Genomic DNA, 267,786 nt, shown 5'->3' on the forward strand with positions numbered 1-267,786 from the left:
GTTGCTGAAGACATATTCTACTCCGGATCTTCAGTGTTAAAGGCCATGAAACCCATATGGTTACTTTTTTCCTAGAATGTTCATGCTGTTTGAATGAACTCGCGAAGATCCGGGTTAGAATTGGTCTCCAGCAACTGATGCTTTTGTTAAGACTACTACCCGGATCTGGTGATCTAACTCACTGACATGGTTGAAATATTGAATCCCGACTGCGTAGATCGATGCTCAGGCTGTTGATCACTGGATTGTCTGGTTCAGACTGGATTATTTTACAGACCGCCGCCATATACCTGGAATATTGCCAGGTAAACAACCTCCCAATCAGCCATCCACCGAGCCAACCAAACGACCGTTTGTATTATGCGTCTGCAGCTACATTAAAATGTATGCAAACATTCTTAATCACTATGAACTGATGATATATTTGATAGCTGGAATACTGCTGAGAGAAGGAACACTAAACAACAAACGGCCTAAACTCAATAACGAGTATTCACTATTGTCCGCGTGTCGATAGTTCTATGCGTAATATCACCTGAACCACAAGGGGGAGTAAAATATTTGCCAGAAATGACCCTCGTTGACCCCATCCTTAGTGGCGTACGTTTATTCAGAAGAACCGTGTTTACACCAAGATTCAGGTGGCATGCACGTGACGGACATTGACCTCTCTGTCAAGAGGGCCATGATCTACAAATGGACATAAATGAGGGTTCGTTGGGTTTGTGTAGCGCGAGGTGCATGTGTGTTTTGGGCTAGTTTGAAGTGGAACAGATTTAATGATATTGTGTAGAGTGGGCATAACAACGATTTACCACAAGCCAATGTTAACATATACGCTTCATTCTTTTCATATTATAGTTTAAGATGTATGCATGTTTTAGTTGCTAAAACTAAGTTTTATATCTGAAAAAAACAAAAAAAAAACCCCAAAACCAAAACAAAACAAAAACAAACAAACAAACAAACAAAAAGCAAACAAACATGTACAAGGCGTTAGTCACAGAGCGCTAGATTGTTTGTCTCGTGTTTGTATATAGCAATATTCCAGCAATACCGTGCCGTGGTGGGGGCCGCAGAAGTGCAGACATTTAAAGATTTAAAGCTGGTCATTTTCACTGTCTGCCTTATACCTGACCTGCAGCAGCAGCAACAACAACGACGACGATGATAAGAATAACAGCATACGAGATATTGCTTCATGTATGCCCGGTAATGATTGTAAACCACAAGAACAAAAGATAACCGGAGTTATTGAAACAAATACTAATTTTAAAAAATTCTGTACTGAGTGAGTGAGAGAGTGAGTGAGTGGGTGAGTTTAGTTTTACGTCGCGCTCAGCAATATTCCAACTATATGGCGGCGGTCTGTAAATAATCGTGTCTGAACCAGACTATCCAGTGTTCAACAGCATGAGCAGCGATCTGCGCAAATGGGAACCGATGACATGCGTGATCCTATTAGCCGCCTCTTACGACAAGCATAGTCACCTGTTGTGACTAGCATAGGTTGCTGAAGGCCTAATCTACCCCGGGCCTTAACGGGTGTACTGTACTTAGAGGCGCAGTGGGGTAGCCTAATGGTTTTAGCGTCTGCTTCTCACGTTGAAAAGGCGGTTCCATTCCCACATGGGTACAATGTGTGAAGGATATTTCTGGTGTGCTCCAGCGTGATATTGCAGGAATATTTCCTGCGGCGTAAAACCATTCTCACTCACCCTAACGTAAGTTTAAAAGGGTATCGACTCCCACCTGTGCGGTCGGTATTTCGGAATCTCAGCTCTATTTGATTTATAAAGCTCAAAGAGACTATAAGCATCCGAGACCAAACACTCACAGACCCCTTCACACTCAATTATCAGGTTCATTCTATAATGCATGCATAACTGAAGGATCCTGGTCGCGAAACTAGAAATTGTACATCCTCTAATTTAGTCTGTGAAGTGTCAAGCCGACGATTGTGATGGGAACGGGGAGTAATTTCCACAAAGGCTAAGGTCAAAGTTCAGACTGCATTAGTCACGAGGGTAGAGTTACGTACCCGCCAAATACAGGTGCTCGGTTGTATTGAAGTCATGGCGGCTTTGCAAATATGCTCATTTGTTCGTCTACAGAGGTAAACGCGCAACAATGGTGTTTTGATATCAAACAGTTTAAGGAAGGTGGCAGGTAAAAGATTGCTTTCTTGGGACGATTTCGGATATCCGGAGCTGTCAGTTCTGGGATGGTGTAGGAGGTTGGAAGACACCTTTGGTTAGAGAGAAATGGGGCTCGTGTCGTTGCTGAGAGTGGCTGTTGGTAAGTGACTTACATAAGTAAGAACGTACCTATTTACGTGTGTATCGTTTTACACTCGCCCACGAAATTGGGAGTCCCAGAAATGTAACGCTAAATATGACATGATTATGATTATTATCATGATTATGGTGTTTACTTCGATTTCAGCAGTATTCCAGCACATTCAGGGTAGGGGATGCCTTATTTGGGCGCCTAACATACTTTCCACCCGGAAATAGAACCCGTGTTTTCGCGAACCCGTTAACCCTCGGGCTAACTGTGTAATGCTGGTTTCTGTCTTTACTGGGGCATCGTGTTACACACAGTGCTATTATTATTCTTGGGAATAAAATCATTCCTGTCGATAAGAAAGATTCCTGTACATGATATTATTTCTTTGAAGGGACAAGCGAATGACTGTGTAATTGTCTTTTTCAGAAAGCTTGAATGACATTTGTTGCACTTTGTGTCATAGTGTGTCGATTCTCTTGATAGTCGTCGAGTGGCTAAAGCCTCGACTCATCACGCGGAAAGTTCGGGTTCTATCCCCACTGGGAAAGAGAAGTGAAATCCATTCTTGGTGACGAGATATGACTGTGGGTTAGTTGCTCTCAAAAGAACCTGTTATCAGACGGACAGACACATTACGGGCAGTGTTTGGTTGCACGAATCACGCATTCCAATGAAGTTATTTATTTAGTGTATTTTAGCTGTTGGGCTTTAAAAACGTATAGATATGAGTTATACACAGCATCAGCGTTTTCAAATAAACTAAATTTCGATAAAGGATGTTACAGTGCGACTTGATATTCTGTTTAAAACACAGATTTCCTAGGGTTTTGTAACACTCACATACAATCAGTTTATGAAACTCTCGCATGGTATAGTATTAGTTTTGAGGAATTCGGCAAATATACACTAACTTTGGAATTTTTTAGATCCCATCAAAGTATTATCTTTTTTGCTGGCCTTTGTGTTTCTTGTTGTTGAAAAATGTTACCTAAATCTACCTGTACCTCACGGCCCCATTTTGAAAATAAGACGTGATGCTTTATTCATTGAAAGTTTTATAAATACCAAAGCGTTTTCTATTCTTTATGAAAGAATATGTTGATGAAAATCTGGTGGGACTGAGTTTTTACCCCAAATGACTAGTCCTCTTCAGCTGAAACTAAACAATAAAATTAAGTTTTGACCAAAATTAGCAAGTCTGTTATATGTCAAGATTTACACATTAAGGAAGCTTTATTTTTTCATAATCAGGAAGAAGCCGAACGTCAAAGATTCAGACCTTTTCCCATCAATCCAGGTTGCTAACTGACAAAAACTAAAAGAAACTCCACATTAACACGATATTGGAATAAATCTCTTATGAGTTTGAGTTTATTGTATTGAATTAACACTTCTTCATGTCGGATACTGATACTTACAGTGAAGAAGTGCAATTGTTTTATGTGTAAAGCAACGATTACTGCATACTTTTTTGAAAAAAGCACTTTTTAAAATAAGGCAGCTTGTTTTACGACCTAAAAAGCACATGTTTTAAATATGGGTAATTACAGTGCATGGTAATTTCAATAATGTTTTCGTTTTTGTAATGATAAATGATAATGATAAATGATAAATAATTATGAAGATTATATTTCAGAAAGAATTTAGAATTTCATTTCAGACAAAATTACTTAGTAAAATGCAAGGTGGTATTTTACGCACGGATGTGTATGTATTTCATCTGCAGCTCCAAAGACAAGTAAAGGTATTGAACGTATTTTTACCATATTAAAATGGCTCAGATGCGAATACAAACAGATCTAAAATATACCCTTCTGTTTGACTGGACTATCCCCCCCACCCCCACCCCCCTAAGAGTTCACTTTCATTAAAGGTGCTCACAGATCGTAAAGCATAGGGCTAACATTTCTGATTGTGATAAAGCTGCATATGTGCACGCTTACATGAACTTGAATAGTTAATATAAGTGTACTGACACTGGACGAGACATTAACCTAATCTTTAAAACAGAAAAGAAGAAAAAAGAAATTATGACATCAAAACCATCAGCATCCCTCGCATTCCATGTCTGTCCATGATCTGGTATGAAACCATTTTCGTGGAAAGATTTTTTATCAGTGGCAAAGTTTTTGTCTATGGACCAAACTGGGTAAGTAACATCCGTTTTACTATTCTGTGATAATTTAAACACGGTTAGTATCATTATAACTTATTATCATATTTTATGCCACATCTTCGTTATGCATTTCAGTGGTGTGCATCGTTGGAACCGGAAGTTCAAATATAGGCAGCCCATGCTGGAACTCACGTGATTTTGACATCATTCCTGGTGACACATGCTTCAGTTACATCTTCTGTTACTATGGTTACCCTATCAACAAAGGGTGGTGCTACAGAGGAACTGCGTTCGATGCTGAACTCAAACAATGCACTACCAAGGCGCACGAAATCTGCATATCTCGTAGAGGTAACACCAGTTTGATTCGAACCACTATTTACAGACAGTAGGATAGTTTAGTACCTGTATATTGTTAGTATTATCATAATGGGTATCATTTAGATAATGTGACTTATTGCCATGAACCTTTCTCTATGTTTGCACAAAGTAACCCCTTTGGTGAACTGTTTAAAAATGCTTTTTCTTGTGGTTAGGAGTTTGGTCTCTGTTCATAAGATTCCGTGTAAGACTTGTTCAGTGTCAGTGAGTGATTTAATATTTAACGTCATATCGACAATTGTTCAGTATTACTGCTTGACAAGTATTAGATGAGCCAGCGCAGTGAAAGCGTTTGTGACAAACAGGCGGAGCAAGTAATCTGGATGAATACACTTGGTTGCTACAGGTAGCTTGGCGATTAAGCACGTGCAATACATGCTAACCGTTGCGTGAAATCAATACCGTTAATGTTTAACACGAGTCTCGTAGAGCGATTTAGTTCAGCAAGACACCATCACTACACGATTCGCACGACGAAATTGAACTTTTCAATATTTAGAAGACATTCTGTTTCCCTCTTGTTTCAAATGGAATGGTCTAGACGGCGTTCCCACATATGCAAACTGGGATCATTTGTCAGGTCGTGGCTCATCTAATACTTGTCAAGCAGTAGTATTGCCACCATATTATGTCCATTAAATGTATACAATAGTTACCTCCACAATATCACCTGATGTTCCTGAGCGGTGGGGTAGCCATGTGCTTAAAGTGTTCACTCGTGATGCCGAAGACTAAGGTTCGATTCCCCACAAGGGCACAGTGTGTGAGAGCCATTCCTCACTGTGATATTGCTGGAGTATTGCTAAAAGCTGCGTATACTCTGTCACGTGGCGTTTCCCATAAAGATAAAATACCAGTGGATATCCAGCAGCCTATCCAGTGTCTGTTGTAAGAGGAGACGAGATGGGTGGTCAGACTCACTGACTTTGACCGTGACATCTTGCCCAGGTAGCTTGATTATTTACATCCACTGAATTGAATATCGTAAATACGCTATTCAATTCAGGAGTGAGTGAGTATGGTTTTACTCCGTTTGTTGCAATATTCCAGCAATATCACTGCCGAGAACACCAGGAATGGACAGGTGGAGAATCGAACCCGGATCTTCAGCCTGACGAGCGAGCGCCTTAACTACTAGGCTACCCCCAGCGCCCTTAATTTCGTTGAAAGCGGCGATAACAGTACATAACATGACCAGTTTATGCTTTAGATTCGTTGTCATCATCATCAAATACAAAGTTCATCTGCCCCGTCGATGTGAGTGAAGGCTTCTACCCAGATTATTCCAATGGCTGTCCAACAAAACAGTTCTACAAATGTCGCGGCGGCGAGGTCCAATCCATGACGTGCGAAACGGGCCTATTCTTCAACGAGGGCGCAGACAAATGCGACAACGCCACAAACATACCGTGTGGCGCCATCTTGTTCTGTCCGCCATCTTTAAATTATGGCGTCTATGCAGACTACAGCAGTGGTTGTCCGCCTAAAAGCTTCATTCGCTGTTTTGGAGGCTTTGGGGGCGAATCGATCAAGGTTGAGTATTCATGCCCAGATGGTTTGTTCTATAACGAAGGAATTAAAACCTGTGACTACAGTAAAAACGTACCGTGTCTTACAAATAAAAAGGACTGATCTCTGATGGTGTTTTCCTTATATAACCACGCCTATAATAGACAAATAACCCGTGGTCCGTTTGCTGCAAAATCGTACCGATTAAATGGCACATATATACTCATAGAAACGAATATGGCAGCAAATAAAGTGCAAGTGCTCCTTCAGTTTTTTCCTGGTTTCCTCTGGAAATTAAGAACACTTGCACTTTCACGTGTTCCCTTATTCGTTTCTATGAGTATGTCTACATTCGAAACAATGAATCGTCTTAAATGGTAAAATGGTAAATACCAAATCGTCACTATAATTTCACTCACTGGCATGATAAAGGGGAAACGTTTAATCACCGAAGGATCGTGTAGACGTTGAATGAAGACAAAAGTAATGTCGCTTCTATTTGATCATCGAGAATTGGGTTAAATAAGCGTCGTTAGAAGCGGTTAAAAGTGGATCGGATGGTCACTTGGAGCGACTTGCAATATAGAATATATGCTTTTATCAGCAGTTTCATTTTGTTCTAAGGGAGATCACCGTGAACGCATTACCCTACGGCATCCTGTGACCTAGATCACACACAGCAATATATTCCATAGAACAGGATCAATGCGACTATCAAAACACACACACACAAGATACACCCAAAATACATGCCATGGGCACCCTTTGTATCACGAAGGCTTGCATTTCGAGATATACTACAAAAGAAACGCATAGGCGATTTGTATTTTTAGAAATCTATTAATCACCTATTGTGTTTAAACAATAGTTACAATATGTAACAAAAGTGTTGATAACATGATTTTACACAACTGCACAAGTACATAATCGAATTTACCTGATACTGTTGATTTTGATGCGATTTTTGACAAGGAATAGACAGGCATCGCCACAACGACGCAAGAGAAATCACCCTCCACTTGAAATTTTGCAGCAAAGAGCATTCACTGTCTGGCAATGAAATCCAGATTACTTTCAGAAATTGGCATTCGTATTGAAGGAGTTTCAAGGTCAAATCACAACGTTACATCTTGACTCTGCGACAGGGAACATCACCATTGAAAGACTGCATGCTGGAGATTACCAGTCGTCTGTTGCCAGGCGTCTGAATGTTAGTCTGAGCAAGCTATCACCGCTTGCAGCTCTTTACAACAACAACAGGAATAACAAATGACCGTCCCCTACAGCAGGCCTGAGTTGCCACTTCAGCCCAAGATCGGTACATCAGGGTACTGCAGTTGCTCGATCGTACTGCCACGGCTGAGAGCATAGCAGCCAGGGTGCCTGGACTCTAGAGGATATCCAGTCAAACTGTACGGAACAGGTTGACAGAGATTGGTCTTAGGAAACCCGAAGACGGGGTCGTGCTACGTCGTCACCATCGCGCTCAGTGTCTCCTTTATATAAAAGTATCCACTTGGTTAAGTAAACATTACTTTCTTCAAAACTGGTGTAGAAGTTTGATGCACTAAAATCTGTTTGTGACGAGTTACACATTTTAGAAAATACAACATTTTCGCAACAGATTTCTCGTCTATGCGTTTCTTGTTTGGATAGTATATATACGCGATTTTCGCACATTCACCACCAGATATCAGCCCACACCGCTGAGGAGGTAGAGTAGTCTAGTGATAAAAGCGTTCGTTCATCGAGGCAACACTCGGGTTCGAAGACCATTTCTGATGATATTGCTGAACTATTATCCAAAGAGGCGAAAAACCGCATTCATTCACTGCCTCAGCTCACACTGCGTTAGTCACGTGACGCATAAAGAAAACGTTCAGTCAAGTGGTAGGGTAGGGTTCGTGACATGCAGCAGATTGACTTTCGCCTCAGAATAATCTGACGCCCCACCAGTCTCATTAAAATCAGATCTGGCTGGTCGTGGCCGTTGCACAAAGATCCCGTTATAGGTCACAACTGAACGACCTTTCATCTGATCTGTCAGAGTCTCGCTTAAACAGAACGTCCGAATGTGTTTTTTTATCAATCGACAAAGGTTAACGTGGGACATTCCGAACAACAGTTACGGGCGATACGACTGACTCCGAATGACAGACATCCACCGAGTTTCTACGGCTCACTGGAAGTACTGACAAACAATGTCATCTATCTATTAAACTTTCCAGAATTTCTTTTGCTCAGTTCCTTATTTTCAATCCATTGTTTTCAATCTGAAAGTCCTCATTTTGAAACGAGTGCCGCAAAATTCGTGTAATCTACTCTGACGTGACCTTTATACAATTGCAGTATGTAAAAATCGTGGAAAACGTGTGGTCATTTTGACATTACAAAAAAGATGGTTAACACATAATGTGTGTTGCCATAAGTGTATTCAATCTGTGACGATCTCGTGCGCATGCTTTAGAGATTTTACGTGCGCTACCCAACAGGTTTAGGGGGTCATCAGAAAGCGAACTATAGATTGCCCTCGTGATAAAGCGATCCCATCGGGATAACCACGCAACGCTGACATGCCAAACCTTGACGCAACTTAGCCTTGCCATTACAATATAGGTCATATGTACACAGGCGCTCAGTTGAGAACTCGGGTCTGTCTCAGTCGTATATAAAGGACGAGTACATCGTATGCAATGTTTCTGTAGTGTAAAGGGCTATCATGGATATCCTTGGCATCGTAGACCTTCCATTGTGGTTGGTTCTCATCAGTCTCCTTGGCCTGCTTTTTTACTGGTACGTACGAACTACTACTACTAATACTACTACTGCTGCTGCTGCTGCTGCTGCTACTACTACTGCTACTACTACTGCTCTTGTTGTTGCTGTTGTTGCTGAAGTGAAGCCCGGAACGAGTGCCGTTCATTCGTTCGAATGTTAAGTCTAAGCTTTACACTTGGCAGAATTTCTGCGAAATGATTTCCGGACATTGACCTGTATCAGTGACCTTTAAACGAGGGCATGATCGAAGTATACAGGTGCGTTCTCGCGGTACAACTTGTGACGACTTGTAGTAACAGCTCGTACATCCGGCTTAGTTGCAACAACAGCAACAAAAAATCAAACCTGAATGATTTTATATGACATACAATTAGTTGCGTTAAGACAAATGACACGACCTATTTCGCAGCCCGTCAGCCTGTCAGATCGCTCAGCTGTACGTCTGCCTCAGAGTGACGTCCCTTTGTTTGTGTTGTCATCATGCTGGAGACTCGACATAAGAAACTTGATCTCACCGGACAAAAAACTGAACAGTCTTTGAACTGGGGATTCGGTTGCGACCTCACCAATTTTCCAGCGGGATAACATGTTCTTAATAAACTGAACTTCCACAATAAAATCAGTTTTATCCAGATCGTGCTGACTCTCACAAGTACATGCATTCGCTGTACGACTGGAATACCTACAGAGGTGATATTCAACTCTATTTCACTTGGCAGTGTGACCTTGATCTAGCAACGGAACCGCTTAAAAATACAACCATATATTGGTCGTGAACAGCTAAGTCCAGTTTTCCAAACCTTTATTAACATTTGTTTCCTATTTTATGCATTAAATAATTTACATATGGTTTATTTATTCTCACAAGAACAAGTTTATTCAGTACAGAACCAATCCGTTGTTGTTTTGGTTAGAACTGATCCTCACCAACTAACGGGACTGGGTGGTCAGGCTAGCTGAATTGGCGCGGAGACGTGTCTCTGGCGCTTGGTCTTGTCTTGTTTGACGGCCCTCATATGTCTCTGACAGTAGGTCCCGTCTTGACTCCTGCACCATTCATCGGTCTCTGACGCTTGATTTTGTCTTGACTGACGGAGCCCCATGTGTTTCTAACAGTAGGTCCTCTCTTGATAGGTGGACCCTTCATGGGTCTCTGACGCTTGGTCTGGTCTTCACCGTTGGACCCGCATGTGCCTCCGATGGTAGGCCGTCTTCACTTGGACCCTTCATAGGGCTCTGACGCTTGATATGGTCTTGACTGTTAGACCTGCAAAGGTCTCTGACGGCAGGTCTGGTCTTGACTGACGGACTCACAGAGGCCACAGATGCTCCCCAATAGCGTTGAATTACTCATATATTTTGATTGCACTGTAAAAATTGTACCTGTCTAAATTGTACTCACTTCCCTTTCATGCCAAGCAATGTTCCAACTGCTCCAGCCTTTGGTGATAACATTTCAAAACTTTTGAGGTGCAGCTGAGCGTGCTCTGTTTATGAGAGCGTCACGCCACTCTTGTCCAGAAGTCGTTTCATCAAGGTAGTAACATTCAAGGCCTCAGTGACGTTTTCAGGAAATTTTATGGTAGACATGTGGAGGAAATATCCAGATTTGATGCAGCAGTGACACGAATGATTTCCAATTCCCTATTTGACTTATCTTACGACCCCGATGTATTTCAGGTGAACAAATAACTAGATTTAGCAAATGTCTATGACGGATATCACTGTGGTGTCATCTCTATACATTCTCATTGTGATTCATAAAGTCATCGAATGGCGTGGTGACAATCACTGGCTTGTCTGGTTCAAACCCGATTTGTTTACAAACATTATACATCTGTAATATATACTCATGACAGCTTCAGAGATTTCCTCTTTACGTCTAAACTATTTCGTCATTTCAGCAACAACAAAGTCGTTATCTTCAATAGAGTGAGTGAGTGAGTGAGTTTAATTTTACGCCACACTCAGCAATATTCCAGCTATATGGCGGCGGTCTGTAAATAATCGAATCTGGACCAGACAATCCAGTGACCAACAACATGAGCATCTATCTGCGCAGTTGGCAACCGATAACATGTGCCAACCAAGTCAGCGAGCCTGACCACACGATTAGCCGCCTCTTACGACAATCATAGTCTCCTTTTATGGCAAGCATGGGTTGTTGAAGGCCTATTCTACCCCGGGACCTTCACGGGTCATCTTCAACAGACAATCAGAATGATTATCAGTAGTATCCCACATTTGGAATAAATTGTCAAAGCGAGAAAAACATTCATAAGTAGCTGTACGTTTTTCATGTGCATTGGAGACAGTATAAACTAGGGCTGACTTGTGACTTGTTTGACACATGTCATCGGTTCCCAATTGCACAGATCGATGCTCATGCTGTTGATCACTGGATTGTCTGGTCCAGACTCGATTATTTACAGACCGCCGCCATATAGCTGGAATATTGCTGAGTGCGGCGTAAAACTAAACTCACTCACTCACTTCTTTCCGGTAATCACAAAAACCACAACATACGGCACCCTCAGAGTCAAGCTGCTAATCGCCAGCACACCATGTCAGCCCCCTAACCCGCTCAGTGGAAATCGAGGTGGCTCAGCGGATGGGACTCCCCCATCAGTACTAGAATTTGTACTTTACTTAGAAAGTGAAACCCAAATTTGACATATGTCATATATTGCATTTGACTACTCTCTAAATGGCACTGTGTAATCAAAAAACCACTAAATCTGAATCTGACAAAGAAAACCAATCCTTTAAATCATTGCAAAGTCACTGGTTTTCACGACTTCAGGAGACGAAATTCGTGATATAGTTCTCCACTAATCAAAAACATACAAATATCAGTTTTGACCAATTATTTTCAAGCTGTTGGGCTTACCAGATTTTCGAACTTTATTGTATTAGACAACACGTCTATAGAAAGAAAAAAATCCAACCAATAGCGTTCTTGTGATAGGTAGGACAGTCCTTTTTAAGTTACCACAAATGCATTACAGTGCATGTACTTCCCGAAATTAGGATATCTCAAACTTGTGGTTTGAATAATAGTTTCCAAGCTGTTGGATACAGAAGAATATCACATGTTAAATGAAAATAAACGTTTCAAAAGAAAGGAACCGATAGTTTTCAAGTATTTGGTTAAACAAAAATGTCTTCTGACTAACTGGTGGTCGGAGTGACGACAAGGCGGATGTGTAATGATGTTATTCATTTTTCTGTAATGCCCTGGTCTATCTGCCAGATTTTGGATCGTACCCAGTTTATATGTTACGAGTACCATAGAAATATTGCCGTTGCGGGAGAATGCCTCTATAAAAGATAAAGTCTCATGGGTCAGAGACGCTTGGTCTTGTCTTGACTGGTTACCGCCCATATTCTTGCACATACGTTTATGGTATTTCTAAAATTTTGTAATTTCATGTCGGTTTGTTTTTTTTCACAGGTATGCGACACGCCCCTATTACTTGTTTGCATCACTCAACATCCCCGGTCCTAAACCTATACCCTTGTTTGGTAATCTGCTGTCGGAAACAAAACAGGTGCGTGCTTAAAGTATCAGTCACTCTGTGGGGATGTAGGATCAGAGTTGGCCAGGGTATTTCATCCTTGTCACGGGACTGCTCTATGGTGGGGATACATCTGTGAAGATCCGGGTTAATGTAAGAGGCGACCAACGGCAAATGGTGGTCAGGCTCTCTGACATGGTTGACACATATCCTCGTAGACAGTTATGTAGCTTAATGCTCATGTTGTTGATCACTGGATTGTCTGTTCCAGATTGTTTACATACCGCTACCATATAGCTGAACTATTGCTGAGGCAGCGTTAAACAAACAAACAAACAAACACACAAAGAAATATAATGGGGACCGGGTGGACAGGGTTGGATCGCCTCCTATGCTTCATCTGTCGATTATTGACCGCCTTCCTTAGTGTAGTGGAAGATTCACAAGGTTACAGCCAAGTTTCGAAATGTGATCAGTATCTGTTCTACCATACAATCTTGCAAGACGTTGCATTTTCACAATTTACAAAATTTACACAAAAATGTTATGAACATAGATTCACTGACATTCATTCCAAATACGTGTCGAGTGAATAACACCAAAGCTGGATAAGTGCATTTGCGAATCTGCTTTTTGATCTTACTCCATGTTGTGTAGGGGCAGTGGAGTAGCCTAGTAGTTAGAGCGCTCGATCGTCACGCCGACGACCCAGGTTCGATTCCCCACATGGGTACAATGTGCCAAGCCCATTTCTGGTGTCCCCCGCCGTGATATTGCTCACTCACCCATGAATATGATACTACAGCGGGACGTGGTCAAATGTTTGTTATTATTTTCTCTAAGGGATTCCATGCGGCCCATCAACAGTGGCTGAGGCAATATGGAGATATTGTAGGGTATGTATTATCAGACTCTTACTGCAGTGCCATTTTGAAATTCTATTTTGAATATCATAAATATACAATTAAATTTGATTTATGATACATAATGTAAGTCTTTTATAGATGATATGTAATAGTTTCTCTCTGAGCGACCATAGTGATGGTTTTTCTTAAAAGCTTTTATTTTACCAAACATTATAATAGTAAGAATTTAAGTATGACGTCCAGGTTCTACGAGGGCCATCACCCATGCATGCTGGTCGCAGACAAAGCCATGCTTAAAGAGATAATGGTTAAACAGTTCAACAGCTTCAGGAATAGGCGGGTAGGTTTGATGTAAAGATGTTTTTGTAACTTTGTATTAGATTTAAAATTAATCTTCAGCAACCCATGCTTGTCGTAAGAGGCGACTTAAGGGATCGGCTGGTCAGGCTCGCCGACTTAGTTGACACATGACATCATATCCCAGATGCTCAAGCTGTTGATCACTGGATTGTCTGGTCCAGATTCGATTATTTACAGATTGCTGGAATATTGCTGGTGTTAAACAGCAACTAAACTTAACCTGTGTTAGATATTGACATACGACTTCCTGGACACGACCATAATTAAAGTGTCCTATATTCATGATACGGGGAGGGTATCAATGACGTCATGCGCCGGAGATGACCTTCCCACAAGTATTCCAAGGGGAGACAGTTTGAACATTCGTTGTGTCAGTTTTTCAGCTTTACTTGCAGCCTCTTGGAAGCATAAGTGGCTATCCGATGAGTCACGGCATCATGCAACAAAGGGATGAGGACTGGAAGCGGTCTCGGAGTATCCTCACGCCGACCTTCAGTTCAGCTAAACTCAGACAGGTCAGAGGTGAAGGTCAACCTACTATCGTTAAAGGGAGACTTCGCGCAACAGCGTGGTGTCGGCTTCCGGTATAGGCGTAGAGGTTGAGAAAACTAGCCCATGTGATACTGAGATAACGTCTTTGTGTGATTGGGACAATCAATGATTACCCTTCAGTACGTCAACGTACATTGACGTAGCACGTATACAACACTTTCGTGAACAGTCTGCCCTGAAATCAAACATTGTGTGAATACATGTTTTCCTTGAGCTGTAGCGAATTGTGTTGCGTCATATAGATATGGTACATAATAGCAGGATGGTGGCTTGTTTTTGATTGAGAGTTGTCTTTCAAGAGGAAGTGAGATGTTTGCAGATGTTTGTTTCAAATAATTAATGAGAAAAACAAATGTTTCTTAAACACCATCACACCTGTAACACGAGGATATTTACAAAAAGTCAATTAGGCATTACCAGGATATTAAGTGAATTGTCAGAATGACCGGTAGGAATAGTACGCAGAGCTACAAAACATTGTCTCATGTTGTTCATGACCCTTCGCCCAGGTGTGTGAACTGGTCAGCACATGCAGCGACACGCTTGTGGCCAACTCAAGGAAAGTTGCAAAAGAAGGTCGTGAAGTGGAGCTGAAAGAGTGAGTACGTTCATATTTCGCTAATCCTGATCACCTGAACAAGGCCGCCGGAAGAACGACGTGGCAGGATCCGCTGATCTTGAGATCAAAACCCGGATTCCCCCTGCATTATTTGATTGTTGGTTTTTCATCATCGGTGTGATAAATATCTCCATCTCCGTCGTAAGATACCTTTGTATGGATTCCTTCCGTATCTAGTCTTTCGTTTGACCATAAAATGTCTACTTCCGATTTCAGTTGTAAATATGCTTAATCTCTTATACCCGTAAAGATCCGGGTTAGAATGGGTCTTCAGCAACATGCTTGTAAGAGAGTGAGACGACTAATGGAATCGGGTGGACAGTCTCGCTGCCTTGATTGACATATGGCATAGTATCCCAGTTGTCTAGACAGATTCTCATGATCCCAGACACATGATTTTCTGGTCCTGGGTCAATATTTACAGACCGCCATTATCGCTGGAAAAACGCGGCCTTAAACAACAAACAAAATAAACTTTGGAACTTTGTTTTAAAAATTACTTCGTTTTAGTCACTTCTCCGCCTTCACTCTGGACGTGATTGCAAGCTCAGCGTTTGGTCTTCAGATCGACTCCCAGAGTAACCCGGATGACAGCTTCATCAAACACGCCAAGAATCTCACCAATGTAAAATTCGCTGGTCTGCTCTTCATGTCTTATTGTAAGCATTACCTGTGGGGTTTAGGAATAACGCGTCCTAACTGCCATGTCTCTTACAGAATAACATTGTGTGGAAAGACAGTTAAGTTTGAATTCACGTAACTCGACCTCGTTTATTTGGATAAATCAGTCTAAGTAAACTTGGTCTCAGTGTATTTCGTTACACTCCACCACTTAGTCTAACAAAACCTGGTAGAAGGTCGCATCAGGTAACCTTTGAGCAACCAATGACGGTCCAATCAAGTACGAGACGGTTAAACAGATTTAACTAATCCGACAAAGGCTACTATTTAGGGATCTGAGGGACTTTTAAAATATTCAGGTCACTGACACAGATCTCCCCATAAACAAAAATCCGCATATAACACAGTTATTTGACCTGTATTATATACGTTTTGGGGTTTCTGTTGGCATGGTTACCATTAGCTAATATTTCTGCAAGATAACATCCTTGAATATTGTCAAAAACACTAGTTTCAGCGACTGTTTACTCACCGTTGTGAGTGTCATGGCTGTACGTACGCCTTGTGCATCACCCGGGAGCGATCGTACGCTAAATAGCATTCGGAATCGTTCGGTTACGAACCTTTTCGAGATAAGATGTTCATAGGGGTTGTGCGAATGTGCACTTTCGCGATTTGGTAAACCGTGTTCCGATTGGTCAGTCTCAAAGGTTACCTGACGCGACATCCCATAAGGTTTTGTTAGACTCAGTGGTGGAGTGTAACGAAAAGTTCTGAGGATAAGTTTACTTAGACTGTTGGATGAATGTAGATAGCACATCCTGGATTGATAGGGTAAAATTCTCCATATGGCCAATAGATCAGAGGTGCTTGCCCGTCACTGAATATACCAGTTCTAACCTAGCACGATCTGGATATTAACACAGTTAAGCTCTCCATTTATAACAGGTGCTTTCCTGTCACTGAATATACCAGAATCTTTGAATGGCATTTAGAAGTGATATACATAATGACACGAGTTTTTCATGGGTGACAATTTCTTTATAGTGAAGAGTCACGACGTTTCGAAGTATATTCTTACTTCTTCATCTGATATATTCTTACGTCTTCATCTGATATATTCTTACGTCTTCATCTGATATATTCTTACTTCTTCATCTGATATATTCTTACGTCTTCATCTGATATATTCCTACGTCTTCATCTGATATATTCTTACTTCTTCATCTGATATATTCTTACGTCTTCATCTGATATATTCCTACGTCTTCATCTGATATATTCTTACTTCTTCATCTGATATATTCTTACTTCTTCATCTGATGTATTCTTACTTCTTCATCTGATATATTCTTACTTCTTCATCTGATATATTCTTACGTCTTCATCTGATATATTCTTACTTCTTCATCTGATATATTCTTACTTCTTCATCTGATATATTCTTACGTCTTCATCTGATATATTCTTACTTCTTCATCTGATATATTCTTACGTCTTCATCTGATATATTCCTACGTCTTCATCTGATATATTCTTACTTCTTCATCTGATATATTCTTACTTCTTCATCTGATATATTCTTACGTCTTCATCTGATATATTCTTACTTCTTCATCTGATATATTCTTACGTCTTCATCTGATATATTCTTTCGTCTTCATCTGATATATTCTTACGTCTTCATCTGATATATTCTTACGTCTTCATCTGATATATTCTTACTTCTTCATCTGATATATTCTTACTTCTTCATCTGATATATTCTTACGTCTTCATCTGATATATTCTTACGTCTTCATCTGATATATTCTTACGTCTTCTTACTTCTTCATCTGATATATTCTTACGTCTTCATCTGATGTATTCTTACGTCTTCATCTGATATATTCTTACGTCTTCATCTGATATATTCTTACGTCTTCATCTGATATATTCTTACTTCTTCATCTGATATATTCTTACTTCTTCATCTGATATATTCTTACGTCTTCATCTGATATATTCTTACTTCTTCATCTGATATATTCTTACTTCTTCATCTGATATATTCTTACTTCTTCATCTGATATATTCTTACGTCTTCATCTGATATATTCTTACTTCTTCATCTGATATATTCTTACGTCTTCATCTGATATATTCTTACGTCTTCATCTGATATATTCTTACTGCTTCATCTGATGAAGAAGTAAGAATGTACTTCGAAACGTCGTGACTCTTCACTATAAAGAAGTAATTATCCATAAAAAAACTTGTGTCTTTACTGAATATACCAGTTCTATATTCAAGAACTGTTTTTCATTATCTCGATCTCCAAAGCGTTCGTAAACATTACGACCTGTCGTATAGTTTATCGTAAGCTTACGAATGACGTTGCGGTACGAATCAGGACCCAGGTCAATGCTGGTGACAATGTTTCTGAACATATCAACTGAGGGGCAGCAGAATTTATACTGAGATTGTTCTTATGCAGTTAAGACACTGAGAAAAGCGTGTCGAATTGGACTATATGTATATAACAATCTGCGACAGTTATTGAAAATCAGATCGTTGGCAGGGTATTCCAGTAAAACCACAATGGTTCAATAGAGACTGGAGTGAAAATGACTTTACAAGAACATGACGTGTTTCAGACATTAAAAAGATCAAATATGTTGATTCAAAAAATAGCTTTTTAAGAGAATAGGTCAGTCAGTGAGTATAGTTTTCCTCCGTTGTTAGCAATGCAGCAATATCACGGCTGTGAATCAGGAATGGGCTTCACATTGCGTACCTGTGTGGGGAATCGAACCCTGGTCTTCATCGTGACGACCAATGCTTTATCCTAGAGGCTACCCCACCGTCCCTTACGTTATAAGATATCCACCATAACTTGAGGATTATTAGCAATAGTTTTATCTTTTAACGTGTTAACAAAGACAGCTTGTACAAGTATTCTTTGAGTGCTGACTAAAAGCAAAAAAAGGTCATCTGTGGGATCTATTATTAGCATATAAAGCTGACATGTAAGTTTCTTTTGTCCCTCAGTATATGTCCACATGGTGATGTACTTTCTAGTTTTAGTGCCATTCGTGCTGCCGCTGTTCAAGTTGCTCAACCTGTCAGTTGCACCTAAAGAGCCATTGGACTTTTTCCTCAAGGTCGTGGACCATGCTGTCAAGGCCAGACAATCTGGAGAAGAGGTAAGCTTACCGTAAAATTCCCAGCCCTTGAATAAAATTTTGACTGTACGTTTGTATCTGCTACTGTCTGTGGGTGAGTGAGTGAGTGAGTATGGTTTCACGCCATTTTCAATATTCCAACAATGTCACAACTGAAGACACCAGAAATGGGCTTTACACATTGTAGCTATGTGGGGAATCGAACCCAGATTTTCAGCAAGCGAACGCGTTAACCACAAGAACATACTACCGACCCTACACACAAGCCAAGACGAGTGCGTGAGCTTTTAGCAATACACCAACAATATCGCTGCGGAGGACACCAGAAATGGGCTTCACATATGTCTCTGTGGGGAATCGAACCCGGGTCTTCAGCGTGACGAGCAAACACCTTAAACTCTAGGCTACCCAACCATCTCAAACAAACAAGAATGTGTATTTGTTTCCATATTACATGCATGTGACATCTGTGTCTTCAGACTCGGGCAGATCTGCTACAGTTGATGGTAAATGCCCACCACGAGGATTCGGGAACGGTTGAGCCAGAGGATGACCTCAGTAGCAGTCTCCAGTATGAAGTTAAGGGGATGAAGAAAGGTCTGTAGCGGTTTGGATCCCTAACTATAATTAGTCTTAGTTGAGGGGTCAATGTCAGTGACGGGGAAATTGTCAGTCCCGCCTTACAGTAGCTGTTGTCTGATTGGTTAAATCCGTTCGGCGGTCTCGCGTTTGATTGGACGGTCATAGGTCGCTCAGAGGTTATCCGACGCGACCTCCTACTAGGGTTTGTTAGACTCAGTAGAGGAGTGCAACGAATAACACTGAGACTAATTATATTGCATTCTGATCGGTCTAAATGAAGTTCTTATGATTCATGTTAACCCCACTCAGAGTTTAGTTTAATACCATTGTTGTTCGGCCACAACGAAAATAATAACAAACATTTTACCATACTATGTTCAGTTGTCGTGTCATCTTCACGACTGAGTGAGTTTAAATGTACACCACCTTTAGCAATATTAATGCTATATCACGGCGGGGAACAGCAGAAATTGACTTTCACACATTGTACCGATGTGGGGAATCGAAACCAGGCCTACGGCGTGACGAGCGGACACCAGCCTACCTCACCACCCTGTATCAGTTACAGGGGCCGTCCTATTCCTAGGTAAGGTAACGTGGTCCTTATATGTAGTCGAAACCAAACCAATCTCCTTAACCAAAACCTAACCATGAACATCCGGGTTACAAATTGGTCTTCAGCAGTCCATACGTGTCGAAAGAGACGACTAACGGTATCGGGTGGACAGGCTCGTTGGCTTGGTTGACACATGTCATCGTATTTCAGTCGCATAGATCGTTTATGATGCCGTCAGGGAACTGTTTGGTCCAGACTTGGTTATCTAATGTCATGTGTAGGTGCGAATATTGCTGACGTTGTTGATGGTCCTTCCGTGCAGGACTGACATCCACGGAGATCCTGGCTCATTCGGTGACATTCTTCCTGGCCGGCCACGAGACTACCTCGAGCACCATGTCCTTCGTAGCGTACAACCTTGCCCTTCACCCCCATTGGCAGGAACGGGTTGCCATGGAGATAGACGAGATACTTGGAGAGGTATGCATACATACGGAAGAGTCCTAGTGTCACAGCGGGAACTTTGTTTATCTCATAGTATCTCCTGATTAGGTGATAGCTAAGTCCCAATTAGGAGATGAACATTTCAGACTGTGGCACTAGGACACTTCCGTACTACCATACATACACATGATATATTAAAATCAAGGTATCTTACAACTGTCGTAGGCCACAAAATATTGTTGTTGTCCAGATAAATTAGACTCTGCTTAGTAACCTGTGTTGGCCAGTCAGGTCGAGGCCTGAGTTTCATTCCTTACACTGGTACAATGTGTAAAACCTTTTGTGTGCAGTATCTGGAAAGGATTTGAAAAGGCGGCGTAAATGCATCCTCTTTCCATTTCACCAAACCGCTGGTGGAGGAGACTTGGAACAGACAGAAAGTAACCAGAATCATGCTAACTAGACTGAGTGAGTTTACGCAGTCTTCTAGAAATATCATGGCGGGGGCACTAGACATAGGCTTCTCACATTGTAACCATGTGAGGTATCGAATTCGAATCCCCGGCGTGACTAGCGAACGCTTACTCCAGTAGTCTTCCCTACCAACCCAGACTAATTGGAAAACCATTTTATAACAAGTCATATAAAACCACAGCTCTAGGTTGGACATGCAGACCCGTAAAAGAGACACTTTTGTTATCAAAGACTTGCTGAGCCTCAAAGCAGACGACATTTAACGCTCTTCTTCGCGCTTTCGCAGACTCTCCCCACATATGACAACGTGGGTAAGTTGCAACAACTAGAGATGTGCGTGCTGGAATCTCTGCGCCTCTACCCTCCAGCTGTCAGGTTTGAGCGGGAAGCAGCAGACGACATTGTCATCAATGGCGTCTGTATTCCAAAGAATACCATGGTGATCGCGCCAGTGTTTGCAATGAACCGGGACCCGAATGTGTTTCCAGATCCGGACATTTTCCAGCCAGAGAGGTAACGAGGTTTTACGAAATATATATACTACCCATCGAAAGTTTAGCCTTATATACAGTGGAAGCTGCCTAAACCGGCATTCACTGTGACTGAAGAAATAATCCGATTTAGACAATATGCCGGATTGTACAGCTGATGATTGTACAAGGCACAGACGGGACTGAGATTTTAAGCCAGAGTTCACAACTTGCTGGATCGGACAGATGCCGGTTTTGACAGCTTCCACCTTGTACAATTTCTCCAATAACTTATGGAAACCAAATGTTCTGAAGGCAATTTTGGGTTTCCAATTAAAACTGCTCACCTAAACACACCTTTTGCAAAACTGACCGTATTGCATGAATATATCCAGAGTTGAGTATGAGTGGACGTGAAATGCAAGGTAGTCTGGGGTGGTAAACTATACACTGACCAGTGCCTGTTCGTTGCTATTCGTTCGTTGATGGTGTACGTTCTCATTCGTGTTTAGGCATTTAGATTCAGAATGAATGTGTTGACTTTGCATTAGCGCGTTTAAAGGTTTGTTTCCATAGTTCATTTTCTTCACTTTAAGAGGATCAGTTTCTTATAAATCATCCAGTTATATCACTTATAATAGTTGTCAAGTTTAGTTCATTCTTTAGGTCAAAGGTAAGTTTCAAGTTTTAGTTGATCAGGTTTTCTCTTACTTTTGTAAGAAAGCTCAGCACAACATTAATTTCTGCTGAGCAACACCAAATGCAGGGTTCAGGCAGATGAATTGCACGAGAATCTGGCATCAAACGGTAAGAAGCATGTACAAATATCGTGCATGCGAACAGCTGCGTTTTGGTGTAAAGTTTTGTTATGAATTTGCCAATTTTCGCTGATTTCATCATTTACTGAACTCATGACAGTAACTCTTGCCAACGTTACGAATTCATCAGTTCATCAGTTCATGTGTAAACAGTGCCCTGAAATAGTATGGAATATTCTGCAAAGTCTAGTTTAGGACAGTTGACTGGAGGAAATGGCTACATTTACACTAGTGAGTCTAAACTTTTGATCGATAGTATTTACTCCGAAAAGACAAGTATGCTTTTTAAACCTCGATACACAATTATCCAGGTTTTTGAATATCCATTCAGATTTGACATACACATGTAATACATTATTTAAGATAATCTCAAATTAGTGAGAAATCGAGTTAGTTGTAGCATCGTTTATAACAATACTCTAGTTGTATCATTGCATGCCATATTGTCTGGGGAAAAGGCCCAAAGTGAATGTCTCGCTCATTCGGGAAACCCTCCATGATATGGCATGCAATCTTATCTTTAGATTGTTCATATAATATACTAAGAGAAATAAATAAAGGAACACAGGATAATTCAAGTGTTCCTTTAATAGTTTCCAGTTCTCGTCACCAGCTTTGAATAGCGCTTTGGAAGAAAATCTGAGAATAATTTAAGGAACACTGCCATGAAGTGGTGTTCCCCTTATTTTTTCTCTCAGTATATTTCAAGATATTAAGGGGATACCCCGCCTGATGATACGTAATCCATCCAATCATTGATATATCCACCCATCCCTTCCTCCATCCATCCATCTCGTTTGTTATCGTTTCCACATGGACATTTACGGTGTTCAACACCATCCGCTAACCACCAGGTTCAGCGCTGAGAACAAGTCCCGTCTTAGCCAGTACGACTTCATGCCGTTCGGGATGGGTCCACGGAGCTGCATTGGAATGAGGATGGCCATGGTGGAGACCAAGATGGGACTAGCCAGAATGCTACAACATTTCAAGTTTGTCCGATCTGAACAAACGCAGGTATTTAGTAATGATAGTGACTGAGGGAATTTAGTTTTACGCCACTCTCGGCAATAATCCAGCTACATGGCGGCGGTCTGTACATAATCGAGTCTTGACCAGACAAACCAGTGATCATAATGAGTCTCGATCTACATAATGGGGATACAGTGACATGTGTCAAACAAGTCAGCGAACCTGACTACCCGTTCCCGTTAGTCGCTTTTTACGACAAGCATGGGTTACTGAAGATCAGGACTAAGCCGGATCTTCACGGGTTGTAGCAATGACGAGAATAAGCCATAAACTTACCTTCTTGTCCTGCGCATGGCAAACACCAGCCTTAATAGCTTTTACTGGCCCGCGTAAAAGTCGCCGGTTTCAAAGAAGGTTCTCGCTGCAAGCGATGGTGATGAGGTAACTCAGTGGTTAAAGCGTTCGCTCGTCACGCCGTAGATCAGGGATCGATTCTCTACATGGGTACTACGTGTGAAGCTCATTTCTCTCTCTCTCTCTCTCTCTCCCAGCACACACACACACACACACACACACACACACACACACACACACACACACACACCGTGATATTGTTGGCATATTGTTAAAGACGCCTTATAACCAGACTCACTGGATACTAGCGTGTTTAATGTGGACATGACAACGTTGCAGGTACCGTTGACGTTCCGGAAGTCCACTCTGCTACAACCAGAGAAAGGAATATGGCTCAAACTCCAGTCAAGAAAATAATATCGTTGTTTCATGCAATGTCCTTCATTTGTGAATAAAACAATAACCAAGGCATATCAATATAGATAAACATTCCACTCATGTACCTAGAAATAGCGTTCTATCCGTTTGTTGGTTGTTAAGGTGTGTTGTTTTACGCCGCACTCAGCAATATATCATCTGTATACCCGCGGTCTGTAAATAATTGAATCTAGACCAGACAATCCAGTGATCAACAGCGTTTGTAAAGTTTCGGTTCATGTCAGATGCTGACACTGAGTATAATACAAGCGACCGGATAGCGAATAACCAAAGTTACAAAACTAGCGGGAGTATTTGGTCTATGTTCAAAGTACCCGTGAAGGTTCAGGCTAAAATATTGGCCTTCAGTAACCCAGCTTGTCGTAAGAGGCGACTAACGGGATCGGGTGGTCTGGCTGATTGACTTGTTTGACACATGTCATCAGTTTGCACAGACCGATGCTCATGCTGATCATGGGATTGTCTGGTCCAGACTCGATTATTTACAGACTGCCGCCATATAGCTGCAATATGCCACGTAAAAAGAAACTCAATCACTGTATGTTCAAAGCAGATATGAAAGGTGTTTGGGTTAAATTGACAGCTGCTGACGTGGTGTGTTTTCGGGCAGCGTCTCCGTGTGTGCAAGACATGAACCTTCTGGCGTCTCCAGGTCTGGAATAAAGTTTTGTTCATATTACTGATCAGGAACAATGTTGTTGTTTGTAACTGTTTATCTCTCCGTATTTCTGCTTCTCTTCCATTAGTTTTACTTAAAAGAGAATACTAACGAAAACAAAAGTTGTCATAGAGACAAAAGCTGTCTGTAAGTCACTTTCCGTAATTAAAACTGAACAAAAAGTTTGTAACATCGCAACAAAAAACAAACAAAAACGTATTTCCGACTCCGTGTACGAGACAAATACACACGGTAATCTTAATCCCTGCATATAGGACAATGCCTAGCGAAAACCAATTAGAGCTGAAAAGGAAAATCATCTTGTCTAGTGATATAATGACACCATAGTAATCTCGCGGGCAATGGCGTAGACAGCACAGGTCGGCCCTAACCTGTCTGCTTCCGTTCAGTTTTTCCACATAAATGCTTGCAAGTCAGGCCTTTTCCAAAATGGGAATAGCAGCATGATTATGAACAATTACGAGGGCTGGTCAAAAAGTAGGGGCACATAACCTCTAGACTGGGGACACTATTTAATCTTCGGAGTGTTGTTGGGCAGTGTTCACCATCAGAATTTCCAGTTATTTTACTCAAGTAGATCAACTAGTTCGAAAGCAACAAGTCCTTGAAGCATACTGGGGTATACATGCGAGTACAGCGTGAGAGATGTTGAGGATTTATGATTTTACATGACAATTCTTCGTCTCACGCCTCTCGATTAGCAAAGTGCGTGGAAAACGCTATGCCGGTCAAATCCGCGGCGACTAAACTTCACGGCTTGAATTTGGGTGAGTCGATTGTCATACAAAAAGGAACGTTAGTAATACGTTCTTTAAGGGAGAAATCAAATAAGCGGACTTCCTTACATTGGTTTCAAGTATCTTTGCTGATATCTGGTGATGGGGAAGAGGATGATAACCCATTACAGTCCGTTTGATTCAGAAACGGACCGATGAATTGCACATTTTATCATTGTACAAAATTGTCACATAAATATATACAGTACACATGTTTATCATTTACTAATACCCAACAGCTTCCTTATATTTGAACATTTTCCGGACTCCGCCATAAAAGTTGTTTAAGAAACTATCATCACTGAAAACGCAAAAGTTGTTATCTGTCGCGGCGGGGTGAAACAGCAGAGACGGAACAGCCACTATCTCGTCGTGCACGGGATATACATGCCTGATGAAAAATGAAGTTGAATGCTGAATAATACATTGCCTTGATCGATGCTCATATTAAATCAATCAGTCACCGTCAAATAAGTGGATATTGCTGAGTACCATGTGCATAATCAGACACAAATACATTGATTAAACGCTTGCTACAAATTGTACGTGTAGTAATTATTCTATCCCTCCACCAACCCCTTCTCGTACCGACATAATAGCCGCTGATTAGCCGATACATGGCGACATGTGAGCATTGAATTCACTGGCTAGGGAGAGTGAGCGGTCTTGCTGTTTATCATTCCACGCGTGGACGACGTGGAGAAGAGTCTTTCCCTATGTGCCGTGAAAAAGAGTCTTCCCCTATGTTTCACACACGACCAACTGCTCAGATTGTTACACGGTAAGATATTATCATAATATAATATTAAACACATATAATTGCTGCATATGAAATAGTATTTGAGACTGATTCTTAACTGAAATTAACTACCCAAATTCTTTATGTCAATTTTGTTTCTTTACAGGTGAGACATACACTTAACATTTCAGGTACACATGGTGCACGCTCTTCTACGAAATACTTTAATCACTGTAAAATCTATAAATTGTTTTTGTTTTTTAGCTATATTTTTTTCAGACTCAGGGTTATCCCATAAGTAAAAGTTTTGGAAATCAGTGTTCGTATTTGATCATCTTTCATTCAAATCGGCGGTTTCGAGACGGTGCTTGGGTTGGATTTAGGACTCTCTAAACGCTCGTTAAATCAGAACCTGTAGGGTGGATTTAGGACTCTCTAAACGCTCGTTAAATCAGAACCTGTAGGGTGGATTTAGGACTCTCTAAACGCTCGTTAAATCAGAACCTGTAGGGTGGATTTAGGACTCTCTAAACGCTCGTTAAATCAGAACCTGTAGGGTGGATTCACTCCCATAACACAGACCTCTCAAAATGCAGATAAAAATAGCACACTTTTTAATTGGGTCATGTTGGTCATCCCTAATTAATGAATGGCCTGCTCCACACGTTAATAAACATGGAGAACAAGGGACTGTGTGGACATCCTTGTCTAACACCAGTGGAACAAAAATGATGGATACCATTTGCCTTAAACACATCTATTGCCTAAAGTGGAACAGGATTGGTAAACAAGCAGGATGTGTTCGAGTGTCCAAGTGATGTTGTCTAACCCCCCTTGGTATATATCCATTACACGTTCATTCTCGACAAAGGTATTGATAATCTTGTTTTAAATATTATTGAAAAACAGATATTGATGAAATAAAGGATCACTTGCTACATGCCAATACTCGTTACATGGATGATGTCATTTTTCTTAATGATGGGTACAACCAACCTACTAATCAAGCATGCAACCAACCATAACAAGTGTTGTTTTAGCGAGTCTAAAGGGGAGTCTTTGGGACATCTACGTTTTGGGAGTATATCATATGGTGAAACTTAAACAGAACTTATCACACAGTCAGTTACCAAAGTTACAATGGAAACGTTTAAAAATCATATAATAAATCACTTATCAGGTCTAGATGACGCATGCAACATGTAATTACACGTTAGTAATCGGAGAGATGGGATGAGAATTGGTGCCACGGCGTTCTTGTCTCAGCAGCAAAATCGGCCATTGTGTTACCAGAAATTCCAACAGAGGACGATGTCGCAATTGCAGCATGGTCATTTACTATTCAAGGCACGATGTGACTGAAATACTGCCGGTGTGACTCTAAAAACGTAAACTCACTCACCCAAATTCAAATATTTCAATTACATGTACACGGGATGTTGAAAAGACATATTTGCAGCATGAATCTACGAATATCAGTCAGAATCAATACCGCACCTTAGAAATGGTGATATGGTTTCAATAACAACTGACAAATCGAGATTTACAGTTATCATGGCTTTGTGATAAACATCATTTCTACTTTTCATTCCAGAAAATATCATTGATGAATAACCAGCAGATCAAAAATCAAAGAAATCAGTAACGGCCTCTTCAAGAAAATCGCCCATACCGCCTGCAATGGCGTCGTTTGAGAAACTTCCGCTGATGTTTTTATTGTGCAGCCAAACATGCATCTTTCTTCTTCTTCTGTGGAGGGATATATCTCCTGATGTGAAGCAACTGAAACGAGCAATTAATGCTGAAGACAGATGTCACTGCAACGTGACAGATTGCGGTGACGCGACCGTCCAACACCGACACATCAGCAGAAAAGGCAAGCCCCACACACTGTCACAATATATTGACGAACGGAACATCCACGTTATTCTGGGCAATAAATCAATTTGTGACAAGGTTGCATTTATACACGTGGCTTTTGTCGTTAAAAGCGCCGTTGGCAATTACCAAAAACGACAACTAATTCGACAAATATTTCGACGTGATCCTAACTACAATAAATACACCGTTCGTCTTCTTTTTCTCTTAGGACAACCGAAGGTAATGAAATTACAGAATGCAATTAACGAAGAATTCCGACAATATGGCGACATTGTCCAAGGCAGGTTTTTGGACACGTATCACAACTTGACATACAAGGTAGTCATGGGAATGAAATGGATGAGCCAGCATTGCAGGAACGTCAAATACGTGGTCAAAATGGACGACGACGTTTACGTTGACCTTCACAACTTCTTTTCTTACATCTACAACTCTTTCAGAACGTCAGATCGTACGATCGTATGCAGAACTATGTTTCGACGTCATGTAAGTGTCAACAGACGCGGGAAGTGGGGGGTACAGAAATATGATTTCCGACATTACGTACAGTACCCTGTTAGCTACTGCAGTGGTTTCGCTGTCGTAATACCCGGCCCAATGATACCCACCTTGTTCAAGGCCACACTGACAGTTCCTGCCTTCTGGATTGATGACGTATACTTGTTCGGAATGGTGCGTGAGGTGATACGGAAGTCAGTGCTACATGACATTACGCGGAAGAAATATTTTGAGTATGACCCCAGTAAGAAATGTCTTCAACGACCAAAATGTCAGCTTGTTTTTGCTGTATTGAGCTATAAGTGGATGGTCCGTGTGTGGCAAGAAAGACAGAAGTATCTGCCTCGTAAACACTGAGTGAGTGAGTGAGTTAATATTCATGTTCACGTCGGTATTATTTCAGTCACATCGTTTGTTTGTTTGTTTGTTTGAACATATTGTATTCAATGTTGAAAAGGATTGGACAGAAGTTGTGTACCATATTACCGCCCGCTCCAATCAGAAACATGGTCAGCAATGAATGGGCATAAAAATATTGAGATATGTTATTCATTGATTGAAACCCTTACTTCGCACATTGTATTTATGCATGTGACTAAAGATATTTTCATGATTACTGTTTGGCAGAATAGGACTGCCGTAAAGACTGGTATCAATGTCTACAGTTCAAAGTCATGCCTCAGATCAAAACGGACAGGCAAAAATGTGGCCAAAAGTCGGTCTGTTAAACATGTCATGTTGTCGATGTTTGTTTCTGTTTTCTTGAATGTGGTCATTCTTAAGCATACCTCGTAAGGATGGGAAAGGTACATTAACTCGGTGTGCCACGTAGGCTGCTAGAGTTGTATGATCCCCAGCTAGGGAGACTGAAAATACTATGACCCGTTGAGATGGACATCCAACAATCGAGGGAAAAGCAAAGCGCTTTGGGGCAGCTGAACTGGATACCATCGCTATACCAAGTAATACAAAAATAATATTAACAGATCCTCACAAATAGCATAAAAATCAGTTGTAACCTAGGTTGGGCATACACCTTTAGTTTAAAACTTCGCTTTGTGAGATACTGCAAAGATTTTATGACATACTGCAAAGATAATTTAATAAGGCGACGTTTTAAAGATGGCTTATCGGCCTCGACGTAAAGAATATCAACAAAACGCGCTGGAAAGAATCCAAGAAAAACGTTTAGAGCTTTGTAATGGACAAAATGAAATAGTTAATGGTTGATTTTACACCAGACACGATGGTTTACAGATCGCCGTCATATAGCTGGATTATTGCTTAGTACGGCGTAAAACTAAACTCACTCACTCACTATAAGGACTGTTTATTTCAAAACTGAATAATGTGAAAAACACAATGCTGTCATGTGGAGCATGTTTGTTTAGCCTATAATCTCTCAACAATATATCAGCTACATATGGCGGAAGTCTGTATAGCTGGTTTGTTGTTTAGCACTACTCTCAGCCACATTCCAACTTTATGACTGCGGTCTGTTGATAATCGAGTCTAGACCAGACAATCCAATGATCAACAGCATAAGCATGGATCTAAGCAGCTGGTATACAATCACATGCTTCAATCAAGTCAGCGAGCCTGATCACCCGATCCCGTTTGTTGCCTCTTAAAAGCATGGGTAAGTGAAGATCAAAGAAATTGCCTGTCTGTTAAAAACTGACCAACTGACGTGAATCATGTAAATCTTTCAAAATGCTGAAATATCGTCAGCTTTCTCAAGATCTGTGCAGTTGGGTACCGATGACATGTGTCAACCACGTCAGCGAGTCTGACCACCCGACCCCTTTAGCCGCCTCTTACGACAAGCATAGTCGCCTTTTATGGCAAGCATGGGTTGCTGATGGCTTATTCTACGAAAACTCTGCAGAGAAAATGCAATGCAAAATACATATGTTACATTTGACCACTTGTACATAGTCTTGCATTTTTATAACTTTCTGGCCTAGTGCCAATTTACACGTGTGACACTACAAGCTATCTATCTGACTTGCATCTTTGTGGAAGGCATGGCTGAGTGGGTTAGATGGCTGACTTTGCTTGGTTTGAGTGTGGGATCGAATCCAGATGGCAATGAATCCCCCAAAGAAAACGTAATGTATTAGGAGAGTGTTATCCCAAATACAATGTATTTACAACTTTGTATATGACCTGTATCCATGAAATCGTATGATTCTCAAACAATTTCAGCAAACAAATTTAGGTCTGTGTAAAATAAAAATGTACCATTTTATTCAACATGAAATCAGTTTCTAACATGTGAACAGGAGTTCACTATATAAATATAACACATGCACACATGTAACTTTGTAACTGACTCAATGACATTTTTCTGAGTCAGAGTAACATCAGAATTTCTAGTCACATCAAGAGTGATAACAACTTCACCACTCTGTTTCACAGAGATGTCATTTACCTCACAGCTTTCAAAATGAGCATCTTTCCATGGTTGGTTTGTTGTTTAAGGACAGTATTCCAGCAATATGGCATCTCTTTGTAAATAATTGACTCTGGACCAGACAATCCAGTGATCAACAGCATGAACATCTATGATTTGGGACACAAAGTCAGTGATCCAGACAACTCATCCAGTTATTTGTTTCCCTTCATCTCACAGTTACATATACTCTGACAGTCATACCATCACTGGGCTTAGAACATACATTCACCACACAGAACTCTAACAACCTTGGTAAAGTGCTCTTAGTAGCATACACAGAACATCAACACACATGTGATGAGGTTCCAGTGGCGTTAGTGCTGTTTTTCCATACAACATATATCGAAAAACAATGTATTACTTTGACAGTGACTTTCTAAGTGTTTCAGTGTGTCACAGAGAAAGGTGAAGGCAGATCAGAGTTGGTTGTACACAACTCATGACAGTAGTCCATTAATACCATGTGTCAGTGTATTGGTGAAGAAAAGCCTGAAGTGAGGCAGGTCTTAAATGTTAATTGCTTCAGACAAATCCACAGGCACATCAGCCACACTAAAACAGTTTCAGAATGCAAAGTTGAAAATGCAATCAGATTTGAGTGAGCGAGTGAGTTTAGTTCTTTAGTGCTGTTTTTAGCAATATTCCAGCAATATCACAGTAAGGGATACCAGAAATGGGCCTCACACACTGTACCCATGTGGGGAATCGAACCCAGGGTTTTTGATGTGATGAACAACCACTAGGCTATCCCATCGCCCCTTATTAAATGACATCTCATGACAATGGAATAGTTTTGGAATATGAACATAGATCATAACTCTAAGAACCATATTCCAAGACCTGCCAGGCTTTAAAGGTAACCAGGAATTGGTTTTCAATTGAACCAAACCGTGAACGCCATACTTTGTTCCTTTTCCAAACTGGTAGGCTGTACATGGCACATGCTCTGTTACCTTCCAAATATAATAGGACAGTATATTAATAAATTAAAAACAGTCAAAACACCGTTGTTGCCATCTTGGATCTGTCAAACTTAATATTCGACTTCGGCACTACCACGCTTGACTGTAGATGCTAAAACACAACTTTACTTCTGTCGTTTGTATATCTTCTTGGCAAAGTCCCTGAAAACATCCTGGGGCAGATTTCCTGCACATTTTCCTATAAGAACATTGAGCTCGTTGTAACTTGTCTCCTCATAGTCTGTGTACACTTTCTGTAGGTTCAGTTCTCCAAACACCGCCTTCACTTTCTTCACCTTCTCGGGATCATGTTGCCCATAGTTTTCCTGGACACACAAAGTCAGTATCTAAATACACATCCTTAACAGTGAAGAGAGAAATATCATCAAAATTGTTTGCAATGCTTTATAAATGCATACATAAAAGCAGAGCTGCAATTGCCAAAGAATACACCTGTAACCTTTTATCTGCACTTGTTTCAACTTTTTAATTTATTTTTATTATAGGCCTTTTGCCTTTCTAGTGAATAGAATGTATGTCACACTCAGGATCAGTCATTCTGAGATTAGTTCTGTTAATGTCACCAAATTCAAAACAACAAATGTATTCCTTATCATTTTATTGAGACAGTATCTGATTGTGATCAAAATGCCAAGAATATTTGTTCCAAATTGGCAAGGACCTAGATGAACGGCTTATCCAAAAAATATCAATTTTGAAAAGGTAGTACTATTTGCCTCTAGTAAAGAAGACACCACATATGAGATTTGAAACAAAGAGCCTTAGTAAGGCAAATTGTACAGTAAAACTGTGACACAAAGGTATTTTCAATGTTGCAATATCATAAACTTTCTGGAATCTAAACATTTTTACTGTGATTGGAAGCAGACATGGAGCTAAGTATCAGCCTCAAAGCACATATGAATATATATATTCTGGGATTGTCTCCCTGAAAGCCAGTTGAAAACCATGGACATATATATACATGTCATCAAGATAATTAATACATACTTTTCCGTGCATTATTCAACAACAATGATTTACAGGAAACAGTCTGATAGATGGGAGGACATCAGACATTGTTTTTCAATGAAAATGAAACAGTCAAACTCAAAAGCTTAGACAGATGTGAGACTTATTAGACCCTAACAATGATTCAGTAAATGTAAATCTGTTTTGAGAACCTCCTTACCTCTAACACTTTCCTTTGACTGTCACTAGCCCTGTTGAGAGCTTGAACCACCAACCAGCCGCATTTGTTATCTTGTATATCTGTACCAATCTTCCCTATCACCTCCGGGTCACCATAACAGTCCAGGAAATCATCCTGTAAAAAAAACATCAGGAGCCCAATTATTTCAGGAAAAGAGTAATTCTGACCGATAAACCACTGTTCTGATGGTGTAGGACTATGACTAGAGTTGTGTCCCTTTGATGCCAGGATTTGCCGATCATATGATAACTGTATTCCTCTCAGCAAATTGGTGAATCAGTTAATCCAGAAAAACAGTCAGTCTATCTAAATACGGATCAGTGAGGTGTAAAAGTATGGAAACCAAAGACCTGTTGCAGTCCTGGGCCCCGTCTCACAAAACTCTCGTAAGCCTAAGATCTCGTAACTTTTCTTGTAGCATTTGCACGTCCTATGTTACAGCATACCAAGTACAATTGTTACGACAAAAGTTAGGAGATCTTAGGCTCACGAGAAATTTGTGAAATGGGCCCCTGATTTCCCCAATCGTTCTAGATTTCAGTTCGACATTTTATTAAAACAGATACAGACTATAGTACTGGTATTATTTTCAATGTAAGGACACTTAAATGTTTAAACATTTAATAACAAATTCGTTCCAAAAACGACCAGTTGACATCCAAGCATATTTTGTCCAATGAGTCAGGATTTTCATGAGATTATTCCAGGAGCATTAAGCAGTTGGAACTTCCTAAATCTTGAACATTTAATAGCTGGGTATGAGACGAGAACCCTTTTCCTTTCATGGTCACTTGTGAACACTGTGTGAGGTGGTCATTGGAGAAGAAACAAAGATCAAGTGAGTAAGTAAGTTTAGTTTTACACCACACTCCAGCCATATGACTGCAGTCTGTAAATAATCGAGTCTAGACCAGACAGTCCAGTGATCAACAGTATGAACAAAGATCTACAAGACTGTGAATGAGATATGGTGACATGTGTCAAGCAAGTCTTATGACGAGCACAGGTTACCAAAGACCATTTCTAACCTGGATCTTCATGGGTAACATATATCGGGTAACATATATCGGGTAACATATATCACCGCAAAAAGAACAGAATGGATGGGAATGATGGATCAGTTTGAAAGACTGGAGGTCATGCTGAAGTAACATTGATCTTATGGAAAATGATTCAATAGAGTTGGTTAAAACATCAGCAAGGGACACAACTCATGCACTCAAATCATGAAAAGCAATTTTGACAGTTTAGCCAAATCAAGAAATGTATTAAGTGGCAACATTGTTTCTAGCAGCCTGGATGGCTTCTCTAACATCTCTAAACAATTTTTTTGTGTGTGTGACGCACCTGAACTTGGAAGAAGTGGCCCATCTGCAGTAGAATTGTCTTTGCGTTGGCGTGAGAGGCCTCGTCAGAAATCCCTGCCTGGAATAATAACATCATTCATTTAACCTGTCATGTGGGCGGGTGGGGAGGGTTTGTGTGAGTTACATCACTATGGGAGGAATTATAATGAAAGTTCAGGCGTTGCATGACTGAGGTGTTCACCACTTTGGGGAAACCAATGAGAACATGACCAGGATGAATCACAGATAATTTTGATGCCTTAGACATCTAAATTGTTAAGAGTTGTGTATACCTGTGGACAGTATACCTGTTAGTAAGTGACAAATTAGAAAGTCTGACACTCACAGCCATTTACCGCTGTGATGAAATTCAGGTTTATCATGCTTACGGATCAATGATCAAAATCAACAGATAATGGGACCACCAAGGAAGTGAACTCTTCAAATCCCCAAAACATTTTACCAGGCTTATAAAAAGTTGACTCCTGTACCAGATATTTCAGACATTCCAGATGTGTTTAAAGCGACACTAGTCCAGTGGGTTTGAATGCAAAACAAGAAGTTGTGGTCCAAAACATCCCATGAAACCTTACCATATACATAGCTAATGCAACCGGCAAGTAGAAGGAGTAGAAAGCTGTCTTGTACTTGACAATGGCACTGTATCTGTCAAGTGTGTATCCTTTGAAGTCCACAGTGCCTTCTGGTGGCGCTGTTGTTAGATCCAAGCACTGACCAATCACTGTCTGCATTGTGGTCTGCAGTGAAACAGTCCCATAAATACATGTGTGTTTACTCCTGCAGTACTCCAGCATGATTACGCTAAGTTGTTATGTAATGTGGCTTGCTTTGGTTTGCTGTTTTATGCCACACTCAGCAATATTCCAGCTAAATGGCAGTGGTCTGTGAATAATCTGGATCAGACATTCCAGTGATCAACAGCTTGAGCATCTATATACACAATTGGGATACGATGACGTGTCAACCAAGTCAGCCTGACCAGCTGATTCCTTTAGTCACCTCATACAAGCACCCTGACAACTGCAATATCTGCCCAAGAAATGGTACTAGCACATTCTGACCATCAAAAATAAATGAAGTACAATACCTGTCATTCAAACTTCATAATTTGAAATGACAATAGAGACACATATTTCTTCAAACTGTTAATCTGTAAATGTTTCAACGAAAGATAATAAGATAATGGCTATTGTACAGAGCGTATTACTGGGATCATCAGCCTGGCATGGAGTGTTTATTATACATCTGGGGCCACGTACATCATGAAACAGCTCCAGAATACTGGTGTAGTATGGCAGATGGCGGAAGTGTTTCCTCAGGATCTGGTACAAGGCGGCCTCAAGATAGAATGAGTCGTTGACAGCTATTGTTCCTACATTTTCCTGACAACAAACAATGTTTATGACATGTAGGGAGGGACAGAGTTCTTGATATCTTGCTAGTTTGAGTAACATATGCAAAATAATCAAGATTACAAAATTGAAATACTCGCTTACAAATACACATGAAAAACAGTAAATACCCCCAAATATATCAGACTAAAAATAAAAAATATAGCACAAAAAGGAAACAATCGAGACAGAAAGACAGACAGACAGACCGATAGATATTCTCCCACAAGTATTCACTTACCCTCTTGTACCAACATGGCTTTCCCCTCCGTGTCACAGACTTGTCCATCAAATCATCAGCCACTAGGAAGTAGGCTTGTAACTGGACACAAAACAAATATAAAGGGTAACAGTCTTATAGGTTGGTTTTCAACATGATAAGTTATACATTATGTTTATTATTATACATCATAATCTCAAACCACACCCACAACCATGTGTAAATAGCGACAGTAACAAGCATATCATCATTATGTTCTGCCAACAGACACAACTTTCAGAGAGACACCAACATTTCTGCCCTTATATCAAGACAATGTCTACTTTCCTGAAGTATTATAAGACCTTATAATTCTCGTGGTGAACTGTGAATGGTATTATTGATGATAACATTTCCGTATTGTAAACCAAAACTCTCTGTGTTCTGTAATCTGATTGGCTGAGAAATATGATCATGGTATTTGATTCCGGAAATTGCAAGACTATTTGCTGCGTACTGACAGGAAGAAACATCGCAAACAATTGTTTTGTTGTGTCATCAACAGTGGTGACGTCATTCAAATCATATTGTGACGTAACGTGAGAATGACGTCACAAATGAGCAGCTCCAGATGCTACCATGGGAACCAGTTGTACCCATATATGATGTAAATGAGTGCAGACAGTAAAAACCTATGGTTCCAAATGCATTCCCGTGCTTCAAATACTCAATAACACCTGTGATGTTTATCTCCTCATCACAGACAGGGACACCAGAAATGGGCTTCACACACACAACCCATGTTTGGAATCGAGCCTGCACCCTTGCGTGAGGAACAAAGGCTTTAGCCACTAAGCCACCCACTGCATGTATATTGTAACTAAGTGAGTATTTACCCATTCCACGCACCAACCCAAGATCCTCGCTCGCTTGAGATCTTCTTGAGTAGCATCAGGAACAAATCTTTGGTAGGACATAGCCACAGACATGCCTCTGTTCTTCTTCCCAAACGGAACGTTGTACTCAGACACCTGGCCATGAACAAAGTATACCACATACTACCATAGATAAGCCGAATTTTGAGGACCCCCAAAAAGCAGTCCGTTAAACCGAGGCTGTGTATCTATAAGATACAATTTCACGAAAGTATTATTCTGTCATCAGTGCCTTGTCCGGATGATCTCACAGGTAAGTGGTACACCTGCCGTGAAGATTACAACGATTAAAGCCACTTTGCTACAAATGATCAACAAAATATATATTTAAGTATACAGTTTTCATTATTTGCCATGCCTACCTATTTACACTCAATAAATCCACAAAAAAGACATTACAATCCTGTCCGGTTGCCATTTGCAAAGTGACACGTGCCAATGCGATCAGCTGTTTCCTGTGACTTCACATACAGTGATTGCATTGTGTTGTTTTGTAATGCCACACAACCAATACACAAGTACACATGATAATGGGCCCAACTGCTATTGTTTTATTGTTTGCACAAACTCTTTTAAGAAGTAGGAGATTATCAGAGCTGGGGCTTAATTCCTTTTCATTTGTAATATCCCATTACAGTTTTTCAGAATTTAATGACCTTTTTCTGCAGCAGACCGCATCTGACACCACAACAAAAGCCATGGCATTTCCCAAGCTCTCTCGTTTAAATCTTTACTTATCCAATGAGGGGAAATATCTTCACAATATTTCTATGTGTATGTGATAAAATGAAACAAAAGAGAAGAAATTTTTTTTCATGACACTTGCTATAGCTGGACCATTAGTAACATTCACACTTATGCTTTATTTTAAAGACATATTCAAATATTTCAGTGTATACCTGTGATAAAATTCTTCCACTGTAATATCTTCACGACAAACCAGTCTAAAATGGATTTAACCAGACCAGACAATCCTAAGAAAATAGCTCAGTTGTTAGTTAGTTAGTGATTCTGACACGGTAGTTAAATGTTCAAACAGCATTTGTCAAGTCTGAATATAACTTGAAAAGTAAATTTTAAGATGTATGGAACGTGTTATCTAAAATTTTTACCACACCATTTGGCTGGCAAACTGTAAATTTAGACTCTCTGCCAGAAATTTAGCTGACCGTGGTTGGTCTGCCCTTATTTCATGCACTGATATGAGTTTAATTTATGTCAAATCGGCATTATTTAACCAATATTGTGACTTGATTAACTTACTGGCCCATAATTCTGCATATACAATAAGTGTCTACACACAAGAGGTATTGTTTTAAAGACAGTGATGAATCAGTACCTCCTTGAACCATTTCATTGCATCGGATATTTCTACATCCTTCAGACCAATCTTTGTGAGATCGTCCACCAGATCAGGAAATAAGCTGTCAAACTCCTCAAGCTCGCTCATGCTTCGTGACTTCTTGCTGGCGATACATTGGTCGTCACCCATTGTTCAGAAACAAAGCGTCCTGTTAATTAACATCACAGTTGATTAGGTTACTACACAGGTGAGATTAAATTTGATTAAAATGCTCATAAACAATGAGATGTCATCAATATGTCCTCTCTACTACATGTAACAAATAGACCAAGGTAATATTTTCTAACAATAACAGCTGTTGTTTCAACATGGAGGAGATTCATTCAATTACAACAACAGCATGAATTCCATGATAATTGATATATTAATTTTGCAATCTGGTTACAAACTTTGACCAGCATGCATTAAATCAATACAATAGTTCTCCCATAAATACAACTGAACAACAAGAGCTTCTGACAGTGAAACCTCCGTTGGCAATAAAAACATGATGACACAGCTTGCTAGCGCAACTAGGGCTAATGATCCAACCTGAAGTCATTCATTTTGTCACTACACACTCTGTGACTTCAGACACAGGCCTGAAGCTTGAAATAAGTAAAATTCTGTTTTATCAATAAAAGTGCATATTATAACTGTGAAACAGGAATTATGTTATGCCAACAGTCATGTTTGTACAGGCAGATATATTTTTGCCCGTGTGAAACAATACACTGGTTTTCTTAAATGTCATATATGGTACATTTAGATGTATATTTCAATGCATGGAGGAAAAAAAATCATTCTTTAACATTCTTAACTAAAGCCAAAGAATATCACTTTCTATATCAGGGTAAACAAATTATACCATTTGTGAATAGCCTTCAATCAGGCAGAAACAGATACTTGTTATATTCTCACTCAGAAATACATGAATATTTCCATCATAGTCTGTTAATAGTTTTACCATTCTGTCATATCCAGATATGTATCACTGCAAGTCATTTGAAATATGTATCCTCTTGTGTCCTTCCATAATTCTGCTTGCTGTCCTACGGATGATTGTGTACAAAACATTCAGTGTATTTATAAAAACAAAACATCACTAGCCTCGGCAGATTTCACATCACATATATTTTGTTTGGTTGGTTTGTTGTTTAATGCCACACTCAGCAAAATTCCAGGTATCAGGTGGCAGCCTGTCAATAATTAAGTCTGCACCAGACATGTATGATAACATCAATGAGAGCATTGGTCACTATACATTTGACTATGAGGCTACTACCAGGGGGCTTTCAGTTCAGAGACTACATACCTGAGTCTAACAAGTAACATATCTCTTATCTTTCACCTTTAGTGACCTTGTTTTTGAATGCACAGACGTCACTATGAGTCTCTAAGACCTTAAGAGTGATGGTACTTCAGATACACCAACTACTGCACATAGACTTCTTTGCAATGATACATATATAACATTTGTTTCTTCTGTGGCAATATATTATAACCAGTGTGAGTGAGTATGGTTTTATACCCCTTTTAGCTACATTCCAGCAGTATCATGGTGGGGGCACCAGTAATAGGCTTCACACACTGTACTTCTGTGAGGAATCAAACCCAGGCATTAAGCATGATGAGTGATCACTCAAACCACTAGACTACCCCACAGCTTTGTATGTAACCAGAAACCTACCTTTGTTGAAAGAGGTAACTAAATATATAAGCTAATCAGATGCTCTAAGATGAGTGTATGTCATTGTGCCCAAACCTCATTGAAACTGTGTGTATCGATACGCATGATTTAACTCACTGTACTGTTTACTCCAGAATATACCCAACTGCACTTCTCCCTTAAAATTAGATATCCTTAAGTCTAAATCTCGGGATCGTGAAGAAAGTTTTGATGACCTTGTACATACACCCTCCCCAGAAATCGGATAGTACATCAAGCTAAACTGAAGTTTGTCCCGTCAATGAGGCGTGGGTGAGCAGTAAGTGATGCCTTTACACCATTCCGCTAAAATTCACTTTCTAGTGAATAACAAACAAATTCGTTTAGTGTACATGGGAGTTTATGACAGGATGAACGATATTTATTATCACTGCATAATTCGCACGGTAAAGTCAATACATTCGCTCAGTCGAAATCTCATCATAATCACGATCTCCTAGTAAGTGTCTTAAAAATATTAATTTTATTCCGATATAATATGTTCACTGATTCGGTCAACTGTGGTACTGATCAGGTCAATCCGACTCGTCTTACATCCGAAAAACCATCACATAAATTCTTAGTTTCACAATAACAATCCATATATGAACTGATCATAATTTTAATAACGCAAGTTTTCTATCTTACCTTTACACAAGCCTCTCGATTACTGCACAGTCGGAAGCTGCGAATCAATTTGACTATCACTTCCTTCACATGTGTCTTCACACACCCTGTGTCACGGGGCCTCTGATTGGTTGAGAGCATGCCGTGCGAGCTCTAAAAATAGATTGCGAATCACGTGCTTGTCGGGATGTCAACAAACGGATCTCGCCTGTGTGACCGAGACTGCCGACCAGACCTGGGCCAATGAAATCGCAGACCTCTGAAATCAGCTGTTGCTCTGTCTACTTAAGATGTTATCACCCGACTATATACCTCAGAGAGTACATATGCGAATATCTCAATACTATATCATTTGGGAACTGTTCGTTTAATTAGGGGTTAAACATACTGTGTTGGAAAATCAGAGATATATGCAGAAATTATAATAGTTCTAAATTCGATTTAAAACCGAACGCGAACTGCGTTCTTCAAATTTTAACCAAATACATTATGTGTTGGAAAATCAGAGGTATATAACGTGATTATATACCTCGGAATGACGTTGATTAACCAATCACAATCTAGTATTTACTGAAGTCATGGTAGAATATAATTTGAGGTAGGTAATAAATGGCTAGTCCCTTACGAGAAACAGCATACAGGTATGTATCTTAATCGAAGGAATCCCAAAATCATTACTCCAGGCAGGGATAATTTACAACATATAGTCTCCCTGCTCCAGACAAATTCGCAGGTTCGGAAAAGACGCCATGCGCAAATTTCAAGTGGTCAAAAAAGATCTTGTCTCGAAACGCGCATGGGGTCTTTTCGAGACAAGATCTTTTTTGACCACTTGAAATAGGAGTTACAGGAACGATAGCGTTCTAACCACTGAGTATAATTGTTATTGAACCTTTTAAATATTGTTATCAATGTTCGGACAAATCTGAATCACGACCAAATGTACTGAAGGAAGGGACACAACTTTGTGCCGTCCGGTTATTTATTTTCTATTCAAACCTGGTGATGAGTGAGTGAGTGAGTTTAGTTTTGCGCCGCGCTTAGCAGTATTCAGGCTATATGACGGCGGTCTGTAAATAATAGAGCCTGGCCCAGACAATCCAGTGATCAACAACATGAACATCGATCTGGGAACCCAAGACATGTGTCAGCTAACCTGACCACCCAATCCCGTTAGTCGCCTCTTGCGACTAGCATAGTCGCTTGTTACGGCAAGCATGGGTTGCTGAAGGCTTATTCTACCCCGGGACCTTCACGGGTCTCAAAACTGGTGATGAAAAATGGAAAATGTTAAAGGAACAATTGAATTTTGACGTTTTCCTTTATTTCTTTCTCTCAGTATGGTACTATTTACGCCTTGAAATGACTGACAACCCGCCTTTTGTGCGTACTGCAGCGTACACGATCAGGCACATGCACGATGAAAACAAATAAATAGACATTTTTACTCATTTTTGAAAAAAAAATACAATGAAAGTGTAGCTATGGCAAAGTGTGATTTTGTATTACATTACAGTCCTCACCTACTTCAGTGACAAAATAAATAGGTCAAGCAGTACCTTATTTTCAAATGTTTGGAAAAGGGTTCTGTAAGTCTCCGTGAAACTTATTTGTTTTGAAGTTGCGATTTTAAAATGATAACTTCTCTTTAAAAAATATGTAAAAAAATATGTCGAAAAATATTTTTTTTATAAAACTGAAAAAATACAATCCTAATAGTAGCCCTGATCATACTTGCCCTTTTCATTGACGAAGATTTTCTGTACATTGTAGTCAAGGCAAAAGTTCTATTACACCTGTTCACCTGAAGATAATAGCGTTGGCCAGGTGTACCAGAGAATGATTAGATCACCTGAGCGACGGAGATCATGCTCATGTGTGTTTTCGGTTAGGAAAAGCCTAATAGAACAGGTCATGGTCCCAGTCAACCAGTTCCCGACTTTTACACCGCTTTTAGCAATATTCGGGCAATATAACATCAGGGAACACCAGAAATGTGCTTCACCCATTGTACCCAGGTAGGGAATCGAACCCGGGTTTTCAGCGTAACGAGCGAACGCTTTGCTACCCTACCGTCTCTGTCGGCTCAGACATCAATCAAAGGCGATGGGACGACGTCTCCTGATTTCGGGCCTCAAAAACAAAAAAAAGGTGTTAAGGATTAAGAGCATAATATCTACTTACCACAACCTATATTCATAACGATGTTCTAAAAACATACTCCGTACCTAGAAACGTTTCGAGTCAATTGAATATCTTGATCTGTTTCTCACAGTGTCCCACCGGGCATTCTCTTCCTATAGAGGTTACTTAAATCACATCGTCCCAAGTAAGAGCTGACTTGAGTAACATCTGTGGGAAGAGAATGAGATTCGTAATATTTCTCGATGTCTCTCTGAGTGACACTGGAGCCCTTCAAAGGACCCTCGAAAGTGAATTATTTGGTGAGTAAGTGAGTTTACTTAGTTTTACGCCACACTCAGCAATATTCCAGCTATACGGAGGCGGTCTGTAAATAAACGAGTCTGCACAAGAAAATCCAGTGATCAACAGTAGGAGCACCGATCTGCGCAATTGGGAACCGATGACGTGGCAACGAAGTCAGCGAGCCTGACCGATCCCGTTAGTCGCCTCTTACGACAAGCATTAATTGGCGCCTATGGCAAGCATGGATTGCTGAATGTCTGGGTTTCTACCCCAGCCCTTCACGGGTCGGATATTTTGGAAAGATAGGCAGTATTTACAAGTCCCTACCTCTGTACTCACCAAGGGAGAATGCAGTCTAATGGTTAAAGCGTTCGCTAGAGGACCCGGGTTCGATTTCCAACATGGGTTCCTTAGCCTATTTCTAGTATCCCCCGCCCTGATATTGCTGATCAGTTGCTGAAGGTGGCGTCAAACTAAACTCACACCATCACTGGACTCATCAATTTTAAGTGGTCAGCCTGGCCCAGATTTGATCGCCAGATGCTAACACGATATTGCAGCAACACTGCTGACCGTGGTACAACACAACATTTACTCGCTTATTTGTGTGAAGATTTTATCCACCCCTCCGTCCACCCGTCCGTCCGTCCGTCTGTCTGTCTGTCTGTCTGTCTGTCGCTTTTGGACATCTACGTTTACATTCTTTAAAAAAATGCATTTCCTTGTTAGGAACTGATTCTTTGAAACAGCTGAATTTTACAAGTCGAATCGAGAATTCTTCTTGGTCAAAGTGGATCTTGTAAAGATGATTGTGTAAGTCAAAGCAGAGACCATATAATAGACAAAGGGAGCTAACCCCAAACAGCAACCTTCACACACGTTGACCTACATAGGGTCAAGGTCGTATGTCAAAACAGCGGTCATGGCTGCAGATGAGGCGAAAGATATCGTGCCTCAGATAGAAAAATTGTTTTCCAGCGATGGGTATCTGAGAGATTTTGAAAAGGAAATACGGCGAAGGTAGGCAAGTAGCGTGCACTGGTTGTCACCGCTGCCACGACTTTTGGCTATGTGCTAAATGTCAACATGGCAACTCTCTCCCGTACCGGTGTGCGGTCGTCTTGTGTTCTTGCACGGTGTGACCATGCGCGTCCCACGATGCATACATTTTCTGTGAGGATATATTTGTAGACTTACGTCTGCTGTCATTTAGATGTCAGAGGCTGCAAAATAACGTCTTTTATGAAAAATAATTTGGTAAGAGTTCCTCCCTTTCCCCTATCCCCAAACAATATTTATGAATTGAAGTGTTAAAAAAATCTAAAAAAAATTACTCCCCAATAGGTTTTGTTTTGTCCTCATGATATGGAAATAATTTTACAAAAACTGGATTTATTGTTTCCTTACTTCGTTTGCACCCGTGAAGATCCCGGTTAGAACTGATCTTCAATAACCCATGCTTGTTGGACTAGGCAGCTAACAGCATTGGATTGCCAGGCAAGCTGACTTGATTGACATTTGCCCTTGTGTCCTAACTGCATAGATTGATGCTTATGGTGTTGATCACAGGATTGTCTGGTCCAGACTCGATTATTTACAGACCAGCCCCATATAGCTGCAATATTGCTGATTGTGGCGTAAAACTAACTCACTCACTCACTCACTCACTCACTCACTTCATTTGCAAAGTATATATGACATCTGTCTAATGAAACCTATTTTACTGACGAATAGCTTTGTTGTGAGCGCAATATTTGCTTCTCCTTATTCATATTTACTTATAAAATAACTGACAGATTTGATGGAAATCTGGTGTTTGTTAGCACAGACTGGACAATTAGTTTAAAGGACATGGTAAAGTGTGGTATTTAACCAAATTTGAAAACACCCATGAGCATGCATCCACGCACACGCACACTCACATGAATACAAGCACATTATTCTTTTTTAAACAATTACATATTTCCTAAATTTCATTTTCTGCCTTTTTCAGATATGGCTGTTTCAAGGACATAGTGAATCGGATAGATGAAAATGAAGATTCTATTGAGAAATTCTCACGGGCGTATCAGAAATATGGCATTCACCGTATGGAAGATAACTCCATTAATATGCTTGAGTGGGCTCCTGCAGCAGAGGCAGTCTATCTTAGAGGAGATTTCAGTAAGTTTACACACATCACACTCATTTTTTGGAGTGTTTCTTACTTAATAGTAGGTTGGGTAGTGTAGTGGTTACAGTGTCCACTCATCACATCAAAGATCTGCGTTCACTGGGCTACAGTGAGGATAGCCTAGTGGCTAAAGCATTGGCTTGTCACGCAGAAGACCAGGGTTCGAGTTCCCACATGGGTACAATGCATGAAGCCCATATTTGTTGTCCCCTGCTGTGATGCTGCTGGAATAAAAGTGGGGTAAAACCATATTCACTCACTCACTTCGTGAGTGAAGACCATTTGAGATGGGGGCGGTGGGGTAGCCTAGTGGTTAAAGCGTTCGCTCGTCACGCCGAAGACCTGGGTTCAATTCCCCACATGGGTCCAATGTGTGAAGCCCATTTTCTGGTGTCCCCTGCCATGATATGGCTGTAATATTGCTAAAAGTGGCGTAAAACTAAACTCACTCTCTCACTCACTCAACCATTTGAGATGTCTCTGCCATGATGTTTTTGGAATATTGCTAAAAGTGGCATAAACTAGAAATGTATTCACTCTTGATGTGATATTGGGTTTGGACCTTTCCATGTACCCTGATCTGTGTGATAATATATTGCGGCTGGCACACAGGCTGTATTTAACTCAACTTGTTGGGTTTGTGTGGTGGTGAGTAGGTGCCTGACTGAGACAGAGTGTGTGGATGTAAATCCCAGCTGGGGTTCAACCCAATAAAAGTACTAGAATGTGTACTTTACTGAGAAAATGTAATCCCAGATTTAACATGATTTTCTCTTGGCTGCTTTTGAAATAATTAATGTAGATGTAGATGTCAAAATGAAACTCAACTGAATCTAGTTGCTTTGAGAAAGGTGCCTGTGTAATGATTACCAAATCTCTTTAAATGGGATCAGTTGTACACCTGTTAAATACCATCTTTTTTCTCATGTTTCTTATATTTATAAGAATGATGTGAATTTATACCTAGTGTCTACAATTATTTGATGTTTGAGAATATACTGTAAAGAGTTAATCGTGTTTTGCAATGCACAAAGCCACAATGAAATATGAATTCTCAACCTTTTGTCATTTTTTTCCTGCATTTTCTATACCGATGTATCCTGTGGTAACATTTTGGCTTACTTTGATATAATTTTTTGAATTCACATGCTTCTGGGATGGACTTGAAGGTCACTTCTTTCATGAACCAAGGTCACAACAATACTTATGGCTAAATCTGGCCTGCTTGCTGTCATTGCATGATGTATTTTCATCTTGAATGTTGTCACAAATGGCAAAATGAGTTCAATTTGCTTGTCATAATCAGTATTTAATCAAAAAAACTAGAAAGTACAGGTGCTAGACAAGTGGTCACAAAATGTACTGTGTGCAACATTTACGCTGGTCCTGTGGTCTGTGGCTAATAAAAACTAAGTGTTTCTGTGGTCTTTTTGAATTTTTTTCCCTGGTCTAAGATGCAATCCTGTAAACTGACGCACCCACAGTTTCATCATGTCATGCCCAAGGACCAATGACAAGTTATTCAAAAACAAATGGGAATTGTAAGGTATGGTACATAAAGTGTAGTCATTTTAATGACTTCAAAAATACATTTTATGTGGAAATCGTTCTAAGTAAGTCTGTCACAAAAGATTCGCAAACATGCATTGGGTGCATGTAGACTGGCATATTTCAATATGAAGTTGCATGAGTGCTTGTTTTATATGGTTAACTTGACTGCATGGAACCTTTGGTTCTGGGTTCAAATCCTAGCTCTTCTTGATAGGTTTTTGAGGTTTGTCTGTACCATGTTTTTTCTTTGGTTCCAGTTTGTGAAAGTAACATCACCATAGCATCAGGGCTCTCTTTTGACCTCAGGTTGACCTATGATATGGCTATAGATCCAGGCTAGAATTTGTTTTTAGCAACCCATGCTTGTCGGAAGGAGGTGACTCAGGGGGTTAGATGGTCAGGCTTGCTGACTGGGTTGACACATGTCCTCGTATCCCAGTGGCATAGATGAAACTCCCTGTAAAGTTGTAATGACAAACCGTTCTCACCTTAACTTTGTTTTTTTACATCCTGTTAGTATATGATTTGTTTACATCCTTTGTTGATTCAGAAAAAGATGTGTGAAAGAGTCTTGTGTTGATAAATGTAAGTTCCTATTCTTCATTTGGAACTTGCAGAATTTGTTTATGAATTTGATGTCGTGACCGTGTCTTACAAACAATAGAACAATGGAACAGTTATGATGTTCAGACCCGTGAAGGTCCCGGGGTAGAATAGGCCTTCAGCAACCCATGCTTGCCATAAAAGGTGACTAGGCTTGTCGTAAGAGGCGACTAACGGGATCGGGTGGTCAGACTAGCTGACTTGGTTGACAGATGTCATCGGTTCCCAGTTGTGCAGATCGATGCTCATGTTGTTGATCACTGGATTGTCTGATCCAGACTCGATTATTTACAGACCGTCGCCATATAGCTGGAATATTGCTAAGTGCGACGTAAAACTAAACTCACTCACTCACTCACTCACTATGATGTTCAGTGAAAATAGCTGAAAGCAATATCACTCATATCCCTCCCCTTTTTGGTTATAGATATGTATGTGTGTGTAGTCACCGGTTAATAATGACTGATATCACATTCATCTTTGTGAGATGAAGGGTGGTTGGGGTAACCTAGTGATTAAAGCATTTCCCCATCATGCCAAGGGTGTAGGTTCAGTTCCCTACTTAGGTACAAACTGGGTCCCCCATTACTTGTGTAAGTCGCTGTGATGTTGCTGGAATATTGCCAAGAGTGGCATAAACCTTACTTTGCAAGGTGAAAAGTTTCTGCTGAATACAGATTCTGATGTCATATTATTCTGGAAACACCCAAATAATGCTCATTTTGGATAAGAAACATAATCATATTAACGCTGCAGATGACTGGAAGATTGAGGAGAAGTTCTCCTTCAAGAAGTTGGACTATGGCAAGTGGGAGCTGCACATTCCGCCCAACCCAGATGGATCCTGTCCCATCAAGCACCTCTCCAGGCTGAAGGTAAGCAGGTTGTCACTCTATTGCTCCCGGTAGTTGGGGAATATGTAATATGTCCTCTGTCTTCCATTCATGCTCTCTTAACATGTGGGCAAGATATGGTGTTCATCTATTTTTGTCTATGAGACTATTACAATGATTGGGTGGTCAGGTGCTCCTTTCATGAAGCAACCTTTACTAAGGTTAACCTTAGCTCCCATTCTTCACATTGTAAGGTTATCTGAGTGACTTACGATCACCTCAGTGCTTTTTGAAAGGAGGCCCAGGTTCGCTTGGTTGAAGCATGTGGTTGTAGATTGCTGTTTGTGCCAACATTCCTGTGATTGTCAGGCTAGAACTCAATTATTTACCTCCATCATATTGATGAAATATTGCTGAGCTTTGTGTTAAACAACGAATCATGTACACTTGACAATTAGAAGAAGCCTCTGATAATTCAGTGTAAAACTGATGTCCACTGTCATTGTCTACCAAGAAATCTTTATATATGGTTTCTGAATGGCGTTTAGAAGTGATACACATAAGGAACAGACGTTTTGTGGATGTCAATTTCTTTAATATGAGGAACACAGCTTTTTGGAGTATATCATTACTTTATCCTTATTCTAGTGAAGAAATTATCTTTATATTTAGGGTGTGTTATAATATGATCCTTAGTCCTCATGAATTTATTATGAAATTGTTTTTTAGGCTTTTTTAAAGTGCGTCATGCATCACATAGTTGTCTATATGTCGTGTATACATCGCCAACTGTTTGTTTCTAGTTGGGCATCAGGACTAAGACAGGTGAAGTTGTGGACAGAATCTGCCCATGGGCGTCGCGAGTTGACCGACCAAAGGATGTGGCCATTTACGAACAAGTGTTTTGGGATCCCCCTGAGTCTGAGGTAGGTGTGTAGTGGAATCGCTTAAGTGAGGACCCCATGGTGATTCGAGTTAGAATTGGTCTTTGGTAAGCCATGCTTGTTGTAAGAGGCAACCAGAGGATGAGGTGGTCAGATTTGCTGACTTTGTGAACACATGAAAGTATCCTGTAGTTTGTATTGAGTAGTTCAAAGCTCATGCTGTTGATCACTGGATTGTCTGGTTCAAACGGGATGATCAGCAGACTGCTACCATATCACTTGAATATTGCAGAATGCAGCCTTAAGCAACAAACATACCAGCCAACCAACCATCCAACCAATCTCAAGTGAAGAGTTCATATGTGAGTGAGTGAGTGAGTTTTGTTTTACACCGCACTGAGCAATATTCCAGCTATATGGTGGCAGTCTGTAAATAAACGAATTTGGACCAGACAATCTAGTGATCAGCAGCATGAGCATTGATCTGTGTAACTGGAAACCAATGACATGTCAACCAAGTGAGCAAGGCTGACCACCTGAGCTTAGCTGCCTCTTATGACAAGAGTAGTTGCCTTTCATCACAAGCATGGGTTGCTGAAGGCCTATTCTACCCCGGACCATCACATGTTGAGTTCATATGTACTTGGCCACTCTTAGTTAGAGCTGTATACCCAGTGAGAGGTGTGTAAAGATTCAACTTGTGAACAGAGATAAATACTCTGCTTTTCCTCTGTTACTTTCATTTCTTCAAAAACTACTGTATTTTCAGATTTATGTACCAAAACATCCTCGGCCCTTCAAACCAGACCGTCTCCGTATCTATGAGTCACATGTTGGCATTGCATCATGGGAAGGCAAAGTGGCGACATACAAGGAATTCTCGCAGAATGTCATCCCAAGAATCGCTGACTTGGGTAACTGGTCTTTCAATGAATGAAACTAAATCTGGCACAACATAATAGCCAAGTGGTTAATGTGCCACGCTGAAAACCTGTGTTTGATTCCCATATGGTAAAATATGTAAAGCCCATTTCTTGCGGCTCTGGTGACAATGTTGATGGATTATTGATAAAAACAGCAGAGTAAATTTCTAAAACTTGCGTCTTATATGGTCTTATGTCACTGTTTAAAATCAGCTTCTCCAAGTGTTAATTGTTTGCGTCCGTCCGACAGGTTACAACGCTATCCAGCTGATGGCTGTCATGGAGCATGCCTATTATGCAAGTTTTGGCTACCAAGTCACGAGCTTCTTTGCAGCATCTAGGTGAGTCATACTGCATCCTTATTGTCAAAGGGATGTCACTCTCCACCTAATTTGAGAAACAACTTTGTTGGAGCTGTTATTTGACTTTGAACATTGTTATTTTTTTATGTGGGAACATGTACTTTCTTATAGGTAACTTCTGTCAGAAGTTTAGAAGACGGTCAAGGTTAAATTGGTCTTAAGCAACCCATGTTTGTTTTAAGAGGCGACTTATGGGATCGGGTGGTAGGCTCGCAGACTTGGTTGACATGTCATTGTATCTCAGGCTGGTAAGTCACTGCATGGTCTGGTCCAGATACAGTTATTTAGAGATCCCCACAAATATGGAGTATTGCTGAGTGCTGTGTTAACCAACCAACAAATAAGACTTCTGTGAGCATCTGAGATTGGATCAGTCTTCAGCAGATCATGCTTGTTTCTACACTTGCAGGAGCTGACCTACAAGATTATTATGTATATAATATAGCTAAAATCAGCATAACACCATACTCACTCTCTGATAGGATCACCCAATCTCGTAAGTCGTCATGGTGTCACAGTTCTGGATTATTGCAGAGTATATGTAACTGAAATATTACAAATATTGTGACAAGACTGATGTAACTGACAGAAAACAAATTCACATTTCAGTCGGTATGGGTCGCCGGAGGATCTGAAAGAGTTGGTTGATGTTGCCCACTCCCACGGCATTGTGGTGTTACTTGACGTCGTGCACAGCCATGCTTCGAAGAATGTTGTAGACGGGCTGAATCAGTTTGATGGCTCTAATTCATGCTACTTCCATGATGCTGGCCGAGGCAATCATGATCTGTGGGACTCTCGGCTCTTCAACTACACGGAGTGAGTTCACGTTTTAGGGTCCACTCCATGTGGTGGTAGGTAGCACCTTGCCGAAAAAGAGTTCTGTCCATCATGCCTATTATACTTATTGTTACCTTGGCTAATGCTTACACTGTTATGGAATCAAACTAGTCTGTTCACTGTGTCTGTGTGGGGCAGAGGGTAGCCTAATGGTTAATGCATCTGCTTTTCACTGTGATAAAACCAAGGTTCATTTCCTCCCATGGGTACAACTTCTGCTGATAGTGCTGGAATATTGCTAAAAGCAGCTTAGCAGCATACTGACTCACTGTCTGATTAGAATACCTGTGTATCACTCACTCACTCACTCACTCACTCACTCACTCACTCACTCACTCCACTCGAACATCATTTTGACTTTCTGGAAACAAGAGGCTGACATGCTGTAACTGAAAGACCATTCAAAGTGAACTGAGTCATTGGGTAGAGGATAATGAAATAGATGAGAACTGGTCATTAATTTTGTTGCGATTTTGATACGAGGTATGAGTTTCTTCGTTTTCTTGTGAAACTGCTTCTAGATGTTTCATGAGTTCAAACCATAGATATTCCACAAACCATCTCAGTGTCATATTCATCATAACTCGCTTTGCTCATCTTAAAAATGTAAATTTAACATTTCATGCTTGTATTTATTTTCAGGTGGGAGGTTCTACGATTTTTATTGTCCAATCTAAGATGGTGGATAGAGCAGTATGGTTTTGATGGGTTCCGATTTGATGGTGTCACGTCCATGTTGTACCATACTCACGGGATGGGTAAGGCAATCTGCTTCAGCGTATGAGTGAATGAGTGAGTGAGTGAGTGGATGAATGAGTGAGTGAGTTAATTCTTCATGTTAATCAGCATACATCCAGTTTCATCTCAACTGACAAGACGTGTGAAAGTATTGACATTAATTGAGATACAGTGACCCATCATTTAACAATGACTTTAATGCTGTTATTATTCCAATTAAACAACTACAGTCAGTGAATGATCAAGTTTGGGGCAGCCCAAACCAGTTTCTCATGGCACATACAAGTTTATTTGTCAGGGTGCAGGTAAAGATTGGTCGGACATTGTAACCATCTGATCCACATTTTTGTCCCTTATAAAGCACTGTAACGATCTCAGAGCACATCTTTCGAACAGTGTTGTCAAAGTTTTTCGTCCTAAATTTATTTGAATGTTTTTCTTGTGTATGCACAGGGCATGGATTTAGCGGCAGTTACACAGAGTATTTTGGTTTGAACACTGACACAGAGTCCCTCGTGTACCTGATGCTGGCCAACTATATGTTACATTCTCTCTACCCATTCATCATAACGGTAGCTGAGGTAAGATACATCATGTAGTAGCTGATTGGGATGTCATGTCTAACTGTATCTTAGGTGGGACATTGCCTTTAATTGTAGCTGAGGTGTGATATATCCTTTAAGTGTGGCTCAGTGGGATATAGCCTCTAACTGTATCCGAGTTGAGATACAGGGATTAATAGTAGCTGAGATGAGATATATTCTGTACCCTAAACCTAACCCTAACCTTAACGCTAACCCTATAGCCTTTAACAGTAGCTAATGTGAGATATAGCCCTTAACTGTAGCTGAGGTGAGATATACCCTTTATTTGTGGCTGAGGTGAGATATACCCTTTAATTGTAGTGGAGGTGAGATATAGCCCTTATCTGTAGCTGAGGTTAAGACAAAGTGTTGAAATGTAGCAGAGGTGATACATACATGGTTAAGGATGATCTGTTTATTAATTCTTGATGTGATGTGTGTCCATAGGAAGTTTCAGGGATGCCAGCCCTGTGCCGTCCAGTGGAGGAAGGGGGAGGGGGATTTGACTACAGACTGGCCATGGCTCTCCCAGACATGTGGATCAAGGTAACACAACGAAGAGTCTGTTGTATACATACAGAGTCTATTGTATACCTACAGCGTGTGTTTTATCTGTACAGTGTATATTGAAGATTTATAGTGTGTACTGTATGCATCCAGTGAATACTGTATATGTACAATATGTATTATTTATATTCAGTGTACATTGTATATGTGCACTGTGTACTGTATGTGCACAAAATGTGTTATGTACATTTGTGAATACTCCACTTAGAATGGCCCCCTTTTACCCACCCCAGTCTCTGTGCCGAGATTCCAGGTCAGAATATGCTATATTGTTTTGTTCATCTATGCATAGACGTGTCACTACTCACCGGTGATTTGAATTATTTTGATTTCTTTTGGCATTTTGACACTAATTTACTTCTCTGATATTTATCAAGATAAGTCGTTATTCACTAAATGATTATCAGTTTTTCTGAACTATGTAAATATTCAGGACTTATCTGTGGTATGTTGCTATGGTTACCAGCAATTAATGGTGCTGTTAATCTTGTTCTTACGTACCCATTTTTTTCATTGACTGGTTTCTCCAAAGCTACATTAATTGCATATCTGCAATAATCAGGCGTGTTTGTTTCAGTATTTGAAAGAAAGCAGTGATGAAAGCTGGAAGATGGGTGACATAACCCATACACTGGTGAACCGACGTTATGGGGAGAAGTGCATCGCGTACGCAGAGAGTCACGACCAGGCACTGGTGGGGGACAAGTCACTGGCGTTCTGGCTCATGGACAAGGAGATGTATACGCACATGTCAAAGCTTTCAGAGCCAAGCTATATCATTGACAGGGGTATAGCTCTGCACAAGATGATACGACTTATATCAATTGGACTAGGTGGAGAAGGATATTTAAATTTCATTGGTGAGTGTGAAGGTTCCCATGAGTTTAGAAACCGTCTGAGTGAGTGAGTGAGTGAGTGACTATATTGCTGCAAATGAAGTTAATGTAGGACTTATCAATATAATGTTAGTTTCTTTAAGCAGCATTCTGAAGATGGTTCAATGGACAAACCACTTTTTTGTTGCAACAGATGTGGTATTTCGGTCATCATTTGCTGGAAAACAGTTTCAGGAAAACGTCAGATCTGTTGCATCGTTTATTTCTCCTCATATATGTTTAGTGTTTAGGACACTTCAAATTTTGAAGTACCTATGCACCAATCAGCACAGTTGGGAACTATGACATGTGTCAACCAAGTCAGAGAGCCTCTCCAACTGATCCCATTAGTTGCCTCTTATTACATGGTATTAGTGACTATTGTACCTATGCATCGTTTCCTTGTGTTCAGGGAACGAGTGGGGTCATCCGGAGTGGCTGGACTTCCCCCGTGTTGGCAACAACGAGAGCTACCACTACTGCCGTAGACAGTGGAACCTGGTGGATGACAAGAATTTGAAGTATCAGTTCCTGAACAACTTCGACCGTGACATGATCCATCTGGAACAGAAGTATGGCTGGCTCAGTCATCCTCAGGTGACTCAAGGCGATGGTTGACTATTAGTGGTGCTTGACTGATAGTGATGTTTGACTGATAGCAAGGTTTGACAAGTAGTGTTACTTGACTGATAGTGATGTTTGACTGTTAGCAAACTTTGACAGGTGGTGTTGCTTGACTGATGGTGATGTTTGGCAGGTCGTTTTGCTTGAGTGGTAGTGATGTTTGACTGATAGCAAGGTTTGACAAGTAGATGTGTGACTGATAGTGGCGTTTGACAGGTCGTAATGCTTGACTGATAGTGATGTTTGACAAGTAGTGATGCTTGACTTAAATACTAGGCGCATAAAGAAACTGTGCATTGTCAAAATATTATCCCACTTGATAAGTACGATAACAATGTGAAAGGTGTATATAAACTTGAATGGAGAGTTCATGAAACCGTAACAAGTCGGGAGAATTTCAATTGAAAAGTCAATCACAATGATGTCATGAGCCCACAAGCGGGACAGGGATCAAACGACCATGTCACAAGCTCAATAACAAGTATGTCCACCATTGGCATTGAGAACACCAGTGCAATCGATGATGCATAGAGCCTATCAAACGTGCAAGGAAGGCTTGTGGGATGTTGTGGTGTTGCAAGAAATCCATAGCACCCTCTTGCTGTATGAGGGTGGGCATTGTCCTGTTGGAATGTTAACCCAGGGCCACGACGTTGCAGAAAAGGAATTGCCACCGATCGAAGAACCTGATCCCTGTACCCTACACCAGTTAAGTTACCCTGAACAATCACCAAAGGACTTCTTTGGTGTGCTGTATTCCACCCCAAATCATCATGAACCACCACCAAAGTGATTCCTCTCCAAGACACAGTCCTGTGCATAACGTTATCCCATGCATCTATAGGCATGTTGACGTCTATCACTATGGGAAATGTTAATCCTCGACTGTCTGTGGACATGATCTCGGCATCACAATTGGCGACCTTGCTGATGACATTGTGTATGGATAGGTTGAACGCTGGACATCATCTGATCCGTCAACTTGTGTTGGATTGAATATTGTGAAATCCTGGGATGATCTGGGCAGTCATCACTGCAGTCTGAAACCTGTGGCGAAGATGGGCCACCCTGATCCATCTGTCCTTCTTGGTGTTGCTACATGTGGACGTTCTGAATGTGGGCGATCGACGACGTCATTTGTGTTCTGGTAGTGTCTCACCAGTGCAGAAATGATGTGACAGTATTCCTGAAATGCATGTGCAACAACGTATTGCATGTCTCAAGGACGAAACCACTGACGTCACAGAACATGGCGTGTACATGCATGTTGAATACATGTCACTAATCTGTGAGTTTAAATCCTTATGTGTCTACATGGGTTTGATATATTGTGATTTTAAATTTTTGTATGCATGTGTTGTATGTGCATGGTAAAGTAATGTTTGACGAGTAGTGATGCTTGACTGATAGTAGTGATGCTTGACTGATAGTAGTGATGCTTGACTCACTGTTTTAACAAGTAGTAGAGCTGACTGACTTTTGACAAAAGGTGACATGGAATGTTAGTGATGCTAGATTAAAGCTGATGCTTTACTGATGTGGTTGCTTCACTGATAGTAAAGTTTGACTGATGATTGGCAAGCAGTGATGCTTGTCTTATCATGATGTGGTGTTAATGGTGATATTTGACAGTGATGTTTGAAAATAAATGATGCTTGACAGATGAATGGTGATGCTTGACCAATAGAGATGCTGGACTGGTGGTAATACAGATGTTGATGTTTGATGAATAGGGATGTTTGTCTGATATGTTGATCTGATTGTGCATCGTGACTGGTAGTGATCCTTCACAGCAGGTTGAATATGTTTGGGTCTGGTATAAAAACATGCAACTGTATTCAGTTGTAATATATTTGTCTCTATACGATGACCAAATGACTGAATATTTGCCACACCAAGATATGCGTGATCAATTCGTCTTTCAGAACTACGTAAGCTGCAAACATGAAGGTGACAAGGTGATCGTGTTCGACCGGGCAGATTGCCTCGTCTTTATGTTCAACTTTCATCCTGACAAGAGCTACACTGACTACAAGATTGGAGTTGGGCTTCCAGGAAAATATCCTTCATGATTTTGTAATATAGTGTTGTGTTTGTTGTTAAACTCTATATGATGGTGTTCTTAAAATAATCAGAGACAGTGGGGTAGCCTAGTAGTTGAAGCGTTCGCTTGTAACGCCTAAGACCCAGGTTCAATTGTGCATGTGTGTACAAAGTGTGAAGCCCATTTCTGGGGTCCCCTGCCGTGATATTGCAGGAAGATTGCTAAAAACAGCATAAAACTCAACTCACTCACTCAATAGAAATAATCAAGTCTGCACCAGACCTTCCTACGGTTGATGTCCTGAGCATTAGTCTACGTAACTGGGATGCCATGACATGCATCAACGAAGTGAATAAGTGTAACTAACCATCACTTTTTTGTTCCTTTTTGAAACAAGCATTAGTTGTTGAAGACCAGTTCTAACCTGGACCTTCTCGAGCATCTTTAGTGTGATGATGTTATTGTCTCAGTCTGTGTTGCATATTGGAAATCTGTATCTTGTCGGTTACTCAGCCATTTTTCTATTTATTATGATAAAGCTTGTTTCTTTAAGCCAACCTGTTAAGAGATGTCGGATTAGCAAAGGCTGTTATTGTGGCTTTTGTTAACTTACCTTTGTGTGAAATGAATCATATAATGCAGTTTACTCTGGAAAAACTGAGGACCTGAGGACAGTCCTCAAATTTGTCATGACGGATGCTGCATGGATGGATGGATGGTTGGATGGATGGGTAGATGGATGGTTGGATGGATGGGTAGATGGATGGATGGGTAGATGGATGGATGGATAGATGGATGGATGGTACATTGGACAGATAGATGAGTGGATGGATGGCAAGCTAGGATGGATGGGTGTATCGGATGGATAGATGATAGATGTGTGAGTGGATGGATGGCAAGGAAGGATGGATGGGTGTATCGGATGGATAGATGATAGATGTGTGAGTGGATGGATGGCAAGGAAGGATGGATGGGTGTATCGGATGGATAGATGATAGATGTGTGAGTGGATGGATGGCAAGGAAGGATGGATGGGTGTATCGGATGGATAGATGATAGATGTGTGAGTGGATGGATGGCAAGCTAGGATGGATGGGTGTATCGGATGGATAGATGATAGATGTGTGAGTGGATGGATGGCAAGGAAGGATGGATGGGTGTATCGGATGGATAGATGTGTTAGTGGATGGATGGCAAGGAAGGATGGATGCGTGTATCGGATGGATAGATGATAGATGTGTGAGTGGATGGATGGCAAGGAAGGATGGATGGGTGTATCGGATGGATAGATGATAGATGTGTGAGTGGATGGATGGCAAGGAAGGATGGATTGGTGTATCGGATGGATAGATGATAGATGTGTGAGTGGATGGATGGCAAGGAAGGATGGATGGGTGTATCGGATGGATAGATGATAGATGTGTGAGTGGATGGATGGTAAGGAACGATGGATGGGTGTATCGGATGGATAGATGATAGATGTGTGAGTGGATGGATGGTAAGGAAGGATGGATTGGTGGATAATATGGGTCAACATACTGTCTGCCCTTGTTTGACCTTGACCTTAGTCACGTACAAGATAGTGCTGGACTCTGATGCTGAGCAGTATGGTGGCCACAAGCGTCTTGACCACAACACTGAGTATTTTACGAAGGATGAACCATGGAATGAACGCCCTCATCACACCTACGTAAGTATCCTGAGACAGCCAGTTACCTTGTTAGATGTTTGGTTTATTGAGGTATCCAATATGTATATTGATAAGCAGAGGCGGATACAGCAATTTGAGAAGGTTGTGGTGCACTTTATTGAGAAAAGGGGGGTGCACCCTTCATTTTCACCTGAGTTTCAGTGGTCAATTAACAAAATTTCAGGACAAAAGTGGGTCTGCGCACCGCTCCATAGACAACCCCCCTTTCGTCTGGATCCGCATATGACAAGTGACGAAACGTTTTTGTGTGTCGTGACCCTGGCATGTCTGTTGAAATTTGTTATGATATATTACGTTAATTTGAGAGCAGTTCTGAGCACTGGTGGTAAGTGGTGCAGGATTAGGATAACTAGCTTTTTAGAAGCAATTGAAGCTTCAGGTAGATTACAAATAGCTAACAACAAATTGAGATAAGAGGCTGGTCATTTGATATTGGGGGATTGGGGCGATGTATCCTAGGAATGTTCAGATTTTTACTTTCGTTCCCCCTCTGCTTATTTCTAATCAAAGCCCATAAATTACAGACTTTGGTATACATTTTAAGAATTATTTATGTATATAATATTTTCTTTGTCCAACTTTCAAGGTCTACATCCCATCTAGAGTGGCTATTGTCCTAGCAAAAGTGGACTAAGATCGGACTGAGGGGTCATGAGGCGAATGTCCAGACTCAGGGTCAAGGTCACATTCTGGCACTTTTACTGGCAGAGGCTGATTGAAGCTGTGTTCCAGCTAGGACTGTGTGTCTGTTTGTTATGATGCAGGGCTTGCATTTATTTCCATGTTCCATAAGACTTTAGAGGACCTTGTGTTTATTAATGTTGCTTAGAACACAGTCACTGTAAAGGTAGGGTGGTAGGGCAGCCAAGTGGTAAAGTGTTTGCTTGTCTCATTGAAGACCCAGGTTCGATTCTCCACATGGTTACAATGTGTGAAGCCCATTTCTGGACTTCCCCGCCTTGATATTGCTGAAATGTTGCTAAAAGTGGTGTAAAACACAACTCACTCATTCACTATAAAGGGCTTGCAGAGAGCACCAAGTACTACGCACATCAGTGTGTAGAGTGATACAAGCCTCAACACAACTTTGATATTAATCCACTGCACAGTGCTTCTGTCAGTGCTCTTGCAAAATGTAGAAAGCATTGTGTATGTAAGCTTATCTGTCCAAAGTGTTCAAACAAGTAATTTGTAGGTATACGTCTGCAAGAAGTTTTTGTGTTTGACAAGCATTTAAGAAGGGTGAAATGCATGGCGAAAAGAAAGCACCATTTCAGAGATACCTGGCCCTTATATTTATGAAACTGGGCCATGACAGATAGTGGGTTGTCTGTGTATGGAACATTTATAGATGATCTGAATAATCCCCATGAGGTTCTGGAACAAATGTCAAGACTGTCTGGAATATATATGGCAGTATTTGTTATGTATAATGATGTATATGAGTTGCAAAGTGCACTGTTGCTTTGTGAAGAAACTGAAGCTAAAAGTTCTCATGTTGTTTGTTGTGTTTATCCATGTGACTGAGGTTACAACAAATGGATCAGGCTGTCATGTTCTGGGGCTGTGTATGGGCTGGTGCATTGTATTGCATTACACAGCAATCTCGAAATGAGGTTATATTGACAGGGATACTATTTTTGTCTTTAATACAATTTATAGTATTACAGTAATTCACTAATGTGTTTTGTTATTGAATAATGAATTGTGTGTAGCAAATGAAAGTCTGTGTAGACTTTTTGATTTATTTAAAGCATAAAGAAAATCACAAACTCTTCATAAACTACTGGTTCTCTACCAGTATATATATACCAGTACCTATATATTACTGGTTCCCTACCAGTATGTATATACCAGTACCTATATATTACTGGTTCTCTACCAGTATGTATATACCAGTACCTATATATTACTGGTTCTCTACCAGTATGTATATACCAGTACCTATATATTACTGGTTCTCTACCAGTATGTATATACCAGTACCTATATATTACTGGTTCTCTACCAGTATGTATATACCAGTACCTATATATTACTGGTTCTCTACCAGTATGTATATACCAGTACCTATATATTACTATATCACCCAGTATACTGGTGCTCAGAAAATATATTGCAATACATATCGGTTGAAAAGAGTATTTTACCAGTATTACCTTACAGTCCTGTTTATTGTATTTACCCATCTGACTGACATCCCAGCAAATGTATCACTATCTCATACTCGGATTGGGTGAATATGTGCTCTCAATATTTACCACTGAATTGCGTGGCCCAGTCATATCTGTTTCTGGTTATTGTGTTAAAACTGGAACATTACTGAGTGTTGCAAACAACAAATGCATACATGAATACTGTTTTCCGCAAGTCATATGAGTTCTCAGTTTTTTGCCTGTTGGGGTAATATGGGCTTTTTTGGTTTTATTGTTTAACACAGCACTTGGCAGTATTCCAGTAAGTAATCAACAAACATGTACTCACATGTGTCAACCAAGTGTCAACCAAGTCAGTGAGTCTCGCCATCTGATCGTGTTAGCCACTGACAAGCATGGGTTACTGAAGACCAATTCTAACCCAGATCTTCATGGGTCTCAGTAATGTGATATAAATACAGCCCTGTTGCTTGAGTAGCATATGGGGTTTCCTGCTAAATGGAGGTGAATTCCCAACCTGAACTGAAGTACTGATGCATTTTAAACCCTCCCTCCCTATATGGGAACAGATTACCGGTGATTATGACCAAGGGTCAAGCAGGAAGGACATGGCTAAACGGCCATGAAACATCAAAGTCAACATGGCCACACAAAAGTCAAACTGGTCACTCTGAAAGGTCAAAATGGGCCTAGAAAAAGTCAACATGGCCGCACAGTATTCTTTTATTTTATAATACTCCATATTGTATTATTTGATATCAAGGCGTAAAATCAGACAAAACTTAATGTTTGTGACACATCAGTTAAATCAAATTTTCAACAAATGACAATACACAAAACAATAACAAAACCACCTCAAATATTAAATAGGTAACAATCTCAAAGTATCAATTAATAAAGTATTTCAAGAACATCACATATAATATGAAAAACATGAATGTCCATTACGACTTTTTGGTATGACCATTGTCACATTTTTTGTGTGTGGCCATTTGACTAGGGACAATGTGGCCAGTTTTACATGTGGGCATTTTGACATGTTCCCAAGAACACATGCCTTTGTCGGAGGTTAACAAATAGTTCGTTGTAGTCAACTATGGATCATATGAAATCACTCCGCCTGAGGCTCATTTGGAAATTAAAAACGGTACTTTATAGGACTGACGAATCTCAAAGACATATATAATACGATGCATGTAACGAATATTGGGTAACTAAATAGGAATATCAGGTTACGAAGACAATAAGTGAACAGTTGATATATTATTTATTGCATTATATACTGTATTTCCGTCACTATGTTGGCAATGTTGATTTATCCGTACAGTCACCAGTAATCAAGTATAGTCAAATTTAATTAAAGCGTGTTGACTCTTTTTTTTCTGCCTACTTTGTATGTATTCCGTTTTGCATATCCCGCTTTAAAATCCCCGAATTCAAGAAAAAACACTCCCTTTTCATGACCTGTCGATGCTAGTTATATTGAATAAAGAATTGAATTCAAGAGGATACGGTTAAATTGTCCGCGACTTGACTGAACAGCCAAAGTTTTTCAATGCAGAATAATATTCTGCCCTGTTGTTTCTTTACCCTTCCTGACAGCTTCGTCATTACGAACAGAGTTACGGAAAGGGGCGAGTGGTGACGACTGATTCAAACATTTGTCTCGCCTATAGGGTATTGTTCCCGGTCTTGTCCCAGAAGCCTTTTCGCCAGGAACAACTCTCTTTGGGCTCTCTCTGAAGGGCACCAGGTAGACTCGGGAGTAAGTGATATGCGTAATCTCTAGAAACAGAAATGTCAATGTTTCAGTTAAAAAATAGACAAAAAAACCAACTTGAATGGTTTAAGGTTGGACCAATTACTGTAAGATATTCGTTTCGTACTAGGTGCCTACATTTGATAACAACAGTTCGTTCGGTCTTCTCTGAACGGGTTTATGGAACTACGCATGCGCACTGTGCACCTCTTGTCACATGGTTATGCCGCCATAGTGAAATATCTTCTACTTCTGATGCCAACTATGGTGTCTTGTCGCCACTCATGACAGCTCAATGCAAATCAAGGATCTCACCGGCTTTGGAATAAAGCGCGGAAGGTCGCATAATCATTCCTCTGCCGACCATTTAATCTATATGGTCTCTGCCTATGCATTTAAACATTAAACAATGGTAGCTGTTGTTACACTGATGGTGGTGGGGTAGTCTAGTGGATAAAGCATTCGCTCGTCACGCCGGCGACTTGGGTTCGTTTCCCCTAATGGAATGTGAAGTCCATTTCTGTTGCTCCCCGCCGTGATATTTCTTGGATATTGCTAACAGCGGTAAAACCATACCCACTCGTCATGCTCACTTATTACCCTGGCAATAAGAAGGAGGTGCCATGTATCAAAGTCATTTACGCGTCATGGAAAGTGTCTGGTGTCTCAGTGTACTAGCAGCATAAGACAGTCATCAGCCAGGACAAGCGCATGCATGCACCGACCCATGAGTTTCAACAAGTTTGATGTTAAACACAATTTCATCTTTTCACCTAGAATGTCCAAAATTTTAAAAACACGTCCGCTCAGCAAGACTCCACTTCTTCACATCATCTGCTGATGAGGACAGGCTTAGAATAGTCGTAACTCCTAAATCACTATGTAGATCCGGTTTCTCGTTTAATGTTTTTTTCCTCTTTCAGTTTTGAAGAACCCAGTGCTGCTATCCGATTCTCTGTAGAAAGTAATCATTATTTTTCTAAACTGATATCTTTTGTTACAAACCTCTAATAACGTTCCATTAGCCTCACTCAATACCTTTATTGCCATGGCAACAAAGGGGATGACGGGAATGGCTGTCAGGAACCAACCAATGGTAGTGGCGTAATCCGGGTACTTGTACTTCCCATATGTCGGCGGCTTATACATCGTGAGGATGAATATGAAGGCTGTCTACGAAGAGAGCGTAAAATGTGTATTGAAGTTGGAGTAAATTAATCAGATGTTATCAACGAGGAAGTCAAGCTTTACTGAGATCGTTTTTTAGAGAGTTTGATATCGAGTCTGATGTCCCATCGTGCAGAATGTGTAGAATAGGACCTACTCGTCAGCACTCGGTGCTTGACATAAAATGTCTACAAAGTGAGGAATCGGTGGGCATAACGTGTGACCTGTCTTTCTAGGGTGGCTACAACGACGGTGACAATGGCACCCGTCCTGTTCATCGTTTGTCTGTAGTTGGTCACTAAATTATCTGTCTCACCAGTAGTAGGGCGGGGGTGATGAAACACCACGTGACCTTGAAAAACAATGGCGGCTTCCGGCCTATCATCATCTCAATATCTGCACAAAACTTTTGTATGCCTGCATACAAAAAGAAAAAGAAAACCATTCTCAACTTCAGTATAACAACCGTACTCATTAAAAATACGACTGTAACAACAGAAGACATCAAGCAGCCATTGAAGCCGTATAATTGTTTTAACAAATGGTGAGTTTACCATAGATCCAGGCAATGACCATGCACTCAAGGAACGCCGACATCAGCAGGAAGATGAAGGACAGGTACCAGTCTACCAACTGAAACATGTACATCCCTCCCTGAAACATACAGGAAGGAGATAAAGGGAAAATATACCGACAGCAAGGAGACAAAGGGAAACTATACCGACAGGAAGGAGATAAAGGGAAAATATACGGACAGCAAGGAGACAAAGGGAAACTATACCGACAGGAAGGAGATAAAGGGAAAATATACGGACAGCAAGGAGATAAAGGGAAACTATACCTACAGGAAGGAGATAAAGGAAAAACATACCCACAGGAAGGAGATAAAGGGAAAATATACCGACAGCAAGGAGACAAAGGGAAACTATACCGACAGGAAGGAGATAAAGGGAAAATATACGGACAGCAAGGAGATAAAGGGAAACTATACCTACAGGAAGGAGATAAAGGAAAAACATACCCACAGGAAGGAGATAAAGGGAAAATATACCGACAGGAGACTAAAGTATAACGTACAGGAAGGAGATAAAGGAAAAACATACCCACAGGAAGGAGATAAAGGGAAAATATACCGACAGCAAGGAGACAAAGGGAAACTATACCGACAGGAAGGAGATAAAGGGAAAATATACGGACAGCAAGGAGATAAAGGGAAACTATACCTACAGGAAGGAGATAAAGGAAAAACATACCCACAGGAAGGAGATAAAGGGAAAATATACCGACAGCAAGGAGACAAAGGGAAACTATACCGACAGGAAGGAGATAAAGGGAAAATATACGGACAGCAAGGAGATAAAGGGAAACTATAAAGACTGGAAGGAGACAAAAGGAAAATATACCGACAGCTAGGAGGTAAAGGGAAACTATACGAGCTAGGAGATAAAGGGAAATTATACCGACAGGAAGGAGATATAGGGAAAATATGCCAACAGGAGGCCAAAGTATAACATTCAGGAAGGGCATAAAGGGAAAATATACTGACAGGAAGCTAAAGGAAATATGTGAAAGTAGGTGATATGTACAGATAGGAAGATAAAGGTGATATGTACAGGTAGGAAGATGAAAGTAATGTCAAAATCTTACAAAGTTTGGGACCCACTCTCTACCAGGATCGACTGTCTATCGAAGAAATGGTAGTTGATGACGAGCAAATTCCGGCTGAGCATGGACAGAGCTTATATTACTCCCTGTGATTTGTGTGGCTGCGTGTTTTACCTGCGTTGTAAAGACGAGCCCCGTGAGATATGACAGACAGCAGTAGGCGACTGTGACAGCAAGACGGTGCCTCATCAAGATTGGGTAATGGTCCACCATCGCAGAGATACACGTCTCTACCATAGAAAACTGCAGGTACAAAACATAGATTATCTCCAATCGTGGACATCCATGATCAGTGGGTGAGTGAGTAAGATGGGTCTAATGCCGTTTCGGACAATACTCCAGTTACATATATGAAACTAGCGATGCTGGTCTGAGGCGTTCATCAGTTTGTTTCTAAAACCCAAGAGCCGAACATGAAATGGCACAGACAAACCTTGAAACATTAACGGATTCAAACACACGATGATATGTTCTGAACACTTCACTGCCAGAAGACGTGTGCGCGAGTGGAGAGACTTTTAAGTCTGTCCGATGTTTTAGCAGATCGTGTTAAATTGAACATGTTAACAGTCAAGTCTCTTTAATCCTCTGTTTATCAGACAATCGGCTTTATCCGACGCTTTTGTTGGTAAAAAAAATGAATAAACGTAATCAGAGACCATATAATTATATGTCCTCTGACGTATTTAAATCTCACTTATTTACTCCGTCATCCCCGTTAAACCGACAATTTGATATACAGTGGGTGGTGTCGGATTAACTAGACTTGACTGTAGATTAAGTTCATCTATACTGACACCAGTGAGTGAACGGGATAACGTGTATGCAATATTCAAGCAAAGTCGCGGCGGGGGACACCAGAATTGGGCTTCACCCAGTATGCCCATGCAGAGAATTAAACCCGGATTTTCGGCATGACGAGCTAACGCCTTAATAACTTATCTACCCCACCGCCTCTGTAGTGACAGCTGATATACCTACTATTGTATCTATGGCAACGAAGACAAGCATGGCGAAGAACAGGAAGCTCCAAAGCCGGGGGACCGGAAGATGAGTGAGGGCTTCTGGGTAGGTAACGTAGCCTAATCCGGGTCCTGGAGTTAGATTTGGACATACATGTTCCATGTTACGCATAAATTTGAGTTTGAGAGTTACTCCGATTTCAACCCTTGTCACGAAACGACAAACCAACTGTCACGTCAAGTAATCAGACAATCGGCGAGGCAGATTCCAAATCTTTTCGTGAGCATCAGATCTAATTTCTATACCTCGAAAAGCAACACTGTGGAATTATGAATACTTTACGTTAATCAGCGCAATCGAGGCCACGTTTTATGTGTTTAGAATCAGGTACATGGGTTGCAGGACAGTGTAAAAAACGTGAAATGACAAAGTATCGTTTGGACAATTTAAAGTGAGTAGTTTTAGAGTAGTAGTAGAGTTGAGTTTTACACCCCTTTTAGCATATTCCAGCGACATCACGGCGAGGAACACCACAAATTGGCTACATATACTGAACCTATGTGGGGAATCGAACCCGGTTCTTTTGCGGGACGAGGAAACTGGACATTTCAAAGATTTCTGCAAAAAACTGATATCTGATTGGCGAAAATATTCATGCATATTCACCACACCGTAATTGTCAGAACCTTCGGCTGCACGAGAGCAACTGCCATCAGATTGATGCAACCACTAAGACAAAGAGGAAATACGACGGACAGGCCGAAGAATGGTCGACTACCTGTGACCACGTCCGGTGATGATAGCCACATCCGGACAATCGTTTTTGTGACGGCAACGTCAGCGGCAGCCACAGCAGAAGGACGCCGTATCAGTCGACTTACACTGTACCGGCGATTAAAAGAACGTGGGATTCGAGCACGCCGGTCCTACCCCGGAGTGCATACAGGGATGAGGTTTTGCGATCAGTTGTGTTGCCATGTATCCGGCACTACCTGGATCGATGACGTCATTCGTCGTCTTACGTCATCAACGCGTGCACGTGATTTGGCGGCATTGAAGCCATTGGTGGCCACTCTCACTATAAATCAACATTTGACGACATTTTGCAGAAAAAAACGCCTTGTTGATTTGGGTTAAGGTTCAGATTATGATACCACGTGGTTCAATGTCAGTCAAACGGTACTTTCGACTTTTCAACCCATGCTTATCGTAAGAGGCGATTGACGGAATCAGGCTTTCGAAAGTCGTCGTGGTCTAACTGCGTAGACCGATACTCATGATGTCAGTCACTTGATTGTCTGACCCAGACTCGATTATTAACAGACCTCTGACATAGGGCTGGAATATTGCCGAGTGCAGCTTTACACATCGTTAACATACAAGAACATTTCGTCGCAAACAAAACATTATTTGTGTACCTGACGAAACAACCTCTAAAACAGGAACTCCCGTCTCATCAGACATGAACCCCAGGATGGAGAATACGACGAGACCCCCAAACATGCTCGTCCCTTCGCTCACGAATGTAGCAATGATTGCGTCTCTGAAATGCAGAGTTATTTATGATAAACAATGTGGCAGTCACATATATTCATATGGCTGTCAGCTTTGTACAGTGTAGTTATTAGTCATATTAGTATTAGTACTAGTCATTAGTTTTAGTGTTAGTATTAGTACTAGTTATTAGTTTTAGTGTTAGTATTAGTACTAGTTATTAGTTTATAGTATATATAGTATTAGTAGTGGTATTAGTATTAGTTATTAGTATTGGTATCAGCTATTGATATTAGTATTAGTTATATATATTAGTTTGTAATATGGGTGAAAAGGATTTTAATTAACAGGTTATATTACATTGTAAATATTTTAACTTAGCTGTGCTTGGGTCAGTCACCACCCTACTAGCTTCTATTGTTAAAAGCAGGGCAAATGTTCTGGTTGAGTGGCTCACCCTATTGTTATCAGCTTGCATGCTTTTTAACTCTCACTTGCACCTCAGTCACTGGACAGACAAGTCACTGACAAACTTCAGCTCAGTTTGAAAAATCATATTCTCAATACTGCCAAGGTATGTTTGTTTTATATTGTATACATAAACATATGTGTATATCTTACATAGATAAGATTATATAAACATTTTATTATGTATTCTAAATAAGGTAATTTCGATATTTGTGATAGATTTAGTAAATGGCAAAATCTAGATAGTCAGGTATTTGAACATGTTTACGAAGCTTTTATATTGTATGTTTTGTGAATGTATGTGCATTTACGAAAGTGTTAGGGTGTTCGGTATTTGTTGTGTGCTATGCCAGGTCTGTAAATATGTGCTCTGGTTTGATCATGATGTTTACATGTGTACCAAAATTGTGAAGGGACGTTAGTTTTAATTGTTTGCATGTTGTAGATACTGCTGGAGTCAATGTGTCCACCATGTCCTTCTAGTGTGACACACCTAGGGACCATACCTCTGGTATGTTTGTTATTGCATATCTCTCTCTATATATGTTTACAATTATCTATTGTATTATGTGTCACAGACAGTAAGACGTGTGCATGCTTCATATTGTATCCATCCAAATATATCTGAACAACTTTAATGCAGGTTGTCGTTATTGCTAATGTAATTGTGTAGCCTGATGCTGCACTGGTTTCGTGGCCAGTATTGTAATGACATACAACGACCATATAAATACCTTATCTTCATGTAGGTCTAATGATATATACAATGCATATGTTATTCATACCTTTGTATGCAAAGCTTAAAGGTTTATAATGCTCTGGATATATTTATTGTTCTTATAAATGTTATTGTGTATTTCAGGGTGTAACTGATGAGGATAGTCATCATTAAAACCGAATCACACCCGTAGCTGTGTTGTCATCTTTGTTTATGACATAGTTGGTACTGCTACAAAATGGAGCCCCCAGTGAGGAAATTCTGATGACAGAGCGTGGACCAAATGACGGCATGTATGAGAGAACACTGACGGCTTGCCTGTTATGCCATACTGTTTGAGCTTTTGACTATGCACGTTTTTACGCGGTATCATAGGCCTACGCGATACTATGTCTGTCGATGAATGATCATTGATTCTTGATTGTGACATTTGTGAACATGTTCGAACTATTCTCCGGAACTATGTCGACACGTGATGTTTGGCCACTTCTACAGATCGCGGGATCCCACTGACGCGTCTTATTATCGTGATATACAAATATACCGGTGATCACTGATTGTGTTGTTTATTTACTTCCATCTGTTTGAAATATGTTTCATGTTATTGTCATGCATTGGTATACCATGACTCATCATTAACATACTGGCATATAGCATACCAAGTTTCAGCTTTAGTGTGAATGTGTTTTTGGTATGCGTGTGTGAGTGAATGAACAGATAGGTACATTTATCCCTAAATAAAGGTGTAAACCAACTTCACTCTCCTAATAAAGATATTCAAGTAGGTTTGCCTATTTGTTTTCACAGGTACTGACAACAGACAGACCAGTGAACTGATTAGACAATACAGCACCTCATTATCACTCACCATGCATGCTAACACTTGGTATTTCGTGTCGCTTTGGATCATTTATTCCTGATTGGATGGGTGTGCTATAGTTTCCCCTTAGTTATTGGTCAATCATTTGGGTTGACTTCTAGTCTCTTATACGTCATAGTGCAGTATTATATTCATCTAGTTTCACTGGTGTCACTTTAGTCTTGTGGCCGCATAAAGTAATCAAAGTTAGTTAGCCGCAGTTACTTCAGTCACTTAGTACTTAGTGCTTCCGATACATACCTTACATTGTGTTTTGTTTCAGGTATCACACTTTCCTGTATTTTTCGTCGTAGTTGAGGTCAACTATGTTAACATAAACAAATGTAAACCATCTTGAGTACATTTAAACCCAAAGGTTATAAGCAAACAACAGGTCACAGTGCATTTACATACTGCAGGGTACCTGTCCTTAACTGAACGTTGTTTCAGTGGTGCTTTGATTGTTGATTCCAACATTCTTTGTGAATATTTCTATTTCGACGACTCTGCAAGATGGAACTCACCGGTGAAGAAATGAAGAATATTGTCTTAGCTTTCAAGAAGTTAAATATTAAACCAAAAGCGGACACACCAGAGGAATTTGCGACATGGATGGAACAATACTCAGCTGCCAAATTAGAGGAGGATTACAAGGAAGAGATATCACAAGCTGCAACTGCTCCACAGCCACCCGCAGGCAATCCTACCTACATGTACCAGAAGTTTCCCAGGCTTCCAAACTTCAGCGGAGACAAATCAGGCAAGGACACATCCTATGAAGTCTGGAGATATCACGTGGATTGTCTTATGAACAATAAGGTTTATTCCTCTGATGCTAAGGACCAAGCCGTTAGGGACTCCTTAAAGGGAGAGGCTGCGAAGATTGCTGTTCACATGCAACCAGGAGCCAGTACTAAAGACTTACTTAGGAAGTTCAAGAGTGTGTTTGGGGTCGTGGAACGGAAGGAATGCAGTATGGCACTTTTCTACAGTGCTAGGCAGGAAGAGAATGAAGATGTCTCTTCATGGAGCTGTAGGCTGGAGGAACTTCTGTCAAGAGCCATGAGGGATAACACCATCACGTACGAGGCACGGGATGAAATGCTCCATAATATGCTGTGGACTGGGCTCAAACCTTCTTTGAAAAGTATATCGGGTCACAAGTTTGACAGCATCCATAACTTCGTGGATTTACTTGAGGCACTTCGTGAGATCGAGGCAGATAAACTGAGTGCTGCACCAATAACCCAACCAAAACAGACTAGTACTGTCAAGAGAGCCATGGAATTGGAATCTGATTGGAAGAAGGAAATGTCGGAGATGAAGACTATCCTACAACAACTGACCGCAGATATGGCTGACATGAAAAGCCAAAGAGGACAGAGTTGGCGGACCTCTCAGGAGTACATGCCAGGACCAGGGGGAGATAACCAACGGAGGAGTCGACAGCCACAGGCCTCTAACTACTCTACCCCCAGACTGGAAAGACGGACTGAAGATTCACCTTATTCGTCACAACATACCAGAAGAGAAGCAGCTGATCCAGAGTGTTGGCGATGTGGACAGAGAGGCCATTATCAGTATGGATGCCGAGTGAGACTCGAACACAGTCGTCGCGGGAGGACTTTAAACTCATGCAGGCCTATGGGCAGGGGCAAGCCATAGGTCCGTCAAGACAGCCCAGGAAAAGGGTTCCTGAGGGATTAGTTGGGAATACTAATGAGGTTGATATATATCTTGAAGGTATACCAGTCAGATCATTAATAGATACTGGAGCATCAGTATCTTTGGTGTCTAGGTCCTTTTACAATACTCACCTCTTAGATATTCCTATTGAGCCTTTAGGAGATATATTGAATATAGAATGCGCGGATGGTGAAGCATTACCTTATGATGGTTTTATTGAAGTCAAGATCAGAGCTGCTGGTTCAGGTACTAGCGAGTCTGTTCCTTGTTTGTTGCTAGTGGTGCCAGATACACAGTACAATAGGAACGTGCCTGTTCTATTAGGAACAAATGTGCTTACCCACTTTTTGAAGGATTGCAAGGAAAGACATGGTGCCAGATACTTACAGCATGCTACTTTAACCACGCCATGGTATCTTGCCTTTAGGACCATTACCTTGTGTGAGAAGAATTTGGAGAAGAATGACTGGCGACTTGGACTTGTATACAATGCATATGTTATTCATACCTTTGTATGCAAAGCTTAAAGGTTTATAATGCTCTGGATATATTTATTGTTCTTATAAATGTTATTGTGTATTTCAGGGTGTAACTGATGAGGATAGTCATCATTAAAACCGAATCACACCCGTAGCTGTGTTGTCATCTTTGTTTATGACATAGTTGGTACTGCTACAACAATACAAACAATCGACACTATTCCTTCACTTTACTTTAGTGACAGTGCCATCCCATTTGTCGATATATGCTCATGCTGTTGATCACTGGATTGTCTTGTCCAGGCCCGATTGTTTACAGACCGCCGCCATATAGCTGGAATATTGGTGAGTGTGGCGTTCACAAAGAACCATACAACTCGACTAGTCAGTTCATTCTGTTGTATGTTGAACATGAAGCTACGTTGTGAGTGAGTGAGTCAAGGAAACGTTAAGGTAACAATACCGTTGTTTTCATCTTCGAACGAGTTAAATGTGAATTCCTCTCTGGCTTGTTAGTCATTTTACAGTCTATTGTTGTTTGTGTAGTCAGAGCCTGTTTGTTCAAGGAACTCGTGTCCGCGTTTCCAGGACAACCAATACGTTTCATTGAGCTACTTACATCCCGTGGAGCGACCTATTTTAAATGTTCCTTCAACATGATGTCAAATGGTCTCTGTCTGTCATTTGGATGCTGAATTATATCTGTTACTAGGACCCATACATCTTGTTTGTTGCATGTCTTAAAGTAATAGAAATGACGCTCTGAACGACGAATGTATCTGACATATTGCAACACATGAAGATTTTGTATAGCCGACGTATATTTTGGGTTTGCGTCAGCACAATTTGTTTTATGGCGGTCGTCTTGGATTTTTCGGAAAAAAGGCAACCAAAATAAGACACACTCCAAGGACATGTTTTTTTTCATCTTGATATACCCCAAACCCCCCCCCCAAAAAAAAACAACAAAAAAAACCAAAAAAAACAACAAAAAACCCCAAAAAACCCAAAAACAAAAAAAACAACAAAACAAAACAACAACACACACACACACAAAAACAAAACAAACAAACAAGAAAACGAACAAAAAAACCCAAGCAAACACACAAAACCCCAAACAAACAAACAAAACGGGGCTAAAAAGCCCGTCCGGTATCTTGCCACTAGCGACTAATAGGAGCCCCACAACTGGACGTCGTTACCTCAGGCAATTATTGTGGAAGTCGTTGTAGCTGGCCATGGTGATGAGGCCGCCCCAAGCCGGACCGAGGGAATAGAACACTTGTAAACACGCCTCCAGCCACACCTGAAACCGAAGTTAGATTCAACCAACGCTCAAGACAGACAACGCGGAATTATGCTTTACACACCATAACTACTATCTCGACGTATTATTGAAATTTAGACGCTGTATAATCATGATCACAATTCTTTTATCGACCTATATATAACTCAAAATATATGCCGATCTTAATCATCATTACTACACAGTAAATGCTCCAAAGAAATTAAAGACCATTTTATTCTTTAACGTTTTTATAATCTATGTGTGCTGCCAGACACATTGTAGTCTATAGAATCGTGTGTTTCTTAACATCTCTTGTACAGTATATGTCCTCGGAACGTTTTATGGAACGTTACTGGAGGCGTTGCAGCCAAAATGATTAAAACGTTCGGTCGTCATGTAGAATGACCCACACCGTAGTATGTGTCAAGCGCATGAATTGTATTCTTTGCGATATAGCTAGAATATTGCTGAAAACTATAAAAACTCTCAGCTCATATATTCAAATGATATACAGTCAGGCCGCGTTAGTCCGGACCCCGACAATCCGATTCCCGCGATATCCGAACAGTAGCTGGCTGTAACCAATCTTGTTTACTATATAAACTCATTACCTGTTGATTCAGTAATCCGATGCTTCAGTCTCCGTATCCGAACGTTAATTAGCGGTAACAGATTGGCTAATTACACATGGTTTTGCTTCATTAATCCGGAGGTACATCAAAAAGGTTCGGATAATAGTCTTACCTCGTGCGCGTCTGTGATTAGCGCTGGTCTACATCGGCTGACTTCAATTGTAATTGTTAACTGAGGTGACACCTCTGAGTTGAGCATGTCATTAGTTTGTGATTTTAATCAGTTAATAGGTTTCACTTTTGTTTAGTTAGAGTAATACCTGTCATGTTTCCTTGCTGTATAAAATACCGATCGAGTCAAAATGAATGATACTAGTGAATGTTTTTTGTATGGTTTTATGCCTATTTCAGCATAATATTCCAGTACAAGGCGGAGTGACACCAGAAATGGGCTTCACACATTGTATCCATGTGGAGAATCGAACCAGAGTGTTCGGCGTGACAACTGATCGCATTAACCACTAGGCCACCATGTCACCCCTATCTCCATGGAGTAATAACTGAGCAGAGTTACAACAGAAACGTTTCACATACTGTCGGCATCTAAAACCGGTACTGGATGTAAATCTCCCTGCAGTTTTGTATTATTATACCAATGCTGTCTTTGCTCCTTTAGAGCTGCTCTGATAATCAGAAGGACTATGTAGTGCACCTGTATGTCCTTAAGTCGTGAAAAGTCTGGCGTTAGGTAGATCAGAACTCCCTCTTTGCCTCCAGGAAGCATGAGGCCCTGGACCAAAAGGGTTACCAGCAGTATGTAGGGTATAGTTGCAGTCACGTACACCACCTGTAGAAGTGACAGTGATAATTACTGTGAATGTCGCAGTCACGTGCACCACCTGTAGACGTCACTCTTATAACACACGTACGCGTGACACTGATAATTACTGTGATTGTCGCCGCCAGGTACGCCACATGACACACGTGACCCTGATATTCACTGATTACCATCGTCACGTACACCACGTGCAGACATGCCTCTTATGATTATTGTGAATGTCACCATCATTTGGCTTATGCATAATAATATATTATATCTTATATGATAATAAATATTCTAAATTCCCTTGCATGCATCACAGAAGGGTGTCACACTTTGAACAAGTGTCGCAAAAAGCAAATAAGCGAATTGTAATCGTTTCGTGACCTTTCCGACTGAATGAATTCCCTTGATGACAGAGAGGAAGATGATGGACCATGCGGCTAGAAGACACACGGCCAAGTGCCACTGGATGTGGCCGACCTCCTCAATGCCACGGGAAATACCCAGGGTGTTGTATCTGTCGAGGGGAAGTAAGTGAGGTAAGGATTAACACCTTGTAAACATAACAGATCGTGCAACGTAAGCGTTATTACAGGAGTGTATTTTCTGCAATTTTGTATTGTTATTGATTAAGTTGTAGTTATTATTGCTGGCCATGGGTCACAATGTTTAGAGTTTTTAGCGATAGTTATTATGGGTCACATTTCGTATCACTGTGATAGTATTTTAGCGGCACGCCTTTAAGGTAGCACGTTAGAGCTGCCTCCCTTTGGTGTGTAAGGTGTGTCATTATTCGGCCTACATCTGTCTGCCTCTTCGTCAAGTCTGACCTGCAGCCAAGACGGTTCGTTGTGAAAGATTTAGTAGAACTGTTTCTCACTGAAAACCAAGACTGGTGAGTTTTATTGTATTTGTGACCCATTACTTTAGGTTTGACTCAGTTGCATTGTATTAGAAACCTTTATTGTAAATCTTTGTATCTTGCTCTTTGGTCAATACATGTTAGTGAATATATTATTAGACTTGTCAGTATTATATTTTGCTGGTTCTGAGGGGATTTCTTATACCTTCTGCAAATTATTAACCGTAATAACATGTGTATGATAGTCATCAGTTAATAACAACATAATTTGAACACATTGTGTGATTAGTTCATTTGCAAACAAAACGCAATTAATATATGTCAACACTGTTTAGTCCACTGTGATACTAGATTTGAAATACACATAAATATGTTTGCAATGCAAACATTATGTAGAAAATATGTGAAAGTATATACGAATATATAATTTTTTACATATTTCGAAAGTGTTTTGACTGTGACTTACACACCACAGACCCTGTACGGGTTGTCAAAATACAACAGACTATTTAACGTTGATGTGGGGAAATGACCCCAGAGAACCAGCCGTGTAATTTCTCCTGTAGGTCAGGATATTTTTATAATTCTCATTTAAACTGCTACGTTTAGATTATACATGCGATGCGATATTACGTAGAAGGCATGCGTAATAGAAAACAATATTTTTGAAAGCAGAAGTTTGTATCATGATTACTTTAGGGAATATTTCTGTCAAGAGAAGACGGAACACCCAATGTCATAATAAATATTAGAAAAAGAGGTGATACCTAGCTTTCTGTATTCGGTTTTACTTTGAACTTTGAACTTTGAACTGCACACCTGAGACATGTTCGTATGTAATGAGTTCTTCTACACTGAAAACTATTTGTGCATGAAACTCCTGGCGTAACGGGTATTGCTATATTTTGTCATAGATTGTGTTTGCAAATTTCATAAGGTTCGTTTGTATTTATACCCGAGTGTTTGTGGTTGTACTAGTGTAAGTACAAAAACGCAGAAATGGTTTCATGAATGCACGCCGTTTTCTCTTCCTCCGGGTGGGTAGGCTTGTGGTTAATGCGGTCGCTCGTCACGCCGAAGACCCGGATTCGATTCCCAACATGGGTACAATGTGTGAAGTCTATTTCTGGTGTAGCACTGTCGTGATATTAATAGAATATTGATAGGGCAATGTAAAACTAAACTCACTCACTCACTCACTTCTCCCGTCTGCTATGTAATAGTGCTCAAAGTGGCGTAAAAATCACTCCCCCTTTTACCGATCATATCCTAATAAAGGATATGATGCTATTACATACTTACGTATTTAACATTATAAGTTATAAACACACTACTGGATCATTCACGTGTATCTTACTGCCAGAATTCTTCAGCTGCTGTGTGAGAGAGCGTTGTATTCGACCACAGGGTAGCACCATTGACGTCAGTATCTTGATTATCGGTATAGGAACACAACGTCGCAACGTCTACATCGGTGGCATTGGCCTCGTTATCTGGGCACGTCGTGTTGGGGAAAGGGGAACCAGTATGGTTTAGTAGAGCTTTGATGCTGGTTACACACAGGCGGGTGTTCCAGCGGTTGCTGCATGTTGACCACGGTAGTGTGGGTGAGCAGGACCGCACCAGGTAGTAGATGGACCAGGCCAGGACCGTGGTGAAATAGGCACAGGTTACGCCTGACAGAAGGACCATTCCAATTCCAAGACCTTTCGAAAATAACAAGAAGAAGACAAAGACATCAATATCTTCCGCAACGGCAAAATAGTCTTCAAGAATAAGTCCACTAAATATGATTACGGTATGTCTGTGGTTTGGTGTGCATATGGCAGAGTGGAAGGAGAGTGTTGTAACGTATTAAAGATCTGCTCCAGAAAAGAACACTTCCACCAAATTCAGTCGAGGCTGAACTTGGAAACGCAAACAATATTTTATTCCGCTACCAACAGGCATCACTGTACCACCAAGCCTGTCTATGTGCCAAGTTTGGTGAAGATATAGTGAACAGTTTTAAAGTTCTGCTCCAGCAAAGAGCACAACCACCAATTTTAGTCAAAGTCAGATTTGTTGTCATGGAAACCACAAAACATAAAATTCATACACTGGTGTAACACCCCAAAGGCATATTTAGGGATCATGATGAACATGGAGAAAGCGTGTACCAAGTTTGATAAGGCTAAGTTTGGGAGATCTGCTCTGAACAAGATAACACCCTAGACGCCACAGCCTAAGTAATGTTTTCCACGGAAATCGCAAAAAATAAAATTCTTATCTGGGTCTAAACCCCAAAAGACATATCTAGGGATCATGCTAGATGTGTGTACCAAGTTTGATGAAGACAGCATGTATAGTTTAGGGGAACCGTGTTGTTTTGTATTTTGGGTCGAGGGGAAGTAATAACGCGTAATACGCGTAATAAACTACGGGTATCGTTATCACCCCACTCTACCGTATTTCCTCAAAAGATTTGTTTATGTGTTTCACGCCGCACTGCGCAGTATTCCAATCAAATAACGACTGTCCGTAATCCTTTGGTTTTCAATAATTGACGTAATTGGCATCGACCTATGCCATTGGGATGATGTTCATTTTCTAAAGTTGTGAAGGTAGATTATTTGCTAAATGCAAATTGGTGTTATTATTGTTTCCCGAACATAGTATTCGTTTTTTTAAAAATTGGATTTCAGTTATATTCTAACAAGATAAAAAATAATGCCTTTTCATCTCATTTATTTTCTTAAGGGCATAGCAGAAATTACAGGCAGGTGCTTGTTCATCATTTGGCCATATGAGCCAAAAGCATGTGCGGTTCATGCAATCCAGCATAAACCAATGCATTTTAAGAAAAATGAGATTAAATACATCGTTTTTATTGAGGGATTAATGTTCTAAAAACAGAAGTTAAGTCAGAAAACCTTTTGTTTGTTGTTTGTTTTGTGTGAGCGAGTGAGTGAGTGAATATTGGTTTCCACCGCTTTCAATTCCAATTCATTAAGTTAGTCGTCGACTAAAAGTTTTTGTATAACGACACTCTGGCTTCAATGTTTAAGACAACTTACCTTTCATAAGGGGGCACAATGCCCAGATGTGTAGAGCACTCTTCCCCGAAAACTGACCCAGGCACACCTCGAGGAAGAAGAGAGGAAGACCACAAAGTACCAGGAAGATAACGAAGGGGATGAGAAAGGCTCCTGCAAGTACAACAGGTACGGCACGTGAACATGTGAGGATAACACGGTGATCCACGGGAAAGGTCTGTTTTGTGACCGGACGGGCAGTTTTATAAAAGGTTGCACGCCCGATGGTCTTGGACGAATCTGACTTTGAGTATAAGGACTAAAGCCTTGATTTGGAAACATTAACCAGTTTCTCTCCTCTTATTTACCTTCTTATTATTTTTCTCAATCACGCAACAACGGGTCTGGTAACTTTCGAGAGTTACGAGACCAGTTGTCTGGCTGATATTTGGGGGAGTTTACACTGTTATCCTCAAATGCGATGTTCTCTTGTGGGGAAGTACTTCACCTTCTAAATCACTTTACTTGGTTACTTGAGTTACGAAATGGTTACAATCTCTCCTTTATTGTTGCTTGGACAATCGAGATATACATAGTAAATATACTCACATACTGGGTCACACAATGAACACAGATCGCTATCAATTAATTACATTTTCAGTAGTTCTCGTTTAGTGAAAACAAAAAGTGAAAACCTACGAGTTTCGTATCTGGATGGTCTATGTTGTGAAAACATGGTTTTCCAATCTATCAAATCATTTAGTTCCTCATTCCATTTGAGACACACATTCGCAATGTTATTATCAGACTTGGAAATGTCATAGAATATCCTTCAGCCTTTACTAGGTTCAATCAATACGTTCCAAGAACACATAGATAATTTCGGTATACTAGTATTCAAATCGTTTGTTTTTCGTTCGCATAACTTCTTTCCACTGTTTGGGTATACTAAGGACAACACAACTAAAGTACAGTACCCTTAATGTCAAATTCTCGTTTATGTTCCGCAAAAGTTAGAAATTACAAATAGCTTTAATGTAGAATACACCGCATTTTAATCCATTTATGAATGATCAAGCTTGGCGGGTTCCACTGGTGATTTAGCCATAGCGTTATTCCCTGTTAAATCTCTTGTCAGACGGTTGAATATATCCGTAATGGGTTAATGGACCTCTTAATATATTTGATCTGAAAATTGTGCCTATTCTTGCGTATGGAGCGGAAAATATGGGGTTTCGATCAGTGTGGCGACAAATCCTACAAATACGTGCTGGGACAAGGTTATGAATCTTTAAACTGTGTAGCATATGGCGAATGTGGGAGAAACACTCTGTATGTATGTATGTATGTATGTATGTATGTATGTATGTATGTATGTATGTATGTATGTATGTATGTATGTATGTATGTATGTATGTATGTATGTATGAGTGAGTGAGAATGAGTGAGTGAGTTTAGTTTTACTCCGCATTCAGCAATATTCCGGCTATATGGCGGTGGTCTGTAAATAATCGAGTCTGGACCAAACAGTCCAGTGATCAACAACATGAGCATCGATCTGCACAACTGGAAACCGATGACATGTGTCAACCAAGTCAGCACCCGATCCCGTTAGTCGCTTCTTACGACAAGCATAGTCGCCTTTTATGGCAAGCATGAGTTGCTGAAGGCCTATTCTACCCCGGGACCTTATCCCAAAGAAAAACGATGGACATTACATATATATCTAATCACATTTCAATTCTCAAAACGTCGAAACCATTAATAATTTAGCTAAATATCTTTTTCACGTGTTTAAACAACGAGGAGAACTGTAAACACTAATTTACTGTTAAACTGATTTGAATGTTTCATGAATATGTAGAAAGGGTCACATGGCCTTTAATACGAATAAAATGTCTCTATCTATCTATCTAATGATAATCAGGCCCCCCTAAGTAACTGAAGGAATTACAGCAAATTTGAAGGAATTGCATCTCAAATGTAAACAAACGCAGCCCACTCGCGAAACAATTGCAGCGATATATCGGTAGTTTAGCGGTAATAACAGAAACACATCGGCCCTATCGGAAGCAATGTCGGTAATACTGGAAACACGATCGGCCATCTTCGGAGATTTTTCGGTCGCGAACGGAAACTCACGCAGCAAAACATGGCGTCGTTGGAAAAAGCACCCGTCTCGGTGAGATTTGTTTTTAGTTTCTACTATTACATTTTTATACTTATCCATCTTTGACCACCCGTGTTGAATGCGTCTAGGTATGAGGTGTTGTCGGGTGCTTCTTCCAACGACGCCATGTTTTGCTGCGTGAGTTTCCGCTCGCGACCGAAAAATCTCCGAAGATGGCCGATCGTGTTTCCAGTATTACCGACATTGCTTCCGATAGGGCCGATGTGTTTCTGTTATTACCGCTAAACTACCGATATCGCTGCAATTGTTTCGCGAGTGGGCTGCGTTTGTTTACATTTGAGATGCAATTCCTTCAAATTTGCTGTAATTCCTTCAATTACTTAGGGGTCCTGATAATGGTAAAGGTATACTTACCTTGTTATCCAATGACTATATTACATAATTATGTCGATGATTATATGATTATGCAGCAAATACGTTTGTATACTTATATTTAGTAGACCAGAAACACAGAATCCGACACCAGCTACACTACAGTCTGTGATCAATCGTGTTTGGTATTGAGTGAAAATTTAGAAATGCAACAGGTGAAGAAACTAAGTACATGCTTTATTCATATTATATATTTTCTTTGTTTACCAACATCCAAGTTCCCTAAATTTCAATCTACAGTATTAAAATTAGCTAACCAAGTACGTTTAAATGATGGTTTGCGATGTTTGTAATATAAATACACACCAATAGAAGTAAAGTATGCATTTATGAATAATTGATCAATCGTTCATACCGTTGGTAATATATATCATGCATGGATTTTGATAGCATTCTGGAATATTTTAACCAGTTTCAATTCTTTTTGGGTACGAATGATACCTAAACCAGAAAGTTTAGAACAATAAACCATTCAACCATCACTTCCGTGTATACATTGTGACTGTTTGGCAATTATAAATAAACGCCTAAATATTTCAACAAACTTACCGAAACTATATCGCCATTGTCATGAAATTTTGATGCAGAGTTTTTCTCATTTCAGGCGCACATTTTTATAAGGTTTGAAAAGTGAACGTTGTGCGAGAATTGCGCTTGCGTTGTACTTGATCTGCGTACGGCTATAAAATTACACAGAAATGTAGAATATTTCGTATCCGTTGATGAAAATATAAATGCAACTACCTCAGGTGTTTGAGAAATCGAGACTGCTAAATGATGTCCAAAACTTTTGTATACGTTAAAAAACAGTAAATTTCTCCAGCACGTTATAGCGAGTTGGATGGCCCAAGCCGATACAATACGTTAGTTCTTCGATTCTCATGTTCTCCTGTTTTAGCAGAGGTGTTTTGGCTAATTTTGCATCATTTGTAACGGAGTAATAGCCATATCTTTATACGTATTGAAATTACCGAATATAATACAACATTTTAACTGACGTCATGGCATGTTTTCTGCATTTGTCACGTCAGAAAAAGACGACACGGGTTTGTTGACTAGTACATATCTCAGCAAATTTCTATTCACTGTGTAAAAGGTCTCGGCTTCTACGTCAGAATTAAACACTATTTAAGAAAAACATAAAATCAATGGTTTATCTTCGAAATATATCAACAATTAGGCGGTTTCACTACTTGTCTTATTGTGAGCAACACGCGCACCTGTCTGGCATCAATTTAGCGTAAATGAAAAATAATTTCAAAACATCTGAATATTAATTGAATATTCACTTAAGATATAAAATTTTCTTCTTATGATTATGTAAGTATTTCACTTCATAAGTATGCAGTGAAAGGTACAAAGAGACCGCTTTTTCAGTGTGGAACTATTAGAATATGGACGTAAGGTTTGTCCAAATTAAGACATTACATATTTTTAAACAATTTTCGTAGAAATAGTGTTAGAGTTAGAGATCCTACCATGATGATATGTTTTAATCGAATTTGAACTGATTGTATAGTCTTGTTCATAATTATTGAGAATTTTTCTTCTTACTTTGAGCTATCCTAACACCTCAACTGATTCACTGATACTTAAAACTAAGTACTGGTATAAGGGAGGTAACTCATCTTCGCCTACTGAGTATAGTACAATTAGAGTTACCTCCCCTGAATTTGTAACAGACGTCATTTTCCTCAGCACTGTCAACAATGTCTGCTGAAGATAAAAGAAGGTTGATTTTTGAGTTGTGTAATCAAGGAATTGATGATGTAAATACATTGGCAGAGAGAACAGGAACTCCTCTTTCTACTGTGTATAGGATTAGGAAGAATTTTAAAGAGGGAATGGATTTTGGGCACCAGAAAGGAGCAGGGAGACCCAGAAAATTGGACTTCTCAGATCGCGTCCGGCTGGGAATTTTAGCGTCTAAAAAGCAAAGGGCAAGCATCTCAAACATCAGGTATGAAATGATAGAAAGGGGATCAACAGTTGTATCAAAATCTACAGTTAGAAGAAATTTGATTGATCTTGGATGGGAGAAAAAGACTGGAATTCCTTTTCCTCTCATGAAACAAGAACATAAAGACAGGCGTGTTGAGTGGTGTTTGGCACATGAAAACTTTGACTGGGAAAATGTGATTTTTACTGATGAAAGCTCAATATGGGTATATCCCAATAATGTGAAAATATGGACAAAGTCTGCGTCAGCACCATTGTATCGACGACCTAAATACAGCCCAAAGTTTCATGTATGGGGAGGGATATCCTTATTAGGAACGACCCCGCTGTGTGTGTTTGAGGGAAATCTGACAAGTCAACACTACACTAACATATTAGATAATTTTCTCCTTCCAAGTGCACATGTGTTTTATGGAAATGACTGGATTTTGCAGCAAGATAATGATCCTAAATACACCGCAAAACATGCCAAGCAGTGGTTTCAGGAGAAAAATGTGACTGCATTACCATTTCCTGCATATAGTCCTGACTTAAATCCCATTGAGAACATTTGGGGGATGTTGAAGGAATGTGTGAATCAAAAGGGGTTGACAAAAATTGAAGACATGAAGAGAGAAGTGGTCCGATACTGGGACAGCATAACTCACGAGACACTAACCTCTCTGATAGGAAGTATGCCTACCCGTCTTAGACTGTGCCGTGAAGCTCAAGGAGACTTGATAAAATATTAAATTGTTACCTACACAACATGAAAAGGTCAGTTCACTTTCACAATACATTCAATTTTATCTGATTTGTTCTCGTTTAATAATATGAAATGCTTTAGCTATTCTCAATAATTTTGAACCATACTGTATCATCGAAAACAATGATAATAAATGATAAACCGTTTTTGACAAACTCGCACCTTGTCAGTCAGTTTTCATAATTGTTTTGTCTGTAAAAACGACACAAACAATTCATTGAACAAGAAAATTATTTGGAATATGTGTGCCGATACATTTCATAAATGTATAAATCATTTTCATTAATATTATCAGTTTTACTTATAAGGCTGAATTAAATCGTTGTTTATTAACCTGCTGTATGAAACTGCAACATTAGCCTCAACCTATTGAATGTTGTATATCACAGAAACGCAGAATGTTGCAGTAATGTGATCGTCTATCACTTGTGTAGAGGCTTGAGTGATGGTATAGTACATTTAATGAGTCCCATGTAAATATTTTTCAATCAAAAGCTTTCAAAGAAAAAAAACGCATACCCTATATCCACACATGACATAATGGTGAAAAAGGATATATGTCGATATGGAAATTAGTTTCATGAAAAATATCTGAACGATACGCGAAATATACATCATAATAGTGAAAGCGCAACCGGAATGGTAGTGCCATTGTGTTTACTCTTCTTCAACAGACCTCCACCTCAAAGAAATTGCCTTATATGTACGAGGGGATGTCAATAGGTTTTGAACCTTGCATAGAAAAACACAAAATATTGGTATGAACCACATTCACTTTTCAACATAGTCCCCTTGTGAGTCAAGACACTTGTTCCATCTTTTCTGCCAGGCGCTGATGCCCTCTCTGTAGAAGGCGCCATTTTGGTCCTCAAACCAAGCCTCAGTAGCAGCAAAAAGCTCATTATAATCCTGAAATCTACGACCACGCAAGTGTTTCTTGGGATTTGGGAACAGATGGTAATCACTTGGTGCCAGGTCTGGAGAGTAAGGGGGATGCGGCAAGATTTCGTACCCGCATTCCTGGACAGCAGCGGCTGCAAGGTGTGTACTGGAGCATTGTCTTGATGTAGAAGAATACCACGTCTCATCTTGCCCCCGCGCTTCTCCTTGATTGACTGTCGCACTTGCCTCAACAAGTTAGTGTAATATTCCCCATTCATTGTTCTTCCTTTGGTAAGTAATCCATGTGGAAGACTGTCGCCATTACCTTCTGCACTGATCAGGAGGTTTTGAACTTTTTGGTCCTGGGAGAAGTGACATGTTTCCATTCCATGGATTCTTGTTTGCTCTCAGGATCATAGTGGTGGATCCAGGTTTCATCACAGGTTACTAGCCTAAAGTGAAAATCTTCTGGATTCTTGTTGTGTCTGGTTAGCATGGAGTTGCTTATGGTGACCCTTGTTTGCTTCATTTCATCTGTAAGCATTCTTGGCACCCATCTTGCGCACACCTTAGACATGACGAGATGTTCATGACGAATTGTCTCGATGGATCCATGTGAAATGCCTGTGGTCTTCTCTAACTCATCGAGTGTGATTCGACGATTTTCCAGCACAAGTCTATGCACTCTGACTAGTGCTTGTTGTTGGGCGACCTGGACGGGGGTCATCTTCAAGACTCTCTCTACCATACTTAAATTCATTGACCCATCGTTTGATGGTAGCAGATGAAGGGGAATACTTCCCATAAACTGCTGAAAGCCTTTCCTTCAATGTTCTTCGCCGAGTTCCCTTCAAGAACTAAAAACTTAATTACTGCTCTATTCTCAGTTTTATTCATGAGGGGGGTCTCTTTCTGTCAATGTGAGCTGTTCAATACCTTCTGAGAGTAAGATACCAAAACTTATATATCACATCAGCTACACCCCAAGGTTCAATGTCGTACCATAGGCTGTGACACCTGGGTATGAAAAATGCTCAAGGCTCAAAACTTATTGACATCTCCTCGTATAACAATGTTCACGTGTGACATCACTACCCATGACCCATTTCTTTCAAAATGGCTTCGCTGACAAGGGTACACAGGTTTTTGCGAGGACTCTTCCCATGATTCAGGGATCGTTTGTTCATAATATGAGATGTATGTAATCAGAATGATTCTGACTATCTGGGTATTGTTATATGTTTTCATCGTTTACATCGTGAATAACAGATTAAACCAGAAATGCTGGTAAGTACCGTTGTTGTTCAGCGTGATTTTGCGACATAGACTAACAGTCGTGGTGCCACGCCGGACGGAAACTTTGACAGTTTCTTATGAATTATCAAACGGTTTAGTTGTATTTATTTTTAATTTGGTATTTCTTGCTACGATACTCTTCCTCTGTATATTCTAAACGTATTGACCCAATGTTAGTAATGATTAGACGGCTACATGTCGGAAAATTTCCGACAATGCTACGCAGTGTAAAATCGGATTTTTTCTTTGTTCACATTTCAAACAGTCTTTCGAGCAAAGCGCTCGTTTTCATACCCAATATCTTTCGCTTCGTTTTGTCTAGACAGTGGTATTGGTGACAAAGACCATTTGTAATTTGATTCTAAGATGTGTGGGGAATTCATTGACGCATTTGTCACAGCTGACTATGAAATATACGTGATGTACTATAGGCGTCCCAATACCGGCGTTCTCGAAAAGTGATTTTGTAAACACTCCAATATGGCGGAGAGAGCACTTCGGCGTTTCAGTGTGAAGAATGGAGACATTTACAATGTTTCGAAAGGTAATTTAAGAGCTTTACCTTTGTCTGAGATAATTGTGAATGGTATCAAGAAACAGGAATTTTCCGCAGAATTCAAAACTGTGAAGTTGATCGATATATTCAGGATTTTATTGGACTTCAGAGTAAGGGTTGAAGAGGAAGACATGTCCCTGTGGCATCCAGGGGGTTAGCACTTACGAAGGTCAGAGAGCAATAGAAAATGCCGAGGCATCCAAAGCGTCACCAGGTATTATGGAAGATATCAGCCCACCATCTACAGCCTGCTTGACCGTTATCAGTAGACAAACACCGTCGCTGACCACCCTGGTAGCGGACGTCCACGTGTAACGTCATACCGGCAAGATCGCTACATCGTGACCTCTCGCGATCGTTTGCGAGATCGCTTTATAACAGCTACCACAACAGCCCGTAACACCATAGGAAGACACGACAGACGCATCGGCGACAATACTGTACGTTACCGTCATATTCAGGCTGGTGTACGTTTGACGCCACGACATACATGTGTCCGACTGAAATGGGCAGCAGTCCATCGCAACTAGCGCAGTAGACAGTGCCAGAACATCGTCTTCACAGATGCAAGTCGCTTTTGTATCGATACCTCAGACGGCATAGTATACGGCGTCGTCAAAGTGAAAGATTCTCAGAACCCTGTGTTTTGGAGAAAGATTGTTGGGGAGGTTCTTCCCTCGTGTTTTGGGGTGCCATAACCTGGGAATGTCTGTTCAACATGTAATCTTTCAGAACAATTGTCAATGTAGTAGTAGCGGTGCTACGGCGCAGAGCTACATCGACGAAGTGTTGAGACCAGTAATTGTTTAATTGTTCAGCAAGATAACGCGAGAGTGCACACATCAAGACTGACAAGGACATTCCTCCAGAACAACAACATCCAGACCGTGGGTTAGCCAGCTTTAAGCCCAGATTGAATGCCACGTATGGAAGGGGAAATTCAACATCAGGGAGTACGTCCAGTTGTAACTGGCAACAACAGCAACGGAGTGTTGTTTGACGCTTACAACAACAAGGGGTTCATTCGACGCCTCCTCACCAGCGTGGGAGGATGGCGGTACCTGTTGCTGATGCTGATGCCAATGGAGGTCACACCCGTTAATGACGTTAACGTCTGTTTCCCTATAGATGACACTACATAATGTCATGCATTATGCGTTGCGCATATTATGCTACATACATATTATTAGATTGTCATGTCATGTCATGTCATGTGTAGAATAAACTCACAAAGTGCTTTCTTTCCAGTTATCGTTGTCCTTTGTGATAGAAATGTAAGTAGCAAAACGCCATGTTTTCACTCATTATTAATATCACCATTCCACGATATTCGAGTTTCTTTTGCCAGTGAGTATATTATATTTCGTTTTTTATTGTTTCTCACGCCTATCATTTTCCGTCACCGTAATCGAATTTCCATGCAATTAAAGTTTGATAATTGTAACAGTAAATTAAATGGACAGATACTTCAGTCAGTTTGTGAAATCAAAGAACTATTTATACGTTTTGTAAATTTCCAAAGGGACACATTTAGTCACTTACACAAAGAGTATGAAAAAACATCGTATTGAGGGGTTATGTTTGCAGACTAGTCTATATTTCCCGAAGCTTCTGTAAAGGAGGACAAGGACACGTCAGAAATCCCCGTTAGTTGTTCAAGAAGCTTTTACTGCTATTTGTCCTGTTTCACAAAACACTCGTAAGCCTAAGACCTCGTAAGTTTTCTCGTAGCCACTGTGCCTCCTACACTGTAACACAGGAGCTACGGATGCTACGAGAAAAGTTACGAGATCTTAGGCTTATTAGAGCTTTGTCAAACGGGGCCCTGGGCTGCAGAGATCGAATTCCGTTCCTGCAACGTCATCGCACAGGATTGACATTCCAGATATTGAAACGACAAAAACATTTCCACAATCATGAATGGGTTGTACGGTTCTGGCTATATCACGAGTATGAGTGTGTATGACGCCATATTCAGCAGTATTGCAGCTGCATAACACTGTCTGTAAACAATCAAGCCTTGACCACACACTCCAGTGACTGCAACCATGAAATTCGACATCAGAACAATTTTAAAACTGACTTTGTATTTTAATTACTTAAGGTGGTTGATAAAAACGACTCCAAGTGTTTATGAATTACACCAAGTAATGATGAAACCGGGTGTTCGACAATAGGTGAACGTATCCTGACCCATGGTGGTAAACACATCACAAACACATCCAAAGGCTAGTAACCTATTCACAGAGTTCCAGATAAGACCATATCGGCATCTGAATGGATAAAAAAATATACACTATGCAGTAATAAATAATTTAGAAAACATAAAAGATACGCACCAAAATCATGTACAAACGTATTTTTATGAAAAAAAGTATTTTTTATTGTTTATTGTCCTGTTTACACAAGAGTACCAATGCTGTGGTGCATATATTAAACGAAACACATGATTACTGATATGCCATTAAATTCCATTCAGTAACCTAAATCTACTCTCAGGGTTTTCCAATAAGAGAGAAATAATTAACGGTACATGCTCCTGATGTTGAAAAATTATCTGGAGCCATGATGTTCGCCAGAAAAAATCGGGAGCGTATGCTACTAGTCAAATGAGGGTACTGCATTGGCACGAACTGTTTACCATAGAACGTTTTGAAAGGTTTGGAGCCTTGAGCAAGACGCTCTTTGCAATGTTTTAAATGTCTTCGCATGGCCAGATCAGCTTGGACCTTTCCTCAACGGGGCAATGTTCAAGCAGCTCCTTGGAACGTATATTTAGAACATGTGTGGGATGAATTGGAACGAGGTCTACTCCGTGTGCTAAATCAGCTCAATAGATGTCATGATTTGGCAACCAACAGATTGAAGAGAAAAGTGCAAACCTTAAACCTTCCACAGTTCTCGTGACACATATCATTCAAATGATGTTTGTACATTTAGAAAGAATCTCAACAATGCACAGTTTCTTCTTGTTCATCATCGTAAGGTCGTATCGCGTCACGTCAAACGCTATCGCTTGTTTGATTTTGAATGGCACTGCTGCAATGTACGCCGGAACGGTTCATGGCTATTCCTCATGGGGTCTGTTAATCATTATTCTATTAAACAGTCAGGTAGATGAGTGCTGACTCTGAGGAGAGATTTATCATGCCACTGTCCCTACAACATGGTACGTGATGAATAGACAATGGAAATTTTGATAGCGTTTAATCCGCGATTTTGGAAAAGATTTCTTTGTCGTATGTTTATTATTGGACAATTCTGCTTGTATTTTCTAATGTACAACACCAATTATCAATTTACAACAATCCTTTGACATCTTCCCAATGCATACACTTGAAACCGTAATATTTTATGAAATGAAACACGTTCACAAGATCCTAGTTTTTAGTCAAGTCTAAACTGATTCAATTGCAAGTATGTGCCTATGATACTTTGAAGCGAGCGTGCTTAATACTGCATCAAAATGTCTCAGCATCTCTAAAACCATGTCCCTTAACATACCTCCGCCATTCCTACTGCAGATGTACGGAAATCTCCAGATGTTGGCCAGGGACACACAGTAGCCTATTACTGACAGCATGTAGTCAGACTTCCTCGCCCACTTGGGCCTTTTGTTCGTCGCCTCCTCTCCACCCTCCTCCTCATTCTGAACATTCTCCTGGTGCACCTCCTCCTTCTGCCCTTTACAAACCTCCTGGCCCTCCATCATTATCTGACTCTGTTGTGTCCAACCCTCAGTGTGTCTGCAGCGACGGTTTGGTCCGATATATGCTGCCTTCCTTCTACATTAGAATGCTAGATTATACAAACGAATGCATAATGCCCCGCATCCTTACACCGCGGCATATAGCTGTAACACATGTTAATAAGGTATGGCTGATTTTTACCTCTCCTGACAAAACAAGTGAGCTGTTGAAAGCAGCTGTCATTGGCGTCACCCAGGAAACCATCAGATCAGTTACATCTCTTACTTGTACATTGCTGTTAAAATGCATTGTGTGCTCAAACAATTTCTGCCATGTTAGTGTGATCACACACTATCTGTCGTGTCAGTATGGTCCAAAATGTCTGTTGTGTCAGTATGGTCAAACACTTTGTGTTGTGTCAGTGTGCTCAAACATTTTCGGCCGTGTCAGTATTGCCAAACGGTTTCTGCCATAGCTGTGTGTTCTTTCTATCATGACAGTATTGTCAAACACTTTCTGCCTTATCAGTATGGTCAAACTCCTTCTATCATGTCAGCATGGTCTTACAGTTTCTGCCATATCAGTATGGTGAAAAATTTTGTCTATGTCAGTCATGGTTTTACACTTTCTATCATGTCAGTATATCCAAACTTTCTGCCATGTCAGTATGGTCAAAGACTTTCTGCCGTGTCAGTGTGGTGAGATACTGTCTATCATGTCAGTATGGTCAAAAACTTTCTACCGTGTCAGTATAGTCAAACCCTTTCTATCACGTCAGAATGGTCAAACACTCTCTGCCACGCCAGTATTGTCAAACACCTATCGTTTCAGTATTGTCAAACAGTTTCTATCATGTCAGTATTGTCAAACAGTTTCTGCCATGTCATTGTGGTCAGATACTTTCTGTCATGTCAGTATGGTCAAACATTTTCTATCATGTCAGTAATGTCAAAAACTTCAGCCGTTTCAGTGTGGTCAAACATTTTGCTATGTCGGTCATGATCAATCACTTTTTATCATGTGAGTATGGTCAAACACTTTCAACCGTGTCGGCATGGTCAAGTCAAGTGTTTATTTCTATTACGAAGGCCTCAGGCCCATATACAATGCAGAGTATACAGCTGTATATACAATGTATATTATATATATTATGGTAGTCATATACTGTCTATGTGTTATCTATTATCTAAAGTTGTACATGTATTTTCTCTTAATTCATATGCATGCCATAGGAATTTACTTAAGCTTTTTAAAACTACTACATTATCCGTTGATAGAAGGGATCTAAATTTGTACATATTCGGATTTTGATGATACACAGAAGGGAGGTACTTAATTCGTAGCGTGCTATATAATGTACAAATGAATAAAAAATGGTACTCGTCTTCAGTAGCTAAATTACAGTGTGGACATAAACGCTGTTCCTGTTCTATTCCTAACCATCTCCCTTCGTTACATTTCAATCTTAAAAAACCAGATCTAAACTTAACAAATATATTCCTTACTCGTTTGTTAATAGTGCAATCTAGATATTTCTCAGGAGCTAAAATGCTTTTATATTCACGATATAAACAATATCTGGAGCTATTCTTCAGAGTACAAGTCCAAGACTGGAAAAACATATTAATAGCAACATTTTTTAAAGGCATTAATAAAGTAGGATATATCTCCTACAGATTGGAACATCCACACATAACCAAAAACACGTGAGAACAAGATCTTACGAACATACAATGCATAAGTCGTGTAACCACAGTTAGAATAATATAATTGCATTTTATATACCTTGAGAGGTATCCGATTTTCATGCATAACTAAATCTCGCAGCCAATATCTTAATGCTTTTTACACACTGCGTTAATATAAAGCGAATACCTGCCGCATTCCCCATATACAATGGCATTCGGGGTATGGGGGTTAACATTAAGAAATCTTTCACAGTCTATGGCTGAATAACCCTGTCTAAACCCTGCCTGACTCACTGGTATCTCGTCTTTTATGTTAGACCAATTCGTAATACGAACATTCAAGAGAGATGTATATAGTTTGCTTAACACGCATAGGAGGGATATTCCTCTATAGTTGTCTGGGTTACTTCGATCGCCCATTTATGAAGGGGTACAATGACAGCTTTAATCCACGTGTCTGGAAAAATATTCTTGCCAAAGAGCATATCAAACAATTTCACAAGGAAAAGCATGATAATATTTTCAGAAGATTTTAACAGTTCCACTATTACTCCATCGTGCCCAGCTGCTTTACCCCTTTTTAGGTGATTGAGACATGAGCTTATTTCACACTCAGTGATAGGATTCTCTAAAATACATCGATCAACTTCATCTAAAACAACAGTTTCATCAATATTAAAATCTTGACTGCAAGATACATCTTCTTTCGGTTCCAGATCACAATATAAGTTCTTGAAATGATGGTATAAGATTGGTTTATCGATAGGACAACTTGAACTTTTAATGGAAGTTCCCTCCAGAATACAAATGAGTTGTTGATTGATGAACATAGTTTGGAGCTCTTTATACGTTGATACAGATATTTAGCCTTTCTACATTCGTTCTTATATCTGTTACGCAATGTACAGTAGTGTTGTTTACTGGTAGGTAACTTGGTGCTTCTATAGCGTCGAAGTTCACGCTTTGCCTCTCGTTTCGCATATCGACAATTATTATTATAAAATGTCTGGTTATTTGACTTGTTGGGTTTTTTCTGAACACTTCAGCAGCATTTAGAAGGTTTCTGACAAATGAATTCAAAAACATTTCAATATTGAGGCTTATCAGTTCTGTCAAGGAAGTTACAGATGGTTGTTGGGCATGAAGTAAATCTAGGAAATTTCTAGCAAGTTTATCGTGCCATTTGTATCCAAAAAATGGATCATCATTACATTTATCATCGGTATCTGCAGGAATGGCGTATTTACAGCTCAACATCAAACTAACTGGTAAATGTTTTGATTTAATTCTTGAGTGAACGAGAACATATTTACAAAATGTATGAGTATTTACAGAAGCTATGAAATAGTCGATGACAAAACACCCAGTTTCTGAAATATATGTGTAACTACCATCTTTATCACCAGCAGTTCTACCATTGCATATATACAGGTTGTGCGTAAAACAAACATCCAACAACTTTCGTCCAGACGCATTTACAGTTCGGTCACTAGAGTTCCTGTGATCTGTGGGGACACTCTGCTCCTCCGGGAACGCTCCTCTGTCCACACCTGGCTCATCAACACTCTCAGTGGGGTTATTGCCACACCCAACGCGTGCATTTAAGTCCCCGCATATTATTGTGTCAAAGCTGTGGTCGACGTTATGTGTTACCCACTGGTCGAGTTCTTCTATGCCGGAAACCCGTTCTCCTGAATTGAAGAAGGAAGAGCCAGAGGGAGGAACATACATCCCTATTAAGAGAATATCTTTATTCCCTTCTACAAGGGATTTATTTATCCTAATGCCAACCGCATTGTCTATATTCAAGTTTTCATGTTGGCAGTGATTAGATATTGACGTTTGAATAAACATATAAACACCGCCTGATAATCTACTGGCAGTAGCTAGTCTATGTGCTTTAGCAGCATAAACATTATATGCCGAGAGTTGCGGGATGTCGATAATTCTCTCAAGGAACGTCTCTACAATACACATTATGTGGAATTTTTCTAGGAACTGAATAAATTCGGGATCATGTGTTTTAGAAATTAAGCCATCTACGTTCCATACAAGTACTGAAAGGTCACCAATATCATAAGAAATATCATCACCTGTTGTATTTGGTGAGTCTACACTGGCCCGGCCACTTCCCTATTCGTCATCCATAGCCTCCGGGGAGGTGATACCACATGACCCTGTAGTGCCCGAGGGAGGGGGTACCACTTCCTCCGGGCTGCTGGTCTGTGTAGCTGGTGTGCGCCGAGGTGCCCATGGAGCCCTGGTCCTCCTATTGTCGCTGGGGGCTCGACTGGTATTGGCGGGCTTCGTATGGAGTTGACCGTTCTTGTAGTACCCGATTAAGCCTCTTTTTCTTACGTCTGCCAATGTCTCTCGTTGGAGTTTTGTTAGGTCGTTTGAAATACCTATGTTAGACTTCCTTAACTCCTCCCGGTGCCGCAATGCTTCGATTTTGTCGTCTGTGCACGCAAACTTTGCAATAAGAGGGCGCGGCTTGGTTTGATGGTGTCTCCTGGACCCAATACGATGCGCCCGTACAATGTCACTACGATCCCAAGTCTTTGTTTGGACATGCCTTGTGAGTAAGTCGACAGTTTTGTTCTTGCTGTTGTGGAACGATTCATTTTCACTCTCGTTCACGCCGTGAAAGACGACATTGTCCCTTTGGCTAAAACATTCAAGTTTGTCTATATCCTTTCCATGCGACTGTAGTTTATCCTCAATGTTTTCTAGTTTCCCGTTAAGCTCGTCTACATCACTGTATATAATAGACTGTTCCTGTGATAATCTATCGATATCTTTGCGGATATCCGTCACAGTATGTTCTAGTGTGGAGCATTTGTCTGATAGGCCACTCAGTTGGGATTTCACTGTAGATATTTTCAGCAATCATGATCTGTTTGAATTCTTTTATCTCGTTCACGATGTCACACCTAACGGAGTTTAAATCTTTCATAGTTACATGGGCTGGGCCTGGGTTACTTTCAACGTCATTTGACAGAATAATCTAGAATTGAGTGACACTAGCAGATGTTATTCTGCCTCTTAGTGAGTTCATGTCGCAAATATGATGTGCTTCACTACCCAGGGTAAAAGGTGTGAGGTCATCTACTCGCAGGCGAGTATATCAGAGTGTTTGCTAGGGAATCATTGGTTATGGAGTGTAGACACTTGATGGCAGTGGCTGACAGAAGTAGGTGTAGAGTGAGAAATGTCATGCATGCCGATGTTCGAAGCGGGGTGTCCGAGTCAAAAACCTTCCGCCGTGTCAGTGTGGTCAAACATTTTTGCTGTGTCGGTCATGGTCAATCACTTTTTATCATGTGAGCATGGTCAAACACTTTCAGCCGTGTCGGTCATGGTCAAAATAAATATCTTCTTTACGGAACATCTTTTTATTTTGCGTCAACAAGCTACATGTTACAGGCATTTGTGCTGAAAAATGCAAAGAAAGGCTGAATCTTTTCCTTTTCTCTTGACAGAATTATATTCCAGGCAAACAGTTTAAATAAAAAATGAAACTGCTTTCATTCATACAGTGAGTTTGATTAACAATTTTAGCAATACAATTAGCCATGTAGCAGTTCTAGAAATCAAAGGAACAGGTAGGGACCCTCTCCGATAATGTGTAAAATAGATAACATGATGACGTTATTGCCTTGATATTAGAGTAAAGAGAAGCGGGTCTCAGACGTTATCACCCTGATGTTGGAGTAAAGAGCTGCGTGTCCTAGACGTTCTTCCTTGATGTTGGAGTAAAGAGCTGCGTGTCCTAGACGTTCTTCCTTGATGTTGGAGTAAAGAGCTGCGTGTCCTAGATGTTGGAGTAAAGAGCTGCGTGTCCTAGACGTTCTTCCTTGATGTTGGAGTAAAGAGCTGCGTGTCCTAGATGTTGGAGTAAAGAGCTGCGTGTCCTAGACGTTCTTCCTTGATGTTGGAGTAAAGAGCTGCGTGTCCTAGATGTTGGGGTAAGGAGATGCGTGTCCTAGATGTTGGAGTAAGGATATACATGTCTTAGACGTTATCACCCTGATGTTGGAGTAAAGAGCTGCGTGTCCTAGATGTTGGGGTAAGGAGATGCATGTCCTAGACGGTCTTCCTAGATGTTGGAGTGAAGAGATGTGTGTCCTAGATGTTGGAGTAAGGAGATGCATGCCCTAGACGTTCTTCCTAGATGTTGGAGTAAATAGATGCGAGTCCTTGACGTTCTTCCTTGATGTTGGAGTAAAGAGATGCGTGTCCTAGACGTTCTTCCCAGATGTTGGAGTAAAGAGATGCGAGTCCTTGACGTTCTTCCTAGATGTTGGAGTAAAGAGATGCGAGTCCCTGACGTTCTTCCTAGATGTTGGAGTAAAGGGATGCGAGTCCTAGATGTTGGAGTAAGGAGATGCATGCCCTAGACGTTCTACCTAGATGTTGGAGTAAAGAGATGCGAGTCCTAGATGTTGGAGTAAGGAGATGCATGCCCTAGACGTTCTTCCTAGATGTTGGAGTAAAGAGATGCGTGTCCTAGATGTTGGGGTAAGGAGATGCATGCCCTAGACGTTCTTCCTAGATGTTGGAGTAAAGAGATGCGTGTCCTAGATGTTGGAGTAAGGAGATGCGTGTCCTAGACGTTCTTCCTAGATGTTGGAGTAAATAGATGCGAGTCCTTGACGTTCTTCCTTGATGTTGGAGTAAAGAGATGCGAGTCCTAGATGTTGGAGTAAGGAGATGCATGCCCTAGACGTTCTTCCTAGATGTTGGAGTAAAGAGATGCGTGTCCTAGATGTTGGAGTAAGGAGATGCATGCCCTAGACGTTCTTCCTAGATGTTGGAGTAAAGAGATGCGTGTCCTAGATGTTGGGGTAAGGAGATGCATGCCCTAGACGTTCTTCCTAGATGTTGGAGTAAAGAGATGCGTGTCCTAGATGTTGGAGTAAGGAGATGCGTGTCCTAGACGTTCTTCCTAGATGTTGGAGTAAGGATATACATGTCCTAGACGTTCTTCCTAGATGTGGGAGTAAGGAGATGCATGTCCACGCTTGAGCCAGAGTGAGTGAGTTAGTGAATTTGTCAACAGTACCCAAGTAATTTCACCGTCGGGCGGGGGCATATTTGGCCCACCAACCCGTTTGCAGTGGATTGCGGCCCTATGTGGCGGAGGAAGGGATCCTGGTGGTTTAGTGCAATAGGGACCTGTAACCATGTACCTGTTGCTCAACACACCACTTTGGCCCTGACTTCACCTAGACGGGTGGTTGAATGGACACGGTTCAACCAATCGGCTGGTCACGCCAAGCACTGTGCGTGGATTATTCATGTAATTGCAGAAATTTGATGTTGTATTGTTTCAATTTTTGCCTTGGCCTTTTTATTCACATAATACCTTTGGATTTGAAATCCGATGTTATGAACTTTGCCTAGGGTCTGATGCCCAGAAAGCGGTGGCTCATGGGCCAATCTGGTGGATCGATTAATTGTTAAAAAATTAATCTTCTGCTGGAGTATACCATTTCAGTATCCTTGGTGCTGCCAGTCGGAGACCCACTGGTACATAGCATTGTCCATGTGATACTCGGTGGAGGGTGGGGAGCTGGGATGGTGAACTTTCTATTATTAACCATGGCTCAACCCAAAAAACATAAACGAGCATTAGATGAGTGTTTGTCCTCTGATGAGGGCAGTGCCACAAACAGATCTCCGGGTACATGGAGCAGATTTTTGGTTGTATCTTCTACTGACGGTGAATCACTAAAACTAAATCCATTTGCCACATCATAAGCAAATTTATGGACCTTTTGGTGATGTCCAAGGGGTTGAAATGATAGATCTGGTTTTCTCCTCATGTAAAACGGCAAAACAATAAGCTACCCTCATATCCACAAAGCAGCTTGCAAATACTGCAGTTGCTGTTTCTCCACACAAGTCTCTGAACAGCAGTAAAGGCATCTTGAGAGACCGAGACCGCTGGTTTGCCCACACGAGTGAAACAGAAATCGTCCCTGAACTACAAAATCAAGTTGTCACTCACGTTAAACAATTCACATTTAAGAAACATGGAGAAACTTGAAATACAAACACTTATTTAATTTCGTCTTCACAACCGCAACACCCAAAGTATACTGGTGCTGGATATTGAAACATCGAATTGGAGTAATATATTCCAAATCCACTTCGTTGTTACAAGTGTCAAAAGTTGGGTCACGGTGCCCAATCCTGCAGGAATCGTGCAACATGCTACATATGTGGTGAAGAGGATCATGAAGGTTCTGCCTGCTTGTCTTCTCCAAAATGTGTCAATTGTCTTGGAGATCATATGTCTTTGTCAAAGTCCTGTCAAATCTGGAAACGTGAATATGAAATTGTCAAAATCAAATTTCAAAAGAATGTCACCTATCATGAGGCAAAACGTTTAGTTAATGATGATCCGCCTGTAACAAGATGGCATTTTTCTAAGGGCAATTGGCCCTTATTTCAGGCCATCTGTCTTGAAGAACTTAAATCAGACCTTTTCATGGATGTCCCTGATCCAATTAAAATGTTTTCGGAAACATTGAAACATACAGCTGATGAAACTAGTCCTGAGTCCTCTCACTGTAAACCCGCACATCCGTAAACCATGGTTTAATGATAAATGCACACAGACTAGGAAATGAGGAAGAAGGCAGAGAAATATTTTAGAAATGTTAAAGGCGGGATTCCAAATCCAGCAGTATTCATCATCTTAAAAAGGATAATAACATACTAACTGAAATATCTGATCTCGCATACAAGTTGGGTGAAACTTTGGCTAAACATTCGATATCCATTACCAACTCATAACAGGCTTGACCGAATCTTGTCTCGCAACGTTACTTGGCATTTTGACCATATTTGGGATTAAGAGCGGCATTGTGCTAGCCAATATATCTCCTTCCCGTCTGCCTTTTTCTCCTCCTTGGTAGTTGGTTCGACCCGAAGCTGACCTTACACGGACGAGGTTAAAAATCGGAAACAAATGAATTACAACATAAACAAGAATATAATCAGTTAAAAAGAAAATATAGTACATACAAATTGTTATTTACAGATAGGTCCAAAGATGGTGGCGCAGTGGCTTGTGACAATGTCACTGGATCCAGAATAATATATTTTCAGTTACCGGATAATAGCTCTATTTTCACACCGGAAGCAAACGCTATATTAATAGCTCTTAAATATATTGAAAGACATCCTAAACATAAACAGTATAAACTCTATTCAGACCCTTGGTCTTGCCTTCAGGCAATTAAAAACTTATCATGTAAATAGCCACTTTTAATAGAAATAACTGATTTGTACAATGATCTTGCTACTGGCCAATACGACATCGTCGTTTGTTGGTTTCCCAGCCACGTTCAATAAATCTGTGACACCACTTCTAATTCCATACTCAGATTATAAACCTACAATTAGATCTTATATCCGTGATCTGATGCGGAAGAAGTGGGACACCCAGGTGGGTGTAAATAAATTACATGAAATAAAACCGTATACTGGTTATACATACTTGGGTTGTCAGTCCAGATTTGATGACGTCATCATCCTTCGACGGTGTAGTATTGGCCACACACGATGTACTCATGAATACCTATTGAAAGGTGAGGATCCTCCGTTCTGCATCCCGTGTGATGAAAGAATCACAGTCAAGCATGTCTTGCTTGACTGCGTTGAATATTCCATCACAAGGGATGAGTATTTTAAATCAAGAACTATGAAGGATCTCTTTAGCAATATAAGTTCTCATTTAATTATTGCCTTTTAAAAATAATTAGATTTGTTGACTGATTTGTAAATAAAGTACTATTTTATGATTGGAAGTTTGAATTAATCACCCTGTTCTAAGATGCTTCGGTGAAAGATCAAAGGCGCCGACAATACCTTATCAGACGATAATGTGCACTTTTTGTATTACGTCACAATGTGTTGACGTCACTGCGCCATTCCAGTCTGCCCCCTCGTAATCGAACTTTTTTTGCATTACGTCACAATGTAACCCACGTCACGATGGATGTCAGTTGCCATCGCCTCTAAACTCGACAATATTTAGAAAATGCAATTTGTACTGCATTTTTCCGATTTAGATATGGAATGGATAGTCGGCATGTTCACTTACATTTATGTCTTGCCTTTCTTTGGTAAAATACGTTTACCAAAGACGCATGAAAACATTATAAGTTGTTCACTGGTCAAATCTTTTGGAGCCATCGCCAGATTTGCAGACGATACAAAAACACCAGATTTAGAGTTATCCCCCTTCTATCGATTTGCATTCGCAAAACATCGGTTATTTCCGTGCATCATGCCTGTTTCAATGTTACCACCACTAAGTACCGAATGAGTTGCCACTGGCAAGCGGGGCTACATTGAAGCTAATAGAAGAGCGCTTATACAGTCAGAAAACGACCTTTATGTGTCAGTTAAGATGATATGAATTATTTATAAGTTTGTTTTTTGTGAATAAGTAAATAATAAATGTGTACGTACTCATTACATTAACTTGTCTGTTTGTTGCTTGATTGTTTGTTTGATGTTTAACGCTACAGGCACCAATATTCAAGCTATAAGGCGAAGGTCTGTGCATAATGTTCAGTCTACTTGTAGAAATATCGATAAAGAACTGGTAGGTGTTATAAGTGGTGATCGATAGGCCAGTCACCCATGATTATGTTTAGATGAAGTTTCAATAGGTTGCATGCGATGCTAGCGTAGCGATCGGCAAAGCAGGCGGGTGGGGTACACCGCAGTGTCCGGCCTTGTCCACATAATATATTGTACCATGAAGCGTTTCAAGTTGGGGGTCATCTCAAAATTTAAAAAAAAATCATTTATCCTCGCCATGGCACAAGTGCCTGTGGTATTCAATAGCAAGTACAAGTTGATGGTTGACTCAGGTTCAATGCCAGCACGACATTATATATCTGTTTTTGAGTAGCAGCATTAAAGTGTCTTTATTATATTCTTTACCAAGCGTACATATATTCAGCAACTTTTCTATAATTTTACAAAAATACGTAACTGATACAATGGGTTTCAGACAATTTGAATAAAATGTACAACCAATATTTTTTTATACGGATTCGCTATTCTAATGCTCAGAACCATTTCAGGAGATATCCACGCAACTAGTACATGCTGAAGGTGCTTGTATTTGTCCCTCGATCATTGGATGTCAATCTCAGCGGTACACTGCATTATCAATTTAAACTACCTGGGGATCATACAACTCTTGCGGCCTCTAGTTATTGTTTTCCCATCGATAACGAGGTATTCTGACCTCTTGTCAATGACAACCGCACTGAACCAGCATGGCCTGCATACACACCGAACTGGGGAGTGAACTCTTCGACGTCCCCGATCTCGTCTACGCAGGTTATCTCCCCCTTTTTCGTCACGTCATAAATTGCCAGTCTCTGTCTGATTGTGTCCAGGAGGAATCCCAGTTCAATAGGCAACCAGTTCCCAGACTGGTTCAGTGTTAGGATTTCATGATATACAAGACACCCGTACTTGTTTACATAAAGACACACCGCTTCATGTCGTTCACATGCACGTGCAGCTACAGAGACAACAGTGGGGAGTCGATGTCCAACCTGAGGTTCGTCAAACACGCCATTTGTGGATAGAGCGACAGCAAACAGAAAGTTCCTGCTGCTCAGTTCTTTCTTCAGATCGACGTCCACCTTGCTCTCCCAGTAGTACACTCCACCTGTCGTCAATGCCGGCGTTGCTACGGCTCCAAAAAACTTTTTGAGTCTCTTGTCGGAGTTGGTGACCGGTCCCGACGGTTCGCGGTTTAATAGGCTTCCGTCGTGTAGGATGGCTCGACATATGTGCACCGTCTCCTCGTCAAACTTCATGTCGGGACCTGATTGTGCAAACATGAAAATTAGCGCACATATCTATGATAGTGCATATCTCCATATTAGTGCATCTATCTATGATAGCGCACATTTCCACCTAAGCACATATATTTATGATAGCGCATATTTCCACATTAGTGCATATATCTATGATAGCGCATATCTTCACATTAGCACAGATATCTATGATTGCGCATATCTCCACATTAGTGCATATATCCATGATAGCGCATATCTCAACGTCAGTGGAAATATCTATGATAGCGCATATCTCCACATTAGTGCAAATATGCATGATAGCGCTTATCTTCACATTAGCACAAATATCTATGATAGCGCATATCTCCACATTAGTGCATATATCCATGGCAGTGGATATCTCAACATTGGTGCATATATCTATGATAGCGCACATCTCCATATTAGTGCATATATCTATGATAGCGCACATTTCCACCTAAGCTCAAATATCTATGATAGCGCATATCTCCACATTAGCAGATATATCGATGACAGCGCATATCTCCACATTAGCGTATATATCTATGACAGAGCATATCTCCACATTAGCAGATACATCTATGATAGCGCATGTCTCCACATAGCGTATATATCTATGACAGAGCATATCTCAACATTAGCAGATACATCTATGATAGCGCATATCTCAACATTAGCAGATACATTTATGATAGCGTATATCTTCACATTAGCGTATATCTATGACAGAGCATATCTCCACACTAGCGTATATATCTATGACAGAGAATATCTCCACATTAGCGTATTTATCTATGACAGAGCATATCTCCACATTAGCGTATATCTGTGATAGCAGACTGGATTACAATGTAACTTGAAAACTAATAAACAAAAAAATACTCTGTAAAACTCAGATCAGAATCAAAACATCATACCAACGCTGTGAGGTTTTTGAAGATCTTTTGTCGAAAAAGTGAAAAAAAGCGTTGTTTAACAATCTATCATTAAAATATTAACATAGTTCACTGTTTGTTACGAGGGAGGAGTGCAGAGAAACGGCCAGCCAGGTGTGCGAGAAAACATGGAGAAGGCCCAGCTCAGCTTACCAGTCATCGGCACTTGTGCACATGCTTCTCTGCACACCTCCCTCGTAACAAATAGTGAAGTGTATCAGTATTTTAATGATAGTTCGTTAAACAACATTTTTAGTATTAGGACAAACACTCTGCAAAAACTCACTGAGTTGGCATGATGGTTTGATTCTGATCAACGTTTCACTGAATGTTTAAAGTTCATTAGTTTTCGAGTTATATTGTAATTCATCGATCCGCTTTTGAGCCAAACGTACTATAAACACACACGCATGAGCGCACGCAGGCGTATAGACATGTTGTACTCATGCAAATACTTACGTCCGATATCTTCCCCTAGATCGAGTCTTGCCATTCCAGACAGTGTGTCAAAGGAAGGGCGTATATCTGTGAAAACAAATATGAAAACATGAAGCTACCATCTGTATCCATGACAACAAATGGTATGGATTTACAACTTCTTTAATTTTTGCAACACGCCGTTTCTGGGCTACTTCTTGCCCCTTCATCAGGTATCCGTGTATCGGGAGTCAAGGTGAAACCAAGGTAGCCTGGTGGTTTAAGCGTTCGCTCGTTACACCTGGGTTCGATCCCCTACAACGTGTGAAGCACATATCTGGTGTCCCCAGTCGTGATATCGCTGGAATTGTGCTAAATGCGGCATTGAAAGGTACCGACTCACTCACCCGAGAAGCCCACTCTGTCTTACCCTACAACGTATGTCACAGTAAAACTCTAGCTTCAGTGTTAGATATCTAATATCAAACCTTTCATTGTGTTGCTCAGGTCATCCGAGGAATCGAGAAGTGTGGTGTCAGTCTCTCTGAGATGTCCCACATCAAACTTCGATATCTGCTCAGTTAGCGTGTCCATCAGACTGTCACTTACTACAAACTCGACGTAAGTCAGTTGTTTTAGTTTCTGTTCCTGCAAGTCATACTCATCTTGAAGTTTATCAAGTTTACTGATGCATTGGTCGTCTTCGTTTAAACCATTCATCAACTTTAAAATGCCGTCTGCTGCATTCATCCTCTGGACGAGAGACGTCAGACGTTTGTCCCTCAGTCTCAGAATCTCATCTAGCTTTTGAAGTTTTTGAAGCTCTAAAGCATCCAATATCTGTTTAGACACTGTATCATATGCATTCCTGATTTTTCTTTCAAGAGCCTTTTTCTCCAGGTCGAATATCTCTCGGTTTTGGTTATACCTTTGGACACAGTTCTTGTATTCATCTTCCTTTTCTGCCGCTTTTTGTATGTCTTTCATCTGAAGGGTCTGTAACAGTTTGGTTAGTGAGTTTAGGCATTTCGAGAATAGGAATAAGAGGTTGAATGGGAATCATAATACCAGTATCTTGCATAAATTTTGAGTATTTCTATTTACCATTTACTGGCAAACAAGGATAAGTAGGCATCAGTTCGGTTTTCTTTTTCTTTTGACAAATGTTCAGACTTACCTTGTGTTTCTTGCCTTTTAGGTCTGAAACAATAATTGACAAGACTGTATATTCGTATAGATATATTAAATGTCAACGCGAGAGGATATACATTCTTCACTATCTGTGAGCAGCCCATACATATCCCAAGATTCGATTTACTGGATCGGATAGTGAGGCTCGCTGGCTTGGTTATCATGTCATCATATCCAGTCTGCGTAGATCGATGATCATGCTGTTGATCACTGGATTGTATGGTCCAGGATCGATTATTTACACACCGCTGTCATATAGACGGACTATTGTTGTGCGGTTGTTACAAAACGTGCAACCCCCAAAAAACCAAAAACAAAACATCACGGCTGCAGATAAAACAATGTACGTCACATCAGATATAAACAGAGAGTGATTTAGATTTACAACGCCTTCCGCAATATTTCAACAATATCACTTCGGGCAATAGAAATTGGTTTTATAAATTGTACCCATGTGGGGAATCGAACCCTGGTCTTCATCGTGACGAGCGAACGCTTTAACTACTAGGCTACCCTACAGATGACAGAAATATTTCGTGGTGATACCTTTACCTATATTTTGTGGTATGTGAGAAGATAGCTGTCTGGAATTTACTGCCCCTTTTAACATCTTTGAAATGTATCGCAAAAGAGAAATAAAGTATGAAAAGTGCAAATACCTCTTTTGACATGTACCAAATGTTTTTGTATCTGTACAGTTATTTGCCTTTACAAGTATTTCTGGCGGGTGTCACTCAAAGATCAGATTACACTCAACACTTCAGAAAACACGTAGTGTTACCATCGGCTGAATCGGGATCATACAATGAACGCTGCTACTAACACATATTTATGACAGGTATGTGTTACGTCTTTTTAGCAATATTCCAGCAATATCACGGTGGGTGACGCTAGAAATGGGCTTCACACATTGAGCCCAACCGGGGTCGTTGGCGTGACGAGCGAACGCTTTAACCACTAGGCCACGATGCCGCCCCGTGATGACAATGAAAAGGGTCGGTCCGCACACTTACCTGTTCTTTTGATGGAATTCACAAGCCGCTCCCTCCATTTGTCCGAATGACAGACGTCAACGTATGTCAATGTACTCAGTGTTTTGGGGATCTTGCATGGTTTCAGCAGTACAGGGATAATGCATCTCTTCTCCTCCACCGACATTGACACCATTATTTCAGTCTCCCACTGACACCAATCACTGCGTACAAAGTCGGGGGACATGATTAGCACATATTTCGAGGAGTTTTCAAGGAATTCGTTGATATTTCCCACGATAGTACGGCCAGGGTGAAAGTCCCTTTTGTGGTTCACGCACTTCAAACCGATGACCGGAGACTCGAGATGCTTCACCAGATCATTAGCAAAATCCTCATCAGCGCTGTTGTAGCTGATGAAGGCGTCATACTCCTTACAATCTGACTGGGATGTGGCGATGGAGTCCTGATCAGTATTAGCACTCAAGTCTGCCGACGCCATATTGAACAATCACACCAGAGGAATACACGCTAATCCTGAAATAAGACATGTATATATAGAGAGCGAGTTATTTTACAGGTGCATTTTCGTCAGTGCCGTCAATACCCGCTGCCTCGTATTCTACAATTGTCTATGTTCGAGAAATAACTCCGTCTATTGGCGTCTGACACAGCTGATTGGACGCTGAACAGACAGAGTGAGTGAGTTTGAGCACTATTCCAGCAATTTCACAAAGGGGGACAACAGAATTGGGCTTCACACACTGTGACCATCTCGGGAATCGAACCCGGGTCGTCGGCGTGACAAGCGAATGGTTTAACCACTATACCGACTACCCCACCGCCCCGAGAATAGCCAAGAAGACAACAAATAGCGAAAAAATATAAAATACATGTTCATGTTTAATTTCATACATCAGCAATGTATTATCATCGGGTGCCATGATATGATAAGATCAGCTTACTCATTCAATCAACTTAATCATTTACTTACTCCATTGAGTGACTTTCTCAGTCGACTTACTTACTAAGCCATTAACTTACTCAATCGACTTACTCAATTATTTACTTACTCAGTCACCTTACTGTTACTCATTTCTGACGGTATCCCAATTGTGTAGATCGATGCTCATGTTGTTGATCATTTGGACTGTCTGCCCCAGACTCGATTATTTACAGACCGCCGCCATATAGTTAAAATATTGTTGAGTGCGGCGTTTAACAACAACAACAAACCCCACAAAAACAAACAAAACGAAAAACAAGAAACAAACCAAAAACAACAAAACAATTCAAAATTTGAAAAAAACCCCCCAAAAACCAACACAAAAAAAACAACAAAAAAACAACAAACCCCCCCCCCCAAAAAAAAAACAAAAACAAAAACAAAAACAAAAAACCCCAGCCAACCATTTCTGAGGTCGATGTAGCTAATGCGACACATCCATATTAAGACAGTGATAAACACAGTCAGGAGATTACTGGTGCGGGGACCAGTAATCTTTGTGTTTGATGTGGGTTTTTCTACAAAATGGGAGTAATTACAATTAGGCTGTTGATATTGTTGATTTGTTTTCTTAAGAGAAAGCAGTGTATGAAATGAGCCCAAAACCCAGCCAGACATCAGGGCTGGTAACTTCAAAGTGTTACCAGTCAAAAATGAATTTAACCAGACCAGACACCAAGAATTTACTCACATATATGGAACATCTCAAATTTTTACCTGACCACCGCGCTGGTTCGTTGTAGATCCGTCAGATATTTTAGATGTTCTAAAATGAAATGTATCTATAATTTATAACTGTTTTCAAGGAAAGACAGCTCATGAACGCGCCACCGTTTCTCGTTGTCACCACTCCTAAACACAACGCATGGCATGCACGTGCAAAACGCGGTAGCCCCATACACGTGCCGGGAGTCATTCTTGATTTTGACGGCTCTCATTTGTCATTTGCATTTGCATCACACAGTTGTTAGTGTTTGGTTCTAGTCGTTTTTAAATGAAAATCGTACACGTGCAAAATTTACGTCATAAACCAATTATCTGACAAGAACGATTACTGCCACAAGGACGTGCAAATGGTGATGCAGTCTCATTATTAAATCAACATTGATGGACCCCGATGCATCTCCAAATTCCATTTCCCTGTGCTTTGAGGAAGAAAACAAACTGTCTGCAATGTTTACTAGTATATAGAACTGACCAGTATGGATCTTCCACTTCTGTGGGAATGGAACGAGTGAGAGAGTGAAAATAATTTTACGCCGCTTTTGGCAATATTCCAACAATTTCATGCTGGGGACACGAGAAATGGGTTTTTAATTTCTATGCACTTTCTATTCAGACGTTTCAGCATTAGCACACACGTTCCTCAGTTTGTGTAACAAGCCGTTATTTATTGCTCCAATTACTACAACCATGTGGTAAAATTAATTTCCGCATTTATGTCAAACCTAAATTTATCACTTGACGCCTCCTTGATGGTATCTTTAAACTACGTCATTATTTTCAGGATTAAATATCCCGATTCAGTCACGAATGTGGCTCCATTTTGATATTTGATTAGTGATCTGTGCAATCTGTCAAACATGCCTATATGAATTAGACGGAACAAGGTCTGTTCGTTTGTTTGTTTTAGCTTCATAGATAATCACACAACAATCGAATGATATTCGTTTAGAGCTCCTGACACTGTTCTTACGATTTTGTTGGGCATTTTCTCCATATCTGATTTATCGTACATTCTTGGACTCGCTCTATCTCACTTCACATTTCCAGTTGTAAATAGCTGTATGGTGACGAACTTTTCTATTTATTTTCTTACTTCTAGGCGACCAGCTTTTCTATTTATTTCCTAATTCTAATGAGTCTGTTAAGTTCACCTGGCCATGATGTTATGTATTACAACAGTTGCTAAGTTACAACAGGTATAAGTTACACACCGACCTGAAAAAGGTGTATTCTCTTCTTGCCTGCACCTTAGGCGGATTAGCGTTACGAGACTAGTGCCTGCACAACTATAGTCAACCTACTCACTAACCGACCACACTGAACACAGTTCATAATGGTTAGACAACTTAGTCATTAAAAGTAATCTAATGTGACATGAAGAATGGGAGTTATCAATCGGCAATTTAATTTACGATAAGTCACTCTACTATGGCAAAGGCATGCGTTCACATTGTTCCCAAATCCAGGGTTGAGTTTAGTATGCAGTGGTTACAAGTTTAGAGAGAAATCAAAAATGAAATTGGTCTGTCCACTGAAACACTGGCAAATTGTAGCGCAAATTGGGTTGCGCAACGGAGAGAAAATTATCAGTCTTCTTATATCCAAGCGAAGCTTGCAAAAGAATGGAGGCGACGACCGATCTTATGTATCACAGGTGGCGCTCAAAAAATAAAGGATAAAATATACTTCACGTGACTAATTATTATTATGGGGTTAGAAATCTGAGAGCACAACCCAATGAGGAAATGGGGTGTGTCCCTTTGATCTTGGCGATATCTTATTTTGACATGAAAAGTATGTTTCCGAACCGAAGCGAGTACGAGTACGTTGCCAACTTTTGCTGGCTTCGCTCGCAAATCAGACGACTGATCATTGTCTCTCTGTTGCGCAGCCTTACATGTGCAACAGATGCTGCAGGAAAGATTGGTCTGTAACCATAAATACTGCCCGCAGTCACGTTAGAACATACAGGAACATATATCCACTACCATGTAGCTGACCATACTAGACTCAAGGTGATCTTATTACTTGTACCACCACACCACTTGTTTGTGGTAATGCCGTTTATCATTTGCTGGGACCCGTGAAGGTTCCGGGGTAGAATAGGCCTTCAGCAACCCATGTTTGCCACAAAAGGCGACTATGGTTGTCGTAAGAGGCGACTAACGGGATCGGGTGAGTCAGGCTCGCTGGCTTGGTTGACACATGTCATCGGTTCCCAATTGCGCACATCGATGCTCATGATTCTGATCACCGGATTGTCTGGTCCAGACTCGATTATTCACAGACCGTCGCCATACTGCTGGAATATTGCTGAGTGTGGCGTAAAACTAAACCCACACACTCACTCTCATTTGCTGGGATTATTAAGTCATGTGAAACAAATTATACAATTGCTTCTATTGATGCATAATGCATACTGCATAATGCACAATAATATTCATTTCCTGGTGTGACGTTTAACGCGTGTGTATTTACTAATTTCATCCTATTTGATAATTATCTGGGTGTATTTGAATTATGCAATATTGTGTACACATATCATGCTACATGCAATATTGTAATACACATCATGTTGCATGCAGTATTGTGTACACACATCATGTTACATGCAATATTCTGTTACACATCATGCTACATGCCATATTGTGTTACACATCATGTTACATGCAATATTAGTGAAATTAAAAATGTCACCTGTTTCAAAATGATCCATATTCGCATATTTGGGGGTACTATATGCAATAAACAAAATGTGATACACTTTACAGTTTAGCAAGAAGTGATGACATACTTACATTACTACTACAGACTACAACCGTAGTTTTTAGGATCAGTACATAGTTTTTAGGATCAGTACAGTCCAGTAATTTTAATCTATAAACAATACGCGCAGGCAAAGAGAAAACACTCCCTCAAAAATACCCGAATTAGCATGTAAGAGTGCCGCGCACTGGCGCTTGCCATTATAAGCAAAGGAGACCCGGGTTGTCCTCGATCAAGTATCGGGTATTACCGACACTGACCATGTGAAGTCTTAAGAGCAAGGCGTGTGCAGCTCCGCGCGGAATCAATTTCATCGTCATGTACTCTATGTACACTAGCCAACATCAGCTCTACCTTTCACAAACCAAACAGCTTTGCTCATTGTTGTGTACCGGCAGCTTCTCGTAAACGTGTTCTGTCCGCTGATCTAACTTACCTTTGTTTCCCAGTAGATCCATACGAATGGCCCTCAAGATATATTGTTTGACTTTATCCTGTGAAAAAACAAACAAAACAAAACAAATAAACCCCACAAAAACGATTATGCTAAACTGAAAGTACGCAGGTGTAATTATTGCTGCAATCGAAATATACCTTCTAACTCATAATTTTTTAAAATCAAAATGCCACCTAAACATGTGCACGTGTTCAGCAAGAAGTTTTGCAAAATTGTGAATACTGTCCCATGTAAGGGCCACATTCGTACAGAGGGTATGAAACATGTTGGTCGTGAAGACTGAAGAATAACTTGACAAAATTCGCACGAGAAAATTCCAATACTGAGTCGGCGCAACGAGAATTTCAAAAATGGGTACTTCCAAGAGCCATATTGCAAGGACACTGGGTTGCGCAAGACAAACCCTAATTCGGAACCGTTTTAATATGACAGGCGAGACATGTAATCAATCCATGTGGACGTCCCAGAGTCACAACACACCAGGAGCGTCGGTACTCGCGGGTTGTTCACATACGCAACCGGATGTTGACGATGACGTCGTCAGTTCCCACATCATTGTCATCGCGTGAACCGATTTACAGTGATCAGACTTTGATCAGACGAGTTCGTGCTGTTGATATATGAGCCAACCGACCGCTGCGTGGAATGGCCTTGACCTTCCTGCATCGTACGTACCGTGTGCAGAGGTCATCACTACGTCGCTATTTATAGCTACAATGTCATGTTGCTGATAAAACACGTCTATTGCAGTGTGCTTCAACATAGATTTTCCATATCATCAAAAGGTTTTGTTATCTATATCTTGGAAGAAACACAACCTGTGTACTTTGTTTTGTTCGTCAGTTTATTTGACACGCATGTATACGTGGGATATGTAAGAGGTTAGTGTTTCATAAAACTAAATGGTAAATATGTCTTTACCCGCGACATTCGTCACCACTCGCCGTTTTACGTAACCTCGGTATTCGACTTGTCAGGAAATAGCACGAGTTTGTCGCAAATGTTTTCAACCATCTTTTCCTGTGTTACTAACTGTTATTACGGGACCAGTCCAATAGCGACTCGTGCCCTTCTAGAAGAATGTCATCAGAACCACTTCAAACAGGAACGATAACTCTATTCCAGTGTGATTCCAATGGTTCTTAAAGTACTCATATACTACCCAAGTTTAGATTCACTAGCGTAACTGTAGCCACCTACTACAGTAAACTGTTCTAAATTAGATTTTTGTTTAAAAGTACTGTTTAAACATAAACTGATGTATTGTAAAACAAAAAGATTACTGACATGAGTTCAATAGATGATGATACTCCGAGAAAATGGCCGAACTTTTAACAAAAAACTACACCAAAACGCAGCTGGTCACATGTACGATACCTGCATATGTTTTCAGCAATTTGATGCATTATTCTCGTACAATTCATCTGCATAAGATTTGCAGCTGGTTCCCCAAAGTCAGTGGAGAAATTGATTTTCGATGTAACCATATATACGTGCATAACATATACATATAGTGAGTGCTTTAAGTGAGTCCAAACCTTTCATGGGAGTATACATTCTTTTGCTGGTTTTTTTCCGCTTATTTATTTTAAAGAATTACACCTCCTTGATAAAACTTAAAACATATTTGTTAAAGACATATTCTGACGTAATTATTACAAGATGTTCACTTCGTATTTACAATTCCATTTCTGAAAAGGGTGTAATAAACACAAATGGTATTTGTTTTATTGAATATGCAAATAAAATCTATAACACATCTGCCCCCAAACACAGCCATATTAAATCCCACAGCAGAAACTCAAAAATGAAATGAAATATTTCTCAAATTGAACATTCCTATAACCTTGCTGTCATAGCTCAAGTGGAAATGTAAAAGATTTCGCTGTAAAATATATGAATGACCAAACAAATGGCAGACTAAAATATTCCCACAGTTGTGAAATATTGGCTAAATTTTAAAGATGACAGTTGATTAGTTACATACAAATATATTGTTGTTTTGAAACTCGTAGCAACTTACAATTACACTTCCTAAGATTGTTGGAAGCGCACGTGCAATCACCACAACAAGTGAATTTAGTTCTACGCCGCACTCTGTGATATTCCAGCTATATGGCGGCGATCTGTAAATAATCAAGGAACAGACGATCCAGTCATCAACAGCATGAGCATCGATCTGCGCAAATGGGAACCCCTGACTTCTGTCAACCAAGTCTACGAGTCTAACCACCCGATCCTGTTAGTCGCCTCTTACGACAAGTCGGCTTTCATATTCTACCACAAGGGAGAGAACCGAGCAATGCCGAATGTTACGGGATTCCCCAGCGAAAGCGAAACTAGCGTGACTCATTGCCTGTGACCGGGTGTAGTTTTGTCGCATACTGACTTGATTTAACGTCATACATTCGTTCGAGTGCCATGGCGACGACTAGTTCTATTTAAAAACAAACACTATTTCACCCGCATTCGGTTTCAGTGCTTCACGTGTACGAAATGAAATCATCCGTTACACCCCAAACTCGAGACATTCCATGTAAGCTGTGATCTAAAGCTCGCAAGTGTGACTTGTTACTAGACATAATTACACAGTTTGTTGTCTGAAAATGCTTACACGTCTATCCACGACAAAGAAAGCGCATCTTCCGATGACAAGCGTCACTGCTTCTGTGGTGATCGGAGCCGTACGCCGGAAGCCCCAAGGTCATGACCCAAGGCGGAAGGAGCCGGAGATTGCCGATCACCAGCCAGAGTTCGTGGAAGCCATTACCGTGAGTATGTTGACTATCTGGCAGGTTGAATCATTTCCCTCAGTTTAGTAGGCATATTCGCCCGGTGGCGTCTGCGACCGACTCTACTAGGTGCATAAACCGATAGTGAAGTAGGAAATCACTACAGTGGCGCTGTGAACACCGAAACTGGGCGAGAAATAACTTTTTTCGCCCATCGGACCATCGCCGCCCAAGTCTCGGTTTTCCCGCGCTTGGGAGGTCACATGGTCTAACGCCTTGTTGGCGTAATTCGGCAAGTTTAGCCTTTTTATTGCGACCAAAGGTGGTTTTTCATTATCTCCGGACTGTTGGCGGAGAGGATTAGGTTACATTTTGTGGGAAATTTCCTTTAAGTGGAGATTTTATCGCTTAGCTAGCTACCCACGTGGGGGGGCACGTGGACGGGAGGGGGGAGACCTATTGGTCTCCCAACCAAGTGGCTGGGAGCAGCGATAGGGAAACAGCGCTAACCGACCTTTTCTCTCTGTCAGGGGCTAGTTATCTACCAATTTATTAGAGGTACATAGCTTTCGGGGTGGCTTATAGTGAAAAATTACGATTAAATTGGAAATTGCTATTTCTGCGCACTGTGCTGTCTCGTGCCTCTTACTGCGCATGTGCGGGAGGAAGTGCCGCCATATTCTTCCGGAGAGAGTGTGTTGACATTGAACATGGACAAATTACGTGTGAACTTTGTGTGTAAAGGACGGTAAACCGCCGGACATATTTTTCATTTGTGGATTTATGTGCGTCGGATTCTATTCGGATTGGATGTGACATTCTAGGAACCGGATTGAATGCACAAGCGACCGGGGTAAGTGCATTTCGTTTGCTTGGCTGCTTGTAGACAGTGGTGTGCGGTGCACTTTCAGCGGATTGCATTGTGGTAGAAACTGTTGGAAGACATTTACATCCTAATTGCACAACTCGTGTGGCAGTATTTGTATGCTTCACGCTTACTTACGCTCTTATATATTAACACTGCTTGTAGTGTGTTAACAATCGCCTCTTTAGAATTAAGGGGAGTAGTTTGCCTAATTGCTCTTTCCCTTCGCTCCGGGAGAGAGTATAACTATCTATTAGTTTTAGCAGTGATATACCCTTGTGATTTCATTTAACAATAACCATGTTTTGCCGGAAGATAAGGGTGAACTTTGACATGCCTGCAGACATGAGAAACAAAGGGCTGTCTGAAAGACAAATAGGTCGTTTATCAGATATAAGAGAGCAAGGATATAATGTGACTAGGGAAGATGTGTTTGCTATGGAGGAATTCCGAGGGGAGAGTGACATATGGGCAGTATTGGACTTTCAGCCCAATGACCATAGGCGAACCCCACACCCTATGAATGTTGCGTCTGGCGGAGAGGCCGACGGGTCAGAGACAGGGGACATAGCTGGGCTTTCCCAAGAGGCTGATGGTGAGGGTGATGACGCCGACTATCAGGGCCATTTGTCCGGTGGGGAGGAGTGCGCCGGGGGCAGTCCCCCGGGGCGGAGGCAAGGAACACCCGAGGGATTGGCGGTGGTGTTCGCCAAAATGATGAACACCATGCAAGGCCTAGATCGCAGAAGTGAGGAGACAGCCTCTCAGATGCTGGAGACTGAACGGAAGTATGACAAGATGATACATGTCTTGAAGAACATGGACAAGAGGTGGTCAGCCGACAAGGAGGACATGATGTCAGCCATGTCCCTCTTACAGCATAGGTCAGAGGACCAGTCTGTAAGGACCTTTAGGGACTGTCAATCGGCAGGTTACCCAGAAGAGGAGTGCAGGGATGGCCCATACAGGGGGAGCGATTTTGATAGACCCCGGGAGGAAGGGATGGATAGACCGAGTCGGAAGTCAAGGGCGACCTGGGGGTTCAAATCAGAACCCATAACTCCCACCCTGCCCCAAGTGGGGAATGCAGCAAAGCCGAGACTATCACAAGAGGAGGCTAGGGGTATGGATGTTCGCCCGAGAGCCCGAGCAGAGAAGGTAGACACCAATATTCAGTGCATGGGTATGGGCTCAGTAACTGACATGATTAAGGAGCGGAATGCTAAAAAGTCAGCGTGCTATGTACCCCCGGGTGAGGCACTGGGGTGTAGAGTCAGCCTGCCTCACCGGGATTCAGGGCTCGGACTGGCAGAGCAGGAAGAGGGCCAGGATGGCACGGCAGAACCCTTTATGGGGGGACAGGGCCGGCGACATAGGAGACAGGAGCCCCGTCAGGGTGCAATACAGCACCACCAGGACGACATGTACCCGGGCACCCCTAGAGGACGGCGGAACCAGGGGCCCCGCCCGGCAGATCAAGGGGGATCCCGGATAGCCTCTTCAGCACTGAGCTATGACGGGAAGGAGGCTTGGGCGCCGTTCAGGCTGAAGTTTGACAAGTTGGCAGAAAGAGAAGGATGGTCAGAAGAAGACAAGCTTTTTCAACTGTGCTTCTGTGTGCGGGGGGAGGCAAGTGCTTTCTTCACCACATGTCAGCTGAGGGACCCCTACTTGTCCTATGGGCAGATGATGGAAAAGCTACAGAAGAGATTTGGCATAGTTGAGCCTCCACTATCAGCAAGATTGAGATTTCAATCCCTGAAACAGGAGCCCGGTGAGTCACTGGAAGCTTGGGCAGAGAGACTAGTAGCTACTTCGTCCCGAGCGTTCCCAGGTCTTCCAGAAGACTTTGTGGAACAAGAGACTATAACAAGGTTCTGCATGGGATGCGAGAACCGAGAGGCAGGGAACTTGATATATAACCTCAAACCTACCTCATTGGAGGACGCAATAGAGGCAGTGAGGCACTATCAACATAACTCCCAGGTGGTGCCTTACAGTAAACCCCGTCGGGAGTTGCGGACAATGTCAGTGGAGGAGTCTGAAGAGCCACCAAGGGAGGTCCGAACCTCCCACAGGTGTGAGGGGGATATTAAGAAGAACGCACAGGTGGTGACAGATTTAGCCAAGAGAGTTTCGCTCATGGAGACTGAGATTGGAACATTGTACAAGGAGGTGAAGTGCGTCAAGTCGGAAGTATCACAGCTGGTACATTCAGTGCAGGAGCTAACCACTGCAATGAGGAGGCTGGGGAGTACAAAATCACGCTCCCGTACGCCCAGCCCAGGGAAATCACAAGGTTGTTTCAACTGTGGGGACACCGACCACTTCAAGGCTGCCTGTCCAAAGTTGAAAAGCAATTCACCGGTAGCCAAGTCAGTGTCCTTTGCTGACAAACCGTTAAACGGCCAGGGGACGAGCACATAGACCCGGTGGCTCGTCCCCAGAAGGTTACAGATAAGGTTAAGGGTCTGCCTCCCTGGCCACCAGACACTAGCGGCGCCAGCCGGAGCCAAGAGAGCACGGTGTGTGTAGCCCACAGTAATTCAGGATTAGACACTCCGGGGCTGCCGCCATGGCCGCCACATGCGGGTGCCCAGACCGATAGCGTCCCACTTTTAGAAAAGGGGGGAGAGGTGGATGAGGAAACTGGATGGCCAATAATCACGATTAAGGCGCTGGATGACGGGACCTCTTACCTGATACCTGTGACGTTTCAAGGGACTGACACCCAGGGGGTGGTAGACACCGCAGCCCAGAACACTATAGTGTCTGACTTGCTTTTTGAGCAGCTGCAGGATAAACCACCCATATCTAGACCAGTGATAGTAAACAACGCCGGTCGAGACCTTAAAATGAAAGGGTGGATAACTGACATGGCCCGTATCCGCATTGGGGGTGTTACATACCGGCAAGAGGTGCTGGTAGCGCCGATCAATGACCAGCTCATACTGGGACTGGACTTCATAGATAAACACTGTACCAACATCAATGTTAGGCAGAGGACTATTACGATTGGTGGGTGCGAGATTCTTATGACGCTGAATAAGAGGGAATCAGGGGCATGCAGAGTAACTGTGGCTCAGACAACCTTGCTGGCGCCCCAATCCGTCACCAGAGTGCCATGCTGTATGAGCCGGGAGTTGGAGCAATATGTGGTGGAGCCGGTGTCAGGAGTCGAACGGTATGCGCTGATGCCGAGGACCTTGCACCAGGGTCACCAGTCCCCGGTGGTGTGCATGGTAAACACGGCAGATCATACTGTCAGATTGCACAAGGGCCAGCCGGTGGGTCAAGCCTCAGTGGCCGAGGTAATGGGCCTCGTCCGAGAGGGGGGCGACAGTGCCCAGACCATGGTGTGCCGGACCTCTCCCACAGAGGAGTTGGGAGGGGGGGATGTTGGAGCAATGATCCCGGAACACCTGAAGGACTTATTCACACGGTCGAAGCAGGAATTGGGCCCCAGTGACCAAATTGAATTAGCACACCTGTTGATAGAGTTTCAGGATGTGTTTGCAAAGCATGATTTGGATTTGGGAGACTTTACGGCTATTGAGCATGCCATTGTCACTGGAGAGGAGGCTCCGGTCAAGCAGCGTATGCGACGAACGCCCTTAGGTTTCGCTGAAGAGGAGGAGGCTCACTTAAAGAAAATGCTGGAGGCAGGGGTGATCCGCCCTTCAGTATCGGAGTGGGCGTCCGCCCCAGTGCTCATACGCAAGGCTGACGGAGGCGTACGCTATTGTGTAGACTACCGTGCGGTGAACGAGAAATGCCAGAAGGACGTGTTTCCGCTTCCGCTGATAGACGAATGCTTGGACACTCTGGCAGCAAGCTCCTGGTTTTCGAAACTGGATGCCAACTCAGCATATTGGCAAGTCCGTATCAGGGAAGAGGATTGTAAAAAGACAGCTTTTGTGACCAAATATGGCCTCTTCGAGCATGTGAGGATGGCATTCGGGTTGTGCAATGCCCCAGCGACATACGCCCGAGTGATGTCCTTGATACTTGCCGGCCTGAGCTGGGAGATCGCTCTAGCGTTCTTAGACGACGCAGTGGTGACGGGACAAGCTGTACCTGATCATTTCCAAAATCTACGAACAGTATTACAAAGATTCAGGGAATACAAGTTGAAATTGAAGCCACGGAAATGTGAACTCTTTCAGAGAGAGATTGAATTCCTGGGGAGGATAGTGAGCGGCGAGGGGATTAAGGTGAACCCAGCCAGCCTAGGACCGGTGGAGAACTGGCCGAGACCTACTATTACCCGTGAAGTGGAGAGGTTTCTAGGGTTCGCCAACTACCACCGGGGGTTCATTAAAGACTATGCTAGGATAGCAACACCCCTGTATGCCATTACAGGCAAGAAACCCTTCGAATGGACGGAGGAACAAGAGGAAGGCTTTCAGGCCATAAAGCAGGCCTTGCTGCAAACCCCAGTGTTGGGTATGCCCACGAAGACAGACCTTTTTATCCTGGATACAGACGCCTCGGACTTGGCTATTGGGGCAGAACTCCTACAGCGGCAACAGGGCCAAGAGAGGGTGATCAGCTACGGAAGTTTCTCGCTGACCCCAGAGCAACGACGGTATTGCACAACCCGGAAAGAGTTGCTGGCAGTGATCCGGTTTACTCGACAGTTCCGCCATTACCTGTTAGGACGGCACTTCCTGGTGCGGACAGACCACAGTAGCTTGAGGTGGCTACTGAACTTCCGGGCGCCGGAGGGGCAACTGGCTCGCTGGCTAGAAGAACTGAGCCAGTACGATATGAAAGTGGAGCATCGCCCTGGGGCCAAACATCAGAATGCCGATGGACTGTCCCGTCTGGTGGATGAGGCTCCATGCGACAGTTACCGGCGATTTGTGGATCTGCGGGACCTTCCTTGTGGGGGCTGCAGATACTGCCAAAAGGCCCACCAGCAGTGGGGGCAGTTCCATGAGGAAGTCGACTATGTGGTTCCGTTGGCAGGTCGGCCGCGAACAATCAGGGCACTGTCAATGGCAGAAGGAAACACCCACGTGAGGGGAGGGCGTGGGGGAAAGGACTCCCAGAAAACGAGTGAGGACCAGGCAGAGGAGTCCGCTCACTCGTTGGAAGTGCACCGAGCAGGAATCACTTTCTCGGTTAGGACTCTAACAGTGCCGGAAACCCCACAGGAGGGAGTAGTGGATCCCTGGAAGGGTACCGGGAGATCTCTAGCCACGGCTCAAAATGAAGACAGTGACCTCGAGCACCTACGGAAGTGGTTGGACGAGGGCAGCATCCCCACTGACTCAGAGCTCTACCTATCCAGCCCAGCTGCAAAATCTTATTGGGTGGATAAGGATTTGTTCAAAAGAAATGGGGAGGGGGTGCTGGTGAGAAAGGAGATCCCAGAGGTACAAGCCCCAGAGAGATTACTGATTCCGAGAAGTTTGACAAAAGAGGTCTTGGGACATGTCCATGACATACCCATTAGTGGACATATGGGAGTGGCCAAAACCAAGGAGAGACTCAAGGAGAGGTACTACTGGTATCGATGCGGGCAGGACGCCAAGGACTACGTAGCCAGTTGCGCAGTGTGTAGCCGTAATAAGAAACCATCAAGACATGCCCGGTCGAAGATGACTTCATTCCATGCAGGTGCTCCAATGGAAAGGGTGCACCTGGATTTCATCGGCCCACTACCAATGAGCAAGTCCGGCAACCAGCACATACTGATGATGGTGGACCAATTCACCAAGTGGGTGGAATGTATACCCCTTCCGAGTCAGAAGGCCGAGGTGACAGCCCGGGCAGCAGTCAACGAGTTCTTTGCCAGATTCGGCTTCCCTTTCCAGATTCATACAGATCAGGGCCGAAATTTCGAAAGCCGACTGTTCCAGGAGATCTGCCAGCTGCTGCAAATAACCAAGACGCGGACGACACCGTATCGACCCTCCTCGAATGGACAGGTGGAGAGGTTCAATAGGACTTTGATGCAAATGATCCGCTGCTATCTGGCCAAGTCCCAAACTACCTGGGATGAGTACTTGCCCCAATTGGCAGGAGCTATGAGGTCGGCGGTGAATAGGCAGACTGGTTACACAGCCAACCGGTTAATGTTGGGTCGGGAGGTGAATGTTCCAGCGGATCTAATGTTTGGAGGGCCAAGGACCACCACTCCGGAACAGGACCCGGAGGAGTACACTGCAGCACTCAGAGCGGCCATGGAGGGTACTCATGCGGCGGCCCGGAACAATTTACAGACCTCGGTGGAGAGAATGAAGAGAGACTATGATCTACGCACAAGATCGCAGAGCCTAGAACAGGGTCAACCCGTCTATGTGTTGGATCTAGGGGCGACCCCGGGACAATGCAAAAAGTTGTGTCCCGTGTGGAGGGGACCATACCTCATTGAGAAGAAGTTATCCCCTACACTGTTCATTGTGGCAGGCCAGAGGAGAAGATTCACAGCTCACCACGACCGGATGAAGTTGTGTCAAGATCGTGTCATGCCACGATGGCTAGACAGGAAGAGGAAACGAGAGGAGAGCCCCGCCCTGAAGAGGGAGCAGAAAGATCCGGAGGAAACAGAAAGGGAGGGGGAGACAGGGCCCGTCCACTGTCACTGCCGCCAACCAGACGACGGGGGGTTCATGATTGCTTGTGATGGATGTGACGAATGGTTCCATGGGGATTGTGTAGGGGTGACTGAATCCATGGCAGAAACCATGGAGGAGTACCATTGCCCCACGTGCACATCCCTGGAACAACAGGGTGCGGAGGCAGCACAGGAGCGGTAGCACTTTCCCATAAGAGGGGGGAGGGGTTGGGTCGGCTTAGAGTCACTGAGAGGAGGGGGTAGACGCAGGAAGATTCAGGTCGGAGGGCGTTGTTGTCCCCGTCGGTGTGGCGATGGGGAGAACGCAGTACCAATTGCCTGTTCTGGTTGTTTCAGGAATCCACATTTGACTCAACCACAGGGAGTATCTCGAAAATGGAGAAGAAGTCGTCAGATCGAAGGCGAGAGAGGAGAGCTGACCCAACCTCTGACGAGGAGAGGCGGCCCACCTACGCGGAGGTGGTGGCCAGGGGGCTGGGGGGACGGCAGGAGGAGCCCACCCCGAGGGAGGCCGGTCGCCCCACCTATGCGGAGGTGGTAGTTCGGGGGACAGGAGCCAGGAAGGTGGAGTTTAGGCCTGCCGGCGAAGAGGTGTCGGGGCCGGCAGGTCGGCGGCAGAGGACGCCGTCACCCAAGCAGGTCGAGGAGACCAGGCGGGAGTCGCCACCCACGTCTCCGGGCAGGGGCCTGGAGCGTCCCTCACGTCGGAGGGAACGTGAGGGGGTCGTGCGCGAGGTGGTTAGGCCGACCATTGAGGGACAGCCGGCGGAGGTCATATGCCGTAGACGAAGGAGGACACCCTCAAGTCCCAGGAGGATTGTGAAGCGGAGGGTGCAACCGTTACCAAAGGCAGACCGGAGGAGACCGGAGTTCCCCAAAGGGGGGGGACAGTGGAGGCGGCTCAAGGAAAAGAAGGAGGAGAAGAGGCCCGCGGTGTGGGACCGCTTGGGAGAAAGGACTGTGGGGAGGGGGCGCGCCTTGGAGCAGGGGAGACGCGGCCCCCGTCCCGGTCACCGAGGAGCTCGTCCCCAGGGGAAGGCGCCGGTGCAAACCAGGAGGCAAGAGGCCAAAGACAGAAGAGGCCAGGGGTCACGGTGTCCCGTAGAGGGGTGCGGGACAGTGACGCGCAAGCTACAGGATCACGCCTATTTTGCGCACCTACCAAGGTACTTTGGCCCCCGATTCCCCCAGGGACGTGCACCAGAGCGAGACGTAATGGAGAAGGTGGTACAGGGTCTACGCCAGTTGGGGGCGTGGATCCTGGGGCCTGGCACTTCCATTGAGGAACTGCATCGGTTTTTCAACAGGAATGTCCGACTCACCGAAAACTGCACCATCCACGAAGGAGCCATAGCCGGGATGAGACACTTATGCCGAGCGCAGGGGTGGAGGGCGCCGGTGAAGTTTTCACTTCACCCCCTCAACTCGCCAGCCTGCCTGAGGCAATGGCGGGTGCTACTCCACCTGCTGAACTTCATATCTGAAGATCGCCGGAGGGAGTTCCGTTTATTTTTGGTACCAAGCCCATCGCAGCCAAGATGGACCGCCCGGAGCCAGTCCCCCCAAGCCTGGGACAAGGAGTTGATGGAGGTGGATGGTCCAGAGGAAATGTGGCTCCCGGAAGACAGGCCAGCCCCGGAGGAGGAGACTGGGGCTGCCCCGACAGAGGGGGCGACTGGATGTGACCCAGGGGAAGAGGTTGGTAGATGCGACGAGTGGTGGCAGCCGGAGGCTGCAGAGGCGACCGTCCAGGGGGCATCAGCACTGGGGCCCATGCAGGGGGGTGAAGCCCAGGAGTTGGCTCCATTGGAGCACCTAGTAGACTCCCATTTCCACCTGGACCGTACATGGAAGGCTACCTTTGGAGCAGCACCCCTGGGTACCACCCCAGATCTACTACAAGCAGCACCGATAGTGGATCACAGGATGGCGCAACTTCCGGTCTGGGGAGTGGAAGTTTACTGCGATCCCCCCACGTACCCAAGCCAGATCAGCGCCGATCCCAGGTATAGGACTGCTGTGGGGCTGCACCCTAAGAAGGTGGAGGCCCTCACCGATGGCATCTTCAGGCAGCTGCTGGGGCTGTGGGGAAAGGCGGCGTGCATTGTAGGGGAGATTGGGTTGGACCACTCAGTTCCGGCCAAGGAATGGAAGAGGCAGGAACAAGCCCTAAAGGAGTTGTTGCCCCACGTACCGGCAGGGAGGCCGGTAGTCCTGCACATCAGGGGACCCAATGGCGACGAAGAAGCTGGAGCGACATACGCTCGTATGATGCAGCTCCTGCTGGCCTATCTGCCTCCAGAACAGCCACTGGTCCTTCACTGTTTCTCTGGGGGTGAGGAGACGGTCCGGGAGTGGCTGAGGACCTTTCCGAATGTGTACTTTGGCTACGCGGGGCAGGTGCGAGGTTTCAACAGCGACCAAGCGGCAGGATTGAAAGCTGTGCCCCTGGACCACCTACTGGTGGAAACGGACTCCCCATATATGCCCCCAGAGGGACATAGGAGGAATTCCCCAGCGCTGCTGTGCCTGGTGGGGGACTTGGTCGCCGAAGCCCGAGGGATGACCACTGAGGACTTCCTGAGGGCGGCGACCGAGAACGCCACCCGGCTGTTCTGGTGGTGAGGACCCTGGGGAAGTCACCCCGCGCGGAAGTGGGGTGTGAGGAAGTCTGGCAGTTGCACCCCCAGGGGGGAGGGGGTGTAACCCACAAAACACCTGGAAGAAGAGGTGTGGGGAGAAAAACAAGTGTGCAGATTCACTCAGCCTACCCTCAGGAGAGAGGGTGCGTGGCTGGTTGTCCTGTAACAAGGACAGGAACCAATTGAGGAAGGACAACCAATAGATTGGGTGTGCTATCAGTTGTCCCTGACAGTGAGACAGTTGGAGGGGGTGAAAGAGTCTGTGATAAACTGTGAGAACTGTCACTTTTCCCTTCCACTAAGGATTCCTTGGAGGACACTCAAAACCAGCCCATGGAAAGGTTGGGGAATGGCTAGGTCTACCCGAGGAGCGTGTGGACCCGGAGGCATAAGGCCTTGCTCACGCGCTGTGGGCGGTGAAAGGACTGGCCTTTGAGGGGGGGACCAGGACTGTTCCCCCAGGGCTGGTTGTTTTTAAGGTAGCCCCTCAGTGATTACCTTGGCAAGAGGGGCTTAATGGCTATGAAATCCGCGGGAAGGAGCCTAGAAAACGGAGAGGGGTGTGGTGATCGGAGCCGTACGCCGGAAGCCCCAAGGTCATGACCCAAGGCGGAAGGAGCCGGAGATTGCCGATCACCAGCCAGAGTTCGTGGAAGCCATTACCGTGAGTATGTTGACTATCTGGCAGGTTGAATCATTTCCCTCAGTTTAGTAGGCATATTCGCCCGGTGGCGTCTGCGACCGACTCTACTAGGTGCATAAACCGATAGTGAAGTAGGAAATCACTACACTTCTTTACCCCAAATCGAAGACATCCGGGACACATACTCCGTCGTTGCTATCAGGTGTTTTCAGAAAAATGTAAGCGAAGTCCGAATCTAAAAATAGCACACCTACGCACATCGGCAGTGCACGTGGAGCTAGATCAGTGAATTGTGACGTTATCACTGGCAGCGGGTGTCGTCGGTGAACAATAATTAATTCACATTTCTCTCATGCTGTACACTTGTATGGGGTGTGCGGGATTTTTAAAAAATTATTATTGTGTGTGTGTGTGTGTGTGTGTGTGTGTGTGTGTGTGTGTGTGTGTGTGTGTGTGTGTGTGTGTGTGTTCGTGTTCGAGGGGTGGGGTGGGGTTGGGTGTCTGCTAAATACAGCCCGTGTGATTTGGTATTTTAGTCCGTGTTTGACTTTACTCGAAAGCATTAATTCCAGATTATTTAATGTTACCACTCGCAAGAACTCATATCATGATATAGCTCTGAGGTCCAAGTGTTAACTTCAACCCACCGAATACACGGGTTCGATTCCCCACATGGATGTAGTGTGTCAATCCCATTTCTGGTGACCCCCTCACCCTTGATGGAATATTGCTTTAAGTGGTGTACAAGACCCGGGTTCGATTCCCCCCACAACCAGTAGGCTACACTGTACGGAGACCATTTCTGGTGTCCTCCGCTGTGATATCGCTGGAACACTGCTACAAACTAGACTCATGCACTCACTAAATTAGCGAGATATATGGTAGCGAGATATATATTGTGTCACTACTTAAAATGTAATAAAACATTTGTCAGAATACTGAATGTATCAGTTCAGTTGCAGCATCTTCCCTTTGAAAATTTTGTCACAGCTTAAAAATGTAAAAAAATATGTGCTTTAATACTAAATATACCATTTCACTTTCAGTAATTTCACTTTGAAAATATATTATGAAAAGTTTGAAATGCGCATATTCAGCAAAATATACATAAATGCGGTCCCGAACTGTTTTCTTTTTCTTTCTTCTTTCGTTTCTTTTCTTTTCTTTTTTTTGGTAAAAACAACAACCAGCTTCCCCATCCCAAACCCAACCCGAAGTTTCGCAAGTCCAGGTGAGCCAACACTTCATTTGTTTTCAGGGTACGAACCTTTTTTATTTACGGTTAAACTCACATAACCCACCCACACAAGTATATACCGGCTACATCTCGACCAACCCTTTACCTAATGCTTGGCAGGCGAACAGCTATTATTACTGAGCGGTTAGGTTCAGCGGACCCAACCACAGACCTTCAGCTCTCCAGGCAGACGCTCCTTCCACTGTACCAAGATATATGTAACAATACATAAAATTTAATTACAAGATGGACAGTACGTCATATGTAGAGATATGTATTTTCTGAATGCAAATGTAAATCTAAATAGAGAAAATCTTTGACAACACTCTGTTATTTAGAGAGCGGGCTAATGTGACATGTCGTATCTGGGAATACACATTCTCAGTACAGACTCTAGTACTTTAGTTGGGTTGGATTCGAACCCACACCCAAAGAGTCAGTTGGCCATCTGTCCCACATAGCTATTACCGCGCGGTTTCTAGAAAATGCTTGCACATGTGTAATGTGTGTGTGTGTGAACGAATAGTGACAGCCATCAATGATTTCGTTTCTCGATGTACTTCTCCAGCATCACTGTGGTTTTATCGGACAGTTTCAGCCCTATGCCTGTAATCACTGACAACTTCACAGATCCATTCTTAGGAGCAAACACTGCGAACTGGGGAGTGAACTCTTCCACGTCCCCGATCCTGTCCACACTGGTTATCTCCCCCTTCTTTGTGACGTCATAAACTGTCAGCCTCTGTCTGAAGGTGTCTAGCAGGAATCCCAGTTCAATGGAGGGCCACTTCCCTCGTTGGTTCTGTGTAAGGAACCCATGATATACAAGTGACGTAAATCTTGCTGCAGAAAGACAAACACCTTTATGCGTCACACATCGATATGCACGGATGCTAATGACATTACTTGAAGCGGATCCTTCCTGACTGCCATCAAACACGCCATCTGTAGACAAAGCCACCTCAAACACCGACTGCCGGCCGTCCATTTCCTTCTCCAGGTCGACCTCAAGCTTGTTCTCCCAGTAGTACAGGCCTCCTGCTGTCATCGTCCGTGTCCCCACAGCTCCGCTATAGGTCTTGAGTCTCATGTCAGATGGATGGTGAGGTTGGGACGGCGACTGGTTAGAGAGACCTCCATCAGACAGGAGACAACAGTCCTCGCATACTGTCTTGCCATCATACACGAAGTAAGGACCTGAAGATATACCCAAAGAGCTGATTATTTCCTAAATGATAGACTATATTTCATTTTCATGAAAAGAAATGGTAGTATGATTTAACTTTTTTTCAGATTTGACGGAAAAGAAACCTAATGATGTCCGATGTTACCTATTTTGATATGTATCGTTCATTTTCGTCTTTCAAGGTGAATATTTGCCAGCCTTTCCATGTGTTTATGACAATGATCTATGAATACTTGCTTCTTATGTAGTCGTAACGTGGACGCAGCATGTACGCATGAGGTTTCTCATGATTCTGTTTTGTCGCATATATTTCAGAAAATATAGATTTGATATGGTCACGTTTTACGAAATACCATATAAGGTATACGGTCTTTAAGTTGTGAATGACAACTCTAAAAGACATATGCTGAATGTTTATTCACATATTTGGAAACAATAGCATCGTTTTTTATTGTGTTCGCCTAAATCGATTATGTTTCTGCTGTATAGGTCAATGACACCAACTACGATAAATACTTATTGATAAAAAAGTTATCAATATATGATGAAAGCAGGTAGTATTAAAAAAAATATTTTAAAAATTTAAATAAAAAAAATCAAATTTACCTGTTTCTCAGTATTTACAACAACTTACATCTGATAAAACTGCGAATGTTGATCTCTGGTGCCTGGGGTAGTATCGCCCACGAAGGGTACATGTCTGCAACAACGGATTGGTTCACATCCTGTAACATGCACAGCAGTCTGAAGAGCCTCTTGTGTTGTTCTGACTATAAACAGTTAAAATAATTCCATGATGGTCCAATAGTGCCAGGTACGTAACGGATTTTGAATTGCCAAACTGTATCGAATTTTGCTCTTTGGGCATTTCTTTAGTTTCGATTTTTTGCGATTTTTTCTTTCCCAAAATGTCTGCAAGTTGATTTATGCTACCAAAGTGTCACCGTTAGTCTTTAGTACCACAACAAAAGGAATATCCGAGATGGAAAATGTGATCAACAGTGCGCACACTCCATTTCAAATATCAATTTAAATGTCCTAATTTTGAAAATATCCAACGTTCAGGAGTGGGGTTTATTTTTATTGTAAATTCAATTGGGGTACCATGACTTTGAAACATTTGGCAGATATTTAGTGGCTCGACGAAAGAACTTGACATCCAGATGGTCATTCCAGAGAGTTGACCTTTTGTATGAACATCCCTCCACCGCCCAATAATCCCAAGGGAGGTAAAGATCTAGGTTGGAATTAGCATTCAAGTAACCCGTGCTTGTCGTATAATGCGACTGACGGGATCGGACGTTGAGGCTCGCTGACTTGGTTCACACATGTCGACAATCGTATCCTAGTTGCGTAGATCGATGCTCATGCTGTTTATCACTGGATTGTCTGGTCCAGACTCGATTATTTCTAGACCGCCGCCATATAGCTGGAATATTGCTGAGCGCGACGTTGGACAACAAACCAACCAAGCAACCAATAACCTTCAGAATTACTGAATCACATCATCCAGCTTATGATGAGCATTAGACTGTCTGGAGGCTCCAAACTGTTTTGAAATAGGGGCTGGTTATGGTGAACAGGATATATAACATGAATGACAACTATGTTGTTGAGGCGTTGGGGTAGCCTAATGGTTAAAGCGCTGGCTCATCACGTCGAACACAGCGGAAGACCCGGGTTCGATTCCCCACATGCGTACAATGTGTGAAACCCACTTCTGGTGTCCCCCGCAGTAATATAGTTGGAATATTGCTAAAAGCGGTGTAAAACTAAACTCACTCACTCACGATATTATTACTGATACTACCTTTCAGGAAGCTGACCCTGTCTTCCTGTGACCTGACCTTTGTGACGTCAGTCAGTCTGAGATGACCAGCACTAGACACCAACTCATTCATCTGCTCCACCAAACTCTCAGGTTCTCCAAATCCGCGGTACGATCCACTCCCTTGTTCTGCTGTTAATGAGGCATATTGTTCAAGCATGCCAATGAAATGTTTAAGATTTTGGCTGTTTTTCTTAAAATCAGTATCCATTAATCGAACAATGTCATCAGCAGTATTTCTCTTTTGTAGAAGCGTATCCTGTTGGCTGGCAGTTAGTTCATGAATTTCCTCTATCTTTTTCTTCCGTTGCTTGTCTAACTGGTCAAGTAACTGTTGTGAAATTAGAGCGAATGTGTTGTTGACATCAGCCTCTAAGGACTTCCCTTCCAGCTGTATCCTTCGTTTGTCCCGTGTATATTCCTGGACACATTGTATGTACAATTGTTTCTCAGTCCTTGCTGTTTGAACCATTCTCTCCATTCCTTGTTCTTCCTAAGGAACAAAAGAAATATAGAGGTCAAGAGGCGTTACCAAGTCTTCAGAGTGCGGCATTTCACGATGTCGTCAAACACCATCTGGCTGTGGAGGTATTATTGTTTAAAAGGACCATTTTACACCACATTTCTCTATAAATAATAATGCATATCTCTAAGATATTTATCAACCCTCATGGCAGCCACCATAGCATTTACTCCAAACATTTGTACGCATTTAGTTCACAACATTATATCAAAAAGTTAGAATTAATTAATGTAACGTTTCATTAAACCGACTCTCTCGCACTCTACCGGCCGAACACTATTTTAAGCGACCCTCATAGAGTTATGTCCCTTGGAGCGCTCTCTGCGAATATCCTGTAACTCCTTTGGACACAGAGTCCAAGACAAAACAGACGCTAATGCCTGGCGTAAAAACATGTGCGCAACTGATGTTCCCTGTTTGGAAACTATTGGCTTAGACGTTCCAGTAATCAGTTTCAGGCAAGTCCTAGGGTATAATCAGCCTTTTATTGATTCTGGGAAAGGCAGAGCCAGGTGTTCGAGAAGCACGTGCACAAATGTTCCTTAACCTCTAGTGTGCACAGGCAAACTGTAGCGCAAACTGGGTTGCGCAGCATAGAGAAAATGACCAGTCTTACTACATGCGCGCGAAGCGAGCAAAGGTTGGTAACGTACTTCCCTCGCTTCGGTTCGTAAAATATTTTTCATGTCAAAATAAAATATCGCCACCGTCAAAGGTATACACCCATTTCTTCACTGGTTAAGCGCAACTCATGGTATATCAGACCGTTCTTCGCCTCCATTCCCCCTTCCAGCTTCCGGTGAAGTGAAGGAACAGGACAGTATTATTACATATGGTATACTTACAGTTACCTCTACTGCTTCATTCGCTCATTACGCCAGAAGTGTTTTCACGTAGAATAAATGTTACGAAAATTCGAACATTAGAGACAACAAATAAAACAAATACATTCCACCAGGTTCATGATAAAATTAGGCAATATAATATTTCTTTTTTTAATTTCTGCTTATTGTTGTTCCGTCAGTCCGTCCATGCGAAAGTTGGCAGGTGTAATGGAGGCGAAGAGCGATCTGACTACGACGCGTGTCGCTTAATATGTTGAACAAAACATGTTTGACGTGAGTAATTATTAAACATCAGGTAGGAAATCTGAGAGCACAACCACGTGATTAAGTGGGTGTGTGCCTTTGATGGTGGCGATGTTTTATTTTTTGACATGAAAAATATTTTTCGATCCGAAGCGATGGAAGTACCTTGCTAAACTTTGCTCGCTTCGCTCGCATATGTGAAGACTTGTCATATTCTCTGCGCTGCGCAGTCCCATTTGCGCTACAGTTTGCCTGTGTTCCATGCTTCCTCGCTCACCTGTCTGTTCCTTTCTCTGCACTCCTCCCTCGTAACAAATATCGAAGTGTGTCAATACTTTAATGATAATTTGTTAAACAACCTTTTTATGATTAGGACAAACATTCGGCGAAAACCTCGCAGAGTTGGCATGATGTTTTGATTCTGATCAGCGTTTCACTATGTTATGCTTATTCGTTTTCTAGGGTTAGCCCGGTGGTTAAAGCGTTCGCTCGTCACGGGTTCTATTCCCCACGTGGTTACAATGTGTGAGGCCAATTTTCTGGTGTCCCTCGCCGTGATATTGCTGGAATATTGCTAAATGTGACGTAAAACCAAACTCACTCACTCACTCTTTGTACTCCTCCTTCTAACAAACAGTGAACTGTGTAAACATTTTAATTATAGTTTGTTAAACAAATTATCTTAGGACGAAATAAACTATATAAATTTTACTCACCTGGACTCCCAGCGTTAACGTCGGTGTGTCTGAAATGTGATATTATGTTTCATGAATGGATAAGAAATCTGACCTTTTTCTGTCCATAATACATGTAAATTCTAGATATAACTTGTTCATACAACGTTAATTTCTGTCTTAATTTAAATGTTCAGTTCAGACTATGGCATTTACAGAAAAATATGAAGAAAAAAGAGATAGGTCAGTCACAATCCGCTATCACATCCTTCCATGCTTCTCATCGTATGTTGTTTGAAACTGTCAGGTTTTGACGTTTTGTCAGCTTTGACGCTGGTGGTGGAAGTCAGCGCTTCACAAAAACTTTTATTTCTACTACTCTTATTAATTTGCCTCCATAGTGTGAATAAATGAGTGAGTGAATTTGGTGTTACGCTGCTTTTCCAGCTATATCACGACAGAGGACACCAGAAGTGGGCTTCACACATTGTACCCATGTGGGGAATCGAACCCGGGTCTTCCGCTGTGTCAGCCCGCGAAAGCGACATTTCAATTCTGCTATACCCGTTAAAGCGTCAAACCCGGTTCTAGGCTCAGATTGTACATCCCCACCCACATGAACGGCCCCCACCAGGGTTAAGGCAAGTTTTACCTGTCCGCCTGATGGCATCCACAAGTCTTTCCCTCCATCTCGGGGACTGTTTCACATCGATGTACGTCAAGATCCCCACGGTTTCCGGTATTTTGCAAGGTTCCAGCAAAACTGGGATGACGCTTTCTCGCTTTTCATTAAGAGACATGTGTACCATTATGTCCGTCTCGAATTTACACCAGTCACTTCTCACAAAGGCTGGCGTCATGATCAGCACACACTTCCAAGCTCTGGCTATGAATTCCTCTATATTCCCAATGACAGTCTTTCCTGGGTGAAAGTCCCTCCTATGGTCCACACATTTCAGTCCAATCCCAGGAGACTCCAGGTGGCTGATCAAGGTATCCACAAAATCCTGGTCGGCGATGTTGTAACAGAGAAATACGTGGTAGTCCTTGCCTTCGGGAAGAATGACGGGGGGTTTGGAAGTGGGCTCCATGGCGACATATATTGTGAGTTACCTTCAGAGCACAAATCGGGAAACTAAAAGAAAGTTTTAGACCATGGCTATATATATCATGACTGTCACATACCCGTGGATATCCGGCTTGGAAATGATATTTACTTATCCTTGCTTACCGTAAGAGAGGACGGGTGAGATAACGTATTCAGACTCGCTGACATGAAGCATGTCGACCTGCCCCACGAGGACGGTTGTGAGGGTTGCTTAGATGTATGTTGCCTGACGTATTTCTGTGTCGTTCCATGTGGAACACTAAAACAATCCTCTCTCAGTACAAATTAACGGGGACTGGTGGTGTAGTTTAGAAAGACAACATCGCTATTTCAACGAGTTATTCAATGACATTACAATATCTTATTTCTATCGAGACGACCATTTCCGGTATGTACCTACCAAGGATTCTCCACCGACGACAAAACACTGATCATAACGCAGCGTGTACGACAAGAGCTACCTCCCACATTCTTCCGGGTGCACCGGGGTCATTCGTCACTACTCGTCCTTTTCCGTAAACTCCACGAAGATCGCTTATCACATTATCCCCGAATAACACCAGTGGGTCACGAATGGCGTGAGACGATCAGAACCCCTGGTCAACTCGTGCTTTTCCGTGACAAGCCTAATGGCAGTCTCCGTGGGTTTCGCGGAAAGGGGCGAATGGTGTGGAATGGCCTAGAACAGGGGTATTGCATGGACTTAAGTTCTTAAATATATATGTGTAACTCGGGGATTCAGTGGACCCTAAGATGCTTCTCTAAAAGATCAAGTGCACCACCAATGCTTTATCAGGTGATAAAGTACATATTTTTGCATCACGTGACATTGTGTTGAGGTCACTACGCTATTCTTGTCTGCGTCCTCCTTATCAAATATGCACTTGGTTAAAGGTCCGTTCTTGCTTGTAGAATCAACTTGTAGACGCGATACAGCTGCAACGTCAGAACACCTAAATCTTTCCGATTGTTGTTACTATAAGTCATATGCTACAAGTAGTTACGACAAGCCGCACAGTAAGCACGCCACTTAACCGACGTCAACGTGCATGTCAGTTGTCATGGCCTCGTACAGTCTTCCTGCGTACAACTTCATCTTCACATCTTCATCTTGACCTGAGTATGCTGTTCTAAAGTTTGTTGACCCGTGAAGGTCCCGGGGTAGAATAAGCCTTCAGCAACCCATGCTTGCCATAAAAGGCGACTCAGCTTGTCGTAAGAGGCGACTAACGGGATCGGGTGGTTGACGCATGTCATCGGTTCCCAATTGCGCAGATCGATGCTCATGTTGTTGATCACTGGATTGTCTGGTCCAGACTCGATTATTTACAGACCGCCGCCATATAGCTGTAATATTGCTGAGTGCGGCGTAAAACTAAACTCACTCACTCACTCACTAAAGTTTGTTACGTTGGCAGTAGAAATGCGACATTCACATTCACAAATGGGTAAACGGGGTGCAGTTGGGTGAGCGATATTGATGACAATAGCAAGAGACTTTCATGTAGCAAACAGCAGATGATTATCAAGTGTTGTATTGGATTGTGTATGGAAATCGTCAACCGCAAAATAGCAAATAGAACCCGTTCCAGCAGAGCGAGAGTCGACTGACACGCTCCCCCGGTCCCATAAATTTGAAGGGGTTGCAAAGCAAAACCACCTATGTCATACCTAGGTCATTTTTGAAAAATAGCACAAACGGCAGCTTCAGTTAGCAGCTACCCTATAATCCAACTTCATATGAATATTACTTTTCGAAATATAACTCTTCAAATTATGTTGAGTTATGTTAAAATGGCCTTAGTCAGACTTAGGTCGTTTTGGCAGGAACTTTTTTTTACTTTGCCCTTTTCGCCTGGTAATTATTTCACAACACTTCAGAAGGAGGTATGAAAGTTAGCCTGCTCACAATGAAAGTTAGCCTGCCCACAATGAAAGTTAGACTGTCCACAATGAAAGTTAGCCTGTCCACAATGAAAGTTAACCTGTCCACAATGAAAGTTAGCTTGTTAGCTTGTCCACAATGAAAGTTAGCCTGTCCACAATGAAAGTTAGCCTGTCCACATGTTTTAGATGCGGTGCTGCCCTCAAAAAATGCATGGACTTAAGTTCTTAAAAATATATGTGTAACTCGGAGATTCAGTGGACCCTAAGATGCTTCTCTAAAAGATCAAGTGCACCAACAATACTTTATCAGGTGATAAAGTACATATTTTTGCATAATTTTGGGCATTGTATGCTAGGGTCCTTGTGAGACCCCCCACTTGACACACCACAGGTGAGTTTACGCCATATCATACCCAACACGATCCACCCTGAACACTAAGAAAGGTACATAATAGACATAAAAATGATGTTGTTTGCATTTTGATTTTTGGTGGTGAACAGTGATGTTGTTGCTACCCAAGTTGATGTAGCTTCACTTGATGGTATTGCTGTTACAACAGTCGTTGAAGAACAATCACTAGATGGTATTGGTTTTCCAACAGAGGGTGAGGATACACATATATTTGATGGTATAGATGTTATAACGGTGGTTAACCCCGAGGATTGGAAACGACATGAAAGAAAGAGTTTGTGGAATACATCAACATCAAGGAATGGTTGTGAAAGGAAAACGGTTAATCCCTGTGAAATGTTGAAAAAGATGATGCTCAAACGATTTTTGAAACTTTTTATGCCAACAAGAGGGGTCGAGACCATTACCTTATTGGATTGATAGGGAATCTTCCAACAAACAACATAGAGTGAGTGAGTGAGTTTATTTTTATGCTTGGCTCAACAATATTCCAGCTATATGGCAGCGGTCTCTGAATAATCGAGTCTGAATCAGACAATCCAGTGATCAACAGCATGAGCTTCGATCTGCGCAGTTGGGAACCGATGACACGTGTCAACCAAGTCAGCGAGCCTGACCACTCGATCCCGTTGGTCGCCTCTTACGACAAGCATAGTTGTCTTTTATGGCAAGCATGGGTTGCTGAAGGCCTATTCTACGCCGGACCTTGACGGATAAAAAAAACAACACAGACGTTGAAGACCCAGAAAGCAAACTAACCCTTTCAAATACCATGTAAAATTGGCAAGTGGTGAAAGATCTGGCTGTTTTCTTCAAGCTTATGCAATAGATTGATCTCGATCACGACACTTAATGGGCACAAAAAATCCACTGTGAACCAATCCTAGATGTTCACGTCATTCAAAACGAAACAAGATGAAGTTCGTTTGAGTAGACAAGCTGATGTTCAACAGGACATCTTATCAGAGATCTGATGACAGGGCGTCTGCTATTGCCTGTGATGACATTGTCTTTATATATTTCCCGGAATTGACTTGGGGGATGTTATGTTAAGGATTTTAGTAGAAAGTGGTCAAGTACCACAAATCTAACTGCTGCTGTGGTTTGATGTTCTTTTTTTAAATGCTCAGTTGTTAAAGAGTTCATGTTCATGTTCAGCTGTTCATATAAAAAAAAGAAAAAAGAAAACAGTTATGTGAAGTGTTGAACTTATCTGCCGTATTGACCTTCATGTTTCCATTATCTATCTACACCAAATGGACACATTTTCTTTCCGTCAGATGTTTCACTTGAATTTCCTGTTGCATTAATATTTGAATAAATGGGAACAAAGCTGTTCTTGAGAGTTTTGGTGTGGATTTTTTTGTGTGTGAGTTTAACACAAACACAATAAATCATGACATTAAAACCTGTCAGTGGTAATGAATGTTACAATCACTTGATATATTTTAATTTTGACAAGACAGAGAGCATTTTAAGCATTACAGATCAAACTCAAGGTCAAATGCAACCCAAAAAATTCAAACATAATTAAAACACATTTATCACTTATTCATGAATAAAATATACATTGCTGCTTTAAAAAAACAAATAAACAAAATTATAAGCGTACAATCGCGATTCAAAATTGCAATATTTTGTACTTGGGCTTACTTCCCCCGAAACGAAGCCGCCGGGGGACCGAACCCAGTCATAGTTGGTGGATGTGCACTCAAGTGTAACGACTGCTTCCGATTGGCTGTTTCATTTGCTGATATGGTAAGGGTTCATTGTGTGTACAGAAAGATGATCTGTTTGGTGGGCATTTTAGAAGTATGGCGAGTCACAAGAAAGTAAGATTCTTTATGGATAACAACTTCTTTTTGTGTGCTTGATGCGTCGTTTTAGTACGGATTCATATACTGTTGTCAAACAAAATCATATACACTAAAAGAGGTCGTTATCCATGAAGAATGTATATATAGATGTTAGGTTTTGAAAATACATGTTCTGTGAATTTACGTTCGATCCAATCAAAGATCATGTCAGTAGAGGTGGTAACTACTGTGTGGCTGGAAACTGTCATTTGTCCAAGTACAAAGCAGGACTTGAAACTGACAAGAGTTTGCACCAGTTTCCGTCAGATCCAATCATCCGAAAAAAATGAATGTAGTTTGTTTGCGACCCACAGACCTAAAAACATGTCACGTGTATCACACCTGCCTAATTACATAATGTGGCAGAGATGGGACTCGGGTGCACGAGTCATAAATCAATTTATTTTCTTTATGTCGTATAGTCTGATAGGTGTTAAGTTCAAATTGCACGTGGTCAATGATTGACGCTGTGTACTGCATGTTGTCTTTAACAGACAGGCAGGCAGACATATAGGAGTGAATAAACCAGATACTGAGCTTTCTCTGTGACAAAGACTGCTTACCATAATCAACAAATTTTTTTTCACGTAACGAGTAGTTTATTTACTTGTTTGTGTACACAACCAAGATTAGACTACTGCTCACGACCACAGACGCTGGGCATGCATACTGTTTCAAGCTCCGCGAACCTATTCACTGCGCATGCGTTATGGACGCTGCGCAGCACAGCTGTTGAAACCAGTTTTTCCCCCAGCGCTGGGGGGAAATTTAGTGAACGTTTGAACTCCGATTTCGCGGGCTTTTTGTCATCGCGTTTTTTCAACTTTATAGATTGAAATGTAATTTTTTTATGATTTGTTTCGATAAGTGCATACCGAAAGGTACCAGAATCTGCAAAGTTGTGTTTTACGTTGCATGTAACCTTGGCTATTTTGGCATGAAACTTCGCTGACTAAGGTCATTTTGCTTTGTACCGCGCATACAAAATAATCATTTTGTTCATTTGCTGTTACATTTTGGGGATCATCCGATCGTCAGATACCGAAACGCCTTTGCTTCAATAGATTCCAAAACTAGGGTTGTTTTGCTTTGCAACCCTTCTAATGGTCAAATGAACTACACCGCTATTCAGATAAACGGGTTCAAATGACAGGTCGGCATTATCTTATGTTCGTCTCACAGTATATCTGTCGACTGGCTTTGAAAAGCACAAACGTAATGTGTCCACCGGTGCAAGCCAAGTGAGGCAACTGCAGACCAAGAAACGGGTGCGAAGGAGACTTTATTATATTTTTAAGAGTGAAATACTGTAAATACTGATGAAAATAAAAATGAGTAGAATAACATGTTATTTCACTGAGTAGAATAACATGTTATTTCACTGAGTAGAATAACATGTTATTTCACTGAGTAGAATAACATGTTATTTCACTGAGTAGAATAACATGTTATTTCACTGAGTAGAATACCACTTTTGCAGACTTACTCGATATCTCGATCATTCACAAACAATGATGAAAATATCATAAATAGAATATTTTGTTAATGTTGTCAAATAACATGTATATTTCATCTCATGGTCTGACAAAGCTTATGTACAAAGCTTACAAAGCTTATCTGACAAATTTGTCAGACCACTCGATGACATACATGTATACATGTTATTTGACAACATTAACAAAATATCTTCTATTTATTATTCACCCGTTGAAGATATCACTGTTTGATAATTTTACATACTTATTAAATATTGTGTAATAACATCGCATGATGTCCTTACGTATGACGTCAAAGTGATTTACAATTATGAGGTCACAATGCTAATACGTCTGCGTATGTAGAGCCCTTAAACCCCGACAGGTCTTAAGTCCCGACTGAACATGAATAATCATTAGTGGGCGGAGCTTATGTGACCAGGTCGTACGTCTTTCTTACGCACAACTTCTCAGTTGAACAGCATTCGGTTTACTTCTGCTCAGTCGTGTTAAGTTGATAAGCGTGCAATGAGAGTGTATTTCAACCTAACTACCATTTCAATACTACGGAAAATAAAGACATGTCCCAATGTTTGTTAAGAAATCGATCGTAATTATGTAAGGTACCGTTGATAATTTACCGCTGGGGCGGGGTGATGATGTTCTTTATGACACCAAACTCCAAAGTAAGTCTACCAAGTGACCCCCAGGGTTGGCATGGACAAAATCAATGAAAGCACTCCTTGTACATGTTTACCACTGTACATTCATGAAACTGTATCAGTTATGTATCGTTGTATGAAAGAGTTTGACATGGAAATTGAGTGTTGTTGCTGTCAAGTCATAATTACAGTTTATATAATCAGTCAGTGATTCCAGGAAATTCATAAAACCAAAGAATATATAAAGTATATACATTTTCCTCAGCACTGAGCCTGTTTTGTTTCCACTAAGCAGTATGGGTGAGCATGTACCTGAAGAAAATTTGAGAGCATGAATTCTACTCCTTTAGCGTGGGTGGTTATAAAGTGTTTGATCAACATGAGACCCAAGTCCAGTGTCCCCCATCGTGATATTGCTGGAATATTGCTAAAAGTGAAGTAAAACCATACACACACTTTCAGCAGTGTGGTGGGTTGTTTGCAGACTTTCCCAGTGTTGGAGCTGAATTTGGTGTTTGGTGATCAATGCTTGGGTTATGTGTCATGTTCTTTAATAATAAACTTGAAATATAGGTGTGCTTATACATCATGAGAAGCACGTTTTTAAGGACACCTTTAGTACATTTTACAAGAGGTACCACATGCACATGTGACTCTTAAGACATCAGAAGTTTACATGTTTGAAAATGTGAATAAAGTGTAAAATGAGAGGTATAGTTGTTTATGATGCCTCATATCATACCAGTCACATCACAATCGAGGATATCAACTGTAAATATTTGCATTGAGGTAATATCTGTGGCATCCTATAAATGCAGCTGAACACTGACAGCTGAATCATGTTCTTGGTGAACATGTCACAGTGGACATTTTCTGTCCAAATCATGGTGTTACTTGTCTGTGTATTCAGAAATGTTGTAGAGCGTCAGCTGGCCAGGTAAAACATAACCATTGTCACATTTTCCCATAAAATGACAAAAGAAATCAATTTTGTTGAAGGTGTTTTATTACAAAACAAAACAGTGCTGCATATCTTCCCAAGTAGTAGACTTGAAGAAGACCATGTTAAACATAATGATATGTAGTACTAAAGTCATTAAGTTGGTATAGACACATACCTGTCGAAAAGAATCCAACAAACAAGTAATGCCATTGGCTAACCAACAATGAATGTGTCAGTATATGGTATTTACAATTCTATGACACTGAACATTATACCCTTTGTATTTGCAAGAGCTTAGCTACCACTATAAAACAAGCCCCAGGGCTATAAAATAATCTGGTATTTTGTTATGAACTCATGATAGGAAGCTACCTGTCACAAAAAGGCCAACAGAAACAAAATATGGAGCACATTCTAATCCTGCTGATTTGATGACTGATTGTCAATATGAGGAGAAAACTGACAGAGGATGTCTGTACAAGGGGTGTTTACATTAGGTACTGATGTGGTAGCCACTGGTGGTTCATACAACTGCAGCAATCAGTACCTAAGAACTGTGACAGTGATACTGTATGTCATGGTGACATAAATAATCTGGTGAAATAAATAATACAAGTAACTGGAATTACTTGTAGTTTCTGGGATACCCATCCTTAATGATGCTGTACCTTTCTTTTTAATTGACTCTACATTATACATGAATCATTAGTCCCATGCACTTGGAATAAAGCATGCAAACCCTACAGTTTATGGAGTTTCAATATTTCCTTTGTACAGATGATAGTAAATTACATTCCAAACTTGTGGTCAATTTCTGAATGTACTGGGTCAAAAGTTCTTACTTTCCGAGGTTTTTAACTATTTCTATTTGTCATACACCCTTGACCAGAAATGGAACATTGCCCTTAACACCTACAGTTTATGGAATTTTGAAGATGTTCTCTAAGCTTATTACAGTAAAGAGCATTTCATACTTGTTAAGAAGTTGTGATTCTACCTAGTCAATAGTTCAAATTTTGAGAAATTTTGAACAATCTTATTTGTCACATCACCTTAACAATATATTGAATTAACGCCTTTAAAATTTACAGATTACGGAATTTGGACACATTCTCTGGGCTGATGATACCAAATTGCATTTCAAACTTGTCATTAACTTTTCAATGTACTTGCTCAAGACTTCTATTTTTGACAGATTTTTAACATTTTTATTCGTCACATGCCTTTAAAATCAATGGCAAGTGGGTGCATGAATTACCCTAACTAAATGCTAAATCTAGAAATTCAACAGTGCCGCTGCACTCAGTTCATAATGCTTCACTTGAGAGCAAGAGTAGACATCAACTGAATTCCAAGCTGTCTGCAAATTGTTGATCTGGTCTAGGCGATCAACCCAACATGGGATGAATGGTGAACAACCTGTGAACATATGAAGTTAATCATTAATAAAAACATTTGGTTTTAATGTCATGATAACCTGAAGGGAGGAAAATATGAGAAAAATATAATGAATTTAACATCAAACATAAAAATGTCTTATTGGACAATTACGGCTAAAATCTGTCAGAAGCCTTTGAACTGTCAAATACATTTATTCTCTGAATGGAAAAATGACAAATATGTCATTAGCCATGCCACTACAGAGCCGAGGGAATTGTCTGATTGTTACTATGGCATATAGTATTGGTACTAAGGGTTCACAGAAAGCTGAGCATATACCGCCTCACCAGTGGAAACGTGCAAGTCAAATACATCTTTTCTGTGTATCTGTCTCAGTAATAATTACATCAACAACAATTTCCTTTATATCAGGCATCAGGAAGATGCTTCTGCATCTGTGACTAAAACTTTAGATATGACCATAAAAATCACATTTGATATCTCATATCAGATCACACATATTTTATTTGATATTTGTCAACTACCTTTCCCTGAGATAGGGAATATTGAGTTTGACTTATTGTTCCCATATCAAGGCATAACTGATTGTGATTACACTGCCATTTAGGAAGTGATCAGATGTAATGTATGTCATATTTGGGATTACACTTTCTTAGTAAAGTACAAATTCTACTACTTTTTTGGTTGAGTCCCACCTGGGACTTGAACCTGCACCCTAATCGCCAGCACACAAAGTCAGCTGTCTAGACGGATCAGCCACTGCGACTTCCTTACTTTTCTTTCTTGCAGGTTGTGCCTGAAATGTATCAATATCAATCATTAAGATCAATTGTATTTCACATGTTTTTGTATATTTTTTGTTGTTGTTATCAAATGCCACACTCAACAATATCTAAGCTATATGGAGAGGTATAGTAATACATAATGTCATGCTTACCATTCTTTTTTTTATCTCACATTATGTGATTAATGTTAATAATGTTATAAAATTTAGTGAAAATGAACAAGAATAGAGAAACACATTCAGTGCAAAAGCCACAGATACTAATCCATATTTATTGACATGTTCATGTACCATGACTGGCTTAGCTATGGATGTGAAAAAATACATTTTAGGTACAAGGACATACTATTCAAAAACTGACTCTTCCTTAATTGTATATTGTTCATTATATACAACAACAACAAAAAAAAAAAAAGAAAGTGGGAACATCACAGAATTTGATAGTCATATATATACATAAACTGAATCATGGTGAAGTCATTTATACTCTTAGATAAATGTAAGTTTTTGTGCGCTTAATGGTCACTTTAAATATAATTCAATATTCGTTGAGTTTGAGTGAAAAGAAACATTGTCAAAAACAGCAAAAAACAAGGGTGTTGAACACACCAGCACCAAGTTTGATTCAAACTCCCAAACACAACAGCCTAGTGCATGAAGAAGACAGACTTCCTTACAATGCACAGGTATTGGCAACAGGGCACTGGCAGTATATTTAGTGATAACATTTTTCTATCTCAACCTATATAATGTGTTGACTAAAGAAGAATGACTATTAATCATATATGTCCATGATAGTCCTGGCTGAAAAATGTGTTCCAAATTAAACATGATTTCTACATTCCAAACCTTAGTACAAAAATACATGAGCATGATGATTACTGTTGACTTCTGCACTCCAAATAAGTTTAGCAAGCCTTAACTTACATAGCATGTGCATGTTGATGCTGCTGCACTACTTACAGTGTTGGACACTGACCAAAATGTGTCTATGATCCAATGCACCAGCCTACAGAAAAAGTCCGTTTGTCCTGCAGGATTGCTGGATTCAAATATCATTGCTTCCAAAAAGGAGGACTATAAAAATACTTTACATCTAACCTATACACTTGTTATTCTTCCAAATTATTGATGTTTTATATCTTGGAAAAGTGGTAATCAGCATCATGTCACAACTACAATGAAACAAGGGTCATCAGAAGCTGACATATTCCCTTGGCCCCCAAATATTTAAAAGAATAGTTACAGGGGGTATGGTAGGTGAGCTGGCTAAGGTGCCAGGCTAGTGACCCAGCGAGGTTGAGGTGTCAGGATCGAGCCCAACTGTGATCGGGTGTAAAGAACCTTGAAGTCAACTTTGTGTGCAGACTATTTGTGTTGCAGACCTCTAATGTACAGTGCACAACCCACAAATCCGTTGGCATATGACCAGATGGTGGCCAAATGGATACTGGCAAACTCCAGTACAGCAACATGCAGTGAACTTGGACTAAGTACTGTGACTATGTGTCCCAGTGTGCTGTTCAGATTGACATCCAGTGATCGAGGGAAACAATACCAGTGCCTTGAGCATGTACTAATGTGTGGATATGTGTGCTATATAAATATCCTATATCATGTCATATCATATCATGTCATGTCATGTCATATATCATATCATATCATATCATATCATATCATATCATATATCGTATCGTATCGTATCGTATCGTATCGTATCGTATCGTATCATACCTCACTTAAGGTTAAAAGTATAAATTATATCTGTAATCAGCAAAGTCACCATTTCAAGATCTGTATCATATATGTGTCAAGATCTGTTGAAAGATATGAAATGGTTTTCGAGTTGAACCCTGGGAACAAAGCCCACCCCTCCATTTTGAGAGAAGTTTGAGAGTTCTGCTCTGGAAATAAAACACACCTTTCACTTTTCAGGCAAGGTCCAAAGTGTTTCCATGATCACAAGATCCTATACATAGCAAAAGGCACCACTATAGGTTCTGATTGATATATCTACCAAGTTTTGCAGAAAAAACACTGAACAGTTTTTCAGTTCTGCTCCGGAAACGAATACCATCCCCCCATTTCAAGACTAAGTCTGAAACGTTTCCATGGAAACCGAGAAAATAATACATCACAAGATCCTGTACATGGCAAAAGGCACCACTTCAGGTTCTGACTGATATATCTACCAAGTTTTGCAGAAAAATACCGCAGGGTTTTTGAGTTCTGCTCCGGAAACGAAGCCCACCCAATCATAAAACTAACACCAAAATGTTCCACGTTAAAAAAAATAAATAAATGCCAAAAATCTGTAAATAGAAAAAGGCACAACCGTTGGCTGAGATTACCATATCTATCAAGTTTGGTCTAAAAATATTGAATGGTTTCTGAGTTATGTTTCGGAAACAAAATGATTACGGATGGACGGACAGACGAGGCGTCAACTATATCCCCCACATTACATGACGGGGGGATAAAAAACACCTTTAAACCACAGTTCTAACGATATTTTAAATGGCACGACTGTGCAACATGAATGTGCCGTTGGCATGTGAAAAGCGAGAAGATCAGTTATTGACGTCGCAAGAGCAATGGGATGCAGATATCGTACTGTGTATGACTGGAGAGGTCATCTACAAAAAAACTGGCACCGCTTCTGATTGCAAAAGGTCAGGTTGTCCATGTGTGACGACACAAGCAGAAGACCGTCAGATCATCCTATGTCACCTACGTGACAGATTTCTGCTGGCTACACGAACCAGGGCTGAGATGTTAAGAGGTCAACTGTCCTCACGAACCATTTGAAATCATATGCAGGCAGCCAGTCTCCATTCTCAACCTCCATATTGTGACTTGACATTCTGTATACCCATGTTTTGGAAAGGAGGTGTAGCCTAATGGAACTGATTGTGGCACTGTCAGTGTATGGAGTACTCAGTTCTCAGCGATGAAATAATAACAATTTAATCACCTTACCATCTCTTGTTCTTTCATAGTGCCCTAAAGAAAGAATATTTCTTTTTTGACTCAGCATGCTTAAAAACTTCTCTCCACACATTCTGCAGAAGTCATCAGACTAGAAAAGAAACAACTAAATATTAGAAATTAGTTGTAATTACTGCATGGATACAAAATTTCAAGAACACAAAATTCTTACACAAAATCATCAAATCACAAATGTCAGATGATTCGGTCAGCACTGAAGGCTGTACACAATGCATTTCAAGAACAGGCCCAGCAAAAAGAAGATGCGTTTCATTTCCTACCAGTCTCTTGGGGTGCCTGGGGCTGGATGGATCTCCCCTGAGCAGCTGCCACCACCTGTCATCTGCCCGCTGACTGTTCGCCATGAAGCGCCGAGAGTGGGAAAGTGGTGACTGAAAAGAGCGAGAGTGAATGAAATATTTGGTCTACAGAGGTCTGTACAGGCTCCAAGTGATCAGGGGAATGGTCTGCACCAGCCACAATCAACCATGAGGGGCCAGGTAGGGGGCAAGACTTCAACCGGAGCTTAAGACCTTGTTGGAGCTTAAGACCTGGTAGACGAGGTCTTAAGCTCCGACAGGGTCTTAAGTTCCGACTGGTCCTTTTCTGAAAAGGTAGGGCAAAATGAAGATGCTTTTCATGTCCTACCAGTCTCTTGGGGTGCCTGGGGCTGGATGGATCTCCCCTGAGCAGCTGCCACCACCTGTCATCTGCCCGCTGACTGTTCGCCATGAAGCGCCGAGAGTGCGGAAAGTGGTGACTGAAAAGAGAGAGAGAGTGAATGGAATATTTGGTCTACAGAGGTCTGTACAGGCTCCAAGTGATCAGGGGAATGGTCTGCACCAGCCACAATCAACCATGAGGGGCCAGGTAGGGGGCAAGACTTCAACCGAGACTGAAGACCTTTTCAGAGTTAAAATATTTAAATATTTAAACTCAAACAGGGTCTTAAGTTCCGACTGGTCCTTTTCTGAAAAGGTAGGGGAAAATGAAGATGCTTTTCATGTCCTACCAGTCTCTTGGGGTGCCTGGGGCTGGATGGATCTCCCCTGAGCAGCTGCCACCACCTGTCATCTGCCCGCTGACTGTTCGCCATGAAGCGCCAAGAGTGCGGAAAGTGGTGACTGAAAAGAGCGAGAGTGAATGAAATATTTGGTCTAAAGAAGTCTGTACAGGCTCCAAGTGATCAGGGGAATGGTCTGCACCAGCCACAATCAACCATGAGGGGCCAGGTAGGGGGCAAGACTTCAACCGGGACTGAAGACCTTTTCAGAGTTAAAATATTTAAATATTTAAACTCAAACAGGGTCTTAAGTTCCGATTGGTCCTTTTCTGAAAAGGTAGGGCAAAATGAAGATGCTTTTCATGTCCTACCAGTCTCTAAAGGTGCCTGGGGCTGGATGGAGCTCCCCTGAGCAGCTGCCACAACCTGTCATCTGCCCACTGACTGTTCGCCATGAAGCGCCGAGAGTGCGGAAAGTGGTGACTGAAATGGGAGAGAGAGTGAATGAAATATTTGGTCTACAGAAGGCTGTATAGGCTCCAAGTGATCAGGGATTACCAAGATTGTCAAGAAGGGATAAAAATAATTCCATAAATACTACGAAATTGTTGATATTTAAGTGATTTCTAGTTATGAAAGAAATATAAATGACATTTAAGAGTTAATATGTGTGCTGTCTATAACAACAACCTCTACACAATGGTATTCTAGGGAGAACTGGCATCTTGCACTCATATTAACTGGTGAAGGTTTTGGTATAGTGGTTATTTTTTAAGCTTTATATTTAATTTGGCTTCATACCAGAAACTATTACACTTTAAAAGAATTTATCTGTCCACTTCAGATACAAGACCAAAATTGCAGAAGAATGAGTTGTCATTCTAGGAAAAATTGGGGATATATATATTTCCTTTTATTTTTCAAAATGTGAACTAGCACATAGCGTGACTAGCATTGCTTCGGCCTGGGTAACCTGCCTTACATCAGTGCACTATCAGAGTTGACCCACTTTTGACATGCGCGGAAATAGCCTAATTAGGTGTGGCAATATGCATCGCATAAGTATTATGTCGGCTGACAATATATTTTACTGTGTATGGAAGGATTGCAATGAAAAGTTAGGACTGGGCTGAGACATGGCATAGTCTAATGTCAGCCAGTGGATGTTTTCGAGATGGCTTTGGAAATCGCTTCAGCTCAGCCAATGCTACCTGTAGGAAGCTGCGTCTAAAAAAATCAAAAGCACATCATATTGAATAAACGGCACATATACTAAATACTTACACATATCTCGTATGCATCTTGTGGTTGAGACATTGCATAACGCAAAGAGGCCTGTCATTGAGACATGTATTCTATCCTTAGTTCAACAGAAACCATTGTTGCATATATGTGACGTAGCACATAAGTCCCGCCCACTAATGATTATTCATGTTCATTCGGGACTTAAGACCTGTCGGGGTTTAAGGGCCGCACAGATGTCTGTCACAATAGTTTTAGACGGAAAGCTAAGAGTCTTTGAATTTTTAGGAAAGAAGTTCTTTGCTCGATGTTATTTTGCTAATGTTGGGTGAATAATGAATAAAACACTAAAACACTAAACTATGTCCCGTGTGAATGGTATAAACCATTCACTCGTTTCATAGAAATGGTATTACACGGGACATAGTTTAGTGTTCTCTGTGTATGAGACGATTACAACTGATATACATCGTGAATTCGGATATCGTGGTTACATTTAGGAGGCAGACTAGAATGGCGCAGTGACGCCAATACATTGTGACGTAATGCAAAAAAGTGCACTTTGCCTTTCGGTAAAGTACTGTCGGCGCCTTTGATCTTTCACCGAAGCATCTTAGAGTAAATACAGTTCGCCCTAATGTCATGTATAATGTAATAAAACTCACTTTCGCCCTCAACAATTGCAGTTAAAGAATGAATAAACTCACATTCTTTTGTACTCTTTTAACTATTACATATGAAAGACTTATGGTTGATCTTATTTAATACGGAGTGATTAAAAGTCGCCAAAAAGCCGCCTGCTTTACTCTCGCACCCCTAAAGAAACCGCAGACAGGTTAGGTAACTCTGTCGCCAGGGCCCTGCAGTGGCGTCATGTGAGGAAGGATTTTCATTTAGTTGTGTGTAAAATGTGTAACAAGCTCGTCAGTTTACTGATTTCACGCGTGTAGCAGAATGCTTAAATTACGTTACAATAGTTCAGGTGAAAGTGTGGTTTATTAACCTAAACGTGGTGGTAGAGCGAACTGTATTTACTTCTCATACGCTAAATTTAATACTAGTACTCCCTAAGGATAATCACGATTAATCTAAGGCAGAAAACAAATCTGATCTTTCACCGAAGCATCCTAGAAAACACTATACACGGGGATAGAATAAACCGTAGTTGTTAAATAGGATACCATGCAGTACGGACTGAATACAGTGGGAGAGCCATGCATGCATTGACAAAACGACTGAAATAACCTGCATGTGGGTTTGAAAATGGGGGCCACTGAGCTGACAGAAGTGATAAACGTGTTCTTGCATAAACCGACAGTCAGTGTAGACACACGTTGAAGTGACAACGTACTACACCATAAAGTAACCAAACAGTTGAGCGTCACCAGGTCACAGTTATCGAACAACAGTTTCGACGGATCACGCCTCCCCTTGACATACATTTTGTAGAGGGTTTTCCAACACGGTGTTAGGTGTCACGTTTGATATTCCTTTAGGTCAGTGAAATGAGTCCATTGCTGTTGTCTGGTAACAAACTGAGCGCACGTATTGAATCGAAGTGGTTCTCTGACCTGGTGACGTATTTCTTATCGTGCAATGAGACAGCGAATACTACTTAAAGACCGAGGTCCAAACCTAAACGCTAATGGGATGTTCCCTCCCTGCCTTGTCGAAGCTGTGTTTTGATACAAAGTAATGCAGTATACAATTACATTTCATGAAATATCACAAAAATGACTTACCTTTTCCGGCTGACACTGAGTCAATAGTAATATATAGAGAATACTAAACTATACTATGTCCTATGTAATACCATATTTATGAAGAGTGAATGGTTTGGTATCTAACGAGCGAAAGCGAGTTAGATACCGATACCATTCACGAGTTTCATAAAATAGCTTATAAAAACTGGTAGTGGCAGATTTTCCCTATGCATTCGGAAATTACCGAGATCTTGCAATGATCACTCCTGAAACAACGCCGCTGATTGCACTGGCAATCGCGATTCTTGAACACTCGCACCATGAAAGGGCCGTATTAGAACAGAGGTTACGTAGGAAGATGTGATAGGAGTAACCTCTGTGGGAAGAGAATGAATGCTATTGTGACAGAGGTTTTATCATTATGACGTTATAACGCGATGTTATGACACAATGTGTAAAAATGTTTGAAAAATATCAAACATTGATATGAAGACAGTGGTATGTTATGAAGACTCACAACCAAAATGGTTGCAGAGAGTCTACAAAACACACATTTTAAAAATATATTTTTCATTTTGAAATTCCGATTTGACTTTCCCACCATGTCAGCCAGGTGGCCAGACGAGGTGTGTTTTCATAGAAATGAGCCTATGAGTGAGGAAAGTTTTTATTCAGGGTTTCATATTTCAAGCAGGCTGGGAAAGTGCCCCTACACGGCTTCAATCACTGACCACACGCAATTTGAACGTAACACCTATCAGGCTATACCCCATAAACAAAGAGCCTAGGGGGATCGGCAGATAAACCGGTCAAATAAAGTCTTCGTTACACTTGAATGCTCCCCCGCCCGCTCTGACTGGGTTCGGTCTCCCGGATACTTCCTTTCGGGCGAAGTACATCTAAGTACCAAATACTGCACTTTTAATTGTGCTTGTACGCTTTTAATTTTGTTTATTCTTTTTCACAATCAGCAATGTATATTTTAAGTCATGGATATTTGATGACTGTTTTAATTTTGTTGGTTGAATCTAAGCTTTACCTATCCCTGCTGCCGGTTATTTCGGTGCAATGAAAATTTCACAATCACAGTTTGTCACTGCTTCAACTGCCCTTCAAATACAGATTATAACAATCAGATAGTGATACAGATAATATTTTGTTTGTTTATTGTTTAACGCCGCATTTAACAATATTCCAGCTATATGACGGCGGTCTGTAAATATTCGAGTCTGGACCAGAAAATCCAGTGATCAACAGTGGGCATCGATCTACGTAATTGGGATACGATGACATGTGTCAACCACGATTCCAGTTTTAACCCGGAGCTTCACGGGTCAAAAAGATGATAATATAAAACAGCCGTCGTTGTAAATATGAATATTGCGTCTATTACAGCATGACTTGACGTTATTTTGGGTACAACCACATTAATACCAATCATTGTGTGGACTAATATATGATCCCTTCTCTAAAATTATCACATTAGTACTGTTATGTTGCAGGATGATTATCTCTTGTCACAAGATGGGTAAAGGCCTTGAGCTTGATGTTTATTCTGGCCTGATCTTTCTGGATCTCTGCCCCATGTGAACACTATGATGTCACTAACTTCCGGTCTATTAGTATATGACGCCACTCAATTACCACACTCCGACGCAGCGATGACATAGCATAACATCACTGCATGGAACTCTGGGTAGGAGAGTGCTCAGTTACATTTCTGTTCGTGTTTTACGTCGCTGTCGATATTATTACGTCTAACTGTGACTTTTTTGAAAGGCGTTGATAAGTTGAGCTGATGAAGAATGATGACAATTTTTATGGACATACAACTTATTTTATTCTGTGAAGGCGACATTTCGACTTAGATTCTAATGTTTTTGTCAATCAATCAATGCCGAAACGGCGCCCCACATTATAGCAAAGTTGTATATCCATAAAAATGTTGCTGATCTCCAATTGTGACTTCACTTCCGGCTATGTAGGTCATTGTGGTTGTGATCAGATTGAGTGAATGAGTGAGTTTAGTTTTACCACGTTTTAGCAATATTCCATAGGGGCAGGGGACACAATAAAATGGCTTCACACACTGTACCAATGTGGGAATCGTACCTTGGTTTTCAGCATGACAATCGAAGCTTTCCTAACTGGCTTCCCCACTGACCCAACTATGGTTAGTAGTTAAGCAATATAACATGTATTCACCCACCCATTCTGACTTGTTCCCGTAGGAAAGAGGAAAAGATAAGGTCTAACCATCGCTTAGACATCCTATGAAGTAAATACTTTGGAAGTGTGGCTACGATATGCAAGTGAAATTTAGTGAAATTTAGTGAAGTTGTTACATGAGCCAGTGTTTAAAACTCCCAAATTCCACGACAGACAGCCAGACTGGTAACCTTAAAAAATGACCAGTCCGGATACAAACCTGCCTGTCCGCACTGTCTCCCAATCAAGATCAGAGGTCTAAATAATAGTCTGAGTTGTCATAGTCACTGTCGTTTTTCTCAGCAGCAGGAACCTGGACATCATCCTCTGCAGCTAGATGCTGCTGAAACACAATAACAACCTTCAGAGCTGTTAGGGGTAAAAATATATACCACACCACCGGACAGGCTGCTCTTGAAAATCTGATCGTCCGATGTGAAATCAGACTGTTCCGGACGGTCGGGCAGGCGGGAATGTTAAACGCTGCATGAACCTCACTGGCTTTCTACAAGCACCTGCTGGACAGACGAGGATTAGAATGGTAGCTGCTACCTCTGTTGAGCAGTGTCTGAGCCGTCCCCGAGTTTTCCTGACACCTCTGTTTCAAAGTTTGTTCGTTGTTTAATGCTGACCCCAGCAATATTCCGCCTATCAGGCAGTGGTCTGTAAATAAAGGGGTCTGGATCAGATAATCCAGTCATCAACATCATGAGCATCGATCTCCACACCCGGGATACTGTCAACCAAGTCAGCAAGCCTCACACTGGTCGCCTCTTACAAGAAGGGTCTACTGAGGATCAGTTCTATCACAGACCTTCACTGGTCCTGATTTTTAAAAGAAGGATTAACCTTTTCCACCAACTCTGATGACTGTCAGTATTACATGACAGATGCCACCACATGATTTTAATTGAACTGTATTGTACAGTACATATATAGTGTTGTCTTTTTTATTGCAGTACTCAGCAATATTTCTGCTAAATAAAAACAACCTGGTCAGGTCTGGAACAAACAACAGAGTGATCGATATTGTGGGCAGTGATCAGGGCATGATGACGTCAGACCATCCAATTCATATGGACCCTTCATGCCACAAGCACTGGCTGCTGGGAACCATTTCTGGTCCATATTCTCCAGAAAGGCAATTTTGTCCTTTTATCTCAAAGCAAAATTCATGTTTTGTGACCAAATGACCCATGATCAATTGATTGATTGATGTTTCACACCTCCTTTTGCAATAGTCAAGCAGTATCATGGCTGAGAGTCCTGAAGTGGACTTCATACATTGTACCAATGTAGGGAATCAAACCCAGGCCTTAAAATTGTGACAAGCGAACGCTTTAACCATTAGGCAACCTCACCACCTCCAATGAATGATAGGACATTTCCCAAAGAAACAAACATATAAAACCAGAAGAAATGTTGATATGTTCCTCTTTATTTCCTATGACATAAGTAGGTAGTAAGGGTTCCACAAACATATAACAATGGTTGCTAGAGTTGACCAATGAACCGTACCACAGACTGAGACAGCTTACCTGCTGGGCCACCTGACACAAGGACAATACTGGAGTGTGCACAGTTGGTGGTGGGTGCCAGCTTCACAGAGAGGCACATTCACACTGGATATGGATTAGGACATACACACACAAAAATCTAAAAACTTACATAAAAAGTGACCGACTCCCCTCATTATAGAGATGTTACAATTAAACCTGCAGGTTGTCTCTGATGGAGGGATGAGATGCACATGACAAATGATTTCTGAAATAAATGCTGCATAAATGCTTGACAAGATACAAGGTGAACATACAGTGTATATGACATAGAATAGAATCAGTGGTTTTAGTGTTCGATCTTAAAGTTGTGTTCCATTTAATGACATATCAGGTTCTGAGGAATAATTGTAAAAAAACTGTGGCATAAGGTTATCTGAATAATCAAAAGTGTGGTCTGTGTTGATTAGACAAAATGCTCATTGATTCTAGGTCTAAATCTGACAGTCATCCAGACCACTCATAGAGGAACATTATACTGCAGACTTTTTATATACTCATCAATAGAAGTTAAGGAACACCCAAGTTTCACCATTTTTACATATGATAATAGTCAATATACAATCCAGTTAAAGATTACATATGGCCATATGAAGGAACTGGGTTACATTTCGTTGTTGTTTATCACCAAACTCAGCAATATTCCATCTATGTGGTGCCGATCTGTAAATAACTGTCAGGACCAGACAATCCAGTGATCAACATCATGCACATGGATCTAACAATCGGGTGATATGCTATGAAATGTTAAAACAGTTAAAAGAAAGAATATTGTGGAATTCATTTGAGTAGGATATTATTGGGTGAATGTTGGAACACTAAATTCTGTTAACTGAGTGTGTATTAGTACACACGGCATTAAATCACAATTGCTTGGAAAATACTGCAAGCAGTAGCTGTAAAGATATAGAGTGGAATGTTACACAAATCACATGGCTCTAGTACAGTTCTTGGACAAGGACGGCAACTGTACTATACATCAACCAAGTACATCACAGGAACATGTAGGCTACCACGGCAACTCAGCTAATGTAATATCAAAGAATTGAGAATTCTTACTTCAATTATAGTTAGCTATTGGCATGAGAATATTGGTAAGAACTCATGCACTGATGTGAAACATCACACAAACACCATATTATTGTATAATATCATTATATTATCAAATGTATACTTAAATGTCACGTCCAAATAGTTGAAAGGATCAGAGATCAATAGAAAAGACCAACATTTACAGTCTTGTTTTGGTCTTATGAAAAATGGCCAGATGGCACAATTTTCTTTGAGAGTATATTATGGTTAATTTAATTGTTCTAATTAATGAGGATTATTAAACCCTGAACTCAGATAATTTAGAAAACATATTAAGAATAACTCTGACATAATGAACCTTTAACATACCATGGCCTGACACAATGAGATGTTTGGGTCAGCTTCGGCAAATGTATTAAGAACACATTTCCTTTACTTACACTTTAAGTTTTTAAGGAAAATTCACATTACAAAGACTTTTACATAATCATTTTCTGTTAACAACTGAATGCTTGTCAAAAAACAAAATTCAAAAAGTAAATGATTACATACATATAATTAATAAGGTTATTTCAAATCCCTCAAATGTTTCTCAAACATAACAGTTGGGCTATCTGGTAGTCAAGGTGAAAATTATATAGTCATACTTGTTGAAACTTAAATGTATAAATAATGAAAACATAACACAGGTAGTTAAAGGAATATATTTCAATGAGAGAACATTGTATATATGGACAAATTGGACACCCATGGACCATTTCTGGACATCTATTGGTGAGTGAGTGAGGTATTTTGCACAGCACTCAGCAACAGTCCAGCTATACGGTGGCGGTCTGTAAATAATCAAGTATGGACCAGACAATCGAATGATCAACAGCATTGCCCTCGATCTATGGAATGACATGTCAACCAATTCAGCACCCAATCGATGGATCATGCACAACACCTATGGACCACATAGAACACCTGTGGACCATGTACGTTGGTATGTAAGGATGGGTGATTTTATACTGAGATTCAAGACAGCAACTTCAAAACACAGCCATGTAAAGCTGATCATAATCTGAATAAGGGTATACCAGTATATCACAATATGTTTTATACATGATACGTATTGCAATATCTTTTTCTGAGAAGCCATGTATTGGGTAAAGAACATACAAGAAGATTTGTGATCATCTTTATGGTTTTGAACTACACATATTTTTGTTCACAACATGTGTTTCCCTTCGTTATTTAATGACAAAACTGCATCCTGTAACTATAAATAGTATCCATTACTATCCAAAATAATTTTGAGATTACTGTTATCAGAACCATAACATATATGTTTAGGGACTTCTAATGTACAAAATAGGATTGACATACACTAGTGCGACTCACGACTAGTGTGTCAAACACTTAAGATCCCAATATATTGCAATACGTATCGCAATATGGACACCTATGTTGCAATATAATGCAATACAATTTTGTTCCCGATACACAGCCCTAATGTGAATACACAATGTAATTAGACATTAATCAGGCAAATTATGGACAGTGTTAACTTGGCAATGTAATTTTGATTTCAAACTATTTTTGATTCTATCGATGTACTGTATCCCATGGTGGTTCTTGCTGCTGCGGTGGCAGTAGGTGTTGTGGTGGGCATACAGCAGTTCATCTTGCTGAAGACTGACAAGTTTTCATTTCAAGAGAAACTGAATAAACCTAACATATTCCGTACAACTAATCCAAAGAAGTGATGTTTACAGTAATTCAAAAAAAGAATGAATGAGTTTTGACTGATTCCACTTTCAGCAACATTCCAGCAATATCAGTGCCGGGAACACCAGAAATGGGCTTCACATTTGTACCCATGTGGGGAACTGAACTGAGTCTTCAGTGTGACGAGGGAATGCTTTAACCACTAGACTACCACACAAGCCCCAGTGGGTAAAAAGTTTAGCACAGACAAAGTAACAAATTCAACAGGATGATATTAGTGCGATATTAGTGCTAATGTGACCATAACTCCCACACCTTAACACAGACTTAAAGTAGTCTTAGCGCTAAGCTGGTTTTGTACAACAGCACCCTGACCAACAAAGCAAAGACCAAAATGAAATCTAAGAGAACATGGTGAGTGCTCAACTTTGGTTTTATACCACTGTTCGCAACATTCCAGCAAAATCACATTAGCAATTGCCTTGAACAAAATGAACCTGCAAGCCTACAAGGCCAGAAATTTAAAAAAACTGCTGAATTGGCAGTATATGATATTAACACTAGCATCTATATCAGAGAAATCACACAAAGTAACCCATTTGCTTTTGATTGGTGGTTTCTCCATTATTTGCTGCAGATTCTAAGCTAATAGATGGTTATTTTTATCAGCCTTGTGTTCTAGTACGTGAACTAGAAACTGATTATGCAATCACCGTGGAATGTTGTGCAAATACAAAACAATATCACCTCAAGAATGCCTGTGTGATCAGCCATGAACACCCAATAAACATACAGGTGTTCTAATGTCGATGTTTGGTCCCTTTGTAAAAACATCACCTGACAATACAAATACATATAAATTAATGCTGCGTACTATATACATCTGATGTCACACTGTGACTGAATCACATCAATATTCATAACACATTATAACATTCATTTGAAAGTGGATTCATTCATTTGACATATCTGTAATAGCTTTCACACATGTGCAACAATGTAAACAACACGAATAAATATATAACTGATATTATTTGCAAAAGAATAACTTATGTCGTGTTACAGCCATAGTGTTATACATTTCAACATCTACAGATTCCTACAAGTGGTAGGAGAGAAATTAGGGAGAAGAAGAGGGCAGGAATCAGTGAGGCAGATGAATGAGACAATTCCGGTGATACTATCTAAAACCACTATATAAATAAATAATTTGTCTAAAGTAACAGTTTATGATACAATGTAACACTTTATAATACCATGTAACACTTTATGGTACAACAAGGCTGGTACCATATAAACTCAAATGCATTAGGACCATCCAAAATATATTCAAAGATCTATGATTTCAGACAGACCTGACATGAGTTCAACTTCCATATTATGTCATGATAATGAAGCACTTATTTATCAGGGTTGCAGGTTTCTTTATATACCAAACTGCTCTAAACACAAGCAAACATGAATCATGCATTATGACAACACTGTCTTCTGTAAGTGTGTGTCTAGTAAATGGGCTTATTGGTAAATAACACTCGGTACATAGCACTTAATTGCTGGAAGAACGCAACACAACACACAAGCATCATAACAGCATAACAGCAAAACACAAAAAAAAAACCCAAAACAACTCAGGCAGTTCCTGATTAACATCTCCATATAGGGATGGAAACATGTTTTCCAAACAGAGCATGAAAGTTTGCAATTGTTCTGGGACACTTCATGTTTTTCTTCAAATCATGTTCATGTTTGCAGCACAAAATGGACCCCAAATTCATTTAATCCATGGAATTATGCAGGTTTGGGGAAACTTTTCATCCCTGATAAGACTCATCACTTGGTCGATATTCTTTGTACAACTATATGTATTTCAGATTGCATTTACAATAAATTGGGGTTCTTTTTATTGAAGTCATAACATTAAGATGTAAATCATATTTCAAGTTGGGACTGAGACAAATTCTTCTCTTTAGACAGCTGCACACTGCTCAGACGACCGACAGCGTTACCAATGTCATGAACATCAATAAGAGATCATTTTCCATTACTCTTTTGAACACTGGACCACAAAGAACCATCATAAGTTTGGATCTTGTATGAATTGCATGTGAAGTGTACATCACACAATAACAGCCATTTGTGCCAAAAGTTTTTGAGTATACTAGCTGAAGATGACTCTTTGTCTCAGTGTTAGTATATTATATTTTTAACACATGAACTATTGTCATTTGTGCCTACTAAACAAAATGGAACTTTATCTTTGGCTTTAAACTAATGGCTTGGGTTACAATCTGATGTTAACTTCATATTCAAACAAACTATATAACAAACAAATGGCAGGATTCATGAATAACAAATAACATTTTCTGTTGTAATAATTTTGCATTGAAACAATCTGTTAAAAAAGGCATTTCTGACAATCCTTCAAGATTGATGGATAATGTGTACAAAGTAAACCTCCCAGAACAAACAGAAGATGTTAACTCATACATCCCAATACCCATCATATATTACAAACAACCACAAAACACTCCATGTGTACACCAATCATGTGATCATACACTGCTTTAAGACTGGTTGTACAATGTAACATACACTGAACAGCAAAAGAAACACAACTCTGGCTTTTTTAAAGCTTTTAAATAGAACACATAAACATGAACGCTTACATTTATGAAATTTCATTTTTTTCGAAACTTGTGTTTGTTTTCCTGTTCAGTATATGTTATACATTATGATTACTTTCTCTGTAAAGATCTGCTCTCCAGTGATTCAATGCATTGCTAAACACAGATGAGAGTATCAACCTACATCTAGAGGACGGAAATGGTGAAGTCACTGTAAATGGCACATTAGCTATGCCTTGCTATACCACTCAGAAGAAATAAAAGAACACAAGGGGACCTCTATGTGCTCACTGCTGTCACAGATTAACTATAGCAGCATGAAAAAATTGGTCCTTTCTTACGAGTAGTATATAATCGAAGTTCTGTAACACTCCATAGATTCCTGACTACTTTAAGACTAAGATGGTGTGAGTTCCCTGCAACACTGTAAACTTACCACAAACTTCAAATGAGTGTTTGTGATCAGTGAACAGTACTCAGATATAGTACTATAATAGTATAACATCACAAGTGAGCAGATATTTAACATGCGTTACTGAGAGTAATACAATTGGTAGACAGCACATCTCATGGGTTTAGTGGACTGGACGTATTCCTGGCCATTAAACTGCCCACTGAAACATCTACTGATACAAGACAATCTTCACAAGAAACTAAATGTCTGTAATAGGATTAGCACCATCACAACACTACGCAGGTGTGGAAGGACAACTACAAGGCATCTCATGACCAGGGGTTGTTGGCAGCATCTAAAGAATCTGGAATAAAAAAACCCATTTACATTATTCATCATTATCCTTAAAACTGACACCTTTCATACTTCAGCCATTTATGTATGATAGATCTAAACGTCCCCCAAAACACATAATGAAGTCACTAAATGTAACTTATCAGAGTGTTTATTTAAAGAATTGTACAAACAACTGTAGACAATGACATTAGATCAGTGAATTCACACAGCAATAATGCAGAGCTGATCCCGCCAACTCTATTACCAGCCAATTGTAAAATGCTTGTACTTTAGGGGGTATGTCTAATACATTCACAGAAAACGTTCTTGATGCCATGGAATCAATTGCAACTTACTTTTCTATAAATAACTACAGTCAGGCCGCGCTAATCCGAACACTTCTGTTTTTCATCAAAAACACAGCCAACATAGACATTAGCCTCTCCTTAATCTTTCTACTTTTGCAGTGTTATCATCTGTTTTATTTCTTCAATCTAATGAACAAGTATGGGTTTACCCCGCTTTTAGCCATGTTCTAGCAATATCACAGCGGGGACACCAGAAATGGGGCTCAGGGCTTCAAACATTGTACCCATGTGGGGATTCGAACATGGGTCTTCGGCGTGATGAGCAAACACTCTGACCACTAAGCTACCCCACTGCCTTATTTATTCTATCTAAATGCACCTTAACTATCACCCTGCCCTAAAATCATCATGATCATCTTTCATACTAAGTATCTGTATGACTGGCATCTTAGATGTTGGTGAATAATAAGAAAAAGGTAAATTCTTTATGGATAACAACTTCTTTATCATATTATGATGCAACAGGTGTACATTCTTACACCATTGTCAAACAAAAGCTCACTCAAAAGGTCACATCGTGATACAATAAAGAAGTTGCTAGCCATGAAGTATCATACCTTTTTCTTATAATAATTACCACTGTTGCATAACCTCTGTGAAATAAAGGAACTTTGATTATTCACCCTCACTAATTATTAATAATTTACACCTTTGATTAACTTTATCAAATAGTTTCATTATTACAAAACAATCAATCACAGCCACCACCATCATCATCATCATCATCATCATCATCATCATCATCATCATGGTGATTCTATGTCCCCACCTTGTGGTGTTGAGGGTCCCACACTCCGACTGAGATGAGACCTCCTCATGGACACCTCCTCTTCAGTCATTGGACGCAGATCTTTACGAGAAATCTTCACCGGTGTGGCATTAGGGGGCTGATCCTGGCTGGACTTGTGCGCCGACCGACTGGAGACTGGACGTGATGGAGGTCGCTCACGACCACTTCCTGGACGGTTATGAGAGTCACTGTGATGAGAAATATCAACATGGTTAGACCCTGTCTTAGATACCCATTTCTTAACAAGACAGCCACAGAGGAGGAAACAGCATACTTCTTAAACAAGAGGGGTACACACTAGCATCTGAGTACGTTAAGAGTGAGTGAGTGAGTGAGTTGGGTTTTGTGCCGATTTTAGCAATATTCCAGCAAAGTTATGGCAGGGGACACCAGAAATGGGCTTCACATACCGTACCGATGTGGGGTATCGAAACTGGGCCTTCAGCGTGTCAAGCGAAAAACGCTCTAACCACTACACCACTGCTCTATCATGTTAAGATGTAGCATCACTAACTTAATGATTTCAAACTAAAACTTCCTCTGGGAACCCTCATCATAAGAATAGTCTCTCATCCAAATCTTTGGATACCTTGAATAATTATCATAAGTATTATTATTACTCTTATGACAATACACGTATTTATAATGCATCAAGCTCATTTGCTCAGAGGCGCTTTTTTCTTCCTTAGCATTGAATGTCAAACTCAAACGTCACACTGTACAGTCAGTTTCAACTTCTTGGGGATCATACAACTCTGGTGTGAAACATCAGGTGAAAGGACTCAATCAACAAAAGATCATCCCTAAAATATCGATGTTAATATCACGCAGAGCATCCCAATATCATTGTTGTTTCTGGAGATGACATAAAATATTACAAGACAAAAATAATGATGCTCTGTGCTATGCTCAGTAAAATGATTGTAGTTGTAGTGAATGATCCCTTCATTGACAGGGTTGAGTACAAAGTGTCTGGATATGTCCAAATTGCGTTTATGAATAAATGCCACTTTACAAATACAACTGAAAAGAAATGAAAGAAGCCAAGATACTTTCTTTTGACTACTTCTTATTATACTGCTGCCATATAGTTGCAATATTGATAAATGTTATTAAACAACTACCAACCAACCAGACATCATACGAATAAAGTAAATCTGTCATTACCATCTAATTGTAGTCGCATGAAAAATGAAATCTTTACCTGATCTTTAATTTTTTGAATAGTGTAATGTGCAAACACTAATCATCTTGTGATATGTAGGATCCACATCAAAAACACGAAAAATGTTTTTCACTAACACAAGAAGTCGCTGATAACTGGACTGTCCAGTGCAGATCTGCTCATTTACAGACAGATGCAATATAGCTGGATTATTTCCAAGTGTGGCATTAAAGAACAACCAACAAAAGGGCCTGTCATGTCACAGTAAATGTAATGAGCTGATGAACCAGTCTTACCGACTAGAATGTGAGTCCCTGGGTGTGGGTACATATGCTTTGGGGGTAGACACTTCATTTTCTGCATTACTTTGGATTGAGCTTGAAACTCCTATATCGTCATAAGCTGTGGAGGAGAAATAAACGTGCTGATTATACTCAAATCTGAGCTACTTTTACATCAATGAACAGACATGTTCTCGTACAATGCCAAATCATCCCACATGCACAAATGGACCAGCTGTGCAAAAAACAGGAGGAGAAATGTGCTTCTCTAAGTTTGACTCAAATTCCTGTTTAGTAGAAAGAAATTGGTTAAAAATGGCATCTAATTTACTAGACAAAGTTGTATCAGGGTCCCAAATGCTCAGTGCCTTGACTGCAAATGACAGAGATAAATTCAAATATTGCTACCCTTATATACCCCTTAGCAACGTCATCATGGGAAACTGCACTTGCCGTGATTATGTTCCCTTCTGCTGGGAGAAGGCAATTTTAATCTAATTCATACTTCAACTGAAGAAAATACCATTTCTACAGACATAACTCTTCACATTGCTATTTCAAGCATAGTCTTAAACATGTCCAGTGAACAATTTACAAGACATTATCTTCCATGTCTGGAGCTATTTGTTGCTTATGCAAAACACACATAATCAGGTGTACCACAGTATGAACTTAATAATGACACCTACGAAATACATGTAACCATGGTAACACAGATTTAGGACAGCCCTGGCACAAACATTGTCTTATGGAATGGAGTCTGCTACTCTACAAAATCCAACCCTGTGTCATGAACAGAGACTGAATTACATGGGCTACAACAAACAAAAGAGACAGAGAAATCGGTCTTCATCGTCATATATTTGTAAACATGGTTACAGAATACATTATCAAGTTGCACACTGCACGTTAACAGACATGTTAATGGTTACTAACCATGTGCGCTAAGGACCCCTTTTGTTATCAGCTCTTTGAACTTCTTCTTCAGATCTCTGCTAGTTTTCTTGTAGTAATACAGATCTTTCTCCAGCTGTTGCACTCTGAAATGCACAGACAGTAAAATACAGAAAATATTCAGAAATGAAAAAAATTACACATATTACATTTCTACGCAGGTCAGTATTTCAGCATATTTTCAAAAGCAAAAACCTGTGAAGATCTGGGTCAGAACTTGTCTTCACTATCCGATACTTGTCGGCGATAAACAGAATCGGGTGGTCAGGCTTGCTGACTTGGTTGACACATGTTGTCATATCCCATTTGTGTAGATTGATATTCATGATGTTTATCACTGCATTGTCTGACAAAACTTGATTATTTATAGACTGCTGTTAGATCACTGGAATATTGCTGAGTGTGGCGTCAAACAAACAAACAGACAAACATGTTATTCACAAACAATACATCATGACACATCCCTGGGAGCCAGTTCTAAGTTGATGCATTTTTACTAAAATGTCATAGTACACATATCTACCAAACATATGGTAAGGAGTGAATATCTGTGGGTACTCACTTGGAATCAATTCCATCTCCACAACTGTTCCCCACTCCTCCCTCTGTCACTTGTTGCATTAGCAGTTGCATCTTCTGTTCATACTCCCTCTGCTGCTGTACAAGACGACGGTCCGAGTCCATGTTATTTCTCTGCAAAGCACTCTCAAGTTCTCGGATAATTCGTTCCTGCTCATCTATCTTCACCTGCAATACAGATACAACCACAAACATACAAGTATGTCATGCTTGTAAATACAGTTATAATATACTCAAAGAGATGGCACATTTAGCAAATTTGACAATCCCAAGTTAAATGAGTAAATCTCGAGATTGACAACACAAGCAATGATCATTGCAACAATGACATACATCAACCATGTCATCCACAAACACCAGGTCTGATCCTGTTAGTGGTCTCCTGCAACAATCAACGTTGCTGACTAAAAAATAATCTACTTCTTCACCTGCAAAGAGCATGTGGGTGCAGCTCTATCTGGATCTGTATATGCAAGTAAAGTCTCACTATTGTAAACTCCTACTACAAGCATGAGTAAGGGAGAATACTTCAGCTTACAAACCCTCTTGGGGAAGGATGACACATTAAATGTAACAATCCTCTGTATCATTTACAGCCCTAGTTGTCGAAGACATTAAAGAATTCATGTTACACAATCAAAATTTCCAAGTGATAGTAACTTGTAAAGGTCAAGGGCTAGAATATTGGCCTTCAGCAACCCCTGCTTGTCTTAACAGGCAACTAAAGGAATTGGGTGGTTAGACTTGCTGACTTGATTGACAATGGTTCCCAAATGCACAGATTGTTGCTCATGCTGTTGATCACTGGATTGTGTCCGGAACAACCTCAATTATTTACAGACTGACCCATATACCTGGAATATTTCTGGGTGCATTTTAAAACTAAACCCACTTACTGTACGTCATAGTATATGAAGGGTGAGCTACAGTACCTACCTCCAGCTCATCACACTGCAGTGTTAACTTCCTCTCCTCCTCACGGAGACTGACCACCTTCTCAAAATACTTGGACAGCAGCGACTTGGTCTCCACAGTAGTCAGTGACTTGAGGCGATTCATCAAGTTGTCTTCGCTCTAATAATAGAGGCATCATACACAACATGAAGGAGAAATTGTTCAATGATATAACACCTGCTCTCTGTACAGATAACATGGATGGAACTTGAAACAAAGAAATAAAGAGATGAAGTGTCTGCTTCCACGAAATAGTGAAAATATTCCAACCATCTCACATAGGGCACTGCCGTAAGAAGCTTCACATATCCTAACTAACTAATGAACCAAAGTCAGACCATTGATGTGAGAAGACAATCAGCCAACTTATTGTCATTCAAAATTACATGAACACAGTCATATCGCCTGTAATAGCTTAGCTGGGGTTGGATCTCTTTCAAAGACATCTGGTCTTCATTTCAACTGCTCCAATTATGATTCTGAAGTTTTACAGCATATCCATTTATATCTCACCTGAGCCATAATCTGTGACTGCCGGATCTCTGCCTGTTTGTTGTGAATAGATTCATTCTTGTACTCAATGGCTGCATCAAGAGCTTCGATTGCTTCATCTAGTTCAATAAGCCTACAAACAGAGAATCATTTCAAAACAAAATACAGATAAATGTTTTTACTTATTACAATATTATAGAACTAGTGCTTTCATTCACTGCAACATTAGTGGGTGTGGCCTCTTAAGGGGGAGGAGAAGACATGGGGGTGTTATGGAAACATGAACACCAAAAAGAACTGCTTGATTAGCTAATGGAACGCCATAGACACGAGGAAGGATCAAGGTGGTACACAACCACCCTGGGTGCCTTTTCTTAGCCCTAACCATGATGTTGATGGAAGATTGCTAAATGTGCCATAAAACTAAAATCACTCACTCACAATTGTTATCCCTTCTGACAAGTGTGGGTCACCAAAGACCATTCTGCCTGTGAATCCTCACGTTGTAAATCACCCATATTTATGACATACTCATCTCTTCCTCAACCACCCACCTTCTCTCTTCTTTAGCCGACAAGATACTCCCTTCACGCAGCTTCTCATCCATCACTCCTCGACTCTTCTGCAGCTTTTCCCGCGATCGCTTCAATCGTGCGATCTCCTCCTTGACACTTTCCTGTTCATCTTCTGTCGTCTGAGTCAACTCCTTCCGTTTCTCCTCGATCTTCTTCTCCACATTTTCCAGTTTGAGGGACACAGACACCACGTCATGGTTAAGCATCTGACTAGAACGGAGCTTCTTTATCTCCAGCTCACCCTTCTCTGACAACATGGCTTCTTTCTTTGCAATTATTCCTTCTCTGCGATTAAGATCCTGGAACAAGTCATTATAATGCATAGATGAGTATTAGACAATTTCATATCATCTCAGATTGAGCAGAATGTAATTTCAAAAGAAGCTGAGTATCATGTATGCATGTATGTAAAGCTCTACCTCCTGTAGTTCCTCAGTCTGTCGACGGAGCACCAGCACCTTCTCAATCTCGGTGTCCAGCCACCTTTTCTGTTCGTCCATTTTTTCCAGGTTTTCCCTAATTGTACAAGAAAAACACTTCATTATGATTTTATTGATGGAGAACTAGAAACATAACAACTGTCATTTAGCCTTATGTTGCACAGCACTTTGTGTATACACTGATATATATACATATATATTCTGTTGTAAACTTAAATCAAGGACGTACAACACTACTTTCTTGAACACCGTCCTGAAAGGGGAAAACTAGACTTTGATGTAGGCTACTGGACAGTCTTGCTGCCTCAAGATGGATAAGATGCACATCAGACTGTACTTACATCTGTATAGGAGGCAGGGAGCCTGAACGTAATCTCCTCTGAGCAGCTGCAATCTCCTCATTTTTACGCTTCAGTATCTTCTGCTGTTGTTCACTCTTCAGCTCAAGCTCTTTCACTCGCTGCAGCTCTCTCTGCATGTCACGCTATAAAGAGTTTATTGATCATTAACATGCAAATTCTTCCACAACTTTGTGTGTGTTCTGCAGTGCTTCTAACTAACACAGAGGGACACCTAAAACCAAAAGTTGATGTACAGATTCACGACACCATATGCTTGATATGAAATATTCTTTTTTACTAAGAGGTTCTGCTGAACGTTAATTTGACAAGGATACACTTCAAACAGTTTTCAGAATACATTTCAGGAAATTTGACTGTTAGCTCAAAAGACTCATAGATAAAGTGTTTGCCTGTTGGCCATCAGCGCCTGCAGGTTCTAAAACAGGCCCTGAATGAAATCTGCAGGCCCAGTTTGTCAAAGTAAAACCAATAAAGACAAAATAGACTACACTGAACACACTTTCACACTGTTTCTACAAAATCAATTACCGAAGCCTCTGGTGTAGAGAGATGGTTTTGTTTGTTAAAGACCAGTGTTGACATTCTTATGTACAAAGCCCTGACACAGCAGGAAGTGAAACTAAGTTATGTAATATGAGGGATCATGGATGATTCCCGAACATTAATAAAGAAAAAAACAAGGAAAAGATTCCAGTTGGACAAAAGGACAGACACTTTACTGAAGGACACAAGGTGAAGCAAATATTTGTAACTTCTGGCCCGATACAATATCAACCAGCACTGGAAGTCTGGGCTGTTGAATATTTCAAACACCGCATAGAAACACAATTACTACATCTCAAAACAGCAAATGTTTCCACTTTTTTCCACAGCCGATGAGTATGTCTACAAAGTCTACAAAGAATATTTGAAACACCGTTTAATGTTGCAATTATCCTGCCTGTATAATCAACATATAGAGCCCCTGTCATCTATATTACGGAGTGATTTAAGTACAGCACAGGTGGTAAAACAACTATCTACGTAAGGGACATAACAATATCTTCTACAACAATGTCTTCTACAGACTTGTCTCACCTCCAGTTTGGCTTTCTGTTCAGTTTCATCCTTGAACTTCCTCTGCAGATTCTCATAATGCTGCTTCATCCTGTCCACTGCCAGCTCCAGGTCCTGTATCCTGTAGACAGAAATACAGGGGCGCCATTTTCTCGTCACGCCTTTGTTCGGCATGTGTCATGGTATGCAGCACTTGGTTGGTACAATTTGGTTTGGTTAATTGACAATAAAATTCAATAGGGAAAAACATTTTCATGGAAAGGCACTGTTGGTTTGGATAAAGTTCCAAAAAGAAATCTCTGTCGAAAGTGCTTTTACAAGATCTCATTCACCCAGTCAAATAAGCATGAGCTGTTCACAATAGCAGCACAGAAATGGTAACTATATGACCATGTCATCTAAAACTAATATCCCATCAATACTCGTGATGACATTCAAAAAGTAATGTGCATTCGATGAGTCAGATGATATTTTCGGTACAAAACGAAACATACCATATTTTCAAAGAGAATTTCAGTGCACAGAACCGGAAAAAGAAAACTGCAGTATATAGTTTCAGCCCTGCAGAAATGTAAACATGTCCTGTTGGAAACAAAGACACAGTTAGTGTATAACTACTGAACCAAGCATGAACGGCTAACCACTTATGCTTGACAGTGAGTGAGTGCATTTAGTTTTACGCCGCTTTTAGCAATATTCCTGCAATGTCATGGTGGGGGGCACTAGAAAATGGGCTTCACGCATTGTACCCATGTGGAGAATCGAATCTGGGTCTTTGGCGTGACAAGATTTAACCACTAGGCTACCCCACAGCCCCTATGATTGACAGTCACACCCTGTCGTCCAGTACTCACTTCTTCTCATGTTGTGAGGCAAAGTTTGCTATTTTCTCAGTCTCTCTCTGCTTCTTCTGTAGGGCTGACATCTTAGATTTTGCCTCTTCTATTTTCTTCTTGTAGTCACTGGAATGAAACATAACAATACAGTGTATCCCTACTGTATGGTATTGTGTCTAATGTAAGGTTCTCTGTCTACCGTGTCCACTGTCTCACGGTACTGATTTGTGCCCACTATAATGTTCTGTGCCTACTGTATGGAGTTGGGTCTACAATGGGGGTTGTGCCTACACCAGGAAGTCATTTCATCTGCTGTAGTGTGCCATGCCTACTGTACAGTGTTGGGCCTACTGTGCCTAGTGTGGTGAGCTGTGACTGCTGTACAGAGTTGTGCCTACTGTGCCTAGTGAGGTGAGCTGTGCCTACTGTACAGAGTTGTGCCTACTGTGGAGAGTGGTGCCTACCTCTGCAGCTTCTGTTTCTCGGCCGTCTCCTGCTGTTCCCTCATCCCCAGTTCCTGCAGTGCCCTCTGTGTCCCCATCAGTTCCTGCTTCACAACAAGCTTCTCCTGCAAATAACCACTGTCCTATACAACCCTCCGCAACATAGCATAATGACACCATATCTCACTCATATGCTCAGAGGTTTCTGTTACACAATCAATGATATAAATTCCTAAAAAGATTAACTGTTAAATCTCCCTGACATAGCATACCAGTACATCTTGCACTAACTGAACTATTTACAATAATGATAAAGATTAAAAAATCAAACATATATATGAACAGTCTGTGACAACAGTTCAGTAGACAAGCGTGAACCTTCTCCAGAGCCTTGATCTTGTCTGCATACTGTTTATTCATGAGCTCAGCATCCTTCCCGGACCTGACGAGTTCTCTGATCAGCTGTTCCTTCATTCTGGAAGACATTGCAGCAATAATAATGAGCCACACAGAAGCATAATACCCTCAGATTATCAATATTGTTAATGTGTGACTTAAATTCCATGATCACAAATATTGCTGTTTTTGTCAGTATTCCAACAGGGCTCGATTTCTTGCACTGATGCAAATCAATATTGTGAAGTGCAACCTACTTATTGGTCTAACTTGTCTTTCACTACACATTGCAATAAAAGCATTGCATCTGGTATTTGTCTGGTGCAACTAGGTTTTTATATTAGGTTGCACCTGGTGCAAGTAGGATAACATCTCTTAAATCAAGCTCTATCCAAGCAAAGTGATAACAGCACTCTCCAGTAATGTGAAATACCCTTTATTCTCTTGACCATGGAAGTATCCCCCTCCAACCAATGAAGGGTGTTAGTACGTGAATCTTTCACAGCAATATGCCTCACTCAGCAATATTCCAGCTATATGGTGATGGTCTGTAAATAATCGAGTCTGGACCAGACAATCCAGTGATCAACAACATGACCATCGATCTGCGCAATTGGGAACCGATGACATGTGTCAACCAAGTCAGCAAGCCTGACCACCCAGTCCAATTAGTCACCTCTTGCGACAAGCATGGTCGCCTTTTATGCTAAGCACGGGTTTCTGAAGGCCCATTCCACCCCGGGACCTTCACGAGTACAGTTCTTTTTTGGGTACAAACACACATACAAGCCAAGTCACACGAAGTAATTGTTTGTCATAGCCATTTATGTATTACTGGGACATATTTCCTTATGACATACTGTACTCTATTGGGTGTACAGTGAGGTATAAAACACCTACCTGATGTTGATGGCTAGGTCTCTCATCTTCTGGTTTGCCTCCAACACTTTCAGCTGTGTCTGCTTGATCTTCTTTCGATGGATTTCAGTGCTGCTACGGTTGTCTATGTTGATGAGGCGACTCCCTGTGCCATCACTCTCTGACACATCCTGACTTCTCATCAGCCTGGTGCTGGATCGGACATCAGATACTGACAAGAAAAGATTTAGATGACATGTAAAATCATGAAATAGAGAGTAAATCTGCTGTCAGTAAGAGTGAGTGAAAGAGAGAGTGAGTGTTAGAGTGAGTGAGTGAGTGAGTGAGTGAGTGAGTGAGTGAGTGAGTGAGTGAGTGAGTGAGAGAGAGAGAGAGAGTTTGTTTTTAAGCTGCTTTTAGCAATCTTCCAGCAATATCATGGCAGGGTACACCAAAAATATGCTTCACACGTTTACCCATGAGGGGCTTTGTAATGAAAAGCGAACACTTTAACCACCACCCCTAGTGGATTGAGACTTAATGTCCCTACCTGGCTTGCTCCTCCTGACTTCAGGCATGTCGTCTACTGACAACCGGTTCTCCTTGTCCTCATCATTCCTTGATCCCTTCTTTACACGGAATGTTCCTCGACGGACAAAAGGGTTATCTCCAGTCCTGCAACCGGAAACATTAATAACTCAAAGTTGCCCTTTTTCACAATTTATTTCTCAAAGTTAATGGTGTTTTAACATATCTAACATCATTAAGTTTCGGTTTTCATCTCACAAAGATGTTTCGAGCGAAAATCTTTGCCACATCACCTGGATCTTAATGATACGAGCGTAATGTCAAGTCGACATAAGTCAAATACCTACCCAGGCCTTTGGGTCTCCTCATCACTGAAGGTCTGGTGCAGGACCTCATCACTGTCCTCAAGTCTGGTCACCAAAAGCTGGCTTCGAGCCCGGAAGCTTTGCATGACCCGTTCCAGAGAAAACAGTGCTGGACTTGTCTTGATGTTTCGTGATGGTGGCCTCAGATTTGAGTAAAACTGGAGGTGAAGGAACATGAACGCATGTACTATCTTGAATAGAATATTTGTGCTGCTTATTATAAGAACACACCAATACAAAGAGGTGTTATGATCAAACCATAAGAAATTATATACTCACAGAAACAAATGAAGGAAAACACAAAAGAATAAGTGTTCCTTTATTTATTTCCAGATTTCACTCACAGTGCAACACATACCTTGTGAGGAAACCTGGAAAAGAATACAGGAACAATTGCACTTCCATGAGTTCCCTTATTTGTTTCCATGAGTATATTTAACAGGATGATACGATGTTTCTGCTACAACACACAGTACTACTTCGCCCATATGAGGTGAGTGAGTGAGTGAGTTTAGTTTTATGCCACTTTTAGGAATATTCCAGCAATATCACGGCGGGGGACACCAGAAATGGGACCGTTGTACATCTGGGGGGAATCGAACCCATGTCTTCAGCATGACGAGCAAATGCTTTGACTATTTGGCTACCATACTGCCCCACAACCATATGGAAAACTGCCTGACCACATATCAGTGACATTGGCTTACAACAGTTACAATAGGCAGAAACTTTCCATGCTTTCGGACAGCTACTGGGAAAACAGCCAAGGTTAGTTATCCCAGGTTCAGTTATACTTCAGGCATGTATTCTCCTCAAATCCTAGGTTTATAGTTATGTGACTTATCCCATCGGGTGCCCATTTTCTCCTGGGTGAACAGAGGCAATATACAAACTCACTTGCCTGAGGTAAGACCACATGTGTCACATGCACTTCGTTGTGGAGCAGGACAAAAGTTTATGGCAACATAATACTTATGTTGTGCATCTTAATCTGTGTCCGACTATTTTCATCCTGCAGACTAATGTAAGTCCTAAGGATTTCACACACATACACACATCATTCTCACAGCATTACGCTACATCATGAAACAAGACATTGGTCCATAATCCAACATCTTCACAGACTTCATGGCTGACATTCACTTACATTGTCCTGTTTCCGATTGACGTGGGCGGGAACGGACTTAGGTCTTCTGCCTGTGACAGGAGGTGCGCTTGACGTAACAGCAGTGCTGTCCAGAATGCTGCTTGAACCCAGCAATGTCTCCTGTGATGGAGGAAGCACAACATCATCACTGTCCGCACATGATAACACAGAGATATATAACATGAAATTAAACATAAAGACCCATGGCAACCGTATTAATAACGATCATTGACCATAAATGTCACTACCTTAAGAGGAGGACCATCAAACGGACAAATATGAAATATGATGGTTTTGTAAACATTAGAATATGAAAATATAACAATGGTTTACTGTGAATTAATTGAAAAGAATTAGCATACAAATACTATAGTCTAGTTTTGTGTGAATAGTCATCTCTTTAACAAAGAGTCAGAAGGTTCAAGGAATCAGAGACGCTCATTTGACAGAAGCTCAGTTACATTACTGTGTACCAGCTGTGCAAAAAACACCTGAAATAAAACACGTCAATATGAAGAGTCAGTGACAGAGTGAGTGAGTTGTTTACATTGCCGCCAGAATTCCATCTATACCAGTGTAACCTGTAACTAATCAAACCTGGGCCTAGATTTTCAAAGCTCTCTTAGCGCTAAGATAGCTGTAAGTGCCATTCATTCACATTAACTTATGACTATCTTAGCGCTAAGAGAGCTGCGAAAATCTAGGCCTGTATGCTAGTGACAATCCAAATATCTAACAATGACTATACATTCAACCTAATCAAACATAGCATCAAAAAATTGTGTCAAATTTATAAAAAAAATATTGGTTTAGAAAATTCAATATTGACAGTGGGCACCAAATAATAATGAGTATGTTTTATTATTTTTTTTCAGTAAAAGACTATATGATACATAGGCTCTATTTGGGATTACACTTTCAAAGCAAATTACTTTTGGGAATTCGAACCAAAACCCTTGAGATGTGACTCCACCCTAAATAGTAATTGATTACTTCACCAAAGCAGTGTAATAACAAATACATGACCAAAGAATTTGACAAAATCTAGACAAAAAGTTTCTCAAAAGCTAAAAGGAACTGAAACCATGGGAAGTGAAATCCTGTCAATGTGTAATATTTATACAAACCTGTAGAGGGTATGAATTCTTTGAAGGAAGTCCTCCTTGGGGTACATATAAGCATTTTTATGTCCATAAAAAATCCCATGACAGTTGTAACCATAGTTTGGTAACAAAAAATATTTACAAAACAAAATCTTCGTTTTGTCTTGTGGGACCACCCCTACAGGGCCCCTCCAAGGCACCCTACAGCCAAGAGCAGGCAACTCTAGCTGTCAACCTCATACCTTACTTTTCATGCTGTTGTTCTTATCAAAGGCCTTGCATGTTCATCTGGAAGTTGTCTTTTAGTTGTCAGTGTGCAATATTAACACAGTAGCTTCCACTTCCCAAACAACAATGAAATCATAACCAAATGTGTGTATTTCAACGGCAATGGAGTTCAGTGGCAACAGGCTAGATCATGTCTTGTTTAAGCAGCAATAAAACTATTAGGTGCATAAATTTAAACAGTTTGTGCTGACATCAGAAGGATCACCTCTAAAATACAAAATGTAGGGAAATGAAGAACATATTTCAATGTTGGTCTGCAGTGCTTCTGTTCACTTATGAATTAACCTGGTCCTGTACATTTAATATTTTGGATGTCATAGAGTTAATTTTATACTGGTACATGGCTTTTTTCAATATTGTATGTTCAAAAGCCATGATCATGTGATATTAAGTGCTGTGAAGCCTGGAATGAAAATCCAGTGATGAATAGTGAGAGCATTGATCTATATGGCTGTGATTCATGACAACAAGAAGGTCAACCAGACAAGGTCCCATTACATGTGCCAGTAAAACAGTGTATGAAATAAGACAAAACCCTGGCCAGACATCAGTGAAGGTAACTTCAAATTGCTACCAGCCCAAAATGGATTTAACAGACCTGACAATCCAAAGAAAATGAATAAATTTTATGTTACAATGAATAATGAGCCTGAGATATGTAGTTGCTGTTTAACAGTCTATTCACAACAGTCATTTTCAGAAACATCCAACTCCGAGTTGCTGTAAGACTTGAACATGTTCTCTAAATTGTTTACCAGACTATCTGGCTTGCTGGTTGTAACTTCACACCATCAATCTCAAATCTACCCCGTCTCAGTCAGTCAGGTGGGTCTTCTTTCATACACCGAGGAAAATGAATCATTTAATGACAAAAATATTGCTATGCATCAAAACGATCATAGCACTATAACACTCAAAGGCACTAAACATTTCAACAGCCATAATGCTGCAGGATTAAATACAATTATACCATAACTCTGCTTCAAAATGCAGGCAGCGGTTAAGTCCAACATTTACTTCAGATATATATCACTGTAATATTACATGTCATTTTCATCACACCATTCTTAAGGCTTCTCTTCTTAAGCCTAAAATGTACTCTGTCTTTGTCTTTGTTTCTCAGTCCTTGAAACTGAATTTCAAATCAAAAACTGCTTAAGTTTGAATTCATTTGTTCACGATTCTCTCTATGAGTACATCATAAGGTAACAATCTACCTTGGCCAATCTCAACTGAATTTCTCTCTCAAAACATTCATGAGATACAAGAGACCGCTTTTCCCTAACACTCCATTCTACTGAGAGAGAGGTGTACAAAGATGGTGCTGTTGCCAAGAGGAACTAGAACGCATGTGCAAAATCATGTGATGAACTTATGAAGGATGAATACCCCTTGTTGAAAATGTTTCTTTTGGAAAAGGGGACTTTGTTGATCAACCTCATCATGAATGACCTGGATGTCTGGCTGCAATATATTTAAACAGGACATGAATACACAGAACATAGCCAGACAGCTGGTCTAGGGTACAGTCACTCTGCTACCAAACCTAATGCTGAAAAAACTGTGTGATGCATCACCACATCACCAAAGTTAACCAGCAGACAGAAGACTTTTCTTGCATCCTCGATATCTCCAGGGTATACATTCTGATAAATCTCCACTACCCTTGATGCATCTACAAATCATTTTATTACCTCCCTTAGCTGGCTCATCCATTCAGCTGGGCAGTTGAGCGTAGCAGTCACAACTCGCTTTCACTTCTTAAATTATCTTACTGATTAAGTTTGACAACTCAAATGATGAGATACTCTGAAGGAGGTAGAAGGAGTTCTTGCACATATTTTTTAAAAGTTTCAGACCTGTCAATTTGTGTGTATGATTACCCCCAATGTCCGAGTCGCACTGCTTGGCTGTGATTGCTACCTTTGTCAACATGGCCAAGCTCAGTTGTAATGGAGACTTAGTTCACTGGCTACTGTGAGTATGTGGAGCCAGCAAAGGGTGGTAACAAAATTATTGGGCTGAGCCGCAGATGGTTCTCTTGTGGCATAGTGATTATTGTCCACATTGATACTGTAAAATGAACTGAAAATGATGATAGAGTTCAATATTTTAATCTCTGATGTTAATCAATGTTCTAGTAAAATGCCAGGACTGTTGAGTTAGGTCCAGCTAATATTGTTCATATAATAACAGTAAAACAGTTTGAAACTGATGTTTTGTATTTGCAATTCTTCTTTGCAACACTGTATCATGATATTAAAGATGTGTCTTGTATTTGAAAACTGTTTCACCTATCTGCAATTCGATGGTGTGTGAGACAATACTATTCATAATTCGGAACTCACTCACAGAATCTGATAATGAATAAGTACTGATAAATTTGTCACCAAAATGAACATAATTCATTCAAAGGTGTTTGCTGAAAATTATTTTCTGTTTCCATGTTACATTAAAACGATTGTTTTATAACTGCATTTATATTTACTCAAGAACAGTGTATTTTGACAATATTGTATCATGAAGTATCACATTACACATTAACACTGTGTGTACAGCATGTGCCTCTGTTCATCTGTGATTCTACTTCTTCCATCTCTGCACGACTTGTGGTTCAAAACCAATGTTCCATGAATGGATATATAATATCTGTTGACACCCTTAATAATAATGACATTGCCTCATAAAACATGTAGAGATGAGACAAGAAAGAAGACAGTTAAGGTTAATACTGGTTAGTACATAATGTGAGCATGCCACATCCGTCATCCTTACTTTGAGAGCTCTCTGCAGTTCCTCGATCTTCAGCTGCTGCTCCAGCATGTTCTGTTCCTGGCGCTGGCACGTCTCAATGGAGGTCTTCAGAGCTGCATTGCTCTCGGCCACTTCCTTCTCCTGCAAGTTGTACATGAGTGAGTGAATAAAGCTCATTATACACTGGTGTCTGCTTCATATTGCAAAAAGGCCTAATGTGAAGCAGGTCTTAGCCAGTTTACTGCACTGCTGAAGCTCTAAAGCATGTGAAGTCCATTTCTTTTACCCCCGGAATATTGCATATTGCTGGAATATTGCATAAAGTGACATACAATCAGACTCAGTCACTCATTCAACCTAGAACCTGAGCATGGTGCTAGCAAACCTAAAAATAACCTAAAGCATAACTAGGAATCAAACACCTTGATCAGAGTTTCCTTACATGCCTAAGGGAGGCAACTCCTCACAATGAACTAAGGACTTGTTGGTGACTGGATCAAACATGACCCATATCATAAAGCAAAGGGAGAGTTGTGTCAAGCATTTTACTTATATTGGGGCAAATTACAGTTTTGTACCCATAATTTCTGCTAATCTGTTATAAATATGAAACCATGTCGGGATTCAGTCTCACTTTTCTTTCAGAGACCAAGAATACGGACACAGAAGAACCTTGTGGGCAGGCCAGGTGACTAATGTGATTCTACAACCTACCAGTTCTTCAATTCTCTCGGCCAGATGATTTACTTCTCTTGTCTTCTCAGCAAATATATCTTCATCACTTCTGAGATCATCCCGACACTGAGTAAAGACAAGACATTATTGAACTAAAAAAGCCAGTCTCTTTCATCGATGTGATCATGGACAATACAGGGCAAACTAAAGTCCTCTGGACAACGAAATACTTAGGACAATAATGACAACTGAAGGATAACAGAGTATCTTTCCCAGGTGAATAAATTATGTTAATCCTTATCCATCTTAAAGTAACTTAGAAAATTCCTTTATTAGGGACAGATTTCCTAATATTTGAGTCTTTTGTTGATTATTCTATAAATTACCCTTTGACATTTTAAGAGAGAAAATGAAGACCACGGAATATATGAAGGAAAAGGTGTCCAGGGTGAGCAGGTTTAGTCCATCTAACATTACCAGGATTCAGTTTCAGCATACTTACCTTTCTAAGTTCACTCTCCAAATCTCTTATTGTCTGGTTCTCCATGCTTTCTCTGGATAATGTAGAGGGAACTCTGTTTTTTATCTGAAAAGATGAGGTTAGCACAATATCACTAAAAATGTAATATTTTTCAGTAAATTTGATATTATATATTTATCCTGACTTTGCTTATTATGCTTGTCTCCTTTTTCTATGTGATTGATTGTGGATCACTTGAATCCCTTGTAGTTCCCTTTGAAGAGGATGTAAAGAACACAATTTCTCTTGCATACTTTCCTGCCAAAACTGTCACATGACCAACCAATTGGTCAGGTCAAATAAGGGAATGAGAGAATGTTCCAGTCAGTAGTACTCTGGCCACAACAAGGTGATTGTAAATACCCAACACAGGCAACCTTTGATAGTCATGAACAAGAGTCCTCTTGTGACCATCTGATCCTCATTCACAAATGTTTTTTGACTATACCTCTCTGCCATGTAACCACACCAGCCAATTTAATGGGGACTTACTGTTCCCTGTAATCTTCAGCAAAAGTACTAAGTGTGAGTGGGTGCTCCTTGTCCAAGAATCCCAATTAGAGACACTGCAATATCCTTCTCAAGAGGGAAACTGGAGACCTATTGGATCCTAGAATCTTCACCAGGTGAGGAACTCCGGGGCCTTGGAATCATCAGCAGGTAAGGTACTCACATCCTACTGGGCATTGCAATCACCATCAGGTGAGGTACTCAAGACCTAATGTGCAACAGAATTCCCACCAGGTGAGATACTCAGAACCTAATGTGTCCCAGAATCCCTGTTAGATGAGGTACTGAGGACCTACTGTGTCCTGGAGTCCCCACTAGGTGGGGTACTGAGGACCTACTGTGCAACAGAATCCCCACAAGGTGAGGTACTGAGGACCTACTGTGTCCCAGAATCCCCACCTGGTGAGGTACTGAAGACCTACTGTGTCCTTGAATCAACACAACGTGAGATACTGAGGACCTACTGTGTCCAAGAATCACCATGATGTGAGATACTGTAGAAACTGTGTTCAGGAATCACCACTAGGTGAGGTACTGAAGACCTACTGTGTCCAGGAATCACCACCAGGTGAGGTACTGAGGACCTACTGTGTCCAGGAATCCCTACCAGGTGAGGTACTGAGGACCTACTGTGTCCAGGAATCACCAATAGGTGAGGTACAGAGGACCTACTGTGTCCAGGAATCATCACCAGGTGAGGTACAGAGGACCTACTGTCTCCAGGAATCACCACCAGGTGAGGTACTGAGGACCTACTGTGTCCAGGAATCACCAATAGGTGAGGTACTGAGGACCTACTGTGTCCAGGAATCACCACCAGGTGAGGTTCTGAGGACCTATTTAGTCCAGGAATCCTGCTGTGTCCAGGAATCCCTACCAGGTGAGGTACTGAGAACTTATTGTGTCCAGGATTCCCCATTAGATGAGGTTTTGACGACCTACCTACTACCTACTATGTCCAGGAATCTGCACCAGGAGAGGTACTAAGGACCTATTGTGTCCAGGAATCCCCACAAGCTAAGGTGCTGAGGGCCTACTGTGTCCTGGAATCCCTATCAGATTACCCCGGACAATCAGCACCCCAGAAGAAAACAAGGTTGATTAAGACTATCTGCTTGAGGCAAATGTTGCGAATTCTACCTCTTCCATGAGATCCAGCCAGTCCTTCAGTCTGATGTCCTGACTCTTGGACAAAATCTCTCTCTCCTTTATGTCAATCAGCTGCTTGTAGGCTTCCTCTGAGACCATGCGGTAGTGGGAACACTCCGTCTGTAATCTGAAAAAATAACACAGCCATCTCACAAACATTGCCAGAAACATCAACAATTAACTCATCCAGCTGCTGAACATGGGAGTTTGTTTTGTTTAACTCTTGAACAGTTGAATATCTATGATGCAAATGCATCGTCAGGATTAGTGTCACCCATGAAGATGTCGGTTAGAATTAGTCTTCAACAACCCATGCTTATCATAAGTGGTGACTTGTATTCCTGGCCCTTATTCTCAGAACATTTGTAGCCCTAAGAATTCTTCACTTTGATCTTAGCCAGTGTGTCAAGAAAGGGATTAAGAAGTTTGTGGGGCTACAAACGATCTGAGAATAGCTTACCTGTTGTGTAGATTGATGCTCACAGTGTCAATCACCAGAATGTCTGGTCCACGCTCGATGATTTACACCACCACAACATAACAGGACTACTGCTAAGTGCCAGTGTTTAAAAACAAACAAGAATGAGTGTATGATTACGCTCCACAAATATCTCCACCATCAGGTCTAGCTAAATGCTCACTCTGCTTGGCCCTCTCCATCCGACACCCTAAGTCTTGCAGCATTGTTTCCATGAACAGCTCTGCCATCCAGCCCTACCAAAACTCAGGTATAACCTGACACTCACCGGACTACTTTCTCTTCCAGTTCCTGTATAATATCAGCATCTTGCTGCATCCTCTCCATGCTTTGGTCTCTTCCAGCACTGACAACCGATGTCCGCTGTCGAACCAGCTCTTCACGCAATGCCTAAAGTAACAGTGTTTGGTAAATAAGCATGAATGCTGTACGTAGGAGAAATGTAATTACCAACCAATAGGGAGTGAGTGAGTTAGTTTGGTTTTATGCAGCACTCAGCAATATTCCAGCTGTATGGTGGCGGTCTGTAAAGAATCGAGTCTGGACCAGACAATCCAGAGATCAACAGCATGAGCATGTCAACCTACTCAGCGAGCCTGACCACCTGATTCCATTAGTGCCTCTTACGACAAGCATAGTCACCTTTTATGGCAAGCATGGGCTGCTTAAGGCCTGTTCTACACCAGACCTTCACGAATCTACCAATAAATAACACCCATAAAATGACTGAACATGATCATTTGAAACAGATGATTTAATTCAGAGATCATCTTAGTTCCGACTTTGTACCACATGCCATGAATGGATAATTTGTATTCAAGGTGATCATACAATGAACAAGTGAGAAGTACAAACCTTGATTTCACTCTGCATTTCTTCAAAACGAATTGACTGAATGTCTCTGTTTACAATAGGCTTGTTTCTTATGTTCCTTGCCTGGAATGTAACGTGCCGTGAAGTAAATAGATACAAAGAAAAGGCATACATAGTCCTGGCCGAAACTTGGAGCCATTTTTATGTTCATTTATGTAATTACTGTTCTTGCTCATTAGGATATTGAGCACTGAGACATTTTTCTATGTAGCAAATTTTAGACCATTAAGGGCCTTGCGTATTTGACAGCATTAAGTGACTTATCCTGTTGGCATATTTGAGAGCATTAAGTGACTTACCCTGTTGGCATACTTGAGAGCATTAAGTGACTCACCCTGCTGGCATACTTGAGAGCATTAAGTGACTCACCCTGTTGGCATACTTGAGAGCATTAAGTGACTTACCCTGTTGGCATACTTGAGAGCATTAAGTGACTCACCCTGTTGGCATACTTGAGAGCATTAAGTGACTCACCCTGTTGGCATACTTGAGAGCATTAAGTGTCTTACCCTGTTGGCGTACTTGAGAGTATTAAGTGACTCACCCTGTTGGCATACTTGAGAGCATTAAGTGTCTTACCCTGTTGGCGTACTTGAGAGCATTAAGTGACTCACCCTGTTGGCATACTTGAGAGCATTAAGTGACTCACCCTGTTGGCATACTTGAGAGCATTAAGTGACTCACCCTGTTGGCATACTTGAGAGCATTAAGTGTCTTACCCTGTTGGCGTACTTGAGAGTATTAAGTGACTCACCCTGTTGGCATACTTGAGAGCATTAAGTGACTCACCCTGTTGGCATACTTGAAAGCATTAAGTGACTCACCCTGTTGGCATACTTGAGAGCATTAAGTGACTTACCCTGTTGGCATACTTGAAAGCATTAAGTGACTCACCCTGTTGGCATACTTGAGAGCATTAAGTGACTCATCGAAGTTTGCAGAGGCTGGACTGATGCAGCAGATCATGAGGGTCTGTGCATTGCCGCCAAGGGAATCCTGAAACAGCAATGGGAGTTTCTCAGTGTGTGTTGGTTCGAGGACAGTGAGTGAGACTAACTAAATCTTTAGACAGTATTCTAGGTATAGCATGGCAGCTTAATGGGCGGAATGCCTGTAGTGATGCAGGTGTCTTTGGGTTCTGATGACCCCAAGGGAGATAACTCTGCCCACTGAACTGCAGACGCAAAGACATCTTGGCTACCACTGTTTCCTTTGATGTGAATCCAACAATCATTAACTTGTTTGAGAGGCATTTGAGAAGTTGTGAAGGTGAAGGGTATTCTATGGATAGTCAACTTCTTTATTGCAATGAGTGCAACATTACGGTGGAGGTGATACTTGACTTGATAATGGTGTTAGTACTTACAAAGAAACGTCTCATTCATCACAATAAAGAAGTTGACTGTCCATAGAGCCTGGTTTTCCTTCAATCGATTATTAAGTCTGAATGTTTCTCATAGCACGATCATCTGGGTGAGTTAAGTCAACTGGTTAGGAGTTCTGTGTGTATTTTGATGGTGAGACGACAAGTGAGTTGATTTAGCGGATTCAGATGAGAAACTTTTCATTTCAGTATTCAAACAAGATTTTTGCCTTCTTTGTTGTTAAACACCAAAAGTAGCTATATACCAGCAATAAGGCAGCAGTTCCTACAGTTAACCTTGTGCTTCAATTTAGTAGAAGACAAGTCGACATCTAGCTTCAGTCTTGAGTCCCGGTCCACAAAACCTTCACAATGTCACAGTCTGTTGCAACTCTATACTTTACCACAGCTTTATTAATGTCATAGCGCTATGAACACTTTGTGGATCAGGACCCTGCCTTAGGAGGAGCTGAGAAGGTTAGCAGAATGGCAGCAGTTGCTTAGCAACCAAGGAACACATATGATTTAATCTGGTATTCAAACCTAATGACATGCAAGACACATAACTCTCCACAGCTTCCAGTCTATTGTAAGTTGGCTACCTGTGTTCCTTAGGGCATCAACCATTATACATAGGAATACCTTCAACAAACGTGTAATCTTGGACTCTCGGTATGGAATGTGGGTGCTCTTCTTCTTCGGATCCCCGAGGGCACTGATGACATTCCCTAGCGACAGAAGTCCTGTATTGATGTGAATGGACTCTGAAAACAGAAACATGGACCCTACCCATGATAATCCTATTGAGATGATCCGTAAACAACTAAATATTGTTTCTAAGAAAAGTAGACAGATGTGTTTGCCACTTGGCAAAAATGCTCTTATATCATGATTCACGTGGGATGCAAGAAAGAAAAGATTACCAGGGTGTTGGGGTAGGCTAGTGGTTAAATCATTTACTCATCATGCTGAAGACCCAGGTTCAATTTTTGACATTGATACAATGCGTTAAGCCCATTTCTGGTGTTCCCTCCAGATATTGCTTGAATATTGCCAAAAAAGCAGCATAAATTCATACTCAGTTACTCAGATGTGAACCATGCTGGAGAAGTCTAGAAACAAGACTGGGGTACAGAGGAACACGAACACACAAGGCATGCCGCATAATGAGACTGAACAAAAAAATACCCCTGAAGACTGGGGGACCTGTGCCCCACCACTGAGGGTGATTACTCTATTCTTCATAACCCGAACCTCATGTATGAAAGTTTCACATAAAAAAAACCCTGCTTTTACCCTTGAAACGGTCTCCGACATTCCCTGTTCTGTGTGCCCTCTCAGACCCTGCCAGGTCAACAAAGTGGAATTTCCCGGCCATTGTGTGGCTCATGGATGTATCTGTAATGACAGGAGATGTACAGGAGAAACTTACTTATGACGACCACCTTAATTTTAAGTTGTTTCAAAGGCATCTAGAAGTTAGAGGAATCAAACTAAAAGTGCTTTATGGTTCAACTTCTTTATTATACAAGGTCACAACATTTCGAGACAGATTCTAGTCTCTTTTTCAGGTGAAGTGAGGGTAAAACTAAAGGGTTGTAGTATATATACACATAACAGTAGACTGACAACAATGGGTAACAAGATATACAGGTTTCTATTAATTGATGTACAGGCTTCGATTGATTGATGTACAGGCTTGAACTTATGTACAGGCTTCAACTGATTGGTGTGCAGGCTTGTGTTGATTAGGTTAACGAGTTACAGGTAAAGATGTTTGGATAAAGATTAGTCACTGAGGATAAGCTGGTTCCATGCATTGGGTAAGTAAACACCTCCGTCTCTGTTGATTGAGGGATTGTTCCGCTTGATTGCAATGGCTTCTAGGAGCTTCCTAGGACCTTCCTGTATATCTTGTTACCCATTGTTATCAGTCTACTGTTATGTGTATATAAACTACAACCCTTTAGTTTTACCCACACTTCACCTGAAGAAGAGACTAGAATCTGTCTCGAAACGTTGTGACCTTGTATAATAAAGAAGTTGAACCATAAAGCACTTTTAGTCAGCTTAAATTTAATAAATTGCCAGGGCTACTGCACAGAATCTACATCTATGAACTCTTTATCATGCCTACCATCATCCAGTATGTCACTGCTGTCGCTTGCATGCCGCGATCGCCTTGATGCTAGAACGTCATCTTCACACCACTTCTGACCTGGAAATGGTTAGGTTACTGTTATCATAGTATTCATGCAAACTGTATACTGTCTACGCGTTAGTAACATCTTATCTCATAAATCATTTGAAGCTTATTTACACTCACCTATATATGACATTCTAGACAGATTCAGCAATGACAACTAACACAGACTTTGTCATGACATTCAACACAAACTTGCTCATAACATTTTGAATATACTCATCCATGACATTCCGAATATGCTCAACATGACATTTCGAACATACTCCCCCCATGACATTCCAAATACACTCACCCATGATATTCCGAATATACTCATCCATGATATTCTGATTACACTCATCCATGACATTCCGAATATACTCATTCATGATATTCCGAACATACTAATCCATGACATTCCAAATATACTCACCCATGATATTCCAAATATACTCACCCATGATATTCCGAATATACTCATCCATGATATTCCGAATATACTCACCCATGATATTCCAAATATACTCAGCCATGTTATTCCAAATATACTCAGCCATGATATTCCGAATATACTCACCCATCACATAGCAAATATACTCACCCACCACGCTACAATACAAATATACTCACCCAACTCCTTTCACAACCCAACGAGCAACAGGGAGCTGAGCACTCACCCTACTGTAACCTATGACTTGGATTACCAATAATGAAGCATGTCAACTCACTGATAACAATAGTAAAGATGGAATGTGAGCGACTGGAATGTTCGTTCATCTGAGTGGAGCCGGTATGTCTGGCTGCTGATCCAGACTCCAGGAGGGACATGACATCGTCCAGAGTCTCACACTCAACCTCCTTCACCCCGATGATCACTGAAACCAGCACAGACATCACCCTACATCAGTTACACCGAATCTATATAACCAACTCACTGATAAATGAAAAGATTGATGAGAATTCAATATCATTGATACAACTGTACATATAGAAACATAATAGTTGACATAATCGTGTCTACATCCATTTGTGTGTGTGTTGTTAAACACAATATCTCTTCCATATTAGGGAAACCTGTATATAACTGACAGTGTCCCTAAAGTCCAGTGACTGACATCATGAATGTTTTGTCCTTATTGTCTCACACTGCCCTCAACAATACACCAGACTAGGTATTCTCATAACATTTGCAGCACTATAAACTTCTTAAGCCCATGCTTAACACATTGGTTGCAATCAAAGTTAAGAATTCTTAGGGCTACGAACGTTTCAAGAATTAGGACTGAGACATATGAAACATGTGAGTACATAATCAAGTCTGGACCAGACATTCCAGTGATAGACATAAATCCAAAGACAGTCAAGATAAGATGACATGTGTGAACCAAGTCAGTGATTCTGACCACTTGATTCCACTAGTTACCACTTCCAACCAGCTTGACCTACTGAAGACCAATTTTAACCCAGATCTTCACGAGGAAGGTTCCACATCGCCAAAATACAAAGACTCATACTCATAGGTTAAATATGACAAGTGTAGGTTAGTGTGGTACTGCATCTCGTGTGCATCACCATGAAGAGTTGCCTCACTGATGACATGGCAGAAGTGTGCTTCATGACATGTCAGTGTATAAAGCTGTGTAGAATGTTCTTTCATGTCACACATACAAACCACTCATGAAGGATCATGAGGACTGAAATCAAGGTAATTGTGCATTTCAATACATTGATAGAGCTTACATGGCATTTCTACAATACAGCTGGGTCCCGTTCCTTAAAGCGATCATAGTGCTAAGATAAAAATAACTCCTATACTTCAATATAGACTTTAGACAGTTGTAGCGGTACGCTCACTTTGCGCAGTGAGGCCATGGTCCAAAAAAAATAGAAAACAGTACAAGGTTCTCAAGTCCGAAGTGAATGAGTGAATGCTATTTCTGCCCAACTCAACAACATGTCAGATATATCAGGGTCTCAGCCAGACAGGGCCTGTGCAGCTGCAGAATCACCTTTTCAGGGCAGTCTGATGAAGGAGCATATTGACCAGTGACCTACCTGTGTTGCCTTGGTCATCTTCTCGTACATGGAGATCCTTGCTGCACTTGTCTACATCGAGGAGATCCTGTAACTCCTCCTTGTAGATTTCAATGTAGGACACAGTGACTGAGAACTCCACGCCCTCATTGCTCTGAAACACAAGGCACAAGTAGTACAGTTCTATTCTGTGTAGTGTTTCAGTTATTCCACAACAGGTCAGGCTAATATAAGGTATAGCCTTATGCATGTCACGTGAGGGAAACAGGGAAATGGTGCATACTCTACACAGAAACAAAAGTCTAGTGACACTAGCATACACTTAAAGAAACAACTGACTTGTGAAGATGTGAATTATATCAATGAATTGTTTGATTGACCTTGAAGTGGACCTTGAATAAATCACTGAGATATACTATGGGATTAGAGTCTTATGAATGTACCTTCATAATGTCAAACATCTGGTTGATAGCCCGAGGTATAGTTCCATATTCATCTTCTGTAATGGCTGAGATATTACACCCTCCAATAGTGTAGGTTTTCCCTGAGCCCTACAGAAGCAAAACAACACACATGGAGTAACATCAAGACATATCCATACATACTAGACCTGGTGCCACAAAGACGATCCAGAATTACATGTCTGTTGTGACATAAAGCAGTTATCCCTGTTACAACATAATGTTTGTAATTAGGATGAAACTCTATTGTCAAAAGGTAAAATTCAAATACAACAGGTGCAAACCTTTAAAACTCTAACAATTTCTTAAACTGCATCAAAAAATAAATTTGGTAAAATTCCAGTTCCAGCTTGTCAGCTTGAAGGCGGTAAAGTAAGGTTTGCAACTCTGCAATTGGACGCCATTGAGGATTGGGTCCATTTAGTAACTAAAGAGAACACTGATGGCTAAAGGTCACATAAAAATGACTATGCTATAAAAGATTCTGCAGTTTCTTTCTCCATGGTCACACAATGGTTTTTAAATCCCAGAGATAACCAGAAAAACTGAAAACACTCATGATGTATGCATTAACATATCATAGTATTTCCATGAAATGTAATCACAGAAAAATTCAACATAAAAAAAGCTTTGCAATACAATCACAATGTTTTGGTTCCCAAATAAAAATTGGTTCCCAAATAAAAAAAGACAATGATGACAATGCGTTCCACACTTACTGTTTGCCCGTATGCAAAGACAGTTGCGTTGTAGCCGTCAAATATACTTCTTACTAGTGGGTCGACACATGTTTGGTATACCTCCTCCTGAAAGAGAAAGTCAAAATCACAATCATGATTTAAGTGAATTTTTTCAGTTTTCAAAGTGCTAAAGCATCTGCTAAAGAAAGAATGGACTTTCAAAACACATACAGTGAAATCTGCCCAAACCTGTACCTGTCTAATCCAGCACACTGTCAAAACCGGCATAAAATGTTGGTCCCGCCTTATTACAACAACATTTTAATCATTAAGACACTGTCTAAACTCTAATCCGGCACATGTCTATTTTCCATATTCCATGTTTGACTTTTCAGTCGCAGCAAGCAATCTAAATTGCAATTAACACTGTCTTTACCAGCATGGGTATGTGCAGTCCAATCAAGTACCCATGATCCAATACACTAATTCATACTATTGTCATGCTAGATAATCAGGAAGCAGTGATTGCATTGTAAATCAAACACTCCGAGCCAGCATGAATATGAGCAGTCCAATCAAGGTCCCTTAATGAACTACACTTGTTATGAACAATGTTTAGTGCTGAATAGACAATAACCATCTGTCATCAACACTGTCTTAATTATAAAACAATTACTAAAAATCAAAGGCATTATGGAGATTGATGATTGTAATTGGCACGTTGGAAAATGATTGTCACTGTCTAATCTGGCACCCTTCCTAAACCGGCATTATATCTTGGTCCCGAGGGGTGCCAGTTAGACAGGTTTAGGGGTGTTAAAGTGACCAAATGACCAAGCAATCGATCGCATTTTCTCATAATCGAACACAAACGATTTGTCAAAAGACAAAAGAGCCAGTAACTAAGTCGCAACACTTTGTCAGACTTTAGCACTCCTATGATTAACAACATTTTATGACAATGGTGATAATGCTACAAAGGGCATGTCCTGGCTAATCATTCTCAACACACACTGCGTCACTCAGAAAACTATGCTATGCATCAGGCTACAACAGATATCTGTTACACGAGTAGCATGTGTATGTCTGTCAATAGCTGTGCAGCTAAGTACAGTACACTTGGTCTTGTCTAGTGATGTCATATTTTGTGATATGAACAGATTCTTAAATACACGCATTTCACTGAAAATCTATTTCCAGAAGTAGCACCATGCAAGACTTATGGGTCTTTCATATCTTGTTCCATGAAACCTAACACTGGGAAAATACCTAAATGGAAGTATTTCCACTCAACAACATGGACTTTGAAAGACTTTGGATAGCATATTCACGTAGACCAGACACCTTATAGATGATAATTTTTGCTACACAACAGATCTATACTGTTAGTATGTCTTCTACTTACCAAGTATCTAAATCTGGTTCAGCTTTCAGCTAACAGAAACTCAAAACCTGCACTTTAATGAGTGAACGAGTCGTGTTTACACCACTTTTTAGTAACATTGAAGCAATATCCTGGTGGGACACCATAAACGGGCTTCACACAATGTAACCATGTGGGGAACCAAACCTAAATCTTTGGCATGACAAGTGAATGTTTTAACCACTAGGCTACCCCATCGTTTCCACTTCATAGTAGGTATGCTCTTCCAGCAATCTCCATCTTTGTTTCTCATGTTGTACTGCATACACTAAACTTAATGAGTTTTTAAACTACTTGTGTTTCACCGAAGATGGTTTACCTTTTCATAATCAGTCATTCTGACTACTTCAAAACACCTATGGATTTCTATTCTTCAAAATTCAGAGAACTTTCTGCATTGGCATTATATTAACAAGACAAAATTGTGTCTAGGGACATGGATCTCCCCGCTGCTGTGGGAAGCAGTCCATACATTGAGTGTGCTCTGGTGATTAATTTCTACTAAACATGTTCAATAAACATCTATGCAACTATGAGATGCATACCTTTCGGTTCCCATTGAAACACATGTATAACCTTAAACAGTTCCGTTGAGCAGTTTTTGTGGAGAAGTGGATAGACTTAATCTCCTATTTCGCTATCATCAGAGAGAAATTTGACAAAGTTCATTCAAATTCAAATTTTGTTCAAATGTCTCTAAACATACAAAAAACTATAAAATGAAAAAAACAAAATATGAGATGCAAAATATGAGTCTCTATAACAGACTGAGTTTTGTGTAGTTGGTTTCTGAGGAAAAGCGGATAAGTACACCCCCTGTTGTATGGGACAAACAGAATGAATAGAACCAAGTTCAAATGTCTCTAAACTTACAAAACAAAACCCATAAAATACAAAAACGAGACATGAGATGCACACAATTAGAGTCGCAAGGAAGCTTGCGTTTAAGTTCACTGAATTCAATTTTTAAGAAGTGGATAACATTGTTTGATCTATAAGTCACATGATCTTGATGAGCACGGATACTGAGATGGGTCCCCATATCATTACCCACCCGTCCCAGTACCCAGGTCCAGCTAATTACCCACCCGTCCCAGTACCTATGTCCAATTCATTACCCACCCATCCCCGTCCCTGTCCCAATACCCAGGTCCAGCTCATTACCCACCTGTACCCATCCCAGTACCCAGGTCCAACTCATTACCCATTCGTCCCAGTACCCAGGTCCAACTCATTACCCACCTGTCCCAGTACCCAGGTCCAACTCATTACCCACCCGTCCCAGTACCCAGGCCCAATTAATCACCCACCTGTCCCAGTACCTGTGTCCAACTCATTACCCACCCATCCCTGTCCCCGTCCCAGTATCTATGTCCAACTCATTACCCACCTGTCCCCATCCCAGTACCCAGGTCCAACTCATTACCCATTCGTCTCAGTACCTATGTCAAACTCATTACCCACCTGTCCCCATCCCAGTACCCAGGTCCAACTCATTACCCATCCATCCCAGTACCCTGGCCCAATTGATTACCCACCTGTCCCAGTACCTACGTCCAACTCATTACCAACCTGTCCTCATCCCAGTACCCAGGTCCAACTCATTACCCACTCGTCCCAGTACCCAGGCCCAATTAATTACCCACCTGTCCCAGTACCTGTGTCCAACTCATTACCCACCCATCCCCGTCCCCATCCCAGTACCTATGTCCAACTCATTACCCACCTGTTCCCATCCCAGTACCCAGGTCCAACTCATAACCCATTCATCCCAGTACCTATGTCCAACTCATTACCCACCTGTCCCCATCCCAGTACCCAGGTCCAACTCATTACCCACCCGTCCCAGTACCCAGGTCCAGCTCATTACCCACCCATCCCAGTACCCAGGTCAACTCATTACCCATCCAACCCAGCCCTAGTAAGATACAGGTTTGTACAGGCTAAACACCTACATCACAGCCTTAGTCAAATTCAACAGCTACTATGAATATCTGCAAGGAGTTCAGATGTTGAAGCAACACACTCACCTGTGACGTCTTATGGTTGAACACATGGTCAAATGTGAAAGCCCTGTCTTTGCCCACTATCAGCTGATTGGTGTTGCGTAGTACTTGAACACACATCTGATCTCCCCCAAGGCGTTCCTTAGGCAACAGGGGTCGAACCTGTGATCACAAAGTGGAAAATTTATATTGCAGGACTGCAGGCAAAAATGATCACAAAATGATAAAATCATTGCTTCCGCTCTAAACAAAGTGAACATGACAATATTGCACACTTTAAAAATATTTTAAGAACAGGAATAAGGCTGTCACGATACACTCGCATATTTGAATCGAACCATAGCCCTTCAAGAATTCAATTTGTTATTCGTGGTCACCAGAACTGAATATGAATGAATATTTACAATTCTTCAAAAGAGCATGTTTTACCAGAGCCCTTATGTCCTTTTTCAAAATGAGGTATGGAAGAAAGGCTGCACATTATACTGTGGAACATAACTATCCCTCTGCTGCACACCAAATTTGAGTGTCATGTCAGATCATGGGTTATTACTACGACAAATTAACAATGAACATGGGGGTTCCGTATAGTGCATCAATCACATAACTACAATATTGTATTCGTGAATAATTATTCGTATTCATTACCCCATATTCATGATACATATCATATTCACCACATATCATATTCGTTGTAGCCTTAATCAGAAATATACTCTTCCAAAAAAGTAGGGGAACCAGAACTTTCAATTTGGATAGAAGAGTAAACGTTAACAAATGTTTCAAGGACAGACATCAATTAAAAAAATGAAATTAGCCTACTTTTTTTGAAGAGTATACAAGCAACATCACTAATCATTACTCTACTTCATGTAATTGACAATACAATTACTTTATCATGGATAGACTAGACCATGTAAATTATTGACAATTATCGTGATTGAGCTGATTCTAAACTTCGGATATAATGATACAGACTGACATTTACAACACCAAAATTAAACAATCTACTTACCCTAACAGCCACACGAACATTGACTTCTTGCATTTTGTCACCAGCTGAAGAAAAAACAACAAATCTATCATTCAACTTTCTTGCTACTATTTCCCCTCCTACGTTTACTGTCTTTTTTAAATGGTTTATGCTAAACTGTTGTTAGCATTACACTCAGCAGTATTAAGCTATATGGCAATGATCACAGTAAAGCCTGCATCAAACACTTCAGTAACTGACAGTATGAGCTCATATTATTTTTTATTGTTATCAGGCATATGATTATCAGCCACAACACAGCTTTCACATACTGTAATTTTATATATTTTCATGGGGTGCAGTTTTTGTGGAGGGTTCACAAAAGACCTGTTAGCACATTGTTTTTTCGTGCATTTGAAACACCTGAGCGATGGTATCCGTCACAAAGTTTTCACAACTGATAGACATCCAATGACCAAAGCTAGCCACCATAAATGAATAATGCTAAAAGGGGAGTGGTTGGATTATACCTGTGTCAGCATGGCAACACCTGTCCGAAATGTGAGATCAACTGGCAACGAATTAAGGTTGAGTGTTGTGCCTATATGTATATTATTATAATTCTAATTCTGTTGGTAATATCTGGTCATTTGAAATATAAGTGTTTTCAGACACTGTGAAGATTTAATAAACAGATCATAGGTTAGTTAGGTTAAGGGCTGTGGTGTTGAATGGGTTAATTATCCATTTCCTGCTGTTAACTTTCTTTACTACTGGCCCCAATAGAGAAAAAACAACAAATCTGTCATTCAACTGTCTTGCTACTATTTCCCCTCCTATGTTTACTGCATTTTTTAAATTGTTTATGTTATGAGTATTGCTATCTGATACATTACAGCCCTGATACATTACAGCCTCACACCAAAATGCCTCTCATCTGGGTTGAGGCTAAGAAAGGTTTCTAGCCAATGTGACAATAATTGGTAGGGGTGGTTACTAAAAATAGATAGGAAATTCCATACACATATCGCATATGGTGCAGATTCAATTTACAAGGCAGTTTCCTTAAATCTGAACAATTGCTATTTGGAGTAAATAACTTAAACAGTTGCTATTTGGAGCAAATAACTTAACCTGGCCAATTTATTGCCAGTCCTGAGGGCTTGTTTGCCATAAATATACCAGTCCTTTGACTTAATTACCTGCATAATACAGGCATGTGTCAGTAAATGGAAACACTGTTATTATTTGTCATGACTTAACCAAGAATATTTTGCTTAGTATGATTATTGGAGCACAATCTTTTAGTGCTAAAAGCGCAAAAATTAATTCCACACGAAAACAACTATGATTACACTACAGTAGCAAAGGTAGCACATTCGACATTTTGAAAACTAACAACTGTGGAGCATCTTTTGCAATGAATTATTTTTGACAGCGATGAAAAAGGAGACGAGTTTTAAAGGAAGCATAAACATACAGCAAGGCAGCTTAAGGATACAGATAGGCTTATCAAGACATTCTTGACCTTCTTTTCAATATTGTCCAAATAGTTACAGTTCATGGGGTTATTCTTGACATGAAAAACAAAAAGAGAGCTGGATTAAGCGGTTACTTTTGGAGAATTTATATACTACATAAAAAAGAAAGACATAGCTGAAAATGGTCTTATTTATGCATTTACATTTGAGTGATACAGGACAGTGCTTAAGAAAACACTGTTGAACATGAATTATCTAATGAAAGTAGAGATGGGACATAGTAAATGACACATGCAGAAAGGTCAAGGTCACATAACAGTCAATATCTTATGTGAACAACATTAGCACCAGTCTTTGCTTCAGCCTGGCATTAACATCCCATAGATTGGATCAGATTGCAGATGAACTGTCTAGGGCTGTTCTGATTTTCTTCACACAAAGACAGACACCAAGCAACTATGGTCTGGGGCTGACAATCACGGTCTCACATATTGATCTAGTTCGTCCCACCTATGAACAATTGGGATCAGATCTGGTGATTGGGAAAGCCATTCAAGAACCTGCACATTGTCCTGAGCAAGAAAATTTCTGGTTAAACTTGCTTTTTGTGGTTGAGCATTGTCACATTGAAATATGGCATACTGATGGTTCATGAACAGAATGTTCATCATAGTATTGTCAAACTGTCACTATATGAGATGCCTTCCCAAACCATAACTCCAAATCTGTCCACTTCCTGCAAGTAGTTGGAAGCATACCATTCATGACGTCATCGTATACAAGTGTTCTGTCAGGATGCCTGAGCATATGCCGCGACTCATCACTGACTCATCACTATAATGGCCACTGGTTTTAACACCAGTCTCTATGTTGTTGCCAATGATGCTGTATGAGGATAAATCACAGCAAAGGTCTCCGAGGAAGAATACCAGCCTGACGAAGGCAGTTCCTTACAGTTTGGTCAGTGATTATTCACAGTCCTGGCACTACAAATGTTGTACCATAAGTGTCTAAAACAAATAAACCTTCATAAGTTGGTGTGGTCACCGAAGGCTTGAACTGACCGAAGATGATCATGTGTCATTCCATGCTGCTGGTTGTAGCATTGTGTAGTACTCTGGAACACACTAAATTGCATTGCAACCACTGACTGTGACTCACCAGCTTCCAATGACTAATTGCATTGTTGTGCTGGGTCTCAGTAAGGCACTTTATTTCAAGATTTACCTTTGTCAGCTGTCACTAAAGAACCAGAACAGACGGTACTCATTGCAAATGTTGAATGGATTGCGAAAGAACAGTATGAAATGCATCACATTCATACTTTATTACCTTTTTTAACAAAAACAGATTTGGTTGCATTTGGCTGCGACAGGCTTTCAATGGAAATGGATTCAAATGAGGAAATGGTTAGAGGGAACGTTCACACAGACATATTCACTTTCAAAACATGACATGGAAAAATACTAGCTACGCGTTTCTGTTTCTTTTAGTAGTACATCAGCCAGTGGAAACTATTGAATGTCCACATACATTCACTACATCACATGATTCAACAAGTGACCCACAACTGGCAACAGTACAAAAGCCATGTTGTGTTTTTCATTTTCACATATGGTGATGAGTGCTGCCAAATGACTCACAGCTTGATGATTCAAGTCATTCTAGGGTGCAAATAACTCAACCAATCAAGCAACAAATATAACACTACAGCAATGACAAACACTAAGCATGACAAAGTACATTTTCAGTGTGGATGTATCACAGTTGTCCAACTAACAACTGGTGGATTCTTGTCCAATGTATTCTCACATAAACTGTCAACTACTTTCTGTGACACTACCTACAGCAGAGATCATCATACACAGACAAAACCGATTTGTGCTTAATTCTAAAGGTGCTTTGAATAATAATGAATGCTTGGTACTGGGGTTAACACGTTATCAAGTTGTCACTCTACGTGAAAACTGAACAAGATTACATTCAAAATTGTTGTGATTGCAGCGTTAAGATCACTATCTTAAGGATTAACAACACTATGGCATGTCCATGTCATTTGGTGATCATTCTGCTCTATTCATGTTTGTTTTTATATTTGCGTGTATTACTAAGCTGAAATGTTAGATCTCGTCTGACCATTGCTACTAACTACTTGTGCCAACTGGTAATATGTGACTTCCAACAATTTGAAGTTGAAAAGCGAGAGGGAAACAGTTTGTCAAAGCCAGAAAATACTCTCACTCAAGCATAAATACGATTTCTACATCAAAGGTATCGGCAGATTTATTATATTGTTCATAGCTTGCCCCAGTCCTACCTGAGTTACGATGTAAACAACCTCACATTCTTTAGCCGGCGGCCATTTGCAAACATTCTAAATAAGTAGAGCTAAGTGCTAAATGACAATACGGTGTACAGCAAGCCAAGAACTATTCCTTTTTGCACCAGTGCTTATACAATGACCCATACAATGATAGCAAAATTCAAAATTAAACTGTCTTTAAGTGATACATGTTATTCATTAGTTAATGGTTCGAAAACAACAAAGGTAGCTTATCATTTACTGAGACTCTTTTTCACTAAAGATTGAAAAAGTGGACTTCCGGTTATCTTTTGTGCGGTAGATGTTCGTATGTCTGACTAAGAATCAGGTAAATGTTATTCGTAGGCATGTTTAATTACAGGGTTGTACGGGATGATTTAATGATGCCCACCGTGGTGATATCGACAGAACGCATTTCAAAACACTATGTAACTAAGTTATATTGTTTGAATAATTTAGAAGTAAATGACGATTTGTGGATAACCACAGCTTGTCTATGCGTACAGCGATGTATCCATGTAGATAGATTCATCATGGACTCTAGGATACAGACTAAAGTATTGTATCCTTTGCTGACATATTTCTAGTGCCTGTGTCGGGAACGTTCAACCATGACAACTTGGGATAGAACTTACGAGTTAGTTATGGAAATCGAGAATTTTTGACAATGGCATAAACTAAATTCCCATTTTGTAGGCTTTTTTTGATTCACATGCTGTAAAATCAAACCTTGAGGACTTCATCAGATTTAATTTGAACATTATATGACGTTGCTTTCAAAACTTTACAGTGATGGCCATGGAGAGATCAGATAGTCTGACAGCCATGAAGTCTCTGACAGCTGACTATGGTGAAGATTCTGATGAGGAGATGCCTTCAGCTGTAGACAACATCTCAGATGAAGAAACACAAGAAATTCTTGCCAAACAAGAGCCACGCCCATCTTCCTTACCAAATCTACAAAATGATAATTCCAACTCTAGTGTCCCTGAAAAACCGCGCTTGGCAAAACGAAGTAAGTACATGAAGTACATATGTAATTGCAGATTTCTATGTGATAACAGATTTTGCAGTGCAGTGTTGCATCTCTTGGATACACAAGTATCCTATGATTTGGGGTCTGAATCCCATGTGGATTCTGTTTCTTTCAGTGCTCTACCGATGTAAACTTTGTAATTGAGTCGTTAACCAGAGTGGTAAATAACCATTTCAGGATTTTCTTCATGCATTAAGCTCTGACATGCCAAATAATATAACTGGAACACTATTAAAATCAGTTTCCTACCTTACTTACTGTCTTTATGATCATAAGAGCAACTATCACTCATGGAGGAACATCAATGAATACATGCAGTCATTTGACAAATGATTGGATGCAAGATTATATCGGGTATGATTGTTCTCTTCATCCACCCCTTCATCATTTCATAGCTACTTTATTCATTATTTTCCTTGCAGCTACTAAGCTTGTGTCCTATGGACCTGATGATCAGGAAGATGAAGAAAGTCAATCAGAAGAAGAAGTGGAGGAAGAAAGTTCCGATCTTTTAGATCTACCAGTATGTTGTACAAGAAGTTGGAAGATCGTGTCTCAAGTACCAAGTCAGGGCAGCTGATAATGTCTCTTTGTTACAATACCAGACCCACATGAGGCATCACTCTTTTACAGCAGCTGCCTACATTGCTAAAAGAACAATAACAATAACAATAATCCACTTGTGAAGCACATACAAAGTGTCCCCAAAGGGCTATATTAGTATTATTAAAATACCCATATGTCTCTGCTGAAAGATTGAGAAATAATTGTTCAGGGTACTTATGACAACCTTTATGCGAAGATAGTGGAACACTTCAAATCACTTTGAAGCAGACGTACAATCACACTCACTCACAATTAGCCTCCCTTGTCTTTTCCTGCCAGTATCAGTCACATGACCTGCCATGCTTGTCACTCTCTCCTTCATCGCCTGGCGAGATGGTTGGAGGCAACTTAGTGTCCTGATACAACATTTAATATCCTTATATTTTTTAGTCCTTTTGTTTTTGGCTTTCAATCTGTATTCATTGTTATTATAAGGTGAAAATGTTGATAAAATTTACATATTTTTATTGTTTTTGGACATTTATTTCATCATGTGAGATGACATTGTGATTTGATGAAATTGTGTTCCTGGTGCAGGAACCGCTGTCAGCGGTTGACCCGCATTTATTATTTCCTTCTTGCATGGTTGTTTGTTCTTCCAGTGTCCACTGTGAACTTTGCAAGAATTTGTCTGATGCTGAATTTAGTTTATATTTGTTTACTGTTCAGAGACATGCAAAGGACAAATTACGAAGACACTCTCAAGTCATGTTCAGTAAATCGATTGATAATGCGTCTTCACTACACGAATGTCACCTGCGACATACTTGAGAATTAAAATGTGATATCTACAAGCCACTAGATCAAACATCCTTTGAACTGTTGACACAGAAAATACTGTATCTACTTGCCCTAGTAACTGCAGCACGGATGGCGGAAGTACATGCTCCGGAAGTTAATTGAAAACGATTTGACTCTAAACATTGTGAGATTGTACACTTAGTACTGAGATGGGATTTTATCTCCAAAATCAACTGCCTGGATAACCAGATAGACAATTCCACATCCTGGCAATATCTACAGTCCTGGGTCTACATGATACGCAGGATTTATGATTTTGCCCAGTCAGAGTGTTGAAAATATATCTCCAAATACTGAAAATTTGGAGACAGAAATTCAAGTGCCTATTTATCTCTTTATCTATTGTGATATCTGCGGAAATATCGCAAAATACCATCTCAGTATATATGAGAGTAGTAATACTGAGGGCCTACAAAGCGACAGGACTTGAACCTTTGTGAGTCTCAGATCCATATGAAACTAGAGTCTTGGCATTTACATTAGCTCTACATGGAAAATGCTCGTTGCCAACCATTATCTCAGAGACAACCACTGAGGACATCACTGGCATTCACCAATTTAGGCCTCATGTTGCAGCACAACTAACAGATCTGCAAAGATGCTGAGTTACACTCACCCTTTTGACACGTTACTTGTAGAGACCAAGATGCCCTGCGGAGTAAAATGGTTGAGAGTCCATATGCACGTCTTGAACAGGCTAGCTGGCTGATCAATATAGCTACACGGACATGTCAGCTATCACTTCACGTGAAGAGAAGTCTGATACTGACAAGTGTGGCCCCCAGAGATATAGATGAATATTGGAAGAACAATCGAAAAACCACCGCTAAAAGATCCCTTAGCAGGGAAATACTGGATGTACTTTGAGATGCCCAGAAGGATCCAATTGTGGCCTGACCTACCACCGATTCCATCATTATATAATATATATTATATAAGCAAGATAAGCATGAGTCAAGATAAGGGAAAATATGTAATTTTCTGAATAATATTAATATTTTATACTTATCCTGACATCAAGCCTTCCCAGCTGTCCATCCCACTTATGGCACGCTGGATCTCACTGTAGATTTTTGTGTTGGGCCTATAATTCGCAGAGTGACAAGCATGGCAGGTCATGTGAGGGATATTGGAGGGAAAAGGCAAGGGAATCTAATCATGGGAGGTGTATTGTATGTCTGCTTCAGTTAGATGGGAATTCAAGCGTTCCTTTATCTTCACATAGAGGGAGGAGATAAGCGTAATAAGCACCAGTCAGTATATAACATCAGTTTTAGTAAGAAAATTACATATTTATCATGTTTATGCAAGTCAGTTTGACATGTTGAAGGAGTAATTTTCTTTTTCTTTCAGAAAACTGATATTGAGGAAAAGGTTTTAGATACTCAAGATGCATGTAAGTACTGTTTCATCCATATGCTCTATGAACATATGTAAATTGTTCCTCATCCTGACTAGTGATGAGTACTGGAATTACTGGAACTTCAAAGTGTATCACAATATATTGTGATACTTAAGGCTGTATTTTGATATGTATCATGATGTATTGTAAAATTTCAAATTTTTAAGCGAGTTGTCCAGTATCTCAAGTTTCAAAATTCACTGGGCAGAGTTATGTCCCTTTGGTATGTGATCATTGGCATCACTGTCAGTCCCGATTTGCAGGTTTTCCTACATTTCACCAAACTTCAAGTGCCATAGTACCATTAATTTCCAAGTCTGATGTTCCTACATTTCTTGTTTTGAAAAGGGCACAAGTAGCCCAGTCATCTCAGCTTTAGCAATTGCCTTCATTGTGTTCCTTTGGCACATCGGAGACTTCTGATCATGGGTTTGAATGCTTGGTTGTACCTTGGTTGGTTGTCATGGATATCATCAAAGGGACAAAGATCTGGGACTTGCATCCCTTTGGGTTGGGCTACTGTTACAGTGTTAAAGCAAACTCTTTGCTCTTCATAACTGATCAAATTGTCAGATGTTATCTAATAATAACACTCAGTACATGTGGACTAAAGGTACAAAGTTTTGACTAATTGAATGCTCTCCTTGCAGCTGCTCTGTCACGGAAAGTCCGGAACATGTCAGCAGAAGAAATACAAATCCCTCCAGAACCTGCAGGACGATGCTCAAAAGAATTACAAGTTTGTTTCACATTTTGTCTTAGTATACATAGTTACACATATTTGTCATGTCACACAAAAGAGTATAAATATATCAAGACAGGGCCTCCTTGATTATCTTGTGAGGTGTAACATCCGAGGGTGTGGTTGTTGTACGCTGTGTACCCAAGTTGTCTTATCACGTAAGCCTTTTGTAATAGTTCTTCACTGGCATTCTGTTGTTTCAAGACCAGATGATATTTTTGGGTGTTGTTTTTTTGTTTTTTAAACCAAAACCAGGACTAGCACAAATTTATCTTTTAGAACTTCAGTTAGAGTTGCTCATCAATTATTGAAAGATCTGCTTGTCATCCTAAGAAGAATTCAAGATGTATGTTGCAGTTAGAACTTTGACTCACATGTTCACAAGAGCATATTTGGAGAGACTGTTTTCACATCCAGTTTTGTTAAAAAGGGCAGGACTTTCAGACAAATGTTACGATAAATGTTCTTACGAAAGCAATGTCATTTTCAGGAAAAGATTGCTCGAAACTATGATCGCATGTTGAAGAGTGGCTACAGCAACAATGTGATGATTCAGCAGAGAAAAGATTTTAGAAATCCAAGGTAAGTAGTTTTACTGGATCAAAGGAAATATAAATGGCTTTCAGTGAAACAGTACACAGTTTGTAACTTCCTTTCAAACTAAAACTAAACTCACTTATTCATTCATTCATCTGAATTATTACATATTTAAGCACGTGTGCCTTTGTGGCAATAAGTCCATACATAGGTGAATTCCATGTAATTAATGTCTTGTGTAGAGCCCTTGGTCATGATTTTTTTTGTGAAGTCCTCTGATCACATCACGACAGACTTCTTGTAATTTCTGAAGGAATTTTGTGGTTCACTTTGAGTCTGTGGAACTGATGCATTTGTTTTGTTTATTTCAGTATATATGAAAAGTTAATAGAGTTTTTGCACATAGATGAAAAAGGAACAAACTTTCCTCCAGTAAGTTGTCTTTTTCATTTTATTTTACTTGTTCCCATTTGGATACTTAAGTAGAGTGGGCATGGCTGGACTGAGTTACAGGTGATGAAGAGGTGAGGGAGTAGTTTCTCCCACTTTAGTGTTTCCATATAAACCTCTGTGCCGGGAAGGTCAGGATTACCTTACATCTGAAACCCTTTTCTTGTCGTAAATGGCGACTGTTTGGATCGGGTTGTCAGACTTGGTTGGCTCATGTCATTGTATCCCAGCTGAATTATTTGAGGTGCAAGATGTCAATCACTTGATTGTCTGATCCAGACAGGTCGGCATCATACAGCTGGAATATTGTCAAGTCTGGCATTAGGCAACATATATTATAAGCTGTTCACTGGTCCCTTGGGGACCAGTGGTTGATGTACCCTCTATGTTTCTTTATGTTCCCTTCGGGCTCAAGGAACATAAACATGGAGGGTACCACAACGTATTTATCTTACCAAACACCTTAATGTTAATTATGAAATGTTTGAAGCATGGGTATCGGATCGTACACTCCTGCCAACCTGTGTAAATCAAATGATTTGAATCATGCATCATGCGTTTTTTTTCCTGTAGTTATTTTCTTGCTGAAGTTGCTGTAATGTAATTCCCTTTCTTAATGTTCACAGGGGCTATATTTGAACATTTTGTCAGAATTTATTCATTGGAAAGAGAGTCAAATGTTTTTGTAGTCATCGATAGATTTTGCAGACAACACACACACACACACACACACACACACACACACACACACACACACACACACACACACACACACACACACACACACACACACACACACACACACACACACACACACACACACACACACACACACACACAACAGATTAAGAGTTATCTCCCTTCCATCGATTTCCATTCGCAAAACATCAGTAATTTCCCTACATCATGCATCATTTAATGTTATTCAAGATAAAAATGTAACTACCACGGAGTACCGAATACGTTGCTACTGGCAATGGGGTATATTGCACTGTACCACGCTTGTAAGCAGGGTACATTGATAATAACAGAAGAGCACTGAGCCAATCAGAAAACATTTATGTGTGAGGTAAGATAAAATCCTTCAGTCCATGCTGTGCCCCTACATTACGTGTATAGAAATGATTAATCCCTCTAGTTATGACAGTCATAGAAGCACGGCAAATAAATGTATGGCCTATTTAATCTCATGTTATTTATGAAGATATAATACCTCTCTGTGTGAAGATCAAAGCATAAATGCATAAATACCTCTATGTGAAGATCTGACATCTCTCTGACAAAATCTCTGTGTGAAGATATGACAACACCTGTGTGTGAAGATCTGACAAGACCTCTCTATGTGAAGGTCTATAACAACACCTCTCTGTGTGAAGATCTATGTAATAACACCTCTGTGTGTGAAGATCTGACAAAACCCTCTCTGTGTGAAAGTCTGACATCACCTCTGTGACAAAATCTGTGTGAAGATCTGACAACACCTCTGTGTGGAGATCTGGGAACACCTCTCTGAAGATCTAACCACCCCTCTGTGATGATCTGACAACACCACAATGAAGATCTGACAACACTTCTGTGTGAAGATCTAACAACACCTGTGTAAAGATCTATCAAGACCTTTGTGAAGATCTGACAACACCTCTGTGTGAAGATCTGACATCTGTGTGTAAAGATCTGACAATACCTCTGTGAAGATCTGAAAACACCTTTCTGCAAAGATCTGACACATCTCTGTGAAGATCTGACATTGCCTGTATGTGAAGATCTGACCATACCTCTCTGTGTGAAGATCTGACAGCACCTCTGTGACAGTCTGGCAACAACTCCGTGTGGTGATCTGACAGCACCACACTGTGTTAAGATAATCATGTCCTTTACTTAGATTAGGTCATGTCCACACAGAGTGTTTCTGATAAAACCATGAAAACTTACCTGCTATGGAGATGTTGTCAGATCTTTGTTTAGAGAGGTTGTTGTGGTAGTGTGATTGACATGACAGATCTAATTTTATAATATTTGTCTCACATTGGCAGGTTTGTTGTAATGTTGTTTTGTCATGTTTGAAACATGAAATAAGTTTTACTTATTTTTTCAGGATATCTTTAATCCTCAAATGTGGACAAAAGAATCATTTTATGATGAATTAGGTAAGTGGTTTATTAAGGAAGCATGGCTAGTTATGTAAATGGCATGATATGACTTGAAGAAAGATGAGTTCATCCAGCTGGATGATGTTCTTCATTGTACTATTGGAGTGTCAACAACCTTTCCAGGGCTGTAACTTGTGATAGGGAGTTGGTACTTTGTAAAACTAGTTTATATGGTGTTTCCCCTTACCATGGTTTGACGGGCGGTGTGGTAGCCAAGTGGTTAAAGTGTGCGGTCGTCATGTTGAAGACCCGGGTTTGATTCCCCACATGTACAATGTGTGAAGCCCATTTCTGGTGCCCTCCATTGTGATATTGCTGGAACACTGCTAAAAATGGGGTAAAACCAAAACTTGCTTACTTGGTTTCACAGAAATGTCGGTGAAAGCAACATTAAACCCACCTCACTCCCACTTTTTCAGTGCTCTCTAACATCATACCATGACTAAACTATTTTGTAGAGGTGCATGGATCCCACCTTCCTGTCACTTGGGTAGTTGGATAGGCTAGTGGTTAAAGTGTCTGCTCGTCACACCAAAGACCCTAGTTCGATTCCGTGGGAGTACAATGTGTGTGAAAACCATTTCTTGTTTTCGGCATCATGATATTGCAGGAATATAAGCGGAGAAGAAACTCACTCACTCACTCACTCACTCACTCACTCACTCACTCACTCACTCACTCACTCACTCACTCACTCACTCACTCACTCACTCACTCACTCACTCACTCACTCACTCACTCACTCACTCACTCACTCACTCACTCACTCACTCACTCACTCACTCACTCACTCACTCACTCACTCACTCACTCACTCACTCACTCACTCACTCACTCACTCACTCACTCACTCACTCACTCACTCACTCACTCACTCACTCACTCACTCACTCACTCACTCACTCACTCACTCACTCACTCACTCACTCACTCACTCACTCACTCACTCACTCACTCACTCACTCACTCACTCACTCACTCACTCTGGAAAGAATGCGACATTAAAGCCACCTGACTCTGCTTCAGATAAAACCCAGAAGAAGGAAATGGAGAAACGTGAGAAGGAGAGGAAGGACAGAACCAAGGTACCTGTAATGTCGATTTTCATTTACTTCTTCCTCCCCATGGACATCATGTCCAGAGGATAACCAGGGTCCACTTTCACAAAGCCATCTTAGCATTGCAGCTGTTCACACTAATGTATCTTACTGACAATGGCGTAAGGATCTACACTGCAGCATTTCCTAAGAATGTACCAGTATTGAAAAGTTGTTCATATTTTCTGTCCTCTTTGTCATCCATAAATTTCTACAAAATGCCTAACGGCCATTGTGCTAAGATTACAGTGGAACTGGACCGTGGACTCCTCATACTAATGAAATATAAAAAAAGTAGGGGATATTCCATTAACGTACCACTAGCCAGTGCCATTGCATGTGAGACAAAGTAATTTACAGTGGAAGCTGTCTAAACTGGCACTCATAGGGCCTGAAGAAATAATCCAATTAAGACAACTGTATTATTGTATTATTGTAATGCTAAATGAAGAAGTTGCAGACGGGACTGAGATTTTATGCTGGTGTTAACTACTTGCCGGATTGGACAGATGCTGGTTTTGACAGCTTCTACTGCATATCCATCCACATGAAACATTTCCAAAGGAATTGAGTAAATTGTCACATTTTCCCTTGATTTCTCTCCATCATCTGTTTTTTATCCATTGGCCTCGACATTTGTATTTTATCAGTCTTGTAAATCTAATATCTCCTACTTTTTTTCAGTGGTATATATTGTTGTGGCTGGAATATTGCTGACTGTGGCATTAAAAAGTAGATTTTTCCTTATCCGGACTCAAAATTATTATGCTTATATCCTCCCTCTGAGGTGATAATAGTAATGTTGGATTTCTAATGCTCTTTTTTCATATTTTGATATTATGCCCAAAGCAAAAGTGGAACACTTGAAATCCCTTGCAGTTCCCTTCTAATTGAAGCTGTTGTACAATATCACCCAACGGTAGTCTCCCTGTTTCCCGCCAATACAGTTTGTTTTGTTTTTTTAGACTATTTCAGTCCTTTTTGACCAAATTATGTCATATTAAGCTTTTGGTTTATATTAATTATTGATGGGATGTGAATTTATTGGTGAAATTTTGTAAATTTTGTAAATGTGATGTATTCGCACACAGTTATTCATTAACTGAGACTTAGTTCTTGGTGCAAGCTCAGTAGATCTGCACGTGTTATCTGCTTCATGCACTAGTATATGTTCTTCCACTCTTTGCTTTGAACTTTGTAAGAATGTATTTGATACAGAAGTTTTGTATTTATATACCTTTCAAGGACATGCTGGGGCAAACAACGTAGGCTCTCTTAAGTCAGGTCCGGTAATTAGGTTGATACTGCATCTAGTAACTGTGTTTTCTGCTGCTGATATTCATGTTTATAGTGAACCGCCAGACGTACCCCAGTCTAGAGACCACTGAGACTGTCCAAGTCTCAGAAGAGGTCATCGTCAGAATCGTCGTCTCAGCCTAAGAGGTTGAAGTCATCCTCTTCCTCCAAGACATGTCTTCAACTACAAGATCTTTGCTGAGACAATGGACCAGCTCTTCTACGAAGTCCTTCAGCAATGACATCGTCCTTCCTGACAAACAAGACATATATGACAAATCTCAATTCCTACTACGTGAGGTACAGAGCTTCTGGAAATCAGCACAACATGCAGCATCTACTAGACCTTCATGTTGCCACCTTCAGAGAGTCTACTTTGAGCACAGACATCGACAACATCTACACTCAACATGTCAGATGCTTCTGCAAATCTGCAGCCAACACAGAATTTTGACACTGGCCTCGTCATGCAACGGTTCACCACTCACATGATAACCTCATGGAGCTATGGTCGGGAGTGGAATGGCTTCTACTACAGTCGTCTTGCGTGACGGCTGAACAGCTGCAATGGGTTCATTCATGAAGATCTTCACCATCGACTGTATTGACAGTTTAGAGGATACACCTTTCATCAACTCAGCGGGTTCACAAATGCACATATATTATCACAGCCTCAAGGATTCGCTGAACACATTCCCCAAATGTTGCATTCATTGACATCGGTTTTCATCTTCATTGGATGAGGACTCCACCTGCAAGCGTGCGCAGAAGCACTCATGGAGCGACAAAACCACTCCAGGGATGCACACAGACATGTGGATCACTTGGAGGTTCGATGCAGGGATGAGGTTCATTGAACCCTTACAGACCACTCGCTAATGCATTTGCAGAAGGACACCTTGCCGGCCTGCATCAGAGGATGAGAAAGAAGTTGTCTTCTGGGACTCCAAGACATCATCTTGGTTTGCGAATGGGCTAGAATCCAGTGATGCCTTCACGATGATCAACAATGCCACCTTGACTTTGCCTCTGATTGCGCTGATATCTACGTTATTGGACAACTTATCTACAGCCTTCCATACTGCAATGAAGTATGAGCATCAACAGATCCCATCAATTAACGCTCAGACATTTTCCTCTACACCACATGAAAGCGCCTGAGATGGATGACATCTACAAAGTCATCAATGAGGCCCGCAGCCATTCTTCAACGCAAAGGATGTGGAGATCTTCACTGTCAGTTGCAATGAAGGCCTTGGAACGATCATGTGCGAATGCACTTACCCACCTTCAGTACTTCAGCACTTCAGTAGGAAGGGTTTGCCCATGCTTTGTCAAGACACTATGGCTTGAGACACAAGTTCTACATTACCACTTTGACAGTGGCAGTGTCTTCTGGATCTACGGACCTCAGGGCAGCTTTTAAGGTGAAGGGGATAACTACAACTACTCCCATGGACTTATTTGACTGAGTCACTCTGCAGCCGAAATCTCTATGTAGATGAGTCATTACAAAGTTGGGGTGCTCACCTGCACAACGAGGTCGCAGCAAGAACCTGTACGAGCAACGCATTCAACCCCCTGGAGATGCAAGCTGTAATAAACGCAGTACGACACTGGTCGACAGCATTGAGGAACAAACTACTGTTAGTCCACACCAACAACTCCACAGTAGCGTTCTACATAAACAAGCAAGGATCACCACGATCTCACACACTGTTACAGCTGACCTTTGAACTCTTTGATATTGTCAACGATTGGAATCTCCACATAAGGGCATGTCACATCCCAGGTGCACACATCATGCACTATTGCATCCTCTACAACCATCTCCAACAGAATGGTTGTTACATTGAAAGACATTTCGACTCATCATTCAGACATTCGGATCACCACAAATGGACCTTTTTGCCACCAGGTTTTACAGTCAGATACCAACGTTTGTATCTCAGGTACCGTAGGCAACAGACGCTCCCAGCATCTCGTTGGAGTGACTGACCACTGCATTTCCACCCCCAGTATTTCTTCAGAGAGTTATTGGAAAAATAAAACAGATGACTAACTCACTTTGGTCGCACTTACGAGACTAGCGAAAGAATGGTTCCCAGTACTCATCGAAGAACTAGGACAACCATCACTCAAACTCCCAGAGTGGAAGAACCTACAAGTCCATTCGCACACCAAACAAGTACATGGCAATTCGACATTGTTCATGCATCGTATCAAAGCCTGCTTGAAACATCGGTGAAATTTCGCTAGAGCGGCAAAGGCAGTCACCATAGCCCTGCGATATGCCAAGGCTTCACTGCTTTGAAAGCCACTCATCCTATATGGTATCCTCATATACGACATACCAGAAGACTTAAAGGTTCTACTCTGTCAACATACCTGGCAGCATACGGCTTGAATTGCTCACCCTACAAGCTAGAAGACCAACAACACAGGTTTAAGGCACCAGTTAGGGACTTGAATGTTGTATACCAACATCTTGTAGGTGATATCTAAAAGCCACTAGATCAGACATCCTTTGAACTGTTATCATGGAAAACACTCTTTCTACTCGTCCTAGCAACGGCAGTATTGATGTCATAAATACATGCTCTGGACATCAGTTGTACATGATTTGACTCCAGCCATTGCGAGATTGTACACCTCCATTGCTGAGATAGGCAATTCCAATTCCATAATCTATAGTCCTTGGGCCACATGATACACAGGATATATCAATATTTCAGAGTGTTGAAAATATATCTTCAACCAACTAAAACAAAGAGACGAAATTCAAGTGCCTATTCATCCCTTTGTCGACACTTGCAGAAGTATCCAACAACATTATTTCAGTATGAATGAGAGCTGTTATACTGAGGGCCTACAAAGCAGCAGGACTCAAACCTCAACGAGCCTCTAACCCACATGAAGTAAGAGCCGTGGCATCTACATGGAAACCGCTTGCTTAAAACAATAATGGAGGACTACTGACCACTATCTGCAGGACATTACCACTGAGGACGTCACTGGCATTCACCAGTTCGGGCCACCTGTTGTCACACAACAACTAATGGTTCACTCACCCTTTTATCATGTGACTTGTTGAGACCAAGACGCTCAGCGGAGTATAATGGTTGAGTGTCCGTGCGCATGTCTCGAACAGACTAGCATGAGTGATTATGACCCTGTACTCATAATGAAGATACTTGTACATGTGAAGGGTTGCAAGTGGTCTTGATAGGAATCTTGACATACAGTTGTATTATCCACAAGCAGTATGCTAGCTGATCTATATATCTTCACGTTCAAGCAGGCAAGTGCTTCACAAGCAGACAAGTTCAGATCTATGTGATCATGAAGTCAAGCCCTTCCAACTGCCCCTCTCAGACATGGTAGATTCACAGTAATTCTCAGGCTTATGAGATTGCGGAGAGAGTGACAGACATGACTGGTCAAGTGACAGTATTGGCAGGAAACAGTTAGGCTACCAGTGAGTGATATTGTACGTCAGTTTCAGTGAGAAGAGAACCTCAGGGGATTTCAAGTGTTCCACTATCTGTGCATGGAGGGTTGAGATAAGCATAATAAGCATTAATCAGGATTAGAATATAATGTCAGTTTTATTCAGAAAACTATAATGTTCATTCTTAAAAAGGAGTAAATGTTAGTCTTTGTGGCTAATTATCCCTTAGTGCTGTGCCATATTGAGAACACAATTTTAAAGTATTGGTATATATATTGTTACATCCATGATAAACTGATTAAGCATGTTGTAGTCATTTATTTAAGAAATTTTCAAATTTGTTATTTGGGTATTATTAATTTCAAAGTTCTGGAACTGCATACTTCTTAAAATGCCTCTGTGTATAAACAATTTGTTTCTGTCTTAACCATTGCTATTTCAGATTGATTTCATTGTTGGTTCGAAGAAGGTGTCCTCCTCCAGCGACGGTTCAGCACCTGGTAGGTTTAAATGAAATTTATAATAAAACTGCAGCTAGGAGTTGTGTTTAAGTGATCAATTCGAACGTGTTTGTGACAGCTGTAATGGCATGACATTGCTGGAACTCTCAATCACACGCGTGCACTTATTCACTGCGGTCTCTCATTCACTTGTTTGATCAGTACTGTCACTCACTCGCTTTATCTTCACTCACTCACTCATCTCTCTCACTCCTCTCTCCCACTGTCCTCTCTCACTATCTCCTCACTCCTCTCTCACTCTAACCCTCTCACCCCTCTTCCACTCTCCTAACTCACTCTCACCCTCTCACTCACCCCTCTTCCACTCTTCTCTCTCCTCTCACTCACTCCTCTCTCTCCTCACTCACTCATCTCTCACTCACTCCTCATTCACTCACTCTCTCCTCTCTCACTCTCTCCTCACTCATTCTCTCCTCTCACTCTCCCCTCTCACATGCACTCTTTCCCCCTCACTCTCACTGCTCTCTCACTCTCACCCACTCACTCCTTTCTCACTTTCACCCATTCACTCTCTCACTCCTTTCTCACTCACTCACTCCTTTCTCTCACACTCACTCACTCATCACTCACTTAGACACAACCTTCTGTTCTACTGAAACTTCTGTCTGTAGCAAAGACCCAGTATTTTCCAACTAAATCTTGTTGTTTGTTATTTGCTGTTTTCTTCAGATGAAAAGAAAAGGAAAACCAAGTGGGACAGTCAGCCACAGGTGTCTGCAGTCCGCTCATCGAACATGCCAAACCCATCAGTTGTAACCCTGACAACGTCGGCAACAGGCACTAAAACAACAGTCATATCAGCCATTGGTAGCATTACAAAAAAGTCAAGTCAAAAATGACAGTAGATGATTTCATAAGCATATACATACCTGTGCATTACCTCGTTAGCTCACCTGAGTTAAAGAACCAGTTAGCTCAAGTGGTTAGAATGTTCAGTCAGATGAAATCAGCTTTTATCTGACAGCAGTGTCTGTTCATATTCACTGAAGAGCTGAAATATTTGTAGATATACCTCCATCATTTATCCGAAAGGGTCATGTACTGGGTCATAATATCCAAAGAACTATCATTTTTCAACTCATTGCATGTCAGTACAACCAAGAATATCAAACCATGAAAAACGCAGAGAATATCAAACTGTTTCACTGCCTTGATTCAGATTTGTATAGAACAGTATTAGGAAGAAAGTAGTGTGTGTCTGTCATGTTGTTTACTGTAGGACTTGGACCCATGTTAAGGCCACATGCTATTGTAACCCTTAGTCAACCTGATCTCTGGCACCCTTTTTTGTAATTATCTTTGAAGAGTGACACTTTGGATGATCTTTGACAAAAGTAGTACTACTGATATATCAGCAGGGTTTTCACTTCGACTCACAAACATGATGGTCCCAGGGCCCCCAATTATTAGTGTTTAAGGGTCCTTGGTGACAATACGAGGGTCCTTTGAAGTAACAGTGAGAAGTGTTTTGATAGTATGTTTAGAGCCTTGAATGAACCATTGATCATGTGGACTGATGGACTGATGGATGGATGAAACTATGCATGTATCATATAAGCTTTGAAACAACCAAATACTACTACCAAGCAAAGATGTGTATTGGTACGGTGAATAATATTGTGTGTCCTGCAGACATTTGTGTGGACCGGACACATTGCATGTAACCCTGAATCAATTACCACTTTTAAAGGAATCGCTCAGTATCAGTTACCACTTTTAGAGGAATCGCTCAGCATCTGTTCGTTCATTTTCAGATAAAGATTCATCTTATGAAAAGTCAAGTTAGGCCTACTTGCGGTGTTTGCAAATTAAAATGGCATTGTTTTTCTTTATCGGCGAAGTCTAAATACACAAACAGGAATATGGAGAAACTACGGGATAATTATTATGATTGTCTGAGCAGTCCTGAAAAACACTGTCTTACTGGGACATGGCTGAGGCATTTAGACATTTGGGCTACTTGGAACATATTAATTGAAGAACAATGGTGGATTTGTTTCCTTATCTGTGTTCTGTGCCTGACGTTCTAAACACTGTATGATGTAATCAATGTGTGAAATAGTTTCCACATTTTTTAGCCAGTCAGGCTAGCTATGCATGAAAGTTACTTCTCAACAAAATAATTTCAATAGCCTGAAATATGAAAGTAGAAACAGGTTTCATCATAAGGCTGTTTTCATTAACATCAGCCCTTGTGTGATTTGAAAATGTATTATAACTTAACAAGTCGTAGAGAGTGATATATATACTCTTAAAAAAAAGTAGGGGAACCTGACCTTTCAATTTGGATAGGAAGTGTAAATGTTAACAAAATTTTCAAGGACAGACATCTTATGAACACACCATCATTTCCCTCCATTAAACACAACGCACGATATGCACGTGCACAATGCAGTAGCCCCATACACTAAATGGGGTCCCATTTTTTATTTTGATGTCTTTTCAAGAAGGTCGAGAATCACTTAGAACATTAAGTTGGATACTCATCTTACATTACACATTTGTTATGGCTTGTTTTGTGTCGTTTGTTTTAAAATGAAGATTGTATACATGCAAGTTAGATGCCATACACCAATCATCATTCAAAACCGACTACATTCCAAATAACTATGGGTTGTATGGAAGTGCAAATGGTGATTCAGTAATATCATATCAACATTGACTGACTCTGATAAATCTCCTATATATTTTTAATTGTAAATAAAACAAATGAAGTTCCCCTACTTTTTTTTCAAGAGTATATTTACAAAGTGGCCCCATGAAAATACATTAGCCAGTTGGGCAGGGACTGTGGAGACTGACTGACTAGACCGGATATTACTAGCCACAGGCTAGATGGCCAATAGCTATTTAGCACACTGGACTTAATATAACACAGTGAGGGCATCCCGCAGAAACTGGCAGTGTTTAGTTTAAATTTGAAGGTGATAACAGCATTTCAACTGCACAATTTAGGAAAGACAAGATATGATAAAACTATTGTCATGCCTGTGTTTTGGGATGGTGAATATCTGTGTTAGGAATAACACTGTGCAGCCTGTCAAGGCTTACTGAGGCTTGCTAAATACAGTGTTTATTCCTAATATGGGATCCCAGAGCACACTTGTGTAATGAATTCAGTATCGTTTTCTTTGAAGTACCATCACAGCCAAAACAAAAGAAACCTACTGTTCATTTACTTAACCTGTATAAGTCACATTGTCATGATCTAGAACTTTCATAGAATAGATCACATTACTAGAGGTGAATTTTATTGTGAGGTAGTGGTTTGATGTATGTTACATTTTATGAGATTGCCTCCGTTTCAGCAGGCGAATGAGATACTGTAGAGAGAACCATATAACCTTAGGGTGCAGATTCTTCTGTTTGTTGCCATCCAGGATATATTACAGAATCTGCATAAACTAGATCTTGAACAGTTTCTTTACTGTTCACAGTTTTTACAGCAATGCTTTGTAAGGTAATGAATCATATCCTTTATTTTATAGCCAATGTAAAGTGATGACTGTGCTGTGTCCGGTAAACTGTGTTGTTAGCCATATTACATTTGACAGTTTGTGTTCTCAGTCACTAGATGAAGTAAGTGTGAGTTTCAAGTTGATACATCACTTGTTCAACTACATTTATCACATGTTATCACATCTTTTTTGGCTTTCCTCCCATAGATAACTGATATTTAATGATAGAACTGTAAAACTGGTGATATGTTTGCTGTGAAGTTTGATCAGAGTAGTTGCTTATGAAGGAAATGGCTCAAGTTCGATTCCTGCCAGTCTCACTCATTTTTCAAGTACGAATCAACAGTGACTGACAGATTTAATGTCTTCCCTTAGTTTTGACACATAAGTTTTGTTGATAAAAGGATTGAAATCCATTGTAGGTATGGCCTTATTTACAGTTTGCTGTGTATTTGTGAGTGTTTTTAAACTGTTTGGAGGCAGAGATTTACAGTCAGTCTGTTTAATGTGTTCTGTTATTGTTTCAGCCCCTGTTGAGATTTTGTGGTAAGATGGATTCCTTGTACTTAACACTTGTCATAGCAGACTAGAGGGATGGGTGTATGCATGTCAGGTTGATTTTTGTGGGGTCTTATTGAACAGCAAGAACAGTTACCAAAAACTGGTTGGCTTTTCAGACTCAGAATAACATTCTGCGTTTAATATGTTCTTGACTGCTGCATAAGCATCTGTCATCTTCATTATTCATTTGTGTGAAAGGGATTAATTAGTAACCAATAGTTTCAAGACAAGGAAGATGTGCCATTTTTATGAAAGACAGGCAGCTGTTGAGACTTCACTAAATATCAGGGCCGCCTTCATCAAAGTGATCGCAGAGCTAAGATGATCGTAACTCCCATACTTTAACATAGACTTACGACTGTTGTATTGCTACGATCACTTAGAGGAAGGGGGCTCCGATCTGTTGAGATCACTTTAAGTCAACATCATTGTCAATCATTGTAAATACGACCATTGCCAAGCTGGACTGTACATAATGTACAGGTACGTACCTGTCATTTCATTGTTTCACAACACCTGACTGCTGTATAGAAACATGTCTGTCCTCGGGGCAGAATATCTCAGATGAAATAAATTATTTCAAGATGCATTTGTCTGTGTTGTTAGTATGCATGTACTGTGAAGGGACCCATTTGAATTTAGCAGGACCAGACTTATGAAACGAAAAAAATTGCTTTCTATACTAAATACTGCTAAACAGGAAATTTTAAATCCGTAAATTATTTACTGTTCCTGTCAGTATGTATACAATATTGAACATAGACACTGAACTGCAAAAGAAACACAACAGTTTCTTTTGTTTGCTTAAAGTTTTTTACTAGAAGACCTAAACATGAACGCATACTTTCCTGAGATTTCATTTTATTGGAACATTTGTTTGTATTGCTGCTAAGAGAATAATTTGTACCTATGTACAGTCTATCTGCATCATGGAAAAGACTGGGTACCATGTGTCAAGCCTCAAGTGGACTATGAGTGAATCTAGTTTTAGGCCACACTTTCAGTATACCAACTATATGGTGGTGGTGTGTATATAATCAAGTCTGGACCAGACAATCCACTAATCAACAGCATGAGCATCGATATATGCAGTTGGGATACAATGACATGACAACCAAGTCAGGAAGCCTGACCACCTGATCCCATAGTTGCCTCTTATGACAAGCATGAGCTACTGAAAATCAGTTCTTACCCTATCTTCTAACACCAGTTCAGTGAATGTCAGCTTTATACATGATTAGTGAAAGCATGGAATGTTAATCGTTACTGTTCAGAGACATCGTGGAAAAATCACCTGTAATTCATGATTAGTGTCCACAGATAAGAGGATGAAGACAAGCAGATTAAGGTGGCTGCAGTCACTTGTGATTACCTGGGTAGCCAGTCTCTTGATAACCCCTACACGGGCAGATGTGGGTTAGAATTGGTCTTCAGTAACCATGCTTGTAAGAGTGAGTGAGTTGAGTTTTACACCGTACTCAGCAATATGCCAGCTGTCTGTAAATAATCAAATCTGGCTCAGACAATCCAGTGATCAACAGCATGAGCATCAATCTGCGCAATTGGGAACCGATGACATGTCAACCAAATCAGCAAGCCTGACCACCCGAGTAAGTTGCCTTTTACAACAAGCATTGTCGCCTTTTGTGGCAAGCATGGGTTGCTGAAGACATTTTCTACCCCGAACCTTCACGGGTCTGCTTGTAAGAGGAGAGTAACAGCACCAGGTAGTCAGCTCCTGACTTGGTTAACACACATCATCGTGTTCCAACAGCATGGAACTGCTGAACTAGTGCTGAGTTCGGTGTTAAAACAACAAACTTCATAAACCATGAATATCCTGATTAAAATTGGTGTGTATCATGAATGTTTTACGTGAAGGTATTGGGTGGTCTGACTGGGTTGCTGCCCATGATTGTATCTAATTTATTATTAATGCTCATGAACTTATTCACTGGATTGTGTGGACCAGACTTGATTTGTCATGAAGATGCAATCTTGACTTTCAAAGTCAACCATTCATATGCCAGAATGATCTCAATCGACTTGCTTACATGGGCATATAGCAGATAAGGTTTTCATAATCAAATCTTTACTTCCCTGTAATGCAAAATAAAACAAACACACTGAAAATTATAATACTATTTACAAATGTTACTGAAAAGACGATAATGTGGTTTAAAATGTTTGTTTCCCTCTAAAATGAGTTAATGCAGTATATAGTTTGAATGCAAATTTTGTCGTATAAAACGTTAAGATTTTAGTTTAAGTGATAACAGGTGGATCAGAGGCAATATTATATTACATCTTCATGTTGACAATATCAAGATGATCTTCAAAATAAACAAACGCTGATAGTCTGTTATACAGTTAGTTTTTAACATTTTTTATCACATAATTGTGTGGGTAAAATGTCATTTAGGAGAATCTACAATATTTAAACAAACACTGATGACAGCAGAACAGTTCATAACAGTTCTGCCTAAAGACCCAAAGAAGCTCGTCATATTTAGCAGAAGAAAACAAACACAACAAGTATGTCAGTATTTAATAATTATACAGAACCTGTAAATATACAGCATGAAATTTGGGACTTTGTGACAACAAAAGTTTATCATCATGTAACAAAATCGCAGGATGCCTGCTAAATATTGATCTGACAAAATCACAAGTAAATCTCACAAGGTTGCAAGTAAATGGTTGTGCTTAATTTCTTTCACAAAGACTCAAATTTATAACACCTCTATGGGATTTGCTAAAATACTGTTTGGCTGGCTGGTGGAGAGAGCATGAGTTGATTTAGTACAACTCATTAATTCATTCCTACTTTTTAATTGAATGTTGTAATCTAAATATGTTATAGAATTTGGGAAAAAATCATTAACTTCCCTAAGGGCTGATAGTATTAGGGAGAGAAATGCATTGTTTTTATTTTTAGAGAAGTGTTGTGTGATAGAGAGTGCATTTAAGACCTCAAGGTTATTGGTTCTGCAACAGTACATGTAGGAACAGATTCTGAAATATGAGAAACGACCAATAAGATCACAGAGCATAGTGTAAGATGACATACCAAACAAAAGAGGACAAGTCTTCACACTGCCTGATTCACAAAAATGGATTATCACAAATACTGCTTAAATGAAACAGAAATATTAGCACTTTCCTGGAATGTTAAATAACTTTCAAAATAGAATCCACTAAAATATTAACAGTGCACAAAAATATCACAATAACAGTCTGAAAATGTGTGGGCATACATGATTTCAAAAGCTCTCTTGTCTCACTAAATCCATGTCTCTTTATCTAAGCTGGTTGAGCAATATTAACTAAAAGAAACTCCAAGAACCAAAACGTTACCATGGTTACATGTTTAAACTTGAGGCACAACCACTGTTACAGAATGTACAAAGTGCAACTTCAGTCTGTGTTAAGTGCTGGAGTTAAAAGTGCTAAGATCACTGGGATTTGGCTCTGGAGAGCAATGACAGAACATATAAAGGAATTACTGCAGACATATGTGCACTCATATAATGAGATTAGAAGCCAAGCGTGGTTCAGTAAACAAGTGTTAAACCTTATCTCATATATTCACACTGTTTCCTGAACCAAAAAAAAAAAATATGTGCAATACATTCTCCCAAACATAAGTATTAAACCTTTCATTTGAAGGTACCATACTTCCTCCAATAAGTGCCAGGACTCTCATAAGGGGTAAAGTAGTGGTTTAGGAAATAAGCGCCACGCCTCTAGTAAGTGCCAGCTACGTGATTTATAAATGTACTCTCCCTTTATGCAAAAATATATTCCTTAAGGAATGGCCCTTAACCTTGCCAAAATGCTCACTAACAATTAACTATGCTACACCCAATGAAGCACCCGGACGCCCTGGCACTTATTAGAAGAAATACAGTATACTGCCTCAACTATATTACATCTGGAAACTGTTATTTTGGCCTGTATTTTGATATATAATAAACATTTTGATCTGTTTGTATCCCAAACAACATGCAGTTTTAACATTTTTGCATTCTATCTCCTTTCAATAATTACTACATGTTGGGAAAAGGTTTCTGTTCATGAACACCGGGGTTTGATTGTAAGTGTCTCGTTAGTAAGTGTGTCTAGAATCTAAACTATGGCACTGTCACATTGATGAAATTCCTGAGTAATACAGTTTGCTGAAACTGATTTTGATCAAGGTACATTAAAATTCATTATATCATTTCACTGTGTGTTTCGAAAGTATAGTATTGTCATGGTGACAAGGTACTTGAGAAACACAACTAACCAGTTTGTGAAAACTGAATTTGATCCAGGTACATTAATATTGATGGTATCATTTTATTGTGTGTTTCAAAAGTATCCTGGTACACTGCCACTGATCATTTCACACTGATGGTGGTGACATCTTTAGTGTCCCTCTCGGATGTGACTGCAACCCTACTCACCACACAATACGTCTTACCCCATCAGTAGGTTAACAGAGCAAATGTTTGCACACATGGAATACAAAATGTTTGTACAATAAGTCATACATTTCAGTAAAACAAGAAAAACATATTTGGCAAAATTCTCAAAAATTGTCACCAGACAACAATAAAATATAGAGACACAAATATATTTTGAAGACACATGTCCCTTCCTCCCCACCTCAACCATATCGTCATAGTAAATTTTGTCATTGAATGATTGCCACAGAAAGTAACATTAAATGGGCAAACGCGTCACATTATAACAGTCTAAGACCAGTCCCACCTTTCTGTGATAGTAAACAACCTTATTCCATCTGATTACTCCATTAAGCAATATTCACTCACTCCCAAATTGCAACTCCCTATTTACAAAAATGTTATAAAGAACCTTGATCGAAAGTCCATATCATCAAGGACGTAAGGATACCAAAATATATAATTCACGTTCCACACATTGTTAAATATGTTGAAAGAGACGCCATTGACATCTTCAAGGGGAGATAACTGGTTCGGGATGGCAGACAGAGGTGATGTTGATGTCAACATGGTGGCGACAGGAACATCCGGGGAGAGGATCTCTAATCCCTTGGAAGCCGAGTCTACATAGTACACACCTTTATCAATTCCTGGAAAATAAAGTAGGAAGTGTTAGCTCATCACTAACACTTATATACTGGGCTGTGACATAGCCTGGTTCAGGGCAGCTGAGCCCTTTGAATTGTGCATATTAGACAACCCTAAGATTATCTTAATCACAGTAGCAGCAGGGGTGGTGGGGTAGCCTAGTGGTTAATGCATTTGCTCATCACATCGAAGAAATTGGTTTGATTCCCTACATAAGTACAAAGCGTGAAGCTCATTTCTGGTGACCCTTGCTGTTATATTGCTGGAATGTTGCTAAAAGCAGCATAAAACTAAACTCACTCACTTATATATTGTGTGTTAATTCATTGTTAACAAATAAATCTTGCTGATGTATGTTGTTTGTTCATGGTCAAACACACTCAGCAACATTCACCACAATCTCCGTATGATCGAGTGACGTCATGAGCTTCAATCTTCAGGGCTTAGATGACATGCACCAACTAAATCAGCATGTTTCTAATTAGTGTTGTCCCATGACATAGTGAGTGAGAGTGAGTGAGTGAGTGAGTGAGTGAGTGAGTGAGTGAGTTTACTTTCATGAAGCACTCAGCAATATTCCAACTATACAGCGTTGGTCTGTAAATAATTGAGTCTGGACCAGACAATTCAGTGATCAACAACATGAGCATCGAAATGGGAAATGGGAACCGATGACATATGTCAACCAAGTCAAGTCGAGTCAACCAAGTTGCTGAAGGCCTATTCTACCCCAGGACATTCACAGGTAAAGACAAAACTCTCTGTGAAGGTTAATATGTCCTCCTCTTGCACAAATTTAAAGAGGGTGCCATTGGGTAATGAGCATACTGTTGAACTTATTTCAAATTTTGGTATATTTACAAAAATCAGCTTAAACAATAAAAACTCTCACCGAACTAAAGGAACGTTAATGTTCTATTGTTGTGTTGCCTCAAACTGCAATTCCAATAGAATGCATTTTCTTTCACAGAAGATGACTTTTATTTATAACTTTCAGTTTCAGTGAGTGAGACTTTATGTTGCGTTTAATGATATTCCAGCAACATCACAGCAGGTGACACTAGAAATGGCCTACACACACTATACCCATGTGGTGAATGAAATTGGTGTTTCTGCCAGGATGAGCAAGTGCTATAATCAATATGTTGCCCCTAAAACAATTATACGAAGCCTTTAAGTTTGAACTTTGATCTAGTAAGTGATTATTCCAAATAATACACCCTGACTGACTTCCAGACCAATATAAGACATCTATTTTAGCGACTCATATTACATTAACATGTCAGGACCTATTTTCTATGAACATTATAGTTAGTTTACAGAAAACCATAGTTCAGAAAAGGCATATTTACTATTGTCAAAAGTTGCAGATTCATCAATTTTGCATCAACTGTGAACTACAACTTGAAATCTGAAAACAAATTCAGTATTGTGCTCAAGCATGAATATTCTTAAGAATTCTTAACTTTGATCTTTGCCAGTGTGCTAAGAATGGGCTTCTGAAGTTAGTAGGGCTACAAACATTTCAAGAATAGGTAGCCTGGTTTTTGTGTAGAGTCGTAAAGTGTGTGAAAAAGGTATCCTCGCTCACCATGTTGAGTTTGACTCCCGTTTTGCACCACGTCCAGGGGGTCAAGCAGCTGTCCCAGTTTGTGGATCAGCCAGCGATGGCCTTCTTGTTCCACTGGCTTGAAGGTCAGGAACATGGCTTCCGGCATACGTGTTGGCGGCTTAGCGTAGAACTGGAAGTCGACTGCTACACCTGTTAACAGCAATATATTGTCATTATCATCATCGTCATCGTCACCACCACCACCACTATCATCATCATCATCATCATCATCATCATCATCATCATCATCATCATCATCATCATGACTGTATGTCTGCCCACCTGGTCTGCCTTGTGAATCATTCTGAACGCTGTATCTGATGCACACTTTAGGTGGAGCACCGTAGTAGAATGTTGCCTCTGTGTCCTCAGGAATCAGGTTGACGCCAAACCTGCAGCTGCCATCTGAAGAATACATACCACATCACAGAAAAGACAACAAAACAGCTTGTAACTACTCGGTGTAATCTGTCACTGAAGCAATCAAATAAGATACATGCAAAATGAACTCGTAGTTCATCTGGAAATAATCAAGTGTGGACGAGACTATCCAGTGAACAGCAACACGAGCATCTATCTACGCAATTGGGATACAATGACATGTAAGTCAGCAAATCTGACCACCCGATCCCATTATTTCCTCCTTCAATAAGCATGGGCTACTGAAGACCAATTTCTAACCCGAATCTTCACGGATCGATTTCCACCTGAATAATACAGTGTATAATACTGGCCTCACAACACCACATAATAAAGGTACTTGATTACCATTGGCCTGATAAAGATCAGTAACAATGTGTGTCCAGTATTTGCTCTGAGCCCGGGTATTCTTGGTGATGTTGGGTTTGTAGATTCCCACTTGGAATTTGCCAGTGTTGTAAATGGCAGCAAAGGCGTCAAAGTCTGTCTGGTTGTAGGTCTGGTACACATACTGCCCTAGTGGGTTTGTCGGTGATGCCCAGTTTACCTGGAAACATTACATTTATTATCGACGGATTCCAATTGTTGCGTCTCTGATGGCAATTAAATGATGGTAGAAACAGTAGTATGTGTGAGTACTGATAGTTTAGTAATTGACTTCCGTTGACAGGATGTTTGGGTGTAGACTTGCAGTTTCATTGAGTTTTAACTCTTCACTTGATCTAGGTTTCAGGTTTCTTGTCAGCTATTAAAAGAAACTGAAAGAACTTATTTTAATTTCATATAAACTGTACTTTCATCTGGGCAATGAGACAATTCTAGGAGCAATTCTAATAGGTAGTTGCAACAGACTGCAATAGGTGGTTGCAACAAACTATCGCTATTACAATGGTAAGTTGCCATAGGCTATTGCCACTGCAATAGTTGCTTCCCCTCAAGTCACCCTGATTTAATAGGGTCAGTTTAAGGGGCACAGTGTGTGTTTGGGTGAGTGAGTGAGTGGATCAGTGCCTGTGCAACTGAGTTAGTGGGCTGAGGATGCATCACATGACAGAGTGGTTGATGGCGCAACAAGTTTGTTTGGGTTGTGGTTTAATGCTGCACACAGTGGTCTGTAAATAATCCAATGTGGGCCAGACAATCTTGTGATCAACATCATAAGTATCAATCTATGCTACTGGGACATAAAGACATGTGTCAACCAAGTCAGCAAGTCTGATCGCCTGATCGTGTTAGTCACGTTTACAAGCTTGGGTAGCTGAAAACCGATGCCAGCCCATCGATTAGGTGCAACACATAATCAGTGGATGGGTTAAGGGTGCATCACATCTCTGAGGGGAAGCAAAGGGTGTAGGTGTGGTTGGGTGAGTCATTAAGGTACACAAGTAGTTGGGTGAGTTATTAAGATAAGAGAATGACTGGGTGAGTTATTTGGGTAAGAAAGTAGTTGGGTGAGTTATTAAGATAAGAGAATGACTGGGTGAGTTATTTGGGTAAGAAAGTGGTTGGGTGAGTTATTAAAGTAAAGCGATTGAATAAGTTATTAAAGTCGGTGTCACATGATGTCCTTTCTTGTCAACTTACTCCATTTTTGTCCACCAGTGCTATGATTGATCCATCTGTAGCAAACTGGAATTTGTAACCTTGGTTACAAGACAACACGGCAGTGCGATCGATGACCTCATGGTAATCTGTAACAAGATCATTTAAGCTTAACAGAAAAAACATTGGAAATATGTACAATAAAGTTAAAATCACCATGGGGCCCTTTTTGTATACCATTTAACATTTGCCAATCAGTTAGAAACTTTTATTGACAAATATTGGCATATGACATGTGACATGTCAGTGAGATTCTATTTATAAAAGTCATTCTTTCACTTTTTGATCTGGACAACAGTAATGAACGGTGAAAAGTATGAAAAGTAGACCATACAGCTGACTGATTAGCACAACTGAGAGATCAGTGATAGTTAGAAATGATATCTCAAATGGTCTTAATTCCTTCCATGAGATATCGCTTGATCTCACTATTGTAACATCTTTTGTCAGGGAAAGTTTGAGGACATACAAATTTGTTAAAAATCAACAGACACAAAATCGAGGCTACGTACCAGTGAAGTCAAGGATGGAGGCTATGTATCAATGAAGTCAGCAATAGATGCTACAGACCAGTGAAGTCAATGATGGAGGCTACATGCAAGTGAAGTCAATGATGGAGGCTATGGACCAGTAAAGTCAGCAATGGATGCAACGGACCAGTGAAGTCAAGGATGGAGGCTATGGACCAGTGAAGTCACCAATGGAGACTATGGACCAGTGAAGTCAATGATGGAGGCTACGGACCAGTGAAGTCAGCAATGGAGGCTAAGGACCAGTGAAGTCAATGATGGAGGCTATGGACCAGTGAAGTCAATGATGGAGGCTATGGACCAGTGAAGTCAATGATAGAGGCTATGGACCAGTGAAGTCAATGATGGAGGCTACGGACCAGTGAAGTCAGCAATAGATGCTACGGACCAGTGAAGTCAATGATGGAGGCTATGGACCAGTGAAGTCAATGATGGAGGCTATGGACCAGTGAAGTCAGCAATAGATGCTACGGACCAGTGAAGTCAATGATGGAGGCTACGGACCAGTGAAGTCAGCAATAGATGCTATGGACCAGTGAAGTCAATGATGGAGGATATGGACCAGTGAAGTCAGCAATAGATGCTACGGACCAGTGAAGTCAATGATGGAGGCTACGGACCAGTGAAGTCAATGATGGAGGCTACGGGCCAGTGAAGTCAATGATGGAGCCTACGGACCAGTGAAGTCAATGATGGAGGATATGGACCAGTGAAGTCAGCAATGGAGGCTGTGGACCAGTGAAGTCAATGATGGAGGCTACGGACCAGTGAAGTCAACGATGGAGGCTATGGACCAGTGAAGTCAATGATGGAGGCTACGGACCAGTGAAGTCAATGATGGAGGCTACGGACCAGTGAAGTCAATGATGGAGGATATGGACCAGTGAAGTCAGCAATGGATGCTACAGACCAGTGAAGTCAATGATGGAGGCTACGGACCAGTGAAGTCAATGATGGAGGCTATGGACCAGTGAAGTCAATGATGGAGGCTACGGACCAGTGAAATCAACGATGGAGGCTATGGACCAGTGAAGTCAATGATGGAGGATATGGACCAGTGAAGTCAATGATGGAGGCTACGGACCAGTGAAGTCAGCAATAGATGCTACGGACCAGTGAAGTCAATGATGGAAGCTATGGACCAGTGAAGTCAATGATGCAGGCTACAGGCCAGTGAAGTCAATGATGGAGGCTACGGGCCAGTGAAGTCAATGATGGAGGCTACGGACCAGTGAAGTCAATGATGGAGGGTACGGATCAGTGAAGTCAATGATGGAGGCTACGGACCAGTGAAGTCAATGATGGAGGGTACGGATCAGTGAAGTCAATGATGGAGGATATGGACCAGTGAAGTCAGCAATAGAGGCTACGGAACAATGAAGTCAGCAATGGAGGTTACATATCAGTGACGTCAGGGATGGAGACTATGCATCAGTGAAGGATGTAAGATACGTACCAGTGAAGTCAGGAATGGAGGCTCTGAGCTGTTTCCACTCTGTGGTGACCTGCTCGGCCAACGGATGATCTCCCAGTGCTTCAAGGGCAAGGTCATTGAACTGTCGCTGCTCAATCCAAGACCATGGACCACGCAAGTACGAAGAAGCTGTGAAATACAGGGGGTAGCCCGATCAACTAAACAATCATGCGACTCTGTGCAGGTAATGTAATGTACTGATACAGCATATTCTATGTTTATCTCATGAGAAAGAATTAAAGGGAAAACGTTGTCCCCTTGTGATCTTGAAATGAAGGTCAAGGTCACTAAACCTGACCAGCACATTTCTCATACTGTGATGAACCGAGGTACCAAGTATGAAAAGAATGTAGGCAACCGTTCTTCACTTATTCCATTTCAGACGGATGCAGCCTAATACTATATCCCCCACTTCCCGTTAAATGCGCAGCGGGGTTCAATTAGAATACTTATTTATCCTGCATTACTCAGTATACACACATACTGACACAGAAAAAGTCATGACATTTTCAAACATTTTCTGTAATATCTTGTGCAGAGGTAGTTAAGGATCTCACTCTAATGAATCTGATCTCACTCTAATGAATCTGCATTTCAAGCAAACACTTAAACTACAAAGCTGTCCCACAGACTAATGAGTGAGTGAGTGAGTTTAGTTTTACGCCAAACTCAACAATATTCCAGCTATATGGCGGTAGTATGTAAATAATCAAGTCTGGACCAGACAACCGAGTGAGTTACAACATGAACATCGATCTGCGCAATTGGGAACTGATGATGTGTCAACCAAGTCAGTGAGCCTGACCACCCGATCCCGTTAGTCGCCTCTTACGACAAGCACAGTTGCCTTTTATGGCAAGCATGGGTTGCTGAAGACCTATTCTATCCCGGGACCTTCACAGGTACACACACTAATGAACACATGGTTACACCTACTCTGATTTTCAAGAAATTTGTAGAATACACTGTTTTCCCAATTAATATAGTCTCCGCCCAGGGCAATGCCCCAGGTGTGTTCTCCGAGCTTGGTCAAGAACCTGGAAGCGTTGTACATCCGTTCATCATTGGGGCAGCTGCTTGCATCTGAACACATGAGGAATACACATCCTTCAGCTAATTAACATACTTTACATAGAAACTCAAAACTTTTAAGTTTCAACCATCAAACGTTCAGACATTATCATTTCTCTCCTGTATATAACTGACTCTCTCCCTCTTTCCCCTGCACTTTGAGCATGCATGGATTACAGCGCATAACAAATGGCCATTATCATTATCATTTTATCTCTACATCGAACCAAACCTATGGTAGATACATATCACTGTTGTTAACTGATATGTGACAGACTTGGGGTTATCATGGAAACTATAAAAATCTCATGAATGTTATTTTAGCAATATTTTAAATAACTGACAATCCAGTGATCAACAGCATAAGCATCGAACTCATTAAGTGGCCTCGCCTGTGGGTTGCAAGCATGGGTTGCTGAGGACCAGTTCTAACCCAGATCTTCACGAGTACTACATATAGATGAATGACATGTGAGTATAAATGTTCCATTACTCAAAAATTTGTTTGAATCGTTGTTGATGGGTTCCAACCTTAGATTTTGTCTAGTCATAACCTATGGTTAGTGTGAACCATGCCAGCACCTGAACATTTCAGTCAGATAAACCCACGGTAGTGGATGTGCTACATGAGGAATCTTCTTACATGCAGTTTCTTCTTCTGAAGAATCATACCAGCATGTTTAAATCCAAAGGGTGTTCAAATTTAAAACATGGCCTGACTACTTCAAACTTAAGACCTTAACTCAAGGCAGATAACTCTAACGAGACATATTGTCTTGGGAAGCTTCAAACTAACCGGTTCTTTTTGCTCTGAATAATCATACCAGCACATGAATGTTAAGGTCAAAATGGTGATCTAATGTTGTAACATGGCCAGTCTACTGAATAAATGTATGACCTTAACTCAAGGGAGATAATTCTAGCAAGACATACTGCCAATGGAAGCTTTAAACAAGCAGTTTGTTCTTGTCCTGAAGAATGCTCTCATCATGGCACATTTCAGAGGATCTGATGCGGAGCCCTGGATCCAAGTATCACCAATCTCCTGAGTGACTAGGGGCAGGTTTTCTTTCACACTTTGGGCAGCAGCAACAAAATCATCAAAGGTAGAGGCTTGGACATAGGCATTAGGAAACTGTCCTCTAGCTATTTCATAGAATGCGAGGACTTCCTGAAAATTGAAACAGTACCAGCTGTATAAAATTGGTTCAACATATACCATCATCCAACTGTACTGGGATAACTATTGATACGGACTGATAATTGTTAATTGAATATTTATTAATATTGATAAACATGGGTTCCGTAATGCAAAAAGAGTTCTCATGAAATTGACATATTTTACAACACAGGTGAGAGAGGACACATTTGTGCAAGAAGCACTAAAAGAGACAGAGTTTTGTACATAATTTGGTAGAAATAATGTTTGTGCACTGTGTGTGTGCCTTGTGGTGATGTGGATTGGTTAAAATCTCATTATTGATGACTGGTGCAACTGATCAATCATTAGAAATAATTGTTTCGCATCATTTATGAACTTACTCTGGTAATTTTTCTTAATGCACAAAAACATAAAGAAAAACATGGAGTTCAATGGATTTGTTTTGCAAACTGCACATCTTTAAGGGATGACTAATAATTTAGGACCATAAATTTCTTGGGGTCTTTAAGATAAATTCAATCATGACTTGAAATGAGCTTGCAATGCTCTAGAAATGTAACACACAAAACCAAAACCAAAAGTTGTAGTGCTAAAGCAAAGGTGTTCCAGAATTGTTTGTGTTTGATTTTGAGACAACATGATTGATTGCTTGCGAACCAATTTATTTTAATTAATCGGACTACCACTACTGGCCTTGTGGGTGTAAACTAAAAACTTTATTTATTCATCACAGAATATTTAAAATACTATTGATAATACAATTTCAGGTTAATAATAGTTAATATTTTTCCCACTGACAACATTTTCAATCGTTCTAGCCAGTTCTACAATTTATCAAATTTTGTTACGTTTTAAGTGTCTGCACAGATGGATACTAAATCTGAATTATTTCCATATTTATTTTGATAAAATGACCAGAAGATTAAGTCACCATAGTAACATCATAGTATATTTCAAAAGGTCAAATATGTCCATGTTACCGCCAAAGACTCTGGGGGTCCCTGGTTGTCGCTCCTGAATGCGAAACACATGGCTTCATCAAGACCCTCAAATGTCACACAGTCATTAGCCGATAAGCCCTTTGGCATTGCTGGGTAGTTTCCAGGTGGGTCAGGGTAACCAACTAGAAACAGGGGAGACAACTTAGTCAACACATGTCAGTGGTATTTATGCTACAGTGTTCAAGTACTTAATGTACCACTAAGCACAATTCCAGCCTTATGGCAGCGGTCTAGTCTGGACCTTATAATCTATTTATTAACCTGCAAACCTGACAACATGATCCCATTAGTGGCCTCTTACAACACCATAATCAGCTGAAGCCCAATTTTAACCCAGATCTTGACAGGGCAAATATCTAAGCAATGGCTAAGTCATACAAAACACTAATGACTTGATAAATATTAAAGTTTCCAGCGTTTTGCTGCACCTAAATACTAACAGTGAGTGAGTTTAGTTTTACACCACATGTCCGTAAATAATCGAGTCTGGGCCACACATCCAGTGATCAAGAGCATGAACATCAATCTATGCAGACATACAGATCTAACAGACATAACACAGTGCCATATGAATAAAACAAATATGAGACAAAATTACCAACAAACTTGTGTTGAAAACAGTAGGAATAACATAATATACCCTTTCAATTTAACATTACTATTTGGCTAAATTGTTGATGTGGAAAAAGGCAAAAATCTGTTTCTTACGAGGATGCCACATTCCAATGAGGCTTGCATTCTGGTACTCCCAGCGGAAGATCTTGGGGACGGCAGGTGGTGCTGAACCGCCATTAACACCGACAGTTATACCATCGATGCCGTGCTTCGCATACAGAGGCAGCAGCGCGATTGACATTCCTGGAATTGTTCATCAGCACATGGCTCGAGCAGTTCTAGTAATCCCATTAAATCATCCACTAAGTCGAACTAGTTCTTGTAATCACTAACACAGTATGTTCTGGACATACTGCTCTAAACATCCGTGAACCCAAACATATACTGACTAGCAATAGAAACGTAACTCTGACTTTTCGGCACGTTCCTAAACAGAAGACACATGAATGCTTACTTTTATGAGATTTCATTTTTTTTAAATTGTTTTTTTTGCTCTTCAGTATAATTATAACTCTAGAAACACAGTCTGAGCAGTTTCATCACAACACTGATGAAGCTGGGTTCTAGGGAAAATGGTGTTGTTAAGAACGGATGGGCAGAAGAATTATGGTTGAGAGAACATCTTGCAAAAGTAAATCTTTGTTAATGTTAATTTTAAATTTCAACAAGTTACAAAACTACCAAGATTCATCTAGTAAATGATATCATACGCAGCAATGACATCTATCAACTTTTCATTTTCACAGTTCTGACATGCAATTATGCACCATATTTCTGCTCCTACCTGGGACATCTCTCTGACTGACAACACGCGTGGAGCGCTTTATTCCGAATCTCTTATCAAGATCTTCGCTGATCTGCAGGGTGAAATCCACCATTGGTGGGTCAAACATTTCATTGTTCATATTCATCGGCCCAGCATGCCATGTGATAATCCCCAACTTGATTGCTGCCTCGAAGTTACTCAGTTCCGTCTTGTTAGGGCACTGCAAGCAGGGAAGACATAAGCTTGAAGGGCATCCATACCTGTCAAAATGTTTTTTTGAAGCTTGCCTGTCACGTCAAAGGCAGTGAGTGAGTGAGTGGAATCCTGAGAGGTGAAGCCCCAAGGAATTTCCCAACCCCAATGGTTTTACATTGTGTACCAAAACTGAGAAGTGTTTTCTCTAACATACATACCATCAATGATGGATAATTACAACATAGATATCGATGTTCATTAAATGAAGCTACATAACAACAACTGAAGCGCACATAAAATCAATTTAAATGACAGTAACCGTAAGTAGATAATATAACCCCGTCACCTTCATCGGCCCGGTGGCTGTGCGGTACAACATCTGCCTACAAATCTGAGACTTGTGGTTCCAATTTCGCTTTGGAAAACATTTGTACTTTGAGCTTAATCTTGAATGATATTTTTCATTCAGTTGATTTCAAATACTCACATATCATTTGAATGTTGATGTTCATATACAGTTAAGAAAAGTAAAACCTGGGAAGCGGTCTTACTAATGAAAAGTACAATCTGGGAAGAGGACTTCCTTGTGAAAAGGCCAAAACAAAAACCTCAAATGTGGTTATCTAGCCTCATGTAAGAATGTGGAGTCCATGTGACTGATAAAATACCATGTACATCCATCACTATCCGCCAGCAGGAGTATACGACTTTTATACTCCCGCCGCGAAAGTCATATCACCCCGCAATGCCTCGGTGACGACGCGAAGTGAGAAAAGCGTGCATCGACAAGTCTTTAGTAACGTGCGGTGCATTGTGGTCAAACGATCAGCTGGTGTCAACATGGCAGCAAGTCGATTCGATGCGTGTTCTTTTGTTTTGATTTAGTGAAAACATTCAGGTAGATAAAAGCGTTATCACATCGTGTCTCGGGAAATATGGGGTTTTATCAGTCCCTCGTAAAGTTGTATTCCCCGAGTCGGAGAGGCTCGGGGAATACAACTTTACAAGGGACTAATAAAACTCTGTATTTCCCTCGACACGATGCGATACCTTATACTATTCTGGGAAAACAAGAGATGACCTAATATATAGTGATACATAACTATAAGTATACTTCAGGTTTTATAAGAGGTGGTAAATTTGTCTGGTTATGAAACAAGTGTGCTTTTGCCATTTCTTCTAATAATAGAAGATGATATCCAAACGGGGACCAGCTCTATCATTTGGTGCAGATCTATAGCAAATTACTGAAAGCTTTATATAGTATTAAAATCGCTGGGTTAGTGATATGTAATGTACTTTACAGAGGTCAACTGTGGATAAATTTTGCATAGTATTCAAGGGTCAAAGCGATGGAAGCATTATTTAGACCAAAACCAAACTCAGCCGAGCCATTTTTGAGTCAATATACTGACATTTATTTCTTATCTCTCTATATATATATACCATACTTAAAAATATCGGGCGTGTATGAGCACCAGGTTGGCGGCACAGACCAGGTACATGCTGACCAACCAAGAGTGGGTCATACACACCAGTTTTTCTCCGTACCCTATACAACCTACCTGTAATTGTATTCCAGCCAGCACCAGGTTGGGGGGACAGTCCAGGTACAAGCTGACCAGCCAGGGGTGGGTCATATATACCAGTTTCTCTGCGTACCCCATGATATTGAGCTGCAGTGCCACAGTGATAGCACGTGGGAAGTACACAGTGAAGTATTTGTTGAGCACATTGTTGATGAAGCCAAGTGTTGGGCTGATACCATTGAAACCAACATCTGTGGAGAAATGATACAGAAAATATAACTGCAAACTAAATAAATCAAAGAAAAAAGCGTAACACTGGGTTATATCATACAGGCCCAATATAAAAATAAACCTACTTGTACCCAGTGCAACTTTAGGTAATAACTTTGTCGCATAAGACAAAAACAGGTTGGATATGTTGCTCAAATAATGATACATAATATAACCTTGTTGCACTAGGCAAAACAGGTTGCACATGCTGCTCAACTAATGATACATAATATAACCTTGTTGCACAAGACAAAACCTGGTTGACAATGCTGGTCAAATGATGATATATACTATAACCTTGTTGCACCAGACAAAAAAGGGTGTCACATGCTGCTCAACTAATGATACATAATATAACCTTGTTGCACAAGACAAAACCTGGTTGACAATGCTGGTCAAATGATGATATATACTATAACCTTGTTGCACCAGACAAAAAAGGGTGTCACATGCTGCTCAACTAATGATACATAATATAACCTTGTTGCACAAGACAAAACCTGGTTGACAATGCTGGTCAAATGATGATATATACTATAACCTTGTTGCACCAGACAAAAAAGGGTGTCACATGCTGCTCAACTAATGATACATAATATAACCTTGTTGCACAAGACAAAACCTGGTTGACAATGCTGGTCAAATGATGATATATACTATAACCTTGTTGCACCAGACAAAAAAGGGTGTCACATGCTGCTCAACTAATGATACATAATAAAATAGTTTTTAATCTTGATGATATTGCTTGAAGAGTGAGTTTATTTTTACGCTGCTTTTAGCAATATCCAAGCAATATCATGATGGGGATGATTTTGATTACTTCGGGTCTGAACAAGATCATTTTATTTAACTGAAAACAATTCATGACATGAACAGTAAACATCATTTAATCCCTGTTCATGTAATCAGGCGTTGGCGTTATTTCAATTTATGAAACTCAGTTTGAGATTTGAGTAAATACTTAAGTTTGTTTTGAGAAATCGGGGCCAGAGTAAATGATGCAATCCATCTCCTCATTGCTCTGATTGGTTGGTATAAACATTAGGTTGCCATTGGCAGTTTCAGGTTGCACCAGTGCATGTTGTAAGTGCTTGAATCAAGCCCTGTTAAATGACATGCTCTCATTCAACAACACTGACATTAGTCCTTGCATCCTGAGTGTTTAAGCATATTTTTTACGCCGCTTTTAGCAACATTCCAGGTATATCCTCTGGAGTGGAAAGAAATGGGCTTCGCACATTGTACCCTGTTGTTAATCCACCCTGTGGTATAATGATGATAACAAGTGAGCCAGTTGAAATTCAAGGGACCTGGGAGTGGGATGTTTAAGAAATACAAACTATCATCAGTGTATGAAACTCCTCAAACACCCAGCAAGACCATGGGCTGACAACTGAAAAATGTTGCTGGCCCTGTTAACATGTAGCCAGCCTTGTATTTAAAATACAAAACTGAGAAAACCGTTAAAAAAATTAATTAATATATTGATGTATAATTGTTATATACTATCAGAAAAGATCAAAACTGTTTATTGGCTGAAAGCATTCTCCAGACCAATCACATTTAGTGTTAGATAAATTGGGTGGAAGTTATGGTTTGAATGAAGAGACATCGTCTAGCTACCAAATTTGTAAATCATTTTTGAAATATTTCTTGTAGTCAATGACATGGTCAAATGTATACCTTATAAAGTGCATTGGTCCACAGGGCTGGTTATAAACATGATAAAATAAAGTTGTAAGCCCGTCATATAACCAACAAGCAGCAGGCCGCCGTGCAGACGCTATTTCATACACTGCTATCATCATTCAAAATACAAACATTTATCATTCAAAACACCCGGGAAGATGTGGGTCTTCAGCAACCAATGATTGTCGGAAGTGGCGACTTACAGGATCATGTGGTCAGGCTTGCTGACTTGGTTGTGGTGTTAATTTGGTCCCATGAGGCTGATCCATTACGATATATGTAGTAGAATTACATATGTGGCATGCAACATTCAACACTGAATAGATGCAAGGTGTCATTAGTCATCCTGGTTGTCCTAATTAAAACTGATGTCACTACCATCCCAGACAGAGCACAGCACACCTGATAGGTTGTGGTGTTCCGATAATCCAAAATAATTGAAAATAAATCAAAAGGAGGGTAAAAAATATTTAGCGATTTCCAGTCTAAGTAAACTTATCCTCAGTAATTTTCGTTACACTCCACCACTGAGTCTAACAAAACCTTACGGGAGGTTACCTTTGAGATTGACCATACAGAACACAGCTTACCAAATCACGAAAGTGCACATTCGCACATCCCGTATGACCTTTTTGTCTCGAAAAGGTTCGTACCCGAACGATTCTGAATGGTATTTAGTGTACGATCACTTCCGGGTGATGCACACGACGTACGTACAGCCATGACAACGGTGAGTAAACAGTCGCTGAAAATAGTGTTTTTGACAATATTCAAGGATGTTATCTTGCGGAAATATTAGCTAATGGTAGCCATGTCATCAGAAACCCCAAAGCGTATATACTGCAGGTCAAATAATTGTGTTATATGCGGATTTTTCTTTGTGGAGAGATCTGTGCCGGTGACCTGAATATTTTGAAAGTCCCTCCGATCCCTAAATAGTAGGGATTCTATTTAATCATCTCACACTTGACTGGACTGTCATTAGTTGCTCAAAGGTTACCTGACGCGACCTTCTACTCGGTTTTGTAAGACTCAGTTGTGGAGTGTAACGAAATACACTGAGACGAAGTTTACTTAGACTGAGCGATTTCAAGAGAAAAATATTTTTGAATAATCAGAATTTTGTTGACTTACTATAACACACTTGAATAAAGTAAACTAACCACTGAATTTGACAAATATTAACAAACAAACAACTGTGTTAAACTATGTGCTTTGTATTCATAGATTTATATTCGTCACTACTGTAAATATTACCAGACCTGTCTATGAATACATTTCACATCTATTGCGAACATAACTTTATACACTGATACATATTTGTTGTACAAAGACACAGAACAATTAAAATAGCATTAATTAGGAAATAAAAAGGGAAAACCCTCAAAATTGGTGATTACATTAAAAATGTATATATTTCGATTATAATTGATAATTGTTACACACAAATCCTCCAATAATAGATAGTCGGAGTGTACGGAGGGAAAAACTGACAGTATATCCCTTATTAAAGACTGATTTTTATCAAAACAAATACATAATGCTAGTTATCTTTCATCACTGTTACCTGTTGGCATATGAGGTAGAATTAATTACTTCTGTCATGACTGACCACATATTTCAAGAAAACAACTTCCCTTAGTTTCCTTTTTTTGTCTAGAAACAGACTACAAAACTCTACTTTAAAACAATTCCACAAAATATCAAATTGTCTCACAAAAGGTCCCAAACAAATTCAGGCATGGAAATAAATTTGTAATTGCTTCTGTACTCCGGTACAGTGGCACTTGTAAAATTCATTTGCCCTGATAATTTTTCAACTACATCTGACAATTTTCTAGTTGATTTTTTTAATAAACAACATAATTACAAACTAACACTGGAAATTTGTCCAGATAAAACCAGATACAAATTGGTTTGTGCAAATAAAACGAAAGGAAAAAAAACAAACAAAAAAAACCCCAGTGGACTGAGATGTCAGGCAATGGGTTATTTCCACCCCTGATATCCCTTGAGTAGGTGTGCAACCAGCCTCCACACCTTTGTTTCACCCAGTAACACAGACACACTGGAAGATAAATCTTATTTCTCTTAGCTCTCAAAGAGCACAAGTCATTGTACTATCTGTCAAAGAATTCACACCCCGACCTAGTCCATCAGATGAGCATAGATATCAACAGTAAATGCTCCATTATCTTCACATTGCTGTTACATATCTGTAGCAAGTCAGTGGTACTAGTTCAGAAGTTTATGTCCATTGATAACCCGGTTATCACAAACAGATTATCAAACTGAGACATAATTACTGCTGACACATATTTACATATATAAACATACAGTCATCCCTCGCCATAACGCGGGTCTTGGGGTCCACGGATGACCCCCGGCGTTATTAGACATCCGCATTATAGTACCTATTACACAATGTGGAACAAAGGCCGAGTTAGATCGTATATTCCAAGGACAGAACAAAACTGCAGTTTCGTGAATTGGGTCCAGTAAAAATATATCCTATCGTTGAAGGTGAAAATAACTTTGAAAATGAAAATATATATATGTATGGGAAACTTTGCAATCAAAAATCACTACCTGTTATCAAAGACATATATTCACATAAATATACGTCTTTGTTGTTTATGATTCAACTAAGCTGGAAATAGCGATCAGCTGTGCACAGATGTTTTGGTCCAGTGCACCGGTGATTCAGCTAAAAACGATCCGATAATATTACATCAAAGAACTTCTATTCCATTATCAGAATATTTCACATATTAAGCTGTTATTGTAACAGATTATTTTACATTGCTATCTGGCTAGTATATAATGCGAGTTTTCTGCAAACATATTTAACATAACAATGAACACAGGCCGTTACCTGTCTTGATACAATTTACGTAGGCGACAGTTTGACATGTCAAAGCTGATTTCCTGCGATACTTGCAACTTGTAAAAAACCCAAAATTTTGCCCATTTAATTGTTGGAACTGACAATAAGTCAGGGGTGACCAGTCAGTGGTTGGCACTGCCATTTTGTTTCACTTGCATGCAGGCTATGACATGCATTCGGAAAAACATTGTGAATTCAATGACACACAATACACACAATTGATGCTCAAAAGATGACACTCTAAGCTTGTGAATGCTTTTACTGGTGTCAGCTCAAAATTACCATCTAAAACTGTGTTCCACAGGAGATATCGCTTATTTGATCAGATGATATCTCCTTGGAGATATTGTTTTGACAGTAGACTTTGTGCAATGCCCTGACAATGCTATGACGTCATGAACTATGCTATGCCATGACATTGTTGCACTGCAAATCTAATAGCATTGCTGTGATCAGAGATGTACATTTTTCATTGCAAACTAATGAAGAATGATTCTGATCTTGTTGATAAAGGTAAAAATATCCTTGGTATTTGTTTCTTCATTGACTCACATTGACATATTTGATATTAGTAGACACTTGGGTGAGATTCTCAATATTGCACACCATAAAAAACTACATAATTCAGAAGTCTATGTGAAAAATCAGTGTTCAGAAGATATTTTGTAATTGAAAATCAGAGTAACACTGCAAAAATCAGTTGTTGGTATCTCCGTAAATGTATGCTAACAAAGCCATCATAAACATCACAGATACTGAAAAGTCCCTGTGATTGTCAGCTGCACTTGACGACTGTAGACCCCACCTCTATGCAAGACAGAATGGGAGTGTAGATCAGTATATCTAAGCTCTTGGGTTGGAATTGGTTAAAATATCATAAATGATGATTGGTACAACTGATCAATCATCGAAAATAATTGGTTAGATTAATTAATACATGTTTTACAGTTACGTTTGTTAATTCACAAAAATAAAGAAAAAACATATGTCTTTCGTTTTTATTTCAAATTGCACAAAATGCATTTGCAAATTTTACAATTACTTTATTAAAGGATGACTAGAATGATGGGAACATAATTTTTTTTTTAGATTTCATTCATTTGGGAACATAAATTATTTGGAGTCTTTGAGAGACTTTCAGTCATGACTTGGAACGAATTTGTAGTGCTTAGTACTTATGAAATGTAACAGACAAGACCAACCTTGTGAAAAATGCTGCTAATAAAAACAAGAGTTCACAAATTGTTTGTGTTCATTTAGGAGAAGGCATGATTGACTGCTTTGTCGTTTAGTCACTACAACCAATCTTCGATTATTTCAGTTAATCGGACCACCACTACTGTGCTCACTATATTGCATGTCTGCTACAGTCGTACAAAATGGGTATGTAAAATAGTTCCCTGTACCACTGTCTTGCTTGGTGACAGTATAAGGAAATTTCCTGAAATGTCACATCATTATCAGATACGTCCTAGAGAAAGAAGTCGTCATCCATTAACATGACAAACATTATAAAATTTAAGCCTTCACTGTATTGACGTATATTTAGTGATATTCACAGCCAACAATGCTAAATGTATAATTTACTGCCATCAATTTTAGCATACATTTGTTTTCTATAATGCTTCAAGGTCTTAAAGTTTGACCATAAGAAAACAAAAAAATCAATTTTTTTACAGTTAGCCAATCAGGTAATTTAATAGCATAAACTTGATTAAATGCAAATTTTGATAGAAACTTATATCAGTACAAAAACAGAGTATAGTACCAAAATGTTTTCTCAACTAAGAATGTGAAATACACAAAATACACTTTTCACATTTGGACCATTTTCAAAAAGGCAGTGTGTATTCATAATCATACAGAAGAACTAACATTGTTACAAACCAATATATCAATATCAAATTTTCTAATCAACAACACCTCTACATGTCATTGTTGACTTTTAGTATTTGCCAGATGGTACTTACCTAGGTGGTTCATGAATATCAGATGTACTTTCTTGATATCTTTGGGATCAGCATCTCTTGATGATACAGGAGCTTGGCTGCTCACTAACACCTGTGGAATAATCAACACTCAAAACACATGCTGCACAAGACAGTCTACACTCACTACAGTCCAAAACGGGTTATAATGCCCTATGGTGCCAGAACAGATCTTTCCATTTTTTAAAATCCCTTATTATAAATAATAATGCCATACCAGATACATGTATAACATCCCAGATTGCCTGAACTGATAGTTCTACTGTTAAAAAACCCTCATTATAATGCCAAAAGTTGCCAGAGCAGGTTTTTTCACTGATCCCTTGTTATAAACTGGCCAAAAAACTGATGTCAGCTTCTCCCAGAACAAATGATCCAATTTCCTGCTTCTCACACCCACTTCCTTGTGCCGGGTGGTCAACCTCAGCCAACTAGCTGCTATATGTGGGTGATTATTTAGTAAATGGGCCAGGTTAATTGAGTTGTTATATATTTTCCATAGCCAATTAAGAGTTAATCCTTCAGACCTATTTCACTGGTGATGGTTTCACAATGATTGGCTTAACTCAAATAAATCTAGCAAACTCACAGCTCTCAGACTGAGAGAAGAAAGTCACTGCTCCAACAAACAATGATTGAGTGAGTTTAGTTTTATGCCACTCTTTGCCGGTCAGCTCACTGAAGTGCTTTGATACTGCTGGGGTGCAGTCGCACGCACTTTCAACAAAAGGTGAGTGAGTTTGGATCTACGCAGCAGTTAACAATATTCCAGGAATATCACACTGAGGGACACCAGAAAATTGAGAAATGGGCTTCTCACACTGTACCCATATAGGGAATTGAACCTGGATCTTCACCATATCAAGTGAAGGCTTTAACTACGAGGCTTTCCTACTGCCTCAGCAATGTCAGTCAGTTGAACGGGGCAAACTACATATGTTTTGGTTTTGGACTGCAGAATATGGAGTCGTCTGCTGTGTAGGGTACAGGGTAGTTTTCTGTATTTTTATGCTTTTTAGGGTACATTTGAAGATTTCTGTACACAGAAATGTACCTGGGGTACATATCTGTAGTACTCATTCCAACAAAAACCCCTTCCCCCTTCCCATGTTGTATGGGAAGACATACAAGAACAAAGATTGAACTTGCTGTCCTTAAAAATCATGATATTGGCACTGGTCCTATACGACCAGGAAGTAGAAATCTTAAGGGGCTTATTCAGTGTCTAAATGTAGTTTTCACTATACAATTTGACCACAACATAAATTAATAAAATCAACAAGCAGTCTAGGCCAGTTGTAGGAGATCAGTGCCCCTTTACAGTAGTTCATTAAAAGTCACGTGTCCAGGAAACATTTACCCAGAGTACACTTTTCTAGTTTCACATGTTAAATTTCCCCATTCCTCATTTCTGTTTCTGTACAATACACATAAGTGTTCAGAATGACTGAACCTGGGACTTTGAGCTCAATGCAAAGTTTCATCTTAACGTAAGTTCCACAGGTAAACAACATAAGACAGAACTTATGGATAAAAACATATTCGATACACCATTAATTCGGCGTTTCTGTACAGACCCATATACACCATTTTCAGTCCAGTCGTGCTAGACAGGAAATTTATAAGGATTTGACATGCAGTTATTTATACCTACTAGGAAATATCAAAGACTGGTTATGTTATATGTCTGTGATTGTTTTCACGTTACATTAACAAATAAGATCCCTTTCAGCTGAAATGTCAAACTCAAGTGTCAAATTAAATAATAAATAATATTTGAAGATTTAGCCGAGGTTATATATGACGATTGGTAGTTCAGCATACACAATTATCAATAACTGTAACAAAAATCCTTACCAAGCAAAATGCTATGCATAAACATGTCTTCATCAGAAATGACATTTTATATAACATCTCCGATGAGCGACCAACAACGAACACAATATCAGGCGCTTGGTCATGTGCTTCGTGTTTCTTTCGTTTCAATTCCGGGTCATCACACGGCCAATCAATCTACTCGGGACTAGTCGTCTTACTCCGGAGTAAAACCGTGGGTACGGAAAGAGGCGAGTGGTGACGGATGCCTACAACACAGACCGAGATTATTTTGCTGAAACGATAACCAGCTGATTGCTTACCTACCGAGTTGAACTGTGCGAACTAATTCTAAACGAAGGGTCCTTGGTGTATGCACGATAATATTTTATTCATGATTAATAATTTATGCATTTTTATTGATTGTTAACTGATTAATTTTTCTCCATTATAAATAAGTGACAACAGTGAAGCAAAAGTATATATATATATTATTATATTATAGTATTAGAATCTCCCTCCAGGTATGAAGTGAGTGAGTGAATGTGTTTTTCGTCGCTTTTAGCAATATTCCAGCAACGTCACGGTGGGGAACACAAGAAAAACCGCATGAGAGGTACAGACTATTGTTTTACAATGATGCCCGAATCAAACAAACCTTTCCCCTGTCGTCTTATAGTTCTTGTTACTTAGAGATGACTTGCTTGATAACGGTTGATTGGTTTGATAACGGTGTTAGAACCTACACCGAAACGTCGCTCTCACAGCAATAAAGAAGTTGTTCATCCATATCTTGTCATCCTTCCTTACTGCTTCCTTCCTTACTGCTTAAACGTCTAAATGCCTCTCAAAGAAGTTTGATAGTCATTGTTTCAGCATTTTCATAGTGCAACTTCGTATTAAGTGCTTGCAAGAATGGTTCGTATGTGACTTGTAATACAATATGTACATGTATTACAATATCATCTGTCATAACAGAATCCTCAGCCACATTTCAACAAATGTTGAATTATTTTCATTGTACATCTTTAGATCAAGTGAGCAGGTGATTGCATGAATGTATGTTTTTTGTGATGTTTTACACAATATCTAATTCAATATCATCTACCTTCATTAAATTTCCACCTAAATTTCAGCGAACGATTAATTTTGGTCTGTACCCCTTCATGTATAAACATTGCGGTCTAGTAGTGTTCTGTACCAGCTAAACTCGGGCTTAAATATGCCCTACCACATCATCAATCTTGTGTTTAGTATATACATCACAATCGACACCAATCATTTGAATTTCAAATACAGCCCGTCAGATGATAGAGTTACATGACTTGGATACATTGCTCGTTCGAATTCCTGTTCCAACAGGATCCTTTGCATTGTCAGTAGCAGACTGAGTGTGTCAATTTAAAATAATTTCACTTTCACGCCGCTTTTCGCAACACGCCTGCGGGGTAAACCAGAAATTGGCTCACACATTGCACCCACTGGGAATAGAACCTGGTCTTCGGCGTGAAGAACGGACGTTTTAATCACTGGGCTACCCGTCACCCCCGTGCATTTTGATATGCTACAGGTTGTCTATCAATGGACTGTGACGATGCTCTTTTCATGGAAGTGAAAAGACACAATGTAGCGCATTTATGATGTATGTGCAGTTTTATATACACAGAAGGGACGTGTGGTCAAACCGCATTGGGTTTTGGAGAGCAGAGTCCTCTAGATGTACAGTCTTAAATTAATGTGGGCTAGAATCCCGGATTTATGTATAAAGAAAGTGATTAGAATACTGAACGTACAGTAGTACATATATAACAAGTAGTTTCTGAAATAATATCACGACATGGATCTTCTCCTACATGTTTCAGTGTGTATCTTCAGGGAGAAGTGATTACATTTAAACAGATTGTTATGACGTCACTTTTGTCTTGAAGTCACAATACCTTTGTGTATGTATTGTGACGTCGGAACAACAGTCCTAGGTGATCTACTCGTCAAAGGTGTTGCAATTTTTGCATCCCTAAGGTGCACCGGGATCACATGGCCGAGCCCCTATTGGTCATGTTTTTAGCACCATGTCCCGAAAGGTCACTCACTCACTTACAGCGTTATCAAGTTAATGTTGGTAGACCTAGTTGTTTGGAGGGGCCATTAGGTGTTTCCAGTGCTAATGTAATGTTAATGTAACTGTTTAGGCAAGAAGGGGTGAATATACGACTTATCCATGACTACAGTGTGGGGCTGACTATCAGACATATTCATGTATTCCATTGACATTTCTCACAGTAGTGGCATCAACAATATCAAAGGTCTGTAAGACTGTGATTACACGATGCCATTAAGAAAGTGGTCAAATGCAACATACGTCATATTTGAGATTTCAGTTTCTTAGTAAAGTACAAATCCAAGTACTTTTCTGGTTGAGTCCTATCCGTGATTCGAACCTGCACCCTCAGAGTCAGGCACCTAATCGCCAGCACACAAAGTCAGCCGCCTAGCCCGCTCAGCCACAGCGACTTCCACAAAAATGAGAGTCGGACAACTGGTAATCTCGACAGCGTACTTTGTGTACCCCTCTGTTCAGTGTGTATTGGCACGGCTCCCACGGCCGAACGCTATGATTACACGATGCCATTTAGAAAGTGGTCAAATGCAACATATGTCATATTTGGGATTTCACCTTCTAAATGGCATCGTGTATATGGCCTCTCTCTCTGGACGAACATACTCAATGAAACGCGGATCATAATGAGAACATCATACCAGCTGTGTGAGGTTTTTGCGGAATATTTTCCTTAAAATAAAAAAAGAGTTGTTTAATAAAGTATCATTAAACTATTGACACAGTTCACTATTTGTTACGAGGGTGGACTCTAGAGAAAGGGACAGAAAGAAAACGGTCACATAGCAACAGCTTCTTCAGCCAAGCCCCAGGGGCCATGTTGTCAGAAGTCAGGGGCAAGAGGGAGCGTGAGACATCTAAGCTCGAAATCTTCCTCTTTCTGCCTGCACTGTTTGAGTGACAACAAGCCATCTAAACCTCTGTATTATGTTTCAGCGTTCACCTGGACTGTACAGACGGAACTTACAAACCCTAACTAAGACTTCCGTTTCAATACACATTATTACTGTCCTTTTGAGTTGTGTCTTTGACTGGATGACTTCGCGCAATCGGCATCCTTGCCCATTCCGTTTCCCCGTGAGACGCAGTTGTTGCGTAATCGCAGAAATTCACCTAGTCTTACACGTATATTCGTGAGCAGTCAAACTGTTTACAATATATTTATCAATATTTAGCAATCACTACGCAGATATTCACCAATACACGTGCACTATGAATTGACCTAGACCTAAGTTGAATTTTGGCACAATACCAAAAAGAATTGCCTGCAATTCATTATTCTGGATGTAGTATTCGGGTTCTTTTATTGAAGAGTGCCTATTCCCAACACATTATAATTAATTTAAGAACAATAGCATTCCTGTCACTTTTTTCAGGCACCAATCAATGTTTTCTCGAAGGGTCACTCCTACTAACCCTCCTCCACCCACCTTACCCATACCCGTATAAGCATCTGCACCAAATTCCTACAGATCAAATGGTCGGTGCACGAAGAAGCAAACAGTTTATTTGACGAATCTTCATATGGTTGTACAGTAGAAGCTGGGTGTATACGCGAGACGCGAACGTCATGTAAAACAAATGTCTTATGTACAACGGTTCAACGTGGGGTAGCCCAGTGGTTAAAGTGTTCGCTCGTCTCGCCGATTCCCCACATGGGTACGTATACACTGTGTGAAGCCCATTTCTGGAGCCTACCCCCCACCCCCCCCTTCACCCCCGGTATTGATGGAATGTTGCTAGAAGCGGCGTAAAACTAATTTCACTCACTCACAACTGTTAAGGGCTGAAATGAGCGATATTACGGGACAAGTAGCCATGAAGGGTTGTGCGTGGGTTTTTATCCAGATTCATACTCTTCATACTATTTCTGTTACGGTGTGGAGGCCACTCAAGGATCGTGATCGGGGCAAGTCTGGTATAACAACTGACGACCAGCAGATCCTGCTGCGCTAAAGGGGACACCTCTGCAATAGTGTATTAAGGTCTCTTCAAATGATTGTGCCAACCTTGCTTCCTTGAATACAGATTAACAGATGTAGAACTGAAATGAAGTTTTGTCAAAATGTATTCACACAGGAAGCTATGGTAGAGGGCCATAAAAGTTTGAAATTAGTATGACAGCCATGTATAAATCACATATAGGTATGAATATTAATAATCATATTGCCAGCACATCCTTTTACTGCCGTCATGCTGCATGAAGCGGTCCGATAGCCTAGCTGGAATCTGGTGATTTTGATTTCTCCCGACAATGAAGAATCTGCTGACCATCGTAATCGCCACAGGTATAGTTCCATATTACCAATCTCCATAACTATTGTTTTTAGAACATTTTTGTCATACAAAGGCTATTTTAAAATTTAAAACAAGGACTCTGTTTTCTTGCCTGGAACGCCCGATGGCGGTGCGGTTGTTTCTGCACGTCGTTTAGATATCGATCAGTGTTTGATTCATTACGTTTTTTCCCTTCATATGAAAATTATCAGTTTGAAGTATAATTCTCAGATAAGCTGAGAACCCCCGATTATTTTATTTTACGATAGGTAATGACAGATTAGATATGGTAATATGAATATAATACTCTAAAAACATTGTTTGATTTTTTAAATGCAAAAAATAAAATAACATTTTCAGTAATATTAATTATTTAATGGCTCTCATACCTTATGAAACTGAGGGACTGTCATGCTGTTTTGTTTTAATTATGCATAGTGTTATATATTCTGTATTTGAAGCATGTCGATGTGATTCATTATATTACATGCATAGTGCTATGGCGTTCGTAAAGGTATTTTAATGCACTCGATGCACTCAACGTTCTTGAGGGTTACATTTCATTTTCTTGTTCAAAACAGCAAACCCCTGCAAACACTAAGACCACCCTTACTTGTTTCCGAACCAGGAACAGACATGTCCATATAGTGTTGTCCATGTCTTAGTCATGTTTGCTTGTTTAAAATGAAACAAACAAGAAAGGAATTATCCCAGATATAATATATGATAGCGAGAAAGTGTGGTGTTTGAAATGGGCATGATAGCTGTGATGTGGATTTTAAGTTGTGCTTCGTGGATTGGTTCCAGTCTAGGAACGTATCAATAACTCTGGTATCTGTTGCTGGTCAAAACTATTGATCGTGATATTTCCTTGGCAGTTCGTACCAATGAGCTGGTTTCTGTGGAGAACCGTTCAGCTTCCCTATTGAATAAAGTACTGATGAGGAGGAATTCAGCGACGTCGAACCATGCTTATTGATAACTCTTTACCATGACCGTTAACGGTTCCTGTTAAACCCATGAACATTCCCTAACGCATTTTCATTGGTCAGTATTTGTCCACCTGCACCTGTATAACCCAGGTTACAACCAATAGCCATACGTGTCTGTGTTTTATAGATCAAACACCACACAATAATTTTATTATTCATGAGATAAATTTTATAATACACTGCATAATGAAATCTGTGGATTATGGTCCACAATATATGCATCAGTGCAATACGCATTTGTGTAGACCGACCAAGTTTACCCAACTCGTACTCAACGGAACGTCATTAAACTCCATTTCATCTGAGCTGAACTGCATGAAATTCTACATCACCTGTGCTGACTTATTTTGACTTGGACTCCATCTAATCTGAGCTGTGTTGAATTGAGACCTAAAATACACTCAGCTCTATTTAACCTGACCTGAATTCAAATTTTTGTAATCTGATCTAAACTGAACTCTACGTAGTCCGACTTGAACTGAACTAAACTTTATCTAACCGGATCTTACCTGAGCCAAAGTCTACTTCACAGAGCTGATTTGACCTGTCGCAGTTTCCAGTTAACACAAACTGAAGTAAAGTGAACCCTATTCAATCTGACCTGTACTCAACTCTATGCAAACTGACCTTAAATGAACTCTACTTTTTCCTTGAACTAAACACTACTTTACCTGATGTGACCTGAACTCAATTCTACTTCATCTGGGCTGACTTGACCTGCTGTAGTCTCCACTTAACCTGGACTTACCTGAACTGATGTTTAGCCTTAACTGAACACTATTCAGTTTAATCTGAACTCAGCTCTGGATTTGAACTCTAATTACCTTGGACTAAACTTTACTTAACCTCATTTGATCTGAACTAAAGTCTACTTTTCTTGATCTAACCTGAAGTAAACTCGTCTTTTTGGTATGCCGTCTGTTGATGTGCATGGGAAAGAATCTCGCTTGTATGAAGCAGCATTGAGTAGATTTAACGATATCTATGCCACAAACAGAAGTCTAAAGTCCCCACTGGAATGGAAATTATTTACAAAGTGTAATATTTAAAGTTTTTAAAAGTAGTTTTAGTATACTATCGCTGAAAATGAAGGAAAATGGCAGAAAATTTCCTAACCTTAAATAAAGAGATACTCAGTCACCTGATTTCTGAAAGTGCGTTCATATATCTTCTTCCCATTTAAATGATGTAAATAATCCTCGATATCTCCAGGGTATGCGTTCCGAAAAATATCCACTATACCCTGGATGCATCTACGATAATTTTATTACCCCCCTTTGCTGGCTCCGAATTCTCACAGTAGCCAATCAGCTAAGTCGCCGTTACAACCGAGCTTGCCAGTGTCAACAAAGACAGCAGTTGCAACTACGAAGGTTTCTTCACAGTTACTCAGATAATGGGGAATTCATGCAGACAAATTGACTTTAAAAATACTTTAAAAAAATAAATGCACAAACTCATACCTCTTTCAGAGTACCTCTACATCATTTGTGCTGCCAAGTTTAATCAGTTACATACATGTAATTTAAAAGGCGAAAGTGAGTTGTGATTGGTTCGCTCAACTTCCCAACGCAGACACCTGATTGGATAAAAAGCCAGTCAAGGGACGTAATTAATTTATCGGACAGGGCCGTAGATGCATCTAGACTATATCGAGGATGGATGTAAATTGGAAAGGTTATTAATACAAGATTCGTATCAGAAGAATTCTTCATGAATATTTATTTATGGCTATTTAACATTCACATTGTGCTGTTCTTTTGGATCCGTAGATTGGATCAACATAATGTGATCAGAATGGAAAGGGGCGAGGCAGGGCGTTGCTTATAGGCGTGTCGCTACTACTTGATCCCATCACCATCGTTCATATAACAATTTTAGATAATCCAAAGTGTATTGCTTATTTTAGAGGCAGATATGGCACCAGATACCACAATGTGTGGCATTGATATCATGGTGATTATAATGCTTACCAGACTTACTTTTCCATCCGCGGGTTTTGTTTAAACAGGGAGATTTGAAATTATAATTAAACTAAAAGACTTTCTTACAATGATAACTAAATAGGCAGTCATTTCAGTGTTATCGAGCTGACTTCTATCGGCCATTGGCGTGCGAAACAAAAAACGGTACATGAACATTGCAAGTTGGCGTACAGTTATAAAGCTAATCAATCACATTTGGTTTTCGAAAGATTTAAATACAGATCCTCATTTCAGTGTTATCGAGCTGACTTCTATCGGCCATTGGCGTGCGAAACTAAAAACGGTACATGAACATTGCAAGTTGGCGTACAGTTATAAAGCTAATCAATCACATTTGATTTTCGAAAGATTTAAATACAGATCCGAAATAAATTACAGGAACTGCGATTTCAATTTTCTCGAATCAAAATACATTTTCAGACAGTAAGCTGTATTTCTCGTGAATAAATAGTTCATGAATAGTGGGTCAGATGATCTGTTGGCGATAACACGCCTTCCTCTGTGTGTGAGGGCTCGAAACCTATACGACACTCAACATAAGCCTGTACAAGAATACGGATTTTATTGAGAAAACGTATTACGAATTATAACAGTTTTCATTTGTGGTATTCGTGTGAACCAAACGCCCACAGCAGCTTCGTACGACACGTGATAATTTTACAAAACATGGTACTTCTATATTCAGCTCTACATTATGCGAAACTGTTGAAACTAGGGAAACAACTACCGGAACGTCAGCGTGTCAGTGGTTGTCGTTCTATGTGTGTGAGTTACCCGCTTCTAATTAGCGGCACAGTTGTCACTAAAGTAGTGTCGGAAGGCTGTTGCTCTGTATACTTCAAATATACACAACTGGAAATAGGATATGTTGGAATAACCTCGACCTAACCATTGGGCATTCGGTAAGAGGGTATCTAGAAAAGCATGTTAACTCGTAAAATCGGGGGAAAAAAACCTTAAACAATAGATCAGACTATAGATGGCAATTAGGCCGCTCAGTCAGGCATGACGGAGGAAAGTCGATTCACCTGGCATGCAATACATTCGGTGCTTGGCACAATATGTCATCTGAAAGATATTTTGTGTTTTGTTTCTTTTGTGTTGATATGTCTCACCTATGGAATAATGGAATAGTATCTTATTTGTCTTTCTTTAATAAAATTTATGTTAAGATATGTAAAAGAGTATGACACCCGATACCCACAGAAAAGCATCGTATTAAATGTCTAAATATATATAGGTGGCATGACCACCTGCAGATGGACTCTGCTTCCTCGTTTTGCTTTTGAGACGACCCCTCCTACATGTTTTTTCTATAGTGACAGTGAGACCCCAAGGTAGCCATAGCCTTAACAGTTTCAGCTTGAAAGTTATTACTGTTTTACGACAGCTATCGTTTATAATGAAGCTATGTCGAGTTTCAAAATGGGCGTTTAAAACGTGTCCTTTGTAATACAATAGCATAGCAAACTAATTTGCATTAAGCCATGGTCTGTTCCAAATAAGTCGTTTTGGACTCCGCTTTGCGCATTTCTGCACTGATCTCTCCTTAGTAAACTCATTTTTTCCCTATCTCCCTACCACTGGAGCTGTAGTTACGCCGACGTTATACATACATGCACGCACGTACGCATACATACACACACATGCACACATACATATATGCATGCATGCACGCACACACACACACACACACACACACACACATACATAGATACACGCACGCACACATACACACACTTGCACACATACACGCACGCACATACATACATACATACACACATACACCCCCACACACACACACATACATACATACATACATACATACATACATACTTACATACATACATACATACAAACACTTGCACACATATACGCACGCACGCACACACACATACATACACGCACTCACACATACGCACGCACTCACGCACACACACACACATACATACATACATACATACATACATACATACATACATACATACAAAAGCAGGAACTAGGAACTATTGTAGAGTAATCTTCATCGCAAAGGTCACCAAGCGCTAATATAATCTGAGTATCTAGGGTGGAAAGTGACCTTCACTGAAGGTCTGCTAGCTGTTGTCAAAACGTTCGCAGCTCCACGAACATCTAAACTCCTTTCTTAACACACTGGCCACGATCAAAGCTAAGACGATAGGGCTACGAATGTCTTCTTTTAATGTGGGACGTCTGAGACAGGAGAACGCCCACAGTGCCTTAAAAAAATGACACAGTAAACTCTTTTGTTTAAAGTAACGTGACCCGTGAAGGCCCGGGGGCCCCTTTCACAAAACTCTTGTAAGCCTAAGGTTTCGTAACTTTTCTCGTAACATTCCTACTTCCTATGTTACAGTATAGGAGGTACGAATGCTACGAGAAAATTTACGAGATCTTAGGCTTACGAGAGTTTTGTGAAAGGGGCCCCGGGTTAGTATTAATCTTCAGTTACCCATGCTTGTCGTAAGAGGCGACTAACGGGATCGGATTGTCAGGCTCGCTGACTTGGCTGACACATGTAAACCATCAGTGTAGATCGATGCTCATGTAGTTGGTCCAAAGTCGATTATTTACTCACCGTCTCCCTGTTCCTGGAATATTGCTGGGTGCGGCGTGGAACAACCAAACAAAATGTCTATACGACAGTGTTGTAGAGTGTCTCCCTGACGGCGTATATAGATAGTCACAGATGTGTTGTATGTTTAGGGCTGGCCGCTGTAATGAGAGGTAAACCGGTCGCTGACCTGTGTCCCGGACACTTAGAGTGTGGCATGATGACCCATGCCAATTACACAGCCGCGGCAAAAGACGCCACAAAGGAGTGCAGGTAATATTTCTTACAGCCGTATATACTCACCCGGATAAGAAACGCATGGTTTGGTACTTTTTCTGTATTTCTTTTCCTCACTGACACATTTTTGCTGTACTGGCACAGTCTGTAGAGAACTCACTCTGAAGCGGACAGGTGTTTGACACTGCAATCATCAGTCTTCGCATCAAAATATGGGATCCTGACCACCGAATCCCATCATGTGGTTGTCATGCGCATTCATTACTTCTACAAGGTTAGAAAGACGCCAATAAGCTTGACGCCCATGTGTCTAGAAGATTGAAAACTTAAACCACTTAATGAAACGTTGACTGGGAACACTACTGCAGAAGTCAGTCTTGTACCGTGTGTCAGTCATTGGCCGGAGAATAGTACCGCAACGTATGCCCATTGTGCCATAGTATTTAAATCCTAGACCATTTCGGGCTATCAAGCGACGAGAAATAGGGGCGAGGACCTCCTTTTTATACAACGTCGTCCTTGACCTTCATTGCAGGGCGCTGTATTTCGGATTGGACTGTTTGGATCAGGTGAGGAAGAACTGTTCTGCCTCCCAGGCATACGGATTGTACGAGGCCATCAAATTTGCAAGACTGCAACTTGACAAACTCAACTGCTCATGTAAGTCTGTCCTTTCATGAAATATTCTGTGATTAAAAGAAATGACTGTCTTCCTTGTCAGTTAGGTCTCGGAATTGTGGACAATATTTCTGCGGACTCGTGACTCATCAGCGGATTACCACTTTAAAAATACTACAAAAATATACTATAAGCAAATAAACAAAAACCGGGATTCAACATGGGTTCCTGACATGACAAAGGGACGCCACATCTCACGGCGTTAACGAAGTTTTAACGACTAGACTATCTCCAGGCTCATCGTAAGTTAGAAATGAAGCTTGCTCCATACAAAACGGGGGCGGTGGGGTAGCCTTGTGGTTAAAGCGTTCGCTCGTCACGCCGAAGACTCGGGTTCGATTCCCCAAATGGGTACAATGTGAGGCCCATTTTCTGGTGTCCCCCGCCGTGGAATATTGCTAAAAGCGGCGTAAAACCAAACTCACTCACACTCACTCACCATGCAAAACGAGTCTTGGTGAGCGTAATGATTGTTTTGTTTCATAAATATGTAGTATTTGTGGCATGGGAATAGACAGGGGCGAGAATATCTATACTTTCTCAAACTAGGCCATTCTTAAAATAGTCGAAGTTCAAGAAAATGAAATGCACTTTACAAGCAAGCGTCCTCGAGATTAATTGTATAGGACAAAAGTGTATCTTATTACTCTGTACATGGTGATAGAGCAACCTGAATGTCTTAGTGAAGAATTCTGTATCACTGATGTGATGTATGTTTTGATAGTTGCTATTCCGGACGCAAACGGGACGACGGTAAGGACTGGGATGTGGTCTGTCTATCCTGGCCCAACAGGAAGTACTCTTACCACCCCGGTGACAACAACGACAACATCGGCCACCCCGAGCCGTGGTATGTATATTTCTTAATAAAGTTCAGCAGAAATAAGCAGATATGAAAACAGAAGAAGAAACAACACAACCAGAAATTAACAAAACCAAAGCCATGGGAGAACCGTGTGGAATGTAAACATATAAGGGATCACATGAAGGCACAAGCGTTCCTTTATTTTTTTTCCAAAGTCACTTCACAAGCTTCGTATGTCACCTCGTGTGAGGAAACCTGGAAAGAAATAAAGAAACGCTTGTGCTTTCATGTCGTACCTTATTGTTTTTATCTCGGTATGTTATACTCACGATTCACACTAGTCTAATTTGGGTTTTAGTTTTATAAATGGGTATCAGCAGAAACTGGTAGACCAGCTGCAGCTGTTTTGTATTATATTTTGTGTCGATATATACGATTTATTATTATTTTTATTATGCATCTGTTTCATTTGTTGTTTTCATTAATTTACATACTTTGTTGTAATTTGTCTATGAAATAATTATTGTATTCACTCTTGTACCACTCTCTTAGTTATGGGACAGTGAATAAAATGATTGAATGACAGACAAAATCGAAACACTATTTTAAATGGTCCATTTCCAGAATCTTTCTTCAAGCTGAATGCATCATTCCTCACTTGTCTTAACTCTAAATATTTTTTGTTTGTTACGAGCCTCTTTACTAAACAATTTCGATTTCCTTCGCAACATTCTCTCCTTATCGTAGTAAGGTTCTGGAAATAGAGAATACTGACCTATGTCCCATGTAATACCATATGTATGAAACGAGTGAGTGGTTTGGTATCTAACGAGCGAAGTCGAGTTAGATACCGGTATCATTCACGAGTTTCATAAACATGGTGTTGCACGGGACTGAGCGTGATGACTCAGCTTACCGCAAGGTCTAATTAGGAGATAAACATGTGTTGGCCAATTTCCGGGTGTTATTGAGTTCCAAATGTATTCCCGTGCTTCAAATACTCAATAACACCCGGAAATGGGCCAACACATGATGTTTATCGACATTGTAAACACAAAAGTAAACCAAAGGGGTTTTACTGTCTGCACTCGTTTACATCGAATACGGACACAGCAGTGAAGTGTCATCAGCTGGCCGTTTCAGCTGGTTCTCATGGTAGCATCTGGAGTTGCTCATTTTAGACGTCATTCTAACTTTACGTCACAATATGATTTGAATGACTTCACCACTGTTGATGACACAACAAAACAATTGTTTACGTGTCAATACGCGGTGAATAGTCTTTCAGTTTCCGGGAATCTAATACCATTTAATCATGTTTTTCAACCAATCAGATTACAGAACACAGTAACTTTTGGTTTACAATGCTATTGTGATAGAGGTATCAGCATTGTGACGTCATAACTGTAAGGCACTTTGACGTCATGCGTGCGGCATCACGCGATGTTATTACACATTCTACCATGACCCAAGAAAGTACTGGATGCTGCGCGTTCGGTTCCAATTGAAATTTAGTCGCCATCAATTCAGTACAGCATGTCTCTGATTTCAAACACAGTACGTTTATCTCCTAAATGTTTAATAACTTTGTAAAATTATTAAACAGTGATATCTTCAACGAGTGAGTAATAATGATGCTTATACGGTTCCTATTACAGGTGCGGGCCTCTCTTGTCAGGCGTCACTCAGCTTGACAACCCTGCTCATTTTACGGATTCTATCATTTTTTCTGAATAATTAAAACGTACCAAAGGGTCCTTTTTGGCTTTGTAAAAGTACATTATGTCGGGGAAAATATTGTTAAATGTTTTGCAGTTGTTTGAATAGATAATATTGGCTTTGGAATAAACGCTGTTTTGGAGATAGTTATGAGAACGATGATGTCAGATCCAAATGGAAACAATTTACGAAATGAATTCTCTACATATGTGATCCAAATATAACTGCGTGCGCGAGGGTCTCATGTTGGAGGAAATTATGTGTGCCGTAGAAACAAGATGCTAAATTTCCTAAGAACCAAAACAATGATTTTGAGTACATGCTTTTCGACAATATTTTTCAAAAAATGAGATTCTTGTGAGCCAAGGAGACCATTATCCTACCCTGTCAATTCAAATGAGAAGAAATCTTCAAAATTTCAGCTTCAACGCAGGACCGGACTTTTAATCTTGTAAATGAGCCAGAAAATATCATGACATACGAAAGTTCTTTTCATTTTTGAATGGCATTTTCGAAGTTGGAAAGTGCAATAATGGCACATAATGATAAGATTCCTGCTTGACAAAGGTATACTAGCATCAACGTTGCACTAGCCAAACCTAGGAAGTTCTTATCCGTAACATTTGTTATTACATGAAAGGCTTGTGATATGTTGAACGTTTACCACCTAGTTTAGTTTCTCGGTACATAGGAACATTCGACTGGCGGAAATGTATACACACTTTTCACCATTAAGTTTCGGAAATAAAGCATATGCTAACGTGGTCTTTTTGTTTCGTTGTTGGGTGTGTAAACCTCATGTACAAACAGGGTGAGGGGGTATACTGTAGCATACCCAATACCCTTGGCAATATGCATGTTTGTTTGCTTATGTGATGTTGAACCCACTCTCAGTGATCTCTCTCTCTCTCTGATATTCTGATTAAGCAACACCACGACAGTAGATTATCTGAAGCAACATTCCACTTTTGACTTTCATGTTTTCATCTCAACACACGTTCTGTAAAAACGCATAGTTGATAATGACTGGGTGGGGTAATTGGCTTTTACGCCAATTTTCGCAGTATTTCAGAAACATCACGGCGGATGACGCCAAAATGTCTCCACTCATGTAGAACTCGAACAAGGCGTAACAAGCGAAAGCTTAAAACGCTGGGCCACACCCTAACAGCCTCCCAACACAACTGAACGGAAGCTTACGACCGGTGGTCCATCGTGATCACGGATTCAAACTCCATATAAGTATAGCAGTGTTGCGTGCATTTGACTTCTGTGTGTATGATTGAAATTGCGTGTCAAAAACACAGTGCGTTTCCACTTTGAGACCGTATTTCGACTTTCGCTAGCTTGGCGCATGAGAAACGAAGCGTTCGTAATAGGACTTTTGGTGGGACCGTAGAAAGGCGGGCCGTTCAGGGCATTGCTGGCGTTTCAAGACAGTTATCAACCTGGCTCGATAGATCTTATCACATAGTCGCATTATATAATCAGGGAGTTGATTTTTAAGTTCCCAGGATGTGACTTTGATAACTTCTAAACCAAAGTTTTCAAATAACTTTGTGTTCCTATCACCTGATTGTAAAATATCACATCATTGAAAAAGTCCATTACTTTGTGACTATGCCTGGTTAAGCTGCAACCCTTTGCTCTCCAGCTTCGCGTTTTTATCCGCTGGGCTACGAAAGATCGATGTGGAGAATGAGATGGTTCGTCAGCATGAACCACGTGTTCCTCACAAGACGGATACTGCGGGCAGCGCACGTGCAATACGTGGAACGCACGAGGTTTCATGAAAATCAGCCAGGTTACGGCCATGTGATGTCAACGCACTCGCTACACCGTGTACCCCATGGAGATCTATTAAAAGGCACCGGGGCCTGGTGATATTGAACGTTATGTAAAAACATGTATATTATTTTTAAAGATATTTTACACAAAACGGTTGATAAGCTGGAGAAACCACTCCTACTCGGGTTTATAAGAGATTTAAATCCTGAGAGTCGGGACATCCTCCTCACTGGTTTACAGTCTCTTGCAACCCTCGTTGCCGTGGTTTCTATTACACATAAAACCTCTAATGAGTGAGGGAATGAGTTTAGTGCTACGCTGTGTAAAGCAATATTCCAGATATAGCACGGCGGAGGACTCCAGAAATGGGCTTCAAACATTGTACTCGTGTGGGGATTCGAACCAGGTCATTGGAGTAACGGCAGGGATTTCCAGAAATGGGTTTCACACGTTGTACTCATGTGGGGAATCGAACCCTTGTTTTAGGCATGATGAGCGGACGCCTTAACCACTAGGCTACCCACCACCCTCTGATGAGCTGACTTGAGAATTACTCCGCATCGGAATTTTTTCCGCTAGTCAGTACACGTATATATCTTAAGTACGGAGTGTAAAACAGTGCACTTAGTCAGAGACACCAATGGCAATAGTACTGCAGTAACTAACAAAACAGAAATCACTAACAGAAGAGAGACTTGCCACATACAGATGACCAATAACACATTAATGACCAACAGCACGGAAGTGACCACAGAAGAGACTAATTACTCCATCAAAGAAAAATTTCCCTGCAGGTGGGCTTTAAGAAATTGTGGATCGTACATCGGAGGTCAATGGATTTAAAGTAAATAACAGTCTCCGTTGACATAGTGAGTGGGCGAATTTCTTCTACCGCCGCTCTGAGCAGTATGTGGGCATTTATCACGATGTGTCGTCTTCATGGTTGGCAAAATAAAGAAATATTTACATCCTTGGTGATACCCACAACCAATGGAGAAACGGGTTACTGGCACGCATAAGGGAGGCAACTGGGCCCTGAACGTTGTACTTATTAAACGAGTGAGTCAACCAAGTTAATCACAGGCAACAGGGACGGTGGGTTAGCTTAGTGGTTACAGCGTTCGATCGTCAACCCGAAGACCTGGGTTTGATTAATCACATGGGTACAACGTGTGAAGCCCATATCTGGTGTCCCTCGCCGTGACAATACTGAAATAATGCTTAAGTGGCGTAAAACTAAACTCACTCACTCACTCTTCAGCAAGTGGCGTAAACCCATAGTCACCATGGAGCTGCGTAAAGAAGTGTGCTCAACTCGACACGAGATTTCAGTACTTTGCTGTCTTAGTGTACTTACTTTTTGAACCTTTGGATATCCGTTACTATCTTTTTTAGGGTAAGACCTGAGAAGGTCCGGGTTAGAATAGGCCTTCAGCAACCCGTGCTTGCCAGAAAGGCGAATATGCTTGTCGCGAGAGGCAACTAATGGCATCGGGTGGTCAGGCTTGCTGACTTGTTGGCAAATGTCATAGGTTCCCAACTGTGCAGATCGATGCTCATGTTGTTGATCACTAGATTGTCTGGTCCAGACTCGATTATTTACAGACCGCCGCCATATATAGCTGGGATATTGCTGAGTGCGGCGTAAAACTCAACTCACTCACTCTTTAGACTAAGCATAACCAATATGGTAAGGGTTTGGATTAGTGTTAGGGTTAGGTTAGGGTTACATTAGGGTCACTTTCCCACGATCATTCGCTGAAACTCCCAGAATTCCGCATCTCCGTGTTTTTCAGAGACCCATGTACACTTTTTTGTGATAATTTACCTTTAATTTTCAAAATCCTTGGTAGTTAATTACTAACAGGAAATCGTCACAAATGGTGCGGTATTAACAGTTATTTTATATTATGATAACCCCTTATTTTTTTAAATTTTATAGCTCGTGCTTACCTATAACGGAAGTGCGAGTGACACTAAAGAACACGGTTAGCGATATTCGTTCTTCTGTCGGTTACTAGGGAAAGAAGGAGTGAGTTCATCAGTCGTCACCCTTGTTTCCGCGAGTGAGGGTCTAGATGGGGGCGTTTAAACTCAATAGTGAAATATGGGCCCTTGAGTCAGTAGTCAGTATGTTCCAGCTTAATCAGAAATGAAAACAAGCCTAGAACACAAAACAATCTGTTAAGCTGAATCTAAACGTGAAATATCTCCGAGCATATACAGAGGGCCAGTCTTGTGATGCTGCCTTCGAGGAGGTGTTCGGTAAAAGATCCTGGGTTAAAAATCCTAAATTTGCTTAGGTTAAAAAGTCCCCGGGGACAAAAAAGTGCCCTTCTAAAAAGAAATGTATAGAAAAACAATTCTTGTTATTATTTTATTTTGAATGATGCGTTACATGTACATTTGGTACTGGTCTTGCTGAACTACAACATTCGAGCACACCCTTCATTCCTGGCTATGTACATGTCACAACCATGATGTCATAAGAAACTATTTATTTTACTTCAAACATGAATATAACATAAATGATGTGTAAGGTAAACTAGAACTACATTCATCTGATATCATGATCATCTGATATCATGATAATATCAAACAATGTAATTTTATTACCACTTCAAGAAAATTTAATCCCACGTTAATTTCATCTGTCCATTTGTACTTTGTATTTTGCTGCATGGATGTTTATACTCATGTATTTAGTATTCTTAATTTTATGCATGATACCATGTACATCTGCAATAATGTATTATGGAGCGGCCAGATCGCCAGTCTGTCTGTAGTGAAACAATTATACAGCTAGTTCTGCCTCGAACCCGTATACGTAAAACTTTCTAATACTCACCTGCATATCACGGTGTATCGTTGCAGCTACCATAAGGGCGATGTCAATAACCTGGAAATATTAAAGTTTCGCTTTGCGGTTTATTATTGACATTTTACGACAATCTCATACCATAAACATTACACTCATTTACCTACACGATACATGTTTTTCATCTCATTAGACTATCAGCTATGAAAGCCGGGAGAGCGCCACGCGGACCAGTTACATAACCGCGTTGTATTGGCGTACGGGAGACAGTGTCTGATGAAGTGTCACTGCGTGACAACGGTGTCAACATGGTGGAGGGTTTGCTTGGCTATCTGACACTCTCAGCACCATGTAAACCTATCCTTTTGACCAAACACCTGCCCCTGACAACCCGTTTCGTATTACACCTGCCACTTGGGGCAGAGGGGACGTTGGATAATCGCTAACTCGGGTTGGTGTGCGTGCCCATACGTGCGTGTGTGTGCGTTCGTGCAAGCAATGGGTAACGAAGATGGGTAAGTGATGGGTAACGGGGTGCGATAGTGATGAGTAATGGGGTGGCAGAGTGATGGATAACGGGGTTGCGATAGTAATGTGTAATGGAGCTTGAGTGGTAATGAGTAACGGGGTGGGATAGTGATGGTGTAATGGGGTTTGGTAGTGATGGTGTAATGGAGGCGGGTGAGTGAATGGTAATGGTGTGGGGTAGTGATGCGTAATGGAGGTGGAGCAGTGATTGGTAAGGGGGTGGGGTAGTGATTTGTAATGGCGTGGGGTAGTGATTAATAATGGGGCGGGGTAATTATGGGTAACCGGGTCCAGTAGTCATGGTAATGGGGTGGGGAGGTGATGGGTGGGGTAATGGGGTGTGGCAGTGATGGATAATGGGGTGGGATACTTATGGGTAACGGCTGTGGGGTGGTAGCGGGTAATGGGATGGGTTAGTGATGGTTGATTCGGGTGGGCTGAGCTATGGCGGTTGGGTAGTGATGTTTTTACTGATGGATAGTGAAAGGGACGGGGAGTGAACGGGGTGGGGAAGTGAAGGGAAATCAGATCGGGGTAGTGAAGGGTAAGAATGGAAAGGTCGGAGATGTATTACTTGGACTGGATTTCGCGGCTGATTGCAATTAAGGCTGCCTTTGCGCGTGTCAACGTCAACCGACGTGATCTCTATTGTCTGATAAGCCAACAGTGTAACATAGCTCCGACAAAGCAGCTGATCTAAAGACAGGTGCCCTGTGTGACATACAGCAAACACTGGTAAGTCTGTGTATATTGCAGGAACGTATCAACACTCGACTTCACGTGGCACGGCCAGGCTTGGCGTTCAGGACATTTAATAGCAGTCGTAACTGCGCTTATTCTTGAACTGAGTGAATGAGTGAGTATGGTTTTCCGCCGCTTTAACAATAACCCAGCAAAATCACGGTGGGGACACCAGAAATGGGCTTCACACATTGTACCCACGTGGAGAATCGAACCCGGGTCTTCGGTGTGACGAGCAAACGCTTTGTCCACTCGGCTACGCCACGCCCCCAGTTGCTTTTGGGTCACAGAAAGTTCAGAATAAAAGTTTCTGAACAAGTGCAACTTATCAGATATGCGCCATCCTTACAACGACAATGCTCGTACCGTAGTGTGACTGAGAGCTGATGCACTGATGTGCGCTTCTAGAGGTGAGCGTTGGCTATTCGTGCACAGTAAGCTTCACGACAACACGTCGACTGACGCCTTCAGACTTGACCAAGGCGTCTGAACGTGTCCCTTTGTTGCACGATGCAGGGATTCGATCAGTAATAACTTTGCCAAACTAGCTTCTAGTTCCACAACGGCAGCTTCTACTGCTTCTGTGGTTGCTGCTGCTGCTGCTGCTGCTGGTGATGATGATGATATTACAACTGCTACTACTACTGCTACTTCTACTCCTGCTGCTGCCGCTACTGTTGATGATACCACTACTACCTCTACTACTACTATTGCCACCAGTAGTAGTAGTAGTAGTAGTAGTAGTAGTAGTAGTAGAAGGAGAAGAAGAAGAAGATGAAGATGAAGAACGAAGCTGGTGAACATCTTGTTAAGTAAACAAGGGTCTGTCAAAATCCAATTTTCGTATTGAAACAGCCAGTCACTTAAACTGGTTTTAACCCTTATTTCGAAATACCAGAACGCATGTGGAAGATTTCTTCCCAATCTAACCTGTGTTTCCCCTTTCAAATAGTGCATTTTGGTTTATCAGTTTATATCACATTTCTATTTCCGTAGCATGTTCCCGCCAGGTGATCCCGTCCAAGTCACCTGTGCTTACAAAGGTTTAGTTTGTGTATATATTTAGAACCTTGTCTGTAAGAGGGTAAATTTTGTTACAAATTTTAGAATGTGTCCAATTAACGTTAGAATATCTCGACCCATCGAGTCGGATCTTGGAGAGAGCTCCATGGCATGCGCATGCGCAATAAGACGCAGTGAGTTCCATAAAATCTCTCCCGATAAGAAAAGTGGCAAAAATCGAAGATCCATTGCCGGGACTTTATCTGTAATGATTAGGGCGCTGAAAATAAGACTCCAGTAATGTTAGGAATTGTGGAGGCCTGTAGAAAGCATGACAGCTCGGGGATGGGGCAGGCGTGAAGGAACGAACCCCATACCCTTACTGTCATAAATACAGACTATCACAAAATGGTGCTGTACTTTGATTGTACGAATTGCTTTTCTTATCTCGTGGCCAGACATTTACAATTAATTGTTGCTGATAGCATGGCGCACGGTCTGTATTAGCCTAGATCTAGTGCTGGAACGTGTAAACTGTTTGAGAAATACATTGCAGTGATTTATCTAAGTAGGACCATTGACAACAGGTTATAAACTCCAACTGATGTATTGGGCCCCATCTCATATACAGTCCAAGTATGTCTGCTTTGTCTGGTAACTTCAGTTCTTTAACTTCTACTCCCTGATGCAGAATTTCAACTCGAGTGAGTAAGTGAGGTATTACGCAGCTTTCAGAAATATTCCAGCAATATTAGGGAGAAATGGGCTTCACACATTCTACCAATCTTGGGAATCGAACCTGGGCCCTCGGTGTGACGAGGAAACACTTTAACCAATGGGCTACCCATCGCCCCACCAGCAATAACGACGGGCACCAGCAACTAGAATTCATGGTTAGGAGACGGCAGAGCACAGCGAGTCATGGATGTAGGAATTTGGCCCTGGCTCATAGAAGTCCTAGCCAGATGAAGTCAAGCGGTTCAACCACAACTCAATTTGTCTGACACGTTCCATGATGTCCATGATTTGACTCAGTCTACGTCGGTAATGTAAAAAAATGCCACTAGCAACGACACATGTGTCTGGTGGCCGATGGTCCACCCGGGTGTGTGTGTGTGTGTGTGTGTGTGTGGGTGGGTTGGGGGGGGGGGGGGGGGGTATGGTGGCGGGGGTATGGTGGCGGGGGTGTATGGTGGCGGTGGGGTAGCCTGGTGGTTAAAGCGTCCGCTCATCACGCGGAAGACCCCGGTTCTATTCCCTCCAAAAAGACGTTCAAGGTTTGTTGATGATAATGTCCTGCCTTGTGTTCATGACTGTTAAGCTAAAACAAATACTGTTCTGCCCAGAGTGTTTCCGGGTGGGTGGGCGAGTGAGTTTAGATTTACATCGCTTTTAGCAATAGTCCATCAATATCCCGACATCAGAAATCAATACCCCGACACCGGAAATGGGCCTAACACATTGCCCCTATGAGGGGAATCGAATCCGGCTCTTCAGTGGGACGGGCGAATCCTTTAACCACTAGGCTACCCCACAGCCCCTTCCGAGTGGGTACCAGTCTTAAACAGAAAGCTGGTATATTTCCGAGGTAGAATTAAACACGCTATTAATTCGAACTAGTATAAGAACCCATTTACACACCTATATAAGAGCAATAGTCTTAAACGCAGTAATAAAATATGTTTTCACCTACCCACGCCAAGACAATAACAATAAAATCTTGAAACATGGCTGTCCTACATGGCTTCGAATACACAAACGAAAATTACCATTTCACATCATCCTCGTTTGTGGAGGGTATTATATTGCCATTCCTCTGGATCCGTTACCGTAGCTTTGTACAGGAAGTGACGTCAGCATCTCAGTGTCTTCAATCATTGTCCGAGCGTAGCCTACCTTGTTTGGCTGAGTATTATAGTGTCGCGTATTTCAGAACGGACTCGATAAGAATCACAGCGTATGGATCCAGGATGTTTTCAATAACGGAGCATTAACTTTGATGACGGAGGACGATGTTCCACTGGCTCTCTGTCTGCCATAGATGCAGGTCAAGATGCGTCATGGATTGGGAGAAATGGGATGACTGCGGAGAAATGTCAACGAGTAGATATCCAAGATGGCCAAATTTGAGGCGTCTAAGCTGGCTGAAGAAAGTCCGATGAGTTGACTAGCATACAGGCCTGAGACATATCTTAACTCTGACAGCTTGTGCTGGTCTAAGCATGTATGTCTCTGATATGAATCCTCTGAACGGATGCAGTCTCAGCAGATCTACACGTGCTCCGTTTGCCGCTACTAGACGTTTGCACTGTACATTTGCTCAATATGCACAAGTGCATATAGAACAGCAGAGTAGTGCATTAGGGACATCACCTCCTTGGACAGATCCAATTGCTATATCCTGCTCTGGCGAATGGCGCCTGTAATGAAAGGCACCTGACGCTTGGTGTGTATTCAGACGGTATTTTAACATAGAGGTTGGAGTTGTATCTTCGCCCGTTCTTTATCAATGTTCGTAACCAGTTGGAAATATAGCACAATGGACATTAGTTATTCCATTTCGATATCGCGTTCATAATCTTGACATTGACGTTAACATCGTGATAACAGAAGACAGATGAACAGAATGCACACAAGCAAGCAGCTGCGACGTGCCATCGTGGAGATTAGGGCTAGAACCAACAACCAAAGCTTGTCTTCAGAGGCGACAGATGGGATTAGGTTGTCATTTACGCTGTTTTGTTTGTTGTTTAACGCCGCACTCAGCAGTATTCCAGCTAAATACTGTAAATAATCCAGCCTGGTGCACACAATCCAGTGATCAACAGCATGATCATCGATCTATGCAAGTGGGATCCGACATGTGTCAACCAAGTCAGCGAGCTAGACCACCCGATCCCGTTAGTCGCCTCTTACAATGTCAGTTGGTCCCAAAACCCATGATATCGCTGGTGTCGCTCACTCTAGGTGATCCTGGTCCTGTCATACACAAACAGAACATATGAAGATGTAATGGAATTCATCCAAAATTAACTAATATCTTTAGATCTCTTTCTACAAATAACTGTAGCATTACACAACAAACAGTTGATCTGTGACCTTGACCTTGCTATACAGACTGCAGACAAACCAGATAGACAACCACAATTTATACTACTGCAGACATTGTTAAAACTCTAACGTTAAGACATAGATAAAATCTGCAACATAAACGGTAAATATTCACAAATATCTACATCTTTAACACATCCATTTCACGTTAAGACGGTGTCCCTTTAAGAGCACGACACAATACCGGCAAAATCACTCAAAGACAAGATGGCTTCGGAACGTCTGAGTGACAAGACAGTTAATTATTTGGTATCAAAAGATAGACGTACACCTATATCTCTCGCGTTGTCCATTCATCACCTCGTGTGGCAAGGCCTGTACCAGCAGTTCTGTGTTCTGATCGACGTTGAAGGGACCTGGGGCCTCTTGCCGGAAATATCGAACCGTCGCAGACACGTCTGAGAGATGGTTCACCGGGCTTTGAGTCTGACGTTTGGGATCTTAGCTCCTGAAAATGATTGGAAACATGACAAGCCCATTACTGAATGTGAATTGATTATCACCAGTCTGGTTGCGAGAGCTGTCTTGAAAGGCGGAAAGTCTATTTTGAAGATAATAGAGTCTTTTAACGAATAGAGATAATAGACAGCGACGTATGTTTTTGTGATGATGTGTGAACTATATATTATATATTTTTGTTCTCGTTGTTGAAATAATGAGATTTCGTCAGACAGTTCATTGTTGGTGCTGTTGCAGATGACGGCTAAGACCTTTTCTATCTCTGTAATAAACACATGTATTGTCAGGTGTTAGGTTTATTCAGTACTGTTGTTTTAGATCCTTGTGATTACTGTGATATAAGTAGTATTGCATAATTATATAACAACCATAGCATATTAGAACATGATGTGTTATAGCCTTTATAACGTCTTGCCACACGCGAGAAAATGTTTTTGATAGTGTGCTGTTATCGTGAAACTGGTGGTTAATAGCGCGAGCGTCGATTATTACATACCAGTCGAAACCCCCTATGATATGTCAAATGGGATCAAAGGTCTATGACTTACTATTCCAGGATGATGGACCTAAGATCAAAGTATGACGGACTTTCCTGCTGTAATGTATTGTTTAATTAATTGTGCATTGATTATGCCTCTTTGAATTCAAAGAACGAAGATGATGAATTGTCCGTGGGACTGGGAGTCACGGGTGCCATTTAGGCGTAGGCATCAGTCGTGGAACTGTTCTTGCAGATACACCACGGCTGCTTGGTATGGTGCGGTTGTAGGGGGTGTTGACTGGAACCTGTGTCGGAGGACTGTGGTTCGAATCTAATGGTCTTGACGTGGGCTAGCAACCTGTGGGCGACCACTATGTTGACTGCAGCTAGACTGTTCACTTGAAAACGTCCCCATGAGAGTCTGTTTGGAAGCTGAATCGACGTGCAAAGTCACGCTGCTAGGCACCAGACTGAAGTGTACATACAGCTCTCCATTCGCCATTCTGTCGTGCTTGGCATGTTGAACTTGTTCCAGAACAAAGAACAAAGGTGTTTTTCTTACTCGTTTTTGTGTGGCATCAGAACATTGCCAGACATTATTGTCGAACATGTCATGTTTCTGGGAGATTTCGAGCAATTCGAACAGGACTACAAGGCTACGTTTCTTTGACCATTTTAACACACGCTTTCTTGTGGTTAAATGTGATTCTACCATGACTTCAGTAAATGTTTGATTGTGACTGGATATATCGCGTTATATACCCCTGATTTTCCAACTGATTTTGTTAAAAATCTGCGTAACGCGTTTATGGTATGGTTAAGCGAGTTTAAATCAAATTTAAAGTTATTATAATTTTGTTTGATTTTCCATCACTGCATGTTATCTCATTACCATTCACAGTATTACTAAAGACAAAAGACCACGTCACAATAAGCCATGGCGATCGATTCAATAGATTTAATGTTAAACTCGTGAGAATTTAGAGTGTTTGGGAAATATGTTGCTAAACACGTGTCTGTTGTATACCATTTATCTTTTGCTCGTTAGATACGATTTAAAACAACACGCTGTAAGATAAATGGTAATTGTCTACTCGGACACGAATCTGTCTATTTAATTATCCGGGGCTACCACTACTAAGCACAATCAGTTCATCCTGGCGTTCGGGAAACACTGTATTACTCCTCGCAATATAATGTGTATATTATCTCTAAACTTTGAAACGTATATCTTACCGTTAAAGTCTGGATCAAGTTTTGACACATGGCAGTATTAAAATCCTGTCATATCAATGCATATACAAGGACAATGGGTAAAATGAGATGTAATTATCGCAGTTGGGGTCTACTTTGTTGTTGTGAAGATGTAACTAATATCTCGCCATGTTCCTGTGTGTGCCGTTATTGGTTCATCGATGTATATAACAGGAACTGTCAACGCCACGTATTCTGTGATAAATGCCCGTCCCCTCTACCATTATATGAAGCATGCCACGATAAGTGTTGCAGTTGGCCTATTATGTTCTGAGGCGTTTCAAATATATTTCTGTCAGTACTATACCCTGGGGTATAAGCTGTCTTATTTGAACGGCGATGCGGCACCATCTCTGTGACAGTTGGACACAGTTTAAATTGTTCCCTTCATGGCATTTAGAGGTTGGTATGGTGACGAACCTGTTTCAGCCTACAACAAAGTACCTATGCCTGAAGGGCGTACTTCATGGAACCTATTGTCTTCTTTGGTTTCCACAGGCAAACTGCAGCGCCAACAGAGCTGATCAACAGAGGGAAAGGGAAACTTAGGGCTGAGGGAAAAATAGCCAGTCTTTCTATTAAGCTAGGCCCCGTCTCGCATATCGCAACATATAATATTATACCTTTGGCGAACGTTAGCGCGCGCAAAGGGAACCGGTAACCAGCTTAGTCTTTCTATATGCTTCACTCGCACATAGACTGATCATTTTCTCTTTGTTGCGCAACACTATTTGCGCTACAGTTTGGCTGTGAGTTATCGCTCATAAAATGAGTTTGGTTTTATGCCGTTTTTTTGTTATTTGCTCTGTCCGTCATAGCAATATTCTATCAATACAACGACAGAGGAACGCATAAATGGACTGCATACATCGTACACATGTTGGGCATCGAACCCAGGTCTTCGGTGTGACGAACGAACGCTTTAACCACTCGACTACCCCTCTAAGCTGCATTATGATCCTACTTAAAGGTCACTGAACTCAAAACACAATCATTTCCAGAGTTGTTTAGTTGTTCCGAGTTGTTTCGTTCAGTTCTGTAACAATAATTAATCACAGTATTATCTGTTAATCCTTTGAAGACTCTTTAAACAAGACGTATGACTTTTCAGATATAGTTGTACCCCATTTGCACTAGAAAAAAAACCCTGCATGTAAGCATACGTTTGACAAATGCACTTAACAATGATTAATCAATCAACGTATTATCGCTTAATCCTTTGATCTGTGTTTGTTGCAACTCAACCAACAATTCCTCTGTCACTGCGCTGCCACGTGCATAGAGGGGAGATTAGCCGACTGAAAATTGAGGTCGTCTCCCTGTGCCTCTGATATTAAGGGATTTTATTTCCATTCAATCATGGGTCTTTGTGAACACGTACATACACGTGGTTGCACACGTCACCTTCCTTAGAACATGCCGGAAAGGGGTCACGAGTAGTCATAAATGAGACCGACAAACGCTCAATGTAAACATCAATAACATTGAATTTTTAACATTCCTGTTCGAAAAGTATAAAATAGTGCATTATTATTAATTTTTTAAAATGTGACTGATGAACAGTCTATAATATAAGTCTCTATTCACTGGTCACGATGGGGCATGGGTTGAGGTGGCTAGTGGTCCTGTGCATGGTGCTCAGGTCACAAATCAGTTGAAGTTAAGCACCGTCGAGCTCGGACAGTCCTTGGATGGGTGGCCGTATTTGGCAATTTGAGTCCCGAGAGTTACTTGGACCTCGGTCCTGCCACCCAACGAAGCACACGTGGTCTCACTTTAGGCAAGAGAGTTTGTTCAAAATTGCCTCTGTTCACGAAGCAGAAAAAGAGTACCCTGTGAGATACAGTCATGTGACTATAACCTTCTAGCGCCTAGCAAGCAGCTTGGGTTATCCGGGGTAATAATGATGATCAGTGTGTTAGCGCTTTGAGCATGCTTGCGTGGAGATTAACGCATTATAAAACTTCACATTATTATTAAACCCTTGATGTTTCATTATGTTCCCTGAACCCTCAGACCACCCGATCCCGTTATAGTCCTATTGGCTCAAACGCGGACCTATAAATGCATTTTAACTCGAAAACTAATAAAATGCATTTTAACTCGAAAACTAATAACGCAGAATATTCAACGAAACGCTGAACAGAATCAAAACATCATACTACTTTTACCCTCTGCTCTAGTGCTAGATATGAGTTTATCCATTAAACCAGAATCCATCAAAGATGTTTTAAAAAATCCCCCCATCTCGTCCTTCTGGTGCACGATTCCTCTAAGTAACCACACCTACATTTTAGTGATACATTGAAGTCAGGTACCTTGTACATTAACCAATGATTTGCATCATTTGTCTTGAGTTATGCCAATCAGGTGTGACATATTTTCAAAAAGGCCATGGGATTAACTTCTGATAAGATTAAACACTGATAAAAAAAGGGTATACACACACTAGTCATACCGCTGATTAAAGCAGGTAAAGTCGACAATTTTGGCATAAAATCTGGCATTAATACCAGGGAGCTGAACCATTCGTATTGAAAAAAAAGGTTGGCAGTGGTTTTAATAGCCAGTTTGGCGTTATATCCAGGAATTTCAGTGGGTGAAAATGTGTTCTGGAAATTTAAGGAGTTATAACTAGGTTGCACTTTAAGTTCATAAATCGTGAGGTAACCAAGCGGTGGCATTGACTCAAAGATTATTTCTGCTCTCCTTATAGACGGTAGCCTAGTCTCTCGTCACGCTTAGTAGTCACAGCCAAAACATCGACCTGGAAAGCTGGTGAGTAGGCAGTGTCAGAAAGTAGGGTAGATACTGGAGCTTAGTGGTCCTTTAAAGGCCTACTCCATATTTTCTGTGAATGAGTGAGTGAGAGGAGTGAGTGAGTGAGTGAGTGAGTGAAAGGCAGCATTAGATGAGTGTCGATGTGTGATTGAGTGTTCCAGTGAAGCGTGAGTGAGTTTGTAATAGCGCAGTCAGAAACAAAGCATCAGTTTACAGGATGCTGAGAAAGATCGAAGTGATAAAACTCTTCGGCGGTTATCACATTGCTGAAACACATGCGTTGACAAGGCTAGAATCACATATAAGTCAGGGCAGTGGGGTAGCCTAGTGGTTAAAGCGTTCGTTCGTCACGCCGAAGACCCGAGTTCGATTCCCCACATGGGTACAATGTGTGAAGCCCATTTCTGGTGTCCCGTCGTGATATAGCTGGAATGGTGCTAAAAGCGACCTAGAACCAAACTCACTCACTCACTCCCACTCACTCCTAGACTGCCGGTGCGGTAGTCTAGTTGTTAAAGTGTTCGCTCCTCACCGAAGACCCGGGTTCGATTCCCCACATGGGTACAATGTGTGAAGCCCATTTCCGGTGTCCCCCGCCGTGATATAGCTGGAATATTGCTATAAGCAGCGTTAACCTGAACGCACCCACTCACATACAACCATTACTTTCAAGAGACGTAACAAGACGACGAATTAGACGACTTGGACATGAGCTAAGACAGTGGGAATAGCTTCCCGACTCTGATGAGATATACCTGTTACTTATTTATTATGTGGACGTCGCGGTGGCTGAGTGGGCTAGGCGACTGATTTTGTGTGCTGGCTATTGGGTGCCTGACTCTGAGGGTGCGGGTTCGAATCCCGGATGGGACTCAACCACAAAAGTACTAGAATTTGTAATTTACTAAGAAAGTGAAATCCCAAATATGACATATGTTGTATTTGTTGTACATTGGGTTCTTTACCTTCAAAGAGAATTTACATCGCTCTTCGCAACCTTAGGTCCGTTGGGCTGGCCTAGTGGTTAAAGCGTTCGCGCGTCTCGTCAAAGATCAGGGTTCGATTCCGAACATTCGCCAGAAAAAAGCTTCACATTGCATACTTTGGGACAATGAAAGTAGAATATCATCCCGGTTGACGTTAGAATTTCCAGGTGAGGTAGACGTTGAACTATGTTAATCTCAAGGTTATTTTGACTGAAACTAGAGATGAAGAGCCCCTTTAATTGCATGACACTGTGTCGTGTTTAACGCCGTCTTGACAGATGTATATTACACCCTTATTCTTTCTAACAAAGACAGATCCCCATGTTGAACATCATGACAGCGTAATACCGTTAGCACCAACATGTACATTCAGATTAACAATGCCGTTCAACTTGTCGACTGACTACCTGGTCTTGGCATGAAGACGTCAGCGCCTGTGATAACCGCTCTAAATGATGCTACGGACACACAGCACTGACAAACAGCTTACGACACCTAGAGGCAGGTAAGCGTGGTCAAGATACCACGCTTCGAGATCCTTCATTTAAAAAGGTTTACCTTCAGACCTTCAGCACCATTCATAACCTCATATTCGTCTTTTAAAAAGTTGGTTTCATTACCTTTGGCTTGAACGTCCAAAATATTCTAAATTACCCCTGTTACAGATGAAATTATTCTGCTGGTAGAAGGCTGGGTTTTCAATTTGACCGGATTCCCTTGCTACTGAATTACACCAAAACAGCTACCGCTAAAACTCAGGTTTGGCTTACATCGTATATTTAAGGTAAGCCGTAATGGAAACGACTGAGGTTGTTTTGCAGTCATTTCAACAATAAACAGGCTTCGTCATTCTGTCAACGTTAGGAATTAGACCCGGCTCATGAGCTGTACAAGCGAACACCTCTGCCGCTGGACTACATTCCAGGCTAGCTATTCTCGATAGGTTCGTAGCCCTACGAACTCCTTAAGCACATTCTTCACACATATTAAAGAATTCTTAGGGCTACGAACGTTTCGAGGACAATGGCCCCTCTTCAAAATCTAACAGTGATATAGGCGGGGCTTACATATCACTCACTCACTCGTGAATCTTGGTACGTTAATTATATTTTAATTACAGTTCGTGGATTGCGATCAAATACGTCTGATCTTAGACTATCCGAATATCTTTGGGTGCGGATAGGGCTTGTTTCCTTAATTTGTTCATTTACCAGGGGTTTCGATTTGAAATCCCGACTCTTCACTTCCGCAAAATAGAATGCGTTTTTCTATCCAGACGATCAATATTAATTCACAGAGTGAGTATGGATTTATTTAGCTAATGTTCAGCAGTCACGACGGCAGAC

At 40.7% G+C, this 267,786-nt stretch overlaps 13 protein-coding genes and 1 long non-coding RNA gene across 21 annotated transcripts; 6 read left to right on the top strand and 8 right to left on the bottom strand.

Annotated features, from left to right (window-relative positions):
• Positions 1-8,857: 8,857 nt before the first annotated feature.
• On the top strand, positions 8,858-24,567 carry LOC137261536 (cytochrome P450 3A8-like). Its single transcript, XM_067799296.1, has 13 exons — positions 8,858-9,088; positions 12,528-12,624; positions 13,435-13,487; positions 13,701-13,797; positions 14,213-14,332; positions 14,879-14,967; positions 15,499-15,647; positions 18,670-18,794; positions 19,253-19,370; positions 20,234-20,391; positions 21,116-21,342; positions 22,972-23,134; positions 23,783-24,567. The coding sequence occupies exons 1-13, from the start codon at positions 9,015-9,017 to the stop codon at positions 23,858-23,860; spliced, it is 1,548 nt and encodes a 515-aa protein (XP_067655397.1). The 5' UTR covers positions 8,858-9,014; the 3' UTR covers positions 23,861-24,567.
• A 3,188-nt stretch (positions 24,568-27,755) lies between these two features.
• On the top strand, positions 27,756-28,811 carry LOC137260664 (beta-1,3-galactosyltransferase 5-like). The gene has a single exon (XM_067798262.1). It carries the CDS (start codon positions 27,756-27,758, stop codon positions 28,809-28,811), a length of 1,056 nt encoding a protein of 351 aa, XP_067654363.1.
• A 1,859-nt stretch (positions 28,812-30,670) lies between these two features.
• Positions 30,671-40,915, bottom strand: LOC137261733 (farnesyl pyrophosphate synthase-like). The gene is made up of 9 exons (XM_067799516.1): positions 40,678-40,915; positions 38,319-38,490; positions 36,941-37,075; positions 36,087-36,167; positions 35,714-35,836; positions 35,027-35,191; positions 34,435-34,512; positions 33,067-33,201; positions 30,671-32,200 (listed from the first exon to the last, which is right to left on the bottom strand). The coding sequence occupies exons 2-9, from the start codon at positions 38,469-38,471 to the stop codon at positions 32,000-32,002; spliced, it is 1,071 nt and encodes a 356-aa protein (XP_067655617.1). The 5' UTR covers positions 38,472-38,490; positions 40,678-40,915; the 3' UTR covers positions 30,671-31,999.
• A 3,047-nt stretch (positions 40,916-43,962) lies between these two features.
• LOC137260623 (1,4-alpha-glucan-branching enzyme-like) lies at positions 43,963-59,887 on the top strand. The gene is made up of 15 exons (XM_067798222.1): positions 43,963-44,103; positions 45,077-45,246; positions 48,167-48,285; positions 49,047-49,169; positions 49,897-50,041; positions 50,301-50,391; positions 51,022-51,231; positions 51,895-52,010; positions 52,444-52,571; positions 53,022-53,120; positions 53,719-54,001; positions 54,429-54,613; positions 56,566-56,699; positions 58,257-58,374; positions 58,982-59,887. Exons 1-15 carry the CDS (start codon positions 44,006-44,008, stop codon positions 59,027-59,029), a joined length of 2,067 nt encoding a protein of 688 aa, XP_067654323.1. The 5' UTR covers positions 43,963-44,005; the 3' UTR covers positions 59,030-59,887.
• A 1,638-nt stretch (positions 59,888-61,525) lies between these two features.
• LOC137261528 (sodium- and chloride-dependent glycine transporter 2-like) lies at positions 61,526-90,132 on the bottom strand. Its single transcript, XM_067799287.1, has 13 exons — positions 89,874-90,132; positions 78,411-78,542; positions 76,712-77,060; positions 74,877-75,009; positions 74,382-74,516; positions 73,012-73,115; positions 67,524-67,648; positions 66,124-66,236; positions 65,257-65,385; positions 64,032-64,131; positions 63,794-63,894; positions 63,316-63,483; positions 61,526-62,336 (listed from the first exon to the last, which is right to left on the bottom strand). Exons 1-13 carry the CDS (start codon positions 90,079-90,081, stop codon positions 62,205-62,207), a joined length of 1,929 nt encoding a protein of 642 aa, XP_067655388.1. The 5' UTR covers positions 90,082-90,132; the 3' UTR covers positions 61,526-62,204.
• A 10,493-nt stretch (positions 90,133-100,625) lies between these two features.
• Positions 100,626-112,796, bottom strand: LOC137261442 (uncharacterized). Of its 3 annotated transcripts, XM_067799189.1 has the most exons (8): positions 112,693-112,796; positions 112,102-112,204; positions 110,058-110,115; positions 105,166-105,660; positions 104,139-104,161; positions 103,450-103,957; positions 103,004-103,069; positions 100,669-101,614 (listed from the first exon to the last, which is right to left on the bottom strand). In XM_067799189.1, exons 4-8 carry the CDS (start codon positions 105,623-105,625, stop codon positions 100,989-100,991), a joined length of 1,683 nt encoding a protein of 560 aa, XP_067655290.1. In that variant the 5' UTR covers positions 105,626-105,660; positions 110,058-110,115; positions 112,102-112,204; positions 112,693-112,796; the 3' UTR covers positions 100,669-100,988. The 3 variants fall into 3 exon arrangements, with proteins under 3 accessions (XP_067655291.1, XP_067655290.1, XP_067655292.1); XM_067799190.1 differs by lacking the exon at positions 112,102-112,204 and having other exon boundaries at positions 100,626-101,614; positions 112,693-112,784; XM_067799191.1 differs by lacking the exons at positions 110,058-110,115; positions 112,102-112,204; positions 112,693-112,796 and adding an exon at positions 106,847-106,989.
• LOC137260665 (uncharacterized) lies at positions 112,727-126,565 on the top strand. Its single transcript, XM_067798263.1, has 2 exons — positions 112,727-112,849; positions 120,598-126,565. The coding sequence occupies exons 1-2, from the start codon at positions 112,727-112,729 to the stop codon at positions 122,884-122,886; spliced, it is 2,412 nt and encodes an 803-aa protein (XP_067654364.1). The 3' UTR covers positions 122,887-126,565.
• On the bottom strand, positions 124,794-131,952 carry LOC137261540 (uncharacterized). 3 transcript variants are annotated; one of them, XM_067799301.1, is made up of 6 exons: positions 131,591-131,952; positions 130,735-131,089; positions 130,125-130,153; positions 127,780-128,290; positions 126,604-126,669; positions 124,794-125,980 (listed from the first exon to the last, which is right to left on the bottom strand). In XM_067799301.1, exons 2-6 carry the CDS (start codon positions 130,940-130,942, stop codon positions 125,319-125,321), a joined length of 1,476 nt encoding a protein of 491 aa, XP_067655402.1. In that variant the 5' UTR covers positions 130,943-131,089; positions 131,591-131,952; the 3' UTR covers positions 124,794-125,318. The 3 variants fall into 3 exon arrangements, with proteins under 3 accessions (XP_067655402.1, XP_067655401.1, XP_067655400.1); XM_067799300.1 differs by having other exon boundaries at positions 130,735-131,217; positions 131,591-131,695; XM_067799299.1 differs by having other exon boundaries at positions 130,735-131,195; positions 131,591-131,689.
• A 6,521-nt stretch (positions 131,953-138,473) lies between these two features.
• Positions 138,474-143,689, bottom strand: LOC137261561 (uncharacterized). Its single transcript, XR_010954858.1, has 3 exons — positions 143,585-143,689; positions 140,522-140,622; positions 138,474-139,844 (listed from the first exon to the last, which is right to left on the bottom strand). It is a non-coding gene; the product is annotated as an uncharacterized lncRNA (long non-coding RNA).
• Positions 143,690-145,980, bottom strand: LOC137260667 (uncharacterized). Its single transcript, XM_067798264.1, has 5 exons — positions 145,886-145,980; positions 144,973-145,084; positions 144,247-144,358; positions 143,880-143,990; positions 143,690-143,704 (listed from the first exon to the last, which is right to left on the bottom strand). Exons 1-5 carry the CDS (start codon positions 145,941-145,943, stop codon positions 143,690-143,692), a joined length of 408 nt encoding a protein of 135 aa, XP_067654365.1. The 5' UTR covers positions 145,944-145,980.
• An 11,328-nt stretch (positions 145,981-157,308) lies between these two features.
• LOC137261538 (kinesin-like protein KIF27) lies at positions 157,309-193,339 on the bottom strand. The gene is made up of 35 exons (XM_067799298.1): positions 193,269-193,339; positions 189,513-189,556; positions 188,522-188,659; positions 185,108-185,194; positions 184,371-184,478; positions 183,949-184,081; positions 182,622-182,768; positions 181,846-181,926; positions 181,005-181,106; positions 180,351-180,472; positions 179,240-179,341; positions 178,328-178,408; positions 177,741-177,862; positions 176,986-177,121; positions 175,318-175,401; positions 174,855-174,941; positions 174,162-174,281; positions 169,996-170,115; positions 168,831-169,006; positions 168,506-168,630; positions 167,998-168,187; positions 167,080-167,176; positions 166,723-166,826; positions 166,277-166,384; positions 165,444-165,543; positions 164,346-164,488; positions 163,984-164,080; positions 163,544-163,863; positions 163,011-163,122; positions 162,480-162,617; positions 161,527-161,711; positions 160,947-161,050; positions 160,026-160,131; positions 158,544-158,752; positions 157,309-157,434 (listed from the first exon to the last, which is right to left on the bottom strand). Exons 2-35 carry the CDS (start codon positions 189,543-189,545, stop codon positions 157,400-157,402), a joined length of 4,152 nt encoding a protein of 1,383 aa, XP_067655399.1. The 5' UTR covers positions 189,546-189,556; positions 193,269-193,339; the 3' UTR covers positions 157,309-157,399.
• Positions 193,340-193,545: 206 nt separating this feature from the next.
• On the top strand, positions 193,546-211,967 carry LOC137261866 (SAP30-binding protein-like). 2 transcript variants are annotated; one of them, XM_067799672.1, is made up of 11 exons: positions 193,546-193,602; positions 194,065-194,289; positions 194,733-194,833; positions 197,071-197,113; positions 197,770-197,858; positions 198,352-198,443; positions 198,770-198,830; positions 200,944-200,995; positions 202,025-202,083; positions 207,285-207,342; positions 208,033-208,277. In XM_067799672.1, the coding sequence occupies exons 2-11, from the start codon at positions 194,067-194,069 to the stop codon at positions 208,200-208,202; spliced, it is 948 nt and encodes a 315-aa protein (XP_067655773.1). In that variant the 5' UTR covers positions 193,546-193,602; positions 194,065-194,066; the 3' UTR covers positions 208,203-208,277. The 2 variants fall into 2 exon arrangements, with proteins under 2 accessions (XP_067655773.1, XP_067655772.1); XM_067799671.1 differs by having other exon boundaries at positions 193,547-193,602; positions 202,025-202,089; positions 208,033-211,967.
• A 1,948-nt stretch (positions 211,968-213,915) lies between these two features.
• Positions 213,916-237,283, bottom strand: LOC137261231 (uncharacterized). Of its 2 annotated transcripts, XR_010954845.1 has the most exons (15): positions 237,150-237,283; positions 235,275-235,365; positions 228,492-228,706; positions 226,750-226,951; positions 226,059-226,208; positions 225,330-225,472; positions 224,121-224,358; positions 223,053-223,199; positions 222,099-222,245; positions 220,095-220,201; positions 218,859-219,057; positions 218,373-218,495; positions 218,070-218,240; positions 215,061-216,480; positions 213,916-214,982 (listed from the first exon to the last, which is right to left on the bottom strand). XR_010954845.1 is itself a non-coding variant. In XM_067798942.1 (14 exons), exons 1-14 carry the CDS (start codon positions 237,204-237,206, stop codon positions 216,221-216,223), a joined length of 2,250 nt encoding a protein of 749 aa, XP_067655043.1. In that variant the 5' UTR covers positions 237,207-237,283; the 3' UTR covers positions 213,916-216,220. The 2 variants fall into 2 exon arrangements, 1 of the variants encoding a protein (XP_067655043.1); XM_067798942.1 differs by having other exon boundaries at positions 213,916-216,480.
• A 4,141-nt stretch (positions 237,284-241,424) lies between these two features.
• LOC137261738 (uncharacterized) lies at positions 241,425-251,255 on the top strand. Of its 2 annotated transcripts, none has more exons than XM_067799520.1 (5): positions 241,425-241,511; positions 247,205-247,325; positions 247,825-247,949; positions 248,692-248,817; positions 250,431-251,255. In XM_067799520.1, exons 1-5 carry the CDS (start codon positions 241,478-241,480, stop codon positions 250,511-250,513), a joined length of 489 nt encoding a protein of 162 aa, XP_067655621.1. In that variant the 5' UTR covers positions 241,425-241,477; the 3' UTR covers positions 250,514-251,255. The 2 variants fall into 2 exon arrangements, with proteins under 2 accessions (XP_067655621.1, XP_067655622.1); XM_067799521.1 differs by lacking the exon at positions 241,425-241,511 and adding an exon at positions 245,182-245,379.
• Positions 251,256-267,786: the final 16,531 nt, after the last annotated feature.

This window comes from Haliotis asinina, chromosome 14, assembly GCF_037392515.1.
Source record: "Haliotis asinina isolate JCU_RB_2024 chromosome 14, JCU_Hal_asi_v2, whole genome shotgun sequence".
Classification (NCBI taxonomy): domain Eukaryota; kingdom Metazoa; phylum Mollusca; class Gastropoda; order Lepetellida; family Haliotidae; genus Haliotis; species Haliotis asinina.

Bases quoted from the DNA above. Each gene is read 5' to 3' on its own strand.
- LOC137261536 (XM_067799296.1), top strand. From the start codon at position 9,015: ATGGATATCCTTGGCATCGTAGACCTTCCATTGTGGTTGGTTCTCATC. The intron at 18,795-19,252 runs GTAAGCTTACCG...CTGTGTCTTCAG, and splicing joins CCAGACAATCTGGAGAAGAG to ACTCGGGCAGATCTGCTACA. The intron at 21,343-22,971 runs GTAACGAGGTTT...GCTAACCACCAG, and splicing joins GACATTTTCCAGCCAGAGAG to GTTCAGCGCTGAGAACAAGT.
- LOC137260664 (XM_067798262.1), top strand. From the start codon at position 27,756: ATGGCGTCGTTTGAGAAACTTCCGCTGATGTTTTTATTGTGCAGCCAA.
- LOC137261733 (XM_067799516.1), bottom strand. From the start codon at position 38,471: ATGGGTGACGACCAATGTATCGCCAGCAAGAAGTCACGAAGCATGAGC. The intron at 33,202-34,434 runs GTGCGTCACACA...TTTTTTTTACAG, and splicing joins GCCACTTCTTCCAAGTTCAG to GATGATTTCCTGGACTGTTA. The intron at 32,201-33,066 runs GTAAGGAGGTTC...TTGTGTGTCCAG, and splicing joins GTCAAAGGAAAGTGTTAGAG to GAAAACTATGGGCAACATGA.
- LOC137260623 (XM_067798222.1), top strand. From the start codon at position 44,006: ATGGCTGCAGATGAGGCGAAAGATATCGTGCCTCAGATAGAAAAATTG. The intron at 49,170-49,896 runs GTAGGTGTGTAG...CTGTATTTTCAG, and splicing joins GGGATCCCCCTGAGTCTGAG to ATTTATGTACCAAAACATCC. The intron at 52,011-52,443 runs GTAAGGCAATCT...GTGTATGCACAG, and splicing joins GTACCATACTCACGGGATGG to GGCATGGATTTAGCGGCAGT.
- LOC137261528 (XM_067799287.1), bottom strand. From the start codon at position 90,081: ATGATGGAGGGCCAGGAGGTTTGTAAAGGGCAGAAGGAGGAGGTGCAC. The intron at 73,116-74,381 runs GTGCACTACATA...CTTCGGTTTCAG, and splicing joins CACGACTTAAGGACATACAG to GTGTGGCTGGAGGCGTGTTT. The intron at 64,132-65,256 runs GTAAAACACGCA...TGTATGTTTCAG, and splicing joins GGCTCGTCTTTACAACGCAG to GGAGGGATGTACATGTTTCA.
- LOC137261442 (XM_067799190.1), bottom strand. From the start codon at position 105,625: ATGGCGTCGGCAGACTTGAGTGCTAATACTGATCAGGACTCCATCGCC. The intron at 103,958-104,138 runs GTAAGTCTGAAC...AAACTGTTACAG, and splicing joins TAAAAGGCAAGAAACACAAG to ACCCTTCAGATGAAAGACAT. The intron at 103,070-103,449 runs GTTTGATATTAG...TTGTTTTCACAG, and splicing joins CCTGAGCAACACAATGAAAG to ATATACGCCCTTCCTTTGAC.
- LOC137260665 (XM_067798263.1), top strand. From the start codon at position 112,727: ATGACAAGCGTCACTGCTTCTGTGGTGATCGGAGCCGTACGCCGGAAG. The intron at 112,850-120,597 runs GTGAGTATGTTG...TGGTTGTTTCAG, and splicing joins AGTTCGTGGAAGCCATTACC to GAATCCACATTTGACTCAAC.
- LOC137261540 (XM_067799300.1), bottom strand. From the start codon at position 131,173: ATGGAGCCCACTTCCAAACCCCCCGTCATTCTTCCCGAAGGCAAGGAC. The intron at 128,291-130,124 runs GTGAGTAAAATT...TTTGTTCCTTAG, and splicing joins CGTTAACGCTGGGAGTCCAG to GAAGAACAAGGAATGGAGAG. The intron at 126,670-127,779 runs GTAGTATCAGTA...CCGTTGTTGCAG, and splicing joins CAGGGTCAGCTTCCTGAAAG to ACATGTACCCTTCGTGGGCG.
- LOC137260667 (XM_067798264.1), bottom strand. From the start codon at position 145,943: ATGACAGGCCTCTTTGCGTTATGCAATGTCTCAACCACAAGATGCATA. The intron at 145,085-145,885 runs GTAAGTATTTAG...CTCCCATTTCAG, and splicing joins AAGATGCATACGAGATATGT to TCACCACTTTCCGCACTCTC. The intron at 144,359-144,972 runs GTAGGACATGAA...CTCTCTTTTCAG, and splicing joins CCAGGCACCTTTAGAGACTG to TCACCACTTTCCGCACTCTC.
- LOC137261538 (XM_067799298.1), bottom strand. From the start codon at position 189,545: ATGCAAGAAGTCAATGTTCGTGTGGCTGTTAGG. The intron at 181,107-181,845 runs GTAGGCATGATA...CTGTCATTACAG, and splicing joins CAGTGACATACTGGATGATG to ATACATCCATGAGCCACACA. The intron at 161,051-161,526 runs GTGAGTACCCAC...TGTGCATTTCAG, and splicing joins GGAGATGGAATTGATTCCAA to AGTGCAACAGCTGGAGAAAG.
- LOC137261866 (XM_067799671.1), top strand. From the start codon at position 194,067: ATGGCCATGGAGAGATCAGATAGTCTGACAGCCATGAAGTCTCTGACA. The intron at 194,834-197,070 runs GTATGTTGTACA...TTTTTCTTTCAG, and splicing joins CCGATCTTTTAGATCTACCA to AAAACTGATATTGAGGAAAA. The intron at 197,859-198,351 runs GTTTGTTTCACA...TGTCATTTTCAG, and splicing joins GATGCTCAAAAGAATTACAA to GAAAAGATTGCTCGAAACTA.
- LOC137261231 (XM_067798942.1), bottom strand. From the start codon at position 237,206: ATGTTATATAAAATGTCATTTCTGATGAAGACATGTTTATGCATAGCA. The intron at 220,202-222,098 runs GTACGTATCTTA...ATCTTGTTACAG, and splicing joins CTCCATTCCTGACTTCACTG to ATTACCATGAGGTCATCGAT. The intron at 216,481-218,069 runs GTGAGCGAGGAT...TTTATTTTCCAG, and splicing joins CGGGAGTCAAACTCAACATG to GAATTGATAAAGGTGTGTAC.
- LOC137261738 (XM_067799520.1), top strand. From the start codon at position 241,478: ATGAAGAATCTGCTGACCATCGTAATCGCCACAG. The intron at 247,950-248,691 runs GTAAGTCTGTCC...ATGTTTTGATAG, and splicing joins TGACAAACTCAACTGCTCAT to TTGCTATTCCGGACGCAAAC. The intron at 248,818-250,430 runs GTATGTATATTT...TTCCTATTACAG, and splicing joins ATCGGCCACCCCGAGCCGTG to GTGCGGGCCTCTCTTGTCAG.